General features: G+C 39.5%; 3 protein-coding genes across 4 annotated transcripts in view; 2 read left to right on the top strand and 1 right to left on the bottom strand.

Moving 5' to 3' along the window:
• The window catches only part of slc26a2 (solute carrier family 26 member 2), a 12,378-nt gene extending 7,567 nt beyond the window's left edge, over positions 1-4,811 (top strand). The window contains exon 5 of the mRNA XM_022218383.2: positions 86-4,811. Coding sequence (XP_022074075.2) covers positions 86-908 — 823 coding nt within the window. The 3' untranslated portion in view covers positions 909-4,811. The remainder of the gene's footprint in view (positions 1-85) is intronic.
• Positions 4,812-45,057: 40,246 nt separating this feature from the next.
• On the bottom strand, positions 45,058-277,858 carry htr4 (5-hydroxytryptamine receptor 4). The gene is made up of 8 exons (XM_051954489.1): positions 277,423-277,858; positions 200,605-200,683; positions 155,605-155,718; positions 146,793-146,993; positions 125,374-125,527; positions 119,488-120,089; positions 90,037-90,136; positions 45,058-57,720 (listed from the first exon to the last, which is right to left on the bottom strand). Exons 2-7 carry the CDS (start codon positions 200,658-200,660, stop codon positions 90,073-90,075), a joined length of 1,191 nt encoding a protein of 396 aa, XP_051810449.1. The 5' UTR covers positions 200,661-200,683; positions 277,423-277,858; the 3' UTR covers positions 45,058-57,720; positions 90,037-90,072.
• On the top strand, positions 248,096-254,220 carry LOC110949270 (uncharacterized). 2 transcript variants are annotated; one of them, XM_051954477.1, is made up of 8 exons: positions 248,096-249,133; positions 250,210-250,445; positions 250,531-250,710; positions 250,790-251,302; positions 251,515-251,616; positions 251,773-251,971; positions 252,209-252,326; positions 253,622-254,220. In XM_051954477.1, the coding sequence occupies exons 1-8, from the start codon at positions 248,894-248,896 to the stop codon at positions 253,978-253,980; spliced, it is 1,947 nt and encodes a 648-aa protein (XP_051810437.1). In that variant the 5' UTR covers positions 248,096-248,893; the 3' UTR covers positions 253,981-254,220. The 2 variants fall into 2 exon arrangements, with proteins under 2 accessions (XP_051810437.1, XP_051810438.1); XM_051954478.1 differs by having other exon boundaries at positions 251,773-251,975.
• Positions 277,859-288,358: the final 10,500 nt, after the last annotated feature.

Below are 288,358 nucleotides of genomic sequence, written 5' to 3'. Positions count from 1 at the left end.
AAATTTGATAGCTCACCATAATGACGAGTTGCTTTAGTCTGTGAATACAACAAACTGACCTTTTCTCTCTCCTACTGTGATGCAGATGCGTTTTAGCCGTTATCATCGTGGTAAACCTCCGCGGCGCTCTACGAAAGTTCACCGACATTCCCCGCATGTGGCGCGCCAACCGCATCGACGCCTCCATCTGGCTGGTTACCATGGCGACCTCAGCGCTGGTCAACACGGAGCTCGGCCTCCTCGTCGGAGTCTTGGTGTCGGCCTTCTGCGTGCTGGGCCGGACCCAGCAGGCCCGGGTCCTGGAGCTGGGCCGGGCTACGAGCAGGGAGCATTACGAGGGCCTGTCGCGTTACCGCGGCCTCCAGACACATCCCGGAGTGGCCGTGTTCAGATACGAGGCTCCCATCTATTACGCCAACCAGAGCTTGTTCAAAAAATCTCTCTACAAGTGCGTAGGGCTCGACCCTGTGAAGGAGAAAAGCCGGCGTATAAAGTTTAAGAAGAACAAGCAGCAGGAAGAGGCCACTAGAGTCCCGAATGTTAAATCAGATGAGAAAGAGGAAGCATGTAAAGAGAATGAAGCTGCTGTGACCTTGATGCTTGACCAGAACTCTTCTCATAGCTTACGCAACGTAGTGATCGACTGCAGCGCCGTCTTGTTTTTAGACACCGCTGGAGTGAACGCTCTGAAGGAAGTCCACAAAGACTATGCAGAGCTGGGGGTCAAGGTTGTCCTGGCCCAGTGTAACACCTCAGTGCTGGACACTCTGGAAAGAGGCGGATACTGTCCCGAGAAAAATGGACCTAACACAGGAGAAAACACAATGGTTTTCTTCACTATTGCAGACGCCGTCCACTACTTCCAAAGCCTCCGTACTGCTAACGGAGATTATGACACCAAATGCTAAAAAGATGTCGTCCAAATATCTTTCTTTACCTGAAAGAAGCGTTTATCTTACATATGACAAAAGGAAGTTCTGTTGTTACCTACGTGCCTTGTAATGCTAGAAGTCCTTTCTTCTTTTAATTATTTATCTCTTGTTACTGCTGTAGACTAGACTTTATTTAATATTGTTTCCAAATATTATTTATACAGAGAAATTGAACTTAAGTGCAATTATTTATGGTACAAATGAAACTTCATTGGGGTGACGGTTATATTTCTCTTTGTAGGTTTATCACTATAAAGCACATCACTGGCATTATGTCCCTCACTCTAGCTTTGACCTAGCTTCATTTTTAATCGAGTAATTCATTATGTGGCTATACACGTTTACTTCACAGCAAAGATGATAGCTAACTAAAATAGAACTGTGCCTCACAGCTCTTGTCCATGAATCACAATCCTATAGAACTTTGTGTACTCTTGGACTGCTGTGCCTTGAGTCTGATCATTTCCAATCCGTTGTAGATTTAGATCAGCACAAAACAGAAAAAAAAAGGGTTTGTCACTGAGAAATATAGCTGTGAGGGGAGGTTTCAGTTAGGTTCTGCTAATCATTTCAAAGCTCTTTTTTTTTTAAGTTTTCCTACGACATAAATCTTAAATTAGCTTCCTGCCTGCTTTTCTTAAAGTATTTATTTTGGAAGAACTGACCAGACAGTGCCTGAACATGAATGTAACCAATGCAGATTTCTCTCTTATTAGCAGTAACCGAGGGACAAACATTGGGTGAAACATGGTCGAGTTTGTAAAGCCATAAAGCTATAAATGAATACTGGAAGAGGAAATTGGTTAAGAAGACAAACACCAGTTCAGGTACCATTTTGCATATAATGTGTATCCACACTGCAGTGCCTTTAGCAGAGCCTGTACAGAACAAATGTATAAATGTATGTATTCAGTAAATGTGTGTACTAGTAATGTTTTTATATCAGGTACTTTGACATATGAATGACGACTTGGACAATCTTCCATCTGCATGCGGTTCTTAATCATCCTGTTACCATAACAGTTAAAGTTTGTCAGTTTAACTCAGATTTTAGGGCAGGGGAGTTTCTCTTTGAAGAAAACCAAGCCAGAGCCGAATGTGTCACTGTGATGCATGACTTCATAATGTTTGTCCTCAGTCCAAGTGTGCCGAGGGTCATGACTTCACCGACCATGCAGCTTCTGCCTCCTTTACTGTAGCTGGGTAAATACAAGATTGTCAGCCGGGTGACAAATGAGGGTTAAAGAAAAACCATTGTCCAGTAAAAGCCATGTGAGATTTATGTCAAAACTGCCCGCTGGAGTTTCGGTTGTTGAGTTGCACCTCTCAGGTTGGGTTCACGGCAATATGTACGAGGAGAATGGTGCGATTGTATAAATAGACAAGCACAATCAGGTCATCTGAGGCAACGCCGCAACCTTTCATGAGACCTTGTTTTACAAATCTGCGCTATTAAAATATGACACTGTGACCTGAAATCAAGCACTGTTGAAATCAGACCTGGAGTTTTCTCTTCTCGCACTAAAACATGAGGATAAAGAAGGGAGAGTGATCCCTGCAGGGGATAAACTTAGATAGATGGGGGGGTGTTTGTAGCTGTAGCTGTAACCAAACTAGCTGCATTAAACTACCTAGTAACATCATTTGTTTAACACTTGTAGTTACAAAGGTTCTTAAAGTAAAGCAGTTTTACCATATACACTGTAGGGCAGGGGTCGGCAAGTAGATGTGGCTTCGGGCCAAAATGTTTGTAAACAATCGAACAGCGGGCCAACCTGCGGGGGGGTGCGCTCCGATTCCGCGAGCGGGGAGGAGGGGCGCGGGGCGATACCGCGAGCAGCGGAGCTTCTACAGCTGATCGCCACTGCTTGGGACACATGTCTCAATTCTGATCACAGATGTATTAAAAATAACTGCCGAGACACACACACGTTTTGCACACACTGTTGCTCAGTGAAGTCTGGCTGGTACAACCGTGTCCGACCAGTAGCGCAAACGCTGAAATGCCCGGCAGCAGCCGACCACGCGAGTTTCATGTTGCGGTGACGGACTGGCTTGGCTCCGTGCCAAATCAAATTTTCAAAATCATCTGGCAGGCCAGATGTTATTCCTGATGGGCCAGTTTTGGCCCACGGGCCGCCAGTTGCCGACCACTGCTGTAGGGCATTGAAACTATACCCAACAAACACTTTGACACTGGATGCCTACTGTTTCCATGAGCAATAAAGACGTTCCGTTAGGGCTGAAAATTAGTTTCAGGATTAAAATTGTGCCATCATCCAGAATGTTACCAAAATGTTTGAAAGTCACGCAAAGGAGAGCTTGTTTACCTTCATTTTTGTCTATTTGTAACCTAAAAAAAACACTCAGCACCGTACTCGGCCAAGGCTGCTCAGTCCTATTGTTTCTGTGCTGAGCACAAACGTGTGTTATGCGTGTGTACGTTATGTACGGATACTGAATCACGTGAACTAAATATGCAGCAGGCGGCGGGAATTGATGGGACTCAGAAACACCCCCCACAATTTAATCAATTTTTCCTTGTATCATTTCCAATGAATAAGTCCACAGTGGTCGGTCAATTTGTAGTAGAATCCCAATCATATAATCGTCAGCAGGCAGCTGACGTGGTGTTCACTTGTTGTCACGGTTACAGTGACACCATGCCACTATCTTGCAATGATACAGAAATCTTTAACAAATTTATGGATCCAAACTCTAAGCTGCATCAGTGCTAAAATCTAATAACTTGCTTCTTGTGTCGTTTCTGACCTTCCCTGAAAATTTCATTAAAAAAAGTTTTTCTGTTTTTGAGTAATGTTGCTAACAAACAGAAAACAGACAAACATACACCGATCGTGACAGAACTGCACCATGTTCCTTGGCGGAATAATAATAAAATACAGTAAATAATACATAAGACCCAGTAAGCGGGAGAAAAATCCAAATCACTGCAACCCTGGCATTTACGACACCGGAGTCAACAGCCGTTTTATAGACAATTACACAACTCCTAAATTGGAAGCGAAGAGCGATGTTTGTCTAGTGAGGCCCATAATAATAAGCTCCTTACCTGGCAAACATTGAGACAAGAACATAATTTATTAGCCATTAAATAATACCCTTTATAGTCTTCAAATGAATGTTGTGAGGTCATCTGAAAACTAAATAAAGTGCCTGTCAGATGGTGCATTTAAACACACGAAGACAGTCAATATTTCCCGATTGGTAAGAGAAAATCTGTCTGGATCACTATTGGAAATGGGAACAATCTCGGAGTAATATGGCATTTGTGGATTTCAACCTCATTTTTGGTACTTCATGTCTTTATCTCACCAAAGTTTACTGGCATATTTGCAGTATACACTAACCATTTTCTTAAAACTTATAATCTAATTATGTTAAAATATTAGTTTGCAGCTACTTGAGGCTTTGACGTGAAAGTCGCTTTTATCTGCTTTTAATAATAAAGCTAAATGGAGTACGCAAGTAAACATTAATTTCTATTTTTCTTTATTATCACTTCATCTGCATCTGTGTAGTTTATGAAGTGCTACCCGTTATCATGTATTCTGACATGTACTCGAACATATTTAAATATATTAAAACATAAGTAGCGGTTACAGGGCTTTTTGGTGTTTACTTTTCAAGTATGTTTTTATGCATGTATCATATGCTGTATATAACATGTTTTAACAAGTGCCTTAATGCAAAATACTGTCCAATACTGTAGTATTTAAAGTACAGACAAGGATACACATGTCTAAACCTCATGCAGTAATTTGCAATGTTTGTGATTAAACATTTACTTCATTTTTTCATTGTGTGGGTCAAGAAAATCTATTTTTGAAAAAGTGAGCATCAAAGTTTTCTTTGTCTATAAACTTGTACCGTGAATTAAAGTGGAATTAAAGTAACTGTAAGCAACTGAAAACAGCCGTCCATTTACACATCCACACCTCAGGCTGTTATTGTAAGAATGCCGGTTGTTGTGTGTGACGGAAATGTTAGGACTTGCACTCGACACGCCTTTGTTTTGGAACACAAACATCAAACCGCACCCTCTTAAATGTACGCCTCTACAAGCCAGCGAAAGACGAACTGACCTGGAGCTCAGGTAAACCAGCCTACCACATGTGAAACTAGAATTTCACGTTCACGTTGTCCGTGAGGAAGACTGCTGATCAACTATCTTCAGTTATCACTGACTTTGGCATTGAAAACATGAAGATGCAAATCAAACAAAAACACACAACCACAGCTGCAGAATTGTTGCACTACATTGGAAAAAAACAAACTGCGTGCTTGTATACTTTTGTCATCTGATTTATATTCTAGCAAAGTTAGAATGCTTTACTCTGTCTGCAGCTGAAAGTGACTTTAGATTTAGAGTTGAGAAGATTTACAAGAGTCACAACTTCAGTGCAAAAGTTTTTTTAAAAAAAGAAAAATTATAGTTTGCGTTATTTTCTTTAGTTCTTTGGCTTTTGAGAGTTTGCATATGAAAATCCCAATACTGTGTTCAGATCTCTAGAACTACCTACAGATACAAATACCTGATAATTATAGTAAAAACATTCTGATGAGTGACTCTTTATCTATCTATAATTGTATAACTAATGAAATCACTATTTAAATATCAATTTACATGTAAGCTATAAGAACAGTAAAACTTTAAGTAATGTTCAAATTAAAAAATCTGTATTTTTACACTCCTTTTTGTTTATTTTAATCAGCAGAAATGTTTTTTTTAAAGTTTGCTGTTACTTCTAAGAAAAGTTCCCTATAATATGATTTTTTAAAATGTAAATAATTTCAATAGTTTTTTATACACTTTTTATGCAGATTTGTTAAGCTACAGATTTGAGAGTTTGCAGACAAAAATCCCAATAAGTCTCAACTGTGTCCATATCTCTGTAACTACCACTGAAATGCCTAGAAAGAAACAGCTGAGCAAAGACACAAGAGTCCAGATAAAAATACCTGACAATTACAGTCAAAATGTATTCTGGTGAGTCACTCTTTATATAATAATGATGCTTGTTTTGTAAAGTACACCAATGAAACTATCATCTTTTTTGTACAAATTGGTTCTTGCTTCTAAAAAAATAATCTATTTTCAAGACACACAGCATATAAATACAAATGATGGGTTTGTTTTCCTGCAGAAAAAAAGCACATTTTTTAGACTACTCTCTGTGCTACAATTCTTAAAGTGTTGAAATATCCAGTCATGGATTTCAGGAAGAACCTGTTTCAAATGCGTTTAGAACAAACCTTTCTGTGCTGTGAGCCTCTGAGGTGAACTGATTTAAACCCTCTTTCAATGTGTAACTTGCAAACAATCAATCGTAACTGAAGGTTTTACAGTTTAAGTGCCATTGTACTATTGAATTAGTGAAACATTTGAACTGCATCAGTCTGTTTTTCCTTAAGGAGGCCCTTATCAAGCAGTCATTGTTTAACAACTCAGCAAAAAGAAGAAAATAATGACCCAATGTTCGTGTACTCTCGGCTCTTAGCTTATCTCGGTGCACTGATTCGCTTTTGAGGCAACAGAATCGGATGTTCTTTATCTGTGCGTTGAATAAATGGGAGGTTACGTCACATTTTGAACCACCTCTGTTTGCCCAAACACTACAAATTGTTCAAGAGGCCTTTTATCATGTATTATTAATATAAAAACTGTTTTATACCCCATTTCCTTACAAATAAAATGGAATAGCTTTTAATAATTCTACTTTTATGTTCCCGTTTTGAGATGTTTACCTTTTCATTCGCAAACACTTCATGTTTAAAACAGTTTGATCATATTTTTTTTTCTGCTCGTAAGAACACTGAAGGTTGATTGTAGGTGACCTTTCTGAACCCTGAGCAGTTTCTGTGTTGTTTTTTCTCTTTTTTTTAATCTCACTGTGGGCTCATTTTTCACTGTAATATAAAGTCCTGCATCTCAATGAAAACAACACAGCCATGGACAGAATTACAGAATTGTCTTTTGTGCAGCATAACACAGTCACAGTGACACAAATCATAAAAAGCATAATAAAAATAATAAAATAACAAATTGTGAAACCCTGGCATCAACATATACAACATTTTCCAAGTGCCCACAGATGGTACCAAGATGGTACCGACACTTGAAAAAATGGGGAGTCCATATGCTCAAGTGTGTTTTATTTTGCTCTCAGTCTCTCCTGTCTGAGTTTGCATACAGTTATTATAAATAATTTATTATCTTTCCAGACTCTTTCAAATCTTTCTCTTCTGCCAGTCCTCTTCTGCACTGTGCGGCTCTCTTCGCCTTGATAAACTCCGATATCCTTCTCTCATTTTGTGAGTGTCAAAAGTTGTTTTTCTCAAACTGACTTCTTTAGGAGGATGCCCAAATACTTTTGTCCATTTAATGTATTTTCTCAATTAATCAATCAGTGGTTTGGTGACATATGTCAAAAAATGTTTTCCAAACCCCAAAATATTTCGCAGTATTCACCCCAAGAGAAGCTGCAATTTCAGAATTTAGACTTTTTTTTTCTTAAAGAAATTGCATTTATTACCAAAAATAGTTGGCAGTTAATTTGTTAGTTTTATTGCGGCTTCAATCCGTGTTTTCAGCTTTTATTTTTTATCCATACCTTCTAAAATTACAGTTTATTCAATGACACGTAGCCTTTTATTACCAGGGGAAACTGTTTTAAAGAGAGAGGCTGAAAAGTATAAAAAAATACAGGTTGAATGAACCCCTCTGGATGTTGCAGTTCTCAGGAAGACGCTTAGATGTTAATATTTTGTCTCAATAAGTTCTTATTTGGAACGACCCAGACTCAACTATCGACTGGACTTTCAAGGATTTTCTTTCACCTTGAATCCTGCATTGACTTTTGTCTGGAAACCGTGTTTCTGTCGCTCTTTGTAATTTGTCATCCTGGGAGTGTTTTAATGAGAGGCAAAGGTTAATGAAGTGTACAGTGTAAAGAGTTTAAATTGAGCCCTCATTTGTTATTTCTCATGTCAGGACATTAGAAACATTAGAAAAGACAACCTGTCATTGTCTAACACAGGTAGAGAACTACAGTATATCTGTAGTACTTTTTAAAATACTCTGTAGTGTAAAATAAGATTCTATGATAGTATACAGTAGTAGTAGTGTTTAAGTGTCTTTTTCTTTGGCACCAACTTCGGGTAAAGTTTTCCTTGGGGTATGAACCTCTATTTTTCTGCAATTTAATTTATTTGTTGTGTGACAAACGGCACTAAATTTTACATTTTGAACCACAAAACCAGCTGGTGGACTTAAAAGTAAGAACCTGTTAAAAAAAATAGACAGAATAAACAGATTTTCAATTTTCTGATGGCCCTTAAGCCATTCCTGTGTGATGTTCTTTTTCTCCAGGAAGCCAGCCAAAGTCAAGCTTAAAATGGCCATAATTCATAAAAAATGACATTATTGTAAATGTCTCATTCAATAATTCATCAAAGATAACTAATTTCCAACAGATTATGCAAAAAAAATTTAAACAAAATAAAGTTTTAGCGACCAAGCATCCATGATTCACTCAGCTTGGAGAAAAAAATAGTGAGAGACAAGTCTAAAGATCCAAGAACCGCTGCCATGATAGTAGTGAATGATTTAGCCAAGTCTTCAATTAAAATCTGAGAGAGGACAATCACTAGAGCCCTGCACAGACATGCAGAAGAGAACTTCCAAGGCAGACTGAAGTATATGTAAATAAAACTAGCATGTCTGGAAATACTGCATAGAAGAAAAAAAATTGTATTGTTAAAAATTCCCTTCATTAGAGCTAAGAACAGCCCAGAAGTCCGTTGGTGTCCATTTTCTTTTAAACATGTTGTGCAAATGAAACAAGAAATCAATCAAGCAGCTGATCCAGAACGCTGCTGCCAGAGTTCTAACTAAAACCAGGAAACTGGACCATAAAACACCGGTCCTCAAATCACTGCACTGGCTTCCTGTTAGTCAAAAGATAAAGTTCAAAACCTTACTCCTGGTCTACAAAGCACTGAATGATCTTGGACCAAAACACATCCTGTTCTTAATAGGTCCATATGAAGCATCCAGAGCCTTCAGGTCATCAGGGACAGGTTTACTGTGTGTTCCCAGAACCAGAACCAAAAATAATGAAGCAGCATTCAGCTATGATGCTCCTCACCTGTGGAACAAACTTCCTGAACACCTGAGGTCTGCTCAAACTGTCGGCTCTTTTAAATCAGGCCTGAAAACCAGACTGTTTACTGAAGCTTTCTCCGAGATGCTCAGTCTTTTTTTGTCTTTTAATGCACTTTCATGATCTTCATGTCTGCTTTTGTTGTATTTCTATGATTTTAATGGAAATCAGATTTTCCTGAATGCATTTCTTTGCCATTATAAAGCACCTTGAACTGCCTTATGTATGAACTGTGCTCTACAAATAAACTTGCCTTTCCTAAATGACAGAGTAAAAAAAGCTACAACTTAAAATGTTAGCAAACTGCATGAATTGAAATATAGTAAAATATAGAAATTAAAGTAACGAATACATTTTGTTTAACAAAATCCACTTTTCATTAATTAAGGGTTGCATAAGAATTTAACCAATTTAAAATGATTTAGAATGAGCTCAATGAAACATGAGAAGTAGTGCTGATGAAAGGCTTCTGGAGTCCATCTAACCACAGAGATGCAGTCCTAAAAAGCACTATCAACTCATTTAAACTTCACTACTCATCCTGGTATTGCTTATTTGTCTTTGTCGTTCCACCAGACGATGGTGGGCCCTGCCAGGCAAACGAAAACACCAAGTATTGATGAGTATTTCAAGGTGAAGGAGGATCCTGATGCCCCGTTTGTCCTGCGATGCTTTAGTCAATAACAGTCTGGGTCTTTGTAGACTTGCGGAGCAGATAAGAGTGTAGCGATAATAAGTTTGGGATTTGCCTCCGTCTCCTGCTCTCTTCTTTATCCTGCGTTTCCCTGAGGACTCCACAAAGCAACAATGGTGTTATATTTGGAGCTTTCTCCAACAATATGAGCATGAATGATGCACATTTTCAGCATCCAATCCCCCACGGGGCTTCCACGCACAATTAAATGCTAAACAGATGGAATGAGTGTTTTGGGCATCTTGCAGAAGTGACAGCAGCTTGGTGTAGTTTTTGTGTGTGCAAAAGATATTAATGACATATAATTAAGGTTTTTTTTTATCTCTGTATTTCCTACTTGTGGATGAATGTGTGCAAAATCGATTCATTGAACATATATAATAACCCTGCACATTATTGCTGTGAATCTGCACAATATATAGATTTTTACTGATGTCCCTACAGCATGGTTGCTGTAACACTGCAGATTTCCCTGCTGTTGGATTGAAAAAAGGATTATATTATCCTGGTTTTGTGCGTAATTTGTATTTACAGAGCATCTCTCAAAAGATCCTATGACTCTGATTGACAGTAATAATGAAAGAAAAAAAACACTGCATTATGAAATGTTTTGGATTTGTTTCTTTCATTGCATGTTTTCAATAACAGTGTGCCTGGTATGTTAAGGCTGGTGTTCTGCATTTGCACAACCAACAGCAGTGACATTACTTTGACAGCAGGGGGCAGTATTGATCAAGACACTGGAAGAACACTAAAGAAAGTGAGTACGATTCTGACTGAGATCAAATGCTTTCTGACGTTACATTTGAGATTGAATATATGTGGCTTTGGGCAACAATATGTCTAAACCAAGTTCTAACTTCAGTTTGATTTCTGATTACACCTTAAACCATCCTTTAGGTCCTTCTACCATCATATTTACCAGTGAGGTGCAGCTAAGAAGTTGTTTGGATTTAAATTAACCTCTTCTTTCAAGAAAACCACCCTGGAAATCATTAAACTCAACCAACTACTTCCATTTTCTGTATAATTAGTTCAAAATGACATGTTTTAGTTGTAGAAAACCTTAGTGGAACCTATAAAATGATGAAAATAAACTGCATGAAGTTGTAGAGAAAAACTGCCTTATGATTACTATCTTGTTTTTGATTTGATTTTGTTAGGTCGAACAACCAGCTTATCAATAAAAATCTGCTGCAATTTGGTTTGACCGAAAAATGTGATTATGTTGCAGCTCAAACAAACTAAACTTTGTAGAAACTGGGACTGCAAAGGGCATTTATCCCAACATGAAGACAGTCGCCTTCCTTTTCAAACTCCAGATCTGTCCAAAGGGACAGATATTGAAAAATATAGAGGAAATAAAGTCCTAATTAATCAAACTTGATCTGTATAACACCTTTTATTAAGGTTAGAGCAGTTCAAAGGGCTTTGCAGATGGCAGAGAAAGTCTGAAAAAAAACTAAAAAGTAAATTCAAAATGCACACAAAAAGCAAAAACACATCCATAAACCATGTTGAAGTTTCAAACATGTAAAGACTAGACTTGAGGCTTCATCTGGTTCAGAGTTAACGTGTCATATGACTTGTGAGATTAAAAAAAAACGCACCGAATAACTGAAATAACTCAGAGAAATTGCACAACTTCTGTGAACTCCAGCTGACTGCCCTCTGCATGCATGCACACCCAAAGCTTAACTGAGTAAAAACAGCAAACAGAGGTGAGGAGACCCGGTCGTCTGCAGGGCTGACTGAAAGCGAAGATCATTATAATCTCTTTCGCGCCTTGTTGCTTCTCACAAATTGCATTTACTGTGGAATGGCACCTGTGTTGATTGGTACACGATGGAGAAACTCCCATAACAGGAGAGGGGAGCAAATTTGCACTCCATTGCACTTCCAGTTTATTATCACCAATTCCCGAGCTGACTTTCCTGTTCGAGTTGGTTGAAACTTGCTCTACTGAAATCAGAAATGTGATGGAGGAATAATTCTGATGTGATCCAAACTTAATCTAAAAAAAAAAAGCCTTACTGAAACTTAATAAGTTTCAGTAAGGCTGGTGTAATGACAAATGTTACCAACACCACCGCCCTTTACTGCAAACTGCAGCAGGAGTCTGGTCGACCGCTGTGCCGTGCAGACAAAAGCTGCCTCATCTTATAAATACCACAAACTCAAACTGCCTCCATTTCTTTTGTTTGCTTTTCCACACAGAGACATGAGGAGGGAGGGGAAGCAGGAAAGGAGGGCTGGTGGAAGAAGCGCTTGTCGTCTAGTGAGATATTATTTGAAGCCGTCAGACCTTCAGTGTCCTATGAAGGGACATTTTATAGATTTCACTGAGGGGGAAGCCAACAGACATTTTATGTTTACTGTCAAAAGCAGTTCCATCACCACTCTCGGGCACCGGCTCAGTTTCCTCTCTTCTCCAGATTCAATTCTTTTCTCAGATGTAGCTGACAGATGTGCAATGTCTTTATTTCCAGCAACGGATATGCTGTGTTCATGGACACAAAATAAAAACAAGATAAACCAATACTCATTCTATAATTTGGGGCTTTATTAGTAGCAGGTTGAAGCTTTACAAAGAAAAGAGTGGCACACAGTGCATAGATTGAATATGTACTTTCTCTTTCCTCAGAGAAGAGTAATAAAGGTTTCTAGAAGTCCCTGTGAAACTGCACATAATGTCTCAATAACATTTTTTTTTTTTTTGCACAGTCAGTTAATGGGCAAACTGAACTGCTGGAAACAGGAAACTGTTTGCATTGGCGGGGAATTGAACCCGGGCCCTCACATGGCAAGCGAGAATTCTACCACTGAACCAGTACCTACTAGTCAGACAATGGAAAATGAAGAATTTAATTAGCACAAGCTAATGCTAGCGACATTAGTCTTAACAACATCCAGTGAAAAATTCCTCAACTCACTTACATGTAGAAATATTCCTCAAAGATTCAACATCATTGAGTAATAAAGATGCTTCTTAACATAAATGACTCAACATAAATCAGACTTTTTCAGTTATTGAAATGATATTAAAGCTTAACGGGTTAAAAGGACAGTTAATGCTCGTAAATCATCTGACGTGACCAAATTAAAACTATACTACAGAAAAGAGTGGACCACAATGCCTCCATGGTGATGTAAAAGACTGATAACAAGCTGGAACAAATATTTAACTGTTGCTGCCAAGAGACCAACCAGTTATTAGGTTTAGGAGGGCAATTACTTTTTCACAGGGGTGATATAGGATTTCAGTAAATTATCTTTAAAATAGCATTTTGTGTTTTGTGGGTTACCTCTGTGCAACATCCAATAAATCGAATTATTAGTTTGATAATCTGGAACATTTAAGCATGAGAAATATGCAAAAACAGAAGAAAGACATCAGCAGTGTAAATGACTGACTGCGCCTGTTGCTGATCCTTGCTCTGACATTTTCATGTGCAAACACAGAATGTCCACTATGAGTGGAAACAATCTCCCAGCAATTAACAGAGCAAACCAGGAAGTGTTAGCTCTGCGCGGTATTAATTCTGAGCCATGACTGGACTTGCTAAAGTGGCCTACTGGGAGCTGGAAGGGACACTGGATTGCACCAAGCAGATGGTGTGGAGGAGGCAGAGGGCAGCAACACACAGATAAACTACACACTCACATTCAAGTGTACAAACACGCATCCAAACGCACACTCTCACATGCATGATGACCCCGTCTGAGCAACCCCACCGCCACTCCGGACACTCCGCTCCATCCATCGACTGCAAATGAACGGATCAGCGGATCAGCTTGGGATCACACGATCACCTCCGGAGACTCTGACCGCACGTCAAATGCTAATTGTCAGATAGGCAGTGTGAGCCGGCCCGACTCTCTGTCGATGCCTGTGGTACGACATTAAGATGCAGGAACAGGGTGTGCACAAGATCAGCAGCCAGAGAGCGTGCTGAGTTAGTTCATTAAAGTGATACTTAACTCCTCCCATGGAGAAGTGGCTCACTTACTTCTACTTAAAAATAAAGTCACGCTTTCTTGCCAACTCCCCAGAGACGATATGTGATAGCGAAGATGCCGACCTTTGTTCTGGTGGGATGTCGGTTAATCAGATGGTCCTTGAAGGGCCCAGAGCCAGACTCAAAAACAGAGGTGCCTTTTCTGTGGCTGCACACTGTCTGTGGAACTGCTCACCAGATCAAATTACTGCTCTTAATACCTTCAAGTCCCTACTGAAGGCACACACTGATCAGGCATAACATTACGACCACTTGTCTAATATTGTGTTGGTGCCTCTTATGCTCTGAACTATTGGGCCTGGACCAAAGGACCTCTCAGGGTGTCCTATGAGGTCTGGCACCAGGGCATTGGCATTGGCTTCTTTGGGTTCTCTGGGTGCAATGGGGCATCTGTGGATCAAACTTGTTCCACTGCATCCTGTTGATGTTTGATCAGAATAGGGTCTAGGAAGTTTGAAGGTCAAATCAACATCTTGGGCGATGATCATGTTCCCCGAGATGTTCATGATTGCTTGATGGTTCTGCGATGTGATGGGGTGCTTTGTCCTGCAGGGGTAGGCCAGTGGCATTTAGGATTGCCAAAAATTAAAAACCCACACAAAAATAGCTTAAGAGACAAAACATAAAAAGTTTTAAGACTACACAGGAGGTTTTATGCATTTAAAAGGTGACGTGTCACATGATTTGGGAGACAAATAAAAAGACCCAGCAACTGAAATAACTCTGAGAAACTGCCCAATTTCTCCAGTCACTCCAGCTTACTGCCCTCTGCATGCATGCACACTGAAAACTTAATTGAGTAAAAACAGCAAACAGAGGTGAAGAGACCCGGTTGTCTGCAGGACTGAGTGAAAGTGGAAAAACAAGCAGCAGCAAAAATGATATATAACACACAATAGGAAAGAAAAAAACACCCAAAAGCATCATATGCACTCTTTAAATGCTCATTAGTAAAATTATTAAAGCTAAGGTCAAAGGTGTTTTGTGAAGTTCCTACCTACAGCATGCCATCAATACTTTTGCCTCTATAAAGACATTAAAAGCACCTTTTTTAGTCAGTAAAAGAGGCTACTCTATCTGTTCTCTAGTCTCATCCTGTACCACTGCCAAACAGTATCAATAAAAGGAAGAAAACGACATTGCTTTTATATCAAGTCAATGAGCCTTGTAGCAAGCAGACATTTCTGTTGAGCCAAACAGAACCAGATAATTCACAGTTTCTCAAAATTTCTATGTTATTTTTAGGATTTGTCCGTCATCTGCTACCATTTTTCCATAAATTTCATTAAAATCTTCCTTTTGTTAACATTGTCTGTGTGCCTTTTTGCTAGGTTTCTGCTTGGTGGACTGAAAAACTTATCAAATGAGCTGCTCATTTTAAAATAATAAATTAGCAACTTACTGTTTAATAAGACTGTATTTCAGGTTGCTTTGGCAGGGCAAAGACTGCATTAGTAAGCAGAAACAACAGCTAGAATCTGAAAAAAATCCATGAACTTTAGATTACTCAGCTCTGTTAGCAAATAATTGTTCATTTTTATATCAATGTAATACTCTGTGTCGTACATTTTGATCTTCTGTGAAAACAGTGGTGCTTTCCCACTGAATTTGCTTCACTGAAAATGTAAAATGAGAAAGAGCGTGGGATAAAAAGTCAACAGCCATCCATCAGCATCCCAAAATAACCCTAAAAAAAGGAGAGAGAAGCAGAAACTTATTTTAAAAACACTGGAGCCAGAGAGGCTGGAAAGATGCTGTTGCACTGCTCTTATAGACTCAAACAATGCTATATGCAACCATTTAAAATGACACTTCATGAAGCTGTTGTAGTCTAACCGTGCTTTGCTTACTGAACTACACAGACTATTAGCCAGCTAATAAAGGCAGTGCTGGTACAAAACTGATCTTCATCACCTCACTAGGCACACTAGTATCTGGCTTTAATGCCCATTTAATGAACGGCTCTTCATAAATGTTTAGTCTCTCTCCAGCAGTTAAACAGTGAGGTGGTGGAAAATAAAGCAAGTCTATCTTCTCTCTGTCCAGATTCAGTCTAGTCTTTAGTGCATCTTTGTTTTCATTTCCAAGAGAAGAAGCTTTTTTTTTTGTTATAATGGATTGAAATCTGGCCTTTGTGTTTTACTGGGTCAGCTGTAATGCGATTAAGAATGCTAATGGAATCTACAGTACAATATTTACTGTAATTACAGCTGACACTCAACGTGCCCGTTTCTTTTTACCTTCATTTTCACTTGAATATGCCAGAAGTTAGCACATGCAGCTTTAGAAGTTACCTTTTGTACGATCTGCCTGAGACTTTGCTGCCTGCAGTTTAGGAATGTACACCCCCTGTCAAAAGTTTTAGGACACTTTGTCATTCAAATAAAGTAGAACCTGTCCTACAACCTTTGACAGGGGGTGTATCTACCAAATTTGGTACACATATGCAGCACATCAGGCTGAACAAAAAAGTCAGTGACAGCCACATTTCAAACCCAACAGGAAGTGAGCTATTTTGCGTTGAATGTCAGATTTTGCCCATTTTTCATTTTTTTCCAGAGCGAACTCCTCCTAGGGGGAAACTTCAATTCACCTCAAATTTGGCCAGTACATACAGGAGGCCTTAATGATCCAAAGTTATTAAAATCTTTTTCCAAAGTCAAAGGGCGTGTCCGTGGCGGCCTCTGGAATTTTTATCCTTCCCCATGAAATTTCAAATGCTGTGTAAATGCCCTGAACATGCTCCAATCTGCCTGAAACTTTACATGTATGATCAGAGTCCTGCCCTGATCACATCCATGTGATGAAATACACCCCCTGTCAAAAGTTGTAGGACAGGTTCTACTTTATTTGAATGAGACAGTGTCCTAAAACTATTGACAGAGGGTGTAGTTCAGAAAAAGGTCTTTCCTCTGCTGTTCATCCAAGTCTGAAGAGTCTGTCCATCTATAAACCGCCTCGTTCAGCAAGGGACAAAGTGCCTGCATGCTCATTTTTTTTGTTTGATGAGCATATTCACACTCTGTCACAAGCACTTAAGAGTCAACAATAAAGAAAACATTTCCTGGTCTCAAGTCCCCGAAGAAACCACCAACTATGACACAATTTTCTGAAAGCGCCAGTCGTCAAACCTGAAACCACACTCAGATGGCAGCAATAAATAATTCTAAATCCAGAGCTAATGTTTGCTACGACAGTCCTGGTACCAACAAACGGTGTAGCCATCCCATAATAGACCACTTTTCAAGACAATGAAAGCGCCTGAGTTTACAAAAAGTCTTAAAGTGTTGGATATAATCACTATAATTACACTTTGACTTTGCAGTAATCTGTGAATGCAGTAAAAGGTAAGTTTTACACAATATGTATTCCTCGCAATGTGTATTGGCTTTGGTGCACATTGTTAATATTTTATGCACCTCTAATTATAAACAGCTATTAAAACTAAACGATAATGGGGAAAAGAAAAGGAGGAAGATAAAGGTAATAAGAGAGGAGCTGTCTCATTACAAGCACTTTGTAATTTTTGTGATGATAGAGAGGTAATCACTGCTACAGCCAGTGTGTGAGGAAAAATCTATAAACAAAACACACGTACAGAAGAAAGAGGTGGAAGGGCCGTAAAATTACTCATGGCAATTTACTGGCTAGCAAAAAAGACTCACAATCCTGTTCTTATCAAAAAACTCAACAATTTTTCTTCCATCTTTGATGAAGAGTGAGTAGTACAGTCAGTTACATGATGGCATATAGACACTTATTCACATTTAACAACAACCAAAATCAGTCATTTTGACTTATTAAACTTGCTATTTGAATTGCAGCTCCAGAAAAATTGTGAATTTGGTTTAAAGATGGGCACTTTTCACGTAAATTAACAGGTTAATCTTTCTGTATTTCACAACATGCTGACTGTACTGATCCAATAGAGACATGCTTACAGAAACTAAGAGTCTGGTGGAGTCTATAGAGATAAAAAAAAACAGGTTCTTACACATTTTACGAGTGAAACTATCCACATTTTTTTCAGCGCCTCCATCTCTCCTCTCTTTCTGCTTTCGCATCCTGCCAGGAAACATTTATGTGATGTCCCATCTTATTTTCATTTTCAAATCTAAAAATGGCTTTTGCCAGGGGAGTGGTAGTGTTCCAGAATTCTGAGGCACATCACATTTTTCCTGTTAAGAGACGTGAACGCCCATCCATTATGAACGGGTTTTCACTTAAGGAGGATGCCTGAAGGATGACTCAGGGTTTTTCAATCTTTTTTTTTTCGACAGTCTGAATCAGTGACCACCAGCCACATCTGACAGCAAATGCTTTCCCTTTCGTCGATGTGCCTGAGCTGCTATCTGACATCTGTTATAATCAAAGGTACATTCAACACAACACCTGATTCTGCAAGACTCAAAAATAAGAGCAAAAAAGCTGCACTGGAAACCAGAAAGTTATCAGAACTCAAAAAATGAGGCAATTGCTAAACTTAAAAGTTCAAGTCAAAGGTTTTCAACCCTAACCCAGCTTAAAAGTTTAGATTACCTGCTACTTTGACCTTTTTACCTTTTGATTTAATGTTAAATTTTCAGTTGTATTGACTTAAACATTTTGTGTTAATGACCTAAAGGAATAAGTGAACAGAACTTGAAAATGTAAGTTAACAGAACTTTAAAAAGATAAGTACACAACCACACAGTTTTATGTTAACAAAACAAAAAGTTTCTGAGTTTCTCTTGTCATAGACTTTTGAGTCAATCAGTTAGATTGAGTTACATTGCCAGTCACATGTAGCACCCTGTAATGTTAACAATGATAAAACAATATTTTAAAAATGATTAAAAATAGAATAGAATTAACACAACATAAAAAATAATAGTAATAAAATTCTCCGCTGGTTGCAACAATTTGTTGATTAATTGATTAGTTGCCAGCTAATAATTAAATTAACCTTAATTTTAATGATGAATTGTTTTAAGAGATTTAAGGACAGAACATTGAAATTCTCAGATTCTAGCCTCTCAAATATGAATAGTTCCTGGTTTCATTCAGCCTCTATGATTTCACTGTTGACATTTTTCACAGTTTTCTTACACTGTATGGACAAAACAAATTAATGAAACAAACAAATAAATAAATAATCAGAGAAATAAATAATTGTGTGTCTTGTTCAGTTACTGTCACAAAGCAATTGAAAGGGTGCCGACTGGAAAATCATTCCATCCAAGAGCATCACTCTCAACAATCTGTTAAAGACCCCTCTGGGAAAATCAAGTCTTTTACTTTGTTAATATATCTATGTGGTGTATTTTATTTACTAAAAGACACATCATAAGCTAAATATAATAAAGCACAGCAAAAACAGTGCTTCATTTCCCTTGGGGTAATTTTTAAAAAGTCATCCACTTTCCTCACTTAGTGGCCTTAAATGTTATGATCCACCTTGACTCATTTTTGTTCATCATTAAGCCGTGAGCTACAACACCTTAAATGTAGCCAGTGGATTTTTAGGCACCTCATTTCCGAATGCATTATATTTGAAAGTTTTTAACATTTCTTTTTTCCTGCTAACATGTGCATGTGATGTATTTTTATATGGAAGAAGACACATCATAATGAAATATTCACACCATGGCTGAGTGTTTCCACCTTAAAACTGTAGTCTACCAATGCCAATCTTAAAAGCACAGATTTCTGGTTTCATTTGTAACAGAGTGTGATCATTATACTTTTCTTTCTTGTTAAATGTGCAAGCTTTCCTCTTCTGGCATGTCTTAACTTGGATATATGATCAGTCTCATTAATCTCTTGACCTTTATTTGAGTTATTGTCTAATATTTCCTCTTCTGTTGCACTATGAGTAAACTGTTCTTAATCCTTTATCCACAAATTGTCCTCTCCTATAGTGGGCTATTTACAATTTGAACACTTCCATTATAGTCAGCTCCAATCGCAGACCTGATTTATTGCTTCTATTCATTAGTTGCTCCTTAGTTTGTGAAAGGCAAAGATGGCAGTGCATACCAAGCTCTCAGACAGTCAGGCCATGCAGTCATCATCTTCCATGTCTCCATTTCAGCTCCAATCCATTCTTTGTTTCTGGATTTTGCCTGTTAGATGGAAATCCTGTGGATTCTCCTGGTGAAAAAAGTCTTTTGACTTGCTGTAGTGGCTTTTCCTGAGTCTATATAACCGCTGTGGTGACTCAGCACATCCAAAAACAAAAACAGTGTCCACAGAAAAAATGCTTTAAAAATAAGGTGCTATTTATTGTAACATAAAATTTCTTTTAAACCCCAAAACAATAAGGCTTAGGATGTTAAAGATAAACTCAGGATGAATCGGGCCGCAGGCCTTTGATGATCATGTTTTTCTGGTAGGCCACACCTTCCTGGTTGTCTCCCTCGCATCATCCTCATCCTTCAGCCACTAGATGGCGTTAACTCAAGAAGTACAGAAATTAACTAGAGAAGCACTCAGAGAGCACAATACTCCACCAAGGCTATTCATTCCCATTATCAGAAATGATAATTAGTTACTGACGATCAGAAATCACAGCAACAGAGAATGTGGACAGAGAATGTTTAATATAGATGTACCCACAAACAAAATTACCTTCGGCTGAGCACAGGCATGTGTTAAGCATGTGTTTGTTATGTACAGATAGTGAATCGAGTGACCTAAATATGTAGCAATGGCAGGAATTGATGGGACTCAGAAACATCCCCACAATTTAATCAATTGTTTCTTGTATCATTTATGATGGATAAGTCCCAGTAAGTCTCCAACTGTTGATCTGTAGTAGGATTGCAATCATGTGATCGTCAGCATGCAGCTGAAGTAGCGTTCACTTGTAGTCATAGTGACAGTGACGCCATGCCGCTATCTCACAATGATACAGAAATATTTAACAAATCTGTGGATCCAGACTATAAGCCACTTCACTGCCAAAATCTAATCAATTGGTCCTTGTGTCATTTCTGACCTTCCCTGAAAATGTCATCTAAATCTGTTGGCCCATTTTTCAGTAATGTTGCTAACAGACAGACAGACAGACAGACAGACAGACAGACAGACCAACACCAGCTGTCACATAATAGAAACATACAAACATAATAAAAGGCTCCTACACTAAGGGACCCGATCGTGTCAAATCATTCCTCTGATTCAGTCTCTGGTTTGAACCTGTATGGCTGATCTACTCCAATATTACAGCCTTTGCAGTGTTTGAGCAGATTCTTAAGAGAGCTGCTGTGCTTAACCTGCAGCTCACACGCACAGAGATGCGTTTTTAAGGGTTAAATCAGGCAATCTTTAACAGTATTTGGGACTTACTTTGAGTCTTTCATTGTGGAGATGCAGTTCAGTTGGTTGTTTCCTTGAACAATCTTGAATACACCTGGTTGTTCTCAGTCCCCAAGCCACTCTGCACTATTTATCACTGTACATGACACCATAAATCACTGTCAACTGGCACACTTCAGTACACAAGCAAATCTATGTCTGTCTGCTTTTTTTCTGCTGACTTGCAATCACGTTTCTACAAAAAATCCCCTTTGCAATCAGACAGCATACTCCTCATTCACTGACATTTGTTTGTGATTAACTAGTTTTGCAGTGAAGTTACTTTCATAAATAAAGGCTTAAACAATAAATGTAAGCTGTCTGTTTAGGGTTTAAACTAGAGGAGAGTAGAAAGGGAAAGTTCACAGAGGTCCTCACTGGATTTCAAAGTATTGAAACAGCACTAAAGATGGCAAAAAGATCCCCTGAGGGTAAGCTGACAAGGGCTAAAACCACTCTCGGTATAAAGTTCTCGAATTTAATTGGAGGTCTCAGAATACTAGTGGAGAAAGTATTAAAGGACAGTAAAAATCCCCCCTCGCAACCCTGAGTGATTAATTTGTCGGAAAAGTGCTGATGGAGGAAACCAAGGCTCATTTGGCTCAGATAAATCACTACTGAGTGAAAACTTGAGGGCATTAGAGAGTTTAGGATAAGACGATCCACTCCACCAGCTACCCAGCCGACAAAGAGACAGCAGAGGACTCATTTAACACAATCAATGACATTTAGTATTGCCAAAAATGCTACGCTTTCACATGATATTAAAGCTCGCTGTTTGGTGAATGGGTAAACAGCTTCGGTTCGTCAGAGCTTCTTCTATGTATTTCAGACTGAATCAAACAACTGAAATTGGTGCTTTCTTGTCCATAAACAACTAGCAAAATTGATTTCCATAATTCATTCCTGCCACGCACTGTTTATGGAGAAAATGTGAAACCCGGGACGAGGAGCGTTATTAAAAGAGAAAGCTGCTTGAAAAATATTTCCTTCACTAAGCACTGCTTGGTGACTGAAAGGCCAAATGTTTAACGTGTTTGTCAGCTTTCAAAACAGGCTGAGTGAGCTACAGCACACTTTTACCAGAACACATTAGTCGATTTAATTTAGAAGTGCTTAAGTTCTCATGCAAAAGAGAGAAATTGGCATATTTTAGCGCTGTAGATATTTACTATAGACGGGATTCTTTAGCTTGTTTTTTTTTTTAAATTTTGAATCTTAGATTTAAATTCAGTGTCATGTGAGCCAGTTTCGTCGTAGCACTTGATGAGTTTTTGCGACTGCACTTGGGGATACATTCAACGTTTTTTTGCAAATGTCCGGACTGACTGACCTTCAGTTCTTAGAGTAATAATGGACTGTCATTTCTCTTTACTTAGCTGATTGGTTCTTGCTAGAATATGGATTCTGACAGTCAAACAGGGCTGTCGACTGTGTACCAACCAGACTTCTGCACAACTGACGGCCCCAACCCCATTAAGAAGGCAAGAAATTCCACAAATTAACCTTGAAAAGGAACACCTGTGAAATAAAAATCATTTCATCGAGAGAATGCCAAGAGTGTGCTATTTTGAATAATCTAAAACATAAAACATTTTTTGTTTACTACATAATTCCACATGTGTTCATTTATAGTTTTGATGCCTTCAGTGAGATTCTACAATGTAAATAGTCATGAAAATAAAGAAGAACCATTAAATGAGAAGGCGTGTCAAAACGTTTGATTGGAAGTGTATATTTCTGACACGCATGAAAGAATAACATCATATTCTACTGATGGTTAACTATTTCCTGGGAAAACCCCTTTCTGTGTTTAAAATTTTGACAAAGCATAACAAAATTATCAACATCATTTGGGAAATTAAAGAAAAGAAAGAAGCTCCTGGTTCATTTTCTAGCTGCTGGTGGAAGCATTAGCAACATGAATTCCATTAATTGTACTGTTGAAAGCAAGAAATTGTAAGAACCTCAATCCTAGCGCTAGAACAAAGGCAGGGAAAGCACTCAGCCGTATTAATAAGCAGACAAGCTTTGTTACTTGCCGAACTATTAGAACGCATGAAAGCCAGCTTTGCAGGGAACCAATTTAAAATGTCAACGTTTAGTACTTCGTAGCGAAAAAAAGACTTGTCCACTGCCACTTTTAAAACACACAATTTCATACACACCAGGAATCAGGCCTTCAGCGCATCACGGCCATGTCTTCACTTGTCAACAGGAATGACAAGGCAACCGAGCGTCAGGATAAAAAGCGTGACAGCTGCACTCTGCAATTACCTGGAACATCAACAAGAATCCATTTTCCAAGACGCCCCACTGGGATGTCCCATTATTCCCTCTGTCAGCGATATATATGTCACTGGGACTCCCCGTTATTCCATCTGTCGGGAGGAGACGCCACACACGCTGAGGTCTGTGATGAAAATGGTAGAACATCACATCTCACTGCCAGAGACATGAACAGTGTGAATGCACTATGATTCTTTGGTAGGTCTTCTGGAAATATGACAGCATTTGCTGGGTCAAAAATATACATACAGCAACTTGAATCATAGGTCCTGCTTTATACACTCATTAAATCTGACAGGAAACGCTACAATGGAGAAGCCGAGAGACCTGAGTACAGATCTGAAGAGGAAAATCCCTGACTTGAAGTTCGGAAAGTCAAATGGAGCCGTTTCAAAGATGCTTCAGATCACAAAATCAGCTATGAAAAAGATTGTAAGCATAAAGGGTATTGCGCAGTTGTGTTGCTGCTACCAATCGGGAAGTAAATTCAAGCTATCATCTGCTGCTAAGAGACAACAGGATGTTTAAAAGTCAACTAAGTATCACCAAGAAGCAGATCTGCAATGAATTAGAAGCTGCTGCAACACAGGTGTTAGTGTCTACGATGTCTTTACATCCCCATGAGATAAGAGGCAGACGGAAGTCCTTCCTCTGGAAGCAGAATCTTGAGTTTGCTGTTGATTATATTGACAAAGAAAAGGTCTTCTGAAGGAAAGTTCTGTGAGACAAAATAGTGTCAGACAAAATTTTAAAAAATTACCTGTTTGACCACAATGACCAGATATGTGTTTGGAGGAGAGAAGGTGAGGTATTTATTCTCAAGAACACCAAAGCTACTGGTGGCAGTATTAAGCTCTGTGGAGTTGTTACTTTACACAAAGTAAATTGAATACTGAAGAAAGAGGATTACCTCCACATTCTCCAGGAAAACCTAAAATCATCAGTCTGGATGTTGGGTCTCGTGGGCGTTCCAACAAGGCAATGAGCTCAAATACACAACCAAACTGGTACAGAAATCAGGTTAGAGTTAAGATTGCAGACCAGCCAAGGTCCTGAGTTCAAACCTCATCTAGAGGTCAAACAACTCTCTGTCAGAAAGCCAACAAATTTACCTGAACTGCACCAATTTTGTCAAAAGGAGTGCTCAAAGATACACCTACAAGCTTGTGGACAGCTACCAGAAGTGCTCAATTGAAGTAAAAATGACTAAAGGATATTTAACCAAATATTAGCATTGCTGTATGTATATTTCTGACCTATCAGAGTTCATCATATTTCCAGAAAACCTTTAACAAATCTATGAAAGGCCAAAATGCAAACTATTTTTTGTGACAAAGATGCATGTGTTTCAATCATTTCATCACAGAAAATTACAAACTCACGACTGTCATGATATGCACGGTCTTTGCAAGTGTATGGAACCCTGTGTTCACGTCTGTATATGATATGCAAAAAAGGCAACTGTCGTGTCTTTATAATCTCATCCACGGTGGTGATATCAGCTCATCTTAAATCTTCTCAATATCAAATGTGTCCTGAATGTGCATGAAGTTTTGAAAGTGAGCAGAAAACTTGAAATTGAAACACAAACCAGCTTTCAAGGTCTAGGGGTTTATCAGTTAATTAAAACAACGGGAAAAGGTTCCTCCTGTGCATTTAAAGAGGTTACTTCCCCAAACAAAAGATGACGGGGGAATAAATGTGTGTTAATTCAGCAGGGAAAATAGAAAATGAGAAAAGCTGACTGAGTATCTTACTGCATTACATTTTCACACATCTTGAGTTGTCACCCGGTGTCTGCAATTTGTGTTTTCCGTTCCATAAACTATTATAGAAATGAAACAAATTGGTGCAGAAATGAAGTGTCTGAAATCCCGCCTTTGGCTCGACAGCCGGTTCAATGTGCACAAGCTGAGAAGTGAAAGCAGCACTTTTGAAGCTCAGCAGCAGCACTTTTAAACCTCCACAGGTGTTTTCACATCATGCTTTTAGGGGCAGTGCTGTTGTGTAGTTACGACAAAATACACAATCACAGTCAACGCTGCCTGTAAAGAACAAGAGAAAAAACAAACAACAAGCTTAAAAGACGATCCATTTCGGTCCATGAGTAAAAGCTGCATCGATTCAAATAAAAGCAACTCAGCCAGAAGCACACAAGACAAGGATAAAGTCTCCTGTCGCAATTTATGAAGCTGGGTCATGATTAAATCCGGCTCTGATTGCTTATTATTGTAGACAGCCCATCAGACAATGTGCTATCAGTCCAAAAATACTGTAGTTTGACAGACACAAAGCATCAGGAACAATAGTGGCAAATCAGTCAGAAGAAATCCATGCTCATATGCTGTTTATAGTGCACAAAATCCAAAGCCTCATGATTCCAGACGTCTGTCACCGGCCCCTCCTGCCCAATCAACTATGTCAAGCAAATCATAGATCTGCATTCATTAAAAATAGAAGAAGAAAACCAGCAACAAGTGAGGCTGATTGAGCTGTCTAGACTGTGTTATATATTCTCACATCGATATATTTATTTCAGGAATGTGAGAAAACATACAATTTTGTGTTCCCTTCAAAATGCCACATGAAAAAAAACAAACCATTGTTTGAACATCATGATTCTCGCATCAAACACCAGATTTCATGTAAATCCAATGGAGGGCAAAACCTTCTAAACCCTTCAACATCTTGTCAGAGTGGAAACCCACTCACATCCTATACAACAGCACTTGATTTTGCCTTGCAGTGACGACTGTCTGATCTCATCTAATGATCAGAAAGTAGCTGTAAATGCCACCAACCTGAGCCAGTGATGACTCAGACACCTTAAGCATATGTCTGTGTGATTTAAGTTGTGTCTTTCACAGTGCTCATAACTACCGTTTACCGTTTCACATCACAGACAGCCAGCACGTCAGGAACTCACATTCTGTATGACAGTGTGTGTGATGGAGGTCTTTAATGTCACACCTGAGAGCTCCGACTGGTCGTCCTCAGCAGAGAAAAAGAAAGGATTGACGTCAATCTAGTTTCTGTTCTCAGCAAGCTGCTCACCTTTTGTTCTACATGTATATAAAGATAAAAATATATATAGTACGCACTTGAAGAAGCAGAGAAAAAAAAACCTCACGACAGATTCAGAAATGATTAACCATAACACAAGGAAAGCATAAGCAGTTATATTCCATTCTTTTTTCAAGAGTGCAGTCAATTTGAGAGCATTATTCCCCTCATAACCTTGCTTTTTTTTTCTAAATCTGCTCTGCTCTCACTCAAAACTGCATTTATTTTTACTGTTGTTTGCATGAAAGTCAGTTGGATAGCATTTCCTTGAAAACTTTACAGACTCGCTTTCAAATCCCGTGATGAGGGCCGTCCGTCGTGACAAGTCAAAATAAATGACAGTGTCATCAGTACAATCGTTTTTGACAGTTTGGTCAATATTGCTTCAATACTTCTCTCACTGAAAAAGGAAATGAGTAGTTCATTTGCAAAAACAGATAACTCCATTTTGATAAATTTTCACAGATTTTTTTTTTATTGCTTACTTGAGTGTATTTGACTCAGTAGTAAAATACAGGACAAAATAGAGAAAAAATAAATGATTAGTGTTATTCATTATTATTATTATTATTTCAAGTAAACAATAAAAAAAAGAGTTTTCTCAAAACGGAGTTACCTGGTTTTGCAAATGAAGTCTTCAAATGCTCTTTTAAGAAGCATTTTTAAACTGAAATGTTTGCACAGTTACTTTCATAATGTTGAATCCAATTTTTTTTAATTTTTAATTTTTAAATTTTTTTTATGGTGTCAGTTTTACTTAATTCATCCCTCAGGCTCAAAACCATGAATCCACACCCTTCTGGCTTTACTCGCTTTTGATCCTGCAGGTCGCCTACCACTTTGCATTTTAAACTCCCAACACCTGAACACAATGTACAAAATATTCCTAAGTGCAGTGCAGAAAACAATCCCAAAAGCTGTGGCTGATATTGTTCAGATTCTGACATCCGACCAGGCTTTCCTGAACTCATTTCGTACGTTAACTCAATGAGGAGAGCACCGGAGAGACGGGAATTGGAATTTGTTTAGACTCCCCTTCCGTGCCAAAACCTCGGATCTGGCAAAAGTCGGGTAACCAAAACTCCTCACGATAAACAAGCTGCTTTAAGAGTCCGTGTTAGTCGTGTTTACAAGCCGCGGGGTGTTTGTAATTAGAAAATCTGAACTGTAAACATTCAACAAGCTAAACTTTTCCACTGTGGCGACTGCATGCTGAGTCACAAAATGCTCCCTGAACAAAACAATGCCTCATATTTAGGATTAAATGTAGCTTCTTCTTTTTTTTTTTGCCTTGTTTATCACTGATTTCATTTCACAGAGATGTCACTTTGTCTTTCTTATTCTTCTCTTTGCTGTATTCTACTATTATTCCCTCCTCCCCTCCTCGTCATCCTACTAGTCTTATCTCTTTGACTGCTATGTCTCAGAGAGGCTTCTCTGATGTACAATTACATGCTTTTATCAAATGCGACACAATAACAGCCATTAGATTAGAAGTCAGCATTAAAGAGGAGCCATGTATGTGAGAATGAATTGCCTGAAATACAGCTAAAATTATGCATCAACATCCTGCTAAATCTTGAACTTGATGCTCCAAGACTCATGAGTGGTACCAGCAAAAGAGCAAACCTTACAGCTGCACCATCACACCTGCACTGGATACCTGTCGAATCGATTCTAAGGTGGATTGATTTGTTTTTAGAGACATGGATGAGTGGGCGCCTGGGTATTTTACAGAACTTCTTTGACCTTACTTTTAACCTTTTAAATCCTCAGACTATTCCATGATTGACAAATATTTTCCATGTTAGAGGCCCTTCAAGTACATATCAATGGGTCAAAATTTGTAAGTTTTCTCGCATTTCTGAGCCTTCCTAAATTACAAAGTACAGAAGATCGACACACAAAATCTTCAGGGCTGAAAGAAACAATTGAGCGCTGTTAAAAAAAAAGAACTGCAACTGCACCAACATGTCCACTGCAGGTGTTACAATATGAAGCTAAAATCTTGTTTTGTGTGTCACTGACCAACTTTGAGCATCAATATCATGAGATATATCATAGCTTCAAAAGCATTATAGAGTTAGAGAAAAAAAAGTAGCACTGGTACTTTGCATGTGTCATCTGTTTTTGTTTTTCCTTTTAGATGATTTACTGGAGAAAACTTTAAATTTTAGGTAAATTTTCCAGCGTAATATCACCATGAGGGATAAGTAGACAGGTTATAGCATATGAAAGGCCTCATTTACCGAGTTAGGAAAGTCCCAGTGTCCTCTAATCAGACACTGGGACTGCTGCGGGGTTACTGGACTGACAGCCTGTGCTTTGGAAGGGGGAGACGCTCACAGCAGCATCTGCTGCTTGTTGAAAACAGTAACTGCAGAATGATCCGAGTTTTCCTGTCAGTCTCCAAAACGGCAGAAAAAGTTGCTCGATTTATGGCTACTCGCTTTTGACAAAAAAGTCGCTAGGACGCTTTGGAAAGTCGCTAGATTTAGCGAGAAAGTCGCTAAGTTGGCAACACTGGCACCGCGCTTCTCGTGTGTGTGAATGCGTGAACTGATGACGTCAGGCCGGGCGTCACATAAAAACTCACAACTTCATTTATATTGGTTATAGTTTTCTCATTTTATGCGGAAATTGTGAAATCAAGCGGAATCCACATATTTCTCTTTTTTTTCGTGGAAATGTGAGATTCTTGCAGGAATTATGCGCTGTTTTGCGGGGATTATGCGGCCTTTTGGGAAATAATTGACCCCCGTATAATCAGCGGCATTTTGGTGGTTAATGCGGGAATTCATGCGATCGCACAATCGCGTTTTTCTGGAGGGTCTAAAAAATGGTGCTGAAGATGATGTTAACAAATAACTGAGATGAGAGAGAAAATGGTGATTTGTCAGGATGCAGAAGATACACAAAAATATCAGAGTTGAGGATGTGATCATATAGTTTTTTTTACTCTTTCTGCATCTTTTTTGGCCGATGGGGAAAGACATCATGGTGATTTATTACACCTGCTGATGCTGTACTTCAGATTCTCTGCAGGTGGAGCTTTCAACTAGCCTAGCCGCACTAGACAACCCACTGCAATGAATTTAATTCTCTGCCAGGGTCGACAACAAAAACAACAACAGTCGTTGAGCTCCATTAGCACCGACTCTGAATAATCTTTCTGTTAACATGTCTGTAATATACTTGAGCTTCACCCATTGACTGTATAAATAAGGCTTCACCGAACTCCCGCATCCTCTGATTTCCGGCGCTCTAGGAGCCTATTCGTTGCGCTGATTGGTTGTATACCTACCCAATTGCTGCAGAGTAATTTGAAAGACAACCTTTTAGCCCGCCTCCCTCCCTGTCGAGAGTTCCTAGAGTTCCTTGCGTCTTCAGACCTGGGTCTAGCGCGGCTAGGCTAGCTTTCAACATGAAACACACACAAATTCATACCCCATAAAAAAACATGTGCATTTACACACATTGCACACAATGCATCCAAACCTATTCCTATAGTCATCATTTAGCGACGCACATTAAAAATAAATCTCGTACTCGGAGCAGACGGAAATTTACTTCCTTGGAAATAATTTCGCTCCCACACAATATTCACACAAATTCCTTCTAGCGCCTGATGGAACGGTGAACCTGGAGGACTTTGAGTTAATGAACCACATTAGTTTAACATTCCACTGTGAAAACCGGTACTGGTGGTTGAGTCAGCCAGCGTTTGTAGTTTACTGTGATATGAGTCACGTCGCTCAATTAGTACAGCTGTTTTCAGCTGCATAAAACATCAAGAGCTGCGCAACAACAACAACAGCGGACTGGAGAGAGACGAATGTGCACTTGGAAAATATTTTGCTTCAACTTTTAGACGGATAATTCTTGTTTTTCTTCACAGTATGAAAAGCCCTAAGTTTCTATCATGACTGAAATATTGCATCTGTAATGAACTCAGTAAGGTCTTCCATTGTTTTGTTTTGCATGATTTACCAATTTAGTCTTGAGACAAATCATATACTTTCCAGAAAAATGGAATATGGAGTTCTCAAAACATCCATCCATTAATCCATTATTATCTGTACATTGCTTAATCCTCATTAGGGTGGGAGCTGGAGTCTATCCCAGTTGACCAAGGGTGAAGGTGGAGTACACCCTTAACAGGTCATAGGGCTAAACACAGAGACAAACAATCACTCTCACATTCACACCTATGGACAGTTTGGAGTTACCAATTAACCTGAGATTGTTTTTGGACTTTGGGAGGAAGCCGGAGAACCTGGAGAAAGCCAACACATGCACAGGGAGAACATGGAAACTCCATGCAGAAAGATCCCAGGAAGGCCGAGACACAACCCGGGGATCTTTTAGGTACAAGGCGAAAGCACGAACCACCAATCCACTGTGCAGGCCATTCTCAAAACATAATGGTGTAAACTTAACACAATATAAGGTTTAAAAGACATCTATCAGAAACATAGCAACACATAATGATGTAAAATGCATGAAGACTGTCATAAAAAATAGTACAGATGAGTACAGAACAGAGTCTGAACATGTTCTCTGTAAAACATAACCTAATGATAACCTAATATCTTCTGTAGAATGTGACCTGGTGGTGAAATATGATAACCTGATGTCAAGATCTGACCAATGGATTCAGAAAAGTTTAACAGTGTTAAAACTGTCTCTCCAAAAATACACCCTATCAGCGTGGAAAGAATGACCAACTCTCACAGCATAAAAGACGATGCACAGCTCAGTATCTTCAGCTTTTCTTGGGGTGTTATCACTGCTAAGAACTACTCCTGGATTTTCTGTCAATAATAAATCCTGCTGCCTCTGAATGCTGACTGCTCCTGGTGAGTTTTTTTTTTGAAGATCTTTAAAGAAGTTCAAAAAAATCAAAGTCAAAAGTCAAATCTTAGACTCTGGCCCCTGATTTGGGGCTTAGTTTCCACATCAAAACCTCATGCAAAAATTTTCTTTGGGAAAATGTCATTTCCCCAGAACCAACTTCCAGGCTGGTCTACGACAAGATATAATAGTTGAATTTTTGCAATGTCAAGAATTTCTCCTTGTTTTTCCTTTGTCAAACGAATGTTACTGTAAAAACTAAACAAGGAGTCTCTTTAGTGAAAAATGAGGATTATTTGAATGTGATGTTCACGTGTTTTCCTAATGTGAGCACAGCTGGCTGCACTAAGTGTGCATCGATCCCCAAAGGCGCCCACTTGACAATGTGATAATTTTCTGTCATCTTTAAGTTTCGCTTCATGGCCCTATTGATTCTGTGAATCCCTGCGTTGTGCTTACATGGCTGTTTAGCACAGGTCAAGTATTGATTTTGTTTCTGTTACACAAAAGTGTACGTGCACATGGTGTGCACACATGCCAAAGGGCAGTCACTAACCTGTACATGAGCGTGCTCATAAGTTAACATATAAAGATCCATATTCTTTAAAAATATGTAATTTCATATATTAGATGCTCTGGTGCACCTGTGGAATCTGATGCAATCCAATGCAACAGCTCTACTGAATTCTAGTTTACTCTAAAGTGGTTGTTGAAAATGCATTAAAATTATATTACTGTGTCTTTCTATCTCTTGAGTGTCTGTTTTCAGAATGCTTGTAACTCATTTTTCTGTCATACAGTATCATACTGGTCAACCGTTTGTTTTTGTCTCACAGGAATAAACTCTTCCACTACCTGGTCTGTCCAGTGGCTGCCTTTTCTCTTCTCTACTTGCAAAAATCAGCTAAAATGGAAAGACATACCTGAAACTGATGAAATCTCAGCAAGGCAGGTCACCATGAGTACTTTGCAGTGTGGCTGTAACCTTTCTTAGCCACCTCCATTTCTGCTGGCAGAACAGAAACCCATATATCTGTAACTCCTGCAGAGGGAAAAAAAATAGTTGTTTCAGAGATCTGGGGCAGATGTCATCATTAAGAATAAAACTACTACATATACTGTATTGCTTAACTGAAATCAGACACCATGATAAATCCCATTCAATGACACTGCCTTGTACTTGAGATGGACTTGAGATGTGATTCTAAAGACTTCAGACTGAAGCAATATTTGGAATTTAGCCTTTTGACCAAATAATTACTAATACTCGACCCCCCAGAGACTAAAAGTCCTGCTGTGCAGTGATTCACCCCTTCGCTCTCCTGACAGTAAATGTAACTTCAAGTCAGTCCAACATTTGGAGGATAGTGCACTTGGCTAGTGGATAGTCACTTGCACTTTCTGTAATGTGAGCACTGTGCATGTGCACGTTGCAATACTTATGTAGAAATGATGCAGACAGATAGATGAATAGACAGATAGATTAGGCTAACTTGCAGCATAAGCTTTTAGGTATTAGTGTGGACTGAATTTGAATTTGAGTTGATAAAAGCTGCAATTTTTTTCAAAGAAAAATGCCTATTTTCATTTTAAACAATATGCAAATTAGCTATAATTTTCCAAAAAGATTAAATTAGTTCATATTTTGCCACAATGCTTTTCTCCTACAGTAGTTTATTTACTAAGAGTCAATAGACCCTGCATGTTAAGTATGTTGATAGGGTGAGGACTGTGGCTCTAACATAAAACAGCCCTACTTTCTGACTTTATTAGATTTATTATTTGCAAAATAGATTATGTCCAAATGTCTGTGTAGGTTCTCATTCATCCAGGTCATGGTTATCCAACTTTGGATTATGTCCAAATCAAATCCATTAAGTATCCTTTTGGATAATATTGCTTATTTTGTGTTAAAAAAAATTATTTGTGCATGGGATAATATAATGCGCTATAAAGAAAAATCCTCATACGGACTTTTGAACCTTTAGGGGTTCAACATATCTCAGCAAACACTTAGCAAGACACAGGTGCACTTAAACACTGGACTGTGTAACAAATCAGTAAAATATTAGAAGGAAAAGACAAACTGATGTCTCACAAGCTGTTTTAAATGATGTTGTTATACACGAAAAAGCAGATGAGATGTCTACTTATTATTCCGGGTAAATTTTCAAACAAACAGACACAAAAAATTGCAAAAACTCTCATTTTTGCACGTCTGACAGCGTGAGAAATCAGCCACAGATGGATCTGAACCTCTGATACAGTTTTCCTCAGCAGCAGGTCTCCATTTGAAAGAAATTAAACTTGGAAAGGGTGGATGTGAATCTATTCCCTGTGGGGAAATGAAAAGTGGAGATATACTAGAGCTGGAGAAGTGAAAGGAAACTCTCATTCAGGATCACACTGATTCATTCAGCAGTTTATATTTGGGGAGGTATGGGAGAAAATAAACCTGTGTTTGACAAAAAAAAAAAAAGAGAGAGATGAAACAGGAAAGACCAATGACCACATTTTGAAGAATAAACTCCAGATTTTTTGTGTTTTAATAACATTTCTGAAATAAACTGCTGCTTACCAGGTTGCTTTGCTTTGCAGAGTCCTAACCCGGGGTTTTATCTCCACTGTGACCACTCAGAAACACGTTTGACTTCATTCTGCCATTTCTTTAATATTTATTTCATTAGTCAACACATTAAAAGGTGCGGTGTGCCTTTGTTTTCCTCATCACAGAAACCAGACTTTAAATGTCAGACATGCAGACTCAGGAACAATGGTGTGATTCTTTTTCTTTCTAATTCTCCTTAGTATCCATTATTAATTTCCCCCTGCCTCCTCAAACCAGAATAATTACACTGGGGGCTGTGAATGGACATCATGAGTGAAAAGTCGTTTAATATGTTGAGCTAGAAATGAAATGACTTGGTGTATACGAAGGAATAATGGCCCGCTGTCAGTCAGTCTGATGGATTAGAAGAGAATGTGAAGCCAAGAATGATTGCCTCTACTTTTAGCTCCCATGTGACACTGCGGGGGCAGTTTCAATGAGACGGTCTATTATGGAGGATGAAACTGTCTCAGAAGATTCTCAGATCTACTCGAAAAACACTCAGATTCTGTCTGTCACATATTCGTTTAGATCTTTGGTACTACTGTTCAAATTCAAAAACACGTCAAGCCGTCCAGTTAAATCAGAGCTCATCAGGTAACTGAAGGTAAAAGTAAATAAAAAGAAAAAGTGTGTGTATTGCAATAAACTATACAGTAGGTCAAGAGAGACTTGGTGTCTTTTTTTCTGCAACGGATGCAGTCACTGCACTGGAAAAACAAATTCAAAGGATTTATTCCCACTACCATATTAAACTGAAAGTGTTCATGCTGCAGTTAACAGAAAAGCAAAGCCTCATTTTAAAAATAAACAATTTAATGAACAGGTAACAAGTCAGTTTTAGGGGGAAATGCATTTATTTTAGATTTAACATTTGGGTGTATAATGACAAAGTTGTATTCCCTTATGCTATATTTACCTGAATTTGTTCACTCAACAACACTTCCTGTGTATCCTCCTAAGACCAGAGCTTTGGTTGGGCTTACATATTCAGTTAATCTAGTTATTTGGGATAAGGAGTAACCAATATATACATATATAATAATTTTATAATATCTAATATCTTATGTTATTATATCGTTTTACACTTTATTGCATCATATTAGATCTTATTGTATTTTATTATACCTTTTTGTTGTGGTTATTGTGGTTGTGTTGTAATTGCTTGTTTGTTGTAGTAATAGTTGTTGTTGTTGAAGTCATTGTTGTAGTCATAGTTGTACTTGTGGTAGCCACTATAGGGGCCTTGGGAGTTATAATAATAATAATTTTAACCAATATTTCTGTAGGTAAAATAGTTTAAATTTTAATAAAGTTATCATTTTCATGATTAAATTATAAATTTAACTTAAGCCTCTCATTACAAGAATGCAAGTTTTTCTAAATCTGTCGTCCTTGTTCGTCCAGTGAAACCAGCCTGAAGGTAACTGGCTCATTCCAAACAGCAGTCAGCTAGAAAATATCCCACCACCACCCACTGCACTCCATCCAGCTCCAAAAAATAAGCAGATGGAGATCAATAGTAATCTGGGCAGTGACCTCACCGCTGCATCATCAGTCAACATTATGAATTCTGCTTTTCATTTCACCTGCAGCCACAATCTAATCAGACAAATCTTCAGACTGCTGCTGCTGGACCGTCTGTCTGCCTGTGCATCGTTCTTGTGTCAGACTGTACATCGGCAACGGAGTGCCAAGTGTTCACATGTGTAATTGATTCCATCCGGTCCAGACCTGTTGTGAATAAGCAATCACATTTGGCCCAGACAGATGGAAATCATTTTCTTCTGTCAATTCTGTTCGACTGTCTGGTATCTGTCTCTGCTGCTTTCTTTTCTGTGTGATCTTCCAAACACTCTGTACCTGATGAAATACACTCACTGACCACTTTATCAGGTACACCTGGCTAGTAAAAGGTTGGACCCCTTTTGCATTCAGAACTGCCTTAATTCTTCATGGTATATTTTCAACAAGGTGTTGGAAACATTCCTCAGAGATTTAGGTCCATATTGACATGATAGCATCACATAACTGATGCAGATTTTTTGACTGCACATCCATGATGACAATCCACCACATCCCAAACGTGCTCTATTGGATTGAGATCTGGTGACTGTGGAGGCCACTGGAGGACAGAGAACTCATTGTGATGTTCAAGAAGCCAGTTTGAGATGATTTGAGCTTTGTGGCATGGTGCATCATCCTGATGGAAGTCGCATCAGAAGATGGTCCACTGTGGTCATAAAGGGATGGATGTGATTAGCAACAATACTCAGGTAGGCTGTGGTGTTTAAACTGTACCAAAGTGTGTCGAGAAAATATCCCCCACACCATTACACCACCATCAGCCTGAACTGTTGATACAAGGCAGGGTGGATCCATGCTTTCATGTTGTTAATGTCAAATTCTGACCATTTGAATGCAGCTGAAATGGGGACTCATCAGACCAGGCCATGCTTTTCTAATGTTCTATTGTCCAATTTTGGTGAGCCTGTGCAAATTGTAGCCTCAGTTTCCTGTTCAGAGCTAACAGGAGTGTCACCTGGTGTGGTCTTCTGCTGCTGCTCATCTTCTTCAAGGTTGGACGTGTTGTGCGTTCAGAGATGGTATTCTTAATTCCTTGGTTGTAACCAGTGGTTATTTGAGTTACTGTTGCCTTTCTATCATCTCCAACCAGTCTGCCCATTCTCCACTGACCTCTCTACAATTCTACAATTTCATTTAGCAGACACTTTTGTCCAAAGCGACATACAACACAAGCAAGAATTCAGACATAAGGAAAAACCTGTAGTAAGTGCAAAAGTGCTTCAAGTGCGATTGGTCAAAGGTGTTGCCATCAAGTTGCAAAAGAATTGCTCCCCCCCCCCCCCCCCCCCCCCCTTTTTTTAATTTTTGGGTTTTGTTTTGTTTTTTCAACTTTGTCAGCGCTAAATAAGTGCTGGGTTTTGGACCACCTGACTTATTCTACCCCTAAGGTGGAGTCAGATCAAGTGCCTAGGTGTTCTCTGAACAATTGAGTCTTCAGTTGTCTCTTAAAAGTAGAAAGGGACTCAGCAGAACGCACAGAGTTTGGTAGTTTGTTCCACCATTTGGGAACAACAGAGGAGAAGAGTCGAGCTAGAGATTTCGAGCCGTGCTGGGCTGGAAGCACCAGGCGTCTCTCACATGCAGAGCGAAGTGGGCGTGAAGGGGAGTAGACCTGGATCAGGGAATCCAGGTAGGCTGGGGCCGTTCTTGTAAATGTTTTGTAAGCCAGGAGGAGAGTTTTGAATTTGATTCTGGCTGCAACTGGAAGCCAGTGAAGGGCGATGAATAGGGGAGTGACATGAGCTCTTATGGGCTGGTTGAAGACCAGACCTTATGATCTGCAATAAGCCTGCTTACGGGTTTGAATTAAGTTTTAATATTTGTTCTTTACTTGCTCTCAACAGCACTGCAGCTGAAAGAATAAGGTTGAAATCCTCACAACCAATAATAAAAGGCTAAAGGCTATTTTGTCAGCTTTTCTTCTGGGTTTGTCTGCAGCTGCTGTATGTTTTAATTCTTAAAACTTGCTTAAGATTCCATTTCTTCCTTTTGTGAGAAATATACAACCTGACAATGTTTGTTCATTAATTCCCAGAAATGTTGAATTAATTTATTACTTTAAAGTTACTACATGAACAAAAACACAAAAAAGGCAAAAACTTTCAACATAGTCTAACAGGAGCAAGTTCGTTTTATGCCAGCTTGTGTTAAGAACTGTGGTCATGAAACAAACTACAATTTAAAAACTGTTCTTTTGGTAGTTGCAGTATTATTATTATTGTTATTCATACTCAGACTTTAGTGAGTAAACAACCAGCTCAGTGTGACTGATTTGTGTGACTGCAGTTGTTAGGTTTATTGAAGCAAGATAATGAAAAGACATCCTCGTTATTCTGAATTTGCTTTGTTTTACCTGCAACAGATCCTGATAATACTAGACTCGCTTCTGTTACAAAGTCTAAAAAAGTATTCCAACAACTATGACAAAATAAACATTCAGAACTGGATTTGGAAGTGAAACTACTGAATTGATTTGTGACACAAAACTGCAGGAGGGCAAACAGAGGCCAAGCTGTGCAAAACAAACTCCTCTGGCAGGATTTTATTTTGTGCAGGATTTATTCCCAATATTCCACTGATAAATCTCTGTTTTAAAGTCCTACAGGTCAGAGCTTCAACTACAGCGAAGGACACACGCTGTGGTTCTGTTTCAGTCAGGGCTCATGCACTGTTGTGTGTCTGCTCTGTTGGCAGTTTGTCACTTCCACTGACGAGGAACAGTCGGAGAGCTGTCGTCCATCTGTAACCACATTAAAATCTCGTCAGGAAGGATTCTCTCTTCCTAATTGAATTGACTCACAGACTGGCTGCTTCAGTAACTTCACTATCTTTGTCTGGCCCTCTTGTTTGTACAGCTAGAAGTTCACTTGTTTGTCTTAGTTTTGTTGGTTACATACACCGTATTGCCCTTTTTTCAAATCGCTGGAGTTTTTGCCCTGGAATACAGGAATACTTTCTGAAAATGCAAAACTAAGCACAACAAAATTAAGCAAGATGTTAGCAACAACAATCAACTAATAATTTATGAGCTCACCTTTCTGTTGGGATCTGCATATGAATCCAGGTTCCAGCCTTTTCCAGTTTCTTCAAATAAATGCAATTGTTTGCTGATGGTTTTGGCTTGGTAGTGTGGTCTTCCAGAGCTGGGAGTGGCTGAATGCATGCATCCAGGTGTAAGGTGGGGCCAAGGTGTGATTCCATTGGCTGATGAGCTTGGACTGACAGCTTAGCTATCCATTAAACACAGACCATGCTGTCTGATTGATGGCCAACAAAAACTATTCCAGAGTGACCCATTTTACCTGGGTTAGTGGTGGGTTGCATGGTTGTCAAGTCCGCTTTTTCTAGACAATTTTGGGCTTGTTTTTCTTTAGAGTCACTTGCAAATCTCATCAGTGGCAGATTGCAGGTGTTGGGTCAGTTTTCTGGGGACTTGCTTTGCTGCCTGTATGAATGCCTCCTGATTCTCTCCCAGTTCTCCTCAGTAAAACAAAACTAGTTTGTCCTTTTCCAGGACTCGTCCATTCCCTGTTTCTTAGTTACCGCCTTCACCCACACATACAAACATGCACATCAACACCTGAAGTCTGTCAGAGGGAAAGACACTGACAATGAGTGGGAAAAAGTGGGGAACATATGACAAAACAACACGGTCTCACGGGGATTCGTGAAACTGTTACGTAAATTTTTTGTTTCTTTTTCGTGCGCACCAACACGATTTCGTCATGTTTTTCGTGCCGCTCACCACGAAATGTTTTTCGTGTTGCTCACAACGAAACCCGCTGTGGTAATCACAGCTGAAAGTGGTTTATACCAGCGGATTCATGACGATCTAAGCTGTCCATCGGCGTATACTGCTTGTGTAATTGCGTTTGCGGCCGCCGGCCGCCGGACATTCTTGAGATTCCTATGCAAATTGGTAAGTGTACCACCGGGTTATGGTTAGGTTATGGTTAGGTTATGGTTAGGATTATGGTTAGGGTTATGGTTAGGGACGATGTCATGCAAAATATAGCGTTGGATTCGCCATGGTTTTACATTAAAAATATAATACACACATTCGTTTGAAATACGTTCTGAGTGGCACGAAAAGTCCGCCGTTTAAAATACATTGGTGCGCATTTCGTGGTGAGCGGCACGAAAAACATGACGAAATCGTGTTGGTGCGCACGAAACCGAAACAAAAATTTACGTAACAGTTTCACGAATCCTCGTGAGATCGGGCTGGACAAAAAATATAGTGTAGTGGGAGAAAGCGAGTGCTTGGTAAGACTGGATCCGACCTCAGGTGGGAGATAAATCAAAGGCGTTCTGTCGATTTTGTAAATGGGAGATATGTGCTAAGTTAACCATGCAGATTTAAAACAGCATGCTGGCACTGAAAAGCACCAAAAAACCCACCTCTGTGCTCAACAGGTTGATCAGCGGACCCCTAAGCAGCGACCATGGCTTTGAATTCAGCCTTTTGTTCCCACTTACCTGTCTCTCTCTCACTGTCAATAAAGCCCGAACAAGTCCAAAAAATAACTAAAGACGTCCATGAGGCTTACAGACATTGGTTTCCCTGCTACAAAACAAATAACTGAGCTAAAGATAGCCACTTACATAGCCTGTCACACATAAGTTATGCAATATTTTTATTCTTTTACTGTCAATTTGCTGCAAACAAAAACAAATGTATGTATTTATACTGCTGTCAAGAGGCCTCTCATTTGCAAAATGCGGCAGTTCAGCTGTTGAACTTTTTTTGGGCTTGTTTCCAAAGACCTGGTTGCTTCTTTCTATGGCGAGATCTGGCAGCACTGACGGGTTGTGATTCACAGGTTGCTAATAAGCGTGCTCGTCACGTTCAGTTTCAGAAGACCAAGATGTTCACGGTCAAATTTTTAAACTGGAGGTTTAAGAAAGACAGCTCATGGACCAGTATGTGATTTCACACTGCCTGTGCTTTTATATAGAGTCTGTTTTTAGAAAAATGTCCAGAGGTTCTTCTCAAACTGCATTAAAAAGGAATGATTTCAAACCTTCCTGTAGCAGAGTCATAGGTCAAAGTTGTCACAGCAGGAAAAGCACCGGCGTATTAATGATGTCTTCATTCCACTTGGGGAGCGTTATGCTTTTGTGCACTTTTCTGCTCCACTGTGACGGCTTACTGTGACACTTAATGGAACGAACCATCATTAATTCCACCAGTTCTTTCCCTACTGTGACAAATCGAAAAGTCTGCTGTGAAAAAGATCGAATAGAGTCAACATCATATACCGTAGATTAATGGTTTACCAAGATTCAAAATAAGCCACTAGTAGCAGCATCCCCACTGTCAGAAGTTAGAAATAAATAAAAAAGTAAAAAGAACAAAACCAAATTCACTGTAGAGCAAAAACCTGCAATCTTTAAGGGTTAAGCTCTTAAAATGGGCACGTATGAGAAACTTTACATCTGTCAGCATATCTCTGTGAACCACAGCAATGCAGATCTTTATGCCCTGGCAACATTGTGTTTCTCTCAGGATATTTATCATACAGGCTGACCGTCTCTATCGATGCTCTGCAGAAATTACAGTCCACGGAGATGAATGGAGTCAGACGGACCAGAGTCCAAAACATGCTGCCGAAGCAAAGTGGAGCCGAACTTTATCCATTAAAGTAAATGTTAATTCTGTAGAATCCCCAGTCAGCTAAGCAGGAATATGCATACGTGTATGTGGACATCATTATGTTGGGGCGTGCTGTGTTTAAATGAATGCTGCATTTGCGCATCCTTCGAATGTAAAGGTTTCACCGTCACACAGCGAACCATCTGGTTTTCAATCTGTTAAATGGAAATTTAGTGAAAATACAATAGAAATAGGCTTGCCAGATCAGATATACTAAAATGTCTGAACCACTGTGTCATTTAAAATTAATAATAATAATAATAATAATAATAATAATAATAATAATAATAATTTTTATTTATAATGCACTTTACAAAATTGAAGTCTGTTGTATCTTCTAGTAATTTTTAACTTCACATTTTGCTTTTTTCTTGTCTTGCTTTCAAAATGACCAACATAAAAAGTCCCCAGAAGAGAGTTTCTGGACAATTCTTTCCAGAAATAAAAGAGTCTGAAGACAAGCCGAGCTACAAAGATCTTTTCCCTTTCTGGAAATAATAAAATAAAACTTGCCAGCTCTATAATAGCTTCTACTGACTCACCATGGACAGAAACAGGGATTCTGGGGCTTCTCAGGAGGTCCTTGATAATCTGTGATATTTACCCAGAGTGTCTTCTGTAGCAGTGTTTTTGGAAAAATATGGAGCATCTGTTGGATAGATTGTAAGATTTTTATTTCTCCAAAGCCTGCTAAATGAGGCCCTGATCATGTCAGCTGCTTGTTCTGAGTGGTTCACCTGGACGCAGTGACCGGGTTTGAGCTACAAGACTATTGATTCAGTCGAATTATAACTGGCCTTTAATTCTGTCGATCTAGTTGTGGAGCAGCTGGAGGAATGGCATATGTCTTCAAATCGTAATAGCTTTGACTGATTTTTCTTGTATGGGACCTTTGATGACTAAACACTGGAGGATGACAGTTGAAAATTGATTTACATTATTCCAGCACACATTTCATCAGGGAAAAGAGACTAATGAGATACACTGCTGTCATTGGTTGTGCCACATAAATAACCATGAAAATACGAAAGATATTCAGTGGTGGAGACGGTCATCTGTAGACTTATCGACTTTTGAAGGAAAGTTAACTGATGTTTGGGCTCCAATAGTTTTTTTACTTTATTTTTGTTGCTGCTTTCTTCTGCTCTTTGAACAGAATCTGTGTGTCACAACATGAGTCTGTGCAGAAAGCGTATTAACACAAATGAGGACTATGGGATCCGAGGAGAATATCGCTGGAGCGCAGCATGGTCTGCTCTGATCTTATTGGTTTTTACATGACTGGAGAACAAACTGAACATAGCACATTTTAAGACTCTGGCTATAAAATTGCTTTCCTCTTTCGCTGGTGCCAGAGAGAACGTAAAAAAACACATTTTCAGAGTCGCTTTTTAATCATTAAATCTCGGCAATGATGCATTATGATGCTTAAACTCCCTGTTTACTCATCTGGATCTATTATCAAAGCTGCTTAAATTCTAGTTGGAAATGTGGAGGAAAATCCTTCTCTGTATATGTTGTACAATTAATTTCCAAAAGGATGTGCAATATTGCATTTAATTTGAAATTAATTCAGTTTGGATTTCTCAATCTTTCTTGTAAATCTTTAATTTTATTGCATCAGTCCTGCTCAGACGTTTTGGAAAATAAATCTGTTTGCAAAAATGATTTTATTTTTTAGAATTCTACTCTGGATATGCTCACCTGAATGTTTTAATCCATTTAAAGACCAAACATGTGACATTTTACTTACTTTAAAGGGGCACTGAGGAAGATTTTTATGCTCGTAACAAAGTCTCATATTAATGTGGATGAATCTTTGTTATTTACACTTACTAATGACCCCATTTTCGATTCATGAATCATTTTGGTTTTGTAAATATTTGTATTTTATTAATTTTTTGTCGACTCGTCTAGAATTTCCTGTGAGAGACGGAGCGATTTACAGCAAATACGGTGCACGTGCGCTGAGGAGCTAGTTGTTTTTAGCAGTAACAAAGCGGAGAGTTGGTTGAGAAGACGGCACACATGGAGCGCAAAAGGAAGTGAACGGAGCAAAGTCTGCAAGGAAAAAGGTTGTCAGATTGACAACGAAGCAAAAGAAAAGTTCATCTTGGAAAGGCATTTCAGAGGTGGAGAGAATTCCGGGAGCAAAAAGGAATCAAAACAGATGCCGAGCTGGCTGTGCTTCTCCTAGACAGGTACGTAACTTTAGCTCTTTGTAAGTTTCATACAAATCTTTTGTCTTTTTTGTGTGTTGCTTGCAATGTTCGATTAGTAGACTATGGGATTAGTTTGACTGTGACTGGTTTAGTTGACTAACTTTGTGGCAAAAACACTGTGTGGGTATTGGCTAATGTAACATTTGCTCGGAGCTACCGAACGTTAGCTCAGAGCTAACGTTCGGTTAACTCCGTAGCTCGGAGCAGCTTTGACAGCTCGGTTTTACAACATTAGACCGCGGAGTCATTTACACACGTTATTGTTCAACAATGATTTAAACTCCGCTGGCTTTCCTGAGGCTCGCTCCCTCGTTTACGATGGTTTGCGACAGTGCGTGCCGAGGCTCATGGGAAATGTAGGCAACGCTACATTTCCGCTAAAATCTTCCTCGGTGCCCCTTTAATTTGTTAGTCATGACTATGAATTAAGAATGTTTGTGATGATGTAGTAAGTTAAATTTCTTTTTTAGATCCTTCTCTGCTATAAACTCATCCTGAACATTTCCCCCCAAAAATATCTCCAACTGCTTCTAAATGGTTTAAATGTAACTTTATGCTGATGCCTTTTCTCTAGATTGTGCCAAATCAATAATTATAGTAATTTATATTAAGAATATGTGACAACCTGCTCCTCTTGACTGAAGAAGCATCACTCTGATCCAATAATTTTGTGTGGAAGCAATCTCTGATTGAGGTTTTAGGGCTTCAGAACTGCCTTAATTCTTGGTGGCTTACTTTCAACAATATGGGAACGTTCCTCCAGGATTTTGGTCCATATTGACATGATAGCATCACACAGTTGCTGCAGGTTTGTCAGCTGTACATCCAAGACGAGAAACTCCCGTTCCAGGTTCCATCACATCCCAAAGGTTCTACTGGATTGACCACTGGAGTACAGTAAACTCATTTTATTATTAAAAAAAACAATTTGAGAGTTTTCTGACATGGTTCAAGTTGTCTTGATCAATGCATTGAGTTGCAGCCATGTGATTGGCTGATTAGCTATTTGTGTTAACAAGCGATTGAGCAGGTGTACCTAATAACGTGTCCAGTGAGTGTATATCCAAAATTGCTGTTATTGTTGTTTCGGGGGCATATTCATTATTAGTTTCATGAAACTGCAGTCACTTCATTATACTTGTGGACATGGACACACATAAAAAAAAGTTTTAAAAAAATTAACTTCTGAAGAATGGCTTTAAACCCTGTTTGTTTGTTTGTGTATGAGAGGGTCAAACATAGATAAATATGATTGTTTTGGAAAATATCAATAATTATGTGGATAAAGCTTGACTGATAAAAACAAAGAATGAGAGTTTTCCCTTTGACAGAGCTGAGATGGAGCGTAATACTCACTCCTTTCATTCATCACTATCAAATATCTCTGTTAAGATGAAGTCCTTTATGTTCTTTATGAGATTTTCTTCCTGAACTGCCGACTTAATCTCCCCGAGTGTCTGCAAGCTGTCAAAGCTCCACATTCAAAAGAGGAAATCGAGAGAAAGAGCAAGCTCATTGTAGCTTGTTTGAGTGAAGGAAGCACTTCAACGATGTTTTAATCAGCAGGCCAACGCCGTCATCAAACTCACAAAGGAAGTCAACACCAGGATTATCAACATCTCTTTAATCTTTAATTAGCCTTTTATCAGAACTGTCACATAGCAACAGAAAAAAGTCATACACATTTCAGCTCCCTGAAAGAGAAGCCTTTTATGTTCTTTTAATACATGAAAATACCCATTTTGTTCTGTCAAAATAAATACCGAAGAGATTTATAAAAGTTTTTTTTTGTCTCCTTTGGACAGTTTGTGGGAGTTATTTTCTTTTATGTATATACACATTCATGCTGTAAGCTGCAAACATAAATGAATAAATTAAAAAGAGTTGACATGGAAGGGAGCAGGAGTGATGGAATGATGAAATAAAATTCAGCTGTTGTTGAAATCCTGCTTCATGCAACACATTTGTTTGCTATCATTCTTTCTTTAATAATACTTCTGTTAATCCGAGTAATGGTTTCTCCAAAAGTTATCAAACTTTCCATTGAAATTCAGATGAAAATTTTGAATTTAACTTTCATATTTCTGCAAAAAAATTAACTGTAACGAAGTTACATTTCAACAGCAGCAGCATCTGAGAATTTCTGTAATTGACACTTAAGAAGGCAGGTAAGATGTTAAGAATATTTAGGGGCATTTTCATTTAGCAAAAATAAAAGAAGGCAAAGAGGCTGTGCTGAGAACATCAGTACCAAATGTTACCTGTGAAGTTATATAAAGTACACTACTGTTCAAAACTTTGAGGTCACCTGGGCAATTTCATCTTTTCCCTGAAAACTCACACTGTTATGCACATGCTAACATAATTGCACAAGGGTTTTCTAACCATCAATTTGTCTTTCAACACCATTAGCTAACACAATGTTGCATTAGAACACAGGAGTGATGGTTGCTGGAAATGTTCCTCTGTACCCCTATGGAGATATTCCATTAGAAATCAGCCGTTTACAGCTGGAATAGTCAATTACCACATTAACAATGTCTAAACTGGATTTATGATTAATTTAATGTTACCTTCATTGAAAAAAAAAAAAAAAAACGGCTTTCCTGTGACCCCAAACTTTTGAACAATAGTGTATGTAATCCAGCATTTGAAAAATAATAGCCACAATTGCATGTACAAAAAAATGAACACAACCAGACAGCTGGGGATGATCTTGGATTAAACTCTGACAGGAGCTTCTGAGAATACGGAACCATTAAAACTGCACCATAAAAAAAACAACATAAAAACAAAGCAAAAACAAATGCTATTTTGCAAATGAATTCAACATAGATATCATGGGATATTTAGGAGGCTAAAGGCTTTTAAAGGCTACAGATTCTGCTTAAGGTGAAGAGGAAAAGAAGTGACTTTCAATGGAATTAAATGCCTTAAACATCCTCTGTCCTCCATCGTCGTGTCGGCTTCATGCAGAGAGTTCTCTTCTGCAGGGCTGAACCTGAATGCAGGCGGGAGGCTGGTAGAGGATTTAAATGCTGTGTGTACTTTGTATTAGTGGCAGTGCTGCTTTCTGTATTCTTTCTGTGTTTTGCATCCAGAGGTTTTATCTCACAGACTTCCCAAAGTCACCTCAACACTCCAATAAAACATCCATCATATTTTTTTTTTTTACATTTTGAAAATGGTGTTCTTGCAAGTGCTGTAAAGCGGTTCTGATGAAATTGTGGATTTGTTGCAATCTATGCTGCTCCCAGAAATGTTCGTTTTGTTGCAACTGATCTTTTTTACATCCTTGCTCGCAATGAATGAATGTTTCAATAAAATTTCTAATAATTTTTTTAGTAGTTGAAGATCAAAGCAGTGAAGTCTTTCCTCTGTCTGGTTTTCTGCATGACAGCTAAAATTGAGATGATATCCAGATATGACACTATTAATGACCTCCTTTATACATTTAGTAGATTTTTTTTTTTTAGATTCAGGCAAATTTCCTACATGTGGTAAAGGTATACTCATTTTTTAGACAGCACTGTCTACAATAACTTCTAAATCCTTTCTAATATACATTTTTCAGTCAGTTTTTTGGATAGAAAGTCTGACTTGGCTTCTCTGTCTGTAACAACGCAGAGCTTGTTGCCTTCATTGGTTGGGTTGGTTGAGTGTAGGCATGATGGAGAAACATTTGTTGAAATGCCCTGGTCTTAAAAGTGCACTCAGTAATCTGGAAGCAGCAACATGGGAATCTTTGCTTCCATAAAACTGGTTTGCACGCATAAATGGAGAACTACCAGATTAAATTTTGAAATATGTTATTTTACAAATCGTCTGTGTAATTCTGACTGAAACACCATGTTTGCCTCGTCTTGAATGTTTTACATTCATGCAGTGGGAATGTGTGAAACCAAGAACATCTGCAAACTAAAATTTTCAATCTATCTGCTGCAAATCAGCCCCTTCAATAGACATCAACCTCACAGGAGAAACCAATGCCAGGAGAGAAAAGAGCTGCCCAAATTTCAGGTTTCTTTCCAAGGGAAAAAGAATAGTTCAGAAAGTGCTTCATTATGTCTCAGCCTTTAATCTGTGGGTCAGGATCTGAACTGCTGGTAACCCAGATCTACACAAGGTGTTTTGTGGTTGAGAACTTCTTTTATGTTGGGACTGCAGATCCATTTTCGTTTGCTTTTTGGTTAAGTTTAGGATAATGTTCTAGGTTGAATTATACCATTTCACAACAGTAAGCTGTTTTCCACAGCAGGAACCTCTGATCTGCTTTATGGCCGATGCCCACAGGATTCATCAGTTTTTTGCTTTCCATTCACTGCCTGTGTGAAACACCCTGTGTTGTATTCTGGTAATGTGGCATAAAGTAGCCTGGACCTCACTTTTGTGCAAACGAAGCACCGGAAGTGTAAGTTCAACGCCTCGCGAAAATTTCAAAAAACATCAAAACTGGCCATCCGATTACCTCCATCTATCATCTATACACCGTTTATTCCTCATTAGGGTCACGAGGGGCTGGAGTCTATCTCAGCTGACTTATGATGAAGGCAAAGGACACCCTGGACAGATCATCAGTCTATCACAGGGCTACATAGAGAGACAAACAATCACACTCACTTTCACACCTATGGACAATTTAGAATCACCAGCATGTTTTTGGACTGTGGGAGGAAGCTGGAGAACCTGAAGAAAACCCACGAATGCACAGGTAGAACATGCAAACTCCATGCAGAAAGATCCCAGGAGGGTTGGGATGCAAACCGGGGATCTTATAACTGCAAGGCAAAAGTGATAACCACTGTGCAAACTAGATGTTGTTGAAATAAAATGAGGAGAGCTGCCATGTTGGTTAAATTCCTCTGCAGGACTGAAGGTAAAGGTCCTTTCATGTGACCCACTAGTGGCCCACTAGTCCTCAAAGTGGGCGATTTTTGGAAGTGGCGCATTGACTTGGCTGAAAAAACACCTCTGTGGACCCATAACATCATGTGCATTTATTCACCTCCTATGAAATCTCTTTCAGAGCTGTTTTTTTTTTAACTAGAATAAAGTACAAACACCAAGATGGGGACTTCAGAAGGTAAACTGCAATGACAACATTCCTTCTCAACCATCTTCTACTCAAACTTGTCACTGTTCTATCCTCTGTGTGGTTGTAGAGGTGGAGTTATGTCCAGTAACTAGCAGCTGTTGTTGTTTTGGTGCCCTAGGAGTTAACATCACCACTGAAACTGTGCACCACAATGGAAACCTAAAGGTTGAAAAGACAAAGTACTAAAGTTTGCACTATCTCATGCCTCCACAAGGTTCCTGCCGTGGAAAGTCGTGTACTGACCACATATTATGAGGCAAACGGCTCATTACCTGAAAAGGCGCAAAGCTGATGACGCCAGCAGAGCACACCTGGCTGTGAACTTGTGTCATCTATTTAAGATAGTCACAGATTTTTATAGGTCTCTCACATTACCCTGCACATTCAAAACTGATGCCACAGGTTATAGAGTGTGTAAATGAGCAGCCAAAGGGTCTAGACAAATCAGCAGTATGTGATGAGTTTGGGGTGCTCTCCAGGCACCGCTGTTTCCACACAGCCCAAAATGACTTTCATCGGCCTCCGGAGACGGGCTACTTTCAGGTAAGGTGGGCGTTTATTAATTAATGGCTTAATTAACCTGTGATGTGTATGTGGTTTCAGTCATTCTTCCTACTAAAAACCCAGTAAACCCTGGGGTTGTATGACTTTCTCATCTTTTTAGGTTCCTGTGGGCGTAAAATCTGGCCTCTGTTCTTTTACAAAAGCTGAACATCAGTCAGAGAGTCTCCGAGGGACGGACAACAAAGCCTGATGTTCTTTTTAACTGCGTTGAAGGGATAGAGCATCTTTCTGCAGCGGAGGAGGATTTTGATGCCCAAGATGATTTTAGGAATCCAACCGCACATCAGAGGAGACTTATTGCTTTGATCTTCATCTGTCTAGCAAAGACTTTAGCAACTCTTTCAGCTGACCACAGCTCACCTCCACATGGGAACATCAAACTAATACCGCTAAGGAACCGAGGAGTTTGAAGACTGGCCTTAGATTGCATTAAACTTAATCCCAATTTCTTCACAGGTGCATGGATGCTCTGTTTCTTTGAAGTAGTGGAGAACAAAACAGATTTCTGACTTGAAAGTATTTCCATTTTGGGCTTTCTTCTCACTTCTCCTCCGTCTCATTTTACCTGAAATAGCTACATGACCCCTCGAACCTCTCACATGCTCTCAGCTTTTTGCATCTCGTGGTGTGCTTGGTACACTTCCAAATATGGTTTTCCGAAGAGATTGGCTCATTAAATTTCACAAGGCGTGGCCAAGTGGAGTTCCTGTTTTTTCGACGGTCGTGAAGCTTCACACACAGAACAAACATGTCGACACCAGAAGGGACACACACTTACTGACATTCAGCTGCACACTCACAGATGTCATGGAAACTGCAAGTAGGTGGTGACGGAACAGCAGAGCACAGGGAAAAAACATGGAGAAATAATAGAAAAGACACGACACTCGATGTCACAAAAGTCTACCTCTTTTTTGACTGATGGAAAAACAAGAAGCAGATGTGTGCTTGAAAATAAAATTGTGGCTTTAGAGATGCTGAAAACATGAAAAGAATGATAAACCATTCTTTAGAATTGTGTATTATTTAGATTGTATTGAATTATTTGTTCCTGTCTTTGTGTGTCTGCAGTGAGAGGTCAGGTTATTTGAAGGGCAGATTGGAAGCTACTTAAAGCTGAACACAAGGATGTGCAATCTTATTTTGCTTAACTGGTAATTGAAAAGCAAAGGTTGCTATATTATTATGATATTATTTCTGAGTCATTCATAGAGAAGGAAAAATCAAGAATTTTCAATCGTCTTTCTAACTTTGATCTTGCTGACTTCACACTCATGTCACAGTCCAACTGAAACATAAGATCAGTGTCGGAAATTGCTGCTTGAAGTCTTTCTTAAATCAATAAAAGCGCTTGTGTTTCAACTTTGGTAGAGGTCAGTCTGGAAAAACAAACAAAACTGAATCAGAAAATAAACGCTATATTGGTGGCACAAGGAAAAATGTCCAATTTCTCTGTTGTCCGATGCTGAAAAAAATATTAGACTTGACTTTACTGAAACAGTCAGAAAAACTTCCACTAAAAAGATTCCCATCATGCATTAATTTAGCATTACTGTCAGCTCTTTGCCTGCGTATATTCTCAGTCATTCAGGTTGTGGTAATCGTAGGAGTTTCAGTACAAATCAACCAGATTTCTCTTGTAGGGTTCTCGAAGATGTTTCATCTTTATTTAAGAGGCTTCTTCAGTTCTGACTAATGGGGTGATGAGTCATTCCATTCTTGGCAGATTCACACCCTTTGTTGTGTAAACTGGCATTCCACATCACCATGATTGCTATCCTTGTTGGTGGACCACCTGGTTTCACAACAATTCACACCTGAAGACATGTGAGTCCTGGTCATTAATGGACCATTAGTCGTTTGAGCTGGAGTAACTATAAATTCTGTAGCTGCCCATTACAGGGGGTTCTCGACTTATGTTGGAATTCCATTCCTATGGCACGACGTAATGCGATTTTTGACGTAAGTCGAAACTCACATACATAAGTACTGTTTTATTACATTTAATTTCACTTTGTTGAAGATGGCTTTCCCTTTTTTGAAGCACTGCCATTACAAGAGTTTGACTTAGGCTTGGGAGCCATAATAAAGGGCAAAAAGTTTCCAAAAAAACAACACAAACAAAAGAAAGCGAATGTAGCACAATCCAATGTGGCGTACAACAGGTAAATGTAAACAAAGCCGTCTTCCTTGTGTAGCACCACGTGACGACACATTTGTCCGCTCGCCAACTACTTCCTCGACTTTTTAAATAAATTTATGGAAGATGGCAATGTAACCACAAAACATAAAGGTTGAGGACATCGTAAACGGAGGAACTGGTGCAGTCAGAACTGAAGAAGCCTTGGGGATGAAGGTGAAACATCTTCAAGAACTTACAAGGGAAGTCCTTTTGATTTCTACTGAAGCTCCTACAGCTGTCAGTCCTGTCCTCACGTGTCATCAGACCACCATCTTTTCTTCAAACCACTATAAGTGAGCTTCATAATTCAGCCTCCCTAAAGACCTCCTTGTCAGTTTGTTGCACCATTAACATTGGAGCAGAGGCTGTAACTTTTTATGTGTTTTTCATAAATCAGGCTGTGACTGAACGGAGGCAACGGCAGAAAGCAGTATTGAATTTCCACTCGTACTAAAGGAGAGTGTTTCTAACTCGCTCCACGCTGACATGCTGCTTCCTCTGGGAGTGTCACTGACATCTGCATGGCCTTTTTTTAACTTGTCTCCTGTTACTCAGAACACCGCAAGTTGTGGCACAATGATTGAATTTCAGCTAGGGCTTCTCCACCTAAAGCACTGAGGTGCAGCCTTTACGGTGTGAGAACATCATATGATTCAGCTGCAGGAAATTGCCCCAAATTGCAAGGGATTATGGGTAAAAGTGGAAAGATTTCGACATGTAATAGCCAAGTGTTTAGAGAATCATGCAGAACAACACCACGGCTAACCACAGTCTGGGCTCGGTTGATATGAACACTGAATAAAGGTCATATGATCTTTAGCTCTACCTTCTGACTGACTTTAACCCAACAGGATGTCGGGCCACATGAGGTCTGAAGTGAGATAACACTCTGAAATCTAAACATCTATGAGAATAAAACACTCACTGTCCACTTATGCTGTATCCATCCTACAGCACCCACTGTTTCAAACCTGCAAAGTAAAATCTCCCCATTACTTCCTCCAGATTCAACTATAATGTCTGTAGTTTGTGTTTTTGTACAACAGTAACACAAAACTCGGATAGTTCCTCTGAATCATGACTTCCACAATTGGGTCGATGGGCTTGTCGCTACGAGGATTTGTAATTACCTTCCCTTGTCAAAAGCTTTTTTGGCTGGTGCCGGTGAATCAGTGCTCAACAGTGTTTTCGTGTGATTAACTGATTGGAGAGGGTTGTTTGTTCCTGTGCAGTTTGTTTTTAGCAACTGCACGTCCCATTTCTTTTCCTGTAGTGGCTCTATGAGATGTAACACATTGTAAGAGTGCATTTTGTTGTTTTTTTGTTAATAAACCCCAACAAAACAACATTCTGGAGCAAGTGGAGGGTTTCTAAAGCATTTTTTTTCTTTCAGAATACAAATTTTAACTAACCAGGCAAAAATATTTTTCATGTTTCACAGAAAACTGAGAAAACATTTTGTTGCTTTTAAACATGACGTCTATTACCGAGTGCCGTACTACGGAGCAAGTTTGACGAATCTGGGCTTTTTTGTTAACGGGTAGGACAAAGGTGGCTATCAACTTTCTCTGCTAAGAAGGTGTTAATCATTTCATGTGACGTCTGAACAAAACAAAATGATTGTGTGCAGCTGCTTCAGTTAACAGGAGAACAAGATATCTAAAAATTTATGAAGCGCTGCTACTGCAAATGACGCAATTCAGGAATGCTGGTAGGAAACTTAAATGTGTGGTAATATATTTATTTTATTGGTCAATACAGCCGCTTATTATTAACTACAGCTGCACAAAAAAGCTATTAAACTTCATATATTTAAACATGATGTTGTTCTGAAGAGTGTATAGGTCTGACACTGTGCCATAATGCAGGAAATCGCTTGGATAAATAAAAATGAATCGATTACTCACTGAAGATTCTTTGTAAAAAACAACACAATAATCCATTTTCTAATTTGTGTTCTATCAGCTCCAGTACCGGCATGTAATCGGACCAAACATAAAAACACGTTTATGTGATTTCTGCATCACCAGCTGAATATATGCTGGGTTCCCATGGCAACACGGTACATTCAGTGTGCAATACAGAGGAACAATAGCTTCGATTTGGAGTGGCTTTATTGTCTAGTAATATTCACTTTGGTTTTACTTCTGTTTTGGTCCCCACCAACTGCTGAGAAAAGTAACATTATAAGGTGATATTTAACTTGTTTACTGGCTACTTTGCTATCATCTATTTGCTATTAGAGCTGCTCTTGAACACTAAACCAAACAGTAAATGGGTTGAAAAGGGTACAAAGTATTGCAGAGCTGTTGGTTTTTCACTGTGAGTCACACCTACATTTATAGAGAGAAATTTGAGGCACAGTTAATCTAAATTAGTGACAGAGCAAGAAAAAAAAAACATTTGTCATGATACAGATGTCCTTCATGTACTGTCCTCTCTATTGTGTGCAGTGGGAACCAGTGTATTCAAGGATTCAAGGATATTTTTTGTCATTGCATTGCTACAATGAAACTATGTTGGCACTTTTGTACACTCGTGCAGAAAGCTTCAGCATTGTGTCTCCACTTCTACAGAATGCAGCAACAAAGTTACTCTTGGATTAAAAGACACTTCACCTATTCTTTCCCTCTACTCTCAATGCAAAAGCCAGTAGAGTTTGAATTCTCTGTGCAGCATTTTCTGCTGAGGGAACAAACACAAAGCAGCAGTCGAGAAAGAAACAGCTAACATCTACACCTGATTCATAAAAGAGTCTTTTCTAAGTGTGATTCAGTTTGATTTGCTGTCTAACTGAAGACATTCTCCCACAATGTTTTTCATGTATTCAGGTAGCAGCGGCATTAATTAATACTTGGTGGAGTGTAAGCGGTGACTAATTATGTTGTGAGATGCTGCCTTCTGGGACCATTGAATGCCTTTTGCATAAAATCTTTTCAAATAATCTTTTTTAGAAAGACAGGCAACAGGCTGCAAGTGAATGAGAAGAAAATGAATTGAGTTCAAAAGAAAGAAGTTATGAGAACAGAAAAACAGTAGGCGACACTAAACTTTTATTCTTGAAGGCTTGCTTCATTCTTCACTGACAAATTTCTCCACAAACGTGTTGACTTTCTACAAAAAGTCAGCATATTTCAACATTCCAACAGTGGTATTTACCACTGGCCTTGAAAACTGGAATGCATAAGACACACACCTCAGTAATGAAGCATTTTAAGTTCATATCAAACCTCCCATTTAAAGTAATATCACTGAGAAAACACATTCTTGGTGTTAAACAACCGTTCTGATGTCTTCCAGCGAGGATTTCGACCACACCGCAGCACTGAGACTGCTCTTGTTAAAGTCTTGAATGACATCCATGTAAACACAGACAGCGGTAAAATTTCAGGCTTGGAATCACTGGATTGACCACAACATGCTAGCAGACTAACTGGAACCCTGCTGGCACAAACTGGTTTGAACCCTACTTCAAGGACGGATTGATAGTTCCACAAAGTGCGGACAAAAATGACATGGAGTTCCTCAAAGCTCCATTCTGGATCCCCTTTAGGAGCTCAGATTAAAATATTTAACTTCTTTCTATGGATGGCCCACAGATCTACTTAACTACAACCCCAGTGGACTCATACAAACACTAAGTGCAAAAAACAAACAATTGTTTGAATGTTCCAAAAAATTTCGTTCAAACACACTACCATTCAAAAATTTGGGGTCACCTAGACAACTTTATGTTACCCCTGAAAACACACAAATTTATTTATGTGCTAAAATATTTGCACAAGGCTTTTCTAATATTAATTAGCCTTTCAAAATGATTAGACAACACAACGCAGCATCAGAACACATGAGTGATGGTTGCTGGAAAAGTTCCTCTGTACCCCTATGGAGATATTCCATTAAAAATCAACCGTTTCCAGCTAGAATAGTCATGTATCTCATTAACAATGTCTGGACTGTATTTGTGAGTCATTTAGTGTTATCTTCATTGAAAAGAAGTGCTTTTATTTTAAAAATAAGGACATTTCTAAGTGACCCCAAATTTTTGAACAGTAGTGTAAATAAAGATAAAACTGAAATAATCTTTTCTGAAACTAAATAAATAGCAATTAAGAGTCAGTGCTCGACTTCAGTAAAAAACATTTAAAAACCAAAAAAATCAAGTAAAAAATCTTGTTGTCATCATGAACTTAAACCTCAATTTTAGCCGCAATAAGATAATGATAAAATCTGGCTTTTTCGCCTTAATAATATCAAGATTTAATGGACTCAAGTCTCAGTGTGATTCAGAGAAATTCATCTGTTTGTCTTCAGTAGTCGTATTACGAGAACGGTAACGTCACTAGGACAGCTGCAGCTAATTGAGAACAATAAAGTTAATGACATCTGTCCAGATCTTAGTGTTGGTTCATAAAGCGTTGAAAGTTTTGGGCCCAGAATACAGTTCTCATCTGTTCATACGTAATAAACCTGCATCTCTCACATCAACTCAGAAACATTTGCTTTCTCTCCTCAAAGCTGAAGCAGCATTTTGCTTATTTATGATCCACATTTCTGGAACAAACTGGTAGAAAACTTCTGCTCCAACTCTTAGTTGCTTTAAATCCAAATATTTATTCAAATGGTACTGTCCTGTTTTATCATTCTTTCCTTGCTTTTCTTCCATTTTTTTTTTATAACTCACACTTTTTACGTTTTATGTAAAGCACTTTGAGAATTGCTTCATTGTTGATTGATGTCTCACGTAAACTAGCCTTGCTGGCTAGAAAGACTTCTGGTACATTCTTTATCGTAGCATCCGAGGTGGGCAGACAAGGAATTAAAGGTGTGTTGAGATGAAGTGGGAATGGTGTTGTATCTGGCTGGCCACCTCTCATATCTTATTTGAAGAATGTACCAGCAGAAGATTTAAAATCTGACAGAGCTCGACTGAACAGACTGTACAATTCTTGTCCCTCAGTCTGAAAAACTATTAAGTCAGAGTTTGGGTTCCACGTAGGCTTCACTGTTCAAAGACTAGACTGAGCAAATGATGCACTGCAGCCACTTCTGTGCAGAAAATGTGTTGTTGCTTGGGTGTTGTGTATTTCTTATTTTTGTGCAGTGGGTGTGATGCCAGAAGAATGTTCCAATAATGAGGTGAAATCAAACACAGCACAGGATGATGGGAAAAGGCCGTTTCATTCATACTAACATCACATTTAAAGTCCCGTTCAGAAACACACAAAACACGCATCGCCATGGAAACATACACAGCCGCACATGTAATCACACAGAGCAAACAAACAAACAAACAAAAAAACAAACACATTTTGCTCCAACATCATCACAATGCCTGTTGAATCATTCATGAGCAGCTTTAGCGATCGTCAAACTTCTTGTGGGGGAAGTTTCTGTAGAAAACAATCACTGAGACGGAGCCTCATGGAGCGATGAGCACAGGAGGGCGAGCTAGCAGCTTCTGTAATAATGCACTTGGACAGTTTAGGTCAAGGATTTAACGCAGCCTTGCAACCACATTTTGTTTTCAGCTTAGGGAGGATTTAGCAAAGCTGGGAGGCTTTGACCTGGGAGACAAACAGGTTTTTTCAGCTTTGTGTCGAGGCAAAGACATGTGATGGTTAATGTGATGTTCAGCAAAAAGAAATATTGTTCGATACTGGCTCTTTTCATTAATAACACTTTAAAAGCTAATTTTCGCCAACTGATTCACTTTACAAGAAACAGCCTTCTAAAACCTAAAGTCAATCTTTCTGATTTTAAGACCGGAAAACAACAGGGAGCATCTCAGAATGATCAGAAAAAGGTCCACTGTATGTGTATCAAATAGCTTTGGCAACATAATTCACTTCCACAACTCCCCAGCACAGTCACTAATCACATCTCCCGCTGTGAAATTCTCCTACACACTCCGCCGAAGCTGCCGGTTCACCGCGAGACAAGAAAGCGACCGGCGGGCCAGTTGATGGGATCGCAGTCACATTCTGGCTCCGGCTGAGTTCAACTGGGCCGGCTCAGTTTCTGTGCAGACAAGAGAACTAACACGACAGAACCAGCATCACAGAGACAGAAAGCTGGTTGTATTTCAGCGCCTGGCACCTCAGAAGACCACGGGTCAAGTGTTGGCCGGGCTGAACACCAGATGCGCCACTGGCAACGTCCTGCTCCTCTCCTTGATCCTTCAGGTCCCTCCGGGGCTCTTCTCGGGAGCTTGGCTGGATTTGTTGCATCTGTGTTCGATTTCAGCTCCGGATGTGTGAAGGCTGTGGCGTGTTTCCATCGACTCTGCGGTGGCGCTGCGAGGGCCGAGGGCGTTGGAGATGTGACTGAGGAGTCGCTGTCGTCACAAGCAGGACTCGTGAGACTCTGTGTCGGTGTGCAGAGACTTCTTCTCCTGCTCTGTGTGGTTCCCGTTCTGAAGGACAGAATACCTGAGAGAAAACAGAAGGAAGGGAGGAAGAGAATGATGCAAAATGCAATTATTTGAGGTGTAAAGGAGCATTGAGTCATTCATGAGGTGAAAAGTCAGATTTTAAAGTCGTAAATCACCTAACTTTACTATAAATCTATTTATCTTATTCACTCATTATAGCTTGCATTGTCCTTGAAAGCAGCCATATGATGAGAATTTTGTAATCTGTTCATCTTCTCAAGAGTTATTTTTGCAGACAAATTCAAACACACTGAACATACAAGACAGGTCTTAGCCCTGTTTTCATTATCGATTTTAATGAATATATCATGGCCTCAGACAAATTATACTCCTGTTCAAAAGTCTGTTGTCACTTTGAAATGTCCTTATTTTTGAAAGAAAAGCATTTTTAATTCAATGAAGTTAACATTAAATTAATCAGAAATACAGTTTAGACATTGTTAATGTGGTAAATGACTATTCTATCTGGAAACGGCTGATTTTTAATGGAATATCTCCATAGGGGTACAGAGGAACATTTCCAGCAACCATCACTCCTGTGTTCTAATGCTACATTGTGTTAGCTAATGGTGTTGAAAGGTTCATTGATGGTTAGAAAACCCTTGTGCAGTTATGTTAGCACATGAATAAAAGTGTGCGTTTTCATGGAAAAGATGAAATTGTCTGGGCGACCTCAAACTTTTCAACAGTAGTGTATTTCAAAATATTGTGATTCTTTGAAGTGAAAATATATTCAGCAAGTAATATTTCATTTATTTAAGATCGATATTTTGGAATTTGGGGTTGTTGTTTAGGAACAAAAGCAATTGGACGCCATTACCCGAGTCTCTGGGAAGATGTGAAGACATTTTTACTGTTTTTTGATACTCAAATCAAAAAAATCATCCCTGATGCCCTCCGTCAGAGATGTGACCATTATTCTCCAGACCATTATTTATTTTATTCTAATGAAAACGACAGACTGAAGGGCGAACCATTGGTAATATTTAGTAGGGTCAATAGAAGGAATGCATTCTTGATCACTATGTATTAAGAACTACTTAATGTTTTTATATCAGACCATTAGACATCCATCCATTCATTATCTATACACCGCTTAATCCTCATAAGGGTCACAGGGGCTGGAGTCTATCCCAGCTGATTTAGGGTGAAGGCAGGAGACACTCTGGATAGATCACTAGTCCATCGCAGCACTACATATAGAGACAATCACACTCACATTCACACCTATGGACAATTTAGAATCACCAGTTCATCTCAACATGTTTTTGGACTGTGGGAGGAAGCCAGAGAACCTGGAGAAAACCCACGCATGCACAGGGAGAACATGCAAATTCCATGCAGAAAGATCCCAGGAAGAGACACAAATCGGGGATCTTCTAGCGGCAAGGCGACAGTGCTGACCACTGAGCCCACTGCGTAGTCACGATTAGACATGAAATCTTTAATTTAATCCTCAGAAAGCTCACAAACTTCAATTTCTGTCTACAGTTTCTCCTCAAGTTTTTCAGAGACAACAACTACAATCGCTGCAATGGATCCTTTGGTAAAAAAACAGACACAGTGTCACGGTGGCAGCTAACTTCTGCTTCTGCTGCCGGACAAACCTACAAGGAGGCTCTTGTCAAATGTAGAAAGGGTGGCACAACTGCTCCAGTTTGAGGAAAAACAGGACTTCTCTTACAGCTTCACTTGCTGTACATCTTCCAAACCACAGGAGCTGGAACAGATTTACACCATTTTTATACCGACAGCAGAATAAACTGACTTGCCAGCAGCGCAATCAGTATCGGACCTGCTTCTCTCCTCTAGCCTATTAGCGATCAAAGAGTTTACACTGGATAGACCTTTGTGAGAGGATAATATAATATTCTCCCGAGTCATTTCTCAACATCGTCCGTCCCCTGCTTACTGGAAAAGCGATCACGCGCCGGGTTAGAGGAGGGTGACTGAGAGAAGCTGCCAAAGCTGACCGCGACTGAACCCTCTTACAGGACATTCATGGTAACAGAGTGATAGTAAAAACCAGACTCAGGAGGCAGGGATGGTAAATTGAGTATCTTGAAAGGCTTTTAATATAATGTCCTCTGTGGTCCACACACCACGCTCACTTAATGTGTTTACTAGCAGAGCACCAGCCGAGCGGTGAAACACAAGCTCTAAAAGCCGATCCTGACCCGACTCTTCTGCTATGTGGTGACAGTTCAAAGGGGTTTGTGGCAAAAAATTACAACCGCATATTTAGCTGAAGATGTACTTTTATGTCGTAATAAAAGAAAATGTTCTTAAAGATATAATAATATGTCATATAATATAGAATGTACAGTGCACAATCAAGGTGCAACAATGAATGGATTGTTCCTTTATGTGTTTTTTTTTCTATTTTCATTCATCGGTTTAAGTCGTTTTGTTTAATATGCATTGTTTTAAATAAGGAATGTTTGTTTTTTATGGACCAAGGACTACAGATGGAAATTAGCATGATGCTAAATCTAGTGCAGCCATCTTTTTAATGTAAGTGCACGCTGTCCTTTTTCAAATAAACTTGAAAGAAAGAAAGAAAGAAAGTCGTTTTGTTTAAAGGAAAACAAAAATCTCCTATTCTGGGTGAGTTTTATCCTCTATGAGAGTAAACTGAGGAAAAACTTTGAACTTTGGGAAACGCTGATCCAATTATTTGAGATCTAAAGGAGCACCGTGTCATTTATGAGGTGAAAAGTCAGGTTTCAAAGTCAAAAATCAGCAAACTTTGCTATACATCTGCCCTATATGTACACACGTGGACAAAATTGTTGGTACCCCTCAGTTAAAGAAGGAAAAACCCACAATTCTCACTGAAATCACTTGAAACTCACAAAAGTAACAATAAATAAAAATTTATTGAAAATTAAATAATCAAAAACAGCCATCACTTTTGAATTGTTGATTAACATAATTATTTAAAAAAACAAACTAATGAAACAGGCCTGGACAAAAATGATGGTACCTCTATAAAAGATTGAAAACTATTTGACCAGAGTGACATGATTAACTCAGGTGTGTCATTTAATTGACATCACAGGTGTTTCCAAACTCATAATCAGTCAGTCTGCCTATTTAAAGGGAGACAAGTAGTCACCCTGCTGTTTGGTGAAAAGGTGTGTACCACACTGAACATGGACAACAGAAAGCGAAGGAGAGAATTGTCCCAGGACATCCGAAAAAAAATTATAGACAAACATCTTAAAGGTAAAGGCTATAAGACCATCTCTAAACAGCTTGAAGTTCCTGTGACAACAGTGGCTCATATTATTCAGAAGTTCAAGACCCACGGGACAGTAGCCAACCTCCCTGGACGTGGCCGCAAGAGGAAAATTGATGACAAATTGAAGAGACGGATCGTTGGAATTGTATCCAAAGAGCCCAGAGCAACCTCCAAAGAAATTAAAGGTGAACTCCAAGGCCAAGGTACATCAGTGTCAGATCGCACCATTCGTCGTTGTTTGAGCCAAAGTGGACTTCATGGGAGACGACCAAGGAGGACACCACTGCTGAAAAAAACTCATAAAAAAGCCAGACTAGAATTTGCAAAAATGCATGTTGACAAGCCACAAAGCTTCTGGGAGAATGTCCTTTGGACAGATGAGACCAAACTGGAGCTTTTTGGTAAGGAACATCAACTCTATGTTCATAGACTCAAAAACCAAGCATACGAAGAAAAGAACACTGTCCCTACGGTGAAACATGGAGGAGGCTCAGTAATGTTTTGGGGCTGCTTTGCTGCATCTGGCACAGGGTGTCTTGAAAGTGTGCAAGGTACGATGAAATCTGAAGACTATCAAGGCATTCTGGAGAGAAATGTGCTGCCGAGTGTCAGAAAGCTTGGTCTCAGTCGCAGGTCATGGGTCTTCCAACAGGACAACGATCCAAAACACACAGCCAAAAACACCCAAGAATGGCTGAGAGAAAAGCGTTGGACTATTCTAAAGTGGCCTTCTATGAGCCCAGATCTGAATCCCATTGAACATATGTGGAAGGAGCTGAAACATGCCATTTGGAGAAGACACCCATCAAACCTGAGACAACTGGAGCTGTTTGCTCATGAGGAGTGGGCCAAAATACCTGTTGACAGCTGCAGAACGCTCATTGACAAATACAGAAATCGTTTAATTGCAGTGATTGCCTCAAAAGGTTGTGCAACAAAATATTAAGTTATGGGTACCATCATTTTTGTCCAGCCCTATTTCATTAGTTTGTTTTTTAAATAATTATGTTAATCAACAATTCAAAAGTGATGGCTGATTTTGATTATTTAATTTTCAATAAATTTTTATTTATTGTTACTTTTGTGAGTTTCAAGTGATTTCAGTGAGAATTGTGGGTTTTTCCTTCTTTAACTGAGGGGTACCAACAATTTTGTCCACGTGTGTATCTTATTTACTTATGTATTATCCCTGAAAGCAGCCATACGACATGAATTTTGTAATCTGTCCAAGTTTACAAGGACTATTTTTGCAAACACACTGAACATGCAAGGTAAGATAAACACTCTTAGCCAAGTTTTCATTATCGATTTTAATGAGTATATTAGGGCCTCAAGACAAATTATTTCAAAAATACCATGACTCTTTGAGGTAAAATGTATTCAGCAAGTAACATTTTATCAATTTACATTTTTAAAAAAGCATTCTTTAAAATAGTAAACAGCTTCAGACAGATTGTACTACTGATTATTATCAATAATCACAGCCCAATTGAGCATAAACTGCCCTTAAAAGTTTCAATATGCTTGAATTAAACAAAACTGAATTATAGCTTTGGCCTTATTAAAATAGCCACACTTCTGGCTTGTATTGTTTAAAATGAAGCCTTGGGGATTTGCTTATTCCATTACAATTTGTAACTTTTTTATAAAACACTTATTCGATCATCTGAAAGTTTATTTGTTCCAAGCTGAAACCATGGTTATCATTAAGGTAAACCCATCAGTTTGTCTTCTATTTTCTGAAAATGCTTCTTATTTCTTCTGCATAAGAACAGCCGCATGATAAGCTCAGCTCTGTTGTGCCACGATAATTGTTCAAGCTCGATTCCACAAAAGAAGCATTTAGCAGCACAAAGCACGAACCTGACACATAAAGCACCCGGGCTGTATGTTCCATATACAATTGACTCAGACAAACAAACACTAACAAATGTAAATAATACAACAATAATGCACAACAACGGGCCTCTCTTCAAGAGCTGTCCAAGTGCACTCATTTGGAAGCTATAATTGGCCCCATTGTGCAGTCTATAGGCTTCGGTGCATTTGAACAAGAGGAATGATTGTCTGTGATACACATGCAGGCATCGCATATGCATGTGTGTATGGGCATACATGCCGTGTGCACGTAGAGAGTGTGTGTTTCACCTCACCGTGGGCTAAAACCATTACGAGCTGTTTATACAAACACCCTGACCAAAGACACTTCCTGCTGCCAAACTGGCCGTGAAATGCACCTTCCAGACAGCCGCGGACATTTAGAGCTTTCAAAAGGAAACAGGCCGCAGATTCTCACCAGAGCAGAACCCAAAATTGCTGCCACATTGCGGCGCTAAGCCCTCAAACGGCCTCACCGTGGTGCTGTGACTGACTGTATCACTGCTCTGCTCTTTGGTGGAAACAGAGCTGCTGATACTTTAACCTGTGGGGCGGGGATATCGACGACTTCTCATTGATTTCAGCACTATGCCGCATATGTTTTCACTCATGTACGCCCAGTCACATCGTGTAGGTCAAGTCTCTCTCTAGTTAAAGCTAATTATATGTGCATTTATCATGTAATTACAGCTCTTACACTAATAATCTAATGAACGTCCCTTTGACTTCCCACATTAATCTTCAAAGTTTCAAAACTGCATGGTGGTTTAAATGAAGAGAGGAGGCAGGGAGAAACAGCTCATGTTGTCAGTTTATTACTGATTAGTTGGCAAAATCAATATGTTGATGCTCAAAATGCATCGATATTTTCAGCTGACGCGTATAAAAAAGCCTGACTTTGCAACCGTGGCGTTGTCTGAAGAACGTATCCATAAATTAAAAACAGCAGTTGTGCTGTGAATTTGGTGATACATATACATGAAATTAGACGTTACCTGGTTAAAATCTGAAGTACTGTGAGAAGCCAAGGCAAAAGGTAGCAGCTTAACCTTAACTTGAAAGTCATGCTGGCCAATTGAAGCCTGAAAAAAAGTGTTTCGTTTGGAAAAAGGTGGAGCAACCGATAACGCAATAACAGCCAAAAACGTAATAATTTATTTCAAAGAAAATGCAGTCCTATTTATGTATGACTGCATTAGCGCCTGCAGTTATTACATTTTCAAAGGATATTTTTAACTGCTCGGTCATAACATCATAACAAATCAATTATGTAATAACCTATTACATTACTGGCAAAATGTTATTACGTTATTGGTTCAAAAAATTTATTGCATTATTGGCAAGTTAATACATTATCGACTTTATTGCTGTGCCAAGGAATGGCAGAGTTATGTGACGATCGGCATGCGTTCATCTGTCCATCTGTTAGCAACAGTACTCAAAAATGGACCAACAGATTTAGATTAAATTTTCAGAGAAGGTCAGAAATGACAAAAGGACCAAGTGATTCAATTTTGGCAGTGATGTAGCTTATAATCTGGATCCATGGATTTATTAAAGATTTCTGTATCATTGCGAGATAGTGGCACAGCTTCACTGTAACTATGACAACAAGTGAACACTAAATCAACTGCCTGCTGACATCACGATTATGATCCTACTGCAAATTGACCACTGCAGACTTATCGGGACTGATCTGTTGGAAATGATACAAGGAACAATTGATTAAATTGTGGGGGTGTGTCTGAGTCCCATCAATTACCGCTGGCTGCTCCATATTTAGGTCATGTGATTCGGTATCCGTACATAACGTACACATGCAGAACACACGCCTGCGTTCAGCGCAAGGTCATTTTGTTTGTGGTTACATCTATATTAAATGGCCACACTCTACGCTGCCTTGATTTCTGCCACAAATTTTTTCAACACTTCATCTGTCGGAAATGAGACGAATGAGCAGCACTTGGCAGAGTGCTGCACTCTCTAAATGCTTTTCTAGATACATTTAAAATGACCAAAATTATTACATTACTGGTTGCTGCAAGGAGGAATCATAAGTGTGGGTGTATTCTTATGAGTTAGTCTCAAGAGTGGCTGTACACTTATGCGCAGAAATGCAGAAAGTCCTTCACATCTGCAGGTTGCATGGGGTTCCAAGAAAAAGGGGTCCAAGGAAAAGAGTTAAGATTCACCAGATAGTTTTCATTTCTGGAAGGTTCTTTGTCTTTGGAAAGTTAAACTCTGGACTTCGTATATGGTATGGAAAACTGATTAACAAAGCAATGAAAATTAATTTCTGAGTTTCTGGTCATGACAGACATTGTGCCTCTGCGTTGTCAGTCTGTCATTCTCCATGTTTTATACAATATTAAATTTACCAGCGACACAGCCAAGTGCTTGTTTAATAATTTAGGAGAATGACAGTCATGGTATGGCAGTATTTCCATGACAATATATGTTTACAAACATGAAATGATGAGCTTGATCTTACTACCAACAGGACCCCTGATGCCACATAAAATGACTCCATTTGACAATCTTTCAGCGCACAGTTGAGTCTGATGGACATGAATGTCAGAGTTTAGCTGTGAAACACCAGCGGCTTTGAGAAAATAGCAGGATTTGATGGCCTGGAATGAGTTGAAATTATATTAAAAGCAATGCAAAGCCAGCCTGAAGAAGGGAATTCTCTCATTTCAATCCATAAAAAAAAGAAGAAGCAAGGAACAGAATGAAACTCTGTGGTGCAGAAACAGCTGAAGTTTCACTAAAAAGTCCAAACTCATGTATATAAAAGCTTCAAGAAACGAGAGAACAGAGTGAAGGCTGGAAGAACTGCCCATATTTCCACGAGAAATGTTTCAAACAAAACAAAACAAAAATATTGCATTGAAAGCTACAAACTGTACATGTGTCCCCTTTGAAGCATGTATTCAATTTTATATTTGGATCAAATGAAAATTCAAAGCAGGACATGTGGCTGCATCCATCCTGTGTTTATTTGCGGCTTTATTTGTACACAGCTGAGCCAACAGGCCAACTGGCAGAGCAGGAGACAGGATGGAGATTTGTTTAATGAGGCCAGGAGAGAGAGGCAGAAGGCCCGGATTACATGCAGACTAAACATTTCTCCATATTTTGGGCAGCTATGTGGCAAACATTCATCTTGATGAAGTGCCCTTTAGCAAACTCTGAATGTGCTGAATAGCAGACGCTGACATCTGATGTCCCATGTGGACGAGTAGGAAGGAAAACAGAGAGTAGCTTTGAGAACATCAAAATGGAGAAAGTCCAAATAACACTGACAGAGTACAAGATTGCAGGTCACACTTTGAAAGCTGCTAAATAATGTTTCATGTTCTCCTGTTTGTCATCCTGGTTTGAGCAGTGCTTTATAACTAAAACTTTCCCACTAGAATATGAATGCAGGCTACAGCTTGCGGTAAAAATGCAGAAATGCTGATTCAGTGTGGTGTGGAACTCTGTGTTCCTGCTAACAAATGCTTGTTTAAAAAATAAAATCTGTCATTCTGTAACAACTGACAGAGGTACACTGATAGAAGAACACATTGGATATACTTTGCATTAGCTGACTCCTTGCTTTGGCCGCTGCTAACACAAATGTTTTAAAGCAACAATTTACTTTCAATCAACACAACTACTTCATGTTTATAGAAACTTATTGAAATCTGATGCAATAAAGTAAATTAAACACTTTTATCATTAAGAAAAGTATTGCATATTATATACAGTACTGTTTAAAATTGTGGGATCACCAGACAAGTTCATATTTTCCATGAAAAGGCACACTTTTATTCATGTGCTAACATCCTCAACATCCTCCTCAGAGAAGTCTGAAGGAAAACGTCCAGAGAGGTTCTGATACTGCTCAGTCTCTCTTCTGTCCCACCATAATCACTGTTGGGTTCACCTGAGAACTGTGAGAACTCAATATCTGGACTCAACGGTTTTATTAATCCTGCTGAGTTCTGGTGGTTGGTTGAATGCAGGGACACATTTATCTGCTCGAGCTTACTGTATGTGTACATACATGTGGGTTATTCCATTCTACCAAATGCACCTCCAGCAGCCTCTTCTCCGCCCTGAGCTGTTAGATGTTCCTCCAGGAACCTTTCAAGTAAAATTTCTTCAATATCCACAGAGTTGTTTGAGGCTAATTTTAGTACCCTAGCCACGCTAGACCCAGCTCTGACGACGCAAGTTTCTAGTTACCCTCGGTAAGCCTCAAGGTTGGATGCTCCTAAAACAGGCCGACAAATCACCATGAAGTGTAGAGTCAGAAGGCGGGCGTAACTAAGTGACGACAGAGGCGCGACGATTCTGACAGAAACAACCGGAAACAACTAGCCTAGCTGTGCTAGACAACCCACGGCAACAAATTTAATTCTCTGCCAGGGTCGACAACAAAAACGACAACAGTCGTTGAGCTCCATTAGCACCGACTCTGAATAATCTTTCTGTTAACATGTCTGTAATATACTTGAGCTTCACCCATTGACTGTATAAATAAGGCTTCACCGAACTTCCGCATCCTCTGATTTCCGGCGCTCTCGGAACTCCGTCAGCCTATTCGTTGCACTGATTGGTTGTATACCTACCCAGTTGCTGCAGAGTGATGTGATAGACAACCTTTTAGCCCGCCTCCCTCCCTGTCGAGGGTAAGTAGACCCTAGCGCGGCTAGGCTACAATTTTAGGAGACCAGGCTTTTCAGAAACAACCACTGGAGCGCTGCATATTTACAGTCTAGCAAACTGATGCTCACGTACAGCAGTATCAACAGAACTGTGTGCACATTGGTCACCCCGAAGGCGCACAGAAAGCATGAGCAGATCCTCACTCGCTACTCAGATAAACCCCTCTGTTTCCTGTTGTTGTGACTGACAGATGAAACGTGTTTTTGCTGGTACATTTCAAAGCTTTTTTCCTGAGCCAATCTTCCACTTCTACATACATCCCAAACCAGTCATTGATGCCTCCACCTCTTTAATGGCCGCCCTAGGTCTCTCGCCCTCGCTCCACTTCCTCTAATCACACACTCGGCCTCTCGCTCTCTCCGCTCCTTTTGATGCTCCCACTCTTTCTGTCTGAAGTACACATTTGATCATCACAATCCGAAAACCTCTTTCCTCCTTTCTTTCTTGTCTCCTTCTTCTTCGTCTCGTCCGTTTCTCTTCAGGTCACCACCGACTAAGACAGCCGACAAAACCCGACTGAGAACCAAAAGCTCAGACACACTGTGATGCTGATGAGAGGGAGGAGGAAGGGTAATAAATATGACATGACTACAATAGAGCAGCATTTGAATAGAAAAGAGATTACACAGCACCGAGTGAACTCGACGAGAGGAGAATTTCATGCAAAAATTATTCAAAGTTTACACCCACGAGAAAAGTTTGCTTGTACTTGAGCAACAAAAAAGGAAAATATGCAGTGTGTCAAGAGCACTGTGACGTTCTGAGATGTGCCAAAAAACAAACAAACTAAAAATATATATTATACATACAGCCCACAATGCTTGCACTTCATTCACAGAGGAGAGTTTTTTGTAACCCTGCACAGGTAGCATTATGAGTGTTCACTTTAAGACAAATTACAGTAATCAACCGGTACCCTTACCCCAATTCCAGCAACAATGAGAAAGGTTTTAAGTTTTGTGGTGGTTTCAAAGAGGATAGGAGAAGAGGAGACTAGGAGGAAAATGAAAAAAGAAGTTCAGAAATATTTGTGATCGTTTGGCCTGCATGTGAGAAAAAGTTCACATAACTACAGAAGTAAGACAATTCATCTGCTTCAAATTCTACAGTAAAAAATGTTGGAAAATATATTTTAAAAAAGCAGAAGATGATTTGGTAATGATCTTATAAAGACAGAGTCAGTGCTAAAGCCGCATTGCTGACATCAGGTCTACTGAAAGAATCAGACGGTTGGACTTTTATGGGATTAAATCTCGCATGCTAGTTTTTTTTTTCTCTGCTGCTCGATGAGGCTGGTCTGAAGACACGTCAGAAAGCATTAGGGAAAAGTAGAGATCTTTTAGCCAGGGTCAGAGAAACCAATCTGCAGCAGGCAAACTTAGAAAAAGAGAAAAATGAAACAGTGGAAGAGTGAAGCTGCACACGGATTCAGGTTGTTTTCACAGCGATCGAGCACCATGAACATTTTGTGTAAGGTCTGAGGACTGGAGGTGGGAGGTTAATGAGACACTGGCTTCTAGCAGGCAATAACAAGTCTGGCAACTTTTCTTAAAACTTTTGCCACAAGCATCATCAAAGCGGAGTGATGCACAAAGTCCGGCAGGGTCAAAACCTAACAGCAGCTGAACACAGTGGGTAAACAGCACAATCAGAAGCTGAATTTGTAAACCGTCTGCATGACTCAACGTGTTTCTTACATGGCTGCTACCTAATAGAATGACTTGTTGAGATGTCAGTCTCTTTAATTGTGATAAACACACAGATTTACAGCCATGTCAACCAATTTTCCAGCAGCAGCCACACACACAAGTGTAATAGGATGTATGTGTTGCTTTGAGAGTGAGTAGGTCACTGTCTAGCCCTATAATTTAATTACTACTTAGTCATTGTCAGCTGTAGTATCTCTCTGCTTAATTAGTTGTTCCGGGATCTGAGTCATCTTTGCTCGGAATCCAAAGAGCTGTCCCAGTGTGAGGATGCTCTCATCAGATCATAAAGGTGCCTTGATGAATTAATTTACAGAAGAGCTCTGTAAGTCGTGATGTGGCGAGCAAGATAAGCTCTTAGCAAGTGAGCTAACAAGCTCTTGATGTTGACCAGCTTTTGAGTAGGCTGTGTGGTAAGTGGCTCTCATAATCTCGGTATGAAAGGCTTATTTTCACCCCACATCACTGGTTTTTGATATCATGAAACTGTGGTGACAGTAGGGCTGTGCAATATGGCAAAAAAATAAAATCTCGATTTTTTTTAGTAATCTTGGATGATTACGATTTTAATCAATTTTTGTTGTTTCTTTGTGGTCTGTTTGCTATGGCTAGTGCTAGCCATGCCGCACTCCCGTAGCTGCGAACACTCTTGCCATTCTTTAGGATGCCTCTGCCAGAGGTGCTGAAAGACGTTAGTTGTGCTGCTACTCCTCGTTTTCACAGTACTTTTGCAAACCTTGCACATGACTGTAGTTTGCTCTGTGTCAGTCTTGTCAAAGCCGAACCACTTCCATGTAATCGATGTAACATGAGGCTCTTTTCTCGCGACCAACTCTTCGTCTGCTGTTCTGTCTGCCATGACGGGGGTGTGGGTGTTTTGGCGGAAGGAGATGAGAGGCGGAAGCAAACGCCAGTGCACAAGTCATAAAAGGCAGAAGAAGAATCTGTGTTGTTATATATTTAAGTTCACCTTGATTTTACGATTTGGCAAATTTTCAAATCGTCAGGTTTCGAAAAGGCGAATTAATCGAATGAATTCGATTTATCGCCCAGCCCTAGGTGCCAGTGTAACTTTGGTCAAAATGTGATAGTATAACTGACGCTATCAGCCCATTAAATGAGCAAGGCACCTGGGCGAGCCGTTCATGTTAAATCCCAGCCCTCCTGACTCCCTGAGAGTTTGGTTGAGGATGTATACCTTGTGTTGTGATTGCTGGGGGTCTTCTTGGAGGAGGAATCCAGGTTGTGGACCAATCCGAGAGGTCGGGAGGAAAAGAGAACAAGGCCAGTCATCTCTGATATCAGACAGGTGGGATCTGGAGATTGATCTTCAGCCAGCTGTAATTAATTTCTCCACAATCCATCTTCTCACACAAAGACGGCCCAAAATCCACCACAGAAGCAACACACAATCACCAGTGGCTGTAACACAAGCCTACACCTGTAATCTACATCCAGCGAGTCAGACCTAATCAACCAGCGCCTTTGATAAAGGCTGTGTCCCTGGTGCACTCTGGAACAGACTTGGAGGACTGAATTGAAGATAATGTACTTGCTCACTAGGTAGTTAGCTCACTGGCTGGCTTAATTAGATAATGATTTGTCTGTGCACTCTAGAGATTCAGGACAAACCTGATGGTACATGACACATCAAACCGCTTTCACCTTCCTTAATTTCAGCTTTAATTTCAACACTACAAACATGGAAAATGTCCAGACTGGCAATCACAGGAACCTACTTTGGCTTTGGGGTTTAAAATGTACAGTAAAGTTGGCTGGAAGTATTTGTTTAAAACTGAAGAATTCATTCAAGCTAAGAGTGCTGCTCCCCATTAAAGCGCAACAAATGGAGACCAAAAAACCGAACGATGATGAAAAAGAATTTCAGAGATGGTCAGATTCCTCTGGATAGACAGAAACTGAGCACAACACGAGATCTGCAGTGCAACACAAAGCCAGGTGAGCATTCAGAACAGAGACTAATGCACTGCTGAGAGGACATCTCCTCTGAGGGTGACTTGAATCTCACAGCTGCTGCATTGATCAGCGTATAAAACACCACAGTCTTCCCTCGTTAGGATCCAACGACAGCCGGCTCCCCGCTGAGCTGTGTGGGATTAGATGGTGAAGCAGATCTGGCTTTGCAAAGCGTCACTCACTGCAAGCAAAAAAAAAAAACAACTTTCTTCTCCTTGCTGGCACAGTGATACAATCTGCAATTTCAAGCTTAGTTTCAGAGACAGAAGAGGAGGGAGGGCGTCCATTTTAACGCCGGTTCGGCCTGTCTGGCTTGCACTGTGCCGATATATCAGAACGGAAGAGTTGATTCAGCCTGACATTTATGTTTTTTGCCTTCCTTCTCTTCCTCCTCGATAAGAGGTTTGGAGGTGCGTGACTTGCGGGACTTGATTTAACCCTCCTGTTTTCTTCATTTATGGGCACCAAAAAATATTGTTGCCTCGTCTGAAAAATCCAAAAATTCTGAAAAAAAATTCTCCAAATTCATAAAAAATTTTGCAAAATCTTGCAGAATAAAATTCTAAAAATTCTTTAAGTTTCCTTTAACATTTTATTTTTAAAAAAATCCCCAAACTTGGAAAGAAATACAAATTTAAAAAATAAAACTGTAAATTAAAAAAAAAAACATAAACATCTTCCCAAAAATCCTAAAAATATCTAAAGTGATTACATATATATCAGTAAAACTTCTAACATTTTCTCTAAGAACATTAAAAAAAAAATCAACCAAAATCCAGCGAAATTCGCTGGATTTTGGTTGATTTTTTTTCCGAATGTTCTTAAATAAACATTTTTCTAACAGTTATTTTTTCCTTAAAAAAAATGTTTCCTAAAAATGTTGAAAATGTGGGATTTTTCACTGTGAAAATATATATTTTTCCCATGTTTTCAAACTTTAAAACGGCTCAATTTGACCTGCAGTACGACAGGAGGGTTAACTAAAGCGATTCTCTGTGCAACAAAGGAGACATACGATCAGAGAACCATTCAATTGGAACCTGAGTTTTTCATGATAACAGAGACTCTGTTCCGTTTTCTAGCATGCAGACCCTATTCTCTGATTGCCTCCCTTCCTCTTTAGCTTTCCACCATCAGTGCTGTTTGATGGAACTTTTGAGTTTTGATCACTCACTCCGTAGGCTTGAAATGTGGCTCTGAAAACTCTCTGGCTTATTTGCAGATGACAACAACTTTCGTCAGCTTTGTCTTCCTAGCATTAAACAACAGACTCAGATAGCTGCAAGAAATGTGGCAAAAACCGTCTGAAAATACCTACAGAAACTTCCAAAGAACACTCCTACACTGCAATCCACTTCTCTGCTTTTAATGATGCATTCATTCAAATTCTTTAGAGGGACACTGCAACTTTGACAAATTTTTGAAAATACAAGACAAAGTGGGGCTTTCTTTAGGTGTTAGTGGACACAACTAAATATTACACAATGGAAATATACACCATATTATCCTTATCAACGTGAACTATACACAAGGATGTATTTATTATTAAGTCCCTCTCCAACTGTTAAAGTCATGTATTGAGAAGTTTTTTCATAGAAATCATTCCTTTCTGCCTTAAAATGGACACCCAGCTCACCTACAAGTTGGCTCAAACACTGTAAAACTAGAATAGCCAGTTGTAATATTGAAGTAACTCTACCACACATGCTTGATTAAAAAAAAATAATTCTGAAGAACAATAACTATAATAGAAATAATGATCCCAAAATCACACCCTGAAAGTTGACACAACTGGTTCCTACTGTGTGCTATGAATCTGAATATGTTCTCCAGTATATAAAATACAGTATACCAACATGTAAACATGATTTAAAGACAAAGAAACTAGAAGGAGTCGTTAATTATTGCAAAGCTTTGCCTGAGGTCATCTACCAGTGAATGACTGTGAGAGACTAATTGCAAAGACATTTTGGTAAATAAATCCATTTACTATTTGGAACAAAACATTTTCTGTCCTTGAATTCAAAGAGGCACAGCAGATTGCTCAGCCTCTTCTAATGACAAGATGTACTGTTTTAAGCATCTCTTTTTACACTGGTGATGTGTCAGCTTCCCCCACCAAGATAATTATAAAGGACATGCTACAGTAGTGGAACAAACAACAGACAACTGCAGAGTTTTGACAGTGAACCTACGTCTACCTTCTGCACAGTGGTTTGGTGGTTAGCACTTTTGCCCTGCAGCTAGAAGATCCCGGTTTGCGTCCCGGTCTTCCCAGGATCTTTCTGCATCAAGTTTGCATGTTCCCCTTGTGCATGCGTGGGTTTTCTCCAGCTTCCCCCCACAGTCCAAAAATATGCTCAGGTTGATGGGTAGTTTTTAGTTGTCCATAGGTGTGAATGCGAGTGTGATTGTTTGCCTCCATATGTAGCCATGCGGTACATTCTAATAAAGATTCAGTGGTGTATACATGATGGATGGATGGACTGACTTCCACCTTTTCAAAATTGCTGCTTCTCCTCCAGCCTCGGCTCTGCATTTTCAAAATACTTTTTCTTCACAGTGACTCAGATAACAGCCTAAGTAACCTTTTGTCTAGACACTAAAGCGAACATTTTTAAAAATCTTTTAGTGCTGAGAGCGTCTTCTCACAGGGACTGGAGGTGTACTGAGTTGACCTGAGCTGCACTGAGGCTGAAAACACCGAACCTCCTGTTCTGTTTGTCTCAGAACATTAAAACAGGCTTTAGCCTGGACACAGCCACTGAGGCATGAGGGTGAAGAACGCAAGCAGGCAAGCCTGTGGGGACGTCAACACAACACACATGCATGCTAGTCTGTGTGTGTGTGTGCATACTGTACAACAAGCAGACACACACACACTCATCACAACACGACTCTGGGAGGTGAATCCTTAAGGATGATGCTGTGCTAAAAATACACAGGCAGAGTAGCCAAAGCTCAAGGTAACAGGGACAGAGTTTGGGTGTGTGTGTGTGTGTGTGTGTGTGTGTGTGTTTTGGGAGTGAGATCAGCGTACTCCAGGCTCTCAGTAAATCAGAGGTTTGATTATTTCTGGATGACTGATGTCTGCAACGCTACATTCCTCAGCTAATTGCTTACATGACTGGAATGAGATGAAATCACTGCTGGATGTGTTTGTGTGAGACTGAAAGTACACAGAGTTTGTGCCGTACCTGCATGGAAGTTGAGTGTATTAAGAACTGGCCTACTTTGTGTGCAAGACAGGATTCTTTTAAGGTGTAAAAAAAACAGTAGTGATGAAATCTCTATTGGCTGTTTTTTTGTTTTAATTTGCATCAATTAATTTCTTTTTCTCGTCTTATTTTTTTGTGAGCAGCTTTTGCCATCTGGAGCATGTTTGATCTGCATTGCAAAAACATTTAGAGTAACACCTGCTTTTATGGTTTTGTAGAAGCTTCCAGAAGTTGATCATTTGCTGCCTTGCTCACAGGCACAGTGATGGCATTACTTGGGCTTCAAATGTACTCCTGAATACAAGATTTTGGATTCTTGCGATATACTGCTAATAATTTTCTTAATTTACAATCTAAAATGTAATTCAAGGGACCTATTCCCACCTGAGTACAGATTTAAAACATGTCATAGCACAGCATCAGTCTCGTTATCGAACAGCCACACCAGAAATCAGTGTCTGGGATTTTAATTTGATTCATCAGCCCCAGTCGTCAAAACTGAATAATACCAACATAGTCTGTCTAATTATAATCGACACACAAACATAGACTTTAAAGTATTTCACACAAGCTTGACCATTTTTATTGTATTTTCATTCTATCTCTAAATCCTTGCAAACAGGTTAGTTGGACCAAAATCTATCACTCAAAGTGATTACAAGTGATCAACTTTGCCTTTTTCAATACATGTTCTGTAAAAATGCATTTCAATACATAACGCAAGTAAGCTTTAATTGGAACACAGTGTCTGTTGGATTAACATTAAATGCATTATTGAATAAATATTAAATGAGGATGACTCTAATAAATCTGGGTGAAAAATACAAGTGGAAGTAAAACTTCATGTAAAAAATCTTACGTCAATTAAAAGAGACATCTGTGATGAGCCAGATTACTGTTGGTCTTGTGTTTATGTAATGACTTTGCTTGAGGAACTCTGTGTTCAGAGCGTTTTCCACGGCACACTTCTCCCCAAAATGGAGACGTACCTTTTTGGAATGAGACCTTTTTATTTTCACATCGCTGATTTGATGTTCATTACTTCTTGCTGGTTCGGTTGTCTGGGTAAATGAGATCCTCCTACACTGACATATGAGGGCTTTTTTTCTATGTTTGTCCGATGGGAGGGGATTCACACTGACACCCTATTAGCTGCACCGCCCACAAGAAGATTGCACAGACTGCCGGCAGGAAGACGGAGGCAACATCAGCACGACTCCGGCATGAAGAGCTAAACGGGTCAAGGTTCGAGCAGGGCCCGGAGCGGCTCTGTGCACCACAGATGCATCACTTAAAGCCAATTTTGTGCAACTTCATACTTCTGTCATACTTTCTCTCTTACATCTTTTTCAGAGATATTTTGTGGTTTTTGCTGTACAATGTGAAATGCTGCTAATCAGATTTTTAGTGAACATTTCTATACACCTAAGCATACTTTGCAGAAGTAGAGTGGATAACAGTAGAAACATATTGACCAGCTATAGCATTAAAAGCCAAAATGGCAGCCAACGGACAAGGCTTGCTTAAAAGGACTTTATAGACAAGCCTAAAGGATCCATCCAATACCACTGCCATGCACACAAATAGACAAAAACAATACATTCAATTAAAAGAAATCTAGTACATATATATATATCAAATAAGCTCCAATGCTGTTGAACAAGTGCCAACTTTCTGCTTGAACAGTTCAGTCAGTGCAACAGTTTAAAAAGCTTTAAGCACTCATTTTAATGATGTTTTACAACGGCTTTTCTACTGGTTTGCCCTTTTTCTGCTCTTTTAGTCAAGTACCTAAAGGCAAGGCAAGTTTATTTATATAGCATAATTCATGCACACGGCAATCCAAGATGCTTTTTTGCACTTTCAAATTAATTAGAAAGAAGATTTTAAAGTGGACATAAGACATTAAAAATCATATAAATTGAACAAACTGTCAAGAAAATAGATTTAGCATCTAACTGAGTCAAAAATTTGAGGAGCTCTGTGCTATAGAAATAAGTTTTTGTTAAATTATTATTATATATATAATAAATTTGTACTTATTCGGTTGGCTTCTACATTTCAGTGTTGCTATTCTGCTTCGGGACACTTTTATGTGCATGTTCTGAGACTTCACTACACCTGATTGTGGGCTATGTCACTTTAAAACACTTCAGATGTTCAACGGGTTAATTTCACTTTATTTTCACCACAGAAAGCCGACCTAGTAAGTAACATCAGATCTGCTACAAATCAACAAATAGCTGTTTTTTCAGTCAACATTCGTCTGTCACACCAACAAAACATGCTGGATGTGTCATGTGATGCCATAATCAATACGTTTACTTCACCATCTTTTTATGTTTCAATAAATGTTTCTAAACCTGTATTGGGTATTTTCAAGACAACATTATGGGATGGGATGTAAATTGCACGCCACTTTTAGGGACATTTTGCATGTCATGTTTTTTGAGTTTAAAAAGAATTTGGCAGTATTAGAATCAAAAACAGACTGGATTGCCCACCGATGTCTTACACTTTGTCTCCTCTTCTAAGAAATATCTTCCACAAATCAGCAAAAAAGTATTTAATCAAGGTTTAACGTGTATAAGCTTGTAGGTCTATAGGTTAGAGTCAGGAGGTGGCATGTGGATAATGAAGTAGACAAGGTATTAGCATCAGAACCTGCTGAGGATATGTGTGCCCTCATGTTCAGCGTGGTGAGATAAGAGCCAGATACTGCAGCTGCTGTAAAGATAGTTTATCTGTTAATGTGCTCTACTGTGTGCGTGAGAAATAAACCCACAGTGACAGAAGCCATCTGTCTAACCTCTGTGGACATGTCCTGTCACACTCCAGCATACTGTCCCTGCTGTTTGAATGAAACTCCCAGCGGCATACTGGGAGTGTTTAATCTGATCCCTGACCTGCTGACCTGTTAGTGGCGAGGCCTGAGGACAGTGGTGTCAGTCTGTCGGTCTGTCCGTCCATCTGTCCGGCTAAAGATTTGCTCGCAACTACAAGCCAGACTACATTTATATTAATGGAGGCAACAGGCTGGTTAGTTACAACTCAGAAAACAATGGTCTATGGATATAACACCAGCATTATTCCAGCACCTCTTGGCTTCACGTTTGGTCACCCTTCAGCATCATTTTTCAATACACCGAGTTGTCTCATAGATGCAAATTTAACCAAACAGCGAGTTAAAACAAAACTCGAAATAAAACTAAACTTGTTGTGGAAGTTCAGCAAGGTCAAGGGAGGATGAGGAGGCAGATGCAGAGAGGCATACTGGAGACTCAGATAAACATCAGTTGTGAGTATGGTTTACTGACGTCAGGAGAAGTCAGAGCAGCAGTACATGCAATCAATGCCAGCATCAGTTCTGAGGATTCTCTCCGATCTTTGGGTATATATTGTCGTTAGGAGAAGGTCATATTTAGATTACTGACCAATATGGAGTCAACTCGTCTGCTTAGTCTCGTCAGAAATGCAATATTTAACCTTGACCACAGCAGAAAATTCTAGCATATCTTCTCCCTACAGTGTCTTCCTGTCTGAAGATAATTTAGCATGATGTCAGCAAACAGCTGCAAAGAAATACCCTCGAAAGGGGAAAGAGTAAATTTCCCTTCACAAGACGAATTGAACAAATAATGGTTGGACATGGCACACAAACCTTTATCTCCTGGGTAAAAGTCTTGTGACTAATACCAGCCCTCTAACCTCTTTCTGCTGCTCATTTAAACTGTATAAACTTGCATTGAAAATTGACGTGGGCGGCACCAACACCAAAGGACATCTTGGGAATATTTCTCAGATGCCTACAATGCTGACAGAATGGAAATTTTTAAGTCCCTAGGAATGAGAATGAGTTCATATAATCCATAGCAAACAAGTTCTTGTAGTGCCAGAAACACAAATATGTCCTCTCTTTACCAACGAGCAGCGTTTGCTTCTATTAATCACAACAACAGTATTTTCCTAACCTTCATCAGATTGTATCAGATCAGAAACTGTTCATACGAGCCTCTTTCAAACCAGTCATACAGATCAATTCGGAAAGCAAGAACCTATTTAGATATGAGGACTTGCTAAACCATGACCGTCCGTGGCAGATGTAAAACAATTTTCACGTAGCTCCCTTCAATTTTTTTCTGCGCATTACACCCACTTCAGATCTCTGTGTGAGACGCCGTGAACAGTGGAGAGGGGAGAGTGGAAAATTCCCTGCCGATCTGAGCTTTCTACCTGGCAGGGAGGAAAGAAATTTGTTTAAAAAAAAAAAAAAAATCACATTTCTGTAGCATGGAGTCCCGTGAAATGAAGGGAAATGTCTTCATATTTACATGATGTTCACGAAATAAACAGACCTCCATAAACACAAGAGGGCTAATCATGAATGAAACCTCAGAGACTCAGTATGTGTGTGTGTATTAATGTGGCAACTTGTGTGTCAGCAAAAAGCTCGAATGAAGTAAATAGAAGGGAATAAGCAGGATATCTTGTTTTCTACTTCATATGTACCGGTATGTATATATTCAAATAAGAAATGTTCATATATGTACATCGGTGCCGACATATGACCTGAGGTGAAGCTGCTCCATGTTCATTTGCTTTATATTTCTAATCACTGAGTAATATCACCCACACCGTTACCCTTGGCAACAGGCAGGATTCAATTTTGCTACCAAGATTGAAGTAAAGTTCAAAAGATTCCCAACGTTAAACATGGATCTTCCAAACTTGCAATAAATGACTCCGTGTTGCCATGGCTGCTGTCAGCAGGTCTCGACAGGAGAAATCCTTTTGTTTGGTGTGTGTTTCCGAGTCCCTAAAATAACATCAAATAATATGAGAACAAGTAGAGCAAAGCAGCTACTTATTTTGTCAAAGTGTGGGGGTTCTAAGAAAAGACAAAAGGCTGTTTACTCAAAATGCAGACTCCCAAATGCAGGTATGTAATATCTGTTTCTGATGATGTCGTACAATATGCAGAAAAAGAAATTAAAGATGCCCAAGTTTCTCCTATTGGTAGCAAGCATTTTGCACAGCAGCTCTGCCAATATTTTTGTATGAATGGGAAGCAAAAAGTGAATAAGTGCAGTCCATTTAATATTTAAAACTGCACTCTGAAAGTCTTAAATTTGGCTTCATAAAGCTTGCAAATACTTTGCTATCTTTTAGGCAACTCCTTTTGGCTATTAAGAGGGCAGATCCTCTATGCTCAGACCCATTAAATATACTACCCAAACAACAGTCTTATTCTTTCTGAAGGGCCATTATTAACTTAGATATTTCCTTTGCATGTGAATGCACCCAGCCTTCATTGACTGTTACAGGAAAACAGATGCACGTTTGTTACAAAGTGACGGACGCTAACAGCCACATGTGGCAGCTGTGAACCACATATGGACTGTTTATTCCCCATTTATATTGTGTGTGCATGCAGATGTGTGCCAGATGCATCCACGTTGTTTATGGTAATTGTCGTCTTTCATCTCGGCAGAGTTGACAGAGTTGTGTGTGTGTGTCTTTGAGAGAGACCGAGGAACAAACAGGGCAGCGAGTAGCGCAGACGGAGAGGTGAAGCCGTTGCGGCGGCAGCCCACACAGCAAGTCAATTCAATTAGGAAGTGAAAATCCTTCCTGACCAGTTTAATGTGGTTACTGATTGAGGACAGCTCCACAGCAGCAGAGTACACATGTACTCCGAGTGTATTCCTGCTGTTAGTGCTGCTGTGGCTACAATGCGATAGCCGAGTTTAAGGTTAATTTGAAGTTTTGTAATATGATTGGGGTTGGGTTATAAGGGCCAGAATGCTGCTGGAACATCGGAGCTGCATGTCGCATTAATCAACTTGGCGGTTACACGATGTACAGAACAGCTAATGGAGGTCAACAGAGTTTGTGTTGGTGAAAAACAAACTTACTTTTTAGGCTTAAGAATGTGCTCAACAGTTTTAAAAGGCTGCACTGAATTCACTGCTCAATTAGTGTTATTTATGGAACGTGTATTCTATCTAAAGTGCTAAACTTTGTCTCCCCCTTCTGGCAGAGACAGTAATTACACGGTCAATGCGTTCTCATGCTCTCATCTTTACGGGAATTTTCGGACTTTTCGGCAGCATCTTCGTCATGTCAAGAAACCTCTTCTTAGAGAACCACTTCCTGTGCCACTGAAATGGTCAAAATAAAAGCCTGTAGCATTAAAAATACGCCTTCAAAATAAAAGCCTGGAGGAAACACTAGCGAAACAAAGGTTTGCCAAAATTGATGAACTGATCAACAGACCTTTCACGTGATTCGGTATAAATACATAACGTGCACATGCATAACACATGCCTGTACTCAGCACAAGCTCTTTTTCATTACAGATTTCATCCGTCGGAAATTATACATCAACTGAGCAGCTTTGGTGGAGGACTGCACTCTGAGTGCTTTTCTTGTTATGTTGTGTCAACTGCTGCACTATAAAATGTGAATTGAAAACATAGTTTCTGCATTTATTGTGCAAGTATTTATCAGTAATACAGTGAAACTGAGAGGAAATGTGAATATTTACTTTGCAAGTCAATTTCGGTGAGCGCCCCTAAATTTTCTGCCTGCGCTCCTAAAATTTTAAGTTCGGGGCCACTGTGCTCCTCGGAAAAAAAAAGTTAGTCTGGAGCCCTGTCCTATATGAAATGTTACAAATAAGTGTATACAGTTTAGCTTAAGCTGCTCCAAACTCCTACTTTAGCAGTGGAGGCTAGTAATCTACAGATTGTAATAATCTATATCCACATTTAAGCTCTCATCCCATCCCATATCTTGAATGCAAGAAACAATTAACCACTTATAATATGCAAATAGACATCTTCTCTCTGTGGAGACCAGTTGTCTCTCTCACTATCCACTTATTTCAGGAATTGAGCTAAACCTTTACATTCGTTTACTGTTACTCCCCGGTGAAACTGCAACAGTAATGGCTTCCCCGTACAGATCCTATAGCACAGTCATCAACATGCCTTCTAACTCCCTGTATATCTCTTGCCAGTAGCCACCCTCTCCAATAAAAACCACCCTGCATGGGCAGTAAAAATGAAACAAAAACACTGCAATCATTTTGTTTAGCTGTAAAAAGTCTCTTCGGAACAGCTCCTCCAGGGTCCACTGGACTGCAAACAGCAGCCAAACACACAAAGCTTTAGGAGAAAGCTGAGTGGAAAACATACACCCTGGAAACATACATCCACTGTCACACAAATCTGCAGAAAAATGTTGATTGCAAAACCATGCAAACAAACATGCATAGTCAGATTTGCAGAATTAGGGAATACATTTAATGCTGTTACATAATTAGGGCACACAAACAAAAACTGTATTCCGTTTAAGTTACGGAACAAAAAGACGTAATCGGATTACAGATAGTAAAGAAAGGGATTACTAGCAGGATTAAAATTTCAAAAAGCATTTTATATAGGCTATAGAACAAAAATAATGCCATGCCAGGAATGCCAACCCTCATGATTTTGGCATGAGAAAGATGCTTTTCTGTCTGTCTGCACATACAAACAAAACCAACATTTGTCCAAAAACAGCATAGAAAGCCACACATGTGCCTGTAGTTGATGGAGACACACACACACACTTTGTTCTGTCATTTCACATATAAAACTGACAGATTGAAACATCTATAGAAAAATACAAATTAACTGCAAAAAGAGACAGAGCCTGTAGGAGGTCAACACACCTCCCTAAAATTTAATATAATCTAGGTTGAGACAAAACATTGACATCTGTTTGAGTCTTTCCTCTGAGTTTATTAACACTAGAACCACTGAGGCGGTCATTTTCACCCCCAGCATCAGTAACCGCAAAGATGTCATTTCACAAAGCAGTTAGTCATTTTCATAAATTTTTTTCTTTAAATAAACAGTAGCACTTGAGAAAATGTCACTTTAAAATATGGTTTGAGGGGTTAATTAACTGTAGTATGCATGGAGATTAATTTTGGATGATACCATGTCATTTTAGCTCAACTACAGTTATTAGTAAAAGCCCACGTAAGCACGGGGAGAATGTGCAAACTACACTCTATTTCAATGCCTGACCTCGTGATACAGCAATCAATGAATCTATCTAAGCCTCATTCTGTCCACTTTTCCACTGATCTTTACAGAGACACCTGACATCTGCAACATAAATAGCCTGGATCATGAGTGGCAGGTCCGTCACCGACTGCCCCGCTACCCGCCTGCCAGTGACAATGTCACTTTCCTGTTTTGCTTCTGAATATTTAAAATTTCCAGCATACAGATATGTGAAGTTCTCAGCACTTTTCTTTCAACATGAGAAGAAAGAGATGCCCGGTGCATGAAAAGAGGCTCCTGATTGACACATGACCTACTGCCCGACAGTCTGAGGGGACCAGAGACCAATATTATCACACTCACACAGGCCCTCATTCATAAACTGTGAGTGTCATCAAGATCTGCACCGCTGAAGTACATCTTTAAGTAAAGCTTGAAGCACTGCGCTGTCCACTCAACCGAAGAAGAGAAGTCACATCAATGTCTAAAGTACCGCAGTGCCGGTCTTTTCTTCACACACGCTTCATGAGTTTTTCATCCATAGCGACAGCAATGAAGACACTGAAAGCATCATATTCATGATTGGAGAATACAGCATCACTGAACCAAGAGATATTTGAGACAGTTTTCTCTGTGGCCACAAGAGGGCTCAACTCCATCTTCCAAAACTACCTTCAATTTCAAAATCATTTAATCAGGTTTGTTTAACATAACTGAGAGTATAGTTTAGTTGTACAGGAATATTCATTTTGAGACATTGCTGCAGTGCTCCTGTTGAACCTGCTGGTTGGACCTTACTGACTGAAAATACAGAAAGACCTCACGAAGATTTTCTCCACATCGGTGATGGTGCTGGATTTCAGGTGGCTGCTCAGTTGAATGCATACAGCAGTACCATTTAAAGAGCTATGACAACTTTCACACTTATAGCTCTGAAAATGGCGCTGCAGTCTGCAACAAACCAAACCTTGTGGCAGGCATTTGTCAAGATGCTCATCATCTTACAGAAGGCACATCGCTTGGAGGCAGAGGTGTGTGCGACAAGTCCAGCCTTCTTAGCACAGGGTGTTGCACAGAGATGACACACTAACCATGTTGGGGCCACATTCAAAAGATCCTTTCTTGCTTCAAAGCGTTCGATGCCACCGTTGATACTCCTATGCTACAGAAGATGATCATGTGCTGTAGATTCCCAAGCTTCTAGGTCAAGCCCACAATCTTTAAGTGGCATTCTTTGAATTGTTTTCTTGGTCTTGAGATCCCATGACAACCTTCTACAAGCTCACCATAGAACAGGTGTGTGGGAAACCTGTTGACATCTATTCTTACCAAGTGGCCTGCCCACCATAGCTGTTGTTTTTTGACCATACCCTCCATCGAAGGGCAGTCCGATTTAAAGGGGATGTCTAGGTTTGTAACTCTGTCTTGTCAGGTTACATTAGGACTGTAGCTGCTTGACACGCTGAGCATCTGCAACAAACCCAGGATCCAAGTCTTGTAGCTGGCGTTTATCGAGATGTTAATCACATGGTTACACATACAGCACAAGGTGTTATATGTACACACATGATAATCAGAAATGGGATTTCTCTCTCACACATGGTTGTCAGAAACACACAAGTTCACCTCGGAGATGGCCAGCGGCTACAGTTCAGCATCATTCAGAGGAGGTTGCTCTGTTCTGGCCAGATGTCTGGAATCCAGGTCCAGACCAAAGAAAAATCACAATGGAAAGAAAAACAAAAGCAGAGCAGTGGAAGGCGTCAGTGACAGGTATGCAAACATTTAGACCAGCACTGCCTGTCAGCAGAAAGTGTAGAGGGAAGGAAAAAAAATCTCTGAATTTTAGATAATAAAAAGCATGTATCCTCCAGAGATATTGGTTAAAACATACTGTGCACTGTGTTTGCATATTTGCCCAGTTCGGTTTACTGTATATATACATTGCTAATTACAGTAAAAATGACCTATTATTACCATAACGTGTTATAATTGAGACAAAGTTCTAGATCCTGGTTCTAATCTGGACTCACAGGCATGTTATGAAGTCACAATAATACAAAGTGGAAATGAGGAACATCATATCAAGTCGGCTGCTCTGAAAATATTTCATTTTTGTCATGTCACACCGGCTAAGTGATGTTTTTTGTTTATCGTGGTATTTTTTAAAGTCAGCAGAGTAATAAGGGGCTCCTTGTGACTTCCACTCCTTTATATCCACTGATCCAAATACACAAGTTGATTTCAGCTTAATAAATCCCCCAGGAGGCTAAATTTAAATGTCTGATGATGAAGCGAGTGTTGCTGAATGTGTGTGTGTGTGTGTGTGTGTGTGTGTCTACCCAGAGATCTGGCAGCTTAACAACCCTCCGGGGAGACAAACAGTTTTGAGAGGTGATGTAATTAGACCTGAGCATCCTGCCAGCAGCAACAAGTGTACCAGAGACTCAAGTGGACAACAGATGAAAAATACAAAGATCTGCTGCCTGAAGCTCCACTCGCTCTTTAACATCCATGTAATCCTCCCTCCCTCTTTCTCCTCTCTTTCTGAACTAAGCAAGTGATAGTTATTTGTCTTCCAAAGCGACACTTATGAAGGCTGATGCAGCTCTCAGCAGGACAACATATTTTGTCAGGACCTTGCAAAACTCTTACACGTCACAATAATAAAAATCTATCATTATTTTCTCATATCTGAAAACATACGTCTATATGTGCACTATAATATATTTTCGGGCCACTTTTGTAATACAGTTCTATGCACTCCCAGTTTAAACTTTCTTTAAAGTGTCTACTATGAATGACCATTGTAGTTTTTCAAGGTCTGCTTCTGCCATTCCTTTAATTCAGCTTTTCTGCCCTAGTATTCTTTTAATTCATCTTTTTGTCTATATTTTTGAATATTTTATCTTGCTCATGTTCTCATTTGCCTTATCTTTTGTCTTTTTCTGCTGTTTTAGTCAATTGGGTTTAATTATTCTATCAAATTTGTGTGCATTTTATTCGACCTCTCTGTACTAATTCTTCTTTTTTAAATTGAATTAAATTCATTTGAATGCACTTTGAATAGCATCTCTGTATGTCACGGTTCTATAGAAATAAACTCACTTGCTTCTGTAAGGTAGAGGAACCTTCAACTACATGTTGCGCTCCACCACTGTTTTCTGTAATCTGTTTTCCTTGTCTGGTATATTCTGTTGGCTTGCCTCATTGCTTAAGTTCTGTGGGCCACATGAAGCAAAATCTGGATTCTACATCCACAGCTTGCACCAACTTCCTTCGCAGATTAAGCCAAAAGCGTTCCTCCTTTTCCTTTCTATTCACTCCATAGTACCCAACATGTTCAAAAAAGTGTTCCTGTTGTCAATAACTGGCCTAAAATAACTAAGTAACCCCCAGTGTATTGCAAGTAAGCAAATGAAATGCTATTTTGAAAGTCACAGCAGATGTGGAATTAACCCAGTGTATTAAAAAACACAGATAACAGAAGCAGATTAATCACCACAATAATCAAATGCAAAGCTCAATGTGTCTGTAGAGACTGGAGCTTAATCTGAAATGATCTTCACTGCAGTTGGCTGAGAGTGCAGGCAGACGGTAAGCAGCCAAAGTGTAAATGTACAGTAATATCATGTAAATGTGGATCCCTGGGGGCATTACAAAGAGTGTTTATATGCAAACACAAGAGCAAAGATAAACCGAATCAAATTATCCTCCACTAATTCATGTGGAAGTGTTTTAGTTTTTGTCTCAGGAAAATGTTTGTGCTGTTACTTGGTAGAGAAGATTAGAAAAAAAGTGTGAGCTCCGAATTCAATTCTGCTTTGCAGCCTTTCCCCCCCGAGGCAATATATGTAGATGCCACTACTTGTTTTCTCTAACATTTATCATGCACTTCTGCAGTATGTAGTAAATGTACAGAAGTTTTGATGTGAAAATGTCGTTTGAAGGTTACAACAGAATGAAAGGTAAAGCTTCTTTTAACAGGAACTAACCGCAGATCCCACATCATCCCAGTCCTATCCCCTCTTCACTGGGTCCTGATCAATTCTTGTGTTCGTGATAAAATAACGGTGCTAACTTCTAAGGCTTTGCGCTGTCAAACACTCTGGTATATTGCCGACCTCCTTCACCCTGAGAGCTCTCAGGCCAGGCCAACAAAAATAACTTGTTTTTCCATAAATCAATAACAAAACCTGTCGCTTTTCAAGCTCTCACACCAAAGCTGTGGTGTGTTCTTCCTGTGCACGCGAGAGTTTTCATGATGATGATGTCCGGCATCGTCCCACAGTCCAAAAATATCCATCCATCCATGTCTATACATAGCTTAATCCTCATTAGGGTCATGGGGAGCTGGATTCTATCCCCTCTGACTTAGGATGAAGGCAGGAGACACCTGGACAGGTCAGCAGTCTATCCCACGGCTACTTATACAGACAAATAATAACACTCATGAATGAATGGACTTGCTCTTATATAGTGCTTTACTACTCATCAGAGTACTCAAAGCACTTATACAACATTTGCTTCCATTCAACCATACGCTCACACATTCTCACTCTGGGGTGGACGGAAGCGTGGCTGCCAATCCGCGCCTACGGCCCCTCCGACCAGCACCAACATTCACACGCATTCATACACCAGTGAAGAGCACTGGAGGCAAGGTGGGTTAAGTGTCTTGCCCAAGGACACAACAGCACAACTAGGCGAGAGCGGGAATCAAACCGCCGACCCTTTGATCATTGGACGACCCGCTCTACCACCTGAGCCACAGCCACCCCAGACTCATTCACTCATTCACACCTACAGACAATTTAGAATGACCAATTAACCTCAGCGTGTTTTAGACTGTGGGAGGAAGCCGGAATACCCAGAGAAAACCCATGCTTTCACAGTAGAGCATACAAACTTCATGCAGAAAGATCTCAGGAAGGTCGGGATGCGAACTGGTGATCGTCTAACTGCAAGGCGAAAGTGCTAACCCCCATCCCACTGTGCAGATCAGGATGGAGAGTTCAGCTACTATACAGTAAATATTTACTGGTACCTTCACTGCTGCTATTTGCCTGCAGGTCGTCAGATTGTTTGTTCATACACGGCAGGACAGCGTTGTGCAGCAGGCCTCCATATATTTATTTTTAAGAAAAGATCACAGTGTGGCCTAAAATACATCCTTTCACAACATGGTAAACCTTTGCTGTTGATGGCAGCAGCAGAGAACATTTGGCAACAGGCTCATGGAGTCTATTTCCGATGTTCAGAGATATTTATGAGTCGAGTAAATTACGCAGCACGTTGGAAAAATGACAATAAAGGGTACTCAGTGTGTTGAAATGTAAAGTTCTGACAATGCAGGAGTGTATGATGAGTTGGGGTGAGTCTGGGCTCAGTATGTAAACAGTTTCTCTTACAAGCTGCAATCACACAGGTCACAAAGGTTTGCAATGGTATTTGTTTGAAAGCATTCAGCACAGAGACAAAGACACACACACTTTTTCATGTTTCCATTATGTCTCCCCAGACCAGCGATGTCAAATTCATTATAGTTCAAGGGCCAAATACAACCCAATCTGATCACTAAAATCGTAGCATACGGACCTATAAACAACAACAACTCCACATTGTTCTCTTTGTTTTAGTGCAAAAACGTACATTTTTGAAAATGCTCACATTTAATAAACTGTATCTCTTCAAATCGTCCCCCAGGTCTGCTACTCAGAAGCATTCCCACATCATAATGCTGCCACCACCATGCTTCACAGCGGGAGTAGCGTTTGTGACGATATGCAAACACCAAACAAAGTGTCATTGGCCAAAAAACTCAATGTTAGTCTCATCAGGCAAAAATAACATTCCAGTAGACTTCAGAGTCTCTCACACGCTTTTTGAAAAACTGTGGTTTAGATTTAATATGAACATTTTTCGATCAGTGGCTTTTTTCTTCCTGACTGGTGAAGAACCTGGATAACAGTTTTTGTATTCCAGTCTCTCAGAGGAGTCATATGTGTCTTGGTGTCCTCCCTCACTAGTTTCTATTTTGTAAGGTTGCTTAGTATTTGAGAACGTCTCAAGCATGTACTATAATCCAAATGAGCTGTACTCCTAAAGGTACTGGGACTTGGAAATGTTCTTGTACCTATCTCCTGACTTATGCTTTTCAATAACTGTGTCAATGAGTGATTTGGACTGTTCTTTTTTTTGTGGTATATTTATATTTGGAAGTTACTGGGCCTTCCAGATACAGGTGTATACATTTACAGGCACTGCATTTACTGGAATTAGAAAAAATATGTAAATAAAAAAAATAGAGGAAAAAAACTAAAATCCAAGGTTGGAAAAAGATCATTTCAAGCATTACAGCTACTGAATATGAGGCCCGCAGACATCACATCTTGTGAAATGATAACACACACACACACAAACACACACACACTTGAATCAATTGCGCTGTTTTCTCTGCAGATCGAAGTCTTTTGTCACAGCTGTCTGCTGCTGAAAGGCCCTGCTGCTGCCATTCTTATCTTCACATCACTTATCCTCACACCGTCTGCAACTCTTCATCCCAGCGTAAAGCAAAGAGTCATTCAGAGACATTACAGGGAGAACATTACCTTCATCCAGAGCATTTAACAGCATTCACCAAAGCCTTTGGACCAGTGTCAGATCAGAGTTAAACAACTGAGACTAAATCTCTTACAGGTTTGTGATTTCAAACACTCAAATCAAAGGCTTTGGTACAGTTTTCTTTTAGATGTCTGAGTGTTCTGGGCTTTTTTTTTTCAAACTGAAAAGAAGACCATCTGAGCAGATCAACAGTGAGAGAAGATTAGCAGCTGGGTCACACACAACAAAAATGAAAAGAAATGGGAAGAACAAATAGAAGAGAAGAAAAACAAGACAGCAGAGACTGTTTAAGTCCAAGTGAGGTGAAAAGATGAAAGATGAGCAAGGTAGGAAGACAATAGAAAAGGAAAAGAGACGAAAGGTGGAAGCACTTGTAGTTAGGAACAAACACACTGAAACATGCATCCACACACACACACACACACACAAGCAGTAGAAGATGAAGTGGAGTGGTTTTATCAATACCACTTATCTTTAAAGATATACCGCAAGGCTGACAGACAGAACACACACATCCATGTATCCACACTTGTGAGGACTCCTCCTTTCCAGCTCAACCTTTACACTGACCTTTAGCTAAAACAATTCAAACTATAGCAGCAAAAACAAAAATAAACAACAAAACAGAAACGACAGGTGTATAAGAACAGGGATGTTTGTAATTTAATTCAACATTAAATCATGATTTGTCTTGACCTGCACAGTAAGACATTGTAGAGGTGTCATTATCCTATATTTATGCAGGCTGAACATTTATTAATTGAGGGATATCTACGCTAAGATGTGTGATCTGACAGTGGGTATTTGTGGGAATCTGTGCGTTTTCTTGTATGTGTGCTTACGTGTGTGTATATTTGTGCGTGTGTGTGTGTGAGTGCGTGGCAGCAGACTCACTTGATAGAGCCTTGAGACGCCCTAGACATACAGCAGCTAGACAGGCACTGGTCTGGTGTTGCAGAACCAGAGCAGCAGCTTGGAGGCAGAGGAGCAGCCACTGGAGAACCAGGAGGAGAACCAGGAGGAGGGAGGAGGAAATAACAAGAGAAAGAAAGGATGGAAAAGGGAATACAAAATGGCGACAGGTGTAGTAGCAGCGGAGAGAGAGAGAAAGAGAGAAAAAGCCAGAATCAAGCAAAGAAAGAGAAAAGAAAAAAATAAGGACGTGAAAAGAATGGAGACAACGATAAGGGGCAAGGAGCACAACCGAGAAGAAAAGCGAGAGGGTACAAGCAAATCAAGAGGGAATAAATGCAACAGAAACAGAAGAGAGTGATTAGAAAATAAAAGTCAAGAAAGAAATCCAAACAGGAGCGTACAAGCAAAGGTGGAAAATAGAAGCAAGTGTAGAAGGGAAGAAGGCATGAAGTGTAGAGCATAGGGAATAATTTAAATAAATAAAGGACAAGGGAAGAGAAACAAAGGCATAGAATGGAAGGGAGGGAGGGAGAGAGAGAAAAGGGAAAAACAAGGTTAGTTTACACCCAGACGACCCATCAGACAGCAGGCAAGACAAGACTTTTGTGTGTGTGTGTGTGTGTGTGTGTGTGTGTGTGTGTGTGTGTGTGTGTGTGTGTGTGTGTGTGTGTGTGTGTGTGTGTGTGTGTGTCTTATTTCTAATTAGAATGAACTGCAGGCATAAACATGAATCAGAATCATTTGACACTTGTTTGTGGTGATAGGCTCTCTCTTTTAAGTCACACACCTTGAGTTTTTTGGCCCAACTGTGATAACTTCGTAGCATTCACACACCAATGTTAGTGAATAACAAGCAGCTGATTTTCCAGAGAGTGTGGTTCCGTGTTTAAGTTGTTGTGGAGGATTGCAAAAAGCTCTTAATGGCGGCGGCCGTTCTGTTTGTACTTCCGCGTAGTTGAATAGAGCAGAAAATAACTATGTGCAGAATCACAGCGAACATGATTGGATGTCTCCAGGTTGTTGCTCTCATGCTCACAAAACATTTACATCAAATTGAACCTCTTTCACCCTCTGCTTTTTCGGAAATTCGAGTTTCCAGTGAATAACGTGGCCCCGTGTCTTGTGTGTGCTGTGTTTCAGATTGGGATGTCGCTGCACCGTCTCACGTTTTGTTCAGAGTTTACTTATTTGCTGTTTGGGACTCAAAGCTAAGTTCTGCAACATACACTGCCATTCAAAAGTTTGGGGTCATCCAGACAATTTCATGATTTCCATGAAAACTCACACTTTAATTCACGTGCTAACATAATTGCACAAGGGTTTTCTAATCATCAATTAGCCCTTTAACATCATTAGCTATCACAATGTTGTCACGCCCTCCCGCTCTGGTACTCTGACTCTAATTATGAACAGCTGTGAAGGAGCCCAGCTGCTGGTGATCAGCAATCACCGGCAGATAAAAGCCTGACTCTCCTCACAGCTCAATGCTGGGCCACTGACTGTGGAACTCTGTCATGCGCACATCGCTGTTTGGATTACCACCTTATGGATTACCTTGCTGGCTTTTTCTTCCTGCACCACCTCGGAACTCCTCGGCTACTCGTCTCTCGATTCCCCGGACTTTTGTGTGAGCCACCTTTCCCGGTTAGTTTTAGTTTGATCACCACCACGGCCCTGCGCCATTAGCCTCAGTCACGTTCCAGTTTAGCCCTGTCTGTTTAGTTCCTGTGTCTTCCATATGGAGAGTTTTTGTGTTTTGTTTTATTATTAAACCCCAATTATTATCAATCTGTCTGCCTGTTTGGGTTCACTTCGCCCGCCCGCTCTAACAAATGTAGCATTAGAACTCAGGAGTGATGGTTGCTGGAAATGTTCCTTTGTACCCCTATGGAGATATTCCATTAAAAGTCAGGCATTTCCATCTACAATAGTCATTTACTAAATTAACAATGTCTAGACTGTATTTCTGATTAATTTGATGTTATCTTCATTGAAATAATGTTTTCTTTCCAAAATAAGGACATTTCTAAGCGACCCCAAACTTTTGAACAGTCACATTTTGGTCAAATTTATGGAACTTTATGCTTTTGGATTTGGAAAGTTTTAAATTTTCACCCACAAAGAAAATCATAACCTGGAAATACAATGTAAACTTGACATTAAGACAAACAGAGACACCATTTGAGTGTGAGAATTTTCCATCTTACAAATAAAGTCTTTGTTAAGATTTTCATCGAGGAGACTGGGGTTTCTATCCCATACAGGACCATTATTTTTAGACAAAAGTATTTGTTTTGACTGCCTGTATGGTCAGGGTTAGGAAGTTATTATGCTTCGGTTGAACCTTTTACAGTGGTTAACTGTTTTTTTTTTTTGTTTTTTTTAAAAATTATACTCTACAAAATGATAAAAGTTAGGACTATAGTGTAGTTTCACTGAATGTTGGACGCTTCTCCATTTTCCACCATATCTAATAGATGATTGGTTGATTGAAGAGAAGAGACAGCAAAACAATGAAGCAGCTGCAAAGATGTCTTGATTAGAAACTGTAAAAAAAAATGCAATCTGGCAGAAAACATGTTTCCCTCAAAGCATAACTGAGATTGCAGTTTAGTTGGATACAAACATATGTTTTGGGAGGGCTGGAGGGGTTCAGCAGCAATAGCAGTAGGAACATTTACTCTTTCCATTCACAAGATCATTTGTTGCTTTTTGTTCCACATGTCTGTACTGAGCTGGGTAAAAAAGGCTTTTGTTTGCACCTGTTACATGGAATTTAATTGATAAGTTTTCTACAGTTTTTTTTTATTATTATTATTGTGTTTTAACTTCACTTTTGTATTTATTGCTGCGTATCTTGGCCAAGACTCTCTTGAAAAAGAGTTTCTTCAACTCAGTGGGATTTTTCCTGGTTAAATAAAGGTTAATAATAAATAAAATGCAAAGATTTCGCTAAAAATGGCAAGGAATAAGGTCATAGAAGACATCAAAATGACAACGACTTATTTTATTAGGTTTGATGAAAATGTGTATCTCCTACAAACTCTTGTGGACAAAGTTGGCTGGAGAAAAGCTGACAGAATACCAGTAGTGAAAGGTTTCCTTCTCAGGGACATGAAAAAGACAGTTATAAGTGGCTGTTAATCTTCTTTGTGATGTTTGAGATGGGGGGGAAAAACCTGCAAAACTCTTCGAAAAACGGAAATCCATGCTGTCACTTTAGCAGCTCATTATTTATATTTGCAATTTGTTGATGAATTTCAAAAAGGCATTATCTAACATTGACCTATCAAAGGATGAACCAGCATTAAAACACTTCATATGTCTCTGCTGACCAAAAGCATGACACCAGGAAGCATGGAAGGACAATGGGCAATGAGTAAACCCTTTAGAGTCTGTGCCTATTCATTACTGTAAATACCCCAAGACTTAGTTGTGGAGAGTCTGAAAGAAACGATGCCACAGTTACAATTACGTTTCTTTTTAGGAAGGACTATGACCAAACTTCTAGAAAGTTTCACGAGCATGACACACAGAGATCAGGTGTGGACACTGAACAAACGGCAATCGTAGAGACTCATTAACTCAAAAATAACCACATCCACAACACGCCGTATTGCCACATTCAGTCAATCTCCTTTCTTCTTTCGTCACATTACATTTTCTTTGGTTGTTTCTGTTTCTTCATGAATGTTTCGCACACAATCACAGCAGCAGCCACATCAAAACCTTCCGTCAGTGATTTCATGGGAACTGTGAAAGTTTGGTCAAATCTGACATTTAACGAGCTTGACCCAGATCTATCCGCTTTTGATGGAGACGTGGAGAACTGTGTTGACATAATGATCCCAGAGTTTTGAAAGGAATCCTGCCCCGGACATCAGCAGGAACTGAAACCTTTAGAGATCTGTTAGTGGACGGAGAGTCGGCCATGCCGACAAATTATAGCCAGAGTGACCACGAGCTCAGAGAAGCTGAAAGAAACATGGAGGGTCTGTGGAGGGGTTTCTTAGTCATTAAGCTGTTACATGTCAAAGGCAACTGGTTATACTATTCTTGAGAACAGTGTGTATCTTAGATACTGCTGGTTCCTTTAGTACAAGTGAAATTAATGATAGCTAAGGCTGTCAGAGTTAAAGCAACCAAGAAATGTATAAATCAGTGTCTACTAGCTTGGAGTCTTCTTCTTTTCTGCAATTGTTGGTGCGTTGCTGTATATCTACCTGGAGTGGCAGCATTGCATCACTCATGGGTTTATGTGTGCACAAGATAGACCTTTAAAAAACAGAATCATAATGCTATTACAAATAAAAAAACTCCACTTTAAGGAGTAAAGGCAATTAGTTTTTATGGATTAATTCTAAATTCATTCAATAGCATGAAGAATTTCATGTGCTTGCATTCTACAGTTTTTCATTTAGCAGCTTTTATCCAAAGCGACGTACATCTGAGAGTAGATACAACACAAGCAAGCATCTTGTCAGAAGAAAACAACCTGGATAAGTGACATAAAACAAGTTTGTGTGATAATAGGGCCTTGGTGCCTGCAGGTACTACGGGAGGTAATATTTATTTATTCATGTTTTTTGCATTTTGTCAAGTGCAAAGGTGTTCAGTGAAGAGATGGGTTTTTAGTGTTTTCTTAAATACTGAGAGGGATTCAGCAGATTGGACAAAGTTTGGTAACTCGTTCCACCACCGGGGAACCACAGAGGAGACGAGTCCAGCTATCGACCGGCTATTGGATCAGGCGCCTTTTGTTGGTCGAGCATAGTGAGCGCGAGGGAGAGTAGACCTGAATGTTCAGGTAGGAGGGAACTGTTTTCATGGTAGTTTTAAATGTTATGAAGCAATCTGAACAGCGGAGTGACGTGCTGTTTTTGACTGGTTGAAAACCAGACGTGCTGCTGCATTCTCGATCATCTGCAGAGGTTTGACCATGCATGTGAAGAGGCCTGCTAGGGAGGAGTTGCAGCAGTCGATGTGCGATATTACGAGAGCCTATAGCAGGAGTTGTGGTGCATGTTCAGACAGGAAGGGTCTGATCGTCCTGCTGTTGCAGGTCTGATCCTACCTAATAATACAACAATCTTTGAACATTTTGCTAAAAATGGAAGAGAACATCTGTTAAAATTTCAAACACTTTAAATGCAAAATAATCTACAATCACTGGTAATTTTTTTTAAGCTACACTAATAGCAGCACTCGAAGGATGGTGATGTTTGCTTGTTCGAATGTCAAGATGATTTTTGTCGTGTTTTTTTAAGGGAGTGTTTTATCAGATGAGCATAACGACCGCTCCACTTATTATTAATGGAAGTCCTTAGCATTGGTTGACACTACCAAAAGTTTTCAAGGTGCTCATTTTGCTCGTGAATAGCTCTGGTTTATTCTCGTATCAATGAAGATATTTTACATTGAAATCAGTGTGCCTTGGATACAGACCAACACAAAGGATTTCCATTAATAAGAAGTGGGACAGTCATTATTTTTCCAGCTCTACTTGACCACTGGTCCTATCCTTGAAGAGTTGTTGAAATTCTAGTTTCTTATTTTCATTCTACCAAGACTACTGTTCTTGACTCAGCGCAGCCCTCCCTATTTTTTTCTTCATCATGATCATTGACTGGAGTTTTTTTTTCTATTTGTATTCAACATTTATTGGACCACCGAGGTCCGCAATCTCTTCTTCAAAGGAGATCAACAGCATTACAAGGACAACATAATGTCAAGAAAGCCAATATTGAAAAACCAGGTCACAGTCGATGTTATTTCGAGAAAGACCTTTCACCAAGCCCTTTGACTATCCCAGTAGGAAATGTAACAACACTTCCCTCACACGAAGGCTCCATCTGAAGATCAAGTGACTCCTTAGAGTGCAGCATCCTGTTTCAGGTGATAAAAAGTGATAAAAATAACTCAGAACAGAGAAGTGTAAGCTGCCAGCATTGCTATAGACTGTGTTTTTTCTTTAAATGACTTACAAATGTCATATATCGTAGAGTGAGAATTAAAAAGAAAAACTGAACCATTGACCCCAGCAATGTCCCTCCTGAAAAGTTCCACAGACCAGAAGAGTCAATGCTAAAGGCTTTTGAAGCTGTTCTGGATGCATCCGTTGACCTAACACCTTACTGAGACACTTAGTCTGACTAAACAACAATTAAAAATACAGTCAAATTAAAACAAAAGAAGGAATTAAGTTTCAAAAATGAACTATTTGCAAAACTTACTCAGATTATTTGACTCTTTTGGCTTGTTGTTGTTGGGTCTAATTAGATAAGGATGATATGCTACCATGTTTTTGACTTCATTGCACCAAAAACTACTTTTTTTGATGCAAATTCTTAGCATTTTGTCTCCACTCAGCTTCATTTACCAAAATCTCCTCTCAAGCTGATCCTCATGTGTTGGCTGCAGCTATTTGTTGCGAGCCTGTGGTCGAACGCAGCTGACAGCATCGTAGCGACACTTAACCCCACAGCCTGTAGGCAACGCTTCCTGTTTGGAAATTTACTCTGTTTGACTTTGTTTACATCTTCAAGACAATGCAGTCCAGACGCACATGTGTGCACACACAAAAATGCAACATGTAAGGAGTGTGGAATAAAATCTAGACTATGCAAGAAGACACATGTTCCATATTTTCCCTTCATTTCAGACAAACACACACCTGCATTCCTTTTCTCTCTTCCACTAGTGCCCATGCAAATATATGCATGCTGACTTATGCAGTGTGTGTTGTATAGCTTCAGATCCACTGCAGTAAAACCAGACAAAGAGACACTACACACCCTGAACAGCGGTGGAAATGTGTCATAGAAGAGATGCGAACAGGGAGGAAATTAAGAAGGTAGGGAAGAGAAAGAAAATGGGAGACAGGAAACCAAATGTACAAAAGAAAGGGAAAAATGTGAAGGAAATAGGTTGAAAAAAGACAACACAAGAGAAACACAATTGATAACTGATCAAAGAGAACGGATGAAGAAGTCAGCTGTCAAAATTTGTAGCAGCATAAGTGATGACCAACTCAAAATTACCAACTTCTCCCAATGAGTTATCATCTTCTCATGAGACTCTGACATCTTTGTTTATACCGCCACAAATACTGAAGTCGCTGGAGGAAGTGTGTGATGAGAACACGCTGGAAAATAATGTGTTGGCTCACCAATAAAGGAAAATGCAGTTTGCATTCATCTTTTAAGTTCTTCTTCTTCTAATAAAGTTATGTTGAAACAACAAATTACACCACGCTTTTCCTCAACAATCAAAGTCATGTTTATTTCTCACTATTGGCGGAAATGAGTGAAGTTGCCGTTTGTCCAAAACTGTGACGAATACACCACAGACAAACACAATATGCAGCTCAGAAATACGACAAAGTGTGTAAAAGACCCATCAGCCCATGAGAGAATACCATGTCAGAGTCTGTCTTGATATGAAAAAAGTAATTTTCCCTGTAAAAGCGTGAAGAAATCCCAAGCGGTAGAGCCACTTCTTTCAGCTCCATTTTGTTTGACGAGTGTTATCACGAGGGACAGACAAGGAAACATCAGCAAAATGCGAAACTAGACGAGCCTCCAGTAGAGGGCAGAACCACGACCATGCATGATACTCTATCAATTTTGATCATCCTACGTATATCCCTTCCTACTTGATCTGCTGACCTCTAACTCCAGAACTGAGTAGGGGACCTTAGACTGATCTTCAGTGCCAAGTTTGATCATCCTGACTTCAGCACTTGCAGAGATATCTGACCGGACATACCCACACACATACATACTTACCCAGCCAGCCAGCCAGATACCGAAGCGAATGCAGTAACCCCACTGACGTGTACATCAGGCGTGGTTAACTAGTCTTCTGCAAACATGAAATAATCCCTGCGCTCAAAAATAAACCAATAAACTAATAAGTAAATGAATGAACGAGCAAACGAACAAAATAAATAAGGACAATTTTTAAAAAAATGGAAAACTGAATGAAAATGAAAAGTATTTTCTTTTGATAAAAAAAACTTTCTTTTCGCATTAAGCAAATCAGTTGAAGCATTTTTAATGTACTTGTGTCAATATAATTTAATTAGGTTCAGTATCAGCAATCAGTAATAAAAAATTATAATAAATTCACTTCAGCACAAGTAAATGAAGCTGAACAGAAAGCAAGTGATTATTTCCAGAGAAGAACTTTAGACTATAAACATGTTTAATTGTACTCTAAAAAGAAACCCTCTTTGAATTAACCTCAGTAAATTATATAAAGTATTGCCCCGTGATTACATAGCTTCTTTTTAACATTAGGTAATTCTGTTGCTCCAGCTAAATGTACTTTATTACTTATTTATTTGGGTTTGGCTAATTGTTTTTCCTGTTACCTGCATAGCCTGTATATAAACTAGATTAACTCATCTTATCGCAACACGAACTAGAAATGCACTCGGAGAACGCAGCACTACGCCATGCTGCTCAGTCCTATCATTTCCGACAGCTGAAATCTTAAAAAATAAATGTGGATCCAGACAATAAGCCGCATCGTTGCTGAAATCTAAGCAGTTGGTCCTTGTGTCATTTCAGACCTTCTCTGAAAATTTCATCCAAATACGTTTTTAAGTGATGTTGCTAACAGACAAACAGACAAATCAACGCCGATCGTCACATAACTCCACCGAGGCTGAGCCTTCTTGGCCGAGTAATTAAAGTCATGAATGTTACGTTTTTGAATATCATGCCAATACAACGCTATCTGATCATATTTATTTTGGAAACATAAAGTTAGTCAGTTGATTTCCTTTTTTTTTTTTTGAGTGCAACCCTAACTGAGTGCGCTAGCTAAAGTACCTTCAGCATGACCATTTGGAGACTAATGTTGTAATTTCATTTAATTTATTTAGATTTAAACAAATTTGTATGCATTAAACTTTCACGGGCTGTTGATATGTGCCAGCTGGTCTGGTTTGTCAGGGTTCGACTCACATAAGCCCAGTCTCGTTATGCAAGAGTTACACTTCATATATTTGTGTTTGGATGAGTCTGGCCCTTTATTCTGGCTCCTCTCCAGCCTCCTGCGTACAGGACAAACTGCAGGAGGCTGAGTGGCAGCTGTACATCTGCAGCCAAAGGTAATATTCCAAGCTGGAGGCAACTCGGTGAAATATGCTGTTTGCTCTGCCGGCACAAACCTGATCTGCGGAGCGCGATAACATTTTTCCATCCCTCAAACATCTCAGACACTTCACAGAAGGAAAACATCATCACCTGCTAATGTCCCAACACATTTAAGGAAGATGTCATTTAACCATAGTTTTGAAATTACTTCTAATCCGGCTGCCTCGCCCAACTCTTCCTCAGTTGGTGGTTTCCCGCAGTGTGAACAACAAGCTGCCTCCCGTTAAAGCTCAGCGTCCGGCAGCTACAACGCATTCTGATAGACTTTCTGTCCCTGTGGCGGTAGGAAATTGGTCTCAGTGCCTCTCCAGTGATGGATTTCTCCCTGTGCGATAACTGAACTTTGGTAAAAAGTGCTCCAGAAGTTCTAGAAACAAGCCCTTGCTGTTTGACTTCGGGAAAATGGCAACAAATTGAAAATCCATGTGAAAAAATAAATAAAAAAATGAAAAGTTAGTCATTTAAGCTTCGCATCACTTGATTAAGTTTGTAATTGTTCTTCACAAAGATGCATTTTGAAATCACTCATTCAACAATTCAATCATCAAAAGTTCAGGAGTCTAATAGTTTATTAAGCGGTTTTATCTTTCTGTTTTTAACATCTTATTACTTTTCAAGCTTCAATTAATTATAATGTTTTGTTCCACTAACTTCTGCCAGCTGCCTTAAAGGGAAAATCGTTTCATTTCAATTGAGCTTTTATTTGAAATCTGCCCATTTTTACTACATGAGAGAAGTGATGACAGATTGTACTAAGGAGGTTGGACATTTGCCACTTTGTCTTAAAAGTTGCCTTTTGTTTACCTCAGATAAATCAGATTCAAAGTCAACTTTATTATCAATTCTTCCACATGTAGAGGACATAGACGGAATGGACATGCTCTTTCCCTCAGACCCAAACATGCAAGGCACAGTAGAAAAACAAAAAACGACAAAGATACTAAGAAACAAGCAATGCAGGGCTATGGATAGTGCAATAGTGTAGCAAAATACTGCCTGGCTGGTGTGTTAGTAAATAGATATTTACAGATGGCAGTACATTATATTTACAGATATAAAAGCAGAGCAAGATATTATAATTGGTGCAAATTAGGATGGAGTAATAAAACAGGACGGTCTGATTGTTTTCATCCATAACAGACGTGTCAAACATATGGTCCGAGGGCCAAAACCGGCACGCAAGTTGACTTTCCAAAGCATAAAAATTACAGGCGACATTAAGTGCAATCTTTCGATAAAAGTAACTGCCATTTTAAATTTTTCCGCTGCACTGCCACAATTTTTATGGATATTTTATGTATAAATTTTATGCCTTTAGAAGGCAGGGGGACAACTGAACCTTCCTCCTTCATAGTTCCAATTTAGTTTGTATGAAGTGGTGGTCAAGATTACTACACAGATGTGGAAATGAATTTAAATTTAAAATCATTTCAAGATCTTGACAAGCTGTTTTGATCATAAAGTAAAATACTACATTGTTCAGTTGCATATAGCTGAGACTGAATGCTTTGTGCCTTTCTAGACAGTGTTATAATGATTCAGTCATAAACTGAGGCATAATATTGTTGAAACTGAACTTATTCTTCTTAAAAAAAACTTCAGTTTGTTCAAAATGTTTTTTAAGAAAGATAGTTCTTTTAATGTGAAAATTTTCAGAACGTATTTTTTGCACTAAAACAAAGGGAAACGTGTGGAGTTGTGGTTATTTATCGATCATTATGCTGTGATAACACTGGACCGGCCCATTTGAGATCAATTTGGGCTGAATGTGAACCCTGACACCCCTGATCCATACGATGAGCAGCTGAGCTGAACTACCAAAAAGTTTTCTTGGATAAATGTGAAAAGTCATCTCTGAAAAGATCAGAAAGCTTTAACGAGGCTGTGATCAATTGAAAATGGAGCCGTGGAAGGCGATCCCTCTGTGCTTTAATGTACGGAAATGTTTAAATCTGATCCTCAGGTTGTTAGCTGAAATCTCAACTCATAATTGGAGGAGTGAAGAGCTCAAATATTCTCACTTTTCACTGATGAAAACCGCTCCACATAGCAGCTCAAATTATAACAAACAACAAAATCACTTTCACCTGCTCAATCAAATAAATACCAGCCTAATGAGGCAGAAAAATGGCCCAATCTGGGAACAGCGCACGAGTCGATAAAGTTCATCTTTTGCGGAGCACTGGCAGTCAGAGAAGAGCCTTTTAAGCTTCCTGTGGTTTGACTGGCACAGTTGATTAAAGGTTTGATACAGAATACAACACTAAGATGCATCAGTCAAGTCTCTCGTCACGTAAAAAAAACGATGTCTGTCTCCTAATAAGACGAGACGGCGTGTTTAAATAGACCACTCTGTATTTAATCTAAAATGATGAACTGCTAAATTGATTCCATCTGAAAAGACAATTAAGTTTTAATTGAACTACAGAGTGTTTTATGAGCCTGTCTGTCAGAGAGGGAGATGAAGTTCTGCTGTGCATCTGTGTCCACATGTTGGAGCAAACATCGTGTTTTTACAGAAATAGAAGCAGCGGAACAAAACACACAATGATAGTATGAGTCCTAAGAAATGCATTCCATCTTGTACATGCGATCTTTCATTCTTCTTACCTGTTAAATTTTAACCTCCTACCATTTATAGACATCTACTAACATAATGTTACTTGTCACTGTTTTAGCTATCTGAATGTTTTCCTAATTTTTTTGCATTTCAAGTGCTTGCACTGGCGGCACAAATCTTTTTTTTATTTTACTGTGTATGCAGACACTTAGGAAAATGACATGAAAGGAACCTTCCATCCATCTATTATCTATACACCGCTTAATCCCTGTCCCAGCTGACTTAGGGTGAAGACACCCTGCACAGGTCACTGGTCTGTCACAGGGCTACATATGCATACAGTCACACTCACATTCGCACCTATGGACAAATTTAGAGTTACTAATTAACCTGAACATGTTTTCGGTCTGTGGGAGGAAGCCACAAAACTGCTAGCTATAACTGCACACGCTTCACGATTTCTGGCTCCTTATGCAAACAGTGAGCACAATTTACGCAGTTTTAAGAGGATTTTATGTCCTCCTTGCTGCTTCGCCGGCTGCAGTCACTTCACCACTGTGTGTTTAACCACCTCTGTGTTTTATTGCACCTCTGCGAACATACCAGCCCGCTGAGTCCACGGCGACGCTGTTTTCTCGGCTCTCTGCAGGTGCTGCGGGCTCTCGTTGTGCTACAGCGGTGTGTCACAAATGATGGAACTTGCCTATTAAGTCGAGTCTGTAAAACGCCTACATGAATCATGCAGTCTGTCATTTATATAACCACGGTTACAGAGATCCAGGATAAATATCAAGAAAGGAACATTTTCTCATTTTGCACTCCTTTTAAACTTTCAGTTCCAACTTTTTAAGTCTCCTTAAGCGGTTCTCATTTCCTTCCCTTCTTTTAAGGGTTTTATTCTTTCCCATTTCTCATTTGTTGCTTTTATTTTTCGCTTTTCCTAATTATTGATCGGCTCGTTAGCTCCTCCTCGTCTTATCTCTTCACATTCCATCTCATCCTCTGTTTTCTGTTCCTGTTCTCCTTTTATTTCATAATAATAATAATAATACATTTTATTTATAGGCGCCTTTCAAGACACTCAAGGTCACCGTACAGAGGAAACAGAATAAAAACAGATTCAAAATACACAGTTTAAAACATAAGAATTTTAAAATTTAAAAGAAGAAAATTTAGCAATTTTAAAACAGAAGGAAGACTGGAGGTCAAACAGAGTAAGCTTGTTTGAACAAGCTCCTTTCCCCTTTCTTTCTCCTCTATTTTCTCTTCTCCAATCCTCCCTTTCCTCTTATTTCTTTCTTTTTCTTATCCTCTTGCCTGCTTTGTTGCCTCCTTTTGTCATGTTTTCCCCCATATTTACTCTTTTTCTTCTTTTAATTTGAAGTAAAAAGAGAAAATGTGAGATGATGGTGCTTGTGAATTTTTAATGCTAACACTATACCTGTGATTATTAATCTTTCTCTTTTTAGTGAATTTTGTATTTATAAAGTCCAGACTCTGTCACTTTTTGGACAGTTGTTTGACTTTTTTTCCCCATCAGTCTCTACCTAGTTAACAATAATGGCAGAGAAAAATTGTGTGTTGTGATTCCTTTTTTAAAAATTAAAAATCAAGACGGGAAATCTCTCATTAAAAAGCATTAAGCCAAATACATCCTGGACTTATTAGCTCCATATGAAGCATCCAGAGCCCTCAGGTCATCAGGGACAGGTTTATTGCGTGTTCCCAGAACCAGAACCAAAAATAGTGAAGCAGCATTCAGCTATGATGCTCCTCACCTGTAGAACAAACTTCCTGAACACCTGAGGTCTGCTCAAACTGCCGGCTCTTAAATCAGGCCTGAAAACCAGACTGTTTCCTGCAGCTTTCTCTTAGACACTCAATCTCTTTTCTTGTCTTTTAATGCTGTTTCATAACATCCAATTATATCATAATACTAATATCTTAATATCTAATTTTATGTTTTATTTCTAAGATTTTAATGGAAGTCTACCTTTAAATCATTTCTTTACCATTATAAAGCACCTTGACCTGCCTTTTGTATGAATTGTGCTAAAAAAATAAACGAGCATTGCCTTTATTTCCTTCTCATTCCTTCTTCTTTTCTAACCCATCTCTCCTTCCTCTTCTCTTGTCTTCCTTTCCCTTCTGTCTCATCCTCACCTATCCTCCTCCCCCTCTCTTCACCCATGACAGTGACGAACTGCTTCTTCAATACAGTCCGTTCTCTCGACAACGGGAGGTTTCAGATATACGACTCCAGTGAGGCTATAAACACTCGGCAGGCGTACAGTTACCGTGTGTGTGTACGTACCTATAATGGAGTGCGTTAATATGCCTTAGAGAATAAAAGTATTATGCCTTTGCTTTGCTGGATTAACTGGATAATTCATCATATTCAAACCTGTGCATGAAGCAAACAGCCTTCACACTCAGTATTTTTGTTCACTCAGAAAACACTCTGATTTATGGCAGATTGGTTTGCTCTTCAGCACAGCCAAAGAAAACTCCACACACATCTGTTTTTGTTTCACTGCGTTGTGTGACAATTTGTGGTGCAATTAGCAGAATAAATCAAAAACCGTGGATGGAACAGTGGCACCATTTCACTGGGATGTTCAATCTCCATTGTCTTCAGTTGTTGCAGTCAAAATGAGCTATTTGTAGACTTGTTTTGGAGATGTTTGTCTTTTTTCCACTGGAAATTTGCGTTAGCGTGTGCACATTCCTGATCCTTAATTTACATAAAGAGCTTGAGAAGCCAACAATAAACAAAAGACTATTAATCACATTTTTGTCAAATAGCAATATTTAACACAATAAGTAAATTTCAAGAAGTTTTGGTTGATGACTGGATTGATAAATAGACATATACATGAAATAAACAACAAAAATGTTTGTGTTTTATTTATATTTATCTGCATTTTTCATCTGTTTACTACATTCACAGATTACTGCGAACTCAAAGTGCAATTATAAAGATTATATTCTAAATTAAAATATCAGTTTACTTGTAAATCGATTCTGCTTTACCGTCTAATTCCTGGATTTTTTTTTGTGCAATACTTAGCAGAAACAGGCTAAAGAGAGGGGTCAGGAAAGTTTTGAGATGAAAGCGAGACGGAGAAATTTCACTTTAACAGCTTCAAGAACCGCTGCTGAGAGAGAGGATCTCAGTTTGAATCGTACCATTGTGTAACTGCTTCACTGCTCTAATAACTTAAGACCATCATCGCTATTGTTAGAAAAGCAGTTTCAATCAGAATTATTGCTTGAGAAATTCCTAATGTGTTCTTTAATGCACTTTAGCAAAGCAAGATAATAGCTAATTCATCCATATAATGCTCAGTTACATTGCTTTTAGATCACTTCTCTAATGTAGCGCGAGAAGAACAAAACACGTCTCCCCCACTTTCACTGAGTACCATGCTTTCTGCATGGATCTTCAGTGCTGTGCAAAAGTTTTAGTATGCCTCAATTTTTCCTGTTTTTTAGTGAAAATCAAATAGTTCAAGTCCAATGAATAGCTTGAAATTGTGCAAAGGTAAGTAGTGAACTGCCAGAGGGTAAAAAAGATAGGTTACCCAAAACTGAAAAATAATGTACGTTTCAGAATTATACAGAAACAACTTAAAGCTGTTCTGCACCAATGGAGGTTGATCAAGCCTTGAAAGTTGGTGCTACCAAATCCTACAAATGTTCCAACTTTTCTTGATTACTTACAACCCCCTCTGTCTGCATTAAAGTAGTGCTGGAACACACCGTGACACCAAACCCTTGAGAGCATAAACTGAACAGTATTGTACTGCAGAAAGTAGTGTGTTGCTATAAAAATGGCGAGAAAAAGGAAATTAACAATAGAATAGAGACGGACAATCATAGCACTTGAACATGTAGGTCTTTCTGACAGAGAAACTGCAAAGAAAGTCAAGGTGTCAGTGAGTACAGTTTTCTTCACCATCAAAAGGCTCAGAAACTGGAGGAAACTCTGACAGGAAGAGGAGTGGAAGACCCAAAGACACAACAGAACCAGAAGACAAGTTTCTGAGAGTCGACAGCTTGGTGATAGGAGCTTACAGGATAACAGCTTCAAGCACAGCTTCGAGGTGGTCGTAGTAAGAAGCCTTGGAGACTTGGAGCTGCAGGTTTTACAGGTCAAGCTGCAGCAAGAAAGCCATTATAAAGATGCCAGAATAAGAAAAAGAGGCTTGCCTGGCCATGAAACGCCGTCAATGGACTACTGAAGACTGGAAGAAGCTATTATGGAATGAAGATTCAAAATTTGAAATCTTTGCCAATTTCCATTAAAAAAAATGGAAAACTTGTAGCCTAGCCGCACTAGACCCATGTTCTGAAGGCACAAGGGTCTAGGGAAGCTCGACAGGGAGGGAAAAAAAGGTTGTCTTTCAAATCACTCTGCAGCAATTGGGTAGGTATTTTGTTTTTGTTTCTAAGAGCCCTGTAATGTTAAATTTCTCCTTTGTGAGATTAATAAAGTCTATCTTATCTTATACAACCAATCAACGCAACGAATAGGCTGACGTAGTTCCCAGAGCGCCGGCGGATTGTGGCTAAGTCCCATTAGCTTCCCAACCAGCGGAGCCAACTGGTATATTAAGGATTTGCCATATCCCGTCGGCATAAGTCCAAATACGTCTTTCTTCTCAATGAAACACTTCAGTGCCGTCCTTTGTTTATCTTTCAAGTTGAATTTTAGCTTCAAATCTTTAAGGGCTGTGGACAAAGCCGAGTCGAAAGATAACTGTTTATTGTGCGCCGGTTGTTTCTGTCAGAATCGTCACGCCTCTGTCGTCACTTAGTTACGCCCGCCTTCTGACTCTACACTTCATGGTGATTGGTCCGGCCAGTTTTAGGAGAATCCAGCCTCGAGCCTTATGGAGGGTAACTAGACCCACCCTGGCAGAGAATTAAATTCGTTGCCGTGGGTTGTCTAGCGCGGCTAGGCTAGAAAACTTGAGGTGTTCTGAAACTTTTGACTGGTAGTGTATACACACTTTGTGTTTCTACAATTCTACAATTCTACAATTTCATTTAGCAGATGCTTTTGTCCAAAGCGACGTACAACACAAGCAAGAATTCAGACATAAGGAAAAACCTGCAGTAAGTGCAAAAAGTGTAAAAAGTGCTTCAAGTGCGATTGGTCAAAGGTGTGGCCATCAAGTTGCAGACGAAGTGCCAACCACCTCCCTCCCCTTTTTTGTTTGTTTTTTGTTTTTTAAACTTTGTCAGCGCTAAATAAGTGCTGGGTTTTGGACCACCTGACTTATTCTACCCCTAAGGTGGAGTCGGATTCATCCAGTTTGGAGATCCAGATGTAGATTATAACAGATCTATCAGTTTATGAGTAAATATGTTGAGCAAAGAAATACTTCAACTGACGCATTATTGAATGTTTCGTATATTTTATGTTGCTGTAACAGAAAGACTGGGATGTCTCACTACTCTGATGATTAAATGTTGTTGCTGTCAGCTTGTTAACTGAAGGGTCATCACATGATAAATAAATCAGTGACCCACTGAGAATTGTTGTACAGTGACTTCAAGGTATTAAATGATCCATGCTAAAGTTTACCTGCATACTAGAGATCTTTTCACAGGCAATTTGGAGCACTGGAAGTAGAGGTGCAACCAAAAAACAGCTGACCTTTTAAAGGGATCAGAAAAATAAGCACGTATCATCATCATTGTTCATAATCTGCTGATGGAAACACACAGACAGTACAAACTGACCAAACAAGAGCTGAACGCTGTTTAAAAGGCTTTCAAACAAGCACCGAATGCTGCAAACTCGTTTGAACGATGGGATTTGCCCTATTGGTGACATTTTGGTAGATGTAAAATACATTTGGCTGCAGTCTTTCACAGATTTTTCCCTCTGAAATTTCATGCGTCTATCTCCTGTACTTATGCAGTTATGACTTCAACAATGCCGCAGAAAGCAATGCAAACGAAAAAACACAAACACTTCATAAACCTAAGATTTTCTTCAGCCTGCTCCTTTTCGAGCAGGGGTGTGTATGGCATAACGTGTGTGTATGATTGGTCATCTGATGATCTTAAAATGTGTATTTCTGTGCTACACATCCTTGACGAAATAAATAAATTTGAATTGAATTGAACTCCTAAGTAATTCAAGGACAATGGATCTTTCTAGAATACACGGCTTTTTTGTCCGCAGCATTGTTTCTCCATATCCTCCAGCTGTTTCAAACCTTTTTACAACTGCACAAAGAACTAACAACAATAGACCCCATTACAGTCTGTCCGTCCGTAATACAGGCGAGTCATTACCTTTCTCAAGCCCGTTATTATCACAGGGTCAAACGAAATCAACCACCAATCCGTGCAGGCTGAGCGAGCACCATGTAGGTTCCATAACTGGACCGTTTCCCAGAAGGCACCCACTGAGTCCTGGTACTTCGTGTCCTTGTGCAACCATAGTGTTAGTCAAATTAAGTGACATTCATGTGGTTGTATTTCTGTGCTTGCCCACACAAATACGCATCAACACTCTTAGCTGTGGGGTCAGAGTGCCTGTGGCAGTGTTCGGTATGACTTGAAGGAGATGAATGAGGCGAAATATGGACTGTCATTTTCCTCAGATAATGACAGAGCACAAGGAGAGCATCAACACGCTGGGTGAGTCAGACATGCATTAATCCCATCTCGGGTCTCGCTCCTCAGCCTCTCCTGCGCTGCACCAGTCGAATCTTTGGCCAAGCTGACACACCTCTGACATTTTAAAAGCCAATACCTGAGCTACGATTTGTCTGCCATTGTCGGACTCCTCCTCTAACTCTGTCAGGCCATAATGGACTGTGTATAAAGGTTATAGAAAACAGGGTTGTAGCTATAACATTCACCAGCAGCATCGACTTCTGATGGTTAAAAACGGAATCGGTGGGTGAAGTAGTGTCACTATTTCCTTACGTTAACATGCCACTTTTAAATCCTCTCCGCGGTAACAAACGGCAACATTTGTTGTGTTCATCCGCATTTAAAGCAAACTATGCATTGTTATAAACTTATAAACTCTTTGAAATCTCTCCAAAATTAGTGCTTATAACTGGACATAATTACTAAGATAAAGCATCATATGTACTATCTGCAGGAACTTTGTCTGCTTTAAACTGCATGGAACAAGAGACAGCTTTCTATCCTACCACCTCAGATCAGATGATAAATTGATCCAGGCATTAAGGCCACTTTAACCGCGACACTGAGCTGCATGAATTGATTTTAAATGCTGAGGCAATTTATGCGTGCAGGTTTTGATGAATGAGGCTTTTGGCTTTAAAGAAAAAGAAAAGAGCTCTTTCTGAAGGATACTATGCAACAAAAATGCTTAAAATGCTTAAAAGAAAGACACAATGCCTTGCTGTCCTTATGTACACACATGTAATAACTGTAAAACCTCGACATTCTTGGATAAATAAAGATCAGACAGATTAAAGACTGTGTTTGATCTCGAGGGCAGAGACGCTGGACTTCACAGGAATCAGTTCAGTCATCGTCAGTGTCAGGATCAATGCGTCCTTCACACCAGGGACTCACTAATCCAGCTGGTCTGCATCAAACGCTTCGGTTTCGTTAACTGTGTGCTAATCTCAGAGCAGCTGTCTGATTTTAATTAGTGTTCAGTCCAGGATGCTAAATTAATGACTCACACAAAACAACTAGGATTTTGGTTTATGGACTTTTTCCCCCTCCCAAATGATTCTTCTCAGAGAAAGAGGTAAATATTATCTCATATCAGATGACTTAATGCTGAAAAAGCCTGGAGATGTAAAACTGGGATTTACATTTACTTAGTCTGGATTTGAACTGGTCACATGTTCTCCCACCTTCAAGAGGGTGTTGTGCACGTAAACAATGTAAGTGCATTGTCTGTGAACATTATTACTGGGAAAAGTGAATATCAACCTATAAATAATACCCCGGTGCTCCAAGGAATGGTACAGGAGGTCATTCCTCATTGTTCAATGCATCTGCATCTGGCAGATCACAAAAGGACTTTACATTTGCACATTTCTGTATCACTCTTGTAAACTGTGTTGATTTTTTTGCTGGATTATGTTATATAGATTTGCGTCTTATTTCACTTCATTTTATTTCATTTTGTTTTGTTTAATTTAATTAAATGTCGTTTTTTAAATTTTGTTTAACAAAATTAAATAAAATTATTTAAAATCAAATTAAATTAAGCCTTATTTTATTATTGCTTTATTTTATTTAATTTTGTTAATTTCATTTGTTTATTTTAATAAAATAAAATTTCATTTATTTAATTTTATTTAATTTTGCTAAATTAGATTTTATTTAATTTTATTTAATTTTGCTTTATTTCACTTTGTTTAATTTAATTTTTCTTTCACTTCATGACCTAATATTCTGTGCTGTCTTATTGTTTACCCCCTTATTGAATATCCATGCTGCTATAACGACTTAACTTCCCTCCAGGGATGAATGAAGTCACCTAAATCTAAATGTATTTTTTTCGTGTGCTTTTTTGGATTCTAATTATTTCACACTAAGAAAGGTAAACACATTTTTTTCTGCTACATTTATTTGTTTTTTACTTTGGTTTGGGTTGACATGTTCGTGGTTTTTACAAACAAACAACCAGTCATCGCTGAAATGTCGTGTCAGACTTCGGGGGGATCAGGTGGGTCTCAGAGGAGGGTGGGTGTGTTTAATTATTTGTGGTCAGTGGTGTACTGGCCACTAGACATACCAGGACAAATCCCAGTGGGTCCTCATTTAGGCAGCGCATGAGAGTGTGCTACTGTAGATATGTAATCAACCTTCACTGATGCGACCCGAACACCCCCCACAGGCCGAATTTCTTTCCCACTACACTTCTGTTTGAGGTCATCATATTTTTAAACAGACAAAAAACAACTAATTAATAGTTAAGCTTGTTTGGGAGCCGCCGTGTGGAGATGGAAGCAATAAATTATTAAAAGTAAAATCTGAAGCAGCATCTCTGGGAACAGAGATTCTAAGAGGTATCTGTTAAACCAACAACATTCATCGCTTCACAGCTCACTTCATGCTGCTAGGTGTACCATGTCTGCTTAAATTAGTACAAAATAAGCCAAGAAACTGGAAGAAATGAACACACACAGCTAACTTTTTGTACAAATTTGGTGATTTGTATATTACCGTAACTAAAAGGCTGCTTTCTCACCTCGCCAACACTTTCCCTGGGTCCATCTGTTGCACATTTTACTGTGGTCTTTACTGCTTCATTAAATAGCAGAAGTTGTTTAAAAGATTGTGTCCTGTCATCATTTTTAGAAAGGCAGACGTGCAGGAAAAAGCTGTGCTTACTGGTGACTACCAGGGCATTCACACAGAGGTGCATATGCAACTCTGAATTTTGGAATTTTGAGCAGAAAAGAGCAAATTTAAGGGAAAAGTAATACAATGAGCAATGCAATGGATTATTGCTTGCATCAATGGATTAGTAAAATAATGAAATTACAAGAGCAATGGGGAATATATTAAATCTTTTGACGCATAAAAGACAAAAAAAATCTCAAAGTTTGAATGTTTTGTATGCATCTTTAACATAGTGCACATGATCGCCAAATCATGAGAAGTTTAATGACCTCTTTCATCAGAATAAACTAAGTCATACACACACACCTTGCCTCTGTTTTCTTGTGCTATCCATAACATTTATCACAATCTGCAACCAATAAGAACGGCGATAACATAACTCCCGTCCAGGTAACCCTGATATTTATAAATGATCTCATCAGCCAGAGCTGCTTATTTGTCCATACCCAGTAAAAACCATTCTATTCAAAGCCTGTATTTACTGTAACTGAGACATACGTCTCTGAGAGACGAGAGGCAAATGCATCCAGAGAAAACGCAAAACTCATACATTATGTTCAGGCAGACTAATGCATCACTTTCATTGTCGCTGACAGTGTGTGTCGCTGGCTTATTCTGCTGTGTGAATGGTCTTTGTAGGTGTGTATGAAGCTGTGTGTGTGTGTGTGTGTGTGTGTGTGTGTGTGTGTGTGTGTGTGTGTGTGTGTGTGTGTGTGTGTGTGTGTGTGTGTGTGTGTGTGTGTGTGTGTGTTGGCCTGGTCTTCATCACCTTTTTAATGTAGATATTTTTGGTCTGACAGGCTGCAATCCTCCAACACCTGCTGGCGTCGAGCTCTGTACCCATCAGCTGGATGTGAGGGCGTATTTGTGTGTGTGATTGGCTATTAGCATTAAAAGTATACACTGATGTGAACTGAGCCTTGTTAAGCCTTTGAGCTGCCCACATGTCCAGGTTCCAGCTCTCCAGGGAGATCAGAACTTTGCACACAGCCACAAACGTCTGTTTTCCAGACGTGTCGGCGCACTGTTGAGTACATTTCAATAGAACACTAGGAGGTTTAATAAGTGTGTGCAGCGGAATATGCAGTTTGTGACTCACTTTGTGTACTGTTGTGGAAATTCAGTAAGGTTGAGAGAGGATGAGGAGGCAGGCGCAGAGACACAGTGGAGACTCAGATGACTTAGGTTGTGAGTAAGTTTTACTGATATCAGGGGAAGTGACACCGACAGAGCAGCAGTTCATGCAAGCAATGAAAGCATCAGTTCTGAGCATTCTCTCTGATCTTTTGGTCTATATTGTAGCTTGGAGAAGGTCAGATTTAGACTACAGACCAATATGGTGACAACTTGTCTGCTTAGGCACATCAGAATAGATGATATCTAACCTTGACCAGAGCAGAGAGTCAAGAGTGTCGACCTGTCGTGAGATAATTTGAGATGTTTCCGCATCTTGACACATGTATAGAAAGGTGCAGTTGAGGTCAGTGTGTGCCAAGATTAATGGTTGTAAATGAGTAGAAAACTGCATCCACATTATATTATTGGTCTCCTTTGTGTTGTCAGGGATCTGACCTTCTAGACAGCCAATTTTATGAAATCAATCAAAAAGTGACTTCATGTTTAAAACAGCCCACAATAAAGCAAATTTTCCCCAAATGATAGAAGAAATAGTGTATTTTATGTAGAAAGTTTTAACAATAAAACAGTTTGTATTGTAGATTCAGCGCCTTCATCAGGACTCAAAGGTACACTATCTGACACATGACAGAGGTGCAGGACTGAGCTCTAAATACTGCTGACGGCTGCATGTGTTTAAATACATATTTTTAAATTTTATTTTATATCGAGAGTGAGTTTTGAATTGATTGTAAGACTGTAATCAGTCTTTTACATTACCATCAAGGAAGTTTGGTCCACTCTTTCCTGCAGAATAGTTTTAATTCAGGTATCGTGCAAATTTATATTTATATTAATTTTTTATATTTGGTGGTTTTCGATCATGAACTGCCTGTTTAAGGTCTTGCCACAGCATCTTAATTGGATTCAAGTCTGGACATTCCAAAATCCTAATTTTGTTCTTTTAGAGCCACTCAGAGATGGACTTGCTTGTGCGTTTTGAATCACTGACAGACATGGCTTGAGAAAAGTCCTTTTCCGTTACGTATCACCAGTGTGGAGGTGATACGTGACGGAATTTACCTTTCTGTCGATAAAATGATTAGAGTCGATTCATTACATTTCACCAAAGTGAGTTTCGTCACATTCATAAACAGAGAAAGAAGAACTTTAAGGAGGAAAATATTAGATTTTACCACTATTTCACAGTAAACACACAGTAATGGGATCTGTGAATCCCAAAACAATAACAAGGTAAAATGAATGCCAACAGTAACAGACGGCAGACTTATTTTCAGTCTGGGAAAGGAATAAAATACGCCCAGAAATCCTTGCTGCCGGATTTTCAAAGGCCACAAGACTGATGTCACCACATCCGTTTCTTCAGATAAAAGTAGACTGTCATTTGCTTTGGAACTAAGAACAGCTTCTGAAAATCTTACAAATCACAGGTGGCCGGTGTGGAAATGTCATTCTATTTTTGCAGCAATCACCTCAGAGTTAAAGAACAAATGCACAGATAGCTTCCACACGGACGGACTCGCATTAGACTGTCAGTCCTCAGTAATAACTTTCTGGCCGCGGTCCACAAATGTCAGACAGAGAATGAAAATGTTACGCAAACTGTTGACAGAATGGAGATTAACTGACTGAGGCTTCTGTGTTGCTATAAACTCACTCACTGATAGCAAACAATGGAGCTCCTGCACTGTAACGTCTCAGCATGCCAACAGAATTGTGAATGAAAATAGCTGCTGAACTAGCTGCCATTAGTCCATATGGATTTTCCTCACAGTTTGTGCATCTTAGCTTGAAATCTCGAGGGATCTGCAACGTCGCTGAGCAGGATGATGATGTTTCATGTACAATAAACAACTTTCTGGTGTGCATTCTTGCATTTTAAGATTGCCTTACAGTACTACTTTTAGTAATCAGTCATTTGATAGCTCAATTTAACCAAACCCAAAAGCCTGGCAGGGGTTGAAAGGCATATTATCTTTTTAAAAAATGCCCCAAATTACATCATTTATCAGAGTCAGAAACTGTGTAGTCAGACAGAATCATCAAACTAATCATCTGTGACGTGCTGTTCCATCAGAAAACTTGAGCTTAAAATCTTGACATTTCATCTAAACCACATTATTCAGCATGCCTCATTACAGAGTTCACTAAAAAAACATATATATGCTCCGACTAGATTCTTTAAAAATCCAAAAAAATTATAGCTGTGAAGTCAGCAGTGAGTAACAGCAATGTGGTAAAATGTTTTTACGCCAAGCAGAGAGGAAATAATTATGAAGACAGACTGAACACTGTCATTTTCCAGTGTTGTGACACCCGTGGACACTTTCAATGAGGCTGAATCCAATGTTTTTTGATTTTTTTTTTCTTCAAAAATGCTGGCATTCAAAGGGTAGACTCAATTTAGGACAGAAAATTGCAACAATTCCAAATTAAATCTATAAAGATGTGTCTGTGTGATGTCTCGCTGTGTCATGAATGCCGTATTTTACTCGGCAAGTAAGTAATATTAGACCTTTATCAGGCGCACTGGAGGAAAAATATGAAATGAAGTGCAGCCGCAGCTTGAAAACGTTGACTGTGCTGTTATGTTGCAGGTTAAATTGACCCATTTTAGAGTAAAAAAAATCTTTAAAAAAAAGTTTTTTTGGTGTGAAACAACTTCTGCTTGGCTTAATAAGTGTAATCAACATATAAAACAAAAATACTTAATTTCACATATTTGCGCATGTAGCATTTCTGGTTCTAAACATTCCATAGTGTTTACGATCATGTCACACACATACGCACACATTTTCCAGTTTTTGGTGTAACATAAGTTTAAATAAGACCTTATTCCATCTGTTCTATTTGTAATTTCATTAACATTACATGCACACTCAGGGTTAGATGAAGCAGAGACGGAACATACTGAAATATTCATGTTCATAAATGCAGCGTAAAAAGTGGCCCCGCACTTTACATAAATCTACAAATAATTACTCCGAAGGTCAGACCTCGTTTAATTCCTCAACAACGCTGCAGCTATCTCTGCTAAAACGAAGATGATTGTCAAAACACTTTCATGGTCCTCAGTAATGGAAGGCTGTCCCCGGTTTCTATTTACATAAATGACATAATTAGCGTAGATTATCTTCTCTTTGTCACAGTCGGGCGATATGTTGAAGCAGAGAGCGGATGGAAATGGTAAAACTATGGCAATATTCACACAGTAAGGGTGAAAATGGAAATAAACTCTCATATAGATATGATCACATGTTTGACATTAGGAGAGATGTTAACATAATTTCACAACTGTATGCCTATGAAATTGCTCAAGGGAGGCTTCTTTTGACAGAAAATCATTTAAAAAAGACATCATTAATATATCGATAATAGGTTCAAGAAATACACATGTGGCTGCTTTTTTTTTACTCATGACATGTCTTAAAAACATCGTACTGACATGTTAAGGTAAAAAAAACACAACATGATTTTTCCCAGAGGGGGAACATCATCTGGTGACCTTGCATGTAGGCTGAATTTCTACTCTAATTAACTGATTTATTTGACACGAAGAAGCAAATATGACCAAATGATTTAAGTTATTTACAAGCTACTGGATTGCAAAGGGAATACGGAGGGAATTCAAAATGGGGTCACAGATTTTCTCTTGGATTTTGTTTTTCATTCAAAAAGCTCCTTCCAGAATTGGAGCACATTTGGGCTTCAATTTTTTTGAAAAATGAATCTTCTCTTTTACAATTTTCTGCTACATATTTATCAATAATGGGCCATATGGCTTGATTAGCTCAGCTTAGACATTGCACAGTTTCTGTCTAACTGGGTTGCTAATCTATGCTAATGTGGTCTTTTTCTCAGGAGTAGAAGCTAGATGTTTAGCTAACTGTCACTGCTGACCAAGTGAATAAACTTACCGATGTAAAAAAGTGAAGAAAAAAGTAAAAAATAATTTGTCTTCTCCTGATAATATGCATACCAGGATTGCATTCAATCAAGGCTGACAATGTTGTAAAAAATATGAAAAATAGAAGAGAGGACATAGCTCTGCTCTACCCATTCTAGGAGGAACTCCACATTTCTTTGGTTAGTTCTAGTTTTTTGTGTGTTTTTTTAGATTTGGTCTCAGAACAAGTACATTTCCATGACAACTGTATGTTTTAGTGTTCTTGATTATTTAAAATTTTAAATGTTCTCCAATTCTGGAATGACCCAAGAATTATTTATTTCACATAGGTGGTCACACACATGCATGATTATTTAACCTTTAAACATAAACAGGATTGGTATAAATAGGTTCTACTACCGCATTTGTCATTGCTGGATACAGATAAGATGGTCCCGTTTGGACGCAGGGAGAGAGGAGTGGAAGAACATTAAATATTCAACAGGCCACTACGGAGTCAACGTCATGCCCTTATCGCTGAGAAACATGTGTTCTATGTTTGGAAACAGGAATAGGTTGAGAGAGCAGCGAGTCAAGGTCGCGCTCAGAGGGAAGCCGTCATGTAAAAGCATTTTCTGTCGCAGTACACTCTTGCTACTAGCCGTTTGACCCTTGCTGTATGTACATTATTCAGGAAATGTCTGCAGTAATAATTGCATGCAGGACGGACACATGATAAATGGCTTCCTCTGTATTCTGTGAGACATTTACTGCAACAAGAATGATAAGACGCTGAAGAGAAGTCTTTCCATAAAGATCTATTGGTTAAAATGTGCTCTTTAACCCTCTAAACTACACAATTTACGAGTGTCATTTAAAATATGACACTCGTAAATGCAAAGATTTTGTAAAAAAAAAAAAAAAAATCAGTGTTTTTTTTAGTGCAACTAAGATGCCACGAGTGACCGACAACTACTGGAAAAAAAACGCAGGAACTATTCGAGTGAACTGCAGGCTGTGTTTACACAGAGCAGAGAGGAGATGAGTAAAGTAACTGAGAGCAAATAAAGTATATTTGATAGATAAAATAAATGCAGCACTGGCTTAAACTGCCACAGAAAAACAGGTTGTCATCAGGCTGTTAGAAGATCCTTTCAGAGTGATGAAATGTCATTTTAGAGTTGATACAGGGCTACAGACTAATTTTGTCATTTGGTTGCATAACCCATCTTGTCACAGGCAAAACACATCACTTGCTGAACATTTTCTTATCAACAGATGCTACAATTTACCAGTGCTCCCTAAACGCCCCACATTGCAGACTGTGGTGTGCTCAGACAGGTGTGTGACCACAAATGACCTTGAAAGGAGTAAAACTAGGGCATTCTAATGTGAGATGTACCCCACATGAGTGACATGTGGTGTGGTACATGCGGTCTTTTCTATGGGCGGAAAAAAGAGCGCATGTAGGTGCATTTTTAAATGGTTGATGCTACAGGTACGGACCCGTACCCGTAGCATCTGTACTTGAGGTACGGACCCGTTAAGGTCACTGAAGAGCTGGCGATGGTTAACTACTATTTGCTGCACATTACAGGCAGTTTATATGAATGACTTTGACGGCGAACATTGTATAATTTAACCAAAAATACACTGTCTCCTCTCACACTTTAGACATTGCAGTTTTTACGCTTTTAGACGCCGTGTCTAAATTGCTTGAAGTCCAGTTCCTATTAATTAGTTTACCGCGTTCAGTGGTGGAAGCGGCTGACGAACTCCATTGCAAATGTTCCCATTTAATTTCGGACGCTAATTTACAAGATAAAATTAAGGATGTCGAATATGAAACAAACACTCGTGAATGGTGAGGAGCAGCTCTTTAATTCGGCATGAATTAAAAAAAAAAAACACAAACTCGATTTACTATGATATTGTGAGATTTGTTTGTGGTTATGTAATTTAGCCATTCAACAGAGTCCGCTAACATTAAAGTGACTGACGTGCAGTGTCTGTGTTGACAGACGTAGAAAATACGTCAGGGTTTTATTTAGGTTGTTAATATGTAATAGTCTGTCGCTACTTTTGAAGGTAAAAAAATACTTTTCGTTTGCTGGCTGTTAATTGCGCCATTTGTTTTGTTTGCTGTTTGTGCTTTACTAGAACAGGGTCACGTGAATAAAAAGTTTTGCTATTTTTAATAGTAGTGCTGATTTCAACCCCCAAATCGCTGTCTGTGAAAAAGTCAGATAATGATATTTATAAGACATTATGCATGATAGAAAAGAGAACAGCAGATGACTGACATGACAGGCTCGGCACGCAGATTCACCTCGAATCACGGAAGCGCCTTCATCACTCGGATTACCAAGCCGGCTCATTAATATTTATGTACGTCGGATTTCCAGCCAATCACAAAGCGCGTTCATCAGCCGGCTCATTATTATTCATGCCCGTCTCATTAATATTTATGGTAAGGGAAAGTGCCGTATCCGTAGGCCACAGGCTATAGGTACGGGTCCGTATCTGTAGACACTACCTTTTTAAATACCACGGTACAGCGACGTAAAGTACTACCGCTGTGGTTACCGTAATAGCTGCCTGTGCCAGTTAGAGCGACACCAACACAGCTTCCTCAACATCATGACCTCGCACACTCAGAAAAATATTTTGGTTGCCGTCTGGAGCCTGGACAATTTGTAAAAATGCTAATTTTAAAATATCTGTAGCATGTGGAGCCTCTGTTTTAATTCCTGTTATTTGAATAATCAAATTTGACTCTTCCTTTTTTTTTTTTTAGATTTTTATGATTTATGGTATTATAACTGCAATATAGTATAGCAATATTGCAAAAATATATGTATTTTTGGCCTTTTTTAAAATTGAATTCTCTCCATTTCTAGTCACTTTTGGGCAGTTTCCATTCCATCAAAATGAATAATGAAATAAATAAGTAAAGCCACAAAGTGCTATGATGACTGGGGCCAATGTTGTGGTTGAGGAAACACTCAGATTGAAGGAAGATAATGTATAATGTACCTTATTCTCTCATATTTGTACCTTAAAAAATAGAACTTTTCTCACAAAATTACCACATTTTCCTACTTTAGAAGTTTTTTTCATACAATTATGACTATCTTATCAATATTTCCAAAGTCGGCCCAGTACAATGTTGTTCTTCATGTTGCAGATGATTTATGCACCACGTATGGGCTAAATTCTGCACATCCACTGAGGACATTAACCCTGACGTTTAACAGGCATGTGATTTCATGCCCGCTGAACCAAACCCAAACACTAAAATGATGTAGAGAGCTTACTTGAGTACATGTGTGGAGCCGTTGATCTGCGTGGCTGTGCAGGGAGCGCCGGACCCCAGGATGGACGACCTGCGGTACCTCTTCCTCCCACAGCACAGGATGATGAGGAAGGCACGGCGGAAGGACTTGTTGAGGAAGGCGTAGAGGATGGGGTTCAGCATGGAGTTGATGTAGCCCAGCCACAGGCAGGCGACCCACAGCTTGTCGGGCACCGTGTAGTCTATAAAAGGGTCTACTACGTTGGTGACAAAGAACGGCGCCCAGCAGAGGCAGAAACACCCCATGATGATGCACAGAGTCTTCGCCGCTTTCGTTTCCGTTCGCATGCGGTGGTTGCGTTGGTGGTCGGCCGAGTCCGACGTCGAGCCGGCACCGACCCCAGAGGTAGCGGGGGCACTGCTGCCGGCTCCACCCGCCCGCTGCAGCATGCTGATCTGCAGGGCGTGGGCTCGAGCCGTGATGTAGATCCTCTGGTAGGCCAGCACCATGAGGACCAGGGGGATGTAGAAGGCCACCACAGAGCAGGTGAGGGCGTATGGCTTGTTGACCATGAAGACACATGACGTGGAGTTGCTGCCATTATTGTGCCGTCGCTCCTCAATCTGGTAAAAGACATCACAGCAGAAGGAGCCGTCAGGGTGCTTAAGTTCTACTATCTTTATAATTACTATTATTAGGCTGCTAGCATGATGTCATTCACTGCATAAACAGCAGTGTCCAAATGCCCTTATCATTAAATAGCACAAATTGCTGCTTTGGTCGGGGCCTGCTTGCTTTGGCTGCAAATATGACAAACATGACACCAAATTCTCACTAAGAAAACAAAGAACAAGGCTGAAATCTTTAACTATATACACGACCGTTCAAAAGTTTGATGTCAGCTGGAAAAACCCTTATTTTTGAAAGAAAGGCATTTTTTTCTCAATGAAGACAACATTAAGTTAATCAGAAATGCAGTCAAGACGTTGCTAATGTGGTAAATGACTATTCTAGCTGGAAACAGCAGATTTTTTATGTTAAATAGTTTATTCCAAAGAGAAGCCAACCTAAGTTGGAGGCAGCTGGAAGGTTGCAATCAATCACATTCCCTACAGTCTGTTAGAGAGTTACAGGTTCACCTATATATAACCTGCAGGATTTGGAGCTGTGTATATTTTGTAGCAATGCGGTTTAGCTCTTGGGGCACTTTAAGTAATCCATTTACAGTGATTTACCAATTTCATTAGGTTTAATGTACACGCAGGGTTGTTACTATAGAGAGTGTTTTGCATGTGTAAGCTTCTGCATGTCATTGACACTCTTTATTTAGGACTGCATGATCGAAGTCTAACACTAAATGCCAGAATTTTTTTTTTTTTAGTTTAGCAGACTTTATATATGCCAAAAACGGCAGCACTTCATTCAGCCGCTGGTCTGTTGAACTACGATTGATGGACTGTTTGCATTAACCAAAGCAAACGCTGTGTGACAATGTGGCAAACAGTGAAGACAAAGTGAAAACATGATGTATTTACATAACAGTTACAACAGGAAGTAATCTGAGAAAAGGCTAAGCGTGTAGCCTCATTATCTCGATCTCAGCTAGCAGATGTAGATCAATGATCTGGTATTTTATTCTCATATAAAGCATAATTTAGACTGAGGAAACTGGTTGTTTGAGAACTGCTCTTTTATTTTACTATGTTCAGTGCAACCCTGACTCTCAGCCAGTGCAATTTTGTCTTGTTTTTGCACCATGCAGTCTTACCTTTTTATTGGATTTGATCTTTACTCTATTATTTTGAAATGACTGCGTTCTCTTTGTTCTGCTATGCTGCTAATGTGTAACAATGACAATAAAGATCTATTCTATTTAAAATGCAAAATGCAAAATCACTACAACATCAAGGAAAATGTGGAAGACAGAGAAGTAAACACCCCAGAATTATTCACTCCACAGCCACATGTGTTGAACTGCTGAGCGCCTCCAACGTCAAGCATCTTCTGACTTTGCAACAAGCCACTTAAAATGCCACGTTGACTTCATGCAGCAGAAAGGGAACACAGCTCTGGAGACAGAGGGAGGCTCCGCATGTCACCATTTATCACTGTCGAGTCCCGTCGTAGATCCTCCATCGCTATCATCTCATCTCCGCGGGAATCTATGGCTCCGGGCCACGAGTTGAATAATGCATAGATCAATCCATATCGCTGAACCGAGGCACACTCCCTCTTGCATAAAACTGAGGCACATTTTATGAATGAGTTCACATACTTAGGTGTAAAATGTTCTGTGTGTCCATGAGTGTTAAGGTTACTAAATCTCCCGTCTGGATGCACACGATGATCCCCAAGTGTATGAAAAAGGACAAAAAAAATGTTTGTAAATGCATGTATAGTTGATGTTTTCACAGTCCCCCACTGTGGAATATACACTCACTGACCACTTTATCAGGTACACCTTGGTAGTAAAAGGTTGGATGCCCTTTTGCCTTCAGAAATATTGCAGTTCTTCGTGGCATTCTTTCCACAAGGTGTTGGAAACATTCCTCAAAGATTTTGGTCCATATTCAAGTCACTTCAGGTTTATTTATATAATGCCGCCACTTATATGTCAAATTGTCTCAAGATGCTTTACAGAACCTATAAGCCTGAAGCCCCAGAGCAAGCCCGAAGGCGACAGTGGCAAGAAAAACCTTTTAACAGGAAGAAACCTTGAGCAGAGCCTGGCTCTTTATATGGTGGGACCCATCTGAGATCTGGTGACTGAGGAGACCACTGGACTACACTGAACTCATTGTCATGTTCAAGAAACCAGTTTAACATGATTTGAGCTTTGTGATATGGAACATTATCCTCCTGGAATTAGCATCAGAAGATGGTCCACTGTGGTCAAAAAGGGATGGACGTGATTAGCAACAATACTCAGGTAGGCTGTTATTGGCTGATTAGCTATTTGTGTTAACAAATAACTGAAAAGCTGTGCCTAATAAAGTGGGCAGGAAGTGTAAATTAATTTCATTGGAGTTAGGAATCTTGCTCAAAGACACTGACAGCAGTCATCCGTACCTCTTTGAAGCTCCACAGTCTGTGAATGCACGCAACAAGTGGTAAATTATATCAATTATGCATATTATTACTCGACTGATTGCTCACTAAATGAGTGAAACATCAAAGCTGCGGTAAAAAATTAGGCTTTTTCAAGTTTCAAGTGCCGATGCTGCTATTTTAACGAGCTATTCATGGGTTTAATCTTTACCTTTAGGCAAGAACCTCGAAAATTAATTGAAAAATCATCTTACACTGCCTTTAAAGAGAAGGCCTAACAGGGTAATACTTTGTTAATGCTGCAAAGCGTGGTCAAATAATTCCCTGAACATCTATACATATATTATACATACATATTTTTTACAAATAAATCAGATTTCTTTATCACATTCATGCAAATATCCTGTGAATACCATGACAGTGTCCTACTCTGGGACTTTAAGTGCCAGATCTAAAGCAAACATAGCTTTTAATAAGTTGGTACAATCTTCGACAATTCTCAAATTTCTCTGGCTATTTCAAAGTACAGCCTTTTTGGGCTTAAATGATGTTATTTGGTGTAAAACCACAGACTGTGTCCTTTGTCCGTAAGAGCTGTGCCATGTACAAAGCCATAAAAAAAAAACAACCGAAACCTGTACAAGCAACCACTGAGATGTACCTTCGGCTCTTGGCACCTGGTTTCTGGTTGTTTTGTTGAGTTTTGGAGCTCCAGTTTGTGCCAGAACTGACCGGCTACTCAGAATATTTAGCAGCTCTAATTAGACCCACAGAGAGCTGCTGCCACTGTTGCTGCACAGCACTAACTTTATGCTGCTGTTGTGCTAAACTTCTGTGTGTGTGTGTGTGTGTGCGTGCGTGCGTGCGTGCGCGTGTGTGTGTGTGTGTGTGTGTGTGTGTGTGTGTCTGTGCGTGCGTGCGATGTGTGCTGCCAAACTGAGCCAGCCGGTCCTCCCGTTGACAGGCAGCTCGGAAGTAACTTTCTCTGGCATTCAGATGGAGGCGGATAGGGGCGAGCGAGGTTAATAGTGGCTGGGGAGTCTATCTCTCTCTCTCTCTTTCTCCCTGTGTCTCCTCATGCGCTCACGCTGTCGTCTGTCTTTGTCTGAACACCTGTCGCTAAACTCTCCTTCCTGCTTCATTTTGCTCTGAACAGCCAGGGCGTCTTTATTTAGCAACTAATTTAATATTCTCAAACTTTTCATTCATGAAACTGTCAGCTTGATACTTCCTCTTGATCGGACAATGTGCGTAACCGATCAGCCACAACATCATGACCACCGACAGGTGAAGTGAAAATTATTGATCATATTGGTACTATGTGGAGTTCTGCTGGAAAACCTTGGATTTTGGTGTCTGTGTTGATGAGACTTAAACACCTAAATGTCCCAGAACAACAACACTTCTTCATGAAAATGGAAATAATAAATGTCACTGGTTTACCACAACAGGAAAATGCACCTCAACACATCGCAAAAACATCAAACAATCAGGAACATCTTGAGGAACATGACAATCGCCCAAGATGTTGATTTGACCTCCAAACCTTCTAGACCCCATTCTGATCAAGCATCAATAGGATGCAATGGATCAAGTTTGATTCACAGAGACTCCACTGCACAACCCAGAGAATCCAAAGGATCCACTGCCAACATCCTGGTGCCAGACCCCAAAGACCTCTGAGAGGTCTTATGGTCCAGGTCCAATGGGTCAGAGCATTTTTGAAGACATAAGGGGGACCCACACAATAATAGGCACATGGTCATGATGTTATGCCTGATCAGTATAAATTCTTTTGTGATTAGATGTCGTTGTTGGAGAAATGCAGGTCGTTGGTCCACTCCTGGGAAGGTTTACCACTGTTCCAAGTTTTTCCATTTGTGGATAATGTCTCTCACTGTGGTTCTCTGGAGTCCCAGAGCCTCAGCAATGACTTTGTAACCCTCCAGATTGATAAATATCAATGATTGTGTTTCTCACCTGCTGTTGAATCCCTTCAGAACGTTGCATCATGTGCTGCTTTTTGAGAACCTTTAGCTAGTTCTCACGATTCTAATGGATTATCTTTTTAAAAATGTTATATCAGTCTCGTAGTTTTGGGCATGTACTTTGTTTTTATCTTCAGAATAAGGAAGAAAAAAATCTTTTCAGATAGAAATGATCTAAAGTTTAGATCATTTCTATCTGAAAAGATTTTTTCTCCAGAAGGAATCTTGAAGCACTTTTGTTTAGATTCTAAACAAAAGTGCTTCAAGATTCCTTCTGATCAAAACTGTGACTTCAGAGTGTATTCTTTTTGCACTTTGTTACTATAATTTGTCTGTTTCAGCACCAGATCATGTCTCCTTCTTATGCCTTTTGTCCACTATTCTTTTATTGGACAACAAATGGAATCCTTCGCACAAACAACACACTTGAAACACTGACCGAGCTACTTTACATTTTTAGAGTGAAACATAGAAACAGCTTGACTCCACATCTGGGGTGTCAGTGCCCTTGTCCTTCTGTCTCTGCATCTGACATGTTGATGTTGTTGCCATAGCAACACACGAAACAATGCTTCCTTCTTGTAAACAATGCTTCTCGGGACTATAATTGGTTTCTTAGTGCATGTGAACACTAATTGTTTTATTTTCAGTTTATGCAAAACATGTTTTGTTCAACTTTTCTTTTTTTCCACACGACGTCTTTCTCTTTGTCTCCTCCAGACAACAGCAGCGTCAGCTACCATGAACTTGCTTCTCTTGCTGAGATGTGAAATATTTTGGACTTCATTGCCACATAAAAAAATAAAAACCAAGCCAGGCTGCTGAACGAAACTCCCCGCCTCCACACGATCACACAGGCTACAGTACTCACCAGGTGGTCGATGCCGATGCTGTTCCATCCCTGCATGATGGGCAGAAAGGAGATGAAAGTGGGAATGACCCAGCAGCCACCGATCATTAGAGCCACTCGCATGGGCGTCATCTTGTTCTGGTAGACAAGAGGCTGGCAGCAGATCGCATAGTACCTGTGGAAAGATGATAGAAAAGGGTGTAAATGTGATGTAAGGAGTCAATACATCACACAGGTTATCTGATAACATGTCGCCAAAGGATTCACAACACCATTTTCATTAAAATCGACACTTTTTGCATTGAATGTTTCAGGCAAAATTGACTCTTTGTCAGACTCCAAACAGGAACATTAAAGTTGCAGATAAAGGAAAAGTTATATATAAAATACAACTTTTTGATAAAAGCAAGGTCAGATAGAAGAGGAAAAGGTAACGCTAAAAGACAGTTTTTAAGATGAAAGAAACTTTTGATATGGTTGAAATACTGCAAACCGGGAGTTTTTTTTTAAATTCATGTCTCTTTGAGGTTGGTGATGCCTTTATATTTTCTGTTGCTTTAAAAATCCAACAAACAAAACTGGATCTGTCAGAGCATTTGATATTAAATCATTAGAAGGATGAGGAATGAAGCCACAAAGGGACACGGTTAGATTGCTTATGAATGGTGTTTTCTGTCATTCAGTTCTTCTGTTTTTGTTTCTCTTTTCCATCTTAAATAAGTTCCTTTGACAAGATGAGAGGACTGTTATATCAGAAATCAGATATTTCCTTCATTTTCTATGCTGTCTCTTTTGGTATTCTCAGGTTTTTATTCCTTGATGTTGTTGTCTTCTTTCTCCACCTTTGACTGCTACATTTTTACCCCCTCTTGCTTTAAATTGGCAACTCTTTCCCATATCTTCATGCGCAAACCTTCACTGAAAACACAAAGAAAGATCAGATGAACTCACAACTGTCCTGACACCATCACAGTCCATCTGTGGCCTCATTTCCTCTACTTATCACCGTCTTTGGCCGCTCGATCGCTGCTAAACGCAGGAGGGTCAGCTGTGTCAGCAGCAGCTCCCCATCACTTGTCCTCGTGACAGTTATTAGATGTACAAGAGACTGATGGAGACAAATATCCTCTTTCATTTGGTGGATCTGGTGGTAACCCTTCCTGTGACGGTCAACACCAAGAAGACAGAATGCCGGATTTGGAATATTGTGCTCATCTTCTGTGTATGAGAGGCTGAATTAGAGAAAAATCACCAAGGGGATGACCAATACCAGTGGACAGAACTCAAAAAAGTGGTCCCAGTCGCTAAAACATCATTTAATGTCAACTGTCTCTATCTTCCTCTCATTCTGACACATTTCTGTCAGTGCTGTTACCAACATTTTACCTTTTCCTTTTCTTTCTTTTTCTTCTTTGGCCCCCTTTGATGTCAAATGACAGTTGGAACTAGCAACCCTGTACAACATTTTGACCATAAAGTCATTGGTTTGATTATTTTTTCTAAGGTAAAATGGTCAAATTCTCAGATTCCTGCTTGTTAAATGTGACTATTTTCTGGTTTCTTTCCAGCTCTATGACAGGAAACTGAATACCTTCAGGTTGTGGATAAAACAAGACGTTTGGTATCTTATTCTGAATAAACAACTGATCGATTCTTAGAGACAAATATTCTTTTCATTCGGTGCATCTGGCAGTAACCCTTCCTGTGACGATCAACACCAAGAAGACAGAACACCGAATTTGGAATTTTGTGTTCATCTTCGGTGTGAAATCAGTTAAATCAGAGAAAAGTCAAAAGCTGACTACAGACGCCAATGGATCTAATTGAAAAAAGTGCTCCCAGCTGGTAAAAAGTCATTTAATGTCAACTGTCTCTACCTTCCTCTCTTTCTGACCCATTTCTGTCACTGCTCTTGCCAACATTTTACTCTGTACTTTACTTTCTTCTTCTTCTTTGCACCCTGTTGATGTTAAAACACTGTTGGATCTAGCAACCCTGTACAACATTTTGATGATAAATTCATTGGTTTGGTTATGTTTTCCAAGATAAAATTCCCAAATTGTCAGATTCCAGCTTGGTAAATGTGAATCTTTTCCTGCTCTATGACAGGAAACTGAATATCTTTGGGTTGAGGATAAAATAATACATTTGGTATCTTATTCTAAATAAACAACTGATCAGTTATTTAAAAAAAAAAAATCAACAGATGAGTTGATTCTGAAAGCGACGGTTAGTTGCAGGCCGACTGTAACAGACATAACAGGATTATCCTGAAACAACTGGAACCAGATTATCTGTTTTTCTTTCTTCGTCTTTCATCATCTCATTTAATGCATAGCTCCCTGAATACCAACCACACACACATCCTCTCTCTGAATTTGCTTCGTCACCAGCTCCTGTGTGTGTGTTCAGTGTGATATCAGACACCACAGCAGGAACTCCAAGTGCGCCGTCAGGCAGTGATTTCACAAATAAGACGTCGGCGCAAAAGTGCATGAATGGAGCTGCACGGATGATAGAGAAACACTGTGAATGAACGCAGTGAAAAAGAGGAAGACGAGTTGTGAATGAAGGAGAACAGAGGAGGGGAGAAGACAAAAAGAGCGAAGGGGGGAGAGAGGAAAAAGTAAAAAATGAGAGAGAGGACGATGACTCAACAGAACAGGAGGGAAAAAGAGAAAGAGGAGATTAATCCCTTTATAGAGAAGCTCGAATGACAGATGTGGCACCGCTGCCTGCAACAAATCCTCTACATCTGCAATTTCACCTGGCCTGCTCAGTGACTGTGTGTGTGTGTGTGTGTGTGTGTGTGTGTGTGTGTGTGTGTGTGTGTGTGTGTTTGTGGATACTGACCAGAGCTCAGGCCTGCTCCAGTGTGATAGGAAACAGACTGAATCAACTAACTGAGCAGCTCAGACCTACATTATCATCTGAGCTGACTTTGTGTGTGTGTTTGGGCTGACAGACTTTATGACTTATGATTTTTTTAAACACCTGCTTCAGTACAATATTCACTGTGTAATAGATTTAAAACGACACCATCAAAAGTGCGACTGAGGAGAGCGTGAATTTGGAAAATCATTGAGGAAACGGTTTAAAATCTGTGTCAGACGCGTGGCTATGAAAAAATGAGTCGGCTTATGTCAGTCAAACCACAACCTAAAACAGTTGTAGTGATAAAAACATTTAGGTTGGCATTGAAGCTCCACTTATTATATGATACTGTATTAGGAACAAATCAGCACGTAGACAGGTCTTTCCCAACTGTGAGGTTTCTACCTCCTGGTGCTTTTTGGATACTTTTAGTTCAATCCTCCTGCTAGGCTAACTTCTCAGGAACAGCAATAATGTTGGTCAATTTGATGTTTAAAAAAAAATCCCAACAGATCACCACTCAATGAGGACAATTCATTTGTTTTTCATGAAAGATGCAGCTTTTTCAATGCGCATTGGAATAATGTTCATATAAAATCCAAACATTTTACATGTCGATGACTTTTTAAAAATTTTATTTGACATTTTAAATTTTTTTCTATTTATGGAATTATTAAATTAACACGAGATGCAAATATGTGAACAAAAACATATTCATTATATAAGAGTCTCACACCAAAGAAAACACTTTTAGCATCCTTTTTTTTTTTTGCATTTATTTTACTTTAAAATGGATCAATCTGACCCACAACACAACAGGAAGGGTAATATTCTTTACTTATTTTTCTGTATATTTTATTCAGGCATACGGGTTCTGTAAAGCGTCTTGAGACAATTTGACAGTAATTGGCGCTATATAATAAAATTGAACTGAATTAAATTTATTGCTGTCTAACTTTTAAGTTATTGCATTTTTAAAAAAAAAATACTCTCTTGTTTTACTTAATGAAGTGCTTTGGTCACCCTTTGGTCTGTTGTAATGAGACATATTGATAAACTTCAATTGACTGGTTGATTATATTGAACATTTAAAGTACACATCTGCTGCTTTTCTCAAAAAAGAGCCACCTATTTCTCTCATGAATTGGTGGAATCCACTCTTCTGGACTTGCATTGATCCGGCGGAGCACTTCAAATTGTCTGTGAAATGACATTTCAGAAACAGCTTTTTCTAGGTTGCTTGAGGTAACGTTACACTGCACCAAAGTCTCGGTGTCTACCCCTCAAACTTCCTCCCCACGGCGGCTGAATTTACACATTTTTACAACCTTTGCTTATCCTCCTCACAGGGTTGACTGAGCATTGTGCTCCGCTTCAGCAGTATTAAAGCTAATCCAGTTTATACCATCGTCAGTCACTGTGGATATTTTCCCGCCGTCTCTGCTACGATCCCACCTCATTACCTCGTCGCGGTGCGTGGCATTTCACAACCATCAGTAATGTGAAGTGGGTGTGTGTACTGTGTGTGGTCTGCATGTGCTGTGGCATTACAAAAAAAAGGTCAATAGGGTCTTTTTTTTCTATTTTAATTCCCAAAATAGTCATGTCAAAAGGTTGCAGATTGATCCTTGAAGTGTGGATGTGGAGGTCTGAAGGACACAACCCCCCCCCGTGTCTTCAACACAAGTGTGAATCCTCGCATTGTATCAACAGAAATGTCCACGTACAAACACACTCATGCACTAAAGCTAAGGTATGACTGCACACCCCCAAGGTTTAAATGCATACAAAGAACCAATGGTACGCGTAGATGCACAAAGACGCACACTCATACGCGCACATGAACCTGGGCAAGATTAGAAGCAGACGTAGCACAGTTGAATGGCAGCACGTCCCCACCGAGAGCACTTTAAATGGCCTCTGCTTCCCTTTGATCTGCAAAACATTTCTCTCTGTTTATTTCTGACGTTTTCATTTTGACATTATTTATACAGGAGCTGGTTTCTGAGAACAGCCAAACCCAACGTTGGTTGTTGAATTCCATGTTCACATGCTGCAGCACTTTTTATTTCTTCTTTTTGCAGACCAGAGGTTTTCTGGTATCTTCGACACTTCTTGTTAGGTCAAAAAGTCTTGGGAGGCGGCTGGCTTGACGCTCACCGGCCACTTTATTAGGAACACTTGCGAAATCTAATGCAATCCGATACAACGGCTTTGCCACAGATTCTACTTTTAAGACATTTTTTGCTGTTGTCCCACTCTTAAAAATGCAATAATTGTACCTTATATTAATTAGCATTTATTTTCCCCCCTCAACTAGTTACTTTGAAATTGATCAAAATCAAAGTGAAAATGTGTCTGACTGAAATAAAAGTTAAGGGAAGGCCCCCAAGAACATTTGCAGGTAGATTCTGATAATTATTGGGGTTATTCGGCATATAATTTAAATCTTAGTGCTGCTTTCAGAGGTTGTAACCTGTGTTTAGCAGCCTGGAAGCAGAGTTCTTGTGCTTATAGACTGCTGCACTTCAGCTTCCAGGAAAGCATGCTATATGTAATCAATGGAGAACAGTTAAAGGAGGATCATGCTACAAAACAGAAGGAGTCAGGGATTTATGCCATGTAGTTTGGCTGTGAAGAAGATAATTTGGAGTTGTCTTTAATGCAGCTAATATCGGGTTGGATATGGAGGATTGCATGCATAATTTATGAGTTAGTGAGGAAATAAAAACAAAGATGAACGGCTGAGTTGTGAAGTGAAACAAAAGGATTGACCTGACTGTAGCAGTCATAAAACAAAGCAAAGTCATGAAGTGTGAACTGAAAACTGATAACAGATTCTAAAATTCAGCCGTGTTACAATTAATATTCACACCCACTGGCCACATTATTAGGTTCACCTTGCTAGTAAAAGGTTGGACCTGAAAGAGAGCTGAATTAATGATTCCTGATGAAAAAAAAAACCCCAAGAAGTTCCATTGGCAAAGATACTACCAGGCGTAATCAGGATCACCGTCCATGTCAAAATACTGTTGAAGTTTGGGATTCAGTGTCACCAGCTGATCGAATTGATTCGATTCACACGGGGTGCCAAATCAGGCGGATCTAGTTAAATACAATTACCTCCATGACAGGACAGAAAACCAGAACCACTCAGAGTCACACGCTGATAAGAATTAACTCACCCCCGAAGAAACTGGGTCAAAATTTGATGCTTTATGATGCTTGGTGAAAAGTTCATTCCACCCACTGACAGTAATAGCAGCACTCGGTCATTAACATCTGCTCCGTTTCTGTCAGAGATGTAATTAACGTCAGCAGGTTTTGGTTGCAGATGATATACTGGAGGACAATGTGCTCACTTGGTGCAAGATAAGGAATCTTTCATAAAAGGTAGAGAATTAGTTAGATGCAGCATTGAAGCAAGAAGACATACAAAAGCTTTCATAATGTAAGAACTCATCTAAAGATTTTTTCTGAGGCGGCTGCTATTATTAACACTAATCTACAAGACATTTTGGAACATGCATGTAGATAACACAGGTTTTGTCCATTGTTTGGAACTATCAGAGCAACAATAAACCCTCTCACTCCTCACTACATTTCGGCCTACAGGAGCTTTCCAATAGGTTTGAGACCATCTCTGTAACATTCAGGAATGGCTTGGAAACCAAAAATGCCTCCTCAGCTGCCAGATAGAGGCAGATTATCCTTCCCTTACCCCATCTCTCCCTCTCTTAGGTGGTGTGTGACATGTGGACAGGTGCTGCCAATCACAGTCAGCTGAATCGGCGGGTGAGCAGGTGGAAGCAATCACCACGCATCATTCTCCTTCCACAAAAGCCAAACGCTGCCACTACTTATCGCCAGATCGTGAACTACTCCAGTCGGTACTGGCCCTGGTTCAGTCTAGCTCCCTTTTGTTGTTGCTCGTGCTCATAGTTCTGTCTTTGTTCTAGTTGGATTCCTGCCTGGATTCCCCTCCAGTCACTCTGCCAGTCCGGATTCCTCTGAACCACTATGGATCTTCGTCCTCCATCACTGCACCGGCCAAGACAGCAGCCCTTCCACTCACTTCACACCGATCACGGCAGCACCTGTCCAGACTCCGACCATCCTACCTCTATTGCCCTTCCTTCTCGGCTCCAGTTCTCCGTCTTGAACAGTTTAGTCCCCAGCTCATTCAAAGAGCCAGTTCAGTTAGTGCATTCCTGTTCTTAGAGTTCCTGGTTAGGTCCCGAGTTTGCTCCTAGAGTTACTTGCTTCTGTTACAGTGCACCAAATTCTCTGCAGTAATGTTACCCAGTATCCTGTTTACTCTTAAGCTTTCCTGCCTTGATGCTACCAAGTTCCTGGTCTGTTTTTGTAGATTCTGTTGTTTAGTGTATTAGCCTCATTACAGTTAAATCCTGCCACATTAGGGGGTCCTGATTCAGTTCAGAGATTTTCCTCAGTTAGTACTTTCTGTTTTTTTGACGCTCTAGCATGACATCCTGTTGTAGTTTTTTTTTTTTTTGTAAATTTTGTAATAAACAAGTGTTTTACTTGTATGTCAAGTCTATCGTGTCGTTGCCTCGCTTCTGAGTCTCTGATTTACGGCATAACAAGGAAATTTTTTTTCTTTATGCATTACAGTGCTATTCACTTGTCATGAATAATGTGTTTTTTAGCATATCCGATAAAAACAGAAGAGATAGAATGGAATAGAGAGTAGGGGCTTTCATTTGTTGCTGTGTAAATCCAACACAACTTGTGTGAAACTTCTAGCAATCAGGAGCAGTTTGAAGGCAACACATAAAAACGCAACACACACAAAAAAAAACACCATATGATCATATCCACTGGTTTAAAACCTTCTAGTCACTGAAGGTTGGCTTTAAAATGTCAGTTTAGGTTTAAAAAAAAAATCATAAAAGATGATTCAAACTTATTTGCTGTGTGGTGATCCAAGACAGGGTTATATATATATATATATATATATATATATATATATATATATATTTAAAGATAATTATGTGTTTAAAATGTGTTGTGATTATATAGGCTCCATGTAACAGTATCATAATATAGGTTCCTTTTTCTTTTTATTTCATCCTGCTCTCTCTAAGTTTGCCTCTTCATGGAAGGCCTTTGTGTTTGAGCATCCTCCCTGTGGCGCTTCTGTTATTTTTAGTCTTAATTCATTTCTTTTCAGGCCCTTTTCAGCATCGTCAGCTATACAGTAAATGAATGAGAAGCTTTATCCTGCAGCTGCTCACTTGTTTCTGTGTTCTGTTTTCTTCTCCATTTCCACTTCTTTCCTCTCACTACCCCCCTTTTCCCCCCCTTTCCCTGTCTCGCACATGAGCTTGTGTTGTCTTTCAGCCAAGTTCTTAAAGCAGAAATACACCACAGGCAACAGATGTTTCTTTTTCGATTCGTGTTTTTCTCGCCTAACAAGCATCTTGGTTCTACTGCTTTTCAGTAGTTAATTCGGTATTTTCTAAATTCTCCATTTCTTTTTGTTTTGTTGGTACTTGAATAGCTTTTGTTCATGGAAGACGTGTTGAAGTAGAAATGATTGAATGACGGCTGAATTCCATTTTGCTTCAGTTTCCCGGGCTTGTGCATGCTGGCTCATGTTTACTGGGACACTAAAACACAACAGATCCATTGTTGATCTTATTTGTAACATAACACCTGTGCATTACAACGCCAAGCTAAATTTCAGTTGGCCTATATTGGGGAATTCATGATAATTCTACTCTAGAAAACCCTGGCGGTCTTCTTGATAATCCATCCGAGTGGAGGAGCAAAGCAGAGGAAACCAGGGACAGAAAATAATGACATTTCCAATGAATTAAGATGTAATGCTGCTGGTGGGACAGTAGAGGAGTTCTTCATCGGAGGTACATGACCTGCAAAACAACGACTTTGCAGGTCAAACATATATGCTGTCCCAAGTCTAAGGTCTGAGCTTTAAGTTTCCTGAAAAGGTCACAGTGGACTCCTTCAATAATCTAATCTTAAAAGTTACACAAAACAACAGCTGTAGCCGAGGCGGTAAAGTGACTGGTTCTATAAATGTAAAGCTGGCGGTTCAGTCTCCATTTCCTCCTGTTCTATGTCAAGTAGATGTAAATTATTTTGAAAACTATTGCATGTAAATGTATGTAACTTAATTTTATGAACTAAACTTGTCCGTTACACTCAGTTGCATAAGTGGGTAAAAAAATTACCCGGTGAGATTGTGAAAGAGTGAAAAAATGTCAAAAAAAAAAAAACAGATGCTGACATTCTTTTTCAATTACCAAAATGTTCAAAATCTGTTGTAAAGTGGAAAAATAAACATAATTCAAACATGAAGTCATTCTTGTGTGGACAAAAATATCATACAAACACTAGAAATTATTATTCTTAACTAAAATGACAAAAATGACATAAAAACACACTGATTCTCAAACTTATGCAGGAGTGTAGGGTCAATAAAGGGTTAATAAAATAGGCTACAACAGTTTGCCAAGCATTCGAGAGTGAGATCTTAAAATCGTGTGAAGTGAAAAGTGAGCATAAGATGGCTTGGTGCAGCGTTGTACCAGACACCTGTGGTAAAGAGGAAGTTAGAAGGAAAAGCTCCAATTTACCAGTCGGTCTGTGTTCCAACTTTGGTCATAAGCTCTGAGTATTGACCGAAAGAATTAGATTGCAGATACAAGCAGGAAAAATATGTTTCCTTTTTGGGGTGGCAAGACTGAGAGATCAGGCGATGAGCCAGCCAGCCATCAGAAGCTTCCTGGGTGCCTTCTTTTGGAGGATTTCTGGGCACGTCTGACTGGAAGGTATTACATATCTCATCTGGCCCGGGAACGCCTCCTCCAGGGTGTAACTGGAGAATATTCCTGTAATGCTGGATGTCTGAAAAGCCCTATTTGTTAGTCATTAGCCTCAAAGACCCAAGTGTAAGTAGAAAACAATGAACAGATGAGTGGATGGATGTTGCCACGCTTTCAAGATAGTATGATACTGATAATGGGGAAAATAAAAAAATAAGTGTATTAGGAAGGTGCTTGAAGATAAAACATCTGGTTGAAATTCTACTGAGCAGAAACGTTTAAGATACTCCATTCGGGGCTGTGAAGGAAAAGCATTGTTCCCTCTATGACAAACACTACAAACCTTGCGTGTCTCAGTACTCAATACTATTTATTTTCTGATTTCTTCACCATGTTTGTCAACAGCGGAAAATTCATTTTGGAGGCAGGAAATATTTTCAATACACTTTTACTGCAAGAAAAAGTAAATAAAATGGCAAGATCTGAGATGACATAATTTATTTGCAGGTAGAAGGAAGCTGGAAAACGTTCTTCTAAATTCTCTTCTTTTGTCAAACCCATTCTTTCATCGTTTCCTTCTGTGTTTACGTTCTTTCTTTTCCACTGATGCGATCAACCAATGCTTCCTTTCAGAGATTTATAATATGCGTTGTTTTCTTTTCTGCTCTGTTATTTTCTTGTTTTGGTCTTTCTCATAAAAACCTGTTTTATTTGGGACGCTGGAAGCTACAAATGACATCAACAGCCTTCCTTACCCTGCCCTCTCCTCTTTAAGCGTGCTGGAACTGATTTTTCCATCTGCCTTTCGCTCAGTTGTCACCTGAAGCTCTGAAATTCTTTGCTTTTACTTTGGCGTGTGTTGTAAGAGTGAAGACTTGTCTCTGTATTGCAGCATGAAGCAGTACAGCGTGTTCCTCACCTAATCGGATTATCCTCTTAGTGGTTATAGTGATTGAAAAAATAAAATAAATAAAAAGATTAATCTCAAAATGAAGAAGATATTGATTTGCTGCAGCTGTTTGCATCAGTCTCTGCCACACTGTCTCTTTCACACTAAAGGTAGGTGAATTTAATGGGATAATGAGTCATCTGTCACATAGCAGAATTAGGTGGTAATGCAGATTTTGCAGATAATAGCACTGCCTCTCTAATTCATTGTGCATTTCTGTGTATTCCAAAGAAAATATGATGAGAGGAAAGGGAATATTGTCCTATTTTTTTGTGCTGCATGGCTGTAAGTGTTATATTGCATTGCTATATTTCACACTAATTACGTTTTTCATTTTAATCTGAAAGGTTTTTACCAAAATGATGCTGGGAGCCCCGTATCCTGTCCCACTAAAACGGGGTGTGACCGATTCACTACAACACAGTCAGTGGAATATGACTGCAGATATTTGTTATAATACAACTGCTGAACATGTGAAAAGACTGCTATCTATTTAAGACGGTGTATCATACCTTCTCCTAAACATTAAAAACAAGAACGTGTTAGGATCAGTGGTTCACCCACTTGATCACAAGATACTGATCCTACTGCATCCTACAGTTTGCTAGCTTTTAGATATACAAATGCATGTTTCCTGAATACCAAAAAACACTGCTGGATTATTTTTTTCAAGAGCTGGATAGATTATAAAATAGATAAAATATGATAAGCCTTTATTAATTGTGAGGAAATTTAAAATATAGACATGACAGCATTATAGCACATGCCAGTGGTTTTGCACGGATTCGTTCACGGATAGAAACACTGACAGAATTATTAATATTGCACAGATTATTACCTGTATTGCACAGCAGAGCTGCAGAGCTGAAGGTCACCACCAGCACCCGTCTCTGCAGAGACCATTTTATGCTGACTAGTATTAAAAAGTTTTCCTGGAGACGACAAGGATTAAGGGATAATGCCTGCTAATGATTTCACAGCTGGTCTGTTTGATTGAAACAGACTCGTGTCTGTCTGCACAGTTAATACAGTTCATTTGTGTTGATATAAGCGATCAATCAATCAATCAATCAATGAGTGCCTTCAGAGGACACACTTTCAACATTTCAGAGCCGAGGAAAAAAGCTAATTTTTATGTGATTTCAAAGCCTAAATATACACTACTGTTCAAAGGTTTAGGGTCACTTAGAAATACCCTTGTTTTTGAAAGAAAAGCAGTTTTTTTTGTCAGTGAAGGTATCCTTTAATCAATCAGAAATACAGTCTAGATGTTAATGTGGACCGAATATCTCCATAGGGGTACAGAGGAACATTTCCAGCAACCATCACTCCTGTGTTCTAATGCTACATTGTGTTAGCTAATGGTGTTGAAAGGCTCACTGATTATTAGAAAACTCTTGTGCAATTATGCTAGCACATGGATAAAAGTGTGAGTTTTCATGGAGAACATGAAATTGTCTGGGCAACCCAAAATTTCAATCATTAAATTAATTTAATGTTATCTTCATTGAAAAACTGCTTTTCTTTCAAAAACAGGACATTTCTAAGTAACCCTAAACTTTTGAATGGCCGTTTATGTAAAATATACAAGTTTATGTTTTTCTAAATTACGGCACCAAGATTTTAATTTTACTGAAAATATGTTTAAATTTTAAATGATGGTTAGTGGATGACTACACACTGGTCAAATCAGTCAACTGTACACACGTTTTGACGGTTACTCTTTAAATACACGTGGTGTTGCACTTATAGACATGAAAAGTGGCAGAGGTTTTAGAGATGGCTGTGAAAAGAATGTTATTATCTCTTCTTCCACATCTGGCCAATAGCTACTGTGTGTAAGTGCTTGTCAGGTCATTGGTTTGGCAAAACTGCAAAACCTATAAGAGCAGAGAATGTCAGAGGCTGTTCAATATCCCCTTCATTTAGGGCATATTGATGTCTGAAGTGTTCACTTGATAGTTCACAACCAAAGACCAAAAAGGAAAATCTACTATTTCTGTACACTGACCAGATTCCGACTGCAAATTTATTACATGCTAATCAGGTTTTTTGTTTTATTATATTTTTTCCAGGCAGATTATAATCTCAATTAAGAACAGAAACAAACTGGTGAGGCAGTGAAATCCAGCATCATGCTTCAACAATAATTAACTCTGAGATGAACTCTTGGCAGCGTTTGCTCCTCATCCTCCCGTAAACAGAGACAGAGAGTCAGACAAATAAAACATTCCTTCCGGATGGAAAACACACTGTCACCCAGCCTGCTCTAAACACACACATTTGTATGAACGTATGTGTGTGTGCATGTGGATCAGTGTACAGATCCCTGACAGTGTTTGTTCCTGCACATATTCAACTGCATTCTTTGCCTGTCGGCGTTTCCAGTTTGTATTCACGTGCAATGGCTTCTCTTCAAACCCCAAACGGCAGCAGGGGTCGAGCCTCTGGTGGAAGGCGATTTCTCCACTGAAATGGAGCCCACTGGCAGTCAAAATGCAAAAAACGCCAAAAGCTGTCTTGAGGCTGGATCTTTGAACTACAGCTCTGCCTGCACCAGCTCGTCTGTTTAGGCTGACGTTCACAAAGAAAGGCTTGCTGGTTCTAGGTTGCTTTAAAGCTGCCTGCTGCTGGAGACTAAAACACTCTCCTGCAGGTTGAATCGACTCTGTCCCCACAAGTTCCTGTATGACTGAAATAAATTCGCAGTTGCATCTTAAGTGAAATTTAGCTTTGAAATGAACAGATTTTTTCTTCTGTGACGTCAAAGGAAAGGCGTCCAGTTTAAAAGAAAGTGCACATACAGAGGTAGAAATTAGAAGTCAGCCAAAAACATGGACAATAATTTAAGGTAAAAAAGTGCAATTTTAATGAAATGAACAAAATAAAATGCAAACTGGATATCTTTTTTGGGTTTTATAAAGATGAAAATTAAAAATGGGTGCTAAGTTTTTGTCTCCCTCTTTCACTTTATTATTTCATTTTATGATCGTTTCAAATAACAACTAAAAATTGAGAAAGAAAACAAAATAGTCTTTGGAAGAAGTCAAAGTATAGAGGACGGAGGCATAACTTACCCTGCATGACAAAAGAGGGACCATCAATCTGAGATTTAAGTTTAGTTTTCTGTTGATTAGTTTCAGTTTTCACCCCCTTTCTGGTTACGTTCAGGAAAATACATGTCAGAAGCTTGGATCAGTTGAAGCACCAAATTACTTGTGATGGTTCACATTAAAATATGGAGCTTTCACTGTATATCTGAAGCTTCTCCTCCATTTTCTATCCATCCCCATCTAATACACACTGAGCAGCCACAACATTAAAATCATCCACAGCTGAAGTGTACAACATTGATTTTCTTTAAAGCAACCTTTTGCTAGAAAAAGTTGGGTCCTGGTGTTCATCTGGAAGTTCTTTTGACATGTAGCACTTGCCTAAACACTGATCCAGATCAACAACATTCCTTTTGGGTAACAACAGTCCCCCAGCAAGACAATGTGTCCCATTGCACCTCAAAATCTACTCAAGAACAGCTTGAGGAACACAACCAAGAGCTGAAGGCACTGATGCATCCTCCAAACTGTCTCAATCCCAATCCAGTGGATTATCAGTGGGATGCTTCGGGAAACAAGTCCAATCCATCGAGGCCAAAGCCAAACCTTGCAACCCACATGACCCAAAAGATCTGCTAGCTTTCACCGGAAGCCTCCAGAGATTCTGTATCTTTGCCCCAACACCTACACAAACGTTATGCCAGTGGTTTTAATGTTGTGGCTATTCGGTGTAGCAAAGTAAAACAAAAAGAAACCTGAAGATATTTTGGACATTAGAGAGTAAGATAGCAAGTTTCTTTTACTTTCAGTCAAAGCTTTTGCCATTGTGACAGCAGATTCTGTAAGCTAAACACCGTACGCTGACAGAACAGAATTATTTCATGTTGGCGGTTCAAAAGAAATGAATTTAACGATTACTATGTGACACCACGAAGGGATCAGAGAACACCTTGAAGGCAGTCTTTTACTTGCGCTCGTTCATCAAGGATACCCTTCAAGCAAGTAGAGAAGCCCTTAGTAGTAGAAATGGGCATCCGTCATAGTGCTTTCTATTTGTGATGTCATTCTTAGAATCACAATAAAGAGGATGAATCAACTGAAAAGTCCCTTGGAATGATGTTTTATAGCAGAAAAGCATAACTGCTGTCTCTAGAGCAAACTCCCAAAGTATGGTGTTGTTTCATTGTTCTTAATATAATCCTCATTCTCTCGTTGTTTCTTTTCTTCTTCTTCTCTTCATCCTTTGGCAGTTTTTATTACTTGTAGTGTGCAGTTGCTTTCAGAAGAAGGGTCACCGAGTTGCCTGCTGACCTCTGCGGTCTCTGCTCTTGCAACGTGTCCGTTTGCTGCTGAAGGTTTTTTTTTCAACTTTCTTTCTTTGTGAATGCCAGTCTATGACTTTTGTGGTATGCACCGTTAGTGAAAAAGGGAAATTAAACTCCCAATTCCCATCGCAGCAGCCTGAATCAACTTTTGACACAAAACAATTTGCACTTTCAGCTGCATGTTGGTGGCCCCAAATCTCCAAATAGTCTGGGGAAATCAGAAGCTGTTTCCAACCCTGTGTGGTCAAGGTGCCCTCACCTAAGGCACTTAACCTCTGCTTTTCCTATGGAGCATCTCAGTTGCCCTCATTAGTGTGTTTTGCCCCGGCTTGCGCCTACGGGGCAGAGCTGCCTCTCAGAGTACTCATCCTTCTTCTTTCATTAAGAATGGCAGCCCTTGCTCTCAGCCATGACCTCAACATGAGCCCCAAACAGCCTGGGGATTCAGGGACTACATTAAAGAACCACATTGTATGAAAATCAATTAGAAGGCTCTGGGAACTTGCTAGAATTGCATAAAGCAAGCAGGAGTGAATTTCCCACCGAGGAATGGGTTGAGCGTGTCTTTGTCATTTTACTGTCGAAGGTTTTGCAGCGTTCTGATGCCCAGTCATCACTTTCCAGTTACATTTTGAGTTGATAAACATTATTTTTCATCACCATTAACTACTGCTTATCCTTACAGAGCAGGAGCATGTAATGGACTTTTCATGCTTAACATTGCTTCCTCGGGTTGTTAAAGTGATGTCATTCTGTCATTCAGACATGAGTAACTTTTGTGTTCATGTTTTTTGTCTTACAAGTGAGATTGGACAGGGCACTAATTGATGCATAATGCTTAGAAATGTACAAATAATCAAAAGATGACATCTAAAGCTGATGAAACTGTCCAAATAACAGTTGTGATAGAGGTCAGGACTGAGCCTGAGGACAATAGGTATGAAACTAATGATTTAATTGCAACTGATAAACTGTGACTCTAGGTGACTGATCACTTGTCTGATGTAAAGGAAAGCACGCAATGAAGAAGACTGGGTTTAGACAATAACTCACTCTGGAGAGTTCGAACAAAATTAGTCAAAAACTGTTGAAAGTGGCCCAGAATATGTACAAAAACTGCACTAAATTGTCCACAATCACTGAACATGTGTCAAAAATGACTCACAACCTCCCAGAATTCATAAAAATGTGTCTATAATGAGTCAAAAATTGTTGCTAATGACTCAAGTTTTGGGCAGAGTAATAGAAATTCATAAAGAATGACGTGAAACTTGTCGAACATTAATAAAACAAATGTTCAGAATGGTGAAAAAATGACCAAAAAAGTTGTTCAAACCTCGCTGAAAGCCATGGTTAGCAGTTCTTTATGCTAAGCTCAGCTAATGTGTCGCTAGCTGTTGGGATAACTTATAATTACAAGTTACTTAGTGTGGTCCATATGTGTAGAAAAGCCCAAGTTGGAGTCTTTGGAAATGCTTCTATAGATCCTGCTGCTGTCTGATGCTATAGATATTGAACAAACTCAGAGAATAGACCCTTACAAACAGCTGAAAGCCACAAACTGAACTTCAGCTCCTGTTAATGTTTTGTCGAAACCTGCATTCATTATTAGTGAGTCTATCCTCACTGTAGTAAAGTTTTATTTTTAGGGACAGTTCAGTTTGTAATAGAGGTGAAATTGTAGAGCGAATGGTGTTTGTGTAATTTGTTTTCTGCGATGTTTTTAGACCAGAATTGGTGCTGAAATGTGGGAAAAATCCTTTAAGAAATGGTTTTACACATCTTGTAGCACTGTTGCTCGGGTGTGCTGCTAATCTGTTACTGTGATTGTTGTATTTTTTTTTTAGAAAATTGAGCGTCAGATTAACAAAAAGGAGGCTACTTAGCTTGGGGGGTTAAAAATCATTTAATATATTTCTGAATTTGCGGATGTCGGTTAATGATATTGTCTGTTTTACATTAGAAATCTACATATATCAAGTTTAGGATCAGTGTTCTGTGTAGTAAACTTGAAAATATAGATTGTAATTCAACGCTATGTTCTATCATTTGAGTAAATATAGATTTTGGTTGGGCTTTGGAAATGTACATCAAGCAAATTTTGGCAAATAAATTTAAAAAGTTTGCATGACTTTACCGTTTTCATGCAAATCGAACACTGGTAAAAAGAACAGAAAATAATGTGCATTAACATACAATAGGAGAACAACATGGTTTTCATTTGGTTAGCTACAAAAGCAGACTTTTCTAATGAAATGAAGTACAGTCAGGAAATCACTGGCATGGTTCATGTCAAAGATGTTTTTTCAGGAAGCTCTATCGCTCTCTGTTCTCTAATCCATAAATCTTTGTTTGTGTGTGACTGGCATTGCATTTATCTCACTCTGGCAGATGAATTCTTAAACAGAGAAGAGGTTTTGATTCCAAGTTACGGCAGCGGAAAGAGATTACCGACAAATCCGGCGCTAAATCTGCCAGGAGTTGTTTTAATCTTTGGTGCTTTTGTTGCTGTTGTTCTGCAGTGAGCGACTGTTTGTTATTATTGCATGTTCAAAATATCTAGCAGAACATTTACGCAATATCCAGAGCAGGTGCACGTCTCGAGAAACACTTAATCTGAGCTTTGTAATACACAGGCCTCCAGACTATCTCTTACATTTTGCTGCAACTGACTGACGGTTTCATTAACTCGTGGTCTCATCCTGCAGTTTTACATAAAGACGGACCTTCTGGGTCTGATGAAACCTCAGACACGATGGGATTCTTAAATAGCCTGACAACCTGTAATTACGGCTTGACGGTTTCAAAGTGACTCGACAAACTAAAGTGAAACACTGATTGAATGTTGCCGATGTAGTTTGTCTCCTTTCTTATGAAAATGATACGTTACTACAGCTTCAGAGCATAGTCCATTAAGTTTTACACGATCTGTGCATTGTTTCAGTTAATACTCAGAATGAACTCAATTAATGCAAAAGAAGAGAAAGCAGTAAGAAGAATCTAAGAGGAAAGGTGCAGAATTCAACAACACCATCTGACTGTACATTGCGTCACATTACAAGCAGTTCAAAAGAGTCCCCTTGTGCTTGGAAGAAACAACAGCAACAATAATGAAAGAAGCAGACATTTAAAATAAATTTAAAAAAGACGGAAGATACATTCTATAGGAGATGTGATGTGATTCACAGGGGGAACTTGGGGGTAATGAGGGATGATTGCCTCACTAAGAATTGGTAATGGAAGTTGTGTCGTGCCAGGATGTGGAGGCAGCTGCATGTATAGAGGAGTACAAAGCTCCTCCGGCGAGATAATTTAATGAAGGAACCATTTCCTCCTTTGCTGTTGCTGAGCTTTGCATCTTTGGTTTCTCTAATTTGGAGATTATCGTGTGTTTGTGGCTCTGCATTAAAAACACATGTAAGTGGAAGCGAGACGCAGCCTGTGGAGAGATAACGGTCATGCTCATTAGCTATTTTCTTTATCATGCTTCGGTGGGAGGTCACAGGGGTCTTTTCTGAATTCCTAAAGGGTGCTCCCTGTTGTTACATGGACACATCATTACTAAATGATGGAACAGTACGACGTTCTCGCAGCACCCAGCCAGACTGGTGCCGGCATGCTGCAGTCTTATGCAACACTTGTTTTTGTAAAGTTCAGAAAGTCATATTCAACCAGTTCTGAGTTTCTGACTCGCAGAAACTTTTAATACTTTTGGGTTTAATATTTTTTGTTTACTTCCTCCGAAATGTGCTTTTTTTAGATTTCGCGAGAACATCTAATCCTTGTAAGTTTAAAACAGCGATAAGACGGAGACTTTTGCTCACACCTGCTCCGAGTTGAGGTGATGTTGAATCCTGGAGTCTGCAGAGTGAGAATTAGAATATCTGGCGTGTTTTTCTCACATCACAGGCTACCATCTACAGCACACAGCCGACGGCAACAATACTATGTAAGAAACAGAGGAAATAATCACAGGAACTTTCCAAAGAAGCGGCAGTTTATTCACTAACTGACTGGCCCGGTGTATTCTCAAGAGAAGGCAAAAGTTTGGTTTGGCATTCGTGAGCAAAATCTTTACAACCGCAGCACACTTCATTCATGCATTATGCATTTCAGTGAGAGAAACATAATGCTAAAAATGTTTGCCAATGCCAAACAGCACCGCAGTACCAAGCCTAAGACCAGAAAGCACCACGGTGAGTGAGCTGTAAAAGTCTCTTCGACCATGTTCTGGAGCGAAAAAGTGCATTTTTACATTTGCAAACGTTGTCAAACTATCTTCAGTGACAAAGTTTATATCTCTACCACTTGTAGTGAAGCCTGTCTCTGGAGTTCATGAACCAAACACAACTACTGGTTGAGTTACAATAAGTGAACGGAAATAGTTCTCCAGCTTGTAGGTAAGTTTGCATTGTTGTTGTTTGCTATCACAAAGTCCTTATAGGCAAGTCTCAGCAGCCATCTTGGTAACGCAGTCAGGTTAACAAGACAAAGGTCATATTAAAATGAAAAATCTGAATAAATCTGATAATCAATAAACAGTATAAAATCTTTGATGAGATGATTGGTTTATTGGGTTGAGGGCCGTATCCCAGTATGACGGAACCAAAGTGGACCAACTGCAATGCTTATGACCAGACGGGCAAAGATCAATCAATCGCTTGTCAGCTATTAAATTAACCACCAACTTTTCCAGTAATCCATTAATCAGTCTCGAGTACGCGTTGAAGAAAATAAAGTCAAAATCTGATTTCAGCTTCTTATGTTTTACTATTTTCTGATGTATTGTCTGTAATTGAAAACTGAGTATGTTTTTATGATGCCGTCTTGGGACTCGTGAAGCACCAATTTTGCAATTTTTATGGAACATTGACGTTAAAGAGATGAAAAAACTAAGCCAGTATTCGAAAATATAACTCATATAGATTAATAGTATTTGAAAATAATCATTTGTTGGCGTAATAAGTCTTGGGCACAGACAGTTTGGATTCTGGGACATTTCAGCTTAACATTTGGGCAAATTTTAAGATGAAAGTTGGCAAGTTGTCATTATAAGTTAGGTATGAATACCAACCATGGTGTGTGTTTACTAGACACACTTGAGTGGTAGCACTCACAGTTTGACAAGGTTGCATATTTTCCAGAGCATACTCAACTCACACCACATCTAGTCAGTTTTATCAGGGGTTTTTTACACTCTTCCTGGAAATCCAAAAATGTTGGCATTAGTTTCCAAACACCAAACAGCTGATAGTGGATGGGAATAAATGGTTACATGGTCACCAGTGGTGGCAGATCTTCCACCGAGAACAACTTAGGGTTCAGACTTTTGACAGATAAACTACTGGGGATCAAACCAATAACACTGTGATCAGTGGATAATCGACTCCACCAACTGAGCCACAACTTTTTTCTATTCCAAATTGTCCCTAATTATCTATATAAATCATTTTGCATTTCGATTAATTTCCTTGAGGTTTTTCCGTAACCTAATCATAGCCATTCTTTGGTTTACCCCAACCATACCTTAACCTTAAACAGTGTCTTTATCCTAAAATCTGAAGAGACTTCAGAGACACTTTCTGAACTTCAAGACAATGTGATTTATATCCCTGCAAAAAGAGTTTCTCTCTCTCAAAAGCTCGGAAATATTTTAGAACAGAAAACACAAACATGCAGTAGAGGTGTGAAGTTTACTGCCTTTAAACAAAAAAAGAAAAAGTAATGGACACCATGTATTCAATGAAAAGCGAAGATTCTCCGTGACCGTTGTATAAGGTCATAAAGCTCTATACGGTATGTGCTCACATGTGTACACGAGCCTGAATAAATAACTTTTATTACAGTGCTTTCTTGCAGTTGAAATTGTTTTCCGGTGCCATAAAGGTGAAGGAAATGCCAAAATGTTTTTCCCCTCTACGGTGAAATAAATTTCATCAGTCTGGCAGACACAGTGAAAACAATTTATCCAGTCTGCAGCCTCACACAATCCACACTATCAGTCTGAAAGTCCGCTCACTGGAGGGAATATTAAAGCTGTCGAAACGAAGGTCATTGCTTAAATCAGATAATAGTAAATTGCACTGTGCCCCGACTTGAGCTCGACAATACATTCACTGACTAATGTTTTGGCCTCAGAGTAAATTGGTGGTGAGAAACATGCTCGTGTCCTTAAACTGAGTTTGTACAGACACGAATGGAGACCTGCTATATCAACAAAGCTGCTGCAACCCTCCTTTCACCATTTTGCAGACAGGATTTCAGACGAGATGGAACTGAACTCACACAGTATCAACCACTTTATATACAAGACAAAAACACAAATCTGAGCATAACACCTACTGGAATGTGTAAAAATAATACATCTGCGCAGGTATAGGGAAATATCATGCAAAATCAAACCCAGAGCCAGACCAGAACGTCTCACCTGTCCAGGGCGATGCAGCACAGGTGCAGTATAGACGCAGTGGTCAGCAGAACGTCCAGCGACGTCCGGACCAGACAGAAGGTCTCACCGTAGATCCAGTGCTGGTGGACCAGCTCGATGGCACCAAACGGCATCACCAACACCGACACCAGCAAGTCGGCAAACGCTAGAGACACGATGAAGTAGTTGGTCTTGATTTTCCTGATGGAGAGAGAAAAAAGAAAGGAAACAAGTCAACATTTTGGATCAGTAATTATTCTTGTGTGGTACCACTTCTTTCAATCAACGAATAAGATGAAGATATGTACCGGTGTTCTTTTGACAGTTATGATTTGAGGACTTAAAAGGTTTAGTTTTATATTCAAAGTTAAATTCCTTTGGGATTTTTGCTTCTCAGTGAGAGATTAGCAGCTTTATGAAAAATGAATTATAATGTAGAGGGACAACAGCCAAAAACAGCCGGACTGTTTTGGTGAAAACAAAAAACTGTCTTTTTTTATTTGTCAGAATTTAAGGGCTGCTGATCAGGAGAGCTGTGGAAAAGCAATTACAGGAAAACACAACTAAACAACTCAGGAAGTTGTCCTTGTAATCATGAAAACAAAATATACAGAGTGGTAGTTGTATTTTCAGCTAAATCGTTTTTTCATGAATCATCGTGTATTGTAAAGGAAAGCCCAATGGACACGTTCCAATTAAAACTTCAGACGTGAGGATAAATAAAGGCTTGGTTTAGGAATAAACACTGTAGTCATTTGGGGAAATGCAGTAATGAAAAGCAACATAACAATGTTAAATAAATAATTGGCAAGCATTTCCAAATACTTCATTATTACTTTGCAGCAACAGTTTAGGGGAAGTCCTTTCCTCTTTCATCGTGAACCGGGATACACCAGAATACTAAAAAAACCCGACCTTATCACCCAACATCAGTGTCAGACTGCACTGCTGCTCCTGTGACCAAATGGCAGCTAATCCCTGCAGCCAGGTTTCAAAATCCTGTGAAAAGCCTTCTCAGAGGAGTTGAGGTTGCAGCAGCAGCAGATAAATACTTGTGGTTTTGGAAGCACACACAAAATATTCTTGGAGCTTTTGATGCTACTCATAAGGAAAGTCTTGGAGGAACAATATCATTAAGACGAGGGATGAATTGAGAATTTTACCTCTCCTGTGAAACCAGCTCCCAGTTTGGGTTTGGGAGCTGGACACCCTCTCTGTTTATAAGACCAGGCTTAAAGCCTTGCTTTTTGCCAAAGCTTAAAGTTAGGGATGACTCGGTTGACCCTGAGGGGGTCACTCTGTTTCTCCCTGTGTCTTTTCTCCGAGTGTCCCCACCTTATCAATCCAATGTCAATGATGGGCTGCACTGTTGCTTCTCTGACCAAGTAGAAGCTAATCCCTTCAGCCAGGTTTCAAAATCCAGTAAAAACTCTTCTTGGATGAGTCGAGGCAGTTGCAGCAGCAGCCGCATATAAATGCTGGTGGTTTTGGAAGCACGGGTGTCATATTCTTTGAAACTTTAAAGCGCCCAATAGGGGAAGTCTTGGCATTATCATAAAGATATTTCAATTCACTTAGCAATCAAAGGAAAAGAGACACAGAAAGGGATAAGTTAGAGGTCAGCTTCTAAATTCAGCAGACGAAAAAAGAGACAAAATCAAATATTGGTTCATTACAGAAAAGTCGACAGATTCCAGGGGAACAGGGCTAAAACTACAATGGCATGGAAGCGAGAGAATGAAAAAGTGAAAATACAGAGAAGTGACAGCACTTCTAAAACACACACAAACTTTACAGAGGGTGAAACCACAAGAAGAGAAGAAGATGAAGGTGGATTCATTCTTCAAATAGGTATAACATGAGGATATAAAATAAGACTCAGGACCTGAGTCCACCTTGATTGCTGTGACTAACAGTCTGCAGAGTCTTTATCTATTTCTCAGTGATAAAAGGAGGATTTTCTTTATCTCAGCAACACAGCTGTCACAGACCAGGGCCGTGCTATTCCTACAAAGTATTACAGAGATTAAAAAAAAGACAAACCGAACAATATAATGGATCCCAGGACATATTTTACTTTCACCTGCTGCATTGTTTTTGTAGCAGGGCTCATGATAGTGAGTTATCCTGAGTGAGATGTTAGAGAGGCGATTCTGCAACTTTTCACGGTATTTGATTCATTTACAAACTTTTGCTGAATTTATTCCACAGCATACATTTCTTTTAGGTGCCAGTGCATTACATAAGTGTTCTCATGACCTGGAAGTCCACATGACATGCACACATTTATACCGCTTATTTCAAGGTGAAATTACCATCTGGCTACTATCTCTATTCCTGTCAAATATCACAAATGTATGTATTTTTTTGTTTGTTTTGGTTCAAACTGAAAAAGTTTAGGGCTGCACAGTGGATGGTGGTTAGCACTGTAGCCTTGCAGCATGAAGATCCCCGGTTCGTGTCTGGGCCTGGGATTTTTCTACATGCAGTTTTCATGTTCTCCCTGTGCATGCATGGGTTTTCTCCAGGTATGCCGGCTTTCTTCCAGTCCAAACATATGCTGAGGTTAACTGGTGATTCTAAATAGTCCGTCAGAGTGAATGTGAGTGATTGTTTGTCTGTATATGTAGCCCTGTGACAGACTGGTGACCTGTACAGGGTGTCCCCTGCCTTCGCTATAAGTCAGCTGGGATAGACTCCAGCGCCGCCCTTGACCCAAATAAGGATTAAGCAGTGTATAGATAATGGATGAACGGATGAAAAGGTTTAAAAATGGAATTACACCAAACCAAAAACCAAGCTGTATTTTCCACTTTGCTATGCTGGATTTTCAGTGTTAATGGTCACTGAAAAATCTGAAAATTTGGCCAGTTGTCTTTGTTTCTTGTGTTTTTTCTAGCACTGTCTGGGTAGCTGTCCGGCCCTATTGCATGGTTTAAATCTCCAGCTAAATTTAAAACTTTTAGCATGTACACTACCGTTCAAATGTTTGGGCTCACCCAGGCAATTTTGTGTTTTCCAAGAAAACGCACACTTTTATTCATGTGCTAACATAACTTCACAATGATTTTCTAATCACCAATTAGCCTTTCAACACCATTAGCTAACACAATGTAGCATTAGAACACAGGAGTGATGGTTGCTGGAAATGTTCCTCTGTACCCCTATGGAGATATTCCATTAAAAATCAGCCGTTTCCAGCTAGAATAGTCATTTACCACATTAACAATGTCTAGACTGGATTTCTGATTCATTTAATGTTATCTTCACTGAAAACAAATGCTTTTCTGTCAAAAATAAGGACATTTTGAAGAGACCCCAAACTTGTGAACAGCAGTGTACAGTTGTTTCCAGTAGTGAATGGGATTTAGAAAACAGTAACAGATAAAGCAGCAGAGTCTGCAGAAAAGTCTACAATACTACATTTTTTTATTTCATTCTGCTGGTATCTTCTCTTCATTTTCTGAAGTGTATAACAAAAATCAATACCACTTTTAAAACTCATACACTATGCAGGCTGGCATTTTAAGCTGCACCTCATGTTGTTTTAGTCAGTGTGAGGTTACTACAGCCTCCAAACAAGGTCAGATCTGATGTACTCTACTGCTTGGACACGAAGTCTATCAGTCACCTGCACACAGAAATACACACTCTCACTCTGTCCGGACTGTACTGTCACACACACACACACACACACACACACACACACACACAAACACACTGAGATGTTTCCTGTGCAGCTTTGTGCTTGACGAAACCCAGAACCGCTGACACAAAGTGACAGGATGCCACTCTGACAGCCAGCGGTAAAGTCTGGGGATTAACAAGGAGGCTGTACTTGTAGCCTGTATCATAAATCAATGTGAGTAATTGGCTATTGGCGGCACTGGATCTGTAGCTAGGTATAAATACAGGTTGATAGTAATGTCAGATGTGTCAGTCTGATTGACAACAAGGCACTCAGTCAGCAGAGCGGTCGATTCATCCGTCAGTCAAGCTGTCAAATTAGAAAGAAATCCTGTCAGTTAGGTGCTGTAGTACAGAATTCTGTAGTTCGAATTCAACCACAGCAAACACGAAGCAAACCGGTAAAGAAAGTCGGTCAGTCACCCGCCTGTTCTGCACGCTCTCTGCACTGTGGATGGTCTGTGGTCTATAAATAGCCTCTGTAAGCGCGCACGGCTCTGAGGCTTTTCCATCTGCCCGTCTCTAACCCAAACAGTCCTCTAAAACGGCCTGTTAGTGCTGGAACCGAGCAGCCGTCCGCCGCAGCCCACAGCGCATACATAAATCCTGTTGGACACACGTGTGAAAGTGCACGAGGAGTCATGTTTACACATTACACACACACTGTACAGTTACACACTCACAAAGTCATGCTGGCTGAAATTCAGAGCAGTTTAGAAACCATTAACAAGCCCTAAGGGGGAGGCGTCGTGTTTAGGTAGGATGACATATTGTGTTTAACTTAAGCTGCTATGAATAAATAAACTTTATTGGAAGGGATGGTGTTACTCGGTGTGGGGTGGGAATAATTTACAGATGCAGGAGGTGTCTAGTGTGTAATATATAAGGAAAGGAAACAATGGATTTAAACAGAAAGTGCAGTAAGAAAGAGAAGAGGGAATACATCAGGGATTTTCCCTTTTACTTTATGAAATATGTTCTCTGATTATAGCTGAAACAGCAGAGTACCTGAAATCTATTCATACATCTGGATAGTTTATTTTACTTATTGCATTTGCATGAGAATGTAAATGGCCAATGGGAACTAACAAGCTTTTTTCTTTTAAGATCTTTGTTACATCTATGTGATTACACACATGGCTGAATCTAGTAGGGCCTAAAGGAATTTAAAGAGGTTTTCCTTTGAAAAAACAGGAAAAAAATTGAAAGCTACACTACAAAACAAGACGACATGGTCATCAATATCCCCCGCCACATGTGATGTCTATGAGTCTATATCCAAAATAGTGATAAAGGGCCATAACTCTGTTAAATATTATCGCACAGGTCTCATTTTCGAACTTGATCAAGGTGTCCATGGTGTGAAGCTACACACCAAATTTCGTAATCCTAGCTGTAATAGTTTCCGAGAAAAGCTGTCCCCTTCATGACAGACGCATGGACGGACGGACGGACGGACAGACGGAGGCCAAACCTATATCCCCCTTTTCCACTTTGTGGAGGCGGGGGATAATAATGCAAACAGGATCTTAAAGTGGCATGAAACCAATTTGAAATTATTTCAGTAGCTGACATCTACTAGGATAATAAAAATAGGAATTATTCCATGGATGTATAAACGCATAGAAAATAATTCTAAACAGAAAGGGATTCAAAAGAAACCCAAAACAACAGTCAATAAGTTCATTAAAATATACCGTGAATTCGCTACTATATGAAAAAAGAAACATGATGTGTATATGTAATATTTCATTATTATTACTTCAATTCAAATTTTCAGTTTTAATGCTAACTAAAGTGTTTTATGGCACTTATCCAGGTTGTTTTCTCTTGACTAGATCCTTGTTTGTGTTGTATCTACTCTCAGACGTACATCGCTTTGGATAAAAGCGGCTGCTAAATAATTGTAGAATTGTAAATTGAAAAACAATACATTTTTTAATCATGCATTTCAGGCATTTTCCTGCTGTATTTTCATTTCCCCTCATCTCCATTCAGCTCTTCCATTTGCTCTGCTCTTCAGCTTTTCAAGTACTTTTACTCCAGACAAATATTCTTGATATTACAATAAAAAAATAATCAACAATCTTTAGCAGTTATGCAAATAAAATATCTATAGCATCCAAAATATTGAAGATTACTAGAAGAAGCATCGCTGTTTAGAACAGAGTGGCTGCTTATAAAGCTGCTCAGCGTTCAGGATAAACAGCATGCAGACTGTGTGGCAGCATGGACCTGTGTCTCTGTGTGTGTGTGTGTGTGTGTGTGTGTGTGTGTGTGTGTGTGTGTGTGTGTGTTCTTGTACTTGCTACATGGTGAGGACCATTTTCTGCATTTAACTATCAAAGTGAGGACATTTTTACAAAGTGAGGACATTTTGGCCGGTCCTCACTTTGAAACAGCCATGTTTGAGGGTGAAGACTTGTTTTTAGAGAACAGGTATGAATTGAGGTTTGGTTAGGGTTAGGGTAAGGATTAAGTTTAGGCAATCAGTTGTGATGGTTAAGGTTAGGGTAAGGCTCTAGGAAATGCATTACGCCTATGGATGTCCTCACTAAGATAGAAGTACAAACATGTGTGTGTGTGTGTGTGTGTGTGTGTGTGTGTGTGTGTGTGTGTGTGTGTGTGTTTCTTCTTCACACACTTCACATGACACATTGTGAGAAACAAGAGGTGGTTGGTAACAATGGCCGTGTTTGTGTGGAGCTTATTGATGAGTAGTTTAACACCCTCTGAATCACCTTCAGCTGGTGTTAACTCCCAATGGAAGAGTCTGTGTGTGTCTATGTGTGTGTGTTAAGAGTGTGTGTGAAATGACTAAATTGTTGAGGAGCTTCCTGCTCTTACAAACAGGATAGACTTTACTGGCTGACCATTTTTTCTGCCTGACTGCTTGTAAGTGACTTTAACTTTTCTGTCACTGAGACATGCCTTGTCATGGTGTTGAAAGCTAATGTTAAAAAGCATGAGATGTCCATCGATGTCCCGCTGCACATAAGGCCTCATTCAAAAGGTAATTATTAAGTTAAAACAGGTAAACTTTCAAAAAATGACCAAAGCTTGAACACTATCCTGTAAAAAATTCAATTTTAACTGTAATTTTTTAAACTATTCACTATCATTTTACATATTTCACTGTTTTGTCCAATTACAGAAAGTAATTAAAGCTGCAAGCAGCGCTGACCAGGCCTTCAAACACCCACCCATGTCTTTGGCACGTGTCAGATGTGTATGTCGGGGTGTGGCAGAAAAATTCAAGGAGTTGAGACTTAACTGACCAATTTCAGAGTAAAAGAAAACATGATTCATCAGACCAGGCAACCTTCTTCCGTTGCTCCGTGGTCCAGTTCTTATGCTCACATTGCTGGTGCTTTTGGGATCAGCATGGGCACCCTGACTGGTCTGCAGCTATGTAGCTCCATACACAACAAACTGTGATGCACTGTATAGTGTGACAACTTTCTATCAGAACCAGCATTAACTTCTTTGAGCAACAGCAGCTCGTCTTGCATAGGGCTAGCCTTCCTCCCGATAAGCATCATTGAGCCTTGGCCAACCATGACCCTGTTCAGTTCACCATTGTTCCTTCCTTGGACCACTTTTGATAGGTCCTGACCACTGCAGACCAGGAACACCTCACAAGAGCTGCAGTTCTGGAGATACTCTGAGTCAGTCATTTAGACAGCACTATTTGGCTCTTGTCATCTCGCTCAAATCTTTACACTTGACCATTTTTCCTGCTTATAACACATGAACTTTGAGGACAGAATGTTCACTTGCTGCCTGCTATATCCAACCAGTGCTATGATGAAGAGATAATCAGTGTTCTTCACTTCACTTGCCAGTGGTCAGAATGTTACGCTTGATCGGTGTATAAATAAAACCAAAGTGAATTAAATGTAATTTTCATAATGATAAAGAAACACATCCTCCAGATTATGCTATAATTGAAATATTTATTTTAAAATCTATTGAATAATCACATTAGTAAAGCACATTTTAAACCACTAACAGCTTGAAGACTGATTGAACTGCTCTTGATGACTAACTGCTGGATGGATTTATTGACTGAATAAGTAGAAGCTGGTAAATAACAAGACGCTTGCTGGTTTCTCTGCATGGAACAGTTTTGTCTGCAGTTAATGTGTTCACCTTTATTCCTCATCACAGACAGACACCCAGGGGATGCCCCGACCAAGCAGATGCGTGTGTGTTTTTGCGTCTGACAGCTTGTGTATGGAGTCTGTGTGTATTTCCCAGCGGACAGGAGGACAACGAGGCAGGGAGGAACAAATACGGTGTGTCATCGTTCTCTCCTCGGGGAGGTAAGGCATCGCAGCAATGACTTTGCCACTCGTCAGCGTTCTTAAACACACGACGGCATGCGCACACTTTTACTTTTCATTCACACAGTCAGAATGGACACACGTCTGCCTGCATTGAGATTTTCCCTCCGTGGCACACCTCATGTCAACATCCTGGGGACAAAAGGGCACCCCGAGCTCTCAGGTGTCACGAGATAGGACAAGACAAAGCGAGAAAGAGGCGGACTACCGGAGAGATGGTAAAAGAGAGAGATGACACGAGGGAAGAAGGGAACGACAAGGTGGAGAGGACGGGGAGGAAAGAGGGGGAGATGAACAATGAATCACAGCACTGACAGCGGCTCCCACGTGAGCGGCCATCCTCGGGATGACCTGCCAGCACCGCTCATCACCGCTTTACATGCACCGTCTGACGTTCTCATCCGGCCTCAAGCCCAGCAGAGAGATCTCGTTCTCCTTGTGAAGTCATTTCTTCTGTATTGTGTAAAATAGATCTTTTACTTTACTGTCACATGCACTTTTAAATGCAAACTGTGGATTTTTGAGGCCGACTCCACAACATTCATGTATCTTTCATAATTTGCTTGTAAATGTAATCTTTTTTTGTTTTGTTTTTGCTAATCTGTAACGGTGTGTTGTATTTGCTGCTGCCTGGTTCATTGAGATTAAGAAGCTCTTAATCTCAATGGGATTTCTATTAGTTAAATAAAAGTTAACAAATAATTCAATAAAATAACATTCAGCAAAATTTAAGGCATGTGTGTGTCACAAAGGAGAAAAAATACATCACTTAATCCCACCTGAGTTGTCTGTCCTTGCAGACAGCCACCATGACCAGCAGGTTTCCCAGGATGGTCATCAGCATGACCAGAGACAGGAAGCAGATCAGGGCCATCCGCTTTGGCATGCTGTCGCTATGGAAACACCAAAAAAAAAGACAGAACAACACGTCAGTTTAGACCTGCGGGGTAAAACTACAAACTGAAAAGAGTGAAAAGGGGAAGAAGCTTAGGTTAGCTGCACTAAGACGAGACTTTTATGTAAAAATCAATCTTGCTGTGATCAGTATGTGGAGTGAGGTGGTGCTGCATCAGCAAAACATAATCCAATCTCACTCACTGCTTGACCCGACTTAATTAAGTTCAGGTATTAGCGCAGTCCTTAGCAGTTCAGTTTCCGTCCAGTGAACAGTGGATTTATGTGCAATAACCTGATTTACCATCTCAGTAGTGCTTTTACCACTAGACCTACTAATCTAGTTAGTTCTTTGACATTTATTCATGCCCACAATGGCATGGCAAGTTCATAGGTCTATGTTTAAATTAACTTCCCGATAGTGAAAACATCCAGGTGCTCCATCAGACCAACCACCCAAGCAGCAAAACTCTATTTGAAATTAGCAACATCAGCATCAGAGTTAACGTACATTAGCTGCAAGGTAATACCTCCTGAAACGTGAATCTGGTTTGTTTAAGCAAATGTCTGTTTTTTCGCTCTTCCTGATTGCTTCCACCTACATAAAAAGTCGGTTTGTTTTCACAGGGAGTAATGCGTTTCACATTTGTGGCTGATTGGTAATAAATGGAGAGGGGAAGTGGCTCCGGTAGCATGAACTCAACAGACACTGCTGTTGAAAGGAGCCTCCTTCCGAAACTCAACTAATAAAAGGTTTTGCAATTCAATCTCCTATCCGCGCCATTTGGTTCGGGGCAATTGAGCAGATTTTTCATACAACACAGGAGCAAAACAACAAGCTGTAGAAACAGTCTCGATACAGTCTAAGGTCTGGAGCAGCGGTCTCCAAACTTTTTTGCCTTTCAGGCAAGGCAATTTTCTACGGACCGGTTACCATGCACATAACTAATAAAACGTTTTTTAAATTGAAAAAAGTGTCCTCAATGAATAAAATAATTTTTTATTGCTAAATATTTATTTACTTTTTCCTTCTGTCTCAGCCTCTCCCTCTTTTCAAAGAAGCTCTCCAGAGACGTTTGTTTTTTATTAATGGTGGCAGGGGTTTGATTGACGGGTTAATTTAACAGCTGGGGTGAAGACTGAACTGAGTCAAGTGTAAGAAACAAGAACAGATGGAAGTGACAGGAAGATGATCTAGATATTTTTCAAAATTAAACACATAATAAAAAGGTTTCATTCTTTCTGTGGGGTTCAGTACCGGTTCTGCGGCTCATTGGTTCAGGACTGCTAGTGTGGAGTAACTTCTGAAGAAGACACCTGACTGGTGACCTGAACACTGTAACAGCCCTCTGCCACCCCTAAAAGCTCCACCCACATCCACCTGTTGGTTCTCAACATCACTACACTTTGTGCTTGAGCCTAATGGGGAATGACAAGATCAAAGCCAAGATGCAGGTTATACACTTATCGGGCATAACATTATGACCACCTGCCTAATATGATGGATCCCCTCATGTTGTCAAAAATGCTCTGAACCATTGAACCTGGACCAGAGAACCTCTCAGGGTGTCCTATGGGGTCTGGAACCAGGACGTTGGCAGTGGATCCTTTGGCTACACTGGGTTGTGCAGTGGAGTCTCAGTGAATCAAATTTGTTCCACTGCATTCTGTTGATGCTTGATCAGAATGGGGTCTAGGAAGTTTGGAGGTCAAATCGACATCTTGGGCGATTGTCATGCTCCCCAAGATGTTCCTGATGTTCCTGTAGTGGGGTAATGTCACTACCACAATTATGGCTGACATTTAATTCCTCAAAAAAGGTCAATAAAACACATTTTGATGTGTGTACTCAGTTGTGTTTATTGGCTTGTATATTTTTTCATATATCTCCAAAGTGATAAGACCTTCAAATTGTGTGATGTGCTGAATGGCATAAAACTGAACACCTTTGACAATGAATATTCAAACATTTCCACTACCAAACTCTGGCATTTTGACAAAGCTGTTGTCCAGAGTGTTGTGCAATAAGCAGTTCATTTTCCAGGTACGTCTTCGATAGAGACCTCTATCAAAGAGTCCCAGATACCTTTTTGGCTAACATGACGAAAAATTCAAAAAGGTCATTTTTCTTCTGGCCTGAGCTGGCAAAATGTAACAAGGCCAGATGTAAGGTGCTTATTCATGATCCGCCAAGGGGAATATGATATATGTTTTAGCATAAAAGTGCAGGCGTTTGCTTTTTCACTCCTATACCTATAACCTTGGCGTGGCTTCAACAGCATGTCTTAAGGTGAGGAAAAGCAGCTGACACAAGTTGTGAATCTAAGCTCTCTCGGTGGTTGTGTGGTTTAAGAGCTTGCCGAAAATGACTTGTTTAATCTGGGACTTGTTTGACATTGGTAATGCATTACAGTAATCCTTCTGAGGTTTGCGGTGTCTCGCACTTGAAGGCTTGACAGAGAGGAAGGGGGGGGTCAGCCTATAGAAACACACTCACCACCACTGACTTCACACAGCAGGAGAGAGGACAGTTTTTAACTCAAGCAAAAGTTTAAAAAATGTAAAATCGAATGCCTCTGTCCTGCACATCTACAGATAATTCCACATTTGAAGACCATTTCTTTATGGCTTTTATGTCCTGTACACATTATCTGTAATACGTCAGCATAAGCCTCCGTGCTGGATTCAGGAGCCATGCCTCGTCCCCGTCTGCCAAATTATTTTACTCTCAGCATCTGAGGTTCAAAGGCAAAGTGATAGTGTGCAAATGAGGCTTGTTCTTTGATCAGCGGTGCCAACACACTAATCAGATCAAAAGGGAACACTGACAGATTCTCAAAAGACGTATAATTACCAAAAAATAGGCGTAGAAAACAAGCAACACCACGCTAATCTTCTTTCATCTTGAATTTTTCGACGACAGGGTCTGACCTTTCGCTTAAGCGAGGCAGTGATATGAATATAATCATAGTTACAACTTTTTAACACCACTGCGGGTATGACAGCACACGAACCTCCTCTTTCGTGCGAGAGTCTCGACGCATTTCGGACTTGATAATTAATGAATCCAAAGCCGGAGCAACGCTTTTTGTCTAAAGCTTTCAAAACCCACATTAGTTGGCCTTTTGACTTCCTATTCTAAAGCTGCCTCTAATACTTAAGGAACAGTTAAGCTTAGCTGTCCGCTGTAAGCAATGTTGTTTCAGAATTATTAAGCTGCAAGGTTTCTTCGTCTTCTATTGAGCTTTGATGTCATGTTTTCAGGCACTGTCAAAAGAGGAGGAATGATTTTTTTTATTTTTTTTTTTTACACTGCCCACCACAACTTTTCAGCCTGAAATCTTCCAGCCACGCCCTTCCTCATTTAACACTCTGCACTTGATTTGGTGAGTCAAAAACACGTCTAGGTGAAAACGGAGATAAATTTGACTGAGAATTTTTGCATCACATTTCTGCATTTCCACGTGACGCCCAGTAAACTGTACTGTTAAATCAAAAATACATGAAGTTCCATTACATCATAGTGTTTGTAGCTGTTGCATGTGCAGCCAGTAATCATGCATGTGAATGGAAATACCATATTTGTAGATTTTCAGGGGGAATGTGGGGGGTAATAATATGTGCATTTATCTCCCACAATAAAAATAAAAAAAGACCTTATGATGCAAAGATTCTTCAGCACTGGGTCCTTTGCTATGCCAAAAACATGAATATGAATTATGAGCTCATACAGCTAAGACAAGACATATATAGAGCCTTGGCTAGACGGAGCAACCACAGGGTCCTTGGTTCAAGATGTGTTCTGTTGTACACGGCACCAAATCACTGGGCTTCCATGATTAAATTAATCTTAAAAGGTGAAATCAATACACATAGTCCAGTATGACACACTATTCCTGGTTGGCAGGAGGTCTCTAAAAAACAGTTTAAATACATTACAAAAAGATCTTCAAAGTGAAAAACGAGTGATTGGTGCATTTAATCTATGCATGAAAAAAACAGGTGCTGTCTGATGATAGAAGCATTTGTGACAACTTGCATTTTCTCTCGTTCTTTTCATTCCCGCTGCCTTCTTTTTGCCCACACTGTGTGTTCCAAATCGATTCTCCAGATGTATAAAGAGCAGCCTTTCCTCATAATGCCGTGTGCTGTTAACTCTGCTGATATTTCTCTGAGCACACGAAAGACACACTGAGAAATTTTCAGACCTAAAAGGGCCGAGGGAGACCTAAACGTTGTAATTCTGTTGACATTAGATACACATGAACTTTGACCTGCGGCAAAGCTGAACTTCTGGTGGGCAATCAGCAAGCGGCAGCCTCAATTAGGCGCTCGGAGACAGATGAGGGGCGACTGGGAAAATACCTCCACCAGACGAGAGGCTTTAAAGCTCCAATCTGTCACTGAACACATGGTTTCTCTCACTTCTCATAAAGACAAATGTATATATGATTAAAATGGTTTTTGCACATTTTTGGAGTTATTTTGACACTTTGGTTTTGAGGCAGGTGGAAATGAAGTTACAACTTTTTAAAGAACCTCCTCGATAGTGTCAAGAAGTTAAAAAAAAAAGTCCTACCTCAATCACTTATACAGCTTCAGAATATAATCTCTATAACAGCCTTTACAGCTATTCTGGAGCATGGCTGTAGCCTTTAGAGCGGGACGCCATATCAGGTGGCTACGCTAAATGAGCTACTTAAGTGCCACTGATTGGACTAAAGAGCAGAGGGCTTTTATCAGCCATGATGACTGGCAGTCGGAAGCCTCGGCAGTCCGCATCGAAAAGGCTTCAGCTTTTCCAGGTGCCTCACAGTCCTCGCTGTGTGAGGCACAACAATCATGTCCGTCAGCGTACTCCCATGACTCCGCCGGAAATGTTGAGGCTGCTGAGGTGAGCTGATTGCGCAGAAGTTGTCATGAGTCAAAAGAGAAGTGTGTTGCAAGTCCCACCTCGTGCCATTGGGTTCCCAAACCAACGCTCAGCTGCAGCTGATGCAAAAACGCCTCAGGCGCTGGTGAATGCAGCTATAGTCTGTGAAAACAATGCCATTGTTTTTCTATTTTAATGAGGGCTGGGACTTAAATTCATTAATAGTTAGAGAAAAAAAAAACATATTAAAAAAACGCATTTATTTGACATTACAAACTATTGACAAACTCTGACCTTCCCTATTAGAGTGAAGGAACTTAGTGAGGATGGGAAGGTTTGAGCACATTTTGGCGTTATTTTCACAGAAAAAAATAGGGAATGATTTGTACATTCTGCATAGAAACAACAGACAAGTGAATCATTGTGTTCTTATGCACATTAACTCCTTTAACAGAAACACTAGGCGTCTGGTGCTCTGCTTATTCCGATGATTAGACTGACATTCTCATTTACTATTCAGGTGTAATCAGGCTTTGTTTTGGTCTGACAAACTGATAGCAAATGGTGTTTCCATCATGCTGCCATTATTTTCGCTGACACAGGAACAGCTATCGTATTTCCCATTTGTCAAATAAGTCAAACTATTTCAGAAAACTAACTGAAAACAACCTTTACAGCTGCTGTATGTTGATGTCATTCATGACTGTAGCTAACCCGACACAAATCTCAGACTAACTGAGAGCTTTTTCAACCAGAAGAAACAGCCATTAATGGACACGGAACCAGATCTTTAGAGATGTTGGCAGCAATTCCATCATTTTTCTTTACTGACACTGTCAAGGGTTATTAACACTACTTTGATGTATGAAATTCTAATCACAAGTTATAAAAAAAGAACTATGCTTCTGAGAATTCATGCTGTCCTAACATCTCTGAATGTGACTGAAGACATTGTCACGCTGTTGTTTTATAAGCTTTAAATGCACTCTTGAAGCATTAAACATGATGAAAATGTATTTTAATTGTGTTTTTTATGTCAGAGTATGAAGACGCTTACTACTGCTATTAGTCATGACTCCCCACATTTACAAGCCGGTCAGAAGTTAATTTGGTAAGTAGGAACTGAGGAACTAAAGGTCATACAGCTGAGAATTTGAGCAGCAGACTCAAAAGTCCACCAGGCTTGTTTACTTTCTTGAGCTGCTTCTGTAACTCTAAAATGTCTCAGCCATGAGTAAAACTCACCACATGTTCTGCTGGTGGCTTCAAAGGACAACACAAGAGTTAAGAGTCTTTTCAGAACTGAAACTCCAGTCGATTATTTAAATTTTTGGTGACAAAGTCCTGACAACCATCAAAAATCCTTAATGTTAGCACGTTGTGTGGCTAATGTTCCTATCGCTACCATTAGCTTTAATAGTATGTCCACATGTCAGAGTTCTGTGGAAACTGTAAAGCTGAGGGACAATCATTCACGTTTGTGTGGTCAACTGTATTTCTCTCCACTGTCAATGACAAATGCAGAGAGAGTCTTCTTCCTGAAGCTCTGCTGCATTAAAAGCCACAGAGACCAAAACAACCTTTTTGGAATGAGACTAACACCAGAATTTATGTGATCATGGTGAATATAACACTCAGTATTTCGGCCTCAAAATTGAAAAACATCTTCTAGGAACATGTGAAACTTCCATGAATTTTCGGAGAAGGGGCCTTTAACTTCTACTAGCCATGTAGGCGACACACAGCAGAATCTTAAGGTCAGTAAAAGGAGGTTCTTTCCCAAAATGCACCTGGGCAGCAGACAGGCTGGTGTTTTGGACATTTTTATCAAACGACACAGGTAATGTGCAAACATTTGCTAGTCACTCAACCAAGTGGATTTCATGTCCATCCAAGTCTTGGGACAGCTTTGGTTTCCACTCATCTTAACTGTTTATTTACAAGGTTAAATAAATTTCTCCTGTTGAAATGTTTGTAGTGTAGTTAGTGTACTGTTTCCACTAACATGTCATCACAACTTCTTTATTATCTTAGCAAACAAAAGTTTGTAATTGCTAACTCCAAATGGTCAGTTCACCTCTCCACACCCAACCCGTTTACTCTGTTTCTGCTCATCCAAGCACGTCTACATTTGGATACTTAAAATCATAGCCCATATGTGTGTGGGTAAACAGCAGGGAAGGCCTCCAACTTTACATTGTTTCTTATTAACAAAAACAACATTCTGTCTGGTTCTGAACGCCTCGGTGGGAATCCCTAATTGCAAACAATAGCTGTCTGGACCCTGGTGTTCTCTCCCAGCAGGCAAAGACAAGTGCACTATTATGCAAACTGGCGCCAGAGGCGATGGGCACTGCTCAAACTGGTATCAAATGCTGCTTATGAACAACATAAACTGTGGTGTGGGTCATGACAGAATTTTCTGCTGGTCGGTACCACAAGAGAGCAAAAGCTGAGGCGGAAAAAAGAGAAATAATTACACTCGAAAGCTCTGGAGTAAAACTAAATTATGAAAGCAGGTGGTTCACTCATCTGGAAAAATTTGACAAAGGAATAAATCAATGCATGAGTGAGCGGCCGTGATTACATTTTTTTTTTTTTTATTTAGTGGGAATGAACAGAATATTTTTGCACTTGCACATTAAGAAACAGGACTCTTGTATTTTATTCTAGCCATTTTAAATTAAAAGCTTAGAACGTCATATGATTGGGATCAAATGAGACAGCAAAAACCTGCACTGCTAAATTGATGTTATATAACGAGGTACTTTTATTACACTGGATTCTTGACTTCTGCAAGTTTTTTTATTTTATTTTTACATCTGTATCTGTCTAAAATGTCGGGACTTGGTCGACTGGAAAATACACTTTCATACACTACCACGACAACTTGACACCTGCTTATAATCTTTTAAAATAAACCCTGAACCAAAGATTTCTTCCAGGCTCCAGGATCAATAAATGAAACTACAACCTTTTACATGTCAAATCAGCAATTACACACCTCTGTACTGGTCAATCAAGCTTTCACATGGTGCTTTAGTCACAGCAAAGCTTCCCACCTCCACACCGTTAGTTTGCGATTTGCCCGTATGAGTGAGCTGTGTTTTTCTAGGCCCTCAGGATTATTTTCTTTACTGTGACAGGGGCTAAGCACACGGCTGAGGGTTTGAAGGCTTCTGAGCCGACGGGTCAAACTGGAGTTTTGTTCCAATTAGGTTCTCGTTGTCTTTACCTCGCCTTCGAAAGGGCGGGTTTACGGCATGAAATTGTTGGGGAGAAAAGCAGCGAGAGGGTAGGAAACTTAATCTGGTTTGAAAGTGTTGGCAGTCAAAGAGCCTTAGAGAGTGTTTAAGTGTTTGTGACTGTTCCAGCAACTTCAGCAAGCTGCTGCTTTCATAGTGTGATGAACATTGTAAGTGACAGACGGTATGGTGTGACAGAAAAGAACTCTTCTTTACTTGCAAATGGGATAAAAAAAAAATCTGGTTCATGCAATTGAAGCAGTTTTTTCTTCAACTTTAACCTTCTGTACTGGCTGTTGTAAGAGTTTTCCTGTTAGGTGAGGGCGTTTAACAGAGAGATAATGTTAATAATTGCACTCATACTGGTAGATTCAACAACTTCTGGTTTATATACAGTCCAAGCAATCAGTGCAGTATAAGAAGTGCCTTTATCATAAAGTAGAATGACAATGCAGTGCATCTGACAGACCAGAATTAGCATCCAGACACAGTCTGAGACAATCATCAGCTTTCCCGTATTGTGGACATTGCAGAAAGCGATCGTTTTTGAATATCCACTCTGGTAAAGTGTTTTTATTTACCTTGTTGACATGCCAGTATGGTGTTTTTTTTATATGCTGGAAGACTCACATGTCTACTGGTGAGCTCCAGTTGAGATTTAATAGGAATATTTTTCAACAGTGAAGCTTTGACCGGTGAAGAACAGGCAACAGCTGTATTCACATACTAGCTGCTGAAGCTTGTATCTTCTCTAGAGGAGTTATAGGTGTCTAGGTGGCCTCTATTACTAGTATCATTGTGCACAGTCACTCAGTGTTTAAGGTCAGCCCACTCTAGGGAAATTTACACGATGCATTCTTTCACTTTATTGTGGTCCTAACTGCACTCCAAGGGATGATCAGTGGCTTGGAAGTATTCCAATATATTTAATATTCCATCCCCTGACTTGTGCTTTTCAAAAATGTTTCATGACATCTCAAGGAGTGTTCTTGTGTCTTCATGGTGTAGTTATATCCAGCAGTACCAACTTAACAGTGACTGGACCTTCCAGATACAGAAGTCTTTATACTACAATCACTGCACTCAGATGATCTTCATTGCATTTTCTGCGTGACGTCTCGCTGGCTGACTTACGTGAGCCACTTTTAACGGCTAAATACTGATGAAATGACTTTACATTGAAATTTTAAGTTAACTGACATTACTTTATTTGACAATATTTTCTAGCAAACTTTAAGTCAACAAGTAAATTAAACTGACCTTGGATCATTTTTTAACGGCCATAAAAGTGGAAAAGGAAGATAAATACGTTTTACAGACACTGTGGTTGCAAAACAATGCAACAATAATGAGTTGTGAGGGAAAAACAAAGAGCACTAACATAATGTTTAACTACATTTCACTAATGCAACAATCAGTTACAAAGCAAACTGATGCAACAAAATGAAACAATGAAAGTGAAGCGAAGGAGGGAACCTGACTTGACCTGGCATTTACCAGGATACATTTCAGAATATTTTTGGTTGTAGTCACTGTTGAGACAAGCACGGTGTTCCTTCAACTGTTTACACAGCCAAATGAAGCTTATTAAAGCTTGCTCTGTGCAACAGCCATCACGATTGGAAATGTCAAGTTTGTGTAACTCTTTCAACATCTCTGTAGCTCCGAACTTCATTAAGCTAACTGTCTGCAATGCAATAAGTCTCACCAGCGAGTGGAATAACACAGTGTCGTTTCAGATCGGTTCCAGCCATCGATTTCTGACAACTTCCCAAACACGAATGCATCACGTTCACTTAGCAAAACACAGTGGAGACTGCTTGTCTGAATGCAACGCTGTGATTGGACCGGATGTGAATAAGTAACGCTTGCCACAGAGTTGAAATGAAATTAACACAATGACCAAAAAATGGGCAAAATTTTAAGGCTTCAACAGAGATTTCTTTAAAAATACCAGCTTAATCAGATGAACTGCTGAATAGACAAAAGAAGCAATCATAGTCATCAGCAGGGCACGACTGCAATCACCCAGTCAGACGCAGACTTTGAAAAACTCACACAAACATACACAGACAGACTTATTTCCACATCAATCACACTGCATTCACTCTCTCTCTCCCTCTTTTTGTCTATGAAGCAGCATCAGTCATTGTGTTTTCTGCCACTACTACTCAGTGCAGGACCAACACGTCATTGTCAAAGTTTTTCTGTGAAGCTAACAAGACTTTTAATTAAAAACTTCACGTTGTTTGGTTAAAACACACACTGAGGCTAACACGAGTGTACGAGTACACGCATCTCAATAATAAATTTAAATTCTGGACACTTTTCTCACGACAGGAGCAGTAAATAAAAATTGTGGCAACAAATAAGAACGGCTTCAGAGACACCAACAACAGCAGACAAAGTTGGACTCCTAATGTTTGCAGGACGTGTCCAACATTAGCCTCAAACATTTGCTGTTTACTAATGCCACTCTGCAGAGCATTTAGGTATCAGGTTTGAATTTCCAATCAGCTGCTTTTCATTGCTGGCCGCTATCACATCACTCATTTTGTTCTAGTTATATGCAGAGGGAATTGTCAAAGTAATGTCCTGTCAGGGCTCATACATCAGTGTTATCTGAGGTGATTGGACTGACTTTTAATCATCTGACAGATGACTGACAAGAGCTCTCACTGCTGAAGCATCCGCAGCAAGATGAATGAGCCGTCCTTGACTTTTTGATTCATGCTTTGAAACTGGACAGGCATTCAAACTGCTGGGGAAAAGTGCATATTTCCACTGAAATCAATCAAAAGTGGTGACTCGTGGATAATTTCATAAACTTTTGGCAGAAGAAGAGCAAATATCTCACTAAGGGTAAAGCAATGAGTATTTTCTAAACTAAGAGTTGTGTTCTCCCTAATTTGCCTCCAGATTATTAGAAGAATACATGTGACTGATTGGCTCAGGTTTGAAACTGCTGGTAACCATAGCAACAACAGTTTTGCATGTTGCAGCATTTCCATAGCCTGATTGCCGACCTGAGATTAGCCACCTGCATATCAGACTTGCTCAACAATTCAGATAATCCTGTGATGTATCCAAACTTCTCAGGTGGTATTAAAACAGGTTCATTCCACAACACATTTCGGTGACAGAAATTAAATACAGAAATACAGAAAAACAAGCAGTGGGTTTGAAAGGCATGGCATCTTTGCAAAAATTGCCAGAATGACACCATTTATCAGAGCCAAAAACTGTAAAAACTGAAGCATTTGTCTGATTTTCTTCAGACTTTCTGGCCAGTTCTTGAGCTATTCACAAGCGATAATGATAGGTGATGTTCTGTCAAGAAAATTACACACATCTGTGCTTAAAATCATGACATTTCTTTAAAAAAAATCCATCAGATATTAACTGTTTGCACCAGATTCTTTGACCTTCTTAGTGCAACTGAAAGGCCATGAGCAAGTCAGTGATCTGGCAATAATTCTGACAATATGACAGGCCCAAAAACATGCAGAAACGTCTCGGAGTTTGGAGGCATAAGTTCATATCTCCAACTTTACTCATTGGTATAGCTATGGATCAGCAGTTACTAAACAATTAGCTGGAGCTCCATAAAGGAAGGGACTGAGCTATAATAAGTCTGTAGGCTCAAGACAGTGGACACATCCCTTTCACATCATTGAACCATTTTCACATAAACACTTGAAGCATTGTTGTATTAATTAAAGTCACAGCACAATACACTTTCCCTTTTTACAGCCAACACATCTGCTGGTTCAACAACTCATCAGCAATCAGACCGGATGGTTCTATCACTCCATGCTTTGCACTAATTATTGCTTTTTACATCTGTATATATACTGTACTACCATCTATAAATGCCTGTCTACTTGTATACTAACCAGGCAGTATTTTACTTCACAAATGCACTGTCCATTGAATTGCATTGCTTGTTTCTTAGTGTCTTTCTCCTTTTTTTGTTTTTTCTGCTATGCCTTGCACATTTGCTCCTGGGTCTGCGAGAAACGGCATTTCTGTCCCCTCTATGTCCTGTACAAATGGCAGAATTGACAATAAAGTTTGCTTTTGCTTCCTAGAAAACACTCATCTTCATCATTCCTTAGTCAGAGGACAAACAGAGCATCACATCTGCACCCTCTGCTAAAATGAATGCACTCTTTCCCTTAGTTAACTCATTGAGGATAAAGGGATACAGATCAGGTATGCAAGGCCGCTTAGCTGACATTTTGAGCTGTCAAAGCTTATAAGTATTAAAAGAAAAAAAGCAACTGGCAGAATTTGTGATTTTTCGATGAAAGGATTTTCAATCAATCTTCACCGGGGGTCACAAAAGTCTTCCGTAAATCAGCACTGGTAAAATAAGTGTAGTAAGGTACTATGATCGTGGTAAATTAATGCTCTTTAGCCACTTGTGGATTCACAAATGTGATTTTCCACAAATATCTTACAGTTCACTCACTTCCTAGCCTGCTATCAGAATGCAGATGTCTTCTTTTCTATTTAGTCCCAAAGGACCAGAAATAGCTGAGCTCATATTAGACTGGTGAAACTCATCTAGACTCATGAGATGGTTGACTGAATGTAATGTGATGACCCTGTCTTCCTGAATGGGATAGTTAATGAGGTGTGACCAATGGAGTAGGCAGAGGAGGATGCTCAGTGTCTACTAAGCATCCTGACTTCAAACATACAGCAGAGAGGGTTCAGAACTCCTCTGCCTCGAGATATGAAGTCACCAATGTCTCTGACGTCCATTTAATAAGAGAGTATGAGGGTAAGAACAGTACTTTTCACAGAAACTGTGCAGCAGAAATGAAGCCGAGCTTGTGTGGAAAAAAAAAGTCCAAGAGAGTCTCCTGCGGGTAATTTCTCCTCTCTGATGTTTACACTACATGCAGACGTGGCTGAGCAGCAGCACAGACTGTGGATTAACCTTGCTTGACCGTTTTTCTCTTGCACTTAGTGAGCCAGCTGAATTTAAGATGTCAGTGTCGACACACAAAATGAGGCTCTGCGCCGACGGTGCCAATTTCAGCATTTGGTTCAGAGTGAAACCCAAACACTGAAAACCCACAAGAAATGTGAGCTCCAGCAAAACAAGTGCATCAGGGCCAGCACCACAAGCCCCCGGAGCATTGCAAATTAATTTGATTTTTCACAGATCAATTATTTTTGAGGTTGAGCAAAAGTAAACACAGAAAGAAAACAGCCTTTTGGATTTACTACTGTACTAATCCTGTAGTATGCGTAACTGAGCTGTGGATCAACTTCCTGTTTTACCAAACTAATTGACCCACAAATAGTCAGAATGGCCACAATTATGAGAATAAGACGTAGGTAAAAAAAAAAAAAAAGCATAACTTTTCCTTTAATTATGGCCAAGACCACTACATTTCCATTAATAATCCCCACTGAGCAGCTCACTAGTATAAGCTGTCTATAATCATAATATTAGCCTTTGTAGGGAATGGTTTTATTGCATTTTAAAGATCAGTACTCAGGCCCTCACATTTGCATTTACAGACAGCCATTCAACCTATAAAACCCTCTTGAGATGAATAATGTCTTCTTAAGAGGAGACGATCTTTAATGACCAAATATCACCATGAAATGTCCCAAGTGGATTACTTGCAATAAGCTTTCTGGAAATTCATGTTTATACATGCAAATAAGGTATTATCTGAAGTGAAAACGCACTCATTTGCATTCAGTCCCAGAACAGGAGTCTGATAAGAGGATAAAATCTGCTTCAAAATGCTGTGAAATATTTCTACACAGGGAATTTGGGATATATCCCTCCTTTTAGTTACTCCATAAATAGAAAACAGACAGTGCTTGGGTACAAAACGTTGGTGAACCTGACCAACCCCAGATCATAACCCTAACCCCCACAGGCTGGTAGGATGAGTGCATCACTTCACTCACCTCTCTTCTTACCCTGATGCACCTATTACCTTAGACCAGGCTAAATCTGGACTCATCAGACCGCATGACCATCTTCCATTGCTCCAGGGTCCAATCTTTATGCCACTTAGCAAACGGAAGCCTTTTTATGTTCTGAAAAGCATCGCTGATCAGTAGTTAGAGCTACAGCTGTTTAGTCCCAATGCTTTGGGTTCCCTTGGCACTGTGTGTGTGAAAACACTCTTACTTTCACAATTAAACACGTGTTTTACTGTTAAATATCTACAACCATCTAAGACTTTGTTCCAACCACATTTGTTTCTCTAAGATGATGACGGTTCTAAACCTGATTTTAATAGTTTCAGACAAATCCTTAGTTGTTCTCTTTGCTTGATGTAGGCTAATAATTTGACCCTTCTGAAACAGATTAACATCCTTTCCATGACCACAGGATAGGACTTCAACATGGTTGTTTAAGAAATGAGAAGCTCCTCACTGCATCAGCTAGGGTTAAAAAAGTTGTTGCACCTGAAAAATATTCATAACTTCAGTAATTATCCAGTGGAAGGCTCTTACCTATTTGCTTAGCAACTTTTTTGGTACAGGAAATGAACTTTTACTTGAGTAATTTACATATTAGGTATTAAATCCAGCAAAACTGATACAAAGTACTACTTTATATAACTATAATGCATATTAAGGCTAAGATCGTACAAAGTTATTAATTATGGAGATTAACCTGACAAGACATTTATTCATTTATTTCCATTTATACTCTTCTGTAAAATGTAAATTTCAAAACAGGTGCAGACAAAGAGGACAGAGTCACAAGTCTAAATTCGAGCATAAGCGAGCGAATGAAACCGGCAGCAGCTCTCTCTCTCTTTTCCCAGAGTCATCGACTAATGCTTCATGTGATGCAAACTCAGATTAGCGACAGAACAGCCTGAGGCTCGTTGGTGTTAACGTGGAATATGAAGCACTGTGAGTCATCACAGGATAATTGTGTTCGTAGCTTTTTCCCTGAAGGCACAAGGCGGGACTCCGGCAGCTTTCCACACACGTGCCAAAGTCAATGAAACAGCTCGATATGAGCTCAGCTTCAGCCAATTACTTTACATCACTTTCCTTGCTAGTACATCCATTTCCCCTCCAATAATCAATCATTTATTGGCTTCATCCTGATGCTGACTTTGCCCTGTAATGCGACAGGGGAAATCTGGGAATGGGTTGCACCTGGGGCCTGCTCTGATGAAGTTGGTGCTAACACAAGTGACCCACTATATTCTCAATTTAACCCCCAGCACCGTGAGACAGAGACATGATTCAAAGGTGAGACTAAATTACGACATTACTGCCAGCCGTGAAAGCTATGACTGACATCTCTTTACTTGTCAATCCAAGATCTGAACTGGAAGCATGGCACTAAGACACTTCCTTTAGATCCTTTAGTTTGATACCACAAAGCAGATCAAATTCTCCTTGGAGGTATTTTTAAAGAGTAAAGAAGTGAAACGAGGGTAGGGAAATGATGACAAATTAAGCTAAACTGAATTAAATATGAGTCTGCAGTATGTAGGTGGCTTTAGGGGGATATACTTACTGAGGTTCCACAGTGCTTTAGCTAAATACTCATGTCAGTACACTAACACACTATTACAAAGTTTACTACATTCCTTTTAGCATGTTAGCATGTTAACATTAGCTAATTAGCACAACACAAAGACACACAAATGTAGCCAAGGCTAATGGAAATGTTTCCATTTATTTAGTAAATTAAAAGGAATGTGTGCACAAACTAAAGTATTAGAGCCGTGGTCCCCACATGGCAGACTGCGCTCCACTACCGGACCAGACAAGAGCCCAATGTGGACCCAAGGCCAAGTCAAGCTGCCGAGCAAAAATTGCATCTTTTCTGGTCTCTTCAGTGCACGCTAGCTGGGAACTGGGCATGCAATTTCGGCAAGGCTTAACGTCACTTCTTTAGTTACCATCTCGCCAATACCCTTGCATTTTGCTTGCTCCTCTGCCCAATCAAATCACACCTCGTAGCCTACTAGGCACACCAAGATTACCAAGCACTTGCGATGTTGAAAACTGTCATGCCCACCGCAGCAGAACCTGCAGAAGACTTGAGACGATTGTTGCAGACGAAGGGAGAAGCAGATGAGAGCAGAACATCATGTCCGCTTCAAAAATCCGAAAGGTAGACAATGAAAATAGAGTGTTTCATGACGAGTGGACGGAGTTATTTGCGTTCATTCCACCCACCGGGAGCACACAGCCCATGTGTCTCCTATGTGACCAGCATGTAGCCATTGTGAAAAGTAGCAACATCAAACGGCACTACGAAAAACACCGGGCTAGTTTCGAGAGAGATTACCCTCTGAAATCCACTCTTAGGAGCCGGCATTTACTTGAGTTAAGAGCCCGGTATGATCGATCCAAACGCATCATGACCAGCACCTTTACCGGCCAGCAGCGCGCACTTGAATGTTCCCTTCGTGTCGCCTGGGTTTTGGGCCAAAACAAAAAACCCTTCACTGACTGTGCGGTTGTGTGCCCACGAGATAGTCAAAACCTTGACTGACGGTAAACAACAACAAGAACTGTGTAAAAAAGTGTTCAGTAGCAAAATGTATTCAGTACCAGTTGAGCTACTTTGTTTCAGGGAATTTCATGCTACTTTTTTGCACTTAAACCAGATGTGCCTGCCTAAAAAGATATTTTGTTCCTAAAGCAGATTTAATTTTAAATATTTGTAGCCTTGATGTTATTTAAAATCCACATACAAAAGCATAAAATGCAACCAAATGTAAGATGCTACTTTTATTTTTTTTTAAACATTATTGACTTTAAAAAATAAGTTTACTTTATTTCATTTGAAAGAAGGCAGTTATTGCCAATACAATTAAAGTAAATATTTCAAGAGTGATGCACCGGGAAAAAAAAAGTCCCCAGACCCAGACCTGCAGACATTTCGTCCTGGTGGACTCATTGAAATTTTATGTGAAGACCCCTGTATTAGAGGATCAATTAAATTATTAAGTTATTTATTCTGAGGAAAACATGAAGAAGTTTGACAAACAGCACTTCAGTCTATCCAATAGTGAACACTTCCTTCTAGGCAAGTTTCAATACTTTGCAGTCATCTTTGTGTAGTTGCTTTGGGATGACAAGGCCTCTAAATGAACGAGTAGAGAGACACAACCAGATATTTAAACAGACATCTGCATGAAAACATTCACCAGTCAAATCTGATGAAAAACAAGCCTAAAAAGTTTGATGGGTTTGCCCCAAAACAGGTATAAAAAGTATCACAGATTATACTTCTGCTACAGATGCACACGGCTGAAAAAATGCGATCTAAGTTTTAGAGTACTGCATTATCCTTTCATGCTGGTTTGTTGCAGTCTGTTACAAAAACCTGTCTATGAAAGTTTATGAGGGAAGAAACATACATTTAAAAATATCTAAGAAGTTAAAATTAATTAATATACTTAATTGTATGTGAAAGCAGATGATGGTGAGTGTTGCTATTGAGATCCTACACAGTACTTCTAAAAAAAAGTCATTAACATGTTTTGTTTTAGTGAGTTTTAAGTCTTCAAAGCAATGTTAATTTGTTAGAGGTAGATTCTGGTTTTGACACTGCAGTTAAGTTTAGTTCTACTGGAAGGAATGTTAATAATACGTCGAGTCAGTCTGGAATTACATGAAATGACAGAAAAATCAGAGATTACCTGAATTCTAGGAGAAACTATAGTATATTTTCCAAGCTGATGGGAACAACTACATCTACCTCGGAACAGTAGTGCTGTTCTGAAGGCAGCATGGTGACGTCAAATACTACTTCTCTGTCAGCTTTTTCCCGTTAATGCACTTTCCATGCAAGTAACCAACACAAACTATTAACAGCATGTCCTTTAGTGCCTAAACCATGCACATTACATCTAATGTGTGCATGTGGATTCTCACAAATACAGAACTACAGACTAATGTGTGACTATGTTTGTGTGCATTAGCGGGAGAACATGCCACTATTTCCATTTCTGATGCGTGTTAGTCAACAGCACAGACATCATTCATCACACAGAGAAACACAACTGACAGGAAGGTTGTCTCCTTTTTTTCTCTGACAGGCTCAGTGAAACTTTCACTGTTTGGCTTTGAACTCGTGCAAAGCGACAATGTGTGCAGCAGAAAAGTCCAAAACCTTCAAGCGCAGTTTTGTTTACACGCTGACAGAGACACTGATAATATACTTGTTTTATTAAAGCACATCCATCTCCCGAAGGCTCCTGGGAGAATTCAAGCCGGTGACAGTCGCAGTCAAACACCGATTTGGGTTGCCAGGCAACGTGTTTTGACTGAGTTTAAATGGCTCTGCTTTTGTTTGGTCGACAACACAACAGAAGCAGAGAGATGCCCGGGTGATTAAAGTCACAGCAGAAAAAGATTTTCAGTCACAAAAGCTGTGGAAACAAATCAGAGAGTATGTTAAATAATGAACAAATGTTGAATGTAAAGTAGACAAATATAAAGGAGTGGTACTTTTTACTGTGTGATTGCTGAAGATAAATACAGTGGTCGATGGTGTTTGTCTTTCGTTTTGTGCGACAGGTAATTACACAGCAGAGTATAAACACGACTCATTGTTAAACCAGTGCTTGGAGGTCTTCTCAACTAGAAACTCAATTGCTATTTACAACTTTTGACAAGTTAAGCAGCGCAAACTGCCTTTTTTTCCCCCTCTGAGGCTCCTCAGGAGGCACTGTTTATTAGGGTCCGAGCACCAACAGTGTAATGCATAGGTTCTGTCTTTAACTTTCTACTTCAGAGGGAAGAAATGCATTTTTGAGTTGTTATTGGTCACCATCAAAAAGGCCATTGGCCAAAATACACTCTCAGTCGCAGCACCATGTCGTAGATATGCTTGGATTCGCTGACTATCAAGGACCCGTTCAACGCTGCTTGCAGCTATAATTTATCATTGATGTTGAAAGAAGCATGGGAAAAAAAACACTAAAAGCAGTACGTGTAACTGTAGGGGCTTGTATGGTATTACTTTTTTGTAGCATAGTCTATTGATTTTTGAATTTTAACAGCAGAAAATATACAAATATAATTAGTATGCAGGATGTAGTATCACTGGAATTGGGACAGAACCACAGGGAGAGGAACGGGAAGTAGAGGACTTCAAACCTCCGTTACAGAACATTTTTTTTATTATTGCAGGAAGGGTTTCTCTCTCATCAGAAGCCTGTCATTTGGGCTTTGCTTTTTTTTTTACGACATTATTCAGCTGTTAAAATTTGAAGTTAAAATGTGGATGTTTTGGACATTGAGCATCCAATAGATAAACACTATCCCCCAATCCCCCAATTGTTTTTTTTTTTTTTTCTTTTTCTATCTGTTTCATAGAGAAGGTTGCAATCATTATACCTATTCACTGTTTGACCAGCTTAATGTCTCATTCTAGCGGGCAGGGTCTAGCCAGTTTCTGACAGATAATATCAGGAATAGATTTTCTAATGCTATAACCTAAAAAAAGGAAGAAAAAGGAAACAAGTCTTTATAAAATCCAACTTTACAGCAGCCATACATTGTTGAAACAGATTAGCAGGGCAGCATTTTGGTCATCTGTCTCTGTCTGGACAACAGAATGTGTTTGTTGGACGAATGTTTCAGGAGCAATTAGTTGAATAGACTAGAAGCCAATACATAAAGTGTGACTAAAAAGTTCAGAAACTGCACCTGCAAAAAATAAACACTCAGTCCTGATTTAAACTTGGCTGCTATCCTTCTGAAAGCAGTTCTGTACTGGATCTCCACCACTGTGAAATGAGCTTTTCAACTTGAACTTACTTTTGGAGAAGAGAAAGAAATTGCAGGCAGGTAGTGTAATTTGTTGTGGCACTAGAAAAGTTTGTAAGTGCAGCTGGAGCAGCCACATATCATCCCGCCACAGTCCTGGTCCTTAGAGCTGAATGTTCTCCCGCAAATGCACAGTGGAACTCTGGCATTGACCACAGTGTCTAACTGAATGAATGTTGAAGAAAATGATGAGCGTGTGCTTAATGTTCCTGACCTGATGCACCTCTGCAGTTTGACCTCTTGGTTATGGCCACAGACCCGCCCCTTGTCACCAGTTATGATCCACTACATAAAAGTTGTGTTTGCTCTCTGTTCCAGTTTGCATTTCATCAGAATATCACAGCTGTGCACCTGCCATTGCTCACAAAAACTTATGCAACATGGATCCTCTCGGAAATAGAGGACTCAGATACAAATATTGACTCTTGACAGTAACTGTTCACACCTATTGCAGAACTGATTAAACCTTGTAAAACTGGGCAATGGCAGAAGAGGTGTGGTGCTATTTGTTTAAGCAGTGGAGAGCACCTATGACACAAGCATGCACGCCATTTTCAATCTAAACCGTCGTTCACATACACCAGTCAGTCATAACTAACATGATCAGACGCTACACCAACTTTATTAAAGACTTTATCATGTTATTATCAGCCAAACATCTCGCTAACCGCTAATAAATGATGATCATGATGATGATAACCACAGATGCAGAGGATTGTAATCGGTGTGACATCACACAATATGGGCAAATGAATGAAAAACAATGAGTTAATGTTCTGAATGATTCAATTTACTTTCCATTGCCATTCTCAGAAAAAGTTGCAGGTCAAGCTCGTTTAACAGGATTGGCGATGGAAAACAAGATACGCAGGCTTGTTTTTCCAGCTTTGTGCAGCAATGTTTGTACTCTGCTGAGGAGGTGGAGCCTTAGCGGAGTCATGTGACTATTGCCGTTGCCTTGTCCGTTTGACTGAATGTTTACAACATTACTCAATAATGGACGAACGGATTTGGACAAAAATTTCAGGGAAGGTGAGAAATGACTTAAAAACCAGTTGATTAGATTTTGGCAGTGATGTGGCTTATAGTCTGGATCCACAGGTTTGTAAAAGATTTCTGTATCATTGCAAGACACCAGCACAACATCACTGTAACTATGAACAACAAGTGAACACTACGTCAGCTGCCTGCAGACGATCACGGTCCTACTACAAATGGACTGCTGTGGAGCTATCGGGACTTGTCAGCTGGAAACTCTGTGGTTCTGAGTCCCATTGATTCTCACCGCCTGCTCCATATTTACACCATGCAGTTTAGCATCTGTACATAACAAACACATGCATAACACACGCCTGTGCTCATTGCAAGGTCATTTGGTTTGTGGGTACATCTACACTAAATAGCCACATTCTACATTGCCATGAGTTCTGCCACGAAATTTTTCAAGATTTCAGCCGTTGCAAATGATACGACTGAGCAGCCTTGGCGGAGGACTGCGCTCTCTGAGTGCTTTTCTTGTTTTGCAAATGTGTAACAACTTAAGAAACCAGCAGAAGACTGAATGATAAATGAAGGATTCCATGCTGCCTTTTCCCCTTTACCAGCTTATATCTCTTGCATGGTCAAGATTAGATCTTCAAGTGCTTAAAAATGTGTGGATTTCAACCAGATGATGTTAACTCACTTGGAGAATACATTTTCATTCATTTTTATCTGTATCTGTTCTGTCAAATGCACAAGACATGGACAAGCTACAAGTCTAATTTCAAAGTTGCTGGGAAAATAAATAATTTTAATGACTCACCTGACTGATATCGCCATTTCACAAAGTATATGTGAGCACCCTGATGCTGCAGAATTCGCTATATAATACGGAATACAATACACAGCTGTAATTTAAGCCAGTGTATTTCATATTGATCTCTTCTGATGGATTTGTTTACATTTTTGGGACTTTGGGAGGTTGCTGAGTGTCGGTGTGAAGCCTCCTGCCTGGGGAGGAATTTCTGCTAAAGCTCTAAAAGTCTAAGAAAAGTGCAATATTGAGTGCATATACAGCTAAAGGGATTCCCGTATCGGATCCTCTGAGCTTAGAAAAGTAAGTAGCAGTGTCACTGAGAAGGTTAATATGTGTTGGAGAGACTGAAATAGAAAGACAAGCAGACTGAGAGCAAAGAGAGTGAGACCAGAAAAAGAAACTGGCAGCCACCATCAGACAGACAGCCGTGAGATTGAACAAACAGAGATGATGGAGGAGGAGAAGGGGTGGAACGCCGTCTGCAGACTTTGTCCAAATCTCACCTTGGTATGACTGACCCACATTAATCCATCATTCTGGGCCAGACAGGCTTTCAAACTTCACTTTAGGCAAGAAGAATCAGGGTCAAACTAATGTGAAAATGCTCCTCTCTCCAAACTGCTATTAATGGCCTACGGACCTTGTCTTTTGCAACTGCAAGAATATATATATTTTATTCCAATACCATCGTTTCACATTCATTTAGATTCACATTTTGACTTTCAGGTTTCTGCTGATAGTTACTATATCACTGCAAAAGGTAATGATGCCAGTGGGTTATTAGAATTTTACTGGTTGTGATTTTTATAATTTTTAAAAATGGCATTTATTGCATTTACCTGAATGCAAACCAAAATCTAGAGCTAACAAACAATGCTGCTAAATGTTAGTGGACAAAAACAGAACCAAGCCACTTCTTTCATTTCGTCTTTATAATAATGATAGATTCTTACTTCTTGTGTAATACTGTTCAAAAGCTTGGTGTCACTTACAAATGTCTTTATTTTTGAAAGAAAAGCAGTTATTTTTTCAGTAAAGATAGCATTTAATGAATCAGAAATACAGTCTAGACATTGTTAACGTGTTAAATGACTATTGCAGCTGGAAATGGCTGATTGTTAATGTTAAATTGTTTATTACAAAGAGAAGCCAACCTAAGCTGCCGATCTGCAAGGCTAGGCAGGAGAGCAGGGCAGTTAAACACCATCTGCCCCGATCCGGTGCAGGCTCTTGCGCTTAGAAGGAAGTTAAGATGTAATTAGCTTAGCTAAGCATAAAGATTAAAATCAAGGTTAGAATCAAAACATGTTGAAATAAGTAATGAGATTCAGAAGTACTGGTAGGTACATTTGATTTCAGATTTATTTCTCGGCAGAAACAGCTCTTTCTCACTGTCTCTAATCTCTATGCTAAGCTAAGCTAATTAACTTTTGGACCTAGCTGCATGCGTCACACAAACATGACAATTTCATCTATCTTCTAATGCAACTCTTAACAAAGTGAGTAATTTTAGTCCCCTAAATGTTGCACTGTCCCTTAAACCTTTTCCCAACAGAATATTTGCATCATAACATATTTACTGCTGGCGTTAAAAAAGATGAGTTGTATTAACATGGGAGGCGCTGGTCTCGACACGCTCCTACATGTGTGATAACATCATTTTCGTGAATGTGATGAAGTGACGAAGGCCCGTCTGCTTGTCTAAGCACATGATGCTGCCAAACAGCACTTGTGAAGCAACAGATGCGGGGGAATAAGTGAATTTTGGGGGCCTGCCCACAGGACGTTTCACTGACATGATGCATCTACTCTCAGCATGAGCTTTGTCACACTAATCAATGGAAGCTGCTGCACCACCTACAGAGACCAAACATCCCTGCTGCGAAAACACGCAGCCAAACTGTGAACTTCTTACTTCTCTGACAGAGAACCTGTAGGGGGTAGAGTCTTTAAAATCCCAACTGAAACTGAATAATGAAACAAATCTACCTTGGTTACATTAAATACATTTATTTGATCTGACTTTTGAACATTTCTCACTGCCTCTTGAGATATGAAATCCCTCCAGTGAGTTCTTGGTCTACCCTGGGGTCTCCTGATAGTTATAATTCCCTTTAAAACCTCCAAAGGAAGGTGCTCAGGAGGCATCTAATCAGACATTGAACCAGCTTAACTGACTCCTTTCAACAGGAAGTAGCAGCAACTTTACCCTGAGCTCCCTCCAGACGTCTGAGCTGCTCACCCAACCTCTAACCCTGAACCCAGCTACTCTACGGTTCGGCTCAGCTCCCTCTTCACAGCAGTCTGGTCCAATGCCTGCTTTACAGGCGCATATTTCAACAGCACTTTAATAACTTTATTTCAACATTTGGGGAGGATCATTTTCGTATTTCATTCATGCTCCACAAAATATGTTAGGAGGTTAACAATAGATGACTGTAAAAAATGGAAATTAACAAATAAAAAGAACCCGTGGTGTCTTTCAGTCATTTATAGTGCCCTCCAGCAAAATGAAACTTCTTTTTTTATGCTATTGTAAGCGTGTGAATCTAAGATCAATATAAGGTAGAGATTTATTTTTATTTCATTTTCTTGCTCTACATCCTGCCACACTGTAAAAACTGCTCAGAAACAGCCTGAAGAACATAAGTTGTTAGAGGTGCTAGTCCGGACCTCCGAATTCCAAGAATTCCAGTCCATTTGAGCTACGGTCATGTAGCCTACAGTATACATGCCTCTTTAGGTAAGAGCTGGTTTGGCAGCAGGAGTGGAATCGACAAAGTCAGAGGCTGGTGGTCTACATCCTCCTGAAACTTGTGGACGTTTGTTTTTGATCCAAATCTTCTGTCTCATTTGAGCTACCGTCCTAAATCCTGATGACCTCCATAGAGGACATCCTGGCCTTTCCAGTGACATCTCACATGATTGGGTGGGATGAGGGGAACTTTGCTTTCATGCTGAGACAAAATGAAGACTGTTGACAGTTTAATTCATGTTCAGTTTACTTCAGTTTCTTAAAGCTTCATTAGAAAATGGATTGACATTCTCAATTTCTTGTCAGCCTATTTTGATTCCGAAGTCTCGCTCCTTTTTTGTTGTTTATTTTACAGTAAAATTGCTCTGTTGTTCACTACAGTGGACATGCTGTAAAATCTATAATATTTTCATAAAATATTAAATTGCGAACTGTTGTTTTAGCTCCAAATAAACAGGAAATCTCAAAAAAAGTCTAATTGAAAGATATTTTTGTTATTTGTTTCTCTTTCATTTTCCTTTTTTTTGGAAATTCATTCGAATTTGAGCATTTACTTGTACTGCTTTTATAGTTTTAATGGATTAGAAAAATTCTCCAAACCACCGTACCTGACCAGGGTTGAGCAAATCAGTTTTAAAATGATTTGGGTGAATAGTTTTTCTTTTAGGAAAAGGTTGTGGACCTGAATGGGTTGTTGGTTTAGTTTGGAAACAACTTTAAGTATTTGGTGGATGACTGAAAACACTTATGTTTCCTCTTAATCTGCTCTCCACCTCTGAGTCGAACTGAGATTTATACTTACAGTTAATTATGCTTAAACAGTCATTTTGTTTTTGTCCGATTCACTCCAGCGGCCCTGCTCTCCCTGCTGTCCGAGTGTGAAATTTACAGCGTTAATAGGGCGTCAACACACATACACACACATACACCCACATCCGAGCTCACAGCAAAACACACAGGATTACTGTGAATCTGTTGCATAAAAATCTGAAGGAGATCCATAGATTCTGAAACAAAAACACAACACCGGCTTTTGTTAATATATTCCAGGAGGAATTTCATTGAGACTATGCTCTCTCTGTTATGTTCTGCTAATTAAAGTCAGCATAGTTTTCTTAAACGTGACTGTGTCGGCCTCGATCAGATTAACTTTGCTTTGTTTTTTGTTGTATTATAAGATTTATGACACTGCTCTGTTTGTGAAATAATCAACACAACACAACATGGCGGTAACTGCCTTAAATACCTACAATTAATCTCTGACACAGAGCCAGGATTGTGTTGCATCTACTCTCAGATGTACATCGTTTTGGATAAAAGCATTTGCTAAATGAGACTGTGAAAATTGTAGGATCCGAATCTAATGATAAGTAGAACTCTCCCTCTCTTATCAGGTCAATCCGACGTTACAGTTGAACCCTGAGCTCTGCGAAAGCCGAATGTTATTTCACTGCTGAAGTCTGATCTGTTCTCTAAGATTAAAATACATTTCTCACACATCAAGTTTTCTATAAGGGAGAGTCTTCTAAGATTTGGAAGAGCAAAAAACACAAAGGGAATATGGGATCTAGCAGCTAATGTTGATGCTAAATCCTTTCCAGCATAGACAAGATGAATTATACTTTGACGTCTGAGCAGAAGGAAATACTCCAGTGTGATATATAAGAATTCTACACAGTCCCAAACAGAGCCTGTAAGCTTTACAGCAGGTTTACAGGATGACCTTTGGAAAGGCAGAGCTCGTCTGGACAGCCTGATCCTTCCTGGTAAGTGTAGCTCTTCTCCTACTCAACTGACAGCGAGTCACTGAAATACCAAATGGAGACAGGCGAGAAACAAACCCGGAGTAGACCAAAACGCCACTTTGCTGGCCCAAAGCTTCACTGCGTCTTTCTTGAAAATTGCATAACAGATGGTGCACTGAGTGGAAAGAAAAATCCGTAAACCTCGGCCATGTACGTTTGGAGCTGGCGTGTCTGATTGTTACTGAGTCAAAAAAATCTTCGTCTGTGTCAGGTACAAACACAAAGATAAAAGCTGAGATGCTTTATCTATTAAAAAAACAAGAGAAGACATACAGTATTTGTGTTTAGAATGTGATGGTGTCAGTCAGTTTTTATTAGATATTATATCCGTCTGCTGTTAGTCTGAAAAAGTCGTCATATATCTCTCTCTTTTAAAATGCCAATGCAATAAAATGTCTTGTTTTTTTATGCATACACTAGAACATACGCAACATAGGTACTTTCTCTACCTACATAATACCTGTGCAATATAGATAATGATCTGTGCAATATTAATACTTTAGTCAATATTTCCATTCGTGAAACGATCTGTACAATACCACTAAAATGTGCAATAATGTTGTTTCTATAATTATTACTTTAATTAGTATTTTTTGAATCACATTTCCTCAATGTTTGCGCTGTCTTTGCTGCTGTAAAAAAAAACAAAACGCAAATTTCCCCAATGTGGGATTAATCAAGGCTTGTCACATCTTATTGTATCGTATTTTAACGTATCATATATCGGATCTTACCATATCTTTGTGTACCTTATTGTATCATATCTTATCATATCGTGTCATATCATATCTTAACGCATCGTATTGTATCTGAGCGTATCGTATCATATCATAACTTAATGTATCGTATTGTATGTTAGTGTATCTTAGCGTATCTTATTGTATCATATTTTATCATATTGTGTCGTATCATATCATATCGTAACTTAATGTATCGTATTGTATCATATCGTGTCGTATCGCATCATAACTTAATGTATCGTATTGTATCGTATTTTATCATATCGTGTCATATTGTATCGTATCGTAACTTAATGTATCGTATTGTATCGTATTTTATCATATCGTGTCATATTGTATCGTATCGTAACTTAATGTATCGTATTGTATCGTATTTTATCATATCGTGTCATATTGTATCGTATCGTAACTTAATGTATCGTATTGTATCGTATTGTATCGTATTTTATCATATCGTGTCATATCGTATCCCATCACATCGTATCTTCGTGTATCTTAGAATATCCTGCTGTATCGTATCGTGTCTTATTGCATCATATTATACCGTATCGTATCATGTTGTAGTGCGTTGTATCGTATCATAAACCCAACGAAAGATTACATGTGTTTCGAGGATTTACCTTTCAGTACAAGCATTACTTTCAGTCTGCAATAAAGGAAGGACACCAGACTCTAAAAGCATTAAGGGTCAGCATCGGTAGTGTTCGAACAAATGATACAGTCAGCGCTGTCATGTGGCCACAGAGGATGTGGTTTGAAATAAACGATGGCGCCCGTCTACGGTTTCATCTCAGATCATGTAATAAAAGAGCGGGTGTCCTTTTTCTGAATGGCATGTCCAGAGGAAACGCTACACCTGCTTTCACAGCTCTTTCTCCTCACCGCGCAGCTTCATAAACAGCATCAGAATCCCTTTTTACAGCCACACTGCTGCAGGAAAATGTCGTGGAGTAACACAGCATTTTCTGTACTCCGAATGTGCCATTTTCTTATCTTTCCTGAACATTAACATTCAGCATGTCTGCACCCTGAAGATCTTCACTCCTTTCTGATGCTTCTACATGTAATCAGAGCAGATTCGGGCCTTCACAGGTAGACTGAACATGTCTGTCACATCTGCCTGATAGTCATCAGGAAGAGAACGTCTCTCTTCAGCACGCTCATCCTCTTATCTTGCTGGAGGATCGAATGTGACAAGAAATGCAAGTGCCCTCCCTCAACACACAGCCACAAATCTCAACACTAAGACGCTGTAGTTTACAGTGTCAGGTGAAACGATCCCTCAGCGATTTCACCTCACAAGTCACTTTGACTCCTGACAGCAGGGTGAGGATGGAGGAAATAATTCTGGGTAGAAGAAGCCATGAAGCTCTGCTCACTATTTAAACACATTACAACCCAAGCTATATTAGAGATGTCTCAGTAAGAAGTGCCATAATGCTCACATGTGTGTTCGAGGGTGATTGTATGGGTCACATAGCTGAAAAATATTTTATTTCAGTTGATAACAGCAACTGCTAATTTTTAACAACCTATTTTGTTACAACCTACAACAATGGCCAGCAGATGTGAGGTTTATTACTCTGCCAAGAAAGACAGCAGAGTTATGTGACGATTGGTGTAGAATTGTCCATCCGTTTGTCTGTCTGTTAGCAACATTATTCAAAAACGGACTAATAGATTTGGATGAAATTTTCAGGGAAGGTCAGAAATGACACAAGGACCAACTGATAAGATTTTGACAGTGATGTGGCTTATAGTCTGGATCCACAGATCTGTTAAAGATTTCTGTATCACTGCAAGATAGCGGCACGGCGTCACTGTAACTATGACAACAAGTGAACGCTACGTCAGTTGCCTGCTGATGATCACATGATTGTGTTCCTACTACAAATCCAACGACGTGGACTTATCAGGACTTAACTGTTGGAAATGATACAAAGACAAATTGATTGAATTGTGGGGTTGTTTTCGAGTCCCATCAATTCCTGCTGCCTGCGACATATTTATCCACAGAGTTTGCAAATAAAACATTAGATTGCAACCGGATGATCACCGTTATTCACTTCCCTGCCACATGTTGTAAGCAGGTGAAGTGAGTTTTCTTCGCAGGGTGACCTCTCTGCTACAGAATGAGGACTTCAGCCATTTGAGTGGGAATCAGAGTTGCTCTTCCTCTGAGCTGAGAAAAGATCCATCCATTAGAGGTCTACCAGTCAACTGCTCAGGGACTTTGAGGTTGGCCTCAGGTTGGAGAGACATCTTCCAGTCGACTTGAGAAGTTTCAGGCTAACAGGTACATCTCTTCTTCTCTGCTTTCCCAATCATCGCTGCAGCCCTGATTGGACTAAGTAGTTCAGGCAGATGGATAGATGCTTTTCCGTATCCTGCACACATCCTCAAGCTAAACTCCCCTGCTTCCCTCTCCTGGTCTAATCTCTTCCACACAGAGGAGCAGCTGCTGCAGCTTTGATCAGCAGTGTGGAGACACTGACGGCTAAAGGCGCGACACAGAAACCCAAAGCAAACAGCAGTGTTTCCCAGTCCTCCTCCACGTTGTTAAAATACTCCCCCGAGTACTGCTCTACAGTCATCCTCCAAATGTTAGTGCGTGAACAGATTTGCACCACTGCAAGTGTGTACACAGTATTTAGTCTCTGTTTGCACTGATTACATTTTGTGCTTGTGCATCAAGTATATATGTGTATATATTCACTACTAAAGTGTGTGTGTGTGTGTGTGTGTGTGTGTGTGTGTGTGTGTGTGTGTGTGTGTGTGTGTGTGTGTGTGTGTGTGTGTGTGTGTGTGTGTGTGTGTGTGTGTGTGTGTGTGTGTGTGTGAGAGAGAGTAGGATGACAAACACTCGCTGCAGCTGTCTGCAGCATGTGTGTATCAAAGAACTGTGTTGACTGCACCTCAAAGCCACTTGTCAGCACAAATTAGCTAATTGTTCTGCACTTCAACTTAAAATGTGACATGTTTATTTCAGTAGAGATGCTGGCAAAGAGACATTCTTCCCCCGCCTTTTAAAGGTTTAGGTCTTCTTTTTTTTTTTTCCTTTTGCGCTGCTCAAGCAACACGACTACGGTTGAAAGCTTTTGTTCTGCAGCCAAAACAGAAGTGACATTTTTGGAAGGTATCTATTGTAGTTGTCCCACTTGATTCATTCCTCCTGCTTTTGTCCCACATTAGTACAGCAGAATGAATGTGCAGTATGTCTAAAAAGGAAAATGATATTTGGTTTCTTGTGTCTTGTGAGCAGTGAAAGCAGGAAAATGAAGATTGAAATAATCATGGCCACTAAGCGTTCTGTGTAGAACACTGTCAAGAAGATATTAAGAAAAATTCAAGTTTTCTAAAAAGCACAAACTCAGAATTTACATTTCCTGACAACCTGATTGGAAGAAAGATATCCGAGGAGGGTAATAAGTAGTGTTTTCTGCACTTCTTCATATATGAGCTTGGTTTTCTTTTACAAGAACGCTCTATGACGCTATAAGAGTACATTAAAGATTAATTTTAAAAAAGCGCCTCTTTCAGGCACTATCTCCATTTCTTTAGCTTTACTCCTCACAACCGTCTTTGAGAATTAAGTATGTCTCATCTAAAGAGGAAATTCATTTATAACTACCATAGCTACACATTCATGTCAAGTTTTTTATGTTTCATTTTGAATCACAGAAACCACATGCTGCCACCTTGATGTGTTATTCTTTGATTTTTGACGTGAAACATCACCTTTAATTAATTTATTTTAATATGGGACAAGCTTTAATGCCATATTTAGACTCTACAGATTTTCTACAAGTTTTAGGATTTTTTTTCCCACCTGTAGGTGGATGATAAAGGGACTGAAATGTGAGGCTACATGTCAGAGATCATATTTCAATCTTCTCAGACTCTAAGCCTCAGGGCCATTGGTCGGAATAATTAAGTTCAAAGCACAAGCTCCTTATTCTAAAGTCAATATTTAGCAGTCTTATAATATTAGCTACAAAGTCTTCAAACTGAACTAAATCCACTGAATCTCCACTGGCACAGATTTAATATCTATTCAACAGAATAAAAACCTGACTGAGCTGACTGTGTCCATCTCCAACGATTCCTACAAAAAAATAATAAAATACAAATCCAGATCCCTGAATGCATGGCTGTATTCTCCACCACTGGCTTTTTGTTGTCTGTAGCTTGGAGTTGAGTTGGTGGTAGTATCAGAGCACATGTTGTTGTCAGAAAAACTGAATGAACTAAATTTTTTTTTTTTTTTTTCAAAAAACAACTCTGTACTAAACTAAAATGCCCTGCAGAGTTGAGAGAAGTCTCTCTGCAATATAAAGTCATGGAACTGTATAGAACCAGCACAACATGACTAGAAGTAGAGAGAACTGAAAAATGTATCGAGAAGATGACAAAAGATACACTTCTAACCAACTGGATGTTGCTTCACTTCAGTATTGGCAGGATGGCACCTTCTCCTTCATTGGAAATCCACAAAGACTCCTTGCAGTACTCAATGCTCAGAGATGTTATGTCTTTCTTAAAAATAGAAAAGGTCAGATCTTCTTTAAGAGCTGAACCCTCTAAATTTGACATTAAATAGCAGCCTTTCTTAACAGTTTTCAAATCACTTCCATTGTTTTCATGTGACTGACGGACACCCATCAAGTTTTCATTTTTTCTTTTTTAAATATATTTAATTTCACTCATTTATTTATTTGTTTGTTTTCTATGCATTTTATGTAGGTTTGCTCAATTTTTGTATTCTGTGTTAAAAAGCTAAGTGTGGCTCTGATTTTTTTGTGTGTGTATTGCACAAAACAAGAACAATGACATTTATCTGTTTGTCAAGATTTCATTTCATTTCTGTTTTTGATGTGCCATATTTTAAAAAAAATACAAAGAAAAAATACTTCAAATCCTGACAGTTTAATTTATTTGTAATTTATTTTACAAAGAAAAAAATTGCAATCAGCATTTACATCATTTTCCCATGTGTTATCAATGCTGGAAAAAAAAAAAATCAGAGTTCAAAATACTTAAGATATGTAGCATTCGATTCAGCCCGGTTGGTGCATTTTATTTTAGTCGGATATTTGGATGATATATGAAAATTTTAAGCTTGGCACATGAAGAAACATTCAACAATTCTTTCCATTTTCACAGTTTTTGATTCTAACGAGGAAAGCACTCAGAGAGCACAGTACTCCGATGGCTGAAATCTGAAAAAAACATTCATGGATCTAGACTATAAGCAACCAAAATCTAATCAGTTGGTCCTTGTGACATTTTTGACCTTCCCTGAAAATTTCATTCAAATTTCTTCATGTATTTTTGAATAATGTTGCTGACAGACAGACAGACAGACAGACAGACAGAGACAGACGCTGATCGTCACATAACTCTGCCCAAGTTCTGCCTCCTTGGTGGAGTAATAAATGGCGCAAGACAACAGGATTTAGGGTTCAGGTTTTGAAAGTCTTTTGATTAATTGTTGTAATACAAGCAGCTTAGCCTTAGCAACATTAGCAAAGCTGCAGTTATGCCCTCACCTTTCCCCCCACAAACTGAGCAGGCATGACTTTGTTGCAGGTCAAAGCTACGCCCACAGTGAGCTGCATGAGAGGAGATGTGTGAATGAACAGGCTGATGGAAGAGTTTTCAAGCTGTGTGCCGTTCTCTGGAAGAAAACCATCAAAGGGCAGGAGGAGGCACTGGAGGCTGAACCGGCGAGGGCTGAAGGAGCTATCAGTGACAGGTGGGATAAATCACCTTGTCAGGCATGGATGGGAGCGGGTTAGGAACACTGTATAGTGGAGTGAACACACACTCTCCACCTCCTGCAGACTCCCCTCCATCTGGGAGGATAACAGAATCAGAGGCTTGACAGATTTCAGTTTCATCACTGGAGATTCTGACAGCATCTTTAGCGCGCTCCGATTCACGGATACGATCCCGTCTGAGCTGAATGGAAGCTTGTTTGTTGTTTTGATATTTTTCAGTGCGTGTGCATGCTCGGCTTCATGCATCAGCAAATGCTTTTATTTTTTTACGTGAATGGAGGATTTCTTATTGAGATTATGTAAGCAGTTGCCGAATGAATTATTCAGTCTTTAAAAGAAAATGATGCCGTACTGTGTTCCCTGCCAAGTCTGCAATCCGCAACTCAGTCACCTAACGGCATGAGTAAAACTTGAATGGACGGATAGAAATACAGGAAAACAGGCTTTGCTCGACTGCGCTTTGTGCCGCCGCTGGTGCAGCGGTGAGGAATCAATATGTGAAACGTGTCTACAGACAGCTCAGGGTGATAGATGATGAATGAGTCTCAGATACTATCAAACCTTGCATGCATACTGATAGAAAAAACACAGAATTTAGGCCAAAGAGGGCTGGATGTCACGCTGGTAGCACTGCATGTAGAAGTTGAGGAAGATAATAAAGTTTCAAGGAGGAGGTTTTTCATATTTTTTTAAGAATATTGAGTTGAAAATTATTTTTTCGAGTGTTTTTAATCTTTAGCCTTGAGTTTTTCTCATGTTTACAGGAGTTTTTTTTTTTTTTACTAGAACCATAAACACAGCAGATCATATTACACTGACATGGTTCATTTGTGAATGGTCACGCGTTTTTTTTTTTTTTGTTTGTTTTTGTTCACATTGATCTACCTCTTTTTTCAAACAATGCAGTTCTACTCTAATTAATGGCCTTTAGTGCCATCAGTGCCCCAACTTTCTCAGATGATTCAGGCTTTTTGGTGTCTGTAGAGAAATCATGTTGATTTTTTACTGCCACTGAGTCCATACTTGGGTGCAGGATCACCTGCTGGTTTGGGGCTCTTACAATCACATCCAAAAGCTCAGATTGATAACCTGGTGAAGATGGCAAGTAAGAGCATGGGTACCCCTGCTCCACTCATGCCACAAGACTTGTTTGTGCGTTCCACTACATGGCAAGCAAACACTACTCTGTCTGACTCACCAATGACCTGTTTCCAGAGAATGAACTCTTAAATTCAGGCAGGATGTGCAGAGTCCAGCTGTGCAGGATCAACCATTTTAAACGCTATTTTATCCCTCTCTCAGTCAAACTCATTGATGAGTAGTTAGGTGTAGCGACCAAAAGGAAGTAATTAAATGTTGTGTACATAGGGATGTATGTATATATGTATGAGGGTATGTGTGTATTTTTATATATTACCGTAACTTATTTATATGCCAAAAATGATGTCACATATTTTAGGTGTTTTCTAGTAGCATGTGTACTGTCTTATGTGTTGCAGTGCAGCTTGCTTTTTGCCTTTGTCCTAGACAACTTTGTCCCACAGGAGACAATACAGTCAACTTTGAACTTTTAAACATTGCTTCATACGTTTGTTGATTCCCATAGATCAATAAATCCGTTAATACAGATATTACTAAACATACGATGCTTTCTTTAATAATATTTCATACATTGTCCATTCTATTTATTGCTTATAGAATGTAACTGCTGTAAATAATGATGCATTAAGCAGTTAATCTTTTCCAACAGTAATTGCTGCCATTGTTATTTAAACCCCTCACTCATTCTGTCTTTCAACAATGACTGCAACTTCTCAGAAACGAACAAAGAAATGCATACGCTGAATGAATGAGCAACCAACTGACAAATTTACTGTAACAACACAAGCGGGCAGAGGCGACCCGGTCCAGCTTCATGTTTGGTTTCACGCTGAACTTCCCTGTTGAAAGCAATCGCCCAGAAAACAGGATCTGTCATAGGACACCTGAAGCGATGCGGAGAGGGAAAGCAAACAGCAGAGTGAGAGGAAAGAGAAGCTGTCTTCTATCTGATCGCTGTGAGTTCGAATGACTTATGGCTCCAAAGCAGCTGCCTGTTCCGGGATGATGGAGCTCAGCGGTCGCATGAACCCCTGACATTACATTGCAGGACGTGTTTGACGTGCAAAGATAGCTTGAATGTTTATTCTTGATCCACAGAGTTTCAGGTGGAGAGACAGATTATGCTTGTTTCGACGTGTTTCCTACAATCTTATGTTAGTAAAATCGATTTAAAAAATCGTAAATACTGGTTGTTGACCGTCAGAAAGCCTTTGACGGTTGCTGCTAACACCACGATTATTGCACCAAGAAACAAGAATGCAATGAAACAGGCGATCTAAAACACATCCAGCTAGAGTTGGATGAAGTAGAAGATACAACACTTGCAGACATATCAGTTGCAATACCTGAAAATAAAACCTTTTGCAGTGCCAGGGTAGCTTCTGACCCTGGATTGTAAACTAAATTAGACTAATAATATGGCCAAACAGAAAACCAACTTTAACCCATTTGTGATTTAGCGTGTTCCACATATCAAAAACAGACATTTTAAGACATTTCTAAAAGTTTAAGCATCATAAAACACACTACAGGACACAAAACTAAACAGCAAAGACAAAAAAATCTTGCTTAACTATGTGGTTTGCATTCCATCCCGTGTGCACTCAAAAAAATAATAATCTGTTGATTTACTCAATACAGTTTTGTCAACAATCTCCACTAAACTGAACTGTGCTAGATGTAATTTAATGATATTATTAATGTCATAATAACTAAATTTTGTACAATCAACAAGACTGCACTGAATAATTTCAACATTATCTGTTGAAGTTAGACCTAATTAACAGCTCTGTGTTCAGCAAACTGAACTGACAAACATAAATTCAACACAATGCTGCTTCTTTTGTCTTAATTTAATGTGTTAATACTAACATGAAGATATTTTGCTACACCAACTTAATTCATTTATATAAATATAAATTCGCTTCTGTTACTCAAATGTATTTGGTAAGACAAACCTTGTAGTTCGAACGTAATTGACTTAAATACGTGGCATTTTCTTTTACTTCATTGGGTTTCACTGTCATAATGACAGCAATTTTAAAAAGGTTTACTAAACCTGATTATTGCAACAATTGCCACACAGTGCAGTTAAGTAAATCCAAATTAAAATACTTTGTTGCTGTGAAAAATCCCATTTATTACGAATGAAACAAAACAGCCGTTGATAACAAATTTGCGGTGCAAGTACATATTACTAAATTAAATGAATGAAAAACCTGTTGCAATCAAAAGTATCCATCATTCTAAACCTGCAATATGTCTCTGTAATGGAAATAAAATCTCAAAATATAGTGGAGCCACAGAAAGGTCACAGCGGGTATTTTTCTTTTTGATTACTTCCGTTTCATTGCCTCTCATCCATATTCACTTGGTGCGCTGCCAGTTTGAGGAAACACTCACAGAGCAGAGATCATCTGATACTTTAAGTGACGTGTTTAGATCTCATAACTCATTTTAAACGGCTGATGTCTGACAGCATCCAGCTGCTGGTTGTGAGCACAGCTGCAGCTGCTCTGCCTGCCTGTGGTGGTGAGGCTGCGGCTGAATATTATCCGAGCTGCTGCTGTGGTTCATTCTGTAGTGCTGTATGTGTATATCCAGCTGTTTCTATATGAACATGTAGTGCTTCTCTACCAGCTACAAACACCATAGTAGCTTCTTTACAGTCATCACAACCGTCATCGCACACACACAACCCCTGCTGCAGCCAGTGTTACACTCATCAAAAACAAATGTGTCACAGCTGCTGAACCGGCTCCTCTGGTTTTGAGCTTTATGTACGCAGAGTCTTAATGTAGTTGCAACTAATATGCACAAACAGTGTAATGAAAAAGTATTTACCCCCCTACAGAAATCTTCTATTTTGTATATTTCTGACATGTAAATGTTTCAGATCATCAAACTCATTTCAATGCAACACAAAGATACCCCAAGACAACACTAAATGCATTTTCTTGATGATGATTTTACTTATTGACAAAAAAATACTGTCCACCCCATGTTGCTCTCCGTGGAAAAAAATAATTGCCCCCTTAGCTACCAATCCACCAAATGACCAAATTCATTTGGCAATTAGGTTCAGTTTTACCAACCACTCTCACATATGATTACCGCCAGACTTGTTGAATCTAAACATCACTAAATAGAACCTGTCTTCATTGTGAAGCAGCTAAAGGGTCTCAAAAAGCAGCACATGATGCCACGTTCTGAAGAGATTGAAGAACAGATGAGGAACAAAGTCATTGAGATTTAAGTCGAGAGGGTTACAAAGCTATTGCTGAGTCTCTGGGATCCAGAGAACCACAGTGAGAGACATTATCCACAGATGGAGAAACATGGAACGACCAACATTTCTCCAAGAGCATCGACATCTAATCCAGGAGCCACAAAAGAACCCAGACGAACATCTAAAGATCTGCAGACCTCACTGGCCTCAGTTAAGGTCTGTCTATATGATTCCACAACACTTCATCAGTCAGTGTCCATTAGTCACAAAGTTTTCTTGTTCCTCCTCCACAGAACAAGGATCCTTGGGCAAGATACTGAACCTGAAAGCCCTGATGGCAGGCTGGCCCCTTGCATGGCGGCTTTGTAGCACGAGTGTAAGTGAATGAGAAACACTATAAAGCACTTGGAGCACATGAGTTAAAAGAGCACCATATAAGTGCGGACCTTTTGCCATTTAGCACCAGCATCATTTTTCAGTTGTTCCCCATCAGGTGAGAGCATCTGGTGCATGGCCAGATGAAGTGCTGCATCTTCTCCAGAGCTCTCTGTCATTTTTCTGCATCTGCTTTGAGTGCTTCAAGTTCTACATCCCTGAAGTCAGAAAATTGCTCGTGTTGTTGTTGCTGCTCATTTTCAAGAAGTCTGATTCATTTCAGGCAGCTTCGTCTTTCTCAACAACAAAAACCTCCAAGCAGCGACTTTCCACATCGAAAGTCTCAAGTTTTGCAGAGGATTTGGATCCTGCAGTAAGAAAACCCTGCAAGTTCTTTCAGTGGATTATCCCTTTGATTGACAGTAATCACCTACCTACATGCCATTTATCATTCGCTTAGTCCCATCCACAGTGACAAACAACAAACACTATCAAGCCAGAGAGGGATGTTTGCATTTCCTCTAAACCAGAATATGTTCTAATAAACGAATCTGTATCACACTACAGATCAGTCTTTCTCTCTGGGGAATTGCAGCTGTCATTGTTTGTTAAAGCCTACTGCAAAATAACTGCAACAGGTTTGCTGCTGTTCCATGTCTCTCTGGGGATATTGATTAAAAAAAAAATATAGCTGCAAAACATAGAAAGAGATCAAAAAATTACGAGAAAAACCCTGTAACTCAATGATTCAGTGGCATTCATTTTGATTATCACTCAGCTCGAACAGTGCATAATATATGAAAATTCTACATCACCAGGAAGCCTCTACAATGTGTGAAAACCGACAGTCTCAGCAGGGTTGGATTTTTTTCATTGCAACTACATGTGTCGTAATGTACGTGCGAATTAAAGGCGACAAATGATTGTGACAGTCAACAAGATTTGAGGCTAAATGACTTCAAACCGTCTACACACATTGGAAACGTCTCACCTTGTTGACAAGCAAAGGTGTCTTCTCTGAGCACAACCTGTTCAAAGGCCTCAGAAGAACTATGAGCTATGTTATGTAATAAAAATATCTGATTTCTTCATTGGAAGGCATCAAGATTGTAAACACTCTGGTTAGAAGACTCGTACCTCTTTAATATGCTTGTACGAAAGACTTGAGTGTTGCAGGACAGTTTACGTCCCATTCATCAAATTTCAAATAATCCATGTACAAAATGCTAAACCACGCAGTTGTGTAAATTTAAAAATACCAAATAAGTCTGGAGTTCTCCCTAAAATGACATTTTTTCCTGCTAAGCCACCCAGTTAAACCTGTCAATTACCTCCAGGGATTCACAGTAGGTCAGGAGTAAAATCTCTTGTAGGAAAGTGCTCTTAATACAGATCACATAAATTGATGTTAAAAGGTGCAACTGTGCCATACGACCTCCAGCATGTATTCATAAAGTATAGTGCACAGTGGAGATGCATGGTAAGCAAGAGATAAGACACGAATGTGATGCCATGTGCTGCAACATGTGTGATAATGTGAGAGGTTTTTGCCGAGTTCAGCAGCAGCAGCAGAGAGCGTCTCCACTGAGGAAGAACATGGATGAACTGTGTTTCTGCTGCTAATTTGGCATTAAAAATAGTCTCTCTCAGTAGCGCTGCATGTTTACTAATTCATGCCTTCATTTGTGACTGAGTGTGTGTCTGTAGGATGAAACATCAAGCCGAACACATTAAGTTACACACATTACTCTCTGGACACTAAAGTGCAGCAGTGGGTCACTCAGTTAACCATGATACGAACAAGAGAAGGTTATTTCAGTTCACAGCAGAGGAGCAGAATCAAATGGAACAGAGGCAGAAAGACAACAAGACACTAACCTCACTATTTTAGGTTTTTTTCCCCCTCTGGGTTCCTCCCTACTGTTGCTCATGGGGAATCTAAAGGCAACTTTGAATTGTTGTCTTCTCTGCTCTCCGTTTATAATTCATAATGTCTGTACCTAACTATGTTTATCACTGTGAGATGACATATGATGTGAATTCACATGATAGAAGTAAAACTGAATTGAATTGAAATCAAAGAGACCAATCTCTTCGAAACTGGTGGCTCGTGATCACATCGACCTGCAGAACCCACAGGTTTGAGTTGGGTCAAAAAGTGACAAAACAATGTTTTAACCGAGTTCTAAACAAGTTACAGAAACACTGCGTCCAACAGGCCTGGCTGTGTTTACCTTTTACTGTCACTTCACTTCAGTTTAACTGCCCCCTGGGGACAAATAAAGTTTTCTGAATCTGAACTTCAACACAAACATGCAGGGACTGGACGGTGCAGATCCTCTGTTGCCCAAACAGTCAATAATCTACATTACAGAACCATAAAGTAGCACTATCACATTTCTCTGCACCCAACCTGTCATTTATAAGTGACTCACTTTGCCACCTGTAGTATCCTTATAATATAGTCCTTTAGTAGGCTTGTTATGACTAAGCTGTCTAGGGTCAACAGTGAGGTATAAAAAAACAGCTGTTATTGGTTTGGTAATGTAATTTATTGTTTAGTGACAAAAAAGGTGATATACAGCAAAGTAAACAGAGCTAGCGGGTGTTGCTAACCAAACAAAGTCGAGCTTAACAAAAACAAAACAACCAAACTCCTCAGACAAACTTAAACACAACAGGAACCTCCTGAACCAACAAAATGAACTAAACAAGCAAGTGTCCCAAAACACACACCAGCAATAGACAATGACTAACTCAAAATCTAAGTTCAGCAGCTGCTAACTGAAGTTAGAATTTACATAAAACACGAGACATGAGAGGAACCAAGAGGCTGGGTGTGGATTTATGCCCAGCTGTGGCGATGGCTGCAGTTTGTTGGAGGAGGAAAACAGGTGGTGGCCAAATCAGAAAGGTTGGAAGGTGTGGAGAACGATGGTGGGAATGCAGGTCAGGACCTCCAGGCTGATTAACTGAGATGACTGGCAGCTGGGGTTCCAGATTGAACTCTTGAACTAGCTATTGCTCAGTTTACCCCGGCCATCTCCCCACACAAAGACTACAAAAGTCCACCACAAAAGCAGAAGGTCCAGCCACCGGGGCCATAACGAGACTATTACTATGATCTTTCACTAGCATCTGTGCCGCTGGAAATACACCCCACACAAAAGCACCTACAACCAGGTCCAGAGAGACATGGAAAATACATCTTTAAAGTTTGTTATTTGGCATTACCATATAGGACAGTGGAGAAAGACATTAAACGTGGATAGAAGAGTAGGGGAATGACATGCAGTAAATGGTCATGAGCTGCATTCAAACCCATGGCCGCTGCATTGGGGATTACAGCCCATTTATGAGTCACCTGCCAGCTATCTGGGCACATGGAAATTACATCTTCACATGTCTGGTGTTGCAGAACTCTCAGCAAAAATATTTGACAGTTGAAGAGAATCTTCAGAACTGGAGCTTACAATGCTTGCATGTACTGCTGCTGTGTCTGTCACTTCTCCTGAATCTTATCTGCATCTCAACCCAAGTCATCTGAGTCTCCAGTGTGTCTCTCTGTGTTTACCTCCACATCCTCTCTCGGCATCGCTGAACTTCTACAACAGTCTCTGAAAGCTGTTACAACAAGCAAAGTGTTTTTCATATTCTTTATTATTTTGGCTGGAAATCTGGTTTGCTACAGCTGGTGTAAGACTTTGGTGCCCCGACTTCTGGAATGACCTTTGTGCCCGAAAACTAATATATCTTCCAATTCTTCTTCTTCATTCCCTTGTATTATCTAAACACGTTGTAGTGGTTCATTAGGTTTGTGTAGGTAGATTTACCGAGCAGGTTTGTCATCTACTTCAAGTCCATGTTTGCTTCTCTGATGGCTTCCAGTTGGAAGGAGTTGAGGCGAACGCTGGAGAAGGAGATCTGTATTTTCAAGTTCTTATTTATTTATTGCCTTTTAAGGCTTCCCTCTCAAAGGTGGAGAGGATACCATTAAACTGCGTAAGGTTGTTTTTATTGTGGCTTTATCTGTTGGTCACTAAAAGAATGTTCATTGCCCTGGTGACCCACATACAGCCTCTTTCCTAATTTCCCAGTGCTGTGCATGAATGCGTGTCACCAGTCCAACACCTCACATTAATGCGTGTTGTGAATCATCCGAACACATATGTAACCACGCCGCTTCACATATGTGACACAGGGGTGTACGCATGTAGGGCGCTGCGGGGGACGACCCGACGCCACACCATAAATCACAGCTTGCCGGTGGGAGCCGTTGGGTGTCTCTCAAGGCTGCCACCACCGAGACATGGATCCCATTCATCACACCAGAGCACAGATCTAGGTCAAGTAGCTCCATCTCATAAACAATCCCGTCTCACTACAGAGAGCTAGAGAGCGCAGCCTCCCACATTAACTGCCTTATTTCAATCCCTCCCTATATCTACACACCATTCTACCTTCCGCGAACAACAAAAGCAGGTTTTTGTGGATAATATTTACTGTGAATTACTTTTGCACACAAAAAATGTTGCAGATCCACACTTCAGATTATGTTGTCTTGCTTTTGATGATGAAATTAAATTTACTAAGGAGGAATCCACACATATTTCTCCCTTAATCTTTCTGAAGTACTTTTGACGAGCAAAAATCAAAACATGATAGAAACATGACACAAGATCGAAAGTTGCAAGAAGTGTCAGCGTTTCACACAACTTCTATCAGTGAGGTTCAAAGGATCAGATTATATTTTCATGCTACAGTGTGTTATGAGCAACAGTATTTTCTGATCTAATCTGGTTTTTTTTTCTTGATGATTGTACAGAAAGATGCAACCTTTTAATCCCGCTGAACACACAGTACCATTGAACTAATTTGGACACATTAGACCATCTAAGTAGACAACACATTTAAACATCTAATGAGATCTTTGTGAAGCCAAGAAGCACTGAACCATTTAACCCTCTGAACGCCATGATGCTTCTGAAGTAACTACTGCTCATGGTGTATTTTTCTATCTATTATTATTGGTATGTTATCCTGAATAATAATAACAACAACATTCATTATTATTATTATCATTATCATCATTTTATTTGAATAAGAAAATTTCTAAAATTTTACCCCAAAATAAATTTTTTACTCAAATTAAATTTTGTTGTAATGATACTATGTAATATAGTGTAATAATAATAATAATAATAATAATAATCATTATTTTTACTGAATTTAATTTGAGTAAAAAGTTTATTTTGGGGCAAGATTTTAGAAATTTTATTTTTCAAATAACGTGATTATTAATTATTATTATTATCATAAAAATGTATTTAAAAGAAGAAGAAGATTTTTATTTTATCATATTTTTTCAACAATCTAATTTGAGTAAAAAGTTTATTTAGGGGCAAATTCTTAGGGGAAAAAAGTGTAAAATGAAGTGATTTTGAATAATTATCACAATTTAAGTTAGATTAAACTAAAAATTTCCAGTGGCACATTTCACAAATAGCCGGTTCAAGGACTGAAAGTTAAAAATCCAACAGCCCTTCTCTGTTTTTACAGTTTCTAGCTCTGATAAATGGTGTATTTGGATACTTGTTTGAGAAAGTAATGTTACACAAACTTGTAGATGGCTTATGGAGTACAAAGGGTGGATTTCTGAATACAAAAAAAACACACAATAAATTAAATGTTTTGATGCTAAACCAGCCTCTGACAAACTGTGAAGACCAAAATGTCCACAATCAGATGATGTCTGTTTCTATTGTGAGAATATTCAGTAGAACAGTAGAACTACAGTTATTACTAAATACATTCTGTGTATGCTGCTTTCTGCGTTTGCATGTTTCTACACTCCTGTCTCTGCACGCTTGAAGAAGTGTACGTCTGCCTTTGTATCTGTATCTCTTTCACTCTATGAATCATTCTTCTCTTTTATCATCAGTCTGCGGGTCGGTGAGTGGAAGCTGGCAGCCGCAGAAAAGCAGCACAAGTACGCCTTCACAGTGATGGTTTAAGGAGAGCTCTCATCTCTCTCCCTCACCCTCCAGGCTAAAGGACGTTAACCAAGCAGAGGAAACTATAAAAGGACTCTTTCTACATTCCAAAGCAAAAAAAAAAAAAAAAAGAGGGAGAGAAAAGACCACCCAACAGTTTCTGCCATTTTAATCAAACCAACAAGCCCGAGGCTAAGACAACTACAGAGGCAGTGAGCGGCGCAGCAGAAATCCCACGCTGTCTATTGTTTCCTCAGCTGAACCAAATATCTGAAGATGAGATGCCCTTGAAGCAGGAAGCAGTTCTGCTGATTAATATTTGATCTGCAGGTTCTTGGAGACTTTTGAGGTTTGTTACTCAATGGAGCGGTAATGTCTGATATTTTCCTCGAAGTAAAGACATTCACAGAGCAGAAGTGAGTGTGTGTGGATGCAAATATCACACAGAGGGGCTGAGACTGCAGGTGATGTCAGATTGGTTTGTTTGCAACTGATGTCAGCAAATGCATTTTCATATTGTTTTGGCTAAATTATAAGGAACTGTTATAGAAACAAAATACAGCTAAATTCTAAAGGCAGTGTACTGTTTGGTCAAAACGTGGTTGAAAACTGTAAAATCTGATGCATTTCCAGAGACACAAGCAAGAATGACCAATAATATCCTGTGAAGACCAACAAAACACGAAGCACTGGTTAGAGGCATGACCAGATGTGGGAAAAAATAAGATTAATTACTGTTTGAGCCATTTTTTTTATTGTTTTTTCACATTAAATCCTTCAAGAACACATTTAAGAGACTAGAATTTGACCTTGATACTTTTGAATAAATGTTCCTGATCAAAAAAAGTAATCTGTCTCATCTTTTATCCACTGTTGCTTTAGGTGTTTAAGATGCATTATTCAATGCTTAACAAAGCTGGTTGATCTCATGGTGGGATAGTTATGTTCTAACCACCTGTTAGACAGTGTTTGTGTAATTATTCTCACTGAAAGAAGACGGACACAAAAGTTCCACAATGACGCTTTAAGAGTAAATTATAAGAAAAACTTACAGAACTAACTTTAGCTAATGGGAAGTAAATATCAGGGAGTCTGCAGCTGAATGGGTCACCCGCTGATTGCAAGGTCTCTGCTTCGATGTTCCACCTACTCTTGGGCAAGACACCAAATCTGAAGTTGTTCCCAAAAGCAGCGCCTTGCATTGAAACGTGAATGAACGAGAAGCGCATTTTAAAGTGCTGTCAGTGCCGATAAAGAGGAAAAATGTTCTGTTTTGAGAAACTGTCTAGGAAGTGGATCTTTTCATGTGTTGTGCATCAAGGAGCGTGACCACAGTCAGGAAGCATTAAATCAGAAATACAGTGATTATACCGGATAAAAGTTGATTATTCTCACCTCTCACTGACAAGCTCCTCCATCACCGGCATCTGGCCTGCAGCGCTGACATTCATGTAACCATAAATGCAGAGAGTCCCTGCAGAGAGAAGATGGAAATTAACAAACTAATGAAATCATTAGTGTTATTATTAAAGAGTGAACTTTTTTTTTACACAATTAACAAACAACATCACATTAACATAAAGTGGTTTAACTAAATCAAGATTAAGATTCAACAATTTTCTTTGACATTTGAAATCTGCTGTCAATTGACCCGGCACTGTGTGAGCAATCAGAGTTTCAGACGAGCATAAAACCAAGGCAGACAGACTTCAGTTGAGCTAATCAGCAGCTGAAGATCAGTTTATCCCAAATTTGACTTTCTACATCCTCCTGTGAAAACCACTGAGGTGCAACTGATGTAAAATGGGAAGTAGCCGTAACAGCAGTGTTATCTAGGAAGTTCAGTGTATCATATACCATGTTACACATTTTTCATTACTACACCAGTATTCATGTAGCCTAGCCCTGCTAGACCCATGTTCTGAAGATGCAAGGGTCTAGGCACGCTCGACAGGGAGGGAGGCGGGCTTAAAGGTTGTCTATCAAATCACTCTGCAGCAATTGGGTAGGTATACAACCAATCAGCGCAACGAATAGGCTCCTAGAGCGCCGGAAATCAGAGGATGCGGGAGTTCGGTGAAGCCTGATTTATACAGTCAATGGGTGAAGCTCAAGTATATTACAGACATGTTAACAGAAAGATTATTCAGAGTCGGTGCAAATGGAGCTCAACGACTGTTGTCGTTTTTGTTGTCGACCCTGGCAGAGAATTAAATTCGTTGCTGTGGGTTGTCTAGCGCGGCTAGGCTAGTTGTTTCCAGTTGTTTCTGTTAGAATCGTCGCGCCTCTGTCGTCATTTCGTTAGGCCCGCCTTCTGACTCTACACTTCATGGTGATTCGTCGGCCAGTTTTAGGAGCATCCAACCTCGAGCCTTATGGAGGGTAACTAGACCCACCCTGGTAGAGAATTAAATTCGTTGCCGTGGGTTGTCTAGCGCGGCTAGGCTAGTATTCATGAGTACTTGGATCAGTGCCTGCAGATACACAAGCAGAAACGTACAATTATAAGCAGCAAACCAGGCTGATGCTTGGATCCCTTCCACAAATTTGACTAATGTTGGCATTTTTTTCATTGATAATTCCCTTAAATTGGTGGGCCTGGGATCTTTCTGCATGGAGTTTGCATGTTCTCCCTGTGCATGTGTGGATTTTCTCCGGGCACTCCGGCTTCGTCCCACAGTCCAACAATATGCTGAGGTTAATCGATAACTCTAAATTGCCCATAGGTGTGAATGTGAATGTGATTGTCTGTATATGTAGCCCTGCGACAGACTGGCGACCTGTCCAGGGTGTCCCCTGCCTTCGCCCGAGTCAGCTGAGATAGGCTCCAGCACCCCCCATGACCCTAGTGAGGATAAAGCGGTGTATAGAGAATGGATGGATGGATGGAATTCCCTTAAATCTCCATAAAGCCATTATAGAATGCACCACCACTGCCCCCCTTATCCCCTAAGTGGGCCCTTATCTGGCTACCTGTATGATATGGTTGCTTGAAGGGGTCCTACAAAGGGGGTTCTGCGAAGAACACCTGCTTCAGAATGTGGTAGCGTGCTTCAGTTTTCTACAAAGCATCATTAGGGTCCGAGCACCGAGGGTGCGAAGGACAGGCGGTGCAAGGGCACCGACTGTCCAAGGCACCAGCGGTGCCAAGGACCCTATTGAAACCCTAGGGTTTATTATTAGGGTCCGAGCACCGAGGGTGCGAAGGACAGGCGGTGCCAGGGCACCGACTGTCCAAGGCACCAGCGGTGCCAAGGACCCTATTGAAACCCTAGGGTTTATTTATTTATTTTTTATTTTTTTCTCCCGTAAAGTAAATTGCCTTTTTGGCGGCCTTATCATACTCCAAAACGCGTGAAATTTGGCATGCACATCAGGACTGGCGAAAAATTTGATATTTTATGGGAGTTGCGCATGTGCGTGGCAAATTGGCTCTATAGCGCCACCTGCAAACTTGAAAAAGTAGTCATTAGGCCAACTGCCACAATGTTTCATGTACAGCTACAATATTTGGTGGGCATATGCAGAACATCAGGACACACCAAAAAGTCAATCACAGCCACGCCCTAAACCCAACAGGAAGTCGGCCATCTTCAATTTGCTGTAAATTTGTCAAAATTAATTTCTCCCGGCAAATGAATTGCCTTTTTGGGGGCCTTATCATGAACCAAAACGCGTGAAATTTGGCGTGCACATCAGGACTGGCGAAAAATTTGATATTTTATGGGAGTTGCGCATATGTGTGAAAAAATGGCTCTATAGCGCCACCTGCAAAATTGAAAAAGTGGTCATTAGGCCAACTTCCACAATGTTTTATTTACAGCTACAATATTTGGTGGGCATATGCACCACATCAGGACACACCAAAAAGTCAATCACAGCCACACCCTAAACCCAACAGGAAGTCGGCCATCTTGAATTTGCTGTACATTTGTCAAAATTTATAGCTCCTAGTGGATAAGTCTGAGAGAACTGAAATTTGGCCAGTACATGCACCAGACCTTTCTGATGAAAAGTTATCAAAAACTCAACCAGAAGCCAAAAGGTGTGGCCATGGCAGAGCCTCAAACAACTGATCCTTCGCCATGAAACAGGAAGTGGTGTCTAATTCTTCTCAACATGCTCCAATCTGCCTGAAACTTTACATGTATGATGACAGTCCTGTCCTGATGTCATCCACATAGGGATATTCATTGACAGTCATAGCGCCACCTTGTGGTTTCAGGAAATAGACATCTTTTACACTTTCATGCCCTATTGTTACCCGGTTGATCATATTCACTTCAAATGCAGTGACAACAGCCTAAACACATTGATGATGCATCCCAGTGAAAATGGTGACTTGTCATCAAAGGGCGTGTCTGTGGCGGCCAAACCAATTTCTATGTTTCGCCATGAAAATTTAACGATTCATATCTCAGCTGAACAAGATCCTATCTGCCCCAAACTTCACATGATGGACACCAGGTCCAGTCTGAACACATCCACACTCATAAATTCTGAAAAAGTCATAGCGCCACCTGTTGGTAATAGTAAGTTTAAGGCCTTATATTTTCAGGTACAATGGCCCCAAACGTGGTGATATCATGCTGGAAATTGGTCAGTCGAGTCTTCACCTCTTGACAATCCCACATTGTCAAGGGTGTGACATTTCATGCAACGCTGTTGCCGTAGCAACCAAATATCGCCATGAAAAACAAAGTGCTATTTGACAGGTTAGAAATACTCCAATGCTCACTAAAATTACCACACACATCACCATCGACCCAAGGAACGACACCGTATGCATCTCGGCACTGCACATGCTATAGCGCCCCCTACAGTATTTTTAACAAACAGCCCCCCCAGCACATTTCACCTACATCCATGAAATTTGGGAGGCTTATAGAGCACATCAGGACGCACAAAAAAGCCTCTTGGAGCCATGTCCTAAACCCAACAGGAAGTCGGCCATCTTGGATTAATTGTGAGATTTTTGATGATTTTTCTCATTTTTGAGAGTTAATACCTCCTAGGGGATAATTCCAGGAGACCTGAAATTTTGTCAGTCCACACAGCAGGACTTGGTTTGGAAAAGTTATCAAAAGTTTAACCAGAAGCCAAATGGCGTGGCCATGTGTAATCACACTGCAATCCTGATCAATTCCATAGGCCAACATACCCTTTCAGTCATGGCGCCACCTGTTGGATGGACAGGAAATGCTTTATAAGTAGCCTGTACGTTTTCCAATCAGCCTTAAACTTTACATGACTGATCAGAGTCCAACCCTGATCACATCCACTGCTTGAAATACATTCTCAGTCGCAGCGCCACCTGGTGGATAGACAGGAAATGCTCTATAACTGCTCTGAACATGCTACAGTCTGGCTGAAATTTTACATGTATGATTGGACTCTGGTCCCGATGCGATTCAGAGGCCGACATACACTCTCAGTCACAGCGCCACCTGGTGGACGTGCGTGGATTCACCGACCAGCGTGGATGCGAGGACCCGTCCATCGCTGCTTGCAGCTTTAATTGTGAGTTGATATTTAATATACTCTTTTGTTTAAAACACCCACAAAATGCAAAACTTTTAGGGCTGCACCTTGCTCATTTGTGACGTGATTCCAATGACAAAATGTGTCCACAGACATACACTACTGTTCAAAAGTTTGGGGGTTTGCTATCATGACACCAACACACTTAAATGGTGAACATCTGACACCAATATACTATCATGGCTGCTGGCTGGTAACAGTTTTGTACTTCGGAAAACACTTGAGTTTTGTAGAATTTTCACCTGTTATTCTATATAAATCAGTTTTTATATCTGACAAAATCTCTATGGGCAAAGGTGTAGCGTTAATTAGCAAAGCAAACATAAAACATCCCCATAACAGAGACAATCCTGGCTGATGAATGGAAAGAAATACTGCATTGTGACGTGACGCAACTGCTCACGTTCATTTTCCTCATGCTGAATTCAACCAAAACAGGCCCTTCTGTGGAATGACTGCAAATTTCCAGTGACGTTCAGGTGGGATGCTGAAGGTGGACAGTGAAGGTCAGAGAATCCAGAAAGACGCCGAGGAACATCGTGACCTGCAGATTTACCCCTGAATTATACAACTCATTACGCATACGAGCAGCTGTCAGAAGCAGTTCATCACATGGACAACAGCATGATGCATCCTCATGTTATCTATCTATAAATGATCATAAAAATGATCAGCTTAAAGCCAAACAAGCAATAAATGGTTCAACAGGCAGATTAAACCTTTATTTTATCTTATAATGCAAAGAAGATACAAGAAGCCAAAACAAGAGTTTATTATTTCTATCCAGTTGTGCTAATAACACCAAATAAATCCAGTTTTGTTCCTTTTGCATCCAGAACAGAGCTGGTGTACATAATCTTCTTACACAACACAGACTAAACATTAAGTCATGTAAACATTGACTTACACTGCAGGATGGCATGCTGGATTACTGTGCAACAGATGGCATACGTTAACCCCCACACACTGCAGTTACAATTATAGAGATTAATCATTCTACAGTAGTTACAGCCATGCAGAAGACTGCTGGCATCACCAGTGCCTGTCTGCTGCCTTCGATTTTCTATTTCTATTCTATATGTGTTGGAGAAAATGTTTCAGCTAGAATTTGGGCTAATTCTACTTTGAGTGATGGTGCAATATATGCAATCCGGTGCATATACTGTGACCTCAGAATAAAGGAGGGGACCTTAATTGGTTGTGAATACGTCAGCATGCGTACCGTAGTGTAGTAAAGTTGGCATTGATTATCTTATATAAAAAAGCCACAAAAGGCTGCATACACACACACACACAAAAAAAACAAAAAACTGGCTAATCCATCAAATATACCAAACTAATACAAGCAGGAATGTTTGTATGTTCTGACTGACTGTCCTCCAAAAGGCACAGAGTCTATTCACATGTGAAAAGAGCAGAATGCACACACATCTACAGACTTTAAGCTTCCTCGGATTGCAGAGGGTTAAACTCTTACATATAGACAGGATGGACGCTGTCTTAAAGAGCACACAACAGCAAAGCACATTATATCGATGGCATTGTATATTAAAACTGTCCTGAGACTCAGAAAATGAAAATCCTGTCCTTAATACCCTGACATCATGTACAGTATGAGATTTCTTATCTAAGCCTAATGCATCAATGAGGACTTTCCTATGAACTCATTGGTAGTCGTTTGTACACATATATGAAGGAAAAGGTCTGCAGAATTTAACCTTATGAAATATCTCAGGGAGTCTAAATGAAGGCACTGCAATAAGGCCACCAGCACCAAAGTAGACTGGCAAAGTGTCACACATACTGTACACACATGCAGTGAGTTGCATCCACTGTTTGGACTGCATCCAGGTTGAATTTGGCTCCACTGTAGCACAAAATCTCCTCACAAAGACAGTATTTCCCCAGTGTATCCCGAATAAATCGGGCAGCTGTCTGCTTGGCAAACGCTGAAGTTAACACATTCTGGTGTTTTAATGGAGCCCATTTATTTCTTTTTAGAGGCAAGTTGTATGAGTTGGCAGTATGGTTCGAATAATTAAAAGAAAAATGAGTGAAACTGCAATATGGCCAAGTCCAAAACTCAAATTATTAAATTTAGATCGACTTTATTGTCATCCAGTGTACAACAAGTGCACACAGAATGAAATTCTGTTGCATTTAGCTCGGCACAGATTTAGAATATAAACGCATGTGTTTAAAAAATCTAAAAATATATATATGTATATTAAAATATATCAAATTATACAGCAGTAAAAATGCTATAAGGTGCAATAATGAAAAATAGTAAAAGTGGTGCAAAGCAGTAGTGCAAAAAATAGTTTGTAATAAGAAAGTAATTGAAAAGGTATGGAAGAGTGCACAAAAGACAGACATTACAAAAAAAATCCATTATATAATAAGAATATAAACTTTATGTGTATAGCCCTCTTAAGAACATCACTTTTTGACAGTCAAAGCATGCAAACACAGACAATCAAGCAAGACATAAGGAGACAGGGGAGGGCAGTCAGTAAAATAAATAGTAAAAATGATCACTTAAATGAATAATTGTCTAGATTAGCATACATATCAAACAAAAGTACTAGGCAATTTAAAATTAAAGAATAAGATTTGGGGTTGAAAGTCAGGAATTAAAATCAAAACAGAGTTAAAAGAAATTAAATTGAGACGACTCCATACCGAAGAACTACAATTTAATCAAAACAAGAGAGAACATATAAATTACACAGGACATAATACAGAATAGATCATCAAAACTAATAAAAGCTAAAAGTAAACTTCATAAAAGAAAGTCTATAAAAATGGCTTTTAAGAAGTGATTTTTTTTTTTAAAAGTTACTGACTCTGCAAGCCTCATCTCCTCAGGCAGGTTGTTGCAAAGTCAAGAGGCCCTGCTGGCCAAAGCTTGGTCAGCCTTAGATTTAGGCCTATATATGAAGAAGCATGCTGTTTTATAGAGCCAACAAATCACATCCTCCAGGCTCATCCTTCAATCATTTTTGCATGTCTTTGCACCAAAGTTGTCAGAAGTTTCTAACTTGCTTGAAAAATGCTATTCACAAAAAAAAACTAATTAGCATTGCTTTCTCATTTTCTAATCAGCAGAAGTAATTAGATGTGCTAATCATTTCTGTCAGTAACTGAATCCAGTCGGCAACAATTTCCAAATCCTCCACAAATACATAACCTCCTCTGCATGCGACTGCATTAGGTTTATCCAAAGACGTCAAGTAATATTAATGCCACTGTTTTAGGTTGTAGTTTATTCCTCTCAAATGAACACTGATGAGACCTAATTTTAAGGAAAATTGACTTGAAGTTTTTTCCAACCTAATTATTTGCTTCACCCAAATGGAAAAAATGACAATCATTAGATTTAGCGTTCTTTCCTTTTCTTTGCTCTGTAATTCTACTCAAAGAAAACAACAATTGAGTTGGACGTCATGCCACGAGACATGCAGTGCTAAAGGAGCAGCAAACTGATTTTGACGCTTCGCTGAATTTGTAATGCAAGTTTAAAGTGTAACTTCAAGTTTTTCCTCCTTTCACCAGAGCAGATCTATTCAAAAGAGTTGAGACACTATTAGTAAAATTTATACCATTATACAGTGATGTAGCAGAGACACAAACATGAATTTACCCATTGTGAAGTGAACGCATCAAACCAGTCAACATCTATCCTCTCATTCCGACTGCCCATGCCATTTATTCTACATGGTCTATAGCATGCCACGACAAAAACAGAAATGCATTATCCATGATCATACTTGATCATTCAGGAGGAAGATCCATGCCTTTCCCCATAATATTCCATTTCCCTCCATTCAACAGCAAGAAATCAATGCAGAACGGAAACACGGCTGCATTGTGTCAGTTTCCATGGTGCCATTATGGAAACAAAATGTTGGAAAACTGCACCATTTTTGAATTTATGTCGCAGTAAGAGCTCTTGTTTCTCGCTCCGATTTCTTGTACGATCATTTTTCTTGACACAGACATTTTTACACTGCTGTTTCCCTACCTATTAATAAAACTGGAGCATGTTGTCGCCTCCAAATGCACTCACTAAGAACATCCATGTCGAAGAAATCAGCTCACATGGCGACATAAGTACAAATTACTGGACGTTTTCCCACCGCACTACAATGCGCGTACAATGCAGGTCACGGCACCGGTGTAACAGAGCGTTCATTAATCCAGAACACATTACTGTCGTCATCATAACACCGTGTTTTGCCATCAGTCTGGAATCTCCTTGGCCCTCAACTTCAGGTCGCGTCGGGCCTGCTGACTGCTCTATAATAGACACAGTCGGGGAGGTGAGGTGAGTTGAATGCATGACAGAGCTAATGGGCGAGGCTGCCGAGAGGGTTTACTGGAGTGTGTCAGCTCTCATCCAGTCACACAGAGCGGAGGGAAGCAGAAACACATGGAAAATTAAGACGGTGGGAAAAAGTGATGGCGCAAAGTGAAAGAAAATGGAAAGTGATAGTGGAAAAAATGAGGAGGTAATGCAGAGATACACTTTGGGGTCACCCAGACAAATTCATGTTTTCGATGAAAACTCACACCTTTATTCATGTGTTAACGTAATTGCCCAAGGGTTTTCTAATCAACAATTATCCTTTCGACATGATTAGCTAACACAATGTAGCATTAGAACACAGGAGTGATGGGTGATGGAAATAGGCCTCGACAAAAGGTGTCCTTGTCTTACATCGGAGTTTCGTTTCTACGAATCCACACAAGTAGATTTTTGCTCTAAGTTGGAGCTCCAGTGATAATGTAAACAAAGGTGTTAAGTGCATCACAATATCGATCAATTCTTCGAAAAAAATCATGAATACTAATACTCTATACTTTCATGCATGTTTGAGTTATTTTACAAGAACATCATTGTTCTGTTCAAGATTTACCTAATGTCAGTGAACATGCCATGTTGTCTTAGCTCACTTCTGATTGGCTGAGAATCAGCAGTAGTGTGTGTGTGTGCGTGTGCGTGTGCGTGTGCGTGTATGTGTGTGTGTCGAGCAGGAGAGAGTTGGCAATGGTGGCTATTTCTGAAGAGAAGTTATAGGGTTTTTGTTGTTATGCTGGCATTGGCTATGGCCCACAGCAGCCTGTGTGAAGGTTCAATGCACAACCGGAGAACGAGATAAAGTCTCACTCATTCACCGCAGAGGGTTGCTACAATATGTTGCACTATTGTTACAACTTGATCGATGTTCCAAGCATTTTATTATGTCTAATTTCACTTCGTCACGGAGACAGCTTTCCTTTAATTTGAAGAAAGGACATCAGAAGAGTCTGGCTTACGCTTTGGAGCCAAAATGAAGGCCAAAAAGTTAGTGCATGTAGCACAATTCAAGTGGTGTACAACCGGTGAATGGAAACAAATCCGTCTTATAGTGACACGTGACGACGTATTCATACACTCTGTTCACCAACTACTTCCACATAACCAGTTCCGATGTAAATATAAAATGCCGTACGTCGTAAACCGAGGACCCGCCCGTAACCAGTTCCGACATAATGACAAAATGGTGTAAGTCAAGGATGTCGTAAACCGAGGACCTCCTGTATAGATATCCCATTAAAAATCTGCCTTTTCCAGTTAGAATAGTCATAGTCACAGTAAACTGCTGTGCTTCCGTGCAATGACAGTGACTTAATATGGCGGCTTAAGAATGAATGAAAACATGGCAGTAAGCTCAGACACTGACAATGAGACTTGCTGTTAAGATGCCTGGCACTAGCGCTAAAGCTTGCAAACATTTAAAAGTTTGGCCTCTTCAGTATTGTGGGCACCTTTTCATATCAGCAGAAGCCGAGGCAACAAGCTGAGGCAGAGGAGCCAGAAAAGCCCCCGTGGTTTATCGCTGGCAGGCTGCTCAAGCAGTGGGCGGGACATCATAAGTGGACAGAAATATTCTGTTCAGAGGTTTAGTCATGGTGACATGAATGGGAGACTGCAGAAGAGCATCATGACACTTCAACACTGACAGTTCAGTCAAAGGTCCGGATAATGTACATAAATGCACACGCAGTCATCGATAATATGCTTACTGTGGTGAAGTCAAATGGCTATTGGTCCTAATAGGGCTGAAGTCTGTTTAGTGTGTGTCTGGGGTTCCCTGCAGTCATTACAAAGCAGCTGACAGAACGTTCCTGAATGCAGAGTTCAGCCACCAGCTGCCTCCGTTTTGGAAAGGAGTCTGAATGGACTCCTGCCAGTTGATGCAAAACTCCCATCCTGGGACTACATGAAGCCCAGTCTGCTCTACCAGCTTCTGCTTTTACTTTAAGTCAAAGTTTAGCAAACTACTTGCAGCAATCTGTTGAAGGCGATGCAAGCGACCTGTTTCCATCAGTGTTTAGAGCCTGCAAGGAAAACTTCCTATTGGACTTAGATGACTTTGTCAATCCACAGAGGGAAATTACGTTTAAACACTACATAATTCTGATGTTTAATTGGTTTTTATAGGATGGTTTTATGCATGTTTTTCATGAATGTTTTTATATTGGTAACCTTGCCAGCAAGTTGATTTCTCGCGATATTTGTGAGTTCACAAATCTCTCAAGAAACCATCTTGCTCCGCTCCCGCATTCACTGTTCGTACAGAACCAAGTTGGCACGGGCCAATCACGCAGCAGTACTCGTGTGTGGGGCGGGATATCCGGGTGTGAAGACGACACCAAGCGCCAGTAGATCAAAACAAACATGGCAACGGAGGACAACGATCGTGTAGATGCTGCTATTAAGTCAGTTTTAGCCGAATCTCCTACGCTTCTTTGAAGGAAGAACAACGAGAGGCGCTTTGCGCATTTCTGGATGGTAAAGATGTTTGTGCTTTTTTACCTACGGGTTTTGGTAAGAGTTTAATCTACCAATTGGCTCCGCTTGTTGTGAAGATCCCGCGATTGGCTAAAAACAAACCTGTCAGAGGCGGGACATACTATTGCATTGTCCAATCCGTGCCTCTTTCCTCCGAACGGATTCACATGGAGCGGTCCCAGATTGATATTGTGGAGTACTATCAAGTACTACACAATTATTAATCTGGCTATTGCCAGGTTATTATATTGGTAGTCTTACATGTTATGTGTTTTTTTCCCCAATTTCTTTTTATTTATTTATTCATGCACTTTAAGAACTGCATTTTCAATTTTGTTGTTCTCATACGATGGACATAAAGACATTCTGATTCTGAAGTTGCCAAAGTTGTCTGTTCCCTCTTTAGAATTCGTAAGGTTTGTATATTACTATGACAAGTGCTTTGAAATGACGTGTTGTGAATCTGCGCTATATGAATAAAACTGAATTGAAATTTTAGTGTTTTACATTAATATAATCCATCTTATATCCAACTGACCCTTTCATAATTTAAGCAAATAAGAGGCTTCAAGAAGCAGAAAAAGTGTTAAAGAATTGGATATCATGTTTAAAGATAAAGCTTCTCTTTTCCAGCAAATTCTTTTTTTTTTTTTTTTTACATTGTAGATCCACAGAGCTTGAACATAAAGCTCCTTGTCTGGTTGAGCTTGCTCCAATGCACATAAATGGAACAAATACAGCACACAAATGGCTGTGTAAAATATAAGTTAATATACAAATGGAATTTTCTATCTCTGTTTTAAAAAAAACGCACATATAAAACTGTCATTATTCGAGGACCAGTGGTGCTAAAGGTTAGCCTAGCCGCGCTAGACAACCCACGGCAACAAATTTAATTCTCTGCCAGGGTGGGTCTAGTTACCCTCCATAAGGCTCGAGGCTGGATTCTCCTAAAACTGGCCAGACGAATCGCCATGAAGTGTAGAGTCAGAAGGCGGGCGTAACTAAGTTACGACAGAGGCGCAACGATTCTGACAGAAACAACCGGCGCACAATAAACAGTTATCTTTCGACTCGGCTTTGGCCACAGCCCTTAAAGATCTGAAGCTAAAATTCAACTTGAAAGATAAACAAAGGACGGCACTGAAGTGTTTCATTGAGAAGAAAGACGTATTTGGACTTATGCCGACGGGATATGGCAAATCCTTAATATACCAGTTAGCTCCGCTGGTTGGGAAGCTAATGGGACTTAGCCACAATCCGCCGACGCTCTAGGAACTACGTCAGCCTATTCGTTGCGCTGATTGGTTGTATACCTACACAATTGCTGCAGAGTGATTTGAAAGACAACCTTTTAGCCCGCCTCCCTCCCTGTCGAGCGGCCCTAGACCCTTGTGCCTTCAGAACATGGGTCTAGCGCGGCTAGGCTAGCTAAAGGTAAAATGTCTAAGTTGTGAAATAACACAGTGAGCTAACTATGATAAAGCTGTGTTCCTACGTTGCTCACAGGTGACTTTGTGATGAGATCGACACTTTTTCTGCTGCATTCGATGCATCTCCAAAGTGGAAAGTCAGAATTACATTGACATGTTGCACGTTCAGTGCACAAAGTGGAATAAAACACGACTTCTTCCAGCTGACGTTAGCTGTGAAGAAACTTTAACAGTCATAAAATATCAAACACAGACCGCACACAGTGTTGAATGCTTGAACAACGATGACAATGTTGCCTCATTTTCAAGCAAATGCAAGCAAATGGTCTTTGAATGCAGCACAATTCATTGCAACAAAAGCAGCTGGTATTTCTCAGTCAGTCATTTCTGTTCAGGAGTTGGACCTTGAAGGGGTCTAAGTATGAGCTGATAAGAAAAAAGAATAAAACACAACATCTGTTTTGGATGAAATACACACAGTGGCAATATATTTTTTCCAGTTTTAGGACAGAAAGACCAAGCCAAGCTACGACTTTGCACATGCAAAGTGCACAGGAAAGTCAATCTGATTATCGAATACACAACATAGTATGAAGGTGGAAGAAAATGGGAGCAAGGCAAACTAATAGAAGGTGGAAAATGTGAGTGAGCAGAAACAGCAGCGATGGCAGACAACTGCAGACTGACTGACGGGACCATGGTGGGGGTGGAGGGCTCGTCTGTGTTTGTGAAACTGTGCGGTGGAGTCGGTTCAGGTCTCCTGAGGTTCAGCCAAAGGTTTCCAGTCAAGGTGGGGGTAATCATCAAAACTATGCTCCTGTGTGCCGGAGATACAGTCTGCCTCAGCACAGCAGCCTCCTGGAGGTAATAAAGCAAGCCGTGGTGCAAACAAGCAAGGAAGTCTTCTATTTATATAAATATGTATAGTTATATAAATATACATGAATGCACCGAAATAGGTTGAATATTACTTTCTTTAATCTGCAGAGCCCAAACACCACACATGAATTTTTACTATTCAGTCTACCTTGAGCCTGCACTGATGTCAAACCTTCTTTATTCTAGTGGATTACAACCATTCTGTTTGTTGACTCCAGCACAGAAAATCCAGTTAAGCTCCTTCACTTTATTTCATTGGACGTCATATTTCTGTTCTGCTGCTGCAACTGAATTTTGGCCTCAGTTACGTAGTTCAATTACTGCAGAGAGACACAGCCGATAAGTGGATAGAAGGTCAGTGGAGATTTATTTATGTGGTATTTACAGAACTCGATAACATAAAACTGAACTGTTTTACTGGACGATACAGTCACTTCAGGTCAAGCAAGCACTGGCGTCCAGCTTTTAGCACCAGTCACCGTCTGCTAAAAATAAATATGAGGCGAAAGACGATGAGATGAAAGTTTAATGATCCTCAAGGATGAACTCCCTTATTACAAAGTTTTAATACAGAAGAAGTTAAAGTAAACACTGACATAAAAACAGTGTAGTTGTACATAACTGAAATAGACAAGACACACACACACACACACACACACACACACACACACACACACACACACACACACACACACACACACACACACACACACACACACACACACACACACACACACACACACACACACACACACACACACACACACACTAAACTAATGGTTTAACCGTGGGGAACGGATGGCGCCACGCCACATTGTTAAAGTGCAGTGATGTTTGTGGCTGACAGGTCACACAAATCAGGTCTGCATCGCAATATGCACGCCCATTCAAAAGTTTGGGGTCAGGCAATTTCATGTTTTCCACAAATAACTCACACTTTTATTCATGTGCTAACATAATTGCGGAGGGTTTTCTAATCAGCAGTGAGCCTTCCAACACCATTAGCTAACACAATGTAGCATTAGAACACAGGAGTGATGGTTGATGGAAATGTTCCTCTGTACCCCTATGGAGATATTCCATTAAAAATCAGCTGTTTCCAGCTGGAATAGTCATTTACCACATTAACAATGTCTGGACTGTATTTCTGATTAATTTAATGTCACCTTCATTGAAAAAAAAAAAAAACTATTTTCTGTCAAAAATGAGGCAGTTTCGAAGTGATCCCAAACTTTTGAACGTAGTGTACATGAAGATCAGAAAGCAAGCCACCAAAACAAGATGTAATCTCAACCCAAAAACACAAGTAGAGCCAGTCATCAAAACCTCAATTTATTCTTTAGTTGTAGTTGCTTCAGTGTACCAACTTTTCTCTTTGCTTCTGACAAAACAAAATAGTCTTTTTGAGAAAATAACAAGCTGCTTAACTGATAATGATAATATTAGTTAATAGTTGAAGTCAAAATATCCTCATATTTCAGAACATGCAGGAGGGATGCAAGTTTACATCATCCTCGTATTCAGAACTTGTGCATTTGTCTGCTCCCACAAAAACATGAAATAAGCAGGAAACTATTTGAACAAAATTAATAGCAGCAACAGTGTGGCGTCTTTTTTTTTTCTTCTTCTTTTGCGCTGGGTGTTTCCTCTCAAATTAAGAATTATGAGCTCAGACAACCACTGAGTCAATTATGCAAAACACAAGTACATCCATATATATTCTGTTATTGATTTTAAATTGTCACCCAGTGCTTGAACATTATGCTTCCTTTTACATAAATAAAGACCAGCATAAATTAATGCCGAAAAGGCAAAATCTGGTGCATAAAAATGAACCAGAATGCACAACATGAAGTATTCGACCTTCAGACACTCCTAACGTTTACATAGTTTGCAAAGAAAAAAAAGAACATATGTGAGTATTTCTTGTATAATGAAATTAGTGTGTATTGTGCCCAGTGACCTAAAGCATTAGGCCACGTCGACATGGGAACACACACTCTTTAGACAGATGGACTGGAACTAATAAGTGGAGTATGTAAAGGCAGACCACACACACACATCTAGAAAGCACTCAGACTACAAACCTCCAGCAATACTCTGTAATTTTAAAGATTTCTGTTAACATTTACTCATTGAATTATGAGAAAAATGTAACAGATTTTAATTATATCTTCCTTGTCCCTGAAATAACCAAAGCTTAAATCAAATTCAGGGTCATGACCTGCTGTTTAAACATTGTTCACACTGCTCCACTTTAAGGGGGCTTCGATTCTTGACTGTTTAAAACAGCTGGCTGCTCATTTGACTGATGTATTCTCATTTTAAACAATATGGCAAACATTTTTAGATTGATGAATATGATGTCAAAATCTGTACAGACGCCATTCTGCATGTTTTCCCACTCAATAATATGAGACATCAATTCATAAGGCATACAAAAGGATATACATACCCTCACTAAATTGGCAATTTCTTAGGGTTTGCTTAACAACCAACACAAAGGACTAACACTCGGTCAAGTTTATTTCTAATAAAAAATTATATACTCTTTACATCTTCCACAGAAAAAGGGGTTTGTAAAAGTATTTTAACTGAGAAACTCGGCTGAAAAACACACAAAAAACTGAAGGAATGACAAAGAATCTGCTTTCTATCGGTAGAAACAGGAGGACAGACTGAAAGAATCCCGTCAGAGATCCTTTTCTCATGAATTTCTCAGGAAGATTTGCACAGGGAAATGGACTGAATTAGAAATGCAGGAATCTAATTTCTTTCCAGCGAGACGCATCTTCCAATCACATCAGAATACATTAACCAGCACTAGAAAGCTTTTTCTTTTCGTCTTCTTTTCGAATCAGGAGTCCTCAGCCACAGATGAATCTCAATCACAGTCAGGGGAAAAACAGATTCAAATCTGCCATTTCATTGCTGGCTGTTGATTGTTTGATGTGGTTCAAAACATGATCATTTATGTTTTGCCTGTTAAACACATCATCCAATCCTCTTTCACAGCTTATGCATGTTTTCTTATAGTCTTGTTACCTGTCTGGCTTTCTGACAGCAATGTGAGGGTATCATTTGAGAATTACGGCTAGTTTTATCACATTTCTACCCTAAAACACATGAACATGCGTGACACATGCTCACATTTACTTATAATTGACCAAGCACAATTGAAAACAATATTACAGATAAAATACTTGATTATGTAACTCCTGTTTCTGAGATCGCTTTGGGTAAAAATGCATCACATTTGTTTGGATGAGGACATATTTCCTTCCCTGCTTTTGGCAAATTAATTCTCAATATAATTTCATTGTCCTTCACTGAGGTGAGAAAACTGTGACAACTAACGGGCATCTATGATCAATACACCACAGATCTGAAGATCTGAAGGTCATTTTTCAGCCTCTCCGAGTCACATGCGACTTAATTAACCGGAGAGCAGAACTTCTTCACTCCAAGCCAAGCAGCACAATGTCAATTAGATTTCAGTTAAGTCTTAATTAACCGGACGCTAATTATCAGTTAACGTTTTCCAAATGTAATTATCACTCCAGCTCTTTTGAGTCAGCTACATATAAGAATGAGATCCAACCTTTCAGCTCAGCTAACTTCAGCGGCTCCTTTTCAAGGTGAACTCAGAGCACTAATCAGACGGAGTTCTATGAAGCTCTTTAAAGGAGCTACAGAGAGCTTGATCCTTTGCCTCAAATGGCAAGGAGCATTATGGGTAAGTGAGTTAAGAAAAAATTAAAGACATATGTATTTAACAGCTTTTGGTTGCCCTTAACTGTCTTAATATTTTATCGTTTCATATCTATTGTACTTAAGAAAAGGCATCTTACATGCTGTAATCTTGTTTCTTTAGCTTGTTACCATATTCTATGCCATTTTATTTTGTTACACAAATTGATTTGTACTCACTTGCTGGTTAAGGTTAGGTATCAACATTGTGTGGTGAAGTATCATGTTTTCTTGGAGACTTTATATGTTGGAAACTAGGCACCAGAACGACTTGATAAGGGTGAAGAAAATTATGATTTGGCTTGAAATATGACATCTTCACTGCTTGTTCAAAGCTTCTGCAAAGTTTTTCTGCATCTAATATATCACTGATGGGCTAAAAAGGCGCGACGGTAATGCAAACACGCCCACAAACAAACACAATCTTCCAGAAATATATGGATAAAAATGTAATTTTGTGGAGACAAGCAAGACTATCTGCCCTGTGACACGGGAAACATGGTTCAAGAATGGGTTGAGGAAGATTACAAAGAGAACAAGACGTTGACACGAACTAAAAATTTCCCAGATCCCAACTCGATCAACCATCAAGAGGATTCACCAGAACAATCGTCATCAAATAAGGTCCAACTCCACAACCCACAGGACCAAAAAAATCTGCCGCCAACATCCAAGCTGCAGACACCACTGGACGTCACCAGAGATCCTGTGTCCATACCTCGACGGATCAAAGCTGTTTTGACAGAATGAGGGGAATCTACACAGTATTGTGCTGGTTTCAGGTGAAAATTGAGGAAAGGAACAGTGTTCTCCTTCGTGGTTTGATGTTTCTGCGCACTGTTGCATCCAGTGGAAGCTTCAGTGGATGTTTAATTTAGAGGCTTTTTGAAACAACTTTTCCACCTAGGCCAAGAACATTTTCTTTTGTCTTCATTTGACAGCAGTGTGGAGAAACCTTGGCACTGGGAGGGATGTGACAAGCAGCAAAGGCACAGCAATGAACACTGAGTTTATGCGGTAACTTTTAGGCTGCCTAAGTGTCCAGAGTGAAAACTTTATTTTCAAATTTAAAACTTTAGTTGAAAACCTACTTGCTCCCACAGGTAAGTATTACTTGTGCTTTGTTCCTTGTAGATGCAATTTATTTATTTTAGGTTGCATTACTTGCAAATACAAAACAAAAATGTGACTTTTTTTTGGTTTCAATAGGTACCTGTGTGATCCTCTTCCAACATCCGTCTGTCCATCATCATCTACCCATCCATATTCTCTGTCTTTCTGCTACGCATTAGTCAGGTTTCAGCTATCCTGCTTCTTATCTTCCAAGCAGCAACCTGCTGACCTGACCGTATCGCTTTACATTTCCTCTTTCCAGTGAGGAGCCCTCCAGTTCTGACACTGGACATGCCACTGCTCTCGTTATATTCATGTACAACGGGTGTCAAACGGCATTAATGAGATGAATCAAATGACATTTAGTCCATGGAAATGCTTCTTTTCCAATTTTCCCCACCACTCTCATGCATTTTTCAACATTCTGCACCCAGAACCGGGGCGAAAAGACGACACACAATAAGTTTATTCACAGCATACGGTGAGAATGAGCGTGGGCTGAATGTAAAATACAGTTGAGTTGCCAACACTTCTGTTCCTAAATTTATAGTAATGACCAATAACATGAGTGTGAAGGAAAAAATACTCGTCTCCTTTTCTAAGATATTTCCTTGCAGCTGTTAGCTGACATCATCCCAAACTATCTTCCGTCAGACAGACGCTGTAGGAAGAAGACATGCCAGGACTCTCTGCTCTGGTGAAGTTGAGATATTGTCTATTTTGACGTGATGAAGCAGACGAGTTGTCTCCAAGTTGGTCTGTAATCTAACTCTGATGCCTCTCCCAACTACAATATACACCAGAAGATCAGAGAGAATCCTCAGAACTGATGCTGGCGTTGCTTGCATGAACTGCTGCTCTGTTGGTGTCACTTCTGATGTCAGTAAATCTTACTCACAACCTAAGTTATCTGAGTCTCAGTGTGTTTCTCTATGTCTGCCTCCTCATAGTCTCTCGTCCTCGCTGAACTTATACAACAATGAGAAATGGTAAAAAGTGGCATCGTTCTTGCATTTGAAATGTGTTAATGTAAAGTTCGGAAATACAACGTGGACTCAATAAAGGGACCTATCGTTACACAAAACATGCTACGGCATTATTATCAGATATTTTTGTACATCAAGTTGGTACAAAACGACTTTTTCCTTTCTATAAAATATGACCCTTGTGCTGAACCAACAGTGAACTAAACAGCTTTTAGTCTGTCATCTTATCGGTTTGATTTTTTGGTTGAATTATTTTCACTCATAGACACACAGACCTAAGAAAAGGTGACATTTAGTGACTAAAAAGACAAGTAATTACCTTGTAAGTTGGTGGAGACAAAGCAAGGATGGACTTAGTGCCATGTTAAGGTCAAAATCAACACCTTTCACTAGTAGAATGACGACTGAATAACAAGAACACCAGGTTGCTCGTTCCTGCACAGTGTCTTAGCGTTAATGCCTTGTCAACACTTTATTTTGACAGGAAATAAATGTCACTCTAAAGGACAACTAGCTAAAAGGTGAAAAGACGTCACACTTCCCAGATTCCAAGTGAACGAGAATATTAGCCAGATGTACGTGTGTGCGTTTGTAATGAACCAGCTGTGTGGTTTTGTCAGCCAGACCATCTGTTATCTGTGTGCCCACTGAGAGTCCAATTAAGCCTCACACTGTGGAGGGAGATGACCTGAGTCGGGCCCTGTCAGGGGCCAATGAACTGAACCAGGACCTCTGGCGCTGATAACACTTCACAGTGATCCTTTCACGAGGCGGCCACCTTGAGCTCTCTGGACGTGGATCAGAATGTTTGTCTGCCAACTGTTTCTGCTTGTATTTAAGAAGTGATATGTTTCAGGAGGAAATGTCCTGCAGTTACTAGTGAAGTATTTTTGCCCCCAGTCTGATCCAAGTCATTTCATATTTAGTATTCAGATCCCAAACCATTACTACTGGCTAGAAACGGGCACCATGACAAACACTTCTGTGACGCTTGATGACCTCTGAGCTCGTGTGTTTGAGACAAGCTAATTAACAAGGACACCTTTCTTGTTTCTCAGTGGAAGTTGTATGGGGACCATTTTTGTGGCCAAAGTCAAGTGTGTTCTACCTATACAACATTTGAAAACAGAAGTCCAAATGATCGGATTTAGTTTGGTGCCAAATGTGATTGTATAAAAAATGCAATGATTGGCCCAATCTTTGAGATAAGAGCGATCTGCTTTTTGTTAAATGTATCAATAATACCTTTAAAAATTCTTCGCTGGCAGCGTAAAACATCTCTGTAAAGGGACATGTTTTCCCTCCATTATTTACTTTTAGATCTAAAGCTTTAAAAGGGTTTTTACATTACAGAAACACAAATGTTTGTCAAAGTTTTCAAATTTGGAGTTAATTGAGGGTATTTGAGGGAACGCTATAATTAGGGGTGGGAAATGAATTCATGCTTATCGATCGTTTTACGCCTTAAGATGCTGGAGTTAAATGATATAACCTTCAACGATATCAGTCAGTGTAAACCATCCCCTCTGGTCAGTATTCATCCAAAAGCTAACATGAAACTGGAGACGAGCTTGAAAACTGGCACATTCAAGGTTTCATTTATGATTTATTTCTTGACCACAGTTGGTTTTAGATACAGGTCAAGCTGTTATTACAACTAATCGTTTGCATAAATCACTAAAAGTGTTTTTCTTTTGCTGCATCAAGCTTAAAGGATGCCAAAGAAACCCACTTAAACCTTACGCAAGCACTTTTATAACTTGCTGATTAGTGCCACTGAAGTTTTCAGTGTCTCTACAAAGCAAATTGTGACAAAATACAAACTTATTATCGTACCATCTGGAGTACATATTTACTGCCAAGTAAAGGCTTCGATCTCCACCATGTATCTGAAAAGTTAAATTATCTGCACTTTTATTACCAAGTTAGAGTGCATATAAATAATGGTCCAAACAGATGTAGTACTACAACAGCTGTGTTTTAAGAGCTGCAGTTAAATGGCTGCAGGTGTTTGGGAGTTTGTGTTGACTTATGACTAAAATCAAGCTTGAACTGGTAAATATAATCGACACACTGCACTTTAAAGATGGAAATACTCAGGTATGGTGCTTATTTTGCTATTATGTCTTGTATCAAATGAAAGACATCATATATTAGAAATAATTGGATTTCCCCAGAGGAGATCTTTAGAATTTTATGAAACTTTAAAGTTCAAAGCAGTAATTAACTTGAAATCATGTGAAATAGCAAAATAATGGCTGGAATATGAGCAGTGAAACTTCAAATTTAACATTAAGAATATGAAAATTTGACGAGATGTTGAAAGTGACAGTTTTTTTTGTTTTGCTATTAATGAAAAAATAAAGGGGCCATGCTGTGATATTTCAAAGTACTTGTTAAACATGTCAGCTTGAAACTGAAAAAATGCAGAAATATTGTCACATTTGAGAAGGTGGAAGCAGCCAAAGCTTGCCGTGACTCAATAAAATGAAAGATTTGATTAACCACAATCTGATTAAGTTTTCCTTACCAAGTATTTTGACACATTTAACAAATCTGACATCAGTCTGTAGCTCTAAATATCATTTAAAGCAGATCCAGAGGACAAATATACCAACCAGATGGTATAGATACCTTAATATTATGGAATAATGCATGGATGCTTCTGCTTCTTTACACCTAGTGGCAAGGAGCTTAGCTTTGCATTTCAAGGTTAGGAGATTAATGTGTGTTTCTAGTTTAGGACACATGGATTTAAATCTTCACCTTGCTGCGTCTCCTCCAGGGGGGTTAATGCTTCTGTCCTTGCCAACTTCCATCCCCACACCAGCTTTTTTTTCCTCCCTTCTTTTTTCTTTTGCTCCAATTATCTGACTGCTCCCGTGTGCTGAACGCCCCTCCATCCAATACCCCCCATCACCCATAACTTTCCCCTTCGCTGTGTTTCAAGGAGCAACAGAAATTAGCCGTTAGACATCTGGATGGAGTTGCTCTGGAGTTTCCTTCCAAGTGAGTGCAGGCACACAGATGACTCCGTTTGGTTTTATTTGACAGCGGTAATTAAATTTGTCTGCCGGTTGGTAAGGGGCGACTGAGCTGCCAACTTTGTGGATTTCCAGCCGGGGTAATGCTTCACTGTGACAGAGTGGAGCCCCTGTGCATCAAGATGGGCGGCAGAGGACTAACTTCTTTTGTCGTTGTGGCAGAGAGGACACTGATGCAACCAGGACACACACTCCTGTACCTCTTGATGAATTTTCCAATTTAATTTAAATGCTAATTTGAGTTTGATGGCAGTCTTGGGGCTCTTTGCTCTCAATAAGAAGATGGATGCTTCTCCCCTAGTTTCTGGGTTGTATTTAGCCTCAATAAGCTTCTATTCATTCTCACGAGTACACATGGAGGGCTCAGCAGTCAGAGCGTTATGCCCAATTTGCTAAACTGATAATAATGACCGTCCTGTATCCATTTAATCTGCACTGATGAAATTTGCCGAATCTTTTTCATTTGCATACTGCTGTTCCAAGTTTGTTATAAAGTATTGATTGAGGAATTTGGATGATCACAGAAGCAAAGGGGGGACAGGGGGAGCAAGAGAAATTCAGGAACATAAGGAGAAAACAGGGAAATAAAGCCAGAGAAGCACAGATGATAAATATCAAAGCAGAAAGAAGGCAGACTGGCTGAAAGACGCTTGTTGGACCTTGCCAGGAGTTATTTGAGTCTGTGTCTCTTCATGTTATTGATTTCTAATATTAGCTGACACTGGATGGTATTTCATGGGCATTTGTCCTGTTAAATGTCAGCATGATCTCAGTTCATGGCCTATGACTGAGAATAAATTGCTGAAGGAAGAGAGGAAGAAAAGATAAGAATCAACGAGGTAGAAGTTCGTTGATTCTACCTCTTCCCTCCCCAGCCGGCTGGATCTGGATTTCTTTCCTGTTAGTTACAGCAACTTTTTACTCACCAGTTTTATTGCTGAGAGTCCAACAAGTCAAGCAACCAGATGATTTTTAGATCCCCAGGTTTAATCCAAGTGACTGGACCACCTCAGTCTCTCCCATATTCAATCTTTCAGATGACGCGTTCACAGAAAAACCTAGAAGGCTGGTGTCTGCCCGGACCATCTTCTGCTTCTTTTTCTTCTTCCCTGAGGTGAACGTCTCAAAGCGCTGCTGCTGGACACTCGTATGGTTGGACTGGTAGGTGGAACCAAGAGGGAAGCATGTCTGAATCGTGTATGGGAGTGTCCTTTACACCGTCATGTTGCAGCTAATGCAGAGGGTCAAAGATGAGGCAGGAAGTAGCTCTGAGATCAAATGGTTTACAACAGGCACTTTGGTTTTTCATTTTCACTTCCTCGTAAATTGCGTGCACACCTTGACTGAGGATTCGAGTAATCACAGAGTCAAGCTGCACCCTCAACAGTTCAGGGGACACAAGATAAAGTCTTTGTAATGTGGTTTTTGGATGTGTGATGGATCGAAAGACTGTTTGCAGAAATCTCCACAAAAGGATATTCCTACACAACTCAACTGCATAAAGGGATTTCCTGTCAAATTAAGTTTCTTTAACACTGCAAATAGGTTTCTAATCAACACATATTTTATTTTTATGCTTATTTATCCTTTTCAGACAATCACTTATATAGACTGAACTTGACCCTGATAACCCAGAAAATGGAGGAGAAGCTGCAAACAAGTTGTGAAAGGGTCATAGTTTTCAGTCTTGGTGGCTTAGTTTCACTGAGCTTCTGAGTAGTTATCATTGTGAAAGCATTAACCAAAATGAGATATTTTCCTACATACAACCATGCGGCAGGCAGGTGAAACAGTGTTCATTTGCTGCCATAGTTACAGTGACGATGTGCCGTTATCAATGATACAGAAATCTTTTTTAAAAATTCATGAATCCAGACTATAAGATGCATCACTGCCAAAATCTAATCAATTGGTCCTTGTGTCATTTCCGATCTTTCCTGAAAATTTCATTGAAATCTGTTGGTCTGTTTTTGAGTAAGTGTTGACTGAACTAAACATGCATTATAAAATATCCCTTTGAGCTCAGGGAAGTTTTGATGGGTAACTCCCACTTTTTTTGACACTGCACACATGGAGATTCAACTGACTAATGGAAAAAAATCCTAATAATCTCTGGTTGGGGCTATGCTGCAGAGAAAACAAACACTAGTGGAAAGGAAAGTGTTAAAATGTTTCTCTCACTGAGTGCAGGAAAAAAAAACATCATGGTATTTTGGTACCATGATGGTACCATTCTGGTATTTTGTCCAGATATCGGTTTGAACTGAATGTCAGAACACTCAATAACACAAGCAATCAAGAGGGGTCCCTGCACTCTGAGCAGTCACCAAAAAGTGACCTTTCATACCGACAGACTGTCTGTCTAGCTGCCTGTCTGTCCTGACTCTATACATCCACAGGAGCCTTCTGAGATCGTGCTCCAGGGTGCCTCATTTGAGATTTCAGCAGCAAAAGCCATAAAGAAACCTGCTGGACTGTCAGAGGAGCACCTGAGGAGAAAACGACTCACAGCGACATGAACCATGTCATTCAGGACACACACAACGATCGTAAAATCTGTGGCCAAAGAGACTGCAGAGTTAAAACGTCAGGCCAGTGAAATAAATGTCACAAACGACTGGCCGCCGCTTAAAAGCAAAGTTGGTACGAACTTTAGAGTGTACCATAAAGACGAGAGAAAAAGGAAGTAACAGATGGAGGACAAATGGGAAAATAACTGATGATAATTCAATAGAGCACTACTGAAAGTCTTGATTAAGTCAATAAGTCATTATCTTTGCAGTTTCCTTGAATTCACACACAAACAAACACAGTTACTACACTTGTTTCAGTAACCTTACATTGCCTCTTTTCCCTGAAGCCAAACTCATATTCATATCTGTGCAGAAGGCGCTGCACTAAAAATACTGTGCTAATATTGTCAACTAAGCTGCATTCTTTTTCTGGGGAAAGACAATAGACTGAGTCTCCCTGCTAGCTTTTGTTCCCATTTCAACAACAGGGAGCAAAACACTGAAAATTAGAAACACATTCCAACTGATCCACAGTAAAAAACAGTGTGTCGCCAAACGCATTAGCAGCACGAAAACGAAAACGTCATTATGTGGCACTTTAAAAATCAAACCGTGCTGCACAAACAGCGCTAGATGCTGTTTGAGCATTGATTGAAAGAGTGCAAAGTGGTTCCAATTAGGCGCTTATTGTTGTGCCAGCAGCTTTGTACAGTGGTGTTTTTAAATAATAATAATTATCTCTACTTCTATAGCACCTTTCACAGCTGGAGTTACAATGTGCTTTACCATACATTAAAACACGGAAAGCATGAAGAAATTATCAATAAAACTTCAGCTGTGTCTGATTGAAGTTGTAGGAAATGAGCAGCCTTCTGGTCCTCAACTGCAGAGAGTGTATTTAGTCAGGATTGTCTAGGGTAAATGAGACGTACAACTGGGAGTCATCAGCGTAACTGTGGCAGGACGTTGGGGTGAAACGGTGAAAGACATTAACAGATTTAAACTGAACAAAACGGGGCCAAGGACTGAGGCCTGAGGGACCCCGCAGGACATGAGGGCGACTGAAGAAGAAAAGCTGGAAACTCTAAATGCTTACATCAGCACACTACTGCACAACTACAATGGCATTAGGCTCATTTGAGATGAACTTCCCTTCGTCTGGAAAGTGGGTGAGAGCAGGTGGCAGCAGCAGGAGGCTGATCCAAAAAAGCTGCAGTAAAGTCGGACAGCGTTCAGCAGCCTTGGAAGTCACACAAGTACCCACCTCCTGTTAGATCTGACTCCAGTTTAATGCATCAGTTTGCTCATGGTCTCCAATGCTTTAATTTATGACAGGAGAGATTACTAAAATGCTATACAGGTGCTCTTGGATCTCTGTTCACGGTTCAAAGAATCAGCATCATATCGGTTTACATCAGCTAAGCAGACATGTCAATCAAACTTCTTAAATAAGTTGTAAATATGGATAAATAGTGAAATATAGTAGAAAAAAACTAAAGGACAACAGTTTCACTAGAGTTGCACAACTGTTCAAAAGTTTGGGGCCACTTAGAGATGTCCTTATTTTTGAAAGAAAAACATCTTTTTTTTCAATGAAGATAAGATTAACTGAATCAGAAATCCAGTCGAGACATTGTTTATGTGGTAAATGACTATTGTAGCTGAAAATGGATGATTTTTAACGAAATATCTCCATAGGGGCACAAAGACCAATTTCCAACTACCATCACTCCTGTGTTCTAATGCTACATTGTGTTAGCTAATGGTGTTGAAAGGCTCATTGATGATTAGAAAACCCTTGTGCAGTTATGTTAGCACATGGATAAAAGTGTGACTTCTCATGCAAAACATGAGGTTGTCTAAATGACCCCAAACTTTTGATCGGTAGTGTATGTCTGACATATCTGTCCACATGTAATCAATTAATAAATCACTCCAAAGTTAATATGCAATAGATAAGAACCAGGCCCATATTGCATACAGTTCATGATCTGGAATTTTAACGTATTCAGCAAATCTGAACAGCATGTGTTGAGTTCACAGAGTAAACCGTCAGAATCGAGCCAAAAAACTAGACCTCTCAGTTTCGGCTCCATTGCAAAATCTTGATCTAACGTCATATTGATAAGTCAATATCTAAGCCAATCAGCTGTTAGATCAGGTGAACGAACAGGCATTTATCATGAAAAAACACCATTTACAGGTGGCTCCTAAAAATTGCAGCTATCTTGACCTTGTGAGTTTACCATTGCCGATGTTTACATCATATCAGAATGAGTTGGGATCAACTGGGACAGAAATCTAATTGGCAATCGCTTAACCCAGGTCCAAAGTGCAGCTACGGTTGATGGAAATGTCACCAGTTTAGAACATGTTTGACAAATTTTAATTCTTACTAGATGTTGATGCTTAGAGAAAAATTGAAGGATCACCAAAGTTACTTTGGAGAATGAGAACAGGACTGAATGGATCAAATGTTACAGTCACCTATCCAATAGTTGCCTGGAAATACAGTATGCCTCAAAACCCAATAAAACAAAACACATAAACTCCATGTTATTAAGGCTCATTGGGCAGTGTTACATAATTCATATTCTACAAAATTACTTTGAAATCTATGAATTTGATGCTCATTTCATAGGAAAAGCTCTGTTGGAGCAACCCTATATGGACCATGATTAGCCGAACAAAATGTCATGGCAATCTATCCAGCAGTTGGCAAACTGAGAAACAAAAAGACACACCAGCATCCTTAGACATATGCCACTAGCGAGCTTCGTAAAAATAAGTTTTCAGCAGCGGTTTAGAGGAATTTATCACTCCAAATTGCCCGTAGGTGTGAATGTGAGTGTGATTGTGTGTCTGTATATGTAGCCCTGCGACAGACTGGTGACCTGTCCAGGGTGTCCCCTGCCTTCGCCCGAGTCAGCTGGGATAGACTCCAGCACCCCCTGCAACCCTAGTAAGGATAAAGCGGTGTATAGAGAATGGATGGATGGTTGAGAGGAATTTACTGAGGCAGAACAGTGGAATCAACAAGAAGGTCATTCTGAGGTCTGTGGGTTTCCATAGTAAATGCATGATGAAATTCGAATGAACCACGTGACCAGTTTTGATGTCAGATAAACACAGAAATCTAAGCTTACTGCTCGTATGAAATCCAGGCTTCAGTTCTGCTTCACTGTGCTGTTATATTCGTGGAATCAGGAACAATCAGAGCTTTTGCTCACAAAGTACCAATTCTATTTAGTGTAACAAAAGCTTCTTTCATACTAATCCTCATGTAGAATATTACAATAAGCCCTTACTAGCTGTTTTACTGATAGGAGGAGCAATATATACTTTTAAAAGATGCAGGAGGGAGATTATAAAGGGTTTGATTTGCTTATAAGTGATAAAAAAGTCACAGAAACAAAAGGGTGGTCTGTACAGAAACATTTGCTTCCAGACTCATTTTAGACTTTTATCCAAACAGAACTGCATCATATAAGAACATATCAAGAGAGGATTTACACATGTAATTGTAGTTCCTTATGGCTATGTAATTTAAGCATTGTCTATAGGAGATTATGCTCATTTTATACCTAGAGAGGACTTCCAGGTGAGGCAGCTTCTTCACACAGATACAGCATTTTATCTCCCTCTCACCTCCGAACAATGCAGCCTGTTTCATGGATTATTTAACACGGACCATATTTTTATAGCACTCTTAACATTTTAACGAGGCATTACCAACAGCCTTGGTTCCTCTCAAGCAGCATGTCCAGAGCAAAGTCCAAGGCCATTGCCCAAACCCAAACATTCACTTTATTATACAGGAGCTGGTTATATTATGTACTAATTCCACAGCTTGTATGAATAAAACCATTAACAGACTTTGCAGATTTTTATTGGCAGGGTTTGTTTCAAAGCGCTTTAGTAAAAAATGACATCAATTACTGCCAATGACTTATCACAGAATCTTCAAAAGACTCGAAATGCTGTGGAGTTCAGCCTCAACCAGTACATCGCCTGCTGCATCAAGGAGGCAGGAAGCAAGCAAATCTCGTCCCTTGTCATGGTAAAACGTCTGAAAATCCACATTTAGGGAATGATGCCCTCCAAATCACACTGAATGAAGAAAACAGCCCAGAACAAATCAGTGTAGTTAAGCTTATTTGATTGCAACTTCATTATAAAGGTTAAGATTGCATTAATCAGAGATGGGAGGTCTTCAGTGTCAGCATCTCAAGCTTCACATATGCCAGCTCCACTAACCTTACGGTCGGCATTTTAACAACATCACAATCAACAAATTTCAACATGACTTACACAGAAGACGTTTAAGATTCCCTACATATAAAAGTGAAGTTGACAGTGAGGTTATGCTTCACTGTCTGGTACACAAAGATACAAGGGAGGGACTGTTCAGTAAGATGATGAGGACCATGATAAATCTGAGTTGTGTTTGAGAATGGGAACCTTTTTCATAGCAGAGCGTAAATCAACAGAAATGGAGAAGGCTACAGCAACTAGAGTATGGTAGAAGAACCTAGGAAGTGTCCAGAAAAGTTTCCAGTGCTCCAGAGAACAAAGAAACTCAGCTATCAGAGGAAAGACAGCAGTTGAGTGAAATTAAGCTACAATATCTTTCAATGTTCGACTCTGCTCACCTGTGAAATGCATCTGTTGACAACTTGTTTCAACATTTCATATTTTAAACTATTATCTGATTTGTCAAAAATATCATCACCAAAGTAATAATTGCTTATTGCAGCTCTAAATGGTTCATAATTAGCTTAAACAAAAGACTAAATCAAGATTTCTCCGACCTAAATGTCAGATCGTTTGTTTTATCCAACAAACTTAAAAGTATTGAAAGTAAGAACTTCATAAAATGAAGAAAATGAATAAATCCTCAGATTTTGTAATGTTTGGCCTTTATTTCTCTAATCAAGCCAAAGAATTAATCAGCTAACATAATTCAGCTCTACTCTATTTCTCCAGTGGAGTTCACTTAGGCGGCTGGAAACTTCTTCATCTCTGCCCTCAGAGGTTCAACCCAAGCAGGACCTCCAGAGCAGCTCTGCCTTTGAGGCTTTGTTGGTAAACTGAAAATCCAATGAAGACTTTAGTAAAGCCAGCCATTAAAAGTGACATTAAGTCCTATAAACACAGAGTGGACTCACCGACAGAACAGCGGGGATGACTCCACCAGAGCCGGCATGTGTCCCCTGTCCAATTAACCTTAATGCTCGTTTCTGTTAACCGCCATCGATAGGAGCTGCAAGCATGTAGGTCACAGACATGCCTGTACACTGTAGCAGTCCGGTATTGACAGCGGAAAGTGTTACTCGAATGTGCTCCAATTGAACAGCCACAGATAAGAAACTGACAGCAAACACTGAAATGGAAAATCCTGGTGTGCATTCCTGCACAAATGATCACGTGTTTTCATGTTCAACACAGATCAAGAACTCTGAGTGATTACACTGACATGCAAGCCCTTTTTAATATACTATCAGCCAGCTTTAACTCCAAAAATAAATGAAAATCAATGCTTGTTTTTTTAAAATTGATATTGTTTTTCAAGCAAGCTAAATAAAATTGTGCTGGGCCCCAATGCCAAGAAGAATGTACATATTATACTGGTTATGCTTACTTATATATATACATTTTTCACACCTGCTGGTGTATTTTAAATTCATAATAGTCACTTCATCCCATCAATCTACCCCAGTCTTTCCCAGTAATGTTTTCAAATTCATAAAAAACCTACAGAGATCCGCAGAGCCTTCGCTGTGATGCTCCAAATTGTGGTCAGGTGCTTCCTGATTGCTTAATCATCCTTGAGACTAATCCTGAAATTGATCCACCTGTGGCAAATTTAAGTTTATAAATGTGGCCATTTAATATAGATGTATCCACAAATAAAATATACGGCATGTACGTAAACCGAATCACATGACCTCAATATGTAGCGGGCGGCATGACTTGATGGGACTGGGAAAGACCCTAACAATTTAATCAATCGTTTCTTGTATAAAATTTCACAGATAAGTCCCAACAAGTCCACAATGGTAGCCTAGCCGCGCTAAACAACCCACGGCAATGAATTTAATTCTCTGCCAGGGTGGGTTTAGTTACCCTCCATAAGGCTCGAGGATTCTCCTAAAACTGGCCAGACCAATCACCATGAAGTGTAGAGTCAGAAGGCGGGTGTAACTAAGTGACGACAGAGGCGTGACGATTCTAACACAAACAACCGGAAACAACTAGCCTAGCCGTGCTAGACAACACACGGCAACGAATTTAATTCTCTGCCAGGGTCGACAACAAAAACGACAACAGTCGTTGAGCTCCATTAGCACCGACTCTGAATAATCTTTCCGTTAATGTCTTTCTATGTCTGTAATATACTTGAGCTTCACCCATTGACTGAATAAATAAGGCTTCACCGAACTACCGCATCCTCTGATTTCTGGCGCTCTAGGAGCCTATTCGTTGTGCTGATTGGTTGTATACCTACCCAATTGCTGCAGAGGGATTTGATAGACAACCTTTTAGCCCGCCTCCCTCCCTGTCGAGCGTGCCTAGACCCTTGTGCCTTCAGAACATGGGTCTAGCGTGGCTAGGCTACCACAATGGTCGATTTGTAGTAGAATCGCAATCATGTGATCGTCAGCAGGCAGCTGATGTAGTGTTCACTTGTTGTCATAGTTACAGTGACACCATGCGGATATCTAGCAATGATACAGAAATCTTTAACAAACACATGGATCCAGACTATAAGCTGCATCACTGCCAAAATCTAATCAATTGGTCCTCGTGTCATTTCTGACCTTCCCTGAAAATTTCATTGAAATCCATTGGTCCGTTTTTGAGTAATGTCGCCAACAGAGACAGATAAACAGAAACAATGCCAATGGTCATAACTCTGCCAAGACTCCGCCTCACTGGCAGAGTAATAAGAACTACAAGCACTATATCTCTCTGAATTTTATGCACTGCTCATCACATGCTAAGACTTCCCATATTTTAGTGTTGATTATTCGTAATGTGCAAACAGTTAGTGTTGTGGGTGTGACATTGCAGCTCACCAAAAAAACATGCTTTCATTTTATTTTATTTTTTTTTTAATCAAAGGTTATTGAGTGCAGAATGACAGGCAAAATGGCAATTTCATCCATTTATAGGAGCAGGCGTCCTTGCTAAAACTATCCTCAGTTAAAAATTTTTACATACTTCTTAGCAGCACTTCATTTGTCTATCAGCTGCTGAAAGAATTCAAGAGAATTCTTTTACCTGCCTTGTTTGTGTATCAGTATGCGCCCACACATTCCCATGCATGACAAATGTCTGAGTCTGTTGATTCATCACACAGTCTATCATGAGGTAATAAGGTGCATAAATTAGTCATACATATTCTTTTTGGATTCATATTCGTCATCTCTGTTTGTACCCTCTCTTTGCGTGTATTGTGTGTGTGTGTGTGTGTGTGTGTGTGTGTGTGTGTGTGTGTGTGTGTGTGTGTGTGTGTGTGTGTGTGTGTGTGTGTGTGTGTGTGTGTGTGTGTGTGTGTGTGTGTGTGTGTGTGTTTCCATCTCTTTATTGCAGTGCCATAATCCTGGTATACTAAAGCAACCAATTCCTGGCACAGTGGCAACTCAAGCCAACTTGACCTCAGAGTCCACAGCCATGTTTCAGAGGCAGCGTTATAAACCATCTATCTACAAAGCAGCTCTTTGCTATCTGCGAGATTAGATCCATTATTCTGCTGAGAGCTGGAAACTTGGAACAATAAAACGATAAAAAATGTTCTGTTGCCGTCTTCGCCTTTGCCAGGAAGGCAAAGAATAAAAATCGAGGGAGGGAAGACTTTCTGACTGAGTTGGGAAGTCAGGACTGGTCGTTTTTTTATTGTGATAAGTTGATCATCAACTGAAGCCAAACTTTGACCTCTGATGCTGAAACCAGAAGCAATGACAACAGAGTGTGTTTCCATAATGACACAATCGACACTTTAAGATCTATTTTAAGAAAAACACATCAGATTATATATTTATGAGTCGTCTTCTTTGCATCAGAGGTTTCTGTGCTACGCTCCCAATTATCAATATTTAATGTTAGCAAAACACAGCATTTGAAACGAGTGGGGATGCCCTGAGCTCTGCAGATTCCAGCATGTATTAAAGGGTTGGTGAAAACCACTAAACGTGCACGCAGATGACCCAGATTTTCCCCAAAACGTCTCCATCAGACGAGAATAGCGCTGTGTAGCAAATCATATAATATTGATGAAAAATTAACTGAATGAATTCTATGCATGAACCCTTTGACATCATTTGATTTACTGTCGGTGTGAAAACACTGACAAATGGAACAGTAGTACAACACCGTGTTCTTGTCCTTGATATTATTGCATCATAATACACAACTAGTTAATATCATAAATCAGAGCTTAGCTGCAGATTGTTTTTTGTCTAACTCAGAACTGTCTGCCTCAAACAGATGCAATAATGGCCATCTCACTTCTGTGCGATATTCACCTACCATTCATAATGTTTACAGTTTGGGATCCCTTAGAAATATCCTTATTTTTGAAAGAATAGCATTTTTTTCCAACAAAGATAACATTAAATCAATCAGAAACATGGTCCAGACATTGACTTTGTCTTTTTGACGTTGTTGTGTAAAATATTCTAAGTGTATGGAATTAAGAAATGTATCCAAAAACACTCAAGATTTATTGTATTTGTTACCAAGTCGTTGGCTCTACACGTGTAGCCCTGTTCAACGACGTCTTTTTGTGCCTGAAGTGAACCAGCTTGTTTGTGGGGAGGCTCAGACTTGAAAGCAGACCAGTTAGGTGTAGACCAGTAGGGTCTTGGCTAAAAATAGGATTCATTACATCAGCTCATCACAAGTGCACTGGCTGGGTGGGCAGGCTGACTCATTCCAGCAGGTCAGTAATGAGACACCGCTCGCTGGGCTTCCAATCAAACAAGCAGCGATGCAAACAAAGGATAGCAGGATGCAGCTCTGGCCTCTGACCTCTTTACAGTAGCTTGAATACTTCTCTTTAAACTCATGTTTCTGAAAGTGGAAGATTCAAACTATGATTTAACTCCACCAATTCCAGTATCTATGCTCCAGAGTAGACCAGCGTTTGCACTGCTTTAGCTCCATCCTGTCCCGTAAAGTAAATATCACCCTCAGACGCTCCCACTCTGTTATGCTCAGCTATTCCTGGACTTTTGTTATGATGAAACGTCGTGATTTAGCTCTTCGTTACAGACAACCCAAAACCAGCTTTTGTGTATTCAAACCACATTTGTCAATTACCTGCATTGTCAAGAATGACGGCGACACCCAGAGAACTTCACTAACAGTGTGAATTTAGTGCACAAAGCATTTAGTTTTACAAGGAGGTGGAAAGTTCAACACTGACCAAATGAAAAGGAGCGTTACCAGATAAGAATGGAAGAGGTTTGATCCTATAATGACCAAAGGATCTGCACACTTAAACCAATTAATAACAAGAAAAGAAACATAATTGCAAATATTTTTTGGTTTTATTGGCTTTTGCACAATAACAATTAAGATTTGAGCTGATCTAAATCAAATAATATTTAACAAAAGACAAGATGAGGTTGTGCTGGTGACAATTAGAAACCTAAATGAAGTTAGTAAGTCATTTTATGAAAAAATAAATCAAATAAAAACCAAGTAGACCAATTACATAAAAAATACTCTGAAACTATAACCTCAAATAAAGCACCATGTATGTGGCGGGCACCGACCAAATAAATAAATTCTAGACTGCTTTGCTAAGACTAGAACACACTTAACCTCTCTGCACAACACCAAAAACATGTCAGAAGACAATAAAACATGGCATTTCTGTAATTCTCAGGCAAAAAGACTATTTTTAGGCCAAAGTGCCCTCGCAGATGTGACTTTTACATGCCGAGAGCTAAACGGGACGACGGCTGGCAGATGTTGTTAGTGTCACTCATGCTGAGAGCAGCGAGTGAGTAGGAAATGACATCTGTCTGTAGGATGCTCGTCTTCTCTGAGGGGGAAAACCTTGAAAACATCCTTGTATGAGCTGGTTTAAAGTGGATACAAACGCACAACCAGCTACATATCAGCATGTTAGACTAATGGTCCCTGTGGACGGTGAGAGGCATTTTGAAGAACTTATGGATGGGAGCACTGGAAAAATCGCCCACTCCTCATGAATAATTGAAAATAATTACTCTATTCAATCAACAAAAAATTGCTTGAGAGCATGTGAAGGCCATACGAGCTGATTAAAGCAGAGACATAGATATGGGGAACTTTAAACTTTGGGACAAAAATAAAAGAATCGTCCACTTGAAGCTGGGAATATCTGCAGCAAGTACATTTCTTGACATTAAGAGTTCATAATTATGTGAGTTTTAAACTTATTGCTGCTGGGACCTCTAGTGCATTAGAAAACACTGCATTGAAAGAGAGCTCTAAAAGAGGTTTTGCATTTCTGCAGTTGGAAGATGCCCAAAGTTTTGAACTGCCCAAAAAATAGGTCAGAACTTTCTGCAGTGGAAGAAGGTGCATGTATTCAGTATGCAGCATTTGGTTCAATAAGTTGCTCAATTATACAGGTTTATTTATTACTCCGCCAAGGAACGCGGCAGTTACACACGTGGACAAAATTGTTGGTACCCCTCAGTTAAAGAAGGAAAAACTCACAATTCTCACTGAAATCACTTGAAACTCACAAAAGTAACAATAAATAAAAATTTATTGAAAATTAAATAATCAAAATCAGCCATTACTTTTGAATTGTTGATTAACATAATTATTTAAAAAAAACAAACTAATGAAACAGGCCTGGACAAAAATGATGGTACCCATAACTTAATATTTTGTTGCACAACCTTTTGAGGCAATCACTGCAATTAAACGATTTCTGTATTTGTCAATGAGCGTTCTGCAGCTGTCAACAGGTATTTTGGCCCACTCCTCATGAGCAAACAGCTCCAGTTGTCTCAGGTTTGATGGGTGCCTTCTCCAAATGGCATGTTTCAGCTCCTTCCACATATGTTCAATGGGATTCAGATCTGGGCTCATAGAAGGCCACTTTAGAATAGTCCAACGCTTTTCTCTCAGCCATTCTTGGGTGTTTTTGGCTGTGTGTTTTGGATCGTTGTCCTGTTGGAAGACCCATGACCTGCGACTGAGACCAAGCTTTCTGACACTAGGCAGCACATTTCTCTCCAGAATGCCTTGATAGTCTTCAGATTTCATCGTACCTTGCACACTTTCAAGACACCCTGTGCCAGATGCAGCAAAGCAGCCCCAAAACATTACTGAGCATCCTCCATGTTTCACCGTAGGGACAGTGTTCTTTTCTTCGTATGCTTGGTTTTTGAGTCTATGAACATAGAGTTGATGTGCCTTACCAAAAAGCTCCAGTTTGGTCTCATCTGTCCAAAGGACATTCTCCCAGAAGCTTTGTGGCTTGTCAACATGCATTTTTGCAAATTCCAGTCTGGCTTTTTTATGAGGTTTTTTCAGCAGTGGTGTCCTCCTTGGTCGTCTCCCATGAAGTCCACTTTGGCTCAAACAACGACGAATGGTGCGATCTGACACTGATGTACCTTGGCCTTGGAGTTCACCTTTAATTTCTTTGGAGGTTGCTCTGGGCTCTTTGGATACAATTCCAACGATCCGTCTCTTCAATTTGTCATCAATTTTCCTCTTGCGGCCACGTCCAGGGAGGTTGGCTACTGTCCCGTGGGTCTTGAACTTCTGAATAATATGAGCCACTGTTGTCACAGGAACTTCAAGCTGTTTAGAGATGGTCTTATAGCCTTTACCTTTAAGATGTTTGTCTATCATTTTTTTTCGGATGTCCTGGGACAATTCTCTCCTTCGCTTTCTGTTGTCCATGTTCAGTGTGGTACACACCTTTTCACCAAACAGCAGGGTGACTACTTGTCTCCCTTTAAATAGGCAGACTGACTGATTATGAGTTTGGAAACACCTGTGATGTCAATTAAATGACACACCTGAGTTAATCATGTCACTCTGGTCAAATAGTTTTCAATCTTTTATAGAGGTACCATCATTTTTGTCCAGGCCTGTTTCATTAGTTTGTTTTTTTAAATAATTATGTTAATCAACAATTCAAAAGTAATGGCTGTTTTTGATTATTTAATTTTCAATAAATTTTTATTTATTGTTACTTTTGTGAGTTTCAAGTGATTTCAGTGAGAATTGTGGGTTTTTCCTTCTTTAACTGAGGGGTACCAACAATTTTGTCCACGTGTGTATGTGACAATCGCGTTGGTTTGTCTGTCTGTTTGTCTGTTAGCAACATTACTCAAAAATGGACAAATGGATTTGGAAGAAATTTTCAAGGAAGCTCAGGAATGACACAAGGACCAATTTATTAGATTTTGGCAGTGATGCAGCTTATAGTCTGGATTCACAGATTTCTGTATCACTGCGAGACAGCGGCACAGCGTCACTGTAACCATGACAACAAGAGAGCGCTACATCAGCTGCCTGCTGACGATCACATGATTGCGATCTTACTACAAATCCACCACTGCAGATCACAAGTTACTTTTTGGCCGTTTGTTGTCTTTATTGGACAGATTTGTAGAGAGGCAGACAGAAGAGTAGGGAAAAGAACAGGGGGAAGACCTGCAGCAAAGGGCTGTGAGCTGGAATTAGGGACTACAGCACCTGCTAATGGGTTGCCTGCTCAACTAGATGAGCTATCTGGCTGCCCTGACCACACATTGCTTAATGATTTCATCTGTTGAAAATCAAACGACTGAGCAGCCTTGGTGGAGATACTGCGCTCTGAGTGCTTTTCTTGTTGTCCATGATTCTACAGTACAAGCTCCACCTCAAACATTTTATAGTTCACCCATCAGCTATGGCATGCCACTAGTGTAGCCTTAAAACCTGGGTCCAATTTACTAAACATTTACAATGTGTTACCTCGATCTTTACGTTGAGTTTGGGTTTTAATCGGCTTCCTGCAGACAGAATCTCCTCCCACAGTGCGGGTCAGTTGGTGAAATATGACTACGTGGAGCTCAAACCAAACACAATCAAAAACTTTTGCCCAGTGACAGTTCCAAAAGAAAGTTTTTTTCAAACAAAATGACTGTGTTTTCAGTGTTGACAGAAAGAGAGAAGACAGCGTTACTTTGTGAAAACTTAAAGCTAAAATTAAACTGCTGGTTTAAATTAATTTTTCCTGATAAATGCCATTTTGCTTTATATAATTATGCAGCCTGTACTTGATTAGCATTGATTGGCTTTTGTAGGATCCTGCAGTTTCATTACCTTCGTCAGTGAACAGCCACACATTAATTAGGCAGTTTATCTTCTGCATTATATTTATTTATATTTATTTTTCTTATCTAAACTCTTTATTTTTGAAAGCTGTCTCAGTTAGAGCAACAATCTTTGTTGTTTGGCAGGAAGTGTTTTTCCAGACAAAGTACTTTACAACTGTTTTGAAGAGAAGTCGTCTGCTTCCCGAAATCGGAAACAACAATAAATCCACATAATACTTCATCATGGGGCTGCTCACTGAAGGGATAATAAACTCTAAATTTAGACAGGAAACAGCTTCACAGGATCTAAACAACACAGGAAGTTTCCTCCTTTCAGTTTCTCACCAGTAATGATTTTAATTTTCAAAAAACAAAAAATAAATGGATCATTCTTTAGTAGCCAAACTCCCTCCCAGGGCACACAAATTCCACTCTTAAATCAGAAGATGAAATGACTAGATATTAGCAGAAGACAGTCTGCTCTCTCGGGGAACAGTGGGAACCATGTTCTCCTAAATCATCTCCCATTGGAGCTCTGCTAAAAGTATTTGTCCCACAGACTGCCTCGGTGAGGATCGGGTCCAGGAATGCTGCTGGGAAAACGTTTCTGCCACTTGATGGATGTTTCTATCCACAACCTGCACACAGAGCAGCACCCACAGCTTCCATGAAAATTCAACCTCTAAAAAAAAATGGGTGAACAAATGTAGAGGTAAAATACGAAAATTAAAATTTCAAAAGCTGGAAACTGAGGATTCTGATTTTTTTTCATTAAAAATTTCTTAAACCGATTTCTAAGAAAAGGAAGGTCATCTATTCTTTTTTAAAAATCTACCAAAGTTACATTATGAAGGAAATATCCTCAATAAACAGCCCACGTGTGTTAAAAAATGTTATAAATTACAATATTGGTATGATTTCAAGCTCTTTATGATATCAAACTACTGTATAACTGTGTGACTGTTAACTCATATAACCCAGTTTACTCGGTAAATTTATATGATTAACTTTGACAATGAAAATATGACAAGTTGGTTTTGCCAGCAGCCGAAACCGGCTGCTCAGAAACTGATAATACCAGAGCCAAACAAACGTCCTGTAACTCATGGTGATGTAATTTGTTTATGTGCCTGTATAAAAGCTAAACTGTTTCTTTATATTGTCAGTCACTTGTCCAGACTGTGTTCTGGTCATGCGGCGCCATGCTGAAAGTAAAACTGCTTTGACTTAAGAGATAACTGAGTATTCATTTGAAAAAGTCGGGACTCCACTGAAGAATTTTCCTGACAAAAATAATCTTAACTTTATCTGTTTTAATCATGTTTTGAGGATGACAGTTACTACTGTGGTTCTCCTTATTGGTTCAGAACAAACAAAGCTGGTGCTTAACTTGGTAATTTACTACTAATTGATTAATCACTGAATCTTTAGAGTCTATTTACACCTATTATTGAAATGAGAGCTTCTGTGTATGAGGACTATGAAGACACACAGAATCAGCTGCTTCCACAGTCCTACTTTTGAACCTCAGTAAGTAGAGTTAGGCCTCTTTCTGCAAAACAGTTTAAAGTTGACCTACAGCTGAAGTTGTGCCACACAGGCCAACTTTGTTTTTGCCTCAAGCCTCTCGATGGGAGCTGAAAAATCAATGCCTGATGCGCCCACACAGCACATTGTTGAGATTTGAAAAGTGTGTTCACCAGCTCCTCTGCGTAGGTTTGCAGACATTTTAATGGAGGCTTAATTCCAGCTTTGGTCGACTTTTTCCTTCTATCTCAAGCAAGAGACGAGAGATGATCGCTTCATCCACGAAGGACTGAGAAGCTGGACTTAATGCTCAGTGTCTGTACATGACGGCTCGTGTTTCTTTAATTTAAGTTCATCTGACTTGTTCTTGTGCAAGAGTTCAATTTCAGTACTTAAACTTAACAACATGCTGCGATTTAAGGCTGTGTGTGTTTTTCCAGGGAGGTCCGAAGGTCTTATTGGTGCCACCTCAGCCTGCCGTTATTGAGCACCCAGACAGCCCTGCCAGGATAAACTGATGAGTTCTCACCCACTTCATAACCTCAGGCAAATAGTCGGGCAGTTTGCAGACGGCTGTTTAAGCACCGATGTTTAAGCGTGAGCTCGAAGAATGCTTCGTTCTCCCTCCAGGCCAGCTCTCCTCTGGCTACGTTTCCCATTGAACCGACCCGACTATTTCTCTTTATCCAAGCACTGTAAAAAATTGATGTATTAAACCATAATTCTTAAAAAGAATTAACTGCAAATGCAGAACATAATGAGTAAGACAACAGAAAAAAAGCACAGAAAACAAGCCAAAAATCAAAACTCCGCATTCGCAAGTGGTAATATGTTTTTTACGACAATATTTGGCAGTAAAATCATTTTTATTTATTGTAATTAAATCAGTAAAGGACATCATTATTATGACAGATATTGCTCTGTTTTTTTGACAGTCTTTGCTGTTGTTTTTTGTTTGTTTTTCAAATGGTGCAGAATTCCATCATTTATTCATTTAACATTTTCTGGAACTCCTGCCAGATTTTTTATGGAATTAATCATTTCTGTTTTATGGGATTTTTCTTGCTTTTGGGAGCTGACTCTCCGCAGAAGTCCAGTCGGCACTGGTTTTGCATTGCACACAGCTTCTTCTTTTTGCCTTCCCTCCACCATACTTTTCTTTCGATTCTTAACCTGTGCGCCTTCTTTTTCTTCTGCTTTTCTTGTTTGACCTGATTCTATTCCTTCTCTGTTGGCCGAAATGTACCCGAAATCCATGTTTTTTCCTCTACTTCCCACCGCCCTCTGCTTTTCTTTTCCGTTCCGTTTCCATTGCCCGTGATGTGCGTGAGTTTCCGGCTGAGCTGAAAGAGCTCAGAGGTCTGTGGTAAACCAGATCGGTGCAGGGTACATGGCTGAAAACTGGTAAACGTGTTAATGTATTTATTTTACCGATCAATGCAGCTGATTATTTCTACCAGGCTGCTGCACATTAAAACTATCAAACTTCATATATTCAAACATGATATTGTGTCAAAGTGCATGTATATGTGACACTGTCAGGAAATGAGGGAAATCACTTTAATTTGAGGCCAAATCAAAGTGAAATGAATGCTACTGATTGAACATTCTCTGCAATAAACACTAAAAAACTGATCAATTCTGTGTTCTTTCAGCTGTAATAGCACCATTTTAAACATACCAAACAGTAAAATATATTTATGTGATTTGTGTATCACCAATTAAATACATGTGGGGTTCCCCAGGCTTTGAGTTTTAGTTGAATACCCCTGCACTATACATGTACTACACACCTGTACTATACTACACATGTATAATTCACCTGTACTAGACCATATATGGACAACACACCTGATGATGTGATCATTTTGATGGATTCTGTTTTGGTTTAAACTGGCTTACAGGCACACTGGGATTTCTTTTTTTCAATATTTGGAAAAAGCCTTACAAAATAAGCAGCCAAGAAAAAAAAAGAATCATCCCACAAAAAAGCAAACAAGCCAAATCAGTCTCACGTCTCTGTGATAAAATATCAGAGCCTCTTTGCCCGCTCTGTTTGAAACCACTTCTCTCGCCTCTCCTCTTTCTCCCTTCCTCTCCAGCCCTCTTCACACAAACACACAGGAGCAAACACTCGGAAAAGGTTTCTGTTCGGCAGCGCCAGAACACTCAGAGGGAGGGGGTCGATGCAGAATGAAGCCAGGTGGCACCGGACTGAGTGTGTGCCTCTCCAAATCAGGAGTTTGGCAAATAGGCTTCAAGTGTACGACTGGGAGGATTTTCTATGTAAAGTCACAGCTTTGAAGGAGTTTCCTCTCTACGTACATCCTGAAATGATTCATTGATGCATCTGCTTGAAAGTTCTGTCTTCAGTGTAAACACACAGCTGGAATTCTTCACTTTATTGCAGAGCTGCAGTATTTTCACTGCCAAAATCCAGCAGTCATCCTGCGCAGCTTTAAGTGTTGCTTTAGTTAGTTACAAATCTATTTCTTTTTCTTGTCGTGTTGCAAAAATGATGCAACAACTCTTTTAATCCTATGGAAGCTCTAAATATGTGTTATCAGTCTGACCCTGTAAAATACTTTCATTATTAACTATATTTTTAATGAAATTTGTGGTTTGATGAACAAAAAAAACAAAAAAAACCTAAAACTAACTAATTCAAACCTCCTAATGCCAAAAAGTGTGATCTTTCATTTGCTTTTCAGTCTGAAAAACTTAAAAGTTTTCTATTTGTAGTGGAACAAAATCTAAAAATGCTCATTGTAGAGATACTGTTGGACTTAATACATTTGCAAAACCTGGATGTTTGAGTTCTTAAAACACTGGAGGTTTCTTCACTCTAAAAAATATACAAAGCAACTATTCCAGCCAAATATTTAAGTTGCAAGATAAATCATGATTTCGATAGTGTTCAAGAAATAAACAGCTGTTGAGGTCTCACTGCTGCCTTATTGTTGCTCCCAACCCGGTCTCACGGGGATTCGTGAAACTGTCACATAAGTTTTAGTTTCGGTTTCGTGCGCACCAACACGATTTCGTCATGTTTTTCGTGCCGCTCACCACGAAATGTTTTTCGCTGTGATAATCACATCTGAAAGTGGTTTATACCGGCGGATTCATGACGATCTAAGCTGTCCATCGGCGTATACTGCTTGTGTGATCGCGTTTGCGGCCGCCGGCCGCCGGACATTCTTGAAATTCCTATGCAAATTGGTAAGTGTACCACCGGCTTATGGTTAGGTTATGGTTAGGGTTATGGTTAGGGTTATGTTTAGGGACGATGTCATGCAAAATATAGCGTTGGATTCGCCACGGTTTTACATTAAAAATATAATATACACATTCTTTTGAAATACGTTCTGAGTGGCACGAAAAGTCCGTCGTTTAAAATACATTGGTGCGCATTTCGTGGTGAGCGGCACGAAAAACATGACGAAATCGTGTTGGTGCACACGAAACCGAAACTAAAACTTACGTGACAGTTTCACGAATCCCCGTGAGATCGGGCTGTTGCTCCACCTATAAGAATAGCTAACTGTAGTTTCCTTTTCTCAGTTATTTTCAAGTGGAAAGATTCAGTCTGATACATGATGGATGGACTGCAATTTTAATAGCATGTTTACACTGAAAACAAAGTGCTTTACAGAGTCTCATGGTCACCTACAGGTATAGTGGCAGGGCTGCAATGCAAAGTGCTGAGCAACACCTCAGGAGAAGACTTGAGGTTCCAATTTTTCAGAGTTTTCAGTGGAAGGGGATTGTTTTCAGCATAGTTCCCTCTCTGTATGTGGAAACTGCCAGTGTCTGATGCCTTGTAGATACAGAAATGAGATAACAAAGACATTTCATCAGTAACACCACCAGCAATGTTACTATTCATACAACTATTTGAGTGTTTAGTAAATACAGTGTCTATCATGAATGATAAATTATGAGCTAATGTCTCCCATTTCTTCTGTACGGTAAGCTTGGGTGTCTTGAAAGGCGCCTATAAATAAAATGTATTATTATCAGCAATGGATGGATGCCACGGCTGGAATACAAACAGTGAGAGTGAAAGACGAAGCCAGTCCAGTCCTATTTTTACTGCCACTACCTGCTCACAAGAGGACCAGCACGTAAAAGTCAAGGGCCTGTTTTCAGCTGTCGGTTATAGAAATGATCAGCAGAGAAAGACTGCTGACATTATTTTTAAAAATCCTCCAACATCCCTTTCAAACATAAGAGTACCTGTAGTTTACGTGCAAATTTTGCACTTGTTCCAGCAAGTAAGTTCCCGTGACTAAACGAGATTAATTTGGTCACAACTCAATGCATTTATTCATGGAGGATGTGGTCAAGACAGCTTGCTGAAGTTCAAACCGAGCATCAGGATGGGGAAGAAAGGGGATTTAAGTGACTTTGAATGTTGCATAGTTGTTGGTGCCGGACAGGCTGGTCTGAGTATTTTACAAACTGCTGATCTACTGGGATTTTCACACACAGCCATCTCCAAGGTTTACAGAGAATGGTACAGAAAAAGAGAAAATATCCAGTGAGCTGCAGTTGTGGAAATGAAAATGCCTTGTTGATGTGAGAGGTCAGAGGAGAATGGGCAGGCTGGTTGGAGATGATAGAAAGACAACAGGAACTCAAATAACCACTGGTTACAACCAAGGAATGCAGAATACCATCTCTGAATGCACAACATGCCCAACCTTGAAGAAGAGGAGATATTTTCTTGGCACACTTTTGGTCCCTTAGTACCAGTTGAACTTTGTTTAAACGCCACAGTCTGCTTGAGTATTGTTGCTGACCATGTCCATCCCTTTATGACCACAGTGGACCATCTTCTAATGGCTACTTCCAGCAGAATGATGCACCATGTCACAAAGCTCAAATCATCTCAAACTGGTTTCTTTGACATGACAATGAGTTCACCGTCTCCAATGGCCTCCGTGTATCAGACATGAGAGGTTTAAACTTTGCAGCTTCTCTTCAGAGGCGTTTATCACCAAATGAGCAGCCAATAAAAAAAATTAAAAAAAAACAACACACTGATAAACCGTTAATCTGTGGGAACACAACTAAAACACTCTGACATACAGTGTAAATGTAAACATGTATGGAAATTTGTTTCACTGTACGTCTCATCTTCAACTTGTTTTTGTATTTAGATCTAAAAATAAAGAACTAAAGTAAATCTATATGCACGAGAAGAGTTTCCAACAATCACCATCTTCTGCACATGCAGAACATATTCGTACTGTCTCGCTGAGCCACATCTCACTGCTTCCATCGACTTTCCTGAAGATTCACCTGTTTATCCCCCCCAAGAGCTGATCGACTGATAACTCAGTGTAGCAGCAGCTCCACCTCAATTTAAGGCTGTGTTTAATTATTCATCACATCAATTAGGATCAGTCTGTTCTAGAAAATACAAAAACAGTCAGCAAGGACAGCAGGTACAAGGAGTTTTTAGCCCTGTTGTTGGGCTGGCATTAAGGAGCAAAAAAAGGGATTGTTGCCTCTACTCAGGTCAGCAAGAACATCCTTCACATGTCCACAGATGTACTGAGAAGGCTCCAAACAACCAGAAAAAAGTAGCATGAATTTTAAAATTGATCAAGTGATTGTTTTAAATATATATAAATGTATCATATAGAGTGCATTAAACTCTACTATATGTATATATGTAGTAGAAATATTGGCTGACTCTGCAGCCTCCCATACTCCAGAGTGATTAGTGTCTTTTTTTTTTTAGTTTTACAACCCACAGCTGGTTTGGATTCACTCTCTGCTCTCTTATTAACCTCGTTACTCGCTGTCATATCAAGCTGTTCCCAGTAAAAAAAAAATAAAAACAAAAAATGGAAAAGCTGGTGAGGCAGCATTTAACTTTTTGCTCCTTGCTGCTTTTATTTGTTTGCCTTGTTGAACGAAGATAATCCCGTGTTTATTTTATTGCACTTCTATGCTTGGCCTTTTAATTAAATATCTGAACTTCATATCTGGGTTTAATTTAATCAGGGATTCTACAAGCTGAAAATGGCATTTGCATTGTGTCTCACCTCCCTGCAGAGCTCGTTAAGTGTGAACATTTTCAGAACAAAACAAAGTGAAATATTTAAAGTTGTGGTTATTTATAGGTTATTATGCTGTGATTTTACTAATCCGACCCACTTAAAATTAAATTGGGCTGTATGTGCACCGCCAAACTAAAATGAGTTTTAAATAAACCTGCTGTGAGACATTTAGTCTTTTGTTGTAGAAACAAAGAAACATAATCTGCCTGACAGATTTCATTTTATTCTGTACAATAAATTGATACCAATGCAAAAAGACACTTTGAAATTTCACATCATTATGGTTGTTGTTTTGTCTTCAGTGCAAACCCGATGTACCTCAATAACCCTCCACAGCTGACTGCAGTCAAATGTCTCTTTTCTTTCATCAGATTTACGCACATCATAATTGCATCCATAAAAGTTGACATTAAACACCTAATCGGTCCTGACGTACGTCTCCAGAATCACATCTGTTTCTGGTATTACATTACTGCTGCTGGCGCTTGCAGTGGGTGGATATGGGATGTAGATGGGTTAATGTTTATCTCCAGTGGCGTCACTCGTGTGTGGCCCTCAGGACGCGTCACATTTACACATCAAGGTGAACGCGACCAAATGAGCCGTTCCTCATCGGGCTGGATTACAATCCTCGGAGGGTATTTACATCTGTGTCCAATTACAAACTGTTTAACCGACACACATGATAACAGGTGCAAACAGGAGCAGATTTACAGTTAAACCCCTCAGTCATCTACATACTTAGCTCAGACGTAAACACATTCTTCATACAGACTACCACACACAGACCCCAGCTTTCTCTTAAATAGCTGTCATTTTGTTTCTCTTTTCTCTGAGTAATTTCTCTTTTCTATATCTCTTTTTTCCTAGATTCTCACTCAATCTTTTATGTTCACTGTGAAAGGCAGTATTAGACGAGAACGGCACTCTTCTCTTTCTCCTTTTGAAAAGTCAGAGCACTTTACTACAGCTAATGTAGAATTAGAAAGCACTCAGAGAAATGCCACGGCCGCACAATCCATTTAAAGTCTTATTTTGACCACAGATGGCTTCTGTACTTTGGTCTGTGACAATCATGAGATCAATCAGAAATGGTTAAACCACAAAAGAATCTTCTATATCATTGTGAACCATACATTAATGACCCATAGCACAAATGGAATTAGATTACCTTTGAATTTTTTTTTAGACATTGAGATTAACACATTTAAATTAAATCGTTACAAGTGTATCTCTGTGTAGATTCTCAGTCATCCAGGTGATGTAATCGTAGGAGTTTCAGTAGAAATTAGCCGGAGCTTGTAGGTTCTTGTATAGGTTATAATAAAATTCAAATTCATGAACTGCACAGGTGTACCTAACAAACTGTTTGGGTTTAAATGGAGCTTTTCTTTCACATAAACCTCCCTGGAAAAGAAACAAACTCATGCAACTGCCTCCATTTTCACATGAAGTTGCATCTGGAGAGAAAAACTACAAACCCATACATTACAAGTGGTGCAGATCATGCAACTTTAAAAAAAAGACATTTTCTTTTTTCAAGAACCTGCAAGAGAAGTCCAGTTGATTTCTACTGAAGCTCCTACAATTACAAGTGTATCGTAACTACAGAGAAAAGACCAGATTTTCAGAAATACAGATTTGCTTCCCAAATCTAATCACCGTTTCATTTTCCCCAGAACTTAAGACAATTTGGTAAAAGAGAAAAGAGCCGTTCCAGCTTGTAGCATACGCTCAGGATGCTGGAGTTTGAAGTGTTTGGTTTTTCCTGCTTAAAGCAGGCATAAACAGCTCTGAGAGAGGCATCTTCATACCAGCTTGAGTTTCACACCAAAATTCCTGTCCACATTAGTCGCACACTGTTACGATCAGTGTTGTATAGTAACGAAGTAATAATACTTAAGTACAGTACTTAAGTATGATTTGGCAGTACTTGTACTTTACTTGAGTATTTTTTTTCTTCATGACTTTTTACTTTTACCCCACTACATTTTTGAATGAAAAAAATGTACTTTTACTCCACTACATTTTCAATAAGCTACTTCGTTACTGCTACTTTTACTTAAGTACTTTTCTAACAGGATTGAGTAAAAATATTGAGCAGTTCAGAACTTTGCTCCGTCTCCGGGCCACGAGCCGGCTAATGAGTGAGACTTGTGCTGCGTTCATGTGAAGCCAGTTTAGTAGGAAATACGACTTTCCCAGTGCACAGGACTGAAGGTAGTGTCGTATTTACCACTGGGAAACGGAGACATTTACAAAAAAATAACCTTCCAAAATGAAGGATAGAGGCGAAAGATTTTTAAATAATCAGAAAAATCAATCAAATTGTGAAAAGGCAATTGATTGATTTACACATTTATTTACATTTTATTTATTTGACGTGACTGTGAAGTTTCAATATATTTTCCCTTGCACATCTTCTATAAGATTATTTGAATAAGTCAAACAAATATTTTACTTTTTATTCTGCTTAAAGTTCCCTTTCTCCCTCAATAAAATTACATAAACCACTAAAAACCAGACAGACAACCTCATATTTACGAGTTCCTGAGGAGAAAGCTCGTCTTTACCAGAGAACATGAACGCAGCACTAGCCTGCCTGGGTGCCTGGACCAAGCTAGCTTGGACCCGCCAATTAAGCATTTAGCGCTTGGCTGGCACATGCTTACAATGGCTGAAAATGAGACGGAGGCGAGTGATAAAGACGACCATCGCAGTGATGAAGAAATTCCTTCACTGGATAAAGACGCTGAACATCCATGGCCTTATCTTCACTCCCTATTTGATTGTGTTGGGGTCAAGTCAGATTCTTTCCGCATGAAGTGCATGCTTTGCACTCCAAAGCTAGTTGAAATATTGGCTTACAAAAATTCACCGTCAAATCTACGGAAGCACGTGAAGGTAAGGGCAAACATATTTGGTTATATTGGCTTAGTTAACAATATTCTTGCATGATGGTGTTATACTGCTATCTTTAAATAATAGTCTTGCGTAAGTTAGCTTCACTCTTGGCGCGCCCACTAGCTAACATTAGCCTCACAAGCTAGCAAGACGGCCTATTTGCATTAGCCAAAAAATTAGAAATAAATCACTTAATTTTGAGTTTGTTGTAGCTTGTTTCTCACAATGTAACGTTAAGCTGTGGCTACTGGTGGTTATGAGTTATGCTACAGCGGAGCATTTTTGTCATTATCTGGTTCAATTTAGATTGTTATTTGTGTGCTTTTGCAACGTCACATGTTTAGGCCTATACCTTGACCTGACTTTCGCCATCTGACTGTTATTCAAGTTAACATGATAAAATCTTATTTTAGTTAACTGAACATGTTTTTTTTTTCCTTTCTCTGACGTTTCGAAGCTCCAAGCTTCCTCATCAGAGCCTTGTCGAATGGAAAAGATGTCACATGTCTGTGAACCCAGGTGTCATGGCTGATGAGGAACACCTCGGTTCACAAACATGTGACATCCTTGATTCTTCTCAGTCTACAAAAGGCTCCTATGAAGAAGCTTGGAGCTTCAAAACGTTAGCCAAAAGGGAAAAAAAGAATATGTCTAGTTGAACAATGCCTGGATTATTGAGGTCTTACATTTTTAATTCTTATGAGTAGATGTGAATTGGTCTAAGATCAGGTTATTAGGAAAAAAAGACAGAGCTAAATGGATAAAGATGCAATAGTTTTAAACAATAATCAAATTGTACACAACACCAATATAGACCTGCAGTGCATACCCATAAAATATATAATGAGGTTATTTTACTTGTACCATTATTAGAGCTCTTATTGAATAATTATTTGTGGGAGTTGAGGTTTTGAGATCGAGAAGGCATTTGATGTTTTAATTTAAAGGTTTATTAATCAGTCTCCCTTGTTGTCATTACAGTGATTTATTTGGGACTTGCCGTAGATTTTTTTTTTCCTATTTTAATTTTTGCATTAACAAACTGTAACATGAAATGTTCTAATAATCTGTTTCAGAGGATGCATCCAGAAAGCCTTGCCAAGTACTCTGCCCTGACTTCTGTTAAAAGAAAGCGAGCCGCTGAGACGTCCACGCAGGTGCAGTCAACACTGCGAACCCAGTGGAGCATCTTTCCTCAGGGTTCCTTGGACAAAGCGGTCATGAAGTACATCATTACTGGACTCCAGCCCTTTTCTCTCCTTGAACAGGAATCTTTCAAGATATTTGTGAAAGACTTGATTCCGAATTCTAGGTACAAATGTTAAAATTGTGCTTTTATATGAAAATCAACAAGATAATCATAATTTCAAGGTCACCTGTTTTGTTGTTAAATGCAGGCTGATGACTCGCGTGAAGCTTAGAGCCATGACCATCGAAGCCGCAACAAAGATGAAGAAGGCCTTGACGGACAAGATGGGTGAGGTTGCACACATCGCAACCACCACAGACTGTTGGACAGTCAGGAGGCGTGGCTTCATCGGGGTCACTGCACACTGGATCAATGAAGATCTAAATAGGTGGGCATTTTTGTCAGCTAAGGTTTTCATAATTTGTAAATTGTCAGCAGAACAATTTTTCCTCAAATCTCCTTAACAGATGCTCAGTGGCCCTCGCCTGCCGACAGCTTAAAGGCTCTCACACCTTTGACCAGATCGCTGCAGCTCTAAACGACATCCACACGGAGTATGATATCCGTGAGAAAATTGTGAGAACCACCACGGACAGTGGTTCAAACTTTATAAAAGCCTTCAAGGTGTATGCAGAAGAGACTGAGAGCACATCTGAGAGTGAAGAACGGGAGGATCATACAGATGAAGAGAGTGGAGATGATGTTGAAGTGGAGAATGTGGATGTAGCGGATCTTCTCTCGCAAGATGATGGGATGGAGTTTCAGCTTCCAAGGCACCAGCGATGTGCCTGTCACCTAATCAATCGCATCGTAATGGCTGATGCCCTCGATGCAAAATCGAACGACACTTACAAGAAAGTTTACCGATCCGCTTTTTCAAAGTGTCATGCACTGTGGAACAAGTGCGGAAGATCCACTCTTGCAGCTGAAGCTGTAGAGGATTCTTGCACTATCCAGATTCTACGTCCAAATACCACAAGGTAGGTTGAAAGTTGAAACATTTACCATTTTACACTGGCAGTGATAACTATGATTTAAAGAAAAACAGAGCTTGAAATACTGCAAACATTGCCATAAATGTGTACATGTTACTGTACTTTTTTCTTTCTTTTAGCCTATTATATCAAGGACAATGGATGTTCTTGGTCTTCAAAAGGCTTATTAAAAAACACTTTTTCTTCTCTAACACCAGATGGAACTCGCTCTTCCTCGCTGTCGAAAGGCTGCTAAGAATCATCAAAGACAAAGGAGAGGGGACCATCAGAAATCTTTGCAATGACTTCAAAGTTCCAATGTAAGTAATTAATTTCTGTTGTCAAATTGTTGGTTTTGAGCACATATCCTAGCTCGAGAGTTAAGTGGGTTAGGTTTCAATTAGAATATCCTAGATAAATAACAGACTGCAATGGATATGCATGGTTAATCAGCTAAGATACTTTTTGTCTTACAGGTTCAACCCGGCAGAACTGGCGTTTTTGGGAGAGTATGCCATTGTGATGACTCCAGTTGCTCAAGCAACAAACATCCTCCAAGCAGAAACCAACGCCCAGATGGGATGGCTGCTACCGACAATCACGTTGCTGTCCGTTAAATTGGACAGAGTAAAGTTGCAGCTGAAATACTGCAGGCCTCTGGTGGATGCACTGCAAGTGGGTAAAAAAAATCATTTACTGTACAAAAGAGTTTATCATATTTATAGATACATTTGGAAGTGCAAAACTAATGCAGCAGCCACTTCTAAAAGTACTAACGTAACAACTGTACTATTTTTTTTTTAAATCTATATTTTTTATGTTAGTACCAACTATACTTCAGAAAGTATAGTTAATAACCTTTTTGTCATAACTATGCAAAGTTAATTCTGTCTACAATTTCTATTCCAACAGGAAGGTATAAAGACTCGGTTTGGAACAATGGCAAAAGATCCTGAGCTGATTGCGGCAGCAATTCTTCTGCCCAAGTTTCGGACCACATGGACAAAGGAGGAAGCTACCATCAAAATGGGTGAGGCAATTAAATAGCACCCAATTCTGTCTGGCAAAAAAATTAAGTATTTTTTTACTGAAAGGAGCTGTAGTACGCTTTTTTTTTTTTTTTTTTTAGCAATTTCAAAGTCATCCCTAGGAATTAATATGAACCTTCCCCACTTTAGACATCAGAGACTCATTTTGAATTAAATGTAAGGTTTGCTGTTTTTTATATCTGAATTCTTTGATCCTGCATTACCCTCTGTGTCCACATCAAATCAAATCAAGTTTATTTGTCTAGCCCATTATCACAACAGTTGCTTCAGCGTGCTTAACAAAAAAACAGGAATAAAATACAAAAAAAAAACAAAAGCACAAGACAAACAAAAAAAAGGTTGTCAACAAAAAAAGTCCTGGAGTCCAAGCTGAGTTTAAACACAGCAAAAACGATTGAGAGTAAACGTAGTGACTTAAAATCAAATAAAAATGCCTTCTGCAGGGATGTAGAGCAGGAACAGGAAGCATGCAGGAAAGAAGGCATTGTTACAAAAAGAAACCATGGAGTCAGATAAAACATTCCAAACAAAATCAAGATAAACACCATGGATCAAAAAATCAGAATAAATACTTTCTTGAAGGATAAACATAAGATAAAAACAATGGATCAAAATTAAGAATTAACACTTTCTGGTAAAGGTAGAAGAAGCAGAAGCATACAGTCAGAGTCAGATGTCCCAAGTTTCTGTTCATACTGGGAAATGTCCTCTATGACACTGACGCTGTAGTTCTCAGCACTGATGATGTGGTCCCAGGAATTACAGTTCAGGATCTCAGCGCTGATTATATGGATCCAGGAATTAAAGTTCAAGGTCATTCAGGAACTGTCCTCCTTGACACTGACTCCTTGGGTCAGTGGGGCACATGGGGGCAGCAGACACAAAGCAAAAGAAATGAGCAGAGTTGACCTTTATTTCCTGGTTCAAACTGCAACAGTGGCACAGGACACAAGGGCTACTGCATTTTAGGCGAATAAATATGGGGGAAAGCGAGAAAAAGGAGCAGGAAAGAGAGGGCTCTGATGTAAGGACGTAACAAGAACAGATTTGCCTGAAGTCGCTGGTTTCCTCAAGTCTGGGAGGGGCTGCAACTCAGAGCAGAAGATTCAGAGAGAGAACAAACATGCCTGGACCAAGCAGAAACCTAACTGAGGAAATAACTATTTAACATGGTTAAAACTTGCAAAAAGTGCATCTCCCATGATACAGCTCCTTTAATTATCTTTGTGTAATATAGAAATTGAGCTTTTAAACTTTTTTTTTTTCTGTATTCAAGGAATGGACTACATCAAACAGCACATTGAGCAGTCTTCTCCAAGTGAGCAGTCAAGGGCTTCTTCATCGGATGATGAAGACTTCTTCTCACCTCTGCAATCATCTCACTCGCAAGATAGTTCCAAACAGCTTGATGCCTATCTGACCTGTTCAGCGGATCACATGACTGTGCTGAAATCTTACCCAGCTGTCTGCGCACTGTCTGTCAAGTTGAATACCCCTCTTCCAGCCTCCGCAGCATGTGAAAGGCTTTTCAGCATTGCAGGACTCGTCTTTGCCCCAAGAAGAGCAAGACTGAATAGCAAGAACTTCGAAAATCAGCTTCTTCTAAGGATGAACCGCAAATTTTTGAATTGGTGACAGGTTTTTTCATAGGGCTGGCCCCTGGTCGCGTGAACTTGTTCTATTGTTCAAACTCATTGTTTAAACCAGATTTGGTTGATGCATCAATTTTCTTACAGAAAATCCCGGACTGTAAAAATGTATGAAAATGAAGTTAAAGTTTTCAGTTAAGTTGCATCTCTTTGTACAATTTTGTTTTTTTTACAAAAGGTGGCATTTATTTCCATAAGTTACCTAAATAAACCAAATCTTTTTGAACGAGTTTCCTTATCACTTAGATTAAAATCACAATTATCAAAAATGGGTGAAAAAAATTTAGATTTTCTCTTTTGGACACATTGTTTTGGCTGTTATTTGCCTCAGTAAAATATTTTATATTTTGTACTTTGACTTTTACTTTTACTTTTACTCAGAGTAAATTTACTTGAGTACTTTTGATACTTGAGTAAAAAAAGTATGCTGTACTTTTTTACTTTCACTCAAGTAAAATTTTCATGGGAGACTTTATACTTTGACTTGAGTCATTTTATAGTTGGGTAACTGTACTTCGACTCAAGTAAATTTTTTCAGTACTCTATACAACACTGGTTACGATCCAACCTCTAGGGGCTGGCTGGATGCAACAAAATACCCAGATGGCATTGGTTTAGGTTAAGGGATTTATTGCTTAATAGTAAAAGGAACTCAAAAGTGACAAACTCAAGACGAGTGGGTGCTGCCAAAACAAAGAATGGAATAAAACATAACAAAGGCTAACAGAGTTTGTAACCGAGCTAAACACAAAGAAAACAACTAAACTCCCTAGCCAAACCGAACTACAGAAGCAACATCCACCACCAGGAACAAAAACTAATACAAAATGTGTACAAAACAAACTAAACAGAACTGGTGCCTCGGATTAGGTGAACATAATGAGCACAGTTTTAGTATTTGATTTTTCCCAATGACCACTAAAATACTGCCTACCCCAGCTTTAAGCCCGTCACAAATCACGGCATAATCGACCCGTAGCAATTATTACATCGTTTCCATTCAGCTCTTGAAAACAGCTGGATGAGACCAACAGACATGTCATACTTCGTTTACCATTTATACATCATTTTCCACCATTTGCCCTTCCTTCTTCTGCTGTGGCTCAACTGTACATCTCATGCCGCTTAACTTCTAATACGTGACAGATTGCATTTCGATGAGCATCAATTGACACTGATGCTGTGGGTTTAGTTGCAAAGCCAAACAGCACCCACTGGGCACATTTCGGATTTAGGGCAAATGAAAAAAAACGAGAGCCCGATAACACGGAGAAGACTTGCAGCAAAACGGTGTCATTCAGGTGCAAATATCACCAATATAAAACTAATAGGGGCTTAAAATGAACAGAAGAGACAATTACACTGTTAATTGCAGTTATTTAGATGGTAAACATTGCTTTGTTTATTTATATTTTTGTCACTGAACTCAAAGCACAGTTGAAGTAAGTAGAGCTCAGACAGGAAAAATGACTCCGATCTATAAAGGAGAGTGTGAGATACGACAATACATCCACATAATCCAGGTCAATTTGTGGTCTCTCTTCTAGCATCATTCGGGCCAAACTTTCTGCTCTCAAGTGTTTTTTTTGGTCCAAATTAAAGTCCAAAGCAGTCTTCATCCATACAATAGTTTGCTTTCTGGCTGTGTAATGAGAGTTACACACCACCATTGGAGATGTTAGATGGGGTCAGAGGTCATTTGGTCAAGTACAGGATCCTTAAAAACAGCATCACAATCTAAAGGCTAACACACACGGATTTTATTAATAAAGTGTTTCATATACATACAGTTTCGAAGTTCAGATCATAGTGCACTTGCATGTCTTTATTTCATTACTATCGGTGTGTGTGTGTGTGTGTGTGTGTGTGTGTGTGTGTGTGTGTGTGTGTGTGTGTGTGTGTGTGTCCACCGTGTCTGACTGCAGGTGGGCAGCCTTCTGAACAATGTTCACACACTTTGTCTCTTTGAAGTCAGCTTTGATGTAGAGCAGCTGAGAAATACACTTTAGGATTACAGTGATATTTCATTTTGTCGAAAGACTCATTTTTCAGAACACACACGCACACAGCGTCACCTCTAGACGTTACAGTTTTTCATATTTAGCGATGTGTGAATGCGGTCATTCGCTGCGATTGAAATTTTTATATTTTTAAATATATATATTTTCCAGTTCTGCTTACTGATTTTCTCATCAGTTTTCTCATTTTGGTTTCTTGTTACTCAGATCTCCAACATAATTCAATTAAATTCAGTTCCAAGTGTTTGCTGTCACATGCATAGTAAGGAAACATGTTTCCCTCGACTGCGAAATTCTTTCTTTGCTATCCACAACGAATGTCAAACAATATAAATCGACGCACAAAATAGATTTTTAAAAGGAAAGATAAAATAGGAAAACTGTACAAAGGAGTAATAGTAAAAGTATCAAATCTAAGCATGATAAAACTTTCTAAAACAAATTACATCAGCAGTTTTTGGTGATCTTTGGCAAGATTTTCTATTGAAAATCTTGTTGGGTGAAAGTTTCGTCAAGAATCTGATCATTTTTTTAACTTAGCAGAAGTTAACAGGCTAAAAATCAACACAATCAACATTTTTGTCCTTCAGAACCTCAAAACCAACTGGTGGGTGGGAAAGGCATGACTTTTCACGTTTTATTTTTTATCAACACAATTACATGGTTCATCAGAGCTAAAAACTGTAAAAACAAGAATCAGCGGATTTTTTTTCGGTCACACTCTCTTGTGAACACTTACAGAGAGTCCCGGGACTACTTAGTTGAAACTGACTAAATCTAGGCTTAGAATTGTGATATTTCTTCAAAATCACTATATTCATTTGTTTGTCTTAAATGTGCCCCAAAAAAAGCTGATACAGGAACCAGATTCTGCTAAAAGAATTAAACGTGAACGTTTTCAGATTAACTGCAGGCTGCGTTTGCTAAAAAAAAAAAAAAAAAAAAAAAAAAAAAAGCAGAATCTAAATAATTAAATATCTGTGGTATGTGGAGTCGACATTATTTACAATATTGGCAATAGCTGTAGGGCACTGGAAAAATGTGATATATGATGATTACAGGTGTTTAAAATGTTTTGATAAATAAGTAATTGAAGAAATTTAATTTTTACTTTCTCACTTTGACAACTTTGTTAAATTTCAACTGAGACATTTCTGAGCTTTCTCTACTTCTAGTCATGGCTGTGCTGTTTCCAAAGAGCCGCAGGACTTTATACTTTAGTAATGTTCGATATAAATATCCGAGTGGAGATATTTATTTGCAGGTGTGAGGAAATGTGCATCTACCAGGCATGGAACGGAGTAATGCAACATTTCCTGGCTATAAATATTCTCCAGTAGCAGTTTGTGCTTTTCTCGTTGTCATTTTTTGGCCTTTTACGGCTCCATCCATTCTGCTTCACTGAGCTTTCGGGTCTGATACTAGAATCTTGTAAAAGTCAAAGTGAATCTTGACTCTGCTCCCCAGGGTGAAGACCTCCTCAGACATGGAGCGCGGATCATGGATCGTTGCTCCGGTCGCATCAACGTGCAGCATTTTCTGTGCGACCAACACAAACTGCTCTCGACTTTATGAAACATGTCAGAAGCTCGAGTTTGTCAATATGAAAAGGAGAACACTTAACCTTTTAAGAGAGGGGACACTGCTCAGACCGACTTGTTTTGCATCGAGATGCAGCCATTGTAAGCGACTTTAAACTGAGTGCATTATAGAATCTTAAGGGAAACTGATGATAAAAGCATTCATTAAATGGGTAAAATGCAAATGTTAAGTGAGCAGACTAAATGTGCAGCGAAACGTGTGTTTCTGTAAATGAGAGAGAGAGACGGATCAGAAGCAGCAGTATGGGATTGTTAATCAGTGCATGTTTGCACCAGAAACATTGTCAGAAATCCCTGCGTCCAGAGCTTCAGCGCTTTGTTTCCCTTCGTCAACATAACTCGAACAAAGAGGAAGGGTTTGACGGACAGGAAGGCTGAGTCACGGGTCCGGTGGATATAAAGCGTCAGCAGCTTGACGCTAAATAGTGAAGTCAATCTATAGCTTAGCCTCAGCCTGCATCGGTGTCGCGTTGGACACAGCAGACGTGACTCAGCAATCAAAATGAACAGCTGCTAACGGAAGGTTTTCGCATATTTCGCCAAGAATCTGGACTGCAAGAATCACAGCGACAAGATTCGGTGCACCAAAAAGAACAAAAGTTGCACATTCTCCTGCTTATTTTACTCTCATACACTTAAATATAGCATGCAGGCCAAAGCGGACAAAGCTCTGCACTGTACAGTAAAGAAAGTAACAAAATGGCTTAAATGATTCAAGTTTCCAACAATATTTGCTGTTTAATCATCTACATCTATTCCATTATTTCAGTGTGTGTAGTTACGCCACAGCTGTTCCTGTCTGAACATTCTTAGCCAACAGTTTGACTTCAAGAACCACACAAAAAGAAGCACGCCCAACATCATAAAAGCGGATAAAAACAAGTCCCACGGAATCTCTGCCAAACTCCTAAAAGTCAGAAGAGATCTACAGCTTCCCGTTCTCAACGATCAAACAGGTCATTTTCGGTGTAAATCAAGTTAATTCCTATCAACCCGTATAATTCCATCATATATTTCAATAAAAGCTGTCCATAGGTGCATCTCACGTGCAGAGAACGAGCAAAAACTGAGGAACAGATGAACTGAAGGAGAAGAGGTTTGACTGCTTTTACAACCTTTTTACGAGACTCTGCAGACAGAATGCAGGCGCAGTGTCACCGAAAAATTAGCTCAACGAGACACTAAAGTTGGTGATGAGCAAACACAAAGATTTGAGCAGTTCTGTTCTGTGTTTCAGCTTGAAGAGAGCGCCTGAGTCTTATTGGAGGTGAAGGCAGACTCCACCAGCCGGCAGCCTGCATGCATAAATAATGAAGGACTACAGTTGCTTTCTCACATATTGGGGAATTTAGCTGACGCTCTTATCTGGACCGACTTAGAAAAGGTGTACGAGCGCAATGAATTCAACTCCAATAACGCCGACCTTAACAAGAAAAATGAAGCACAGGGAGCAGAGGTCAAACAGCTGGGAAATTAAAAATGATTCCTGCAACATTCCTGGAAAAGAGGAGGAGAGGATATTTTATTTAGGTTAAGAGGGTGCACCAGTAATCTGGGACAAAAATGTTTTTTCCTCTGTCAGAGCGGCTGCAGTACGAGATCATATGGTTCTGTTTCAGTTGATTAGGAGCAAAAATGGAGAGCGAATCATCAAAATAAGACTTTGAGGGTGAGGACCTTGATAATGATGAGATCTGTATTAGCATGTTGACATTGAAGGCTCGGCCATCTCAGCTCTACTGGGATGTATCGTTTTTGTTTCCATTTACAGTTGTGAGTGATAAAAATCTGTTTCACTGCTCAAATGTTTTAGAAATTTCGGCATTACTGATGAAATTTTCAAATCTGCGTCTTATTGTCCCAATTTGTATTCCTTTTAAGTTTGTTTGTATTCGTTTTGCACCTTTGTCTCACTGGTTTGTCTCTTTTGCAAGCCAATTGTAATGCTATCAGCCTGTTAAATAGCTGTTGCCAGCATACATCATTAGCATACATACTGTACAGATCACAGGAGCATTTTTCACCATCTAGTAGACTCGGTAGATGCGTTATGTTCCATTCTGATCAGAAAATAAGCCGGACAACATCAGCGACCTCCCGCAGTCACGTTAATAATTGCATGTAAAACATCTGGAATTTATAAAGTTGAGTGTTGTACCGTGACAAAGGCAGCAACAGTGAATATTCTATCCTAAACAAGGATCCTTTTCTTAACTTTACCACACATCAACTGAAAAAACACAGTGAAAATCAAAGTCAAAATGAGACCTAAATAAATATAGAACAATGCTTGGAGACAGAACTTGGACTGTTATGCCCCATCCACACCCTCCAACCTTCAAATGTGGCCTTTGTTTGCCTTTCCAAGTTCAAAAACCACCATTAATTAAGCTCATGATGGAGCACCAATAAATGTTCTCATACAATAACAGCCTCCTGAGTCAACTAGAAGCTGGAGGAGGTCCTTAGTGAACACTTTGCCCTGATGTGTGGGAATGATATCCAGTGATAATGGCCATTTATCGGGCTCAATATCATCCCAAACAAGTGCTTTTTCTCTAGTTTTGGCATGTTTGACTGGAGCCAACTTCATCCAGCTAAACTCTGGACCAGAAAACAAAATATTGTGCGGAGCTGCTCCTAGATTCAGATTATCATCTTTAAAAGTCTGCCTCTATTCGCGTAAACTATTGTGAGACGCTAGAGGGAGGATACCCAAAACATTTGACCCAAGTCATACAGATTGAAGGCAAGACTACCAAATACTAAGGAAACGTATGTGAACTTCTGACTCTGAAGAAAGTTATAAAAAAATAATTATCTAAAAAAAAAAAAAAAAAAAAAAAAAAATCTCTCTCATTCTGGAATTCAGCAAATAGAAATAATTTTGGTAATCCTAACTGACCTAAACGAGAAAATTTTAGTGTGATTTAATGTCAGACATTCAGGAAAAAAGGTTATGTGTCTTTTTCCAAGTTTCTGGTTTCAGCTGTACATCATAAGAAATCATAATTATCAATATTAATTCAACATTTACCACTCAGAACACAAAACATTAAATAATAAAATGCTTATTATGAACTAGTCTCTGCATTCAAAGCAGTAGCAGGAAACTAAGCGTGTGGAACGTTACAATTCATTTGTAGTCACTGGTAGATCTAAAATCCATCTCAATAGATACGGATAAAATTTCACTTGAAACAGCCTCAGTGTGCAACAATTTCTACAAAAGTATAAGACTTTAAAATATTTTCTGTAACTGAAGGAAAAGTCATCAGGTTTCAGGCTAAAAGAACGATGTTTAGGGTATTTTTACTGCTGTCAAATGTCAAAACAGTCAAATTTAACCTGAACGGTTCTAGCTGGAAGAAGTTGGTCTGCCTCCAAGAATGTATCTGGACTATTAAATCAAATCTCTATGTTGAGCTCAATGGAAACAACTCGGGGAAAACTTCATCACAGCTCAATTTGCTGCCAGAAGAGAGCAAGAAAACATTTAAGCAGCAGTTAATCTGCATCCAAAAGTCATTTTAGAAGTTGCTGGATTCATTACAGCGGCCTGTTAGGTTCCACAAACACACACAGCGGAAGGAAGATTCTTACAAATTTATACAGAAAGCAAAAACATTCACCAGAACCTCCACGCCTTTGACAGCCTAATCAAACATTCAGTTTAATAAGCTGCATCGCTCATTACCCAGGCACAAACAGACGTGGACATATTTAATACATGCGGAATCCCCGGAGCCTTGTAGTTCTTCATCGGATCTGACACGCTAATAGCGACTCTGAAACATTAGTTGGATGTGTCGTGTATTCAAACAGACATGCTTTAATAAAATGCCCAGTCGAACTTGTGTTCCTTGTTTAGTAATAAGGTGAGAGTGTAAAAGTGCACCGTAACAGTCCACTAACTGAAAATCAGCCGGTTAATCACCAACAGCTGAAGCGATCATGTTTGCATTATGTGATGAAATGTAACAGAGAGTGATGAACGTGGTTCTGTAGCGGAACTATTTGATGTGTTTAGTGTTGTAGAAAAGAGACAATAATAGAGTCTTGATTATCAGCACTTGCCCAGAAAATCCGAAAGAGAAAACGAAGCATGCCATTCTCACCAGTGGTCTCAACTTTGCATCTCAAGGGGGCTGCCAGACCTCCGGCATTTGATTACATTTGCATGCAAAGATGAGCGCTGTGACTAAAATAGATATTTCACCCCCCAAAAAAAACTACTACTGCATGACTGCAATCCTTGGCAACAACTTAAAAGGATCAGCGATAGAGGTTATTGCTGGTGTATAAAGGATATATCAGGCATCACAGTCAATGGCCATCATGTCAACAACATCCAGTATGCAGATGATACAGTGTTGATCAGTGAGACTGAAGTAGGACTCCAAAATCTTTTGGATAAATAGTCGAGAGTGAAAGACTGAGTTTACCCCTGAACAGTATCGAAGAAAACAGAGCCACCCGAATGTAGACAACAGCAAAAGGAGACAATATCTAACAGACCGTGAATTTATCTATCTCGGCAGTAAGCTAGCATCAGATGGCAGATCAAGAGATGTATTACCATAGCCAAAGATGCTTTTAACAAGAATACACACATCGGTATGCTGACAAAACTAAGAATCCTCAGATGCTACATCTGGTCAGTCTTGCTATATGGATGCAAAACGTGGATAATATCAAACAATATGCAGAAGAGACTCCAGGCAACAGAAGTGTGGTTCCTATGAAGAATGCTAAAGACATCGCGGGTAGAAAGAGTAACCAATGAAGAGGTGCTTATGAGAGCAAATGTGAAAAGAACAATGCTGGCAACCATCAAATCGAGAAAAATGAAGCTCCTCGGATGTGATGAGGAGGAATAGTATAGAGAATCTTGCAATAACAGGCAAAATAGAAGAGAAGAATGCAAAAGGACGCCAGAGAATGACATATAGTCACAACATCAAAGATTGGAGAAATGCATCAAATGCCAACACTGTACTAAATGCAACGTATGACAGAGAAAAGTGGAAAGGAATGGTCGTCAACGCGATTACAGAAGACAGCTCAGAAGAAGATGATAGGTTACAGCTGCTACAGCTGAGTCGGGAGATAAATTCATGAATTGCATCTCAAACAACCACCCATCCATTTTTTTCCCCATTATCATCGCTTTAGGGCCGCAGAGAGGCTGGAGGTGGAGGCTATCCCAGCTGACATAGGGCGACCCTGGACAGGATGCCAGTCTATCGCAGGGCTACATATAGACACAAACAATCACACCTGCATGCCAGTTTAGAACCACCAATTAACCTCAGTATGTTTTTGGACTGTGGGAGAAAGCTGGAGTACCCAGAGAAAACCCACGCATGTACAGAAAGAACATGCAAACTCCATGCAGAAAGATCCCAGACCGGGATGCGAACCGGGGACCTTCTAGCTGCAACGCAAAAGTGCCAACCACCAAGCAACTATGCAGTTACATCTCAAACAAGCATAGGGGAAAAATTGGGGTGCCAAATGTTTTTTTTTTGTTTGTTTTAAAGATTTTATTCAGCATTACTAATGGAACTTTGCACAAAAAAAGCATCTCAAAAGAGCATTCCCCAGACTACAGCTACTCTATTGAGATGGGAGACACGAGTATTGTACAGATATTGACCAAACTGGCCCAGGCTAATTACTGGGTAGGTTTTCTTCATATGCCATGGAACACGTCTTGCCATGATACGGAGAGGATAACTTTATTTGTTAAACGGATGATTTATGATTTTTAGAGAAGTTATCAGAATAATTTTAAGGTTTGCAGAAAAGGAGAGCAGAGAGTTTTTGACATTAAAAATATTTAATGACAATAAAAGGGTAATGACTAAAACGGGGACGCATGAAAGAAAAGAATTGGGATTTTTCATTGCTCTGTGTCTTTAACACAGTGGCTCTCCAAATACATAATGAGAGAAGCTGCCTCCTGCTTTGACAAAAATAGATGAGTCACTGTTTTATTTTTTGTTGATTTAAATAGGAGCTCCAGTTCAGAAAATTCTGTTCTATTGTGGCATCTACTGACTCATTGTTGCAGGCCTTTTATTCACAGCCTAATTTGGAATTTTGAGGTTCAACATTTGCTGGATAATTTCATTCTGGCCGCCTGGTAATGGTAACAGAAAGACTGTTTTAAAATCCTCCCTAGTTTCTCCTAACAAATGAGCCCAAAGTTGTTCATTTAGCGTCTCTAATCGACCCAATTTGAGTCTTTTCTGCAAGAAATCCCAGCAATATTTGAGGCGTTAAACCTAACAATAACATATGACCTTAAAGCAGACAGAAATGTCTCAAATATGTTTACTTAAATCCGTAACACTAACAGATTTTGATCATCATTTTCACGTCTGATGTCACCTTGCACTGAAGCGTCATACTTTTAGCCAATATTCAGTGTGTGTCAATAGTTTTTCTACTTTGCGTTGACAAAAATGCTTCTTTCCCACAGCATTGGTCATAACAATCAATTTAATGTTAACTAATATGACAAATATTCAATTCCTGAAGACCTCAACCATACCTACTACTTGAATAAACTTAAAACCACAGACTATGTAATGGCATGCTCTTTCCAAACCGCCAACATCCTTAATTATGCACAACTTTACATCTTATTACAATTTGAACAAGTGTCCTATTAAAAAAAAATATATCACAGATTTATTAGCTACAGAGAGACCAAAATAGTTTTTGTTAACTTTGACATTTTTTTCTTGTACCAGGCTTGAAACGTGTTTATTTTGGGTATTCAAACACAGTAGTCTCAAGCCTTTTTTGCACCGGTTTCAAGCAGTCATCGTGCATGTAACAAATAATCTTTGTTTGTTTTATCATTATTTTTGAAAATGTCCTAAATGAATGCAATTACTTGTATTGTTAAATATGCATGTACTTTTTCTTCTGTCTCGCCCTCTCCCTTTTTTAAAAGAAGTTCTCTAGAGACATTTCTTCTCGATTAATTTTGACAGGGGTTAGACTGACAGCTTCATTTAACGGCTGGGCGTGAAAACTGACAGTCAAGTGCAGGAAACGAGCACAGACTGAAGTGACGGGAAGATGATTTAGTCATTATTTCAAAATAAAACACTATGCAAACTGCCGGAAACAAAATAAAACCTTTTAATTCTGTCTGTGCAGTCCTAACGCGGTGGTTGGGGACCACTGTTCTCCTTGGAGATACTTGATGAACTTTTCCCACTTTAGTATTGGCTTCCTGTTTGCTTAAAACACATCTTCACCTTCAAATGTCATGAATCACGTTATGGGGAGTTGCTTTTTGCCCCCAGACGGATGATACTTTTACAATATTGCAACTGTATACACAAATATAGGTCCCTGCAAGATGAAATAAGCCTACACACACTATTAGAAATGATAAAAAAATAAATCCATCAATAATGTAACTCTAACAGTCCCTAACACGCTGTCATGAAATGCTTTTTATTTCATCTGAATGAAGTTGTCACTGCTCAAATAGAACCTCTCTCTCTGTTCTCTGAGTGCCTAGGGGTAAAACACCAAAAATACGTAGACTCTCTTTATCTTACCCCGCTGTCTCTCACCCCTTCTCTCACCCCAAGTGTCTTTTTCTGAAAACTACTCCCATTCCCTCAGTTTCTTTTTATACTCTTCGTGAACTCTCGCTGCACTCGACTTGTCTCTGAACTACCACTTTGCTTCTCTGTGACTCGTTGCTTCTCTTCGACCCTGGCTGATCCATGAAGCCTCTTCATTATCGCTTTTGTCTTTCTGTTTGTACTTCTGTCGTCACAGCAGTTTAATTCCCCACATACACACAGAGCATCCTCGTTTTGCAATAACGTGGTCGGATTTATGAGTGATATGCAACAAATACTCCAAACTAAACAAGAGAACTGCTTAGTTTTGTGCTGTGATGACATTGTGGTTACATTAAAGCACATTGAAGCTAATGTTAGGAGAGCTCATCTGCATTTGTTGGTAGGAAATGAGAAGCAGACAGCTGTCTAACCAACATGAGCCTCTTTGCTGCAAGATTGTCCACCTTTGTTTGACAGACATCTCTCATAACTCAATCTATGCTTACTGAGTAATTAAAAATTCTAACTAGAAAAGCCCTCAGAGAGCGCAGCACTCTGCCAAGGCTGCTCAGTCGCTGCATCTTTTCCGACAGCTGAAATCATCATAAATGGCATCACTGCCAAAATCTAATAACTTGGTCCTTGCATCATTTCTGACCTTCCCTGAAAATGTCCTCCAAATCCGTCTGTTTTTGAGTAATGTTGCTGACAGTCAGACAGACGCCGATCGTCACATAACTCCAAGGCTCCGCCTCCCTGGTGGATTAATAATTGCAGTGTAAAAGCTAATTTCCTGATCGAGGTCCAACATAACTTCATTAAAAGTCTCAAGAAGATTGATGTAAACAGCTATTTTTGTTTTTTCTAAATGTACAGTGTAGCTCGCATAATCATTTAGCTATAAAAGCAGAGACATGTTGGAACACCAGTGTTTGAGTTGTGACAACATCAAAGAAACTTATGTTGAAGCTAGTTCAGGGAATTGGCTTTTCCTCTACAACTATTTTTAATTACAAATGAATCATTAGTAGGATAAGTCTCAGGGTTTGAAGGTGTAGAAACATCAATTTAAGGCCAATTTAAGGTATTTATGGAAACCTAAATTTGATTTTAAAACAATAAATGCAGAAATTTGGGTTTAAATTACGCATCATATTGTGTTGGTGCAATTAGCAACACTATTCTGTCAACACAATTCATCAGTTTTTACATGCAAGTGGTGGTAGCAGGTCAACTGAATTACATTATAGGGCATATATAATGTAATTCTTGATAGTTTTTACATTAACAGTTGATTTTTCTACTGTTTACATTCCAATTAGTCTTTCATAACGGACTATTTTAATCAATCTGACCGTGTATGCATTTATTATAAAAGCCAAATAATTAATCAATACATTATTGAAGCTGCAATACGGTCACGATAAAGACAAACGTGTCACATTACCAAATACATGAGCATTGTGATGTTTTTCTGGCTCAAACTGCAGCAGAATCACATCATGATTTATTATCTGTTGAGTGGAGAAGACCATAATGAGGACACATATTGCAATATATGTTTTTTCATGTCGTCCAGTCCCACTCATTATGCATTATGCACATAGTTTAGTGCAAATAGATTCTGCTGTAGGGATTTTGGTGGTGAGTGCTCCTAAAGTGGCACACAGCTAAAGACAGTGGCACAGAACCGCCTCCTATGTCGACAGAGTTTTAGGGCATTTCGGAGAATTCTGAGGCTGAAATCTGACTCCACAAAAACCCTTTCTTCCTGAATGCTCTGTTTTTTTTCGAACCCATCATCTTTGGAGAAGCTCTCGTTCTGATTGGCAATATCAGAGCCTCGGCGTGTCTCGCTGACGCTGCGCTCATAAGCAGATCTGACAGCCAATGACTGGAGGTAATTACCTCTATTCAGCAGCTCAGACGCACACAAGAGTGGATCAGAGAGAGTTCTGCAACGTTCCGTCGCAGCTCAACAATATGCAAATCACATCCTCTAAATTCTCGGGGTTTGAAATAGTCGTCTGTCTCTATTGAGAATACTGCTGCACGTTGCACATTTTACATTCAGCTAACTCGTGTGAAAAGGATTGATAATAACCTCAAGCAGGTTTTTGAAAAATCAGCAGGTGTCGACTAAACCCTTGTCTGTTTACACATAAAAGATAAAGAAAGAAACTGGAGGTTTGGGGCATTCAGTGCGTTGTACGACAATTTCTGTACTGCATTTTCACAATATTATTGCCATCAGAGCAATGACAAAAACTGAAAATGTTCAATACAAGAAACACTTGCACCAAACATCACGGGCCTCCCACTATGTATGTGCATGTTTTTGGTATTTTCTCTCTCCCTCTCCTCTCTTTGTCTCACTACTTCCTGATTGTCAGCTCTCCATGTCTGGTAGGAGGTCAACAGATTCTCCCCGAGTTCAGAACTATGAAGCCAGTTCAACATATCCTGGCTTTCTTTGTGTAACTTGGCTCAACACAAACTAAAACCTCAGTCAGAGTTAACAGGTATCATGAAGGTGGTTTTCAACTTTCTTTGTCAACTCCGACTTTCAGCTTCAAACGCTAAAGAGGTCATTTAACGCATCTTATGACCCTTTTTCTGCACAAAATCAACCAATCACGTGCAGCTGTTTCAGACAACAGGTTGTTTTAATGGAGAACTGAGGAATACAAAACGTATGGCAGTAAAAAGCTACTGCTGAAAATGATGCGGGACAGGAATGGTGGTAGAAAACTGGTAAACAGGCACAATATTTCTATTTTATTGATCACAGCAGATTATTTCTAACTGATAGCTGCACAATAAAGTTATTAAACCTAATTATTTAAACATGATATTGCATTGAAGTGCATTTGGGTCTGCCGCTGTCCCATAGTGCAGGAAATCACTTCATTTTGTGGCCAAATCAAAGTTAATGTCACTCATTGAATATTCTCTGAAATAAATACTAAGAAATGTTCTAATCTGTGCTCTCAGCGGCAGAACCAACATGTAAACAGACTTGACAGCAAATCAAGAGCAAAAAATATTTATACGATTTCTGCATCACCAACTAAATACATGTGGGGTTCCCATGGCAACATGCAGCGTGCGATACTGCAGCTACACGGCTTCGTTCAGGGGTTTTAGTAACATACAGACCAACATGTTTACAGATAAAACTGAGTCTCTGCATCGCTCATAAATAATCAGGAAACGCTTTGGTTAAAGGGAGACGCTTCTTACAGCCGATTTAAATCTGAGCAGAACCTCCTCCAGACAAAGCTATCTCCACAGCATCAGTTACCGTGGAGATGTAGCAGGTTAAAACAGAGCCAACCTCATGATTCTGAAAACTGACTTTCAGCTCAACATACCTGCTAACATCTAATCTCCCTTCATAGTACAGAACTCTGCTGTCTCCTGTTAGGTTTTGTCTTTTCCTCTAATCACTCTCTCTGCATTCAGGTCCTCTTTACTACTCTACAGAAAAAAGATAACAGCATCCAAACTCCTTCCATAAACTTCATCACCTCACTTCTGCTTCAGTGTTTACCGGAGTTCCTCTTCACGTGGTGCCTTTTCACTTCTTTTTTTTAAACTTCTCTACTTTTTGTTTATTAATCAAAAGAAGAAGTAGTGGACAGTCAGGAAAGCCCTGGGTATTATAGATAAGGTCTCTCATGTCCCGCAGCCACATCAGAGCAGCTACTAACAACAACACCATTTGCAATATTATTAATATGTGCCGTTTCAGTAATATACATTATCATGTGCAGTACTGCATTACCACATGGAATACTTCAGCACTAGTTTTACTTTTCATTTTTCTACTGTAGTTTTAGCTTGCCCATTTTTATTTTAAGTAATGTATCCTGCATATATTTATATGCTTGACCAAATAATTTCTCATGTGTACAGGGTGGGGAAGCAAAAATGTCCTGTCAGGTAAAAAACAACTATAATTGGGTATAACTTTTTTTTCCTTTGGAATTTTGAACCGATTTCTTGAAGAACACAAATTTAAAGCTTTCAGAACATGTTTATTCAATATGTCCTCCATCAGCCATGATGAAGGCCTTGATAGAGCCTCTGAAAGAGGCACAGGTCCTCCTGATATCCTCCTTGGGGTAGGCCTCCCATTCCCTGGAGAATGCAGCCTTAAGTAAATCCATATTGGCATGAGGGGTGGCATTAGTACTCAACTCAATGGCGGGGGTTTAGATCAGGTGAGCCTTTGGGCCAGAAGTTCCCCATATTCTATTCACAGAACTTTTGGACCTTGATTGATGTGTGAGCAGGAGCCCCATCTTGCTGCCACACATAGTTGTTGTCAGGGTAGGTGACCTTCAGCCGGGGCAAAACGGTGTATCTCAGAACTTTGTAGTACACATCAGCCCCAATTTTCTGATCTGGCTTGAAGAAGTAGGGGGGCATCTTACTGCCATCTGAGCCCAAGACTCCCAGGACCATCTGGAGATGTCTTGGTGCCCAAACTGGATTGTCTGGAATGCTGGATGCGGCGAATGGTCCTCTCACTGATGCCATCAATCTTGGCAATGTCCTTCTGAGGGATTTGGGCATCCAGGAGATCACAAACCCTGTTGCATTTTGCTTGTTGCTTGCTCGTTTCACAATGCACCAAGGTCTGACAAGTACTAAAAAGATTGGTTAAAGGTAAGGAACTTTGATTTTAATTATTGTTTTGATTACCCTCACCGTTTGGGCAGGACATTCAAATTTGTTAATAGGACATTTTTGCTTCCCCACCCTGTATTGTATTTTTTCTGAGCAAAGTCTGGTGCAAAACATTTTTGGGCAAAATTAATAAAGATCTACCCATCTGATTTCTATGACCATATTACTGAATCTCAGCAGTTACGCTGGCGATGACAGTGCGGTGTTTTTCTACTGCGTCTGTATATTACTGGCAGAGAAAACAGTCCTAGCAACAAAAGACCCCGGTCACAATAAACAAGAATTATCCAATAAGACACTCAAATTGGAGTCATGTAATACTGGCAATAAAACAAACAAAAAAAATAAACAGGATGCGCCAAAAGGCCAGTGAGCTGTCTGTTTTCCCAGTTTCCTTTCAAGTTTGTGCATGGCATCTCATTAAAATAACAATCATTTCAGTCAATTAACTCTGTAATTGCATTTGATCAGTTCAGGGGGTGGCAGAGGGCAGGAATGGGTTCTGACGGCTGATAGTACCAGTTTGTCCCCAGATGACCCCTACCGATGTGTCGCTCTCATTCTGTTTAGTTTGTTTCTTTTGCCTCTCTCTCTCTGAGATACTAAAAACACAAACCAAAATCACAACATAACATCAATGAAATGTTTTTTCTCCTTATTAAAAAATAAAGGAAAAAGTAGTGTGTAGAATAAAATAAATAAATGGAGGAATAACAATGAGACAAATTAAATATTCCTACATATTTAGGAATAGCCATCTATAGTAAAGAACATGTAGAGAAGTGCATGAAAATACAGTGTAATGAAGATGAATGTAATGCAAAACAGCAGCTTACTGGTGACAAAACATTAAGCCGCTCATCTTTTAACACCATTAAATTCCTCGCTGCATTTCACAGGTTTGAAATGACTTCACTGGTCCAACATAATTCTGCAAGTATTCAAACACTGCTGCAGAGTTTTCAGTCAAATATAAAAGGCAGATGACATATTCAGACACATAACACTAGGTTGTAAACACAGCAGACGAGCTTAAACTTCCATAAGTCAAAGAAACCGCTGCATAATGCTTTATGTTCAGAAGGGGACTCAACAAAGCGACCATCCACCTCTCAGTAAATGTTACATATACACTGCTTAATCCTCATTAGGGTCACAAGGGGCTGGAGGATATCCCAGCTGATTTAGGGTGAAGACAGGGGACACCTGGACAGATCACCTTTTAACTTACAAATTCACATCACACATCAGAAACCTGCTTCAAGTCAGAAACCTCAGTCATTAGTGACTCAGACCTGAATTTTAAACAAGATTACTAACATCTGTCTATTACTGTCTAAAGAACAGAGCTAAAATAAAGGGTTTCCTGTCTAGAGAAGACACAGAGAAACGTGTTCATTTATTTTCAGTAGGTTAGATTATTTTAATGGTGTCTTTACAGTTCTAAACAAGAAATCAATCAAGAAGCTGCAGCTGATCCAGAACGCTGCTGCCAGAGTCCTAACTAAAATAGTCTTGGACCAAAACACATCCTGTTCTTATTAGCTCCATATGAAGCATCCAGAGCCCTCAGGTCATCAGGGACAGGTTTACTGTGTGTTCCCAGAACCAAGACTAGTGAAGCAGCATTCAGCTATGATGCTCCCCACCTGTGGAACAAACTTCCTGAACACCTGAGATCTGCTCAAACTGTCGGCTCTTTTAAATCAGACCTTAAAACCAGATTGTTTACTGCAGCTTTCTCCTAGATGCTCAGTCTATTTTCTTGTCTTTCAATGCACTTATATTAATGTCTACTTCTACGTTTTATTTCTATGATTTTAATGCATGTCTATCGTTAAATCATTTTTCTGAATGCATTTCTTTGCCACTGTAAAGCGCCTTGAATTGCATTGTGTATGAATTGCGCTCTACAAATAAACTTGCCTTCTGTACTGTCTAGTCTGAATGCTGCTTTTTTATTTCACAAGGTCTATCTTCACATCCGTTGTTGCCGTTTTCTCGTGAGGCTAAAAAAGACGTTTCATCAAAATGCAAATCCCGTAAATGATCAAAATCGTGATTTTAATACCATTAATTATGCAGCACATTCCTGTCACTGTGCCAGGTGCAACACCACAGTCGATGGAGAATGAGAGAGACAGAGAGAGGTAGTCAATGAGAGGACAACAGAGAGAGGGACAAGTGACTATTGATCCTCAGCAGATGCTCTTTTGTGTGCGTCTATAAGTGTGTGTGTAAGTGTAAAGCAAATTCTGTTATTGACCCAAACTGCTGGATTGTTTTATAAGCTCATTTTGATCACTCTAAGCAGCAAGAGAGAGAAAGTTTGTTTCTTTTGGGGACAAAAAGTAAATTCCCTCCATGTAACCTGTTAAATTTCAGTATGTGGTTAAAGGTAAAGGTGAGTGCCGCCCTCTGATTACATGAAAGCACGACTGTACTGTGTGTGCTGTAACGTGAAGACTTTACCACTGCTGATCTCTGACATTTCAGCCAAGCGAACACGTGCACTTTTATACTTTTACGACCTCTCGCTGAAACTCAAGGTTGCTTCTGACCCACTATCCACAGGTGTTATGTAATATTACATCTGCAAGGCTAATTTGCAGCCGTTTTGCGGATCACTGGCTGCTAAAAAAAAACTACCCCCATTCAGGATATTTGCTGCATACATCTCCAGTTTGTCCTGTCTGTGCTGGTGTTCACCCGGTTTGAGAAACCAATCAACAAATCAAAGCCAGTAGGCAGGATTAGGAACGGGGAATATAATCTTCCTGTCCGGCACAGACAGAAACATAGCAACAGAAACATAAAAAAAAAAAAAGAACAGAAGAGGGTAATGCAGCTGCACAAGCAAACCCATAGAACTCTTAAAGCAGAATATTTTTTGAGAAAGCATTAAAAGACCTGTTCTCTCCACATGCTGTGCAGCTACCACAGCTTTCACGTTGATTGAAAGTGCCTCTGAGGGTAAAATGAATCAAAATACACTGCTGCTTCCCATGCACAATCCAGCTAACATGAGCAAGGGTCAGGAGAAATACTGAAGCAACACATATTAAGACTATTTGCTGGCTGAAAACACACCCTGTTGATATTTTTAAATGATCTTTTCACCCATTCCTATAACATCAGAGTTGGTTAAGCAAACAAAATTTATGGATGTAGTTGTGGGATGGGCCAAAAGCAAGATACACCAAAACTTGCTTTTACCTGCAGGATATAAAAAAAAAAAAAAGTTGCTCCACTGGCTCAGAACGGTGCGGGTCAGCACTTTGTTTGCCCAAAACAAAATCATTAATGTGGAGTATTTGCATATGTATATGACTTGCACGACTGACTTAGAATTTTTATTATGCAAACACCTTACAGTGCAAATTGTTCTTCTGCATGCTGCACTCTTAGTTTAGTTTAGTTAACAGGGACAATGTACAAACACATTAATCTTAAAAAGAAAAGATGCTTTGCACCAGATTATTGCTGTTTGCTAATTTCCGTCTGCAGTCCCTGGGCGGATACAACATATATAATGAATATAAAACAGTAAATTAAACAAATTCAAAAAATTAACCTTAGCTCATCGATAAAATACATCAGAATTACACATACATTTATATATAACTTATTCAAGATAAAATTATCAAAATGTATAAAACAAAAGTAGCAACAACAATAAAATCAAAACATTAAGTTACTAAATAAAAGAGAAACACATTTACTATGGACTAGTGCTGACATGTCTGATTATTGAGAATATGTGTTTTTAAAATTTTCTAAAATATTAATCACCACCTACACAAACAAAAAAAAACACCTGAGGTACAGCCACACATAAAACACCGTGTCTTCTGTCTCGTGTCTTAAAATCTCTCATTTGTCAGCTTTTCTATGTGCTTTTGTTTTGTCACTGTGCTCCATAGTCACACTGAAAATGAAAGTAATGACTTAGTGTCAGCACCTCGAGTGATATATTGTCCTGCATGTTCGACACCGAGAGTCTCCTGAGTCACTCAATATAAGGACCTCAGTGTTTGACCTCTTTATTGACTCTTCCTTGCAGTTCTAACACATTAACTCACTGCAGTTATAGATTAAAGCAGCACAGTGATAACAGGGATACTCAAAGACTTGTTACGACTGTAATAAGCATGTCTTCATTTAGTGTTGATATCAGCACATTATCCCAAAAACAGCAGTCGGTGCTCTAGGGATGGCCCCGCCACTGTACAGCGTTTCAAGGCTCTCAACTACTTTTATCGGATCGTTTTTGCTGTGCTGATCCATCAGGGTGAGGTCAAACGAGCTCCCATCAACCCTTCAAATATAACTGCTCCTAGCACACGAGTTCAAACACCACATGATCAGAAAGGAGTAGCAATGGGAGCATCTCGCTAACCGAAGTGTTCGTTAAGAAAAGTACTCAGAGAGCGCAGTGCCTCGTATCATTTCCAATAGATAAGTCCCAAATAGTTTTCAGCAGTGAATTTGTAGTAGGATCGCAATCATGTGATCGTTAGCAGGCAGCTGACGTAGTGTTCACTTGTCATAGCTACAGTGACCCATACCGCTATCGTGCAATGATACAGAAATCTATAACAAATCCGTATATAGTTGTATTTATATAGCGCTTTTATCCAAAGCACTTTACATGATACATCACATTCACCCATTCACACACTGATGGCGGAAGCTGCCATGCAAGGCGCTAACCACGACCCACCAGGAGCAATTAGGGGTTCGGTGTCTTGTTCAGGGACACCTCGACATGAGCAGGATGGGCCGAGGATCGAACCGGCAACCTTCCAGTTACAAGACGGCCACTCTACCCACTGAGCCATGCCGCCCCACACCAATCCGTGTATCCAGACTGTACATTGCATCCCTGAAAAAAATCTAATCACTTGGTCCTTGTGTCATTTCTGACCTTCCCTGAAAATTTCATCCAAATCCATTAGTCCGTGTCTTCAGTCCAGTTAAGTTACATGTGACTATCACTCTTGGTCTGTCTGTCTTTCAGCAACTGATTGGAATCTCTAATTCTTCTTCAGCATTTTCCTGATTGTTGGTATCATTTTCTTGATTCCCCATAAAAATATATATCGATATTAAAACCCTACTTGGGCTCTGATGCAGTCATTTATTTCTATCAATCTGTGAGCCGTCCCGCCCACAGCTCTACCTGATTGGTTAAACATCATATGCGATATCCAATCAACACAGAAGATTACAGGTTGTCTCTTTGAATTAAACATAAAAAGAGGAACTGCATTAAGGTTTTGTGTTGGAGTTATTTGTAACTGTGACACCAAGATTTTCATTTTTACTCCAAGTGTTTATTGGTTCAAATATCTGTTATTGGTCTCTTTGATTACAACATCTTGGTCAACTCCTAACACGAATCCAATCCACTCCAGCACCTAAATATCGTGTACCACTTGTAACTGAAGTTATTTAGCTAAACATGAAAACCCTTGCCCAGATATCATCATGACCAACAAATCTGCTAATTCTTTCCTTTTCCTTCAGAAAGATTCATCATTCAGTTCATTTTCTGCCACGTATCCGGCTCTGCTGTTAAAAATACCCTACCTCTGAGTTCCTCCTGTGCCTCCAGGGGGATTCTGAGGCATTCCCAGGCCAGATGAAGTATATAATCGTTCCAGTGGGTCTTCCCCCGGGTCTCCTCCCAACAAAACAAACTCCATAAAATGCCACAGCTAATGACAAATTCTCCCCAAGAGCTGCCAGAGCCCCATATGTCATCACAACATGTCTCTGCAATTTGCTGCCAAAGTATTTCACACTAACACGGAGCAAACACGAGCAAGTTCATGCTGACTTTTAAGAAGGGGAGAGCATCAAACTTTTGGGCGTTTCATTGGATAAAATCTGCTTTGTTTGTTAGTGCTTAGAGCATGAGGTAAAATGAAAATGAGGAGGAAGAGCAAACACAGCAGCATCTCGGTCCACATGCAAACACTGATGCACGCTCATACGCACGGCTTCTAAAAAATGCAACAGCGCAACTCGAGCTCCACAGCAAAGCAATAAAAGTCAATATAATCACAGGCACATCTGGAGAAGAGCCTCTCCTTGTTACGGTGTGGGACTAGAGTTTCACATCCACGACGCGATTCAACAAAAACCAGAGGGCTGCTGCTGCTCCGCATCTACTTCTTATTTGTCTCTTCTAAAATAAGACATCTTGTTATCCTGATGTGTGCACTCCAGGGCAAACGAGGGGTGTGGGCGAAGCTACAATTGTGTTCTGATGAACAAGAAGTGCAGGGAGAGAGGAGTCCTGACACCCACGACTCTGTGGAACTTAAACCTGAAGTAATTTGCCTGTGAAGCTGCAGAGAGCGTGGAAAGCTGTAATCCTCAGATCGGCACAGCAGATGACACGACGGCTCATACCTGCACCTTTGACCGAGGCATTCCCTACCTTTCTTGATCCATAAATATTACATAATGGGAGTAATCACAGCGGTTAGATAACTGCACAGTAAAAGAACTTGAGTACATGTGAAGTCTGAAGAGTTCATGGGAGAGCGGATTATTCTGATTGACATGTTATACACTTAATACCATGCAATGGAATTAAATAAACTGTCTAAACTTGTGTGTGTGTGTGTTTCAGTGATCTGACAAAACTGTAGACTGTAATTATTCAAAGTGAAGTTCAGTGAAAATGTTACAGATTCCTGCTTCAAATGAATGAACTCGGTGTTAAACTGATGGCTTTCTGCTGCATTTTTGTGAAAGAAAACAGCAGATTTCATGGTAGAATGAAACTCACAGAAATTCAAATAAAATGCATGAAGCTACAAAGCAGCCTGTGAGGAAACGGACAAACAAAACAACTCATCCCAAAAAAGCACCAGATGACTTTTACACACTGCAGCAGTCAGTTGTATAGTTGCTATAACTCTTAATCACTGCAGACCTTCCAATAAGCCAACATGATAGATTTTCCACCTCTGATCATTGTTCAATTACAGCCTCCTGTACACACAACATGCAATAGCTGACAGTACATCCATCCTGCAGAGCTATAGCCCTCCTTATTGATAAGTCACTGATTGATAGGCAAGGGTGAAAATCTGATGCATGGAAAAGTCTGGATCCAGAGCAAAAATCACTCAATGAGAAGCACACTGCAAACATATTTACACTGAGAGCAAAAGCAAACTTGAAGAACTGTCATTACTTAATGCATTAATACATCCTAAAACCCTGCATCAGTACCAAAGACATAACATAATGCCTCACATAGTGGCTGGAAATTAGAGATGATAGGTAATATGTGAATTTTCTTGCCATCCTTTTGGGATTTGGAACCCCACCAAGGTGACTTTAAACTCTCACATTTCAAATTACAGCAGCAACACGAACGTTTCCTTTTGATTTGATACACTTGCTTTATCTTCTCCACAGAGGTCAGATACACACACTCGGGTACACACGTGCTACAAAGACGCGCAGCAGCGACGATAAAGTGGGTTTAACTCACCATTTGTCGGTGCAGACCCCGGCTCCACAAAGAGTGTCACGACACTAAATCCCCACGAGTCACATCGTTCTCCGGTCCGGGGCTCAAACTGATAACCGAACCTGAATCAGAGAAGAGTACAACAGCCCCGAGGGTGGCTCTCGGGACTGTTCGCGGGAGTGAAATGATAAGCGGCGCGCAGCGGACGCAAGTGGGAACGTGGAGAGGGTGACCGTGCGCAAAAGGCGGTGCGCGCCCGGAGGCAGCGGGGTGAGACGGCGGCGGAGAGTGGGAGACTTCGGGAGGAGGACAGTGGAGGAGTCTCTTTGAGAGGGGAGGAGATTCCGCAGATATTTGGAGAGACTCGTGCGTCCAGACAGGACTGAGCGCAAACAGCAGCGGAGATGTTGCAGCTCTGCCTGAACTCTGAGCGGACTTAACCTGCTCCGGTCTAGTCCCTCCTCTTCAGCCCTGAAGAGAAGGAAGCATCCGTCCATCTCTCTCTCTCTCTCTCTCTCTCTCTCTCTGTCTCGTTTCGTCACTGACACACTACATTAGACTAATATGACCCATTCGGTTTGTTCCTCCTGCAGTGAAAGGCTTTACGCACATGCAGCAAGTCACCCTCTGACCTCTGGAGGGATCCATGCAGCATTGTTGATTTAACACTACTTCAAGGAGACAATCCTTCTTCTCCATGTGGCCATTCATTCATTTCGATCACTAATTAGAGTGCAGAGTAACAGTAATTAGACAACCAATACTGCCAGCAGCTAATAATGGACCGGGGCAGACTGTCGGAATTCTCTGTTCACTTTAATCATAGCAGCAGCTGATGTTTTGTGCAAAGATGCACATTCTTTAAAAACACGTTTTGGCTACAACATAAATTAAATTAATTCAACAGTTTGGATCAGTCTTTCTTTATTAATCCCCAAGGAAAAACTTGACTGTTCCAGCAGAAAGATAGAATCCCCACCTTCATAAATACAGATAAGTAAGCAAAAATGTGCAGCAAGTAAACAAGTAAACAATACTACTTTTTAGAGAGTATCCCCCATTGTATTTACTTAAAGTTGGGACTATAATTTTTTGAATTGATTTCAATTCAGACATGGATTTCACCTCTCCCAAAGAACAGCACAGTTCTTAGTAAACAAAATCTTTGAAAATCTTTTTTTTATGTGTGATGCTTTTCTGTTCAGATCTTGTATTTATTAAATCAATATTCAGTCATTAGAAAGCAAATTCTGAGTACAAATGTTCATGAGCAACTGTGATTGTTTAGTATTAAAATTACAAACACTTTTACAGTAACTTTCTGACATCCAGCTGCCAAATTACTGTAAAATTTACACTGACTTTTGCAATGTGTTTTTGTTATGGCAGGGATGGATTGCATCTAATTCAAAGTAAGACTTTGATTTTAGTGTATAAAATTTGTCTTTTTGTCTCTTTAGGTCAACTTCAGTGAGTTTCATCGTCTGCAGGGGATTGAAATTGAATTGAAACTCATTCAGGTCACTTTTTGCACATTTTATTTTCTCACAGATTTAATTTTAATGAGTTTTTGCCCATCAGTCTGAACTCAGAAACCACAATGACAAAGTGAAACGATGTTTAAACATTCAGAAACTTTGAATCTCTAAACTGCATTCAGATCATTTGCTGTTGCTCCAAATTGTGGTCAGGTGCATCCAGTTTGTTTAATTATCCTCAGGATGTGTTAAGAACTTGATTAGAGTTCACCTGTGGCAAACACAGCTGAATGAAGAGAGTTTAAAGAATATTAAATTCATAAGATTCCACCAAATCTCACTGCTCAATGTTTGCTCCTCTAAAGCTCAGGAGACAAAATTGTGATTCTTATTTTAGTTTTGATTTTATGTGATATGTTTCTCCTAAAATTCACCAGAAGATACAGGTAAGAAAGGAGCAGAACAATTAGCAACAGGAGTCATACTTGAGTTTTAAAGGAGATAATCCCCAACTTCAAATAATGGATCCAATTTTTCACAGTTGAGCTGCGTGTGAGCTGTATATGAGCTTTATTTTATACAAATATAATACAACCACTGCACTGAATTACACTGACAGGTTTTCCTAATATTTTGTCAAACTTATTTTATATAAATAAAGCTTTTTTTATAGCTTTTTTCTCAGCTCACATCTTCATTCTGTTGAGGAAAGCATCTCTCACAAACCGGCAAATCCAGAAAATATGAACCGGATGTGTTTCCATGCACTTGTTTTTCAGCATATTCTGAACATGCACATAAAATACGCCGAGTGTAAAGACTGGAAATGTTGTAAAATCTCAAAATGAAGCAAAAACGTTTATGTTTGTTCTCCTCCTTTCTCACCGATATCTCCTGGTGAATTCTAGGAGAAAAATATGAGAAATGTATCACACAAAATCAAAGCTAAAATAAGAATCACAGTTTTGTCTCCCAAGCTTTGAGCAGGAAGATTTTCCTGTGGGCACAAGAAGTTTGGGACCATCAGGACATTGAAACACGACTAGTCACACACACGTGAGCTGCCGTTTCATGTCAAAATGATGTCATTAAAATGGTCAGTTACTAGAAGAGTAACCAAACTGAGCCACTGAACAAGAAAGTTCTGAAAGGAATCCTGTTCTAGAGTGCAGTGACCTGAGACCAACAGCTCACCATTCAGGACGACAAAGCCAACAGCTCACACGATGCTGGACGGGGCTACAGGGAAAATCTGTGTCCTTGAGTGACCCAGACGAATCCCCAACTTTAACCAGAAAATGGAAGTTTATATACTTCCCATCCAGCCCGGCTGAGCTTGAGAGGATCTTCCAGGCAGGATGGGATAAATTGTCCAAATCCACACGTGCAAAGCCTATCGGGATGTATGCGGGAAGACTAAAAGCTGCTGTTGCCAAAGAGGTTTTCATAAAACGACTGAATTAACGGTGTGAATACCTCTGTGAAGAACAGACTTCAGTTGTGTTGTTCTCATAAATTTATAAAGATGTTTTCACGTTTTCACGTTGTCGTGTGGGTTGGACTGAAGAGGTCTGATGCTCTGAATCCACTCTGCATCTGATGTCTCACATAGTTACTAGAATGTCACCATAGATCACAACACCAGTGATGGAAATCTCAGTTTTCTACTGACTTTCAGCCAAAAACAATCTTTGATTTAAAAAAAAAAAAGTTAATGAACTAGAAAACACATAATTTAATGTACAATTGTAAATATGCTACCGCTCAAAAGTTTGGGGTCACTTAGAAATGTCCTTATTTTGAAAAGAAAAGCATTTTTTTTCACTGACAAGAGCATCAAATTCATCAGAAATCCAGTCTAGACATTGTTAATGTGGTAAATGACTATTCTAGCTGGAAACAGCTCATTTTTAATGGAATATCTCCATAGGGGTACAGAGGAACATTTCCAGCAACCATCACTCCTGTGTTCTAATGCTACATTGTGTTAGCTAATGGTGCTGAAAGGCTCATTGATGATTAGAAAACCCTTGTGCAGTTATGTTAGCACATGGATAAAAGTGTGAGTTTTCATGAAATAGTCTGAATTAGCCCAAACATTTGAACGGTAGTGTACATTGCATATAAATATTACAAATACTGTTAGCTGGTTTGAAATCATCTCATGCATCATTCCACTTTGGGTAGTTTCCAAAGGGCTTTTGGGTAGAAAGACAAATAAAGACAAAATCAAAATGAAGCAAATATATTTAACATCTGTTAGGAAAGGAAAGCATGAGGAAAATATAAAGTGTTTTATACCAGAAAGCTCATTTTTGATGGTGCAACAACTGGCTAAAGTCACTCCTGAGGTGAAGTGAGCAGATGTTCTGAAGTGCATCACAGTTGTGTATTTTCCACATCTACCTGGGATCTCAACCCTGGAACCTGTGAAAAGGAGAACCCTTGTTGAATTTCCTTCAATGGGTTGAAAAGTACAAGTTCTAATTCTGACCACACCCAGATGAGATGATAGAGGAAACAGAGTGTGGTAATGCCTGCAAAAACCGCCAGAAGGCAGTGCAACAGAAACGCCTCATTACAAATTTTTTCCCCCCATTTACCCTCAGTAGTTTGTGGCATTGCAGTTATTTATTTGTATCGACCAGCGAGCTCCCTGCTGGTTCCCTGATAGAATTCTGTGTGTGACTGAAATTTTATTTGCGGTGCCAGAAGCACTAAAAAAAGAAAACAAATTGTTTTGGGCATCCCTGTGGCTTTGGGGTAAAATGGTAAATAAAACTGCTACTTGCCCAGTTTGAATCTCGCTGGGAACCATTGTTGAATGTTTTTTTTTTTTTTTGTTATTGTCTTCACTCCACTTCTGCTATCCAACAAAAAAATGAAAAATGACTTCCCACAAACAAAATTTCAATCATTCGGAATGATCAGGAGACCTCACCATTTTCAGTTTAATTGTCGGTACAAAAAATGTTGTTCAAAGTGTTCAAAGACCGTTCGTCAGTAATTCGAGGACAGTTTCACTCCCAACTCGTCACAGACTGAGGCTTTTTATGGACCCTTTGGCTTCACGTTTAGACATACTAGGTACACTTTAGCATAACTTTTAAGTAGTAAACTAAATGGAAGTGAGAGAAAAAATGGCTTTGCACAGGACACAAACCCAGTCTCGCAGATGAAAGTCCTGCCAGTTTGAGTGTTTGAATGCATCAGTAAGATGTACACTAATCAGCCACAACATTATGACCACCAACAGATAAAGTAAATAACATAGATCATATTGGTACGATGTGGCATTCTGCTGGTAAACTTTGGATTTTGGCGTCCATGTTGATGAGACCCAAACAAACATGTAGCAGAACAAGCACACTCCTTACTGCAAATGGTGAAATTATGTATAAGTTAATCCAAATTGGTTTGTTTTGAACAGAAATTGTAATTGTAGTTGGTCTGTGGGGAATTAATTCATTTAAGGTGCTACTGCTGAGATGTTTCAGCTTCTTCCACTGACATTCAGAGCACGTCCATCAGGTTAAAATTTAATTTTCTTTACTTAGATTTATTTTCAAGACAACAAGAAATTGCTAACTCCGTGAAAGCCCAGTTGGCACCATAGGCTATATTTAAAACATGGGCATTTCCAGTGGTTCTGAAGAGTGAAGCTAACACAAAGTATCCTGAAATCTGCATTCTTTCTTCCAGCCAGCAGGGGGCGACTTCCATCGCAGTCACATTGTACAGAAGTCTAGAAGAAAATGATGAACTTCTGCTTTGATCCATTTCTCAAGAAACACTAGTGTCGAGACTTTTTGATGACAGCATGATGTTCATTTTGTAAATTTTGGTCCCATTTATAGGGAAAAAATATAACAAAGCAGTTGTTGCCTTGTGACTGAAGGCTCGTTATTTTGGTGTTCTATAATTCTCAGCCTTCGCTTAATTACATCTGGTTTCAAAACACCAAGACTGTAATGTCAAATGCCAAAATTTAGTCTTGAAGACAGTAGCCCACAAACCAGCATGTGATGTTCACTTTTATATACAGTCTACGGATGGCAAACAATATCTGAAAAATAAAGTTGAGGAATTTAAACCAGCTGGTTAATGTGAGTTTAGGGACAAGCAGTAAATGGCAGAAAAAGAAACAGTTGATGTGAAAATATATCCTCTTTCATTACAGTTAATTCACAACGACGTGTTTGTTTTATTGGTCAAGTTACACTAAAACACACTTCAGAACGATCCCTACAAATTACAACCCAGTGTTCCCATCTCAAAGTGAATTATTGAAAAAAACATGAAGGTAGCTCATATGATTTCTTTCCAGGTGAGCTATGTACTTGCCAAGCACAAAAAGCCATACAAGGAGCGAATACAAGATGTATTTTTGGGAGCAGCAGACTGACTATTTAACTATTTCACTAATAAATAAAGATTGCAATATGTTCCACAGTCACAAGATGTTCTGAACTGATGGCCGGTAATATGAAGGCTCAGACTTTGCCTCCCTTCAGTTCCATGAATTACTCACAGCTGTGCATTTTTATTTGCATGGTAGCTGGAGACGCGTCCAGAAAAAAAGTTAAAATTGAAGGGGAGGATGCTGACAACTCTTTCAAAGAGCTCTGTGGTGAAATGCTTGAAATGGGTCAAGTCAGGAATATCACAATGGAAATTGTGCAGTCAGCTGAAGAAGAGTGAGGCTGCCCACACTGAGCTACCGTTACATTGCGCTGTGAGATGGCTGAGTAGGTGGCTGCATCAGTTCAAGGACTTGGCATCTGAGGTGGAGAGTCACGGATAACCACGCAGACAGAAGCTCAACCTGCTCCATTCAGCAAATTACGAGTGTCAGTGTTGAATCTGACAGACTTTCTATGTGCTCAGGACCTGGATGTGAGTGATACTGCTTGTAAAATGGTGCACTTCTATTAATGGGCACTTCAGCTTTGGAAAAGAGAGGATAAACCTTCAGTAGAACTCATCTAAAAGTCAGAGTTGCACACGAACAGTTCGATGCTCAGCTGGACAACAGAAAGCAGCCTTAGATAAGAAACTGAAAAATACAGCTGAAAGCATTTTTGCTTTCATTTAGATGTGCAAACCAGCCTCCTATATATAAGCACCTTTACAACTGAATGCATTTAGCTTTGACCAGTTTATGAAGAACCAGCCAAAAGGTCACAATATAAAGCTGGACATCAGCAGCATCATCACTGTTGTCTCTCTAATTTGAGGTCTCTTGGGGATCTTTGCAGTACACCGTTTCCGTGTAAAGTCCTGCACGTCTTCGCCCTGGACATCTGTGACATGCATATAGCATCGTTTCGATCCTTTTTTAGTAACTTTTGAAGGCGGTTTCCTTGTCTTTCTTTTGTTTTCGTCATCTTCGCTGGTATCTGTGCTAGATACAGTGGACGCCATGTTGGGTGTTTATCTGAAACCACGGCAACCAGACTCTGCTCCTATTGGTCCACGTGACCAAAAACCGCTGCACGCACTGCAAATCCTAGTCCGCCCGTGTAAATATCACTACGCCACAGTAAAAAACGATCGACACAAAAACGCTAATTATTAAAAAATGACTGAAAACGGTGAGTAGGAACTTTTTTGGGGTACTAATTAGCAATAGATATATCTTATAAAGCAGAGTTCATGTAGATCCACTTGAGTGGAACGAACCAACACAATCTCGTTCAGCCAATACAGCCTATGAGGACAAACTCGTCATTAAAATTGAGATATCTTCAGTGGCATCTTCTACATCTCCTGCGTTCAGTTTGCACCAACACTGTGAATTCATGTCAAATGTTGGCTGTTTACATTCATCATTCAAGAGCTTGGGGTCATTTAAAAATGTCCTCATTTTTGAAAGAAAAGCTCTTTTTTTAAAAATAAAGATCATTTTGAATTCATCAGAAATACAACCTAGACATTGTTAATGTGGGAAATGACTATTCTAGCTGGAAACAGATTAACTTAAACAACAAACTCCAGCCTCCTCCTTTGCTGGTTGTCTGACAATGCTGCAAAAAGAAAGCTAGTGCATCATTACAGAATGTTCAAGCAGGGAGAACAGGGAAGCTTGTTATGAGGTTGCAGGAGAAACTGTCTTTTTTTCTGCAGTGACTCTGCATTTGTGTCTCTTCCACTCAGACACTGCAGCTGATTTCCGTATACCTCATCCTAAATAACCATTAACAAGATACTAAAAAAAAATCAAGTCATTCTTTTTGAGTGAGTTAATTTGATAATTCAGTCGACAGGAGACTTCAAGAAGGCAGACGGACGCCTGCGTAAGTGAATTTAAACGCCAGTAAGCAGAATTACTTTTACCGGTTTTGTTTCTAAAGATAGATTTGATTTACTAATATTTCTGTGTTGTGTTTTTGAATGATATCATTTTACCTCTTTACTCTGTCGGTTTGTGAACATTTATGATTTGGATCCCTGTGTTAGCGTCATAGTGATGGGTTTCAGGAGATCTGTGGTCTGACTGTAACATTTACTAAATAAAATTGGAAATAAAAGGTCTGCGTCATCTGTGCGTCATATCTGAAGGATGATGCAGAAAAATTTAAAAACTTAACATGTTGTTTTATCTCTTTCTGAGCATAAAATACTGCAAAAACATTTTTACCAGGGAGTACAAACTTCTCAGCTTTACCTTCTTTGCTTTATATTTTATTGAAGTTTAAATAAAAGTAAGCTCATTGCTGTTATCAGGTGTTTGGAACATAGAACATTTTAATCATTCAGGCAGCATGATAACACAAATATAGACCTTTCATTGTTGTCTAAAGAGTTAGTTGCAATATTGGTGCATTTTTCAGTAGAACCATTTGGTGAGCTCTGCACGAATCATGAAATGCAGCTAAACAACATGAACCTACACACACGACAAATGTCCTTGCAACATCAACATAGAATCTGAATTTGTCGCAATACAATGTATAATGAAATAGCATGTGACTAGACATGAATATATATAAAACAAGGACAATGTATACAAACTTTAGGAATAGTATATGTTCAAAAACTACAAATAAGTAAGGTAGCTTAAAGCTTGTACAGGATGGGCCGAAGTTTCCATACATGGGAAAATGTGTAATATATATTTTTGAATGTATCACATACCCTAAGATACGTTTGATGCTATCTTTGGGGGCACTTGAAAGCCATAGTGTATGAGGTGAAGTTACGAGACATAAGTCACCTCAAGGAACGTATCATCAACGCCATCGCAAGCATAACTTTAAGTGTGCTAATGCAGTGGAAAACCCGTATTAATATGTGTTTTTGAAACAGTGGTAATCATATAGGGCACATGATATAAATAAAAACGGTTGTCCAACATAAAATGTTTATTTTTCCTCTGTATGGAAACTTATGGCCCACCCTGTAGATGGGACTTGTATTAGTTCTGGCACAATAAAACTGATCATCGGCTCCTCATAACCAGAGGCTTCATGCAATAACAGTCCCACTCAGGGCTCCACAATGGAACCAAATGTTTGAGAGCATTTGTGCAAGTAAATCATAAAGTTGTTTTGGTGTTGCTGTAACTAGCAACTGCTAATGTGTTTGCTTTATTGGTAAAAAAAGTAATGTGTTAGCTGTACTGGTGCAACTGAAATTGCATATAACATGCAGTATAAATGCAAATCAGTGAGAAATAATCCCCTCATGTATTTACTGGAGAAAGTGGATGTCAGAATCCTTTCAAGGGTCTGTTAGTCATAATAATCAACGAGCCATAAGAGACTTTTTTTTATTCGCAGCAGCCATTAAATAGTGGGTAAACACAGGTGTTGCTAATGACATTATGGAGGTTCTGTTGTATTTAGACACAGAACCCTTGTTAATGTGATTAGAAACACCTGTGTCAGGCCAAAGTTTCCTGCCAAAAATGGCTGCTGTGAATCAAAAATTGATTATAATGAAGGTAGCAAACAACAAAACTGCTGCAGTGCTTAACTAACTGTAAATGAATAAAAAGCGTGAAGTATTTACAGTCAACAAGTTTGTGTTTGTGCACTGTGGAGCAACCTGCACAAATCATTTAGCATAAATGAACATTAGCACACACAACTTCTAACACTCTTGCTGCAACAACATAGAGATTGGTTCTTACTTCCTTTATGGTTTTCTGGGAAAGAGTCCATTTAGTCGTCCTCTTTTAGACTGGCTGAGTCGGCACAACATTGATGAATTTCTGTCTTCCTCGGTTTGATCATTATTATTTCTGTTCCATCATTCTTTGTCTCATTATGCTCCAGTCTGCCACACTGAGAAAAATCTGCAAGCGAAAATCTGTACATTTCTGAAGTTCTTCATCCATTCTGTTTTCTGTTGGGTGCATTTTTAGTTTGTATAATAAGCTAACTTATTTACTATTACAGTCAAGGCCCTACAGTGTGATTTATAATGTTATTTTGTCTAATTAAAACATAAGACAAGATTCGTATTACAATAAAATTAAGTCTTCATTATCACTGCACAGATTACAATAAAAATCAGACTTTTGTTCAATCTGTTCAATATAATTTATTATATAAGTTTATCTGATTAATTTAAAAAATACAGTTAAGACCCTGCATTATTATTTTTTCTTACAAAATTCTAAATTTCTAATTGAAATATTACAGATAAGACCCTAAAATACGGTATAAAATATCAATTATCTTGTCAAATGTAGAGCTGAAGGTTAAAACTCTTCTGCGTGCATGCCTCCCATTCACATGAACTATGTGTACTATTTTTTTGGTGTGTTGTCCTCAGTCCACATTTCCAGCTCCAGTAGAAAGAGCATCATATTGTAGCCTAACTACCCCAGAACAAGGTGCATTAAAAGTTGGAAAGAGGTGCAGAGAGAGCGCAACCAACTTCCATCTTCCCTGATGTCCCCAAATGGTCACGGGCTGGCTGGATCTCTGCGGTCCGCTGTAATGGCTTTCCCCAGATGAGTTTTTCTGTCCTGCCATTTTTCGTCCCATTTCTCAGAATCGTGACGTGTAAGCCTGTTTTTCTGTGACCCTATTTCATTTGTAGTAAATGTGACTGTATGGACTTGGTTAGATGTTAGTTGGATGCGATTGTCCGCTTGTAATGAGTTAATGTGGTCTGTATGTATCATTTACTGTAATCACAGTTCACTGTTTGCAGCTTTAATGAAGTTGGAGTTTTTTCTTGTTATGCTCTTCCATACCCACACTGGTCTTGCAGAACAGAAACTCAAAGATTCTTGTATTTATCGCCTTACTCTTGCTGCTGGAGCTCTTTTGCTCTTTGTATTAGCTTCAGGTGTTTATTGAAACAAAACTCTTTTTACAAACTCTGCAGGCGCTTTCTTCTTTATATTGTAGTAACACATAATATCACACTGCGTGCCTCCTGACCTTCCAGCTCTGGCTCGACGGTATATTTATTTATAGCTTGTGCACAACTTTTGGCAGCTTATGGGAATAATCAGTTTTTCC

Source organism: Acanthochromis polyacanthus, chromosome 10, assembly GCF_021347895.1.
Source record: "Acanthochromis polyacanthus isolate Apoly-LR-REF ecotype Palm Island chromosome 10, KAUST_Apoly_ChrSc, whole genome shotgun sequence".
In the NCBI taxonomy this organism is placed as follows: domain Eukaryota; kingdom Metazoa; phylum Chordata; class Actinopteri; family Pomacentridae; genus Acanthochromis; species Acanthochromis polyacanthus.
The sequence above is the reverse complement of the archived record's forward strand: the minus strand, read 5'-3'. Positions and strand labels throughout refer to the sequence as shown.

Coding starts and splice junctions, on each gene's coding strand:
- htr4 (XM_051954489.1), bottom strand. CDS start 200,660: ATGAATGTCAGCGCTGCAGGCCAGATGCCGGTGATGGAGGAGCTTGTC. Junction 146,994..155,604: donor TGCAAGGACAGACAACTCAG/GTGGGATTAAGT, acceptor TCTCTCCATCAG/GAAAATCAAGACCAACTACT. Junction 90,137..119,487: donor GGCTCCACACATGTACTCAA/GTAAGCTCTCTA, acceptor CTGGTTCTCCAG/TGGCTGCTCCTCTGCCTCCA.
- LOC110949270 (XM_051954477.1), top strand. CDS start 248,894: ATGCTTACAATGGCTGAAAATGAGACGGAGGCGAGTGATAAAGACGAC. Junction 250,711..250,789: donor ATCAATGAAGATCTAAATAG/GTGGGCATTTTT, acceptor TCTCCTTAACAG/ATGCTCAGTGGCCCTCGCCT. Junction 252,327..253,621: donor GGAAGCTACCATCAAAATGG/GTGAGGCAATTA, acceptor TCTGTATTCAAG/GAATGGACTACATCAAACAG.